The sequence below is a fragment of the Gigantopelta aegis genome, chromosome 1 (assembly GCF_016097555.1).
Source record: "Gigantopelta aegis isolate Gae_Host chromosome 1, Gae_host_genome, whole genome shotgun sequence".
In the NCBI taxonomy this organism is placed as follows: Eukaryota; Metazoa; Mollusca; class Gastropoda; order Neomphalida; family Peltospiridae; genus Gigantopelta; species Gigantopelta aegis.
In genome coordinates this window covers 41,268,785-41,488,233 of record NC_054699.1, presented here as the reverse complement: position 1 = coordinate 41,488,233, position 219,449 = coordinate 41,268,785, and the positions used below count along the sequence as shown (strand labels likewise).

At 38.1% G+C, this 219,449-nt stretch overlaps 4 protein-coding genes and 1 long non-coding RNA gene across 5 annotated transcripts; 4 read left to right on the top strand and 1 right to left on the bottom strand.

Annotated features, from left to right (window-relative positions):
- The first annotated feature begins 15,408 nt into the window (after positions 1-15,408).
- LOC121375098 (glypican-5-like) lies at positions 15,409-142,184 on the top strand. The gene is made up of 7 exons (XM_041502339.1): positions 15,409-15,733; positions 19,594-19,770; positions 71,189-71,889; positions 77,026-77,285; positions 122,147-122,273; positions 128,829-129,009; positions 133,411-142,184. Exons 1-7 carry the CDS (start codon positions 15,526-15,528, stop codon positions 133,542-133,544), a joined length of 1,788 nt encoding a protein of 595 aa, XP_041358273.1. The 5' UTR covers positions 15,409-15,525; the 3' UTR covers positions 133,545-142,184.
- A 10,189-nt stretch (positions 142,185-152,373) lies between these two features.
- On the bottom strand, positions 152,374-186,327 carry LOC121375090 (DNA replication licensing factor mcm7-like). The gene is given in 18 exon segments (XM_041502326.1): positions 152,374-152,906; positions 153,833-153,942; positions 160,747-160,915; positions 161,123-161,206; positions 163,170-163,351; positions 167,453-167,664; positions 168,424-168,507; positions 169,276-169,407; positions 170,411-170,492; positions 171,303-171,380; positions 171,979-172,083; positions 173,257-173,394; positions 174,583-174,762; position 175,646; positions 176,037-176,167; positions 178,111-178,275; positions 181,962-182,041; positions 186,220-186,327. Coding segments are annotated over 18 exon segments (2,172 nt in total). The 5' UTR covers positions 186,251-186,327; the 3' UTR covers positions 152,374-152,698.
- Positions 186,328-192,289: 5,962 nt separating this feature from the next.
- Positions 192,290-192,867, top strand: LOC121368463. The gene is made up of 3 exons (XR_005957522.1): positions 192,290-192,385; positions 192,544-192,636; positions 192,744-192,867. It is a non-coding gene; the product is annotated as an uncharacterized LOC121368463 (long non-coding RNA).
- A 148-nt stretch (positions 192,868-193,015) lies between these two features.
- LOC121380987 lies at positions 193,016-194,359 on the top strand. The gene is made up of 3 exons (XM_041510088.1): positions 193,016-193,157; positions 193,620-193,964; positions 194,076-194,359. Exons 1-3 carry the CDS (start codon positions 193,016-193,018, stop codon positions 194,357-194,359), a joined length of 771 nt encoding a protein of 256 aa, XP_041366022.1.
- Positions 194,360-195,569: 1,210 nt separating this feature from the next.
- On the top strand, positions 195,570-208,213 carry LOC121375080 (DCN1-like protein 1). Its single transcript, XM_041502314.1, has 7 exons — positions 195,570-195,670; positions 195,759-195,972; positions 197,772-197,940; positions 199,225-199,355; positions 202,087-202,169; positions 203,649-203,745; positions 204,643-208,213. Exons 1-7 carry the CDS (start codon positions 195,668-195,670, stop codon positions 204,720-204,722), a joined length of 777 nt encoding a protein of 258 aa, XP_041358248.1. The 5' UTR covers positions 195,570-195,667; the 3' UTR covers positions 204,723-208,213.
- Positions 208,214-219,449: the final 11,236 nt, after the last annotated feature.

Genomic DNA, 219,449 nt, shown 5'->3' with positions numbered 1-219,449 from the left:
TCCTCTCTGATATAAAAGATTCCTTGCTTCTTTGTATGGTGACAGCGGGTTTCCTCTCTTTCCTTTCATCCTGTGTTGTGCAGTGGCTGAGATGTTCATTGAGGCAAACTCAGGCTAGCTATGTAGTTTGAGGCATTCTGTGCAGGCGCAGTATGGTGGGGGGAGGGGGGAGGGTCCTAGACTGTGGCTAGCGACGTTCGTAGGGGGTGAGTTGATAAGCACCCATGATGGCCATGAATCATTGTCAAGTCTTTTGGATCAACCACTCTTCAGCTTGATGATATATTACTTGCCATGGTAGTTTCCCGATTCTTCGGTATGCGTCGTCTTTCATGAATGTTATTACTGCTATATCAAGTGCCATGGTAGTTTGTTTTTTTTCGTTGGTATGCGTCCTATTTCAAGAATATCACGACTGCTATATCAAGTGCCATAGCAGATTTCCTGATTCCTTGCTATGCGTCGTCTTTCGTGAATGTTATTACTGATATATCAAGGGAAGTGGTATGTGGTGTCCTGCCTATGGGTGGGTGGGTGCATATAAAAAGCCCTTTGCTGCAAATGGAACTTTAAAAAGTTTGTTTTGTGGTAAAGCGCTCGCTTAATACACGATCGGTCGGGAACCAATATTCGACAGTGGGCCCATTAGGTTATTTCTCGTTCCAGCCAGAGCACCACGACTGGTATATCAAAGAGCGTGGTATGTGCTATTCTGTCTGTGGCATGGTGGATATAAAAGATCCCTTGCTACTACTAAAAAAAACATGTAGCGGGTTTCCTCTCTTTGACTGTCAAAATTACCATATGTTTGACATCCAATAGCCGATGATTAATAAATCAAACTTTTTTTATAATTAGATCCCTTACTGCATTAAGACAAATATAGCGGGTTTCCTGTGATGATTACGAGTCACGAAGTTTCCTCTCTAAGACTATACATGTATATCAAAATTATCAAATGGTTGACACCCAATAGCCGATGATTAATTAATCAATGTGCTCTAGTGGTGTAGTTAAATAAATAAAAAATCTTCTTGTTTTTTCATATGATAAAATCCACACACATCATTTATTTCGACCATTCGAGAGCCTAAGAGCTATGTCATATCAAATGTAAAGAACTGTGCAAAAATACAAATATCACAGATAGATACTGACTTTTACTCAAAACTCAATTTGTGCTGTATTGGCCATTCTCAAAGAAAATGATACACCCCTGCACCACGGTGAGGTTACAGCACGCGCAGGGGTATCAATAACACAGGCACCAAGAAGCGTCTTCGCTCGTGTCAACACACACGTCACAATAAGTGACGCTAATCCTAATTAATAGGAGATTTACAGTAAGTGACGAATCGGCCGACTGTTAGATTTGTTGTTTCAAGTCTGCTCAATTACTTTAATATGCACTATAGGGTTTGTTTGTTTGTTTGTTTTTGTCTTGTTTTGTTTGTTTATTGTTGGGTTGTTGTTGTTTGGGGTTGTTTTGTGTTTTTTTGTTTTTTTGTATTTTGTTGTTAAGGGTGTGTTTTGTTTTGTTTTTATTTCAAGTAAATCTGGTTACTAAATTATTTTAATAAACATCCTGACTCCATGTCCATGGGACAAGATATTTTTGAAGGAGTGGGTGAGGGAAGTGCGTGCGTAGAATGCACTGCCCTCATTCACGGAAATAGTGACAGCTAGTTTTCACTAGTAGACCACTCCTGTTGGCTCACACACTCTGGCGTAGCCAGGATTTTAGATATGGGGGGGGGGGGCAACCCACTATTAGGGGGCCAACCCACACTATCTATTTATGTATGTATATATGTATGTATGTGTATGTATGTATGTATGTATGTATGTATGTATGTATGATTTTATAAAATTTTAGTACAGAAAAAAGGTTCGATTGGGGGGCCATGCCCCATGCGACACCCCCCCCCTCCCCCCCCCCCACACCCCACCCTCTCGCTACACCACTGTTCATACACACTCACAACAGTAAAAGGTGTACGCCCAAAACAACACTAGCGGGTTGTGTGGTTTGCAATTGACGGTCCCTCAACAGTTTAATAAAATTACTTGAAAACGAACAGACATTGCTCCAATACAAATACAAAGATATATTTTGGGATTGTCGATCATGTCACAGCGTGGTCTACAATAATAATAATAATAAAAGTTAAAGTGCTGTGCCAGACCATACACTAAAATTTCAAATTCAACAATTAAAAGTTTTCTTAATTCATTGCAATAATATTTTACACCGATATGTAAATCAATAATTACGAAAATGCCCCATAAAAGTATTAAAACATCACTCCCGTAGAACACTGACGGAAACGACCGAGTAAAATTCTCGGTAAAAACATTTGCCTGTAAATAGCCATGACGTCATGAAGGGAACGCGCTTCACAGAAACCTACCACGAGACGACTTTCAGCGCAAGCGAAAGTGGGACCGACAGCGACTGCCAAGCTCATTGATCATGCGATTCTTCTTTCGATGATGAATAGTGTAGTAATGACGACTGGACTAATATTTGTGCAACACAAAAAAATAATGCCTTATCAGTTTGAACCTGGAACATCTTCCGATGAACCACCGGCCTGACAGATGACGATGAAAATGGTCGTGGAGACAGCTTACCACTAATTTACAACTTTTATTCTTGTTTTGTTCTTTAGCTTTTGGTGCGAATTATTTTGCTACACTGTATGTTCTAATACTTGTGATGTAGTAGAGAAGACGATAAATAACTCTTGAATTCTACGAGTCGAGTGGACCCGATATCGGTAATTTTTAAGAAATAAACAAAAACGACTTTTAGTCCGTCCCCATCCCTCTATGAAGATGGGTTTTTTTATGAACAATTTCAGTTTAGTTTGACGTAAAAAAAAAAAGTAAGTGTTTTTGGAAATAACAAAACAATACTATTTTTTGTGTGTAGTTGTGAAAACAGTCTGCTCAGAAATAAATAACTTATTTTAATTTTAAGAAATAAACAAAAACGACTTTTAGTCCCGTCCCATCCATGAAGATATTTTTGTGCGAATAATTTCAGTTTAGTTTGACGTAAAAAAAAAAGTAAAAGTGTTTTGGAAATAACAAAACAATACTATTTTTTTGTGTGCAGGTTGTGAAAAACAGTCTGGCTCAGAAATAAATAACTTATAGCACATTCCATAGTATGAAAAAAGGTTTTTCTTTGTGGGAAGGTATAGTAAAATTAATTTAATGTATTTATAGTCTGTTTTACAGGGAACGCCTTTTTTCATACTATGGAATTTACAAGTCATTTATTTCTGAGCCGATTGTTTTCTAAGATGCATACAAAATTAGCTTCTTTTTTTTTTTTTCTTTTTTTTTTACAAAAACCCCTACATTTTTGTAGGATGGGACGGACTAGGCTATAGATACTTACTTGTTTGTACTTTATTATTTTAATATTTTCGAACTGTAAAGAAAAATCTCACAAATGAACGAGATGCAAACGACAACAAATCGGATCTCGATGATTGCACGAACCGTGCATGGAAAAACAAACTGACCGGAGTTGAAAGCATAACGCAATTTGGGACATTGACGATATGCACCCCAAAGTCGTTTCGGTGTGGATGGCATCGGCTGTTGTCATTTGTTTTGTGTCGCAGAAAAATTGTTGGTACGGCATCTTTTTTTTAAAAGCCATAACACATGGTATTCCCATATCTCGCTTAAGCCGACAAGCCAGTTCGGACGAATCGAAACTAAAGTGCCTGCAGTCAACGGTCTCCGGCATTTTCTTCCTGTCCAGTATTTTCACGTTGTTTTAATCAAATTTACACACAGATTATTCACAGCAACATTACTAGGAAATGCGTGAAGACTAAATTTATCGGCTTTTGTATTGCTACAGCCGCCAACAACACGCCGTTTAACCATAATAAACACAAAAGAAGCAATGAATAATGGCGCTGACTATCGAAAGGAGTTCCCTTCGTGACGTCACGGATCAAATCTTACGGAAATTCCCGAAACGAATTCAGCTGGTTCTGTTTTTCAGGGGAATATTTTTAAATGGAAAATATACCGTTATATAATTTTGTTACATTTTTTTTTTTAATTTTCTAATAATATTAACTAATATCTTGATTGATATAGCTCAATACATCATACATCTGGAACAGCACTTTAATGAAAACATTAAAGGAGCAAACCCTAGTTTCAACCCGTAAAAATGGACACCAAGTTTGGTTAAGCTACAAACCTGTAACTTATTTGGATAACATTACAAGAGAGTGAAACAAGTGTATGTGACGTTAAAACGGTGAAATATCGTTAAAAAATGGACACCAAGTTTGGTTAAGTTACAAACCTGTAACATATTTGGATAGCATTACAAGAGAGTGCAACAAATGTCTGTGACGTTAAAACGGTGAAATATCGTTAAAAATAGACTAAAACTCGACTCCATATCTCTTATTTCTCAGACGCACGTGCGTTTTTAAAAATATGAAAAATGCATTTTGTGGTATTACAAACACCAGGATGACCAGAAACGCTTCGGTTGTACGGAATTGATAATCTAAACAATAAAATATAAATAATCTTTGATTTCCATTATCATAAACGGCTCTAATAATGAAAAATATGTTTTAGTGTTTAAAAACTAGGATCTGTCCCTTTAAGTGATACAAAATAAATGATATATCTTGTTAAATTAAAAATGTAAACAACTTCGCCATGAAAAGAAAAAAAACATTGAGGGGAATGATTAATGATTAACATTGATTATGAGGAGCTGTTTGAGATATCACCATACCACGCATTGATATGTAATCCTTGGTAGCAATTTGTTGTTTTTTAATCCACTTGCTAAGGGGAGTTTAACATTTTCATTTACTGGAGGAAAAATCTATACCCGTGAGATATTCCAGAGCTACCGGCCTCGGTGGCATCGTGGTTAGGCCATCGGTCTACAGGCTGGTAGGTCCTGGGTTCGGATCCCAGTCGAGGCATGGGATTTTTAATCCAGATACTGACTCCAAACCCTGAGTGAGTACTCCGCAAGGCTCAATGGGTAGGTGTAAACCACTTGCACCGACCAGTGATCCATAACTGGTTCAACAAAGGCCATGGTTTGTGCTATTCTGCCTGTGAGAAGCGCAAATAAAAGATCCCTTGCTGCTAATCGGAAAGAGTAGCCCATGTAGTGGCGACAGCCGGTTTCCTCTCAAAATCTGTGGTCCTTAACCATATGTCTGACGCCATATAACCGTAAATAAAATGTGTTGAGTGCGTCGTTAAATAAAACATTTCTTTCTTTCTTTTTTTATTCCAGAGCTTCTAGAATTTTTTGTAAAATTCACTAGCCATGAGATTAGTGATTTTAAAAATTTACTAGCCACCAATAAAAAATCTCTAGCCCTACTTTACTTTAAAGTTAAAACAATTTTACTAAATAATATTGACAATCAGATATGTCACCTAAAAAGGGAGATAGAGCTTATAAACACCACCATTAGGGGTTGGGTGGAGTCAGGATATTTACATATACAAAATACACCTAACTGCAACATTTGACACCAAAAAAACACTAGCCGTCGGGCATGGTTATTGAAGTTATTTACTAGCCCAACATTGAATATCACTAGTCACACATGGGAGTGGGGATACCATAATCTAGAAGCCCTGGGTATAGACTATGTATTAATGCATCCCAGATCCAGTAGCTGGTGAAAGTTTAAAGGTGTTTTTTAACGACGCCACTAGAGCACATTGATTTATTAATCATCGGCTTTTGGATGACAAACATTTGATAATTCTGACATATAGTCATCAGAGGAAACCCATGTTTCTATTAGCAACAAGGGGTCTTTTGATGCACTTTCCCACAGACAGGACAGCATATACCACGGCCTTTGGTATACTATTCGTGGAGCGCTTGTTGGGGTGGGAAACACAAAGAATGAGTCCACTATGTGGGTTTGATTGGACGACCAAAGCACTTTAGTCGAGCGCTCTACTGACTGAGCTAAATCCAGTCTAGTGTGCAGTGAAATGTTTGAACTAATTTCAGTAGAATGTTGATGCGAATGCCTTTCTCATTTGGCGATTACTTAACGAGTATTGAGAAATTTAGCAGGTTGAACCAAGCGGTACCCGGAGATGTACGGTAGGCCATTAGGCGTACCTTGACGCTGACTTCCAGTGTATTTCGGTGAGTTATTGCCGTAATGAAAGACACGTTTTCACGTCCCGATTTAAAAAAGACGATTTGTAGAGTATCAAAAGCAATAAACTAATGATAACTTTAATTTGCTTCCCTTTTTAAATTAATGTTTTTGTGCGTTTGGATTGATCAACAATAAAGAAAGCTGAGAGAGAGAGACAGAGAGAGAGAGAGAGAGAGAGAGAGAGAGAGAGAGAGAGAGAGAGAGAGAGAGCGAGAGAGAGAGAGAGAGTGAGGGGACTGAGAAAAGGACAGAGAGCAGACAAGTAGTCAAACGGGGAGAGAGGTGGAGTGAGAGACAAACAGGGAGAGTATTGAGTGAGGAAGAGAGAGAGAGAGAGAGAGAGAGAGAGAGAGGGGGGGGGGGTGACGGGACCGAGAAAAGGAGAGAGAGCAGGCAAGTAGTCAAACGGGGAGAGAGGTGGAGTGAGAGACAAACAGGGAGAGTATTGAGAGAGAGAGAGAGAGAGAGAGAGAGAGAGAGAGAGAGAGAGATGTTGATGATGAAGATAGTGGTAGTGATAATGTGATTTTGTGGAGGAAGATTATAACTACTTTCTTACATGCATTGGACTTACTAATACTATTTGACCTTTGAGAACAGGCGCTCTTCAACTTTAGAGTGGCCATTATCAGGCCCGTACACGGGGGGGGGGGGGGGGGGGGGGGTGCGAGGGGTGCGTACGCACCCCCCATAGTCTGTCGAGGTCCGTCCGTGGATGTGTGAAAAAAAATTAAAATAGTCATTTGACATATTTTGAGGCAAAGAAATAGGATGCAGGAAAATGCATCTCCTGCATTCTAGATTTAAAAAAATTTCGGGGGTGGGGGGCGGTGGGCATGCCCCCCGAACCCCTCTAGCAACTAGATTACGCACTCCCCATATAAATTTCTGCGTATGGGCCTGATTATAGACAGTGTTTCGCTATGCAGAGGCGACTTTTTAACAGGACTGACTGTACACCTAATTACTGGTTTGGTTGGTGGATTCAAAACAAAACAAACCATGCAAATTATATCGCTAAGCTGATCAATACAGAGACATCTAGCGGATGTTTGTTGGGCCAGGCAGGCCTTGTGAACATTAGCAGGGATCAATGGGATATGGGGAAATGCGATAATATTGTATATGATCAATATTTCTGCAGCCAGCAGCCAATAATTCCACCCAATATGGTTTGCAGCTATTGCCGATACGTGATGTATTCGTGTTGTCGCCATTAAACGCCGGCGTTTTGTGAAAAGCGCGAAAATTGCCACTTTAGCGTTTCTTTGCTTAGCTAACATCGTCTGCTTTTTAGTTTCCCGCGCCGTTTGCTTTCTGCAGTCTAAGATATTTGGAATACATTGATGGCTGCTGGCGGACAAAGAACAAATCTCTTTTTTTCTTCTAATGGACAGATTGTAGATGACGAACGAGATGCGGTGTTTCCCTCCCACACAGGAAATACGTCACCCGTGCGAATTGATAGTTTTATAAACACGGATATAACTCCCATTAATCCCTTGTATGAACAAGCGTTTATAGAATTTATTTCTGTATAATGGTGACGCGACTTTAATTATCTACCTCGGTGGTGTCGTGGTTAAACCATCGGACATAAGGCTGGTAGGTACATGGTTCGCAGCCCCGGTACCAGCTCCCACCCAGAGCGAGTTTTAATTACTAGTACTCAATGAAAGACCACTACACCATCTCTCTCACTAACAAACAACCCACTGTCCTGAATAGACAGTCCAGATAGCAGAAGTGTATGCCCAGTACAGCGTGCTTGGATCTTAATTGGATATAAGTACGAAAATAAGATGAAGAAAGAAAGAAAATTATCTCACTGGTATATCAAAAGCCGTGTTCTGCTGGTATGTGTTACCCTGTATGATGTGGGTTCGAATATATCGGATTTTGTCGCTTCAAATCGATATAGGAGTAGTGTAATATAGTCGCCATGTATATTGTGTGTGTATATAGAAGGCCTCCTAAGTTTGTTTCTTTGCTTTTGTTTAACGACACCACTAAAGTACGTTGATTTATTAATCATCGGCTATTGGATGTCAAACATTTGGTAATTCTGACGTAAATAGTCTTAAATAGGAAACCCGCTACATTTTTCCATTAGTAGCAAGGGATATTTTATATGCACCATCCCACAGACAGGATAGCACATACCACGGCCTTTAATATACCAGAAGTGGTGCACTGGCTGGAACGAGAAATATCCCCAATAGGCCCACCGACGGGGATCGATCCAAACAGACCGCGCATCAAGCGAGCGCTTTACCACTGGGCTACGTTCCGCCCCCTGTATATGGAAGGCCTCGAATATAGGAGTAACTTGTGTGGCGTCAGTGGGTTTCTTCTCTAGTGTTTAACCCAATAGGTGTTGATTGCAAATGTATCTAGAGAAGGTGCGATGGATTGTAAAAAAAAAAAAAATGTGTTTGAAAACAAAATAATTTGTAAATGAAAAAAAGTTAGTTTGTTGTGATTAACGATACCACTAGAGCACTAGAACGAGAAATAGCCCAAATGGGTCCACCGCCGAGGATCGATCCCAGACCGACCGCTTTCCCATTGGGGTACGTCCCGCCCCAATTTGTGAATGAAGGTCCACACCACCCAATCACCCAATCCCCATCACATCTAATCCCCACCCTCACAAAGAAAGAAAAAAAGAAAAGCGAAGAGCCACAAAACGCACAAACAACTAGACAGACGAGCAAACAAGAAAGCCTACGTTGGGGACTAAGATTTCTTGTATTATTAATATGCTATACACGTACAGGCAAGGCGGAAAAGGGGAGGCGGGGGGGGGGGGGCTCTAGCACCCCACCCCCACCCCCACCCCACCCCCATAATTCTGAATCAAAACTATTATTGGTTGTAAATCTTAATGCATAAGGGAGCATACCTCCGAACCCCTAAAAACTGCTTTGCGCCCTTGATATCAGTGAGGACCCCCCTCCCCGCCCATGTCTACTTGCTTCCATCGTGCCTGTGTATAGGCGCTGATGTCGGTGGAGTCCCAAGTGTCCCTACACAAACCCACACAAAATTGTTGAGGGGGTTTTATTTTTAAAATATTAGGTTTTTTGTTTTGCCTGCCATTTACGCTTATAATCATGTATACAACAATGTCTTCATTATAACATTTAACCTTAAATAATCGACATGCAATAAATATGTTTACACAAATACGTAAACAAAACAAGTACTGTTACTATAGGTAGATGTTTTAGTTGTTTTTACAGCAAAATTTACACTTTATAATGCAATGCATATAGGGCTAATTAATTTGCTGCAAATGAAATATTTAGTAAAACAGGCGCCTGTGCAGGAAATTGTGTTGAGGAAATACATTGAAAAAAAAACCCAACAACAAAAAAAAACACCTCAAAAACATAATAAAGCACGTGGGAAGGGGACTTTTCTGATCGGAATATTACATATAGTCCGTCCCATCCTCCTGCAAATTTTTTTTGTTTTGTTGTTTTTGTAAATAATTTAAGTTTGGTTTGACGTAAAAAATAAAAGTGTTTTGGAAATATACTATTTTTGTTTGTAATCTAAAAAACAAGCGGCTCGGAAATAAATAACTTGTAGTAAATTCCATAGTATGAAAAAATGCGTTCCACATGTTTCTATTATCTATTACAAATGTGTTACTGTCATACACAATTCATTAAAACTGCAGGTGTCCTTGTATGTTTAAAATGAAATTATGATAATTAATGTGACGCGAGATTGCAGCTTTTAAAAAAAAAAAATCTTTAATTTCCATGCAAGAAAACCAAAACAATCAGGGTGTGTGACAGCTCACTAGATTTATCTCCTATATTTAACACGTGGTCAGTTATAACAAAACGCAATTTCATCAACTTAACCTATATCATTTTTTTATTTTTAAAGCATAGGTAGGGACATTTATGATGCCAGGGGCTGGCATGCATAAATCTCAACTGAAGATTCACACACAACTCACAACTGTGGTCATCAGCCATTCTGGCTGTTACCGGAACGCGCCGGAAATGGATAACGGTTAGGGGACGTAACTCTGCCTAATTTGTTTTCGCTAATTTCTAATAGAGGCTATATATATTATTTGGTCAAGTAAATATAATTTTCCTTGATATATTAATGTAACGAGACTTGTTTATGAACGCCAGCGAACAACATTGTATAAATATTATGGGGCCCCCATTAAACGATCCTAGAGTACCTTAAAGTCGCAGATCATAGTTTCAACCCATTTCAACACATTTGGGAAAAGAAAAGAGTACGTGGTGTTGAAATGGGGGAAATAACCTTTAACCCTCTAAAGCTCAACTCCATAGCCGTTACTTCGCAGAGGTACGTGCCTTTTTACAAATATGTGAAAATGCATTTTGTGGTATTAGAAACACTAGGAAAAAGTTAAAGTTTGTTTGGTTTAACGACACCACTAGAGCACGTTGAATATTTGATCATCGGCTATTGGATGTCAAACATTTGACTTGTAATCACCACAGGAAACCCGCTACATTTTTCTAATGCAGCAAGGGATCTTTTATATGCACTTTCCCACAGACAGGAAAGCACATACCACGGCCTTTGAACAGTTGTGGTGCATTGGTTGGAACGAGAAAAAAACAATCAGTTCAATGGGTCCACCGAGGTGGTTCGACCCTGCGACGCAAGCACGTCAGGCGAGCAATCAACTGACAGCTAAATCCCGCCCTCAGAAACACTAGGAAAGAAAGAAATGTTTTATTTAACGACGCACTCAACACATTTTATTTACGGTTATATGGCGTTAGAAACACTAGGGTGACCAGAAACACTTCGGATGAACGGAAATGGATAATCTAAACAATAACATCTAAGCAAAGTCTATTTCAATTATCAAAAAAGTCTTTAAAGGGATAGACCCTAGTTTTTAAACACTACAGCATATTTTTCACTATTAGAGCCGTTTATGATCACTGAAATCAAACATTACTTATATTTTATTCTTTAGATTTTCCATTTCCGTACAACCGAATTGTGTCTGGTCATCCTGGTGTTTCTAATACAAAAACAATGCATTTGTCATATTTTTATAAACGCACGTGCGTCTGAGAAGTAGCGGTTTATTGATTCGAGTTGTAGTCTATTTTTAAGGATATTTCCTTTTTTAACGTCACAGACTCTTCGTTCACTCCATTGTAACTTTATCCAAATGAGTTAAAGGGACATTCCTGAGTTTGCTGCATTGTAAGATGTTTCCGACTAATAAAATATCTTTACGATTAAACTTACATATTAAATATATTTTCTTGTTTAGAATATTTGTGTCTGTATAATTAATGTGTTTCTGGTCATCTCAATATTTGTAAGAAGCCCAAATTGGATTTTGTGTTCAAATAATTTCGTACGTACGAACAAATTGTTTTTAGGAAATAAAATTAAATTTAACTTAGTACAAATATTAGGACGGTCAGAAACACGTTTAATATACAGCCACTAATATTTTATGCAGAAAAATATATTTGATATGTAATTACAATCGTTAAAACGTCTCTGTTAGTCGATAAAATCTTTGAAATTGCAGCGAACTCAGGAATGTCCCTTTAAGGTTTGTAAATTAACTAAACTTAGTGCCCATTGTTTCCGGGTTAAAACTGGGGTCTGCGCCTTTAATAGTGAAAATACGCTAGTTTTTAAAAACTATAGGGTATGTCACTTTATAATACTACAGCTATGTTATATATAGATATAGTGTTATACATGCATATCAATATTCCACCGTTACGGATTAAATAAATCTCACACCAACAAAGAAAACGGAAATTATAATGGCTTAATAGAAACAGACAATAACATGAACTGCGTTGGAAGCTTGCAGTTAATTAATTTGCATGTGTTTATACTAACGTTAACACACAAATTTCTTTTAATAGCGTTTTTTATTGTGTGTTACAGCACATAGTGTTAATATCAGTTGGGGCTGTTCACCGGTTGGGTGTCACAAGTAAATATTGCCCTTCCATCTCATTCAGTCAAACGGCAGGTAATTATGGGATACCTGAGAGAAAAAAGACCCGTAAGTGTTTGGTACATTAGCGGCGTCCTTTGATCTGCCAGTAGCCGTAAGCGAGGTGTTGATTGGCTCATAAATTAATTAATGCGTCGACCTTTCACCTTTAGTGCGCGCAACCAATCAGGAGTGTCCGTTTTGACAAGTGAAATGTACGACAGATGAAAGCGTGTAAGGAAACTGGTGCTGTTGATTAGTAGAGAGTTGATTTGATGCCTGAATGTATATTGTACAACAAAAAGGTTGTAAAGTTTGTTTTGTTTAACGACACCACTAGAGAACATTAATTTTTTTTTAATCATCGGCTATTGGATGTCAAACATTTGGTAATTTTGGCAAATAGTCTTAAGAGAAAATCCGCTACTTTTTTCCATTAGTAGCAAGGGATATTTCACATACACCATCCCGCAGACAGGATGGCACATACCACGGCCTTTGATATACCAGTCGTGGTGCACTGGCTGGAACGAGAAAAAAACTAATGGGTCCATCGACGGGGATCGATCCTAGACCGACCGCGCATCAAGCGAGCGCTTCACCACTGGGCTACGTCACACATCTGTTGATTAGAGAGTTAATTTGATGTCTGACTGTATATTGTACAAATTCATCAATAAACGTATTACATACAAATTCATCAGTAAACATATCACATACAAATTCATCAATAAACTTATCACATACAAATTCATCAATAAGCTTATCGCATACAAATTCATGAATAAACTTATCACATACAAATTCATCAATAAATTTATCACATACAAATTCATCAATATATATATCACATACAAATTCATCAATAAAGTTATCTCATAGAAATTCATCAATAAATTTATCATACACAAATTCATCAATAAACGTATCACATACAAATTCATCAATAAACTTGTCATATACAAATTAATCAATAAACTTATCACTTACGAGGTAGCCTACTATATATAACCTTTAAGTTACACTACTGACACTAAGCTGACTAGTAGTGTGTCGTCTACTACTACTACTACTACTACTACTACTACTACTACTACTACTACTATTACCACCACTACTGAAACTGTTGCTAAAACAACCACATTATATATAACAGATACAGTGGCGGATCCAGAAAATCCATTTAGGGGGGTGGGCAATGACATGAGGCGGAATGCCAATAGAACTTTGGGGGAGGTTTGGAAGGGATCGTGAAAAAAAAAGAAAATTAATATATATAATAGAATAATAACTGTCGCAAAATTTAGGGGGGAGCGGGCCCCCCTAGATCCACCTCTGAGCTACTACAACTACTACTACTACTGCTAGTACTGCTAGTACTACTGCTAGTACTGCTAGTACTACTACTACAACTACTACTACTACTAGTACTACTACAGCTATTACTACTACTACAGCTATTACTACTACTACTACTACTACTACTACTATTACTACTGCTACTACTACTACTACTACTACTACTACTACTGCTACCACTACTATTATACTACTACTACTACTGCTACAACTACTACTATTACTACTACTACTACTACTACTACTACTAGTACTACTACTACTACTAGTACTACTACAGCTACTACTACTATACTACTACTACTACTACTGCTACTACCGATACTTTTTCAAGACAAGGCAGCACATACCACGATCTTGGATATACCGGTTTTGGGGACTACTAGTACTATCACTATCATTACCACAGAACTTTAGAACCCCTTTAATTTTAGCTACAGTTAGAAAATAATTTTATGTACATGTATTAGGATTGCAGACCAAATTTGTAACAGTTTACAGGGTCGTACCCTCGGGGGGAGGGGGAGGGGGGGGACAGGGGAATCTCACCTTTTTTTTCAGAAAATAGCATACACATCTCAAGGTTTAATTTGTATAGTGTTTCATTTGTTTATAAAAAGTAGTGCCCCCCCCCCCCCCCCCCACACACACACAAGGATTTTATTTATCAAGATACGGTCCTGGTTCGTGGATTTTTAACGACATATATATTGATCAAATTTGCTCACAACTTAGCCTTTGAAGTTTATTTTGCTTAACGACACCTCTAGAAGACATTGATTTATTAATCATCGGCTACTGGATATCTTAAGAGTGGAAAACCTACAACATTTTTCCATTAATGGCATGGAATCATTTATATGCACCACTCCACAGACAGAATAGCACATACCACGGCCTTTGATATGCCAGTAGTGGTGCACTGGCTGGACGAGAAATAGCCCAATGGGCCCACCGACGAGGATCGATCCCAGACTGACCGTGCTTTACTACTGGGATACGTCTCGCCCCACCAGTTCTAAACCCTAATATGATGGTAATTACGTCACCAAAGATTTGTGTGCGTGCGTGTGTGCGTGCGTGTTGTGTTGTGTGGCTGCCTGTCTGTCTGTCGGTCTTTTTCTTTTTCTCTTCACCTTGGGTGGGTGTATTGATAAGAATGTAAGTATAGACTTATCATTACTCCCATAATAATTACTGTTTTTGACGTTACTGTTGGTCTATAATCTTACACAGACCCGGCTATTAACAAAATGGGCACGGCAAGAAATAGGACTTGGAAATATAGTCTCTACGGCATTTTCCACGGCAGTTTTGCTGCTAATGTGTAACAGACGAATTGAATTTGTCAGTATTACAAAAATTAATAATTGATTTAGAAAAGTGACCTAGAAAGTTGAAAGATTCACTGTTAAACAATAGCCGTGGAAAATTGAAAACATCGCGGTAATCTCTACGGCATTGTCGATTGCCGTGGTTAATTGCTTGGGTTGAAACAAATGCAAGCGCATAGATACCCCTTATGCCCACACCCACCGTCTTGACTTTTTGTCAACGCTTGAGTATCTCATGCCAGGATGTCGTGACCGTGTAATACAACAGTTTACTCACAGCCATTTGGTATGCCACGCCGTTAGTACCTTAAAGACGCTAAATACCAGTGATATTAACTCCATTGAGACTTTATTGCCACGCCGCCGCTACGGTAGTAGCACGTTTACGTCAAGCCCCTCGTTACATGATTGCTATTACTCAACCGGCGCACCATAGTCAGCTTGCGCCTACTAAAGAAGACCGTTTCAGCCAATCAAATCTCGAGTTGAAGACCTGCGAGAGTTAGCGGTATTACTCATGCAAATGGCGACTGCTGGTAGAGTCTCGGGGCTGTTGTGCGGGTGTGGATATTGTGTATATTAGTGCTACCCCTCTCCCTCTGTTAGTTTTTCCTATGACGGACCCGTATCGGATTGTACATTAATGAAGTTCCGTCAGTTCGATTTTGTCAACATGGTTCTCGTTCGGAGGAATATACCTTTCGTGTGTGTCGTTGTGTTGTGTATTGTTGTTGTGAGCGCAGACGAACCTAAATCTCATCATCACCTTAAACATTGTAATCGTGTACACGAGGAATATATCAGGAGAAAAATTGGTACAACAAGATTAGTTCCCAATAGACCGGTGCATGGTGAGTGACGCTGATAAATAAATAACCGTATATTACCACTTTATGTTACCACTTTGTGTTACAACTTTGTGTTACTTTTGTTTTTAAAGCAGTAACAATGTATTAACATTGTTTCCACTGTGATCGTAACATCATTAAACATGTTTTACACTTGTTAATTTTGTAAAACCCCACCAACCCCAATTTAGATTTTGAACATTGTTTCAATTATTGTAGTAATCGTGAATTTTGGGGCTAACATTGTAAAAATTATTATACTTTTAACTATAATAGTAACTTGTTTTACTGTGTTATTGTTAAATTTTGTACCTTCAGTTTTTGTCAAATATTGTTTTAATACGTTTTACAGTGTTTTAACTATGGTATTAAAATGTTCTACAGTGTTTTAACTATGGCATTAAAATGTTCTACAGTGTTCATTTTTGTACTTCCTCAATTTAGAATTTTTTTTATTTCAACCATTTACTTAGTAACATGATTTATAAATTATAGTGTACACTTAATACTGTTTATATTTTTGTTAATAGTTTTAAAAATCCAACAAACTAACAATTTGTTTTCTTTCTCCAAATAATTTGTGATACATTTTTGCTATTTAAAATATTATATTATTATGCTTTGGTTTCACACTTTTAATTTTATAGTTTGTTAATTTAGAAATAAGTGAACAGGGTATTTGTCATTTAATGATGCAGCTTTAGTTTTTCCTTTCTTTGTTTTTTATACACTAATAACAGGGCTTCCAGAATTTTATAAAACTCACTAGCCATGGGATCAGTCATTTTAAAAATGTACTAGCCATGATTAAAAATTCACTCGCCCAACTTTACTTTAAAGTTAATACAATTTTACTATATAATAGTAATAATCAGATATGTTGCCTAAAGAGGCAGATAGAGCTTAAAAACACTAACATTGGCGGTAGGGGTGGTAACAGGATATGAATATTTACAAAATAGACTAAACTGCAACATTTGACCCAAAAATTCACTAGCCTGTCGGGCATGGTATTAGTAGTTATTTACTAGCCCAACACTGAATATCACTAGTCATGGGAGTGGGGCTACCATAATCTAGAAGCACTGAGTAATATAACTACATGTATAGTATTTGGTAGTGACACATTTATACACCATTAATTTAATTTTGTATTTCCTCAGTACAGTGTACTTTGTTTTTATTTAAAATTATTTTTAAAAAATGAAAAAAATAGACTTTTAAAAATAGATTTCCACCACCCTATTGGTGTCAGTAAAACATTTGTTTGGAAATGTTTTATTAGTATGATTTAAAGTTAGTTTTACACTTAAATACCTTTTTATTTTATAATTTGTTAAATATAACAATAATTTAAAATATTTCTTACGTACAAAAAGGTAGCTACATTATTGTTATACAGCTTTTGAAAATTGGTACAGAACTTGTATTACATTTAAAAAAAAAAAATAATAATAATAATAATACAATCAGTTGTAGTCACCAGGTTCCTTAAATGAATTCTGTTTGTATTATAGATTTTTTGGGGGGTCAGTCTTTGTATACATATATATGCAGCACCATGCCTCAATAGCCTAGCACCATCTTGCCTCAGTCAGTGCCATGCTGCCCTGAGATTAAACACGCCTTTTTCAGTAATTAATTCTAAAATTGCCTTTATAAAACACCCAAAAAGGTATTGTTAATTAATAAAATATGCCTTTTATATCTTTTGCCATTCATTTATTAAAGCAAGCACATAAATTACATTGTTTATTTTAATTACTTTTTTTGGTATTTTTAATGAAAAACAAGTGTCCCGAATATGGTGAAAATGCCCCAAAAGTGTTTGGTCTGCCATGCCTTGCCTAATTTCTAGGGAAATCACTATATATATATATTCATATCTATCTATGTACATGAAATCACAAACTTTAAACTGAAACAATTTACTGTCTGGTACTGTGTTTGGATGACATCACTAAATACAGAGTTTTACTCCTCAATAAAATGCTGAAATATTGTCATTATAGAAAATTGATTGTGACAAGAACAATAGAAAATGATTTATTGATAATGCAGTCTTTTTTTCTGATTAAGAGAATTGGTTTTCTTTAGTAGAACATAATAGAGTTATATTGGGGATGGGAAAAGAAGATAACCAGGTCTCACACTGGGTCGGTGTGGGATCGATCCCCGTCGGTGGACCCATTGGACTATTTCTCATTCCTGCCAGTGCTCTACAACTGGTGTAACAAAGGCTGTGGTATGTACTATCCTGTCTGTGGGATGGTGCATATAAAAGACCCCTTGCTACTAATCGAAAAGAGTAGCCCATGTAGTGGCGACAGCAGGTTTTCTCTCTTAATATCTGCGTGGTCCTTAACTTAACCATATGTCTGACGCCATATAACCATAAATAAAATGTGTTAAGTGCATTGTTAAATAAAGCATTTTCTTCTTTCCTTTCTTCACACTGCAACAGAGTTTAGTTTAGTCTATTTTCAGATATGTAGACTAAAGGTCCGTATACATGATTTTTAAAGTGGGGGGGGGGGGGGGGTGAAGTCCTATGATGGGACCAACAATGGGAAAAAACAACCAAAAATCTTTTACGTAATGTCAAAATTTTATAGAAAAAATGTGGACCTAAAATAATTTAGGGCGATGTGTACGCATCCCCCTTTCCCCTGTATAGGGGCCTGGAATAAAATGTATTTCCTTAAAAATTATTAAAATGTTGGTAATTTAATGAAAATTTCATTAGACTAAATTATTTTGTATAATTTATAAACATTAGCAATTTGTTAACATGGCATTGTAGATTCCAAGCCCTGATAAAATGTCTATAATATTTTCACAACACACAAAACAAGGCCCTGACACACACAGGCACGGTACCAATTACTCCTTTTAAGCATGGAATTTTTTTTCTGTAACCATGACAACATGAATCTGGTAAAAATTAGCTAATCTCTGGCTTCCTGAGACCACAAGAATATCAGTCTATCAACTATTGTACAATTAAAAAATGCATTCCTTGAAGAATGAGGAACAAATGTTTTCACTCGAATTGGGAAAAGGAAAAGTTACAGCTACATGTAGTTGTTTAGCTAGTAGCATTTTTTTTTACTATTCAGAACTATGATATCGGCTTCCCATCAACTAATCCTCAATAAGCTTTGGATTTAAAGGTTTGAAGTTAGAGGTTTGTGAGTGTTTGTTTGCTGAACATCATTTGGTAAAATTTTTATTTAACAAAAATCAGGGCACGATATTTCACGAGAAACATTGTTAAATTCGCAGGTCGGTTACTCAACTTTAAACTCATATGAATCACCGATTGGTTACATTGTGAACAAATTGCGTCCTAAAACTATAAGTAATATATATCAGTAGTCCATTTGAAAATGAGTTTATATTTTTAAAATACATTTGAACCACCAATGTAGCACAGAACCATAGTTCAACTCATTGTTTACATAAAACTGTGAATATACATGTATATAGTTTGCATAACCAAACAATTGGTTACCTAATTAAAACACACGTGAACCGACTTTCTGTTACCTAAGATTTTGAAATATTGTCTCCTAAAAATTGTTGCAAATTGCCATTACATTATATATTGATGTGCCAAACACATTATTTTTTATCAAAAAACTAAATTACTGAAGAATTCTGTTACTAATTATTTTGAAATAATTAATTTAAAACTTGTTACATAATTAGTAATGTCAACAAAGTTAAGAAATTCTAATGGCATAATTTTAACTGACTATTATTTCATTAGTTCATTGGTTCCCCAGGTATCACAGTATTTGAAACTTTTAATTCATACTTACATCTGTATATGTACCTTTTTTATTTTATTTTTTTCACAGATGCTAATATATCTATATGTTTTGATGGCAAGCAAGATAAGACTCGAAAGTCGTGCTGTACTCGTAAAACGGAGTTAAAGTACAGTGACTCGGCGGAAAAATACCTGAGAGACAGTGTTCGCTCTAGTAATGCCTTTCTGAAAACATTCATCATGGACAGTTTGGCCGAATATCAAGGTGAGTGTGTGTGTGTAGAGAGGTGTGTGTTCATAATTACATATTCTTACACACTCATTGGTGAGAACACCATGTGTTATTTTTGGTTACACATGGTTGTTAACACATGTACGTGTGTTAACAATTTCAAGATATACGACTGGCTGCTCCTAGATAATGACCAGGTCACCAATGCCATACAACCAGTGAAAAACCACAATATGGAAATCGATTAGACTGTCACGTATAGTTAACCTGACATTCATATGTCTGTGACGCGTAAGTTAGCTGAATATGCAACGGTTGATAACTTTTAGTCGAAAAAAAATGTAAAAATTTGCTTAAAACATGGTTTTTGATATGTAAGAAATAGAATAATACATTTGTGTCCATTAGATACCATTTATCTCACGTAACTCGTTATTTGAAAACAACTCGTAAAATAAATGGTATCTACCGGCAACTCATGTATTATTCTCTATCTATACCATGCAGAAATACCTCATGTTGGGCAACAGTTGATAGTGTTGGGAATCAGTTGCAATTTCATCATCAATCATCGCTTATATTATAATCGGTTTGTGCCAGCCGATCAACTTTCAATTACATGATCGGATACAGAATTATAGATGCATGTAAGAAGAGTTTGAATTGTAAGGACCAAGCACATAGTCATATTCAATGGGATCCATATCCTACAAATGGCTAATTTACCTGTAATAACCATTTAACATCCCTGTAATAACCATTTAACATCCCTGTAATAACTATTTAACATCTTATTTCCTTATAAACATTATATGAAAAGAAACATCACTTCCAATATATCTACATCAATTACATCATCTAAACTGGAGGGACAATTACGCATCTGTAGAGAGACATTTTGCTCCAGCAGTTTTTAAAATCATAAATCTGTGATAATTACTCTGTAGCAATACATCTACTGATGTGGCTGTTAATGTCAACATCAATTTACATTTAAAAAACAAAAAAAATGGCTTCAGTTAAAGAATTATTGCATGCATATTGCAGAATCCTATTTTGTTTGATTAGCTGTACAGTGTTTATATCTAGAAGGTTTTCACATCTGCTAAGAATCAGTACTGATCAACATTGTGTGAGCCACTAAAGCAAACTGTATTAACTGGCCAGTTAATACATTTAGGTATTGCACATCAAGAACAATAAACACACCAGGTTTGTGGTAATAGGGAATTTAGTGCTAATGGAGAATTAGTTATGCCCCAGTGGTCTATTACTTTGGCAGGTAAATGGCAAGGCCACTGTTATTAGTGTTAATTAATTAAAGCTGATTAAGTCAAGAGTGGCGTCTATGTCAGTTAGCTTAATGCCTGATAATTTTTAATTAAGTCTATGGGATGGTGCATATAAAAGATCCCTTGCTACTAATGGAAAAATGTTGCAGGTTTTCTCTCTTAGACTATATGTCAGAATTACCAAATGTTTGACATCCATTAGCCAATGATTTTTAAAAAAATCAATGTGCTCTAGTGGCTATCCAGAGACAGAACCCGGGACAGACATGCTTGAAACCTTAGTGGTATATGAGCATGTTAAAATTCACCGCACCACGCTCTAGTGGTTTCATTAAGCAAAACAGACTTTAACTTCTTAATTTAGGTGCATTCTTAGTGCACTGTTTAGCATGCAGGTGATGTAGTCTTGAACATGCAGTGAAACCTTGTAAACCAGACACCCATGGTATCAAGAGAAAAAGGTTCTTGTTTCAAAGGGTATCCTGTTTAATGAATTTATTGTCTTTACTTATATTTAAAAAGAGTCTGTGAAACACATCCTGAATTGAAGGAATTCTGGTTCACTGTAAGCATACAGTGAAGCCCTCTAAACCGGACACCCATGGTACCAAGGGAAAACGTCTGGTTTCAAGGGGTATCCTGTTTACAGAGTTTATGGTCTGTACTGATGTTTAAAAAGAGTTGATTTGAGGGAATTCCGGTTTACCATCGGTCCAGTTTCTAGGGGCTGTAATATGAGAGGAAGAAAGGCAGTGTACTCAACACATTTATGGTTATATGGCATTGGACATAGACTTATGGTTATTATGAGACGTTGTGTCCTTCAGTGGTCCTACACCTGTCCAGTGAGTTGCTAAAACTTGCGCTTAAAGGCACAAACCCTAGTTTTAACCAGTAAAATGGACACTAAGTTTAATTAATTTATAAACATGTAATACATTTGGCTAAAGTTACAAAAGAGTGAAACAAGAGTCTGTTTGAAATGAGAAAATACACTTAAAAATAGACTAGAACTCGACTCCATAACAGTTACTTCTCAGATACACACATGTATGCCTTTTTAAAAATATGATATTAGACTTTGTGATATTAGAAACACCAGGATGACCAGAAACACTTCAGGTGTATGGAAATCGGATAATACAAAATCTAAGTAAAGTATGATTTCAGTTATCAAAAAAAGGCTCTAATACTAATAGTGAAAAAATATGCTTCATGTTTAAAAATTAGGGTCTGTCATTTTAAGGACAATGGCTTAATCACTTCACATTAAAGAGGCAGGTATTGTGTGTATATTCCTATATGGGAAGCTATGTAACTTATTTTCATGCTTATATCCAATTAAGGTTCAAGCACGCTGTCCTGAGCACACACTTCAACTATCTGGACTTCCTTCCAGGACAGTGGGTTAATTGTTAGTGGTTAGCGAGAGAGAAGAGGGTTTAGTGGTCTTACACCTACCCACTGAGTCGTTAAAACTCACTCTGGGTGGGAGCCGGTACCGAGCTGCGAACCCTGTACCTACCAGCCGTATGTCCGATGGCTTAACCACGACACCACCGAGGCCGGTTAAGCTATGTACATGCTACATGTGGGCGTGTCATACATATTATATTGCATTCACAAAGTTCTCATGAGCTGATTAAATCTACCAGTCGGTTGTAACCAAGACACAATAGTACCAACCGCGTGTACACACGAGCTAATTAAGTGAACTCGTCCAGCCCACTGAACTGTGGGTCTGTAAATGTAGGTAATTCTGCTGGATGCACTCGGACAAATATCTGTACACATGAGCGGTCTGAAGAGTGGCATTACTGCTGCCTCATGTGCACCGCTTTGAAGTGTCTCTCTTCACCGTGATTAAACTAACACTTCTGTGCACGCACGGTACATACTGCCAGTATCTAGAGCTGTGGTATACTGCTTGTATATAGAGCTGTGGTATACTGCTTGTATACAGAGCTGTGGTATACTGCTGGTATACAGAGCTGTGGTATACTGCTTGTATACAGAGCTGTGGTATACAGAGCTGTGGTATACTGCTGGTATACAGAGCTGTGGTATACTGCTGGTATACAGAGCTGTGGTGTACTGTTGGTATACAGGTACAGCTAAAGCAAGTAGACTGGGGGGGGGGGGGGGCTGACTAAGATTGAGGGTGCAAAGTAGAGATTCTAGGGGCTTCAAGGGGTATGCTCACTCATAAATTGAAAACTAGATGTCCTGAAATGCAACTTCCTGCATTTTACAAGTAACATTGATCTCTGCCTAAAGATTTACTACCAATAATAATTTTTATTCAAAATTATTTGGAGGGACTACAGACCTGCCTCCCCAAGCCCCCTTACCCGCTGCTCCACCATGCCTGGTATATACTACTGTGAATTTGATATGTAAGTCGTGGTGCACCTGGCTGGAACAAGAAATAGCCCAATGGGTCCACCGACAGGGATCGATCCTATACCGACCGCGCATCAAGCGGGTGGTTTACCACTGGGCTATGTCGCACCCCCCCCCCCCCCCCCCCCCCCCGGGGTAAATACTGCCAATATATAGAAGTGTGGTGCATTGGCTGGAATGAGAAATAGCCCAATGAGCTCACCGATGGGGATCAATGTTACACCGGCCACGCGACAAGCAAGCACTTTACCACTGGGTTTCGTCCCTCCCGCAGGGCTAATATTGCCAATGTGTAGAGGTGTGGTATGTAGGTATACTAAGTACTGTAAATTTGGCCCACCAGGGGTAGAGTTTCGGGGGTCAAAACCTGTCCTTGCTCTAGCAAATGTAATTTTTTCTTAATATATTTTCTGGGGGAGATTGACTATCTAGAAAGTTTGCCATCTGCAAAGATAAAGATTATTTGTAATTAAGGTAGACGTATTTCTCTGTTTGATCAGTTCTACATTTAGTTTGCCAGTGCATATAGCAACAGCTATTCCTAGAATTTTTTTTTTTTTTTTATAACACTTTATTCAGTTGAGTATTTACAGTATTTTCCAGTTTGATCAGTTCTAAATTTAGTTTGTCATTACATGTATACAGTGTTATGTAGCAACAGCTATTTGCATAATTTATTTTTAATTTTGTGTAATGTTTATAACATTTCATTTAACTTAGTAATTAAGGTATTTTGTCAGTTCTAAATTTAGTTTATCAAATTTTGTATATTCCCAGAATTAGTTTTTAATATTTGTATACTTGTTTCACTCAAGTTGGTAATTAAGGTATTTCCCTGTTTGATCAGTTCTAAATTTAGTTTATCATTGCATATAGCAACGGCTATTGCCAGAATTTATTTAAAATTTTTATTCAATGTATATAATACTTCATGGAGTTGAGTAATTAAGGTATTTCCCAGTTTCGTCAGTTCTAAATTTACTTTGTCACTGCATATAGCAACAGCTGTGTCCACGTGAATGTGCGTCAAGTGTAAATCAGTGACACCCATTTTCTGTCAAGTCTTTTAAGTATACTCGCAGACTGGTCTCGTTTCATCAGCTCTAAATCTACAGGTATGACTAAACTGTAACCCGATCGTTTATTGCCAGGTAGCACAACAGTTCATTCACAGGTGTGCATGGCTTGTTTCAGTGGTCGGTCGCTTGGCGTAACCATGCTGTTTGAAGCCACTGACCTGGTAATTCATTCTGTTCTCCACTGGACCTATGAACAAGTTTCATCTTTAATGGGCTGTTTTAGTAAAGCACTTTGGCTTTCCAGGTGCAAATAGCCCTAGGCGAAAAAGGAGCATGCCTTTTTACCTGGGCCTGCCTGCCAGGGGGCACTGTGCTTCATAACGTGTCATCCCCAGCGCACCTTCATTGATAAGCAGTCGGCTTTTGTTGACGGTCGTTGAGGAATTTTAGCTATCTCCGTTTGATTCACAGGTCAGCCCACACACAAGATTGGGCTACTTTGAAAGGAGGACTTTCTTTGTAACACTGGCCCCCCAGTGGCTGAGTCGATGTCATTAAGTTGCATCCAAATGGTTCCTGATCAACCGCAGATTAGATGGACACCAGATAGCACTGAAGTTAATCCCTGTTACCTAACGGCCTAAAACCTAATTAATTTTTAATTGTGAACCCATACTTAAAAATGCTTAGCTCTGCTGTTACATAACATTTCACTATTTAAAAAAAAAATGTTTTAGTAGAAAAACACAAAAATATTAATTAAACACACACACAGACACAAAACTTTCAATTTTGTGTGCATGTGCGCATGCATACACCCATTCAGACCGGCCTCAGTGGCGTCGTGGCAGGCCATCGGTCTACAGGCTGGTAGGTACTGGGTTCGGATCCCAGTCGAGGCATGGGATTTTTAATCCAAATACCGACTCCAAACCCTGAGTGAGTGCTCCGCAAGGCTCAATGGGTAGGTGTAAACCACTTGCACCGACCAGTAATCCATAACTGGTTCAACAAAGGCCATGGTTTGTGCTATCCTGCCTGTGGGAAGCGCAAATAAAAGATCCCTTGCTGCCTGTCGTAAAGAAGAGTAGCCTATGTGGCGACAGCGGGTTTCCTCTAAAAACAGTGTCAGAATGACCATATGTTTGACGTCCAATAGCCGATGATAAGATTAAAAATCAATGTGCTCTAGCAGCGTCGTTAAATAAAACAAACTTTACACCCATTCAGACACACGCACATGCACACACACACGCACACACATACAGAGAAACACAGACGCACCCATGCACACATGCACAGCCGCACGCATGCACATCCACAGACACACATGCACACACACACAGAGATCTGTTTCTACTTTTTCAGTATTTACATTGATTAAACACTTGCATGTAAGAACATCAGGCTTTGTAAATTCGGCCCCAAATATTTTATCATAAAAAAATGTCATCTTTGCATAATACCGGCATCGTGGTTAGGCCATCGGTCTACAGGCTGGTAGGTACTGGGTTCGGATCCCAGTCGAGGCATGGAATTTTTAATCCAGATACCGACTCCAAACCCTGAGTGAGTGCTCTGCAAGGCTCAGTGGGTAGGTGTAAACTACTTGCACCGACCAGTGATCCATAACTGGTTCAACAAAGGCCATGGTTTGTGCTATCCTGCCTGTGGGAAGTGCAAATAAAAGATCCCTTGCTGCTAATCGGAAAGAGTAGCTCATGTAGTGGCGACAGCGGGTTTCCTCTCAAAATCTGTGTGGTCCTTAACCATATGTCTGACGCCATATAACCGTAAATAAAATGTGTTGAGTACGTCGTTAAATAAAACATTTCCTTCTTTCTTTGCATAATATATTTTTGTTTAATGTGTTCACCAATGCATTATTATATGTACATAGAATGTTTTGTCATTATTAGAAATTTCATGTTTTTAGATTTTTGTTTGCCAGTACAATATACATTAAAGGCATACTGTCACAGATTTAAGGACCTTATTTCTCTAAAAATGGATAATAAATCAAAATTACATTAATTTGCAGACCAAATCTAGCTATTGCATCACTTTAACTACACCACGATGGAGTAAAATTCATGTCAACCCTCTCAGCAATGTTAGTTTTTGAATTATGGACCATTGCCATAATTCAATTATTTTTACAAAATATCTTTAATAAGTGGAGTAGGCCCTATGGTGGTTACATAGATGGTTGAATAAAGTACATTTAGGGACAAATCAAATGTATATATTTTCAGGTAATACTTTGCTAGGCCATGTAATAAATCAGTGGTCTGTGACAATATGCCTTTAAAAAACATTTGCTTGTTTCTCATATACTATATGTTTAAAATTACGAGCTTGTGAATTTGTCCGTTGATTCATAGCCGATGTATACATTGTATGTTGTGTTGATTTCTGTTCCCAGTCCCTCCCTAGCCTCTCGTTTCATGGTGCACGGGAAACACGGCTACATCACAAGCCTGACAGCACAACGGCGCGACGTTCAGCAACGTTTACACAACATTCGGGATTGTTCACCACAAACAAACCCTCACACAGGCAGAAACACTACACTTCTTGTTGGATACTTGTCTTGTGTTCGCTTGTTCTTTCTTTCTCAGTCCATTCAGTTGGGAAACCATTCAACTGGGACTGTCCTTATCCCATTACCTGTAGTACTTGGTGGTACATTTGATCGCTTCACCTGTTAAATCAATGAGCTGTTAATTATTGCAGGTAAGGGGGATTTTAGGGAGGGGGGGGGAGAGTTTGGTGTCAAACAGGTTTAATGTCAGTTTCTTTGTGGTTCCCTCCCCCCATCATCACCACCACCACCACCACCACCATCCCCATTCAGTCCGGGACACTGTCAGGGGCGAAGTGGGGACTAGACATACCAGACCTTTGATTAGATAGGAAAGGAAAGAAATATTATAATGTATAATGCCACTTCAAAACACTTCAAATTTCATCTACAAGTATTTAGTTAAAATTATGTACACACCACATGGTTTGTTACACCAGTTATTGAGGACTGATCTGAATGAGAAATAGCCCAATGGACCCACCGACAGGTATCCATTCTAGCTACCATGACTGCGCATCAGGCGGGCGCTTTACTCACTGGGCTTCGTCCTGCCCTCTAGTGAGAGATGAGTGAGTGTGTTAACCGTAAACATCCCCACTAAATCATTAAAAACTCATTCTGAATTGATACGTTGCTGAGATATGAACCCAATATCTACCAGCATTATGAATTAAAAATGTTGATTCAACCAGCCATGTATTATTCCATTACTTGTAGTAAACTGTACTTCAATACACTACATTGTACTTTAAAACACTACATTGTACTTTAATATACTACATTGTACTTCAGTACACCACATTGAACTTTATTACACTACATTGTACTTCATTATATTACATTGTACTTCATTACACTACATGGCCTGCTAAATCAAAGAATTGTTGTTCCAGGTGAAAACACTAAATCTTGTGATGTATATATACACATGTATACAATAACACACACACCAGTAAAGCTCTTGTGTTGGACAGAATGTGTGTTAACGTGCTGCCTGGTGGAACAGCGGTACACATACAAGACAAACGGCAGGAATGCTGTTCAATGGGTCACGCCAAGTGGGTTCTATTTTCAGCGCTAAATGACAGCACCTGGTCTGGAGTTGTTCTCATTTCGTGCTACACACACCTGTCTGTTGTCGATAGCAGTAACACAAAATGGACGATAGCAGTAACACATAATGGACGATAGCAGTAACACATAATGGACGATAGCAGTAACACAAAATGGAAGATAGCAGCAACACATAATGGACGATAGCAGTAACACATAATGGACGATAGCAGTAACACATAATGAACAATAGCAGTGTGATGAGACCCCCCTTTTTTGGGATCCACCTCTGATACAGATAAATAAATCTGCAATGTGTCAAAATAATCATGTTAAACACCAAATAACGTTTAAAATGTGCTGAGGTGTTGCTTAGCAACTATTCCTGTCCTTTCTTACACCCTAGACAATGTGTCGAAACAATCGTCTTGGAGCTGGTTTCCTCTCTAAGACTGTATGTCAAAATTACAAAAAAATTTACATTCACTAGCCGATGATTAATAATGTGCTCTAGTGGTGTTGTTAAACAAAAACAAACTTCCAAGAATAGCCATAGTTTAAAATGTGCTGGGGTGTCGTTAAACAAACATTCCTTTCTTTTCCTTTCACTGCAGGCAGCACTCAAAGGGCTGAGTGCATCCACTAATGTGAGATGACATCACTTGCCAGATGTACTCGTTACTTACAGAGAGAAACCCGTCAACTCGTGTTTCTTGTACAACTCTCATTATACCAGCGGTGTATATTAACACCTACTACTGCTAGAAGTACTTACCAGTGCCACTTATACGTGTCTGGACTTGATTGTCTAAACATTGTGTATTAACGCCACCTACCAGTACTAGAAGTACCACCCTCCTCCAATAATTTTGAATAAATGTTTTATATTATTGGTAGTAAATCTTAGGCAGAGATTAATTTTACTTGTAGAATGCAGGAAATTGCATTTCAGGACATCGACTTTTTAAAATTTAACATACCCTCGAACCCCCTAGAAACTTTGTTTTGCACCCTCGATTTCAATCAGCCCCCCCCCCCCCCCCCCCCCCCAATGTCTACCTGCTTCATTGTCTTTGTCTAAACAAGTGTTTATGCCATTTGTCGTCGTTCTTCTTGACAATGATGGTGATGACAATCTAGCTTAGTTCTATAAGTATTTCTCTATCCCTTCCGCTGTTTGATATTTTGTGGTTTCATTTCATACAACATTTATTAAGGTAGCCTTGTTTGACACCAAGTAACTAATGTATTCATTGTGCTGGGGTGTCGTTAACCTTCAATTTAAAGGGGCAAAATGTAGCTGAGTAGTAGATTTATTACTCATCGGCTATTGGATGTCAAACATTTTGTAATTTTGACGCATAGTATTCAAGCAACACCTGCTACATTTGTTCCCATTAATAGGAACAGATCTTTTATATGCACTTTCCACATACCGGACAGCACATACCACGACCTTTGATATATACCAAACAGCTTTCTAAAATACACTGTATTTGAGCACACCAATGTAACTGAGCCAAGCATGTGAATAGTTCCTCCTCATTTTCATAGGTGTTTTTGTAGCACAGCTGGAAGCAACAGTAAAATAGACTTGTAGGGTTTTTTGTTTTGTTACAGTTCTCTACTCCTGCATTCCTGGATCCAACAGAAAATACTTGTCAGTGTTTGTACACTGCTTCACCAGTTACCCATCCATCCCCACAAACATGGCTGACGTGTCACGGCTTCAGATTAAATAGTGAAAGCTCAGCGGCTGACCCCACGAGTATATCGCCAACCTAATTGCTTTTCCTTCACTCCACATGTGTATGTGTATGTGTATGTGTATGTATGTATGTATGTATGTATGTATGTATGTATGTATGTATGTATGTATGTATGTATGTATGTATATATATATATATATATATATATATATATATATATATATATATATAGACATACACACACACACACACACACACACACACACACACACACACACACACACATATATATATATACACATACACAGGTTTAGATCTTCACCATTTTTTCAGGGTGTTAACAGGACTACCTGGCTTTCATTTCAGATAGTCTCTTGACGTTTCAGGTGGTCTATATTTTGTAATAATTAGAAGTTAAAATAACGTTACGGTTTGTTATTTTGACATAACATTAATGGAATGATTGATGAATTATAATAGATATCAGTCCAAGCACAGATTGGGAATTAAACTAAAATTATTAGTACACCTACTACATTGCTCAGAGCCCTTGGTATTACTAGGGACGTTTCTTCTCCCGAATCAGATGTCTCACTTTTTTTACACACCTAGATCTGTGCCTATATATATATATATATTTGATATAAAATCTTTACAAGCCCCCCATCCCCCCCCCCACCGGCCCTGTAAATTACTTACTGTTACGTTATTACAACACCGTGAATAACAGATAACAGACAAAATAATTTAAAATATTTCTTTACAATAATATTATAGCTTGTATTGCCTTAATAAAACATTTGTTAGCTATTATTGTAAAGAAATATTTGAAAACTATTTGTTTTAACTTGAATGATCTGTTATTCCTTGAGATCCGTTATTGATAAACTGATAGTACTATGGCACTCTACATGAAATGTAGTGTAATTATATGTAGATCTATTATAATTGTTTCAATCAAAACATTCATGTAATGTTAGATAATAAATTGAACGTTACAAATATTGTTAAATGATGTAATCTGAGATGAAAAGTTGATTCAAACATGCAAGCAGTTTTGCGTTAAAATGGGAAAATTGACATCTTTTTAACTCCGTGAAAATTAATATGCATGTACATGTATCGGCAATTTCCATAACGGCATTTCTGTCAGAGCACTTCGCCTAAATTTAACTTTGGTGATGCTTGTACCGTTTTACGAAAATGTGCGACAATTGTCGGTCAGTTCATAATTACTGTTTTGCTGAGAATGGTCAACTTCGCGGTTCTTTCATTCCGATGTGACGTTGGTAAATTAAACTACCATTCTAAGAAAATGTGCGAGGAATCCGGTTATGTTCCAAATTCAAGATGATTTATTTTAGCAGAAGACTGCATTGACTACAAAATGTGTAACTCGCACATTCTCAGTTTAGTCAGGATGCGATAACAGTTTTAAAAAACCCAACCTGTATCGCGTACTATAAATGAATGTGATATGATGGGGGACCAGTCAAGTCAATTGTGATATAATTGTTTTCTGAACAAACTCTGTTTCTGCTGTTTGAAATAGGTCAGCATAGATCCACAAAACACTTCATTTGTGCTAAATAAATTTTAAAATTCCAGTTGGTTTTATGGACTATGTGTTTGCAGCTTCAGTTTGTCCTGTTTATATATATATATATATAATATGTGGTGAAACCTCTCAAAACCGGACCCTCTGTAAACTGGAATTCCTTCAAAACCTGATGTTTTTTTATAGTCCCTTTTCAAATATCTGTGCAGAACCTCTGTAAACTGGATACCTCTTACATTTACTTGGTCCTGTAGGTGTCCAGTTTAGAGAGGTTTGTCTGTGTGTCTGTCTGTCTGTCTGTCTATATATCTGTCTGTCTATATATCTGTCTGTCTATATATCTGTCTATCTGTCTGTCTGTCTGTCTGTCTGTCTGTCTGTCTGTCTATATGTCTGTCTATCTATCTGTATATCTGTCTGTCTGTCTGTCTATCTATATCTGAAGCTCTCATTGGTATAATATCACATCATCATTGCAAGTCTTTTTGCATTATACTGCAAGATTGGACAGTTGCAAAAGTTTAGTGAATAAGTTCCTTGTTATGGCAGGACGTAGTACAGTAATAAAGTACTCACCTGATGCATGGTCAGTCTAGGAATGATCCCTGTTGGTGGGTCCATTGGGCTGTTTCTCATCCCAGCTGATGCATGGTCAGTCTAGGAATGATTCCTGTTGGTGGGTCCATTGGGCTGTTTCTCATCCCAGCTGATGCACCATGATTGGTATCTTAAAATAGCATGTCTTTATGATGGTAATGCTCCATTGTATTATTGTGTACCAGCATGTCTGTATAATGGTTATGGTGTTTTCAAAATGCTCCATTGTATCATTGTGTACCAGCATGTTTGTACGATGGTAATGGTCTTTTCAAAATGCTCCATTGTAATAAGGTGTGTACCAGCATGTCTGTATGATGGTAATGGTGTTTTCAAAATGCTCCATTATATCATTGTGTACCAGCATGTTTGTATAATGGTAATAGCATTTTCAAAATGCTCCATTGTATCATTGTCAACCAGCATGTCTGTATGATGGTAATAGCATTTTCAAAATGCTCCATTGTATCATTGTGTACCAGCATGGCTGTATAATGGTGTTTTCTAAATGCTACATTGTACCATTATGTATCAGCATGTCTGTATGATGGTAATGATCTTTTCAAAATGCTCCATTGTAATACGGTGTGTACCAGCATGTCTGTATGATGGTAATGGTGTTTTCAAAATGCTCCATTATATCATTGTGTACCAGCATGTTTGTACGATGGTAATGGTGTCTTCAAAATGCTACATTGTATAAATTGTGTACCAGCATGTCTGTATGATGGTAATGGTGTTTTAAAAATGCTCCATTTTATCATTGTGTACCAGCATGTTGTCTGTCTGATAACAAGTGTATAGCTGGACAAATCCACTTCAAGTTCCATTAGGATAATAGCAGTTCTTCATCATAAAGGCTTTTTATCATGATGAAAGTGATATTATGGTAATGACTGGTTTTTCTCTCAGACTCGTGAATAAACATGTGCAGGTGTCGAAGTTAAGTTGTAGTACTTGACATCATATAGTGACATGCCTGAAACACTGGGGGTTTTGTTTTTTGTGTGTGTGTGTATGTGTGTTTGTGTGTGTTTTTCATTTAGATGAATAATGTTTGTCAAAGGCTACAGTACTTTCTAAACATTAACATTACATTGTGGATAGATGAAGTAAAACTATTTTATTTCATGGCTTTGTTAACTATTTCAGTTGTGATCATATCATATCCTGTATACTATATAAGTACTGGGGCCGGGGGGGTAGGGGGGGGGTGTCCATTAAACAAACATCTCTTTCTTCTTGTAACTTAATGACACACCCAATAGCCGATATGTATTTTTGTGCTGGGGTGTCGTTAAACAAACATTCATGTTTAACGACACCACTAGGGCACATTGATTTATTAATCATCGGCTATTGGATGTCAAACATTTGTTAATTTTGACATATAGTCTTACTACCATCACTCCATTAGAGAAGAAACACACTACATTTTTCCATTAGTAGCAAGGGATCTTTTATATGCACCTTCCCACAGACAGGACAGTACATACCACAGTCTTTGATATACCAGTCGTGGTGCACTGGCTGGAATGAGAAATAGCTCGACAAGGATCAATCCCAAACTGACCGCACATCAAGTGAGCGCTTTACCACTGAGCTACACCCCACCCCACTTCATATCTTAATACATGCACCAGCTATAAATATCATAACTGCTGTAAAAGAGCAAAGTAGGCCTACTGTTTATGAAATTCTCATTATCTATTTCAATGCTTGATTGTAAATCCAAGCAATAGGATTGTTATTCATTTGTTGAACAAATATTTCTTTCTTCTTAGCTGTTAATTATAGACCTAAGTACTCAATGAGCCCACTGATAATGAATTTTATAAATATGCCCATTGTCTATACATTAAGACTTGTCACCCAAATATTTCCTTCTTCCCTTTGCTTACACCTAATTGTTAGTAATTACTTGCAAACCACTGAACGAACCCGATAACAGTGAATAGTACATTTCCCATGATTACCCTTTCTACTATGTATCGCACCTCATCCTGTTGATTACATAATTTCATAATCTTAGTGTTCTGTCTCTTTTTTTCTGACTAACTAACACCAGTTAGAAATATAACTGTTGATGAGAAAAGATATATTTGGCAACAGAAATGTTTTGGAATCTTTTAATTTCCACCCAGAATTAATTTTAAAGTTTTAAAAAACTGATTTCTGTTCAAACTTTTAACATATATACTTAACTTGATTTATATATATATATATATATATATATTGTATTTTACTTTTCCCCACAGCTCCTTACACTGGTTTTACATAATTATATAAATAATATTTTCATATACTTAACATTTGTGACACCGATAGCCGATGTGTATTTTTATGCTGGGGAGTCGTTAAACATTCATTCATTCATTCATTCATTCATACATTCATTCATTATTTCATTCATTATTTCATTCTTTCAATCATTCACTCGCTCGCTCACTCACTCACCCACTCACTTATTCACTCATTCATTTATTTTTTCACTCACTCACTCACTCACTCACACTCATTCATTCATTTATCATAACCGTTGTAAAACAACAAAAGTACTGGTACTGTTTATGAAATTCTCATTATCTAGTTCAATGCGTGATTGTAAATCTATGTAATAGGGTTGTCATTCTTTTGTTGAACAAATATTTCTTTCTTCCCAGTTGTTAATTACATGGCTACATTTACATACATGTACATGTACGTACTGAATAAGCCAGATAACAGTGAATAGTACATTTCCCATAATTACCCCATGTACTATTTATCACACCTCATCCTGTTGATTACAGAAGCGTAATAATTTTAGTGTCCTTTGTGTCTCGTTTTTCTGACTAACACCGTGTCGTGGGCGATTTCGCTGCTCGGTGTGCTACCAAAGTGATCGATGGGAGCAAGCAGTAACATGTTAGCTGTCCTTTCACGCCACTGTACTCCGTGAATGCGTCACTTCTGTTCGGTGACTTCCTAATCGGAAATATCCCATTGAAACTGTGAGTGGAGTGTGCGTTCTTGATTATACTTGTCATTGTAACAATCTGGATATTTTATAGAGGTTGGGATTGGGCATCGCGGTTCACAGGGGGTCATGAAATAAAGTTTATCTTTCTGTAAATCACTTACTGTAGCTGGCCATCTTACACCAAATGTTTTATACTTTCATGACATGTCCAAAGATCCTTTATTTCCCTCATTTATGAACCTTTCACTGAAGTAGCCGTAAGACAATGAAAGAAAGAAAGAAATGTTTTATTTAACGACGCACTCAACACATTTTATTTACAGTTATATGGCGTCAGACATATGGTTAAGGACCACACAGATTTTGAGAGGAAACCCGCTGTCGCCACTACATGGGCTACTCTTCCGATTGGCAGCAAGGGATCTTTTATTTGCGCTTCCCACAGGCAGGATAGCACAAACCATGGCCTTTGTTGAACCAGTTATGGATCACTGGTCGGTCCAAATTTTCATCCATTGAAATCAGGATGTGTTAAAACTCTCTTATATCCCTGCCTTTGATACTAGTTTGAATCATATGGAATAAGAGTACAAAGTATAAAAAATAATAATAAACTGGAAATAAAGCTAGATTACAGGAAAAAAATGAACTAGAAATTATACACATGCATTTTTTAAACTCATCAATGAGAATTTTTAATAGAATTATTGAGCAGATTACAGCAGATGGTAGTATTTTCATCACCCTTCAATCTTTATTAGCCTAAATGAACCCCTATAGAAGGGTGATTCCATAATGGCTAAAAATTCATATACAGAAGTACCACACCCCAACATCCATACCCACAGCCATTTAACAGCCATATAACAACCACCCCACTTCCATTTAAAAACCATTAATATGGAATTTATTAAAACAAAATAATGATATATCATTCATTTTAGGACTATTTTAATCTACCAAAGTAAGGGCATGATTAATATTACTCGTTCCAGCCAGTGCACCACGACTGGTATATCAAAGGCTGTGGTATGTGTATTGTGCATATAACAGATCCCTTACTGCTAATTGTAAAGAGTAGTCCATGAAGTGGCGACAGCAGGTTTCCTCCCTCAATATCTGTTTGGTCCTAAACCATATGTCCGATGCCATATAACTGCAAATAAAATGTGTTGTGTGTGTCAGTAAGTAAAATATTTCCTGTCCTGTTTCTTGATTAATATTGGGTATACAAATTTACCAACACCTACAACCTAATTACTAAAAACCCTCATGTTTATTCTAAATAGTTTGGAAGCTAATCCTGTATACATGGCTGTCACTGTCAGTGTTTCTAACGTTTTGTACATCTTCTAAATCATGTTCTAAATCATGTTCTACACACTTCAGACAGTTCTTTTATATTGTGTTCCACACACTTCAGACTGTTCTCCTATATTGTGTTCCACACACTTCAGACTGTTCTCCTATATTGTGTTCCACACACTTCAGACTGTTCTTCTGTATTGTGTTCCACACACTTCAGACTGTTCTCCTATATTGTGTTCCACACACTTCAGACTGTTCTTCTATATTGTGTTCCACACACTTCAGAGTGTTCTTCTATATTGTGTTCCACACACTTCAGACTGTTCTTCTGTATTGTGTTCCACACACTTCAGACTGTTCTTCTGTATTGTGTTCCAAACACTTCAGACTGTTCTGCTATATTGTGTTCCACACACTTCAGACTGTTCTCCTATATTGTGTTCCACACACTTCAGACTGTTCTTCTGTATTGTGTTCCACACACTTCAGACTGTTCTTCTGTATTGTGTTCCACACACTTCAGACTGTTCTCCTATATTGTGTTCCACACACTTCAGACTGTTCTTCTGTATTGTGTTCCACACACTTCAGACTGTTCTTCTGTATTGTGTTCCACACACTTCAGACTGTTCTTCTGTATTGTGTTCCACACACTTCAGACTGTTCTTCTGTATTGTGTTCCACACACTTCAGACTGTTCTTCTGTATTGTGTTCCACACACTTCAGAGTGTTCTTCTATATTGTGTTCCACACACTTCAGACTGTTCTTCTGTATTGTGTTCCACACACTTCAGACTGTTCTTCTATATTGTGTTCCACACACTTCAGATTGTTCTTCTATATTGTGTTTCTAATGTTACATCTTCTAATTCATGTTCTACACACTTCAGACTGTTTTTCTATATTGTGTTCTACACACTACAGACTGTTCTATGTTATTTTTTTTAACAGTAATTGTGTTTGCTGTAACACCCACCGTGTATGACTTTACAAGATGAGTATTTGACTTCTCGAGGGCTTTCCAAGTTGATACACACTTGCTGTGTGCCCTCGTCTGACCAGACACGTTAATTTTTTTTGTCATATCTTGAGCTGTGGGCAACAATGAACATTCATTTTGTCCTGTAACAAAAGCCAGCTCTGACAGAGGCTTGATGGTCATCCTACAATAGGCGACAAAGAGACAAGTATACCAGGGAAGGCTGGTCAAACGGACTCCATGTTGGTAGTGTTCCCTGCCAAACATTTTCTCTTTTCACTTCTGGGTGTCCATTGATAGTCATTGTGTGTTGGATCTGTATTGTTGCTAGAAACATGTTTTTATTATGACTTTTTGTCCATTCATTCATTCATTCATTCATTCATTCATTCATTCATTCATTCATTCATTCAATCATTCATTCATTCTTTATTTCATTCTTTCTTTCATTCATTAGTTGATTGATCGATCAATTGGTTTGTTGGTTGGGTGGTTCATTCATTCATTCATTCATTCATTCATCCTTTATTTCATTCTTTCTTTCATTCATTAGTTGATTGATTGATCAATTGGTTTGTTGGTTGGGTGGTTCATTCATTCATTCATTCATTCATTCATCCTTTATTTCATTCATTAGTTGATTGATTGATCAATTGGTTTGTTGGTTGGGTGGTTCATTCATTCATTCAATCATTCATTCATTCATCCTTTATTTCATTCTTTCCTTCATTCATTATTTGATTGATTGATCAATTGGTTTGTTGGTTGGGTGGTTCATTCATTCATTCATTCATCCTTTATTTCATTCTTTCATTCATTAGTTGATTGATTGATCAATTGGTTTGTTGGTTGGGTGGTTCATTCATTCATTCATTCATTCATTGGTTTGTTGATTGATTGATTGATTGATTTTAGTTCATTAGTTTGTTCATCCATCCATTCATCCATTCATCCATCAATCTGTCCATTCATTCATTTCCATTTTAAAATCTGATGAAGATTCCAGCATGCTGTCCTGGTAAATAACAATATCACAAATAGGTTCTAGCAATTAGAATTTATAAAAGTTTTTCTCTGAAATATAAAAATTAAGGGCTGAATTTACGATGCCTGTGTTTGTTAAACGCAGGTGTTTATGCATTGTAAATATACGCAGGTGTTTATGCATTGTAAATATACGCAGGTGTTAATGCATTGTAAATATACGTAGTTATATACACGTCAGTCAAAAACAGGCTGCTTAAATTTGTCTGTACTTGTTTTTGGACAGAAAAATGACTGCACCACACTTTTTTTCATTTCATTTCAACTTTATTTTCGTGCTTATATCCAATTAAGGTTCAAGCACGCTGTCCTGGGCACACACCTCAGCTATCTAGTATGTCTGTCCAGGACAGTGGGTTAGCTGTTAGTTGGTCAGTGGTTAGTGAGAGAGAAGAGGGTGTAGTGGTATTAAGAACTCGCTCTGGGTTGGAGCCGGTACCGGGCTGCGAACCCTGTACCTACCAGCCTGTAGTCCAATGGCTTAAACACTGCGCCACCGAGGTCGGTTTGTTTACCTGGCATGTATATATATATATATATATATATATATCTCTTCTCACAAGTGTGTGTGTACTGAATGAGCAGTTACCGCTTTAACTGTGTTTCACACCTGACATATTCACCTGGTTCGGTTCAGTTTACGAGGACAGCAAAAACTTCTAGTCCTGTTTTTATTATTTATTGTGACTGGTTTTTCACAGCATTTAATGGCTGGTCACTTGTAAACATTTTAATAGCTGTCTGGAGTTGTTCGGCAGCCAATAAGTCATGTTGTATGTGGTCATTTGTGGCACAGTGTCAGATTTAACAGCGAAATCCTTTGATGTACTGGTACAGGTGTCACTTGTCATACATGGAAAGGTGGTTGAAATGATAAATTGTAACTAAATGATAGCATGTCATGAGGATTGATCCTGTTAACAATCGGACATCAAGGGAGCACTCTACTACTGGACAAGTGCAGTGTTTGGAAAGGAAAGGAATGTTTATATAATGACACGCATGTATGATTACATTTCAACATTTTATTGAGAGAGAGACAGTGAAAAACAAAAAGAGAGAATGATGTAGGCAAGAAGGGAGGGAAGGAGGAAGAAGAGAGAAAGAGGAAGGAGAGAGTGAAAAAGAAACAGAAAGAAAATATAGAACAAGAGAGTTAGGAGGGAGGGAGGGGGGGAGAGAGAGAGAGAGAGAGAGACAGAGACACAGATAGACACAGAGAGAGAGACACACACACACACACACACAGAGACAGACAGACATACAGAGAGCGAGACAGAGAGAGAGAGAGAGAGAGAGAGAGAGAGAGAGAAAAAGAGAGAGCAAAGAAAGACTGACAGAGAGAGGCTACTCCTACCAGATAACAGCAAGGGTCCTTTTATATGCACTTTCCCATAGACAAGACAGCACATACTATGGCCTTTGATGTACCTGTCATTGGACACTGGTTGAGATGGGGTAAAATGAGGGCAATGGATTCTATTACCTGTCACATCTGAGGCGAGCACTTAACCACTGGACCAAATCATGATCCCTGAACTGTATAACAGTCTGTACTTCCTTTGTAAGAGCTTTGTCGGTGTTCCAGAGTTAAAGGGAGAGATGCAAAGAGAGATGATAAACAAATGACAGAGAGACTGCAAAAGACAGAAGAGGTGGGGGAGAAAGGAAAGGGGGGACAAAGAAAAAATAGAAGTTAACAGCAAGGGATCTTTATTCTTTAATATGCACTTTCCCGTAGACAGGACAAACTAAGCCTTTGAATTACCAGTCTTGGGCTATTGGTTGAGAGGGCAATGGATCCTCAGGCGAGTGCTCTGCCACTGGGCCATATCTCACTCCCTGCAGTGTTTGTTAACAGTCTGCACTTCCTTTGCAAGGACCGGTCTCGGTGGCGTCGTGGCAGGCCATCGGTCTACAGGCTGGTAGGTACTGGGTTCGGATCCCAGTCGAGGCATGGGATTTTTAATCCAGATACCGACTCCAAACCCTGAGTGAGTGCTCCGCAAGGCTCAATGGGTAGGTGTAAACCACTTGCACCGACCAGTGATCCATAACTGGTTCAACAAAGGCCATGGTTTGTGCTATCCTGCCTGTGGGAAGCGCAAATAAAAGATCCCTTGCTGCCAATCGGAAGAGTAGCCCATGTAGTGGCGACAGCGGGTTTCCTCTCAAAATCTGTGTGGTCCTTAACCATATGTCTGACGCCATATAACCGTAAATAAAATGTGTTGAGTGCGTCGTTAAATAAAACACTTCTTTCTTTCTTTCCTTTGCAAGGGAATTGTAGGTGTACCAGCAATGAAGCCAGGTGGTGCAATCTGATCGGCTGTTGCTTGGCATGATAGGGCCACTTGAAAGCTGCAATGTGTTCCACTCACAAAAAGTGCAAATACTTTTGTCAATATTGATTAATACACGCTGCAGCTGTTGTCTCTGTGACACTGCTGCTGTCACGTCAGCTGCCAGATGTAGGTCTGTGGACCAGGCGAAAGTCTATCTCTGTGGCCTCGCTTGATGTGCCATCAGTCTAGGATCGATCCCCATCAGTGGGCACATCGGGGTATTTCTCATTTCAGCCAGTGCACCATGACTGGTATATCAAAGACCATGGTATGTGCTATCCTTTCTGTGGGATGATGCATATATAGAAGATATTTTGCTACTGATGGAAAAATATAGCATGTTTCCTCTCTAAGACTATATATGTCGAAATTACCAAATGTTTGACATTTAATAATAGTCAGTGATTAATAAATGTTTGTGCTCTAATGGTGTGGTTAAACAATCAAACAAATAAACAGTCTTTGTGGCCGTGTGTTTAAGGCTGGTAGGTATTGGGTTCATGTCCTGGTACTGGTTCCCACTTGGAGTGAGTTTTAACGACTCATTTGGAAGGACCGGCCTCGGTGGCATCGTGGCAGGCCATCGGTCTACAGGCTGGTAGGTACTGGGTTCGGATCCCAGTCGAGGCATGGGATTTTTAATCCAGATACCGACTCCAAACCCTGAGTGAGTGCTCCACAAGGCTCAATGGGTAGGTGTAAACCACTTGCACCGACCACTGATCCATAACTGGTTCAACAAAGGCCATGGTTTGTGCTATCCTGCCTGTGGGAAGCGCAAATAAAAGATCCCTTGCTGCTTGTCGAAAAAAGAGTAGCCTATGTGGCGACAGCGGGTTTCCTCTTCAAAACAGTGTCAAAATGACCATATGTTTGACGTCCAATAGCCGATGATAAGATAAAAAAGCAATGTGCTCTAGTGGCGTTGTTAAATAAAACAAACTTTACTTTTCATTTGGAAGGTATAAGCCTATAATAAGGCCCAGGAAATATTTCAAGGGCAAATGGGTGCATGGACCAACTTCCTGAAAAAGGAACTTGAATGAAAATTGTAAAAAAAAATTGTTTTAAAAAATGGGTACTTTAATGTTTTTAGAGTGGAACTGTCTTTGATCCACCCTAGACTACACTGACTAAGCAATTACTATTAATCCACTGTCCTGTACAGACAGCACAGATAGCTAAATGTGTGACCAGGATAGCATGCTTGAACCTTAATTGGATAACAAGAAAGTAAACTGTATATTAAGCTAGTCTGAGAACAATATCATAATTTTTCGACTTCAAAATCTCATACCTATTTCTGTAAACCATATACAGTTTAATGAAAAAAAAATCAAAATCCATTTTGTATTGACAAGATTATATTTTATTCAGCAGTTAACCAGTGAGAAACAGTTCCAGTGGTTAGCCAATCAGAATTTGTGATGTATAATAAAAAAAAGGTAACTAGGACAGTACCATCATAACTTTATTACATTTTATGCTTATATCCAATTATGGTTCAGGCATGCTGTCCTGGGCACACACACACACACACACCTCAGCTATCTGGGCTGTCTGTCTGTCCAGGACAGTGGGTTAGTTGTTAGGTGGTTAGTGGTTAGTGAGAGAGAAGAGTGTGTAGTGGTTTTACACCTACCCATTGAGCCCTTAAGAACTCGCTCTGGATTGGAGCCGGTACCGGGCTGTGAACCCTGTACCTACCAGCCTGTAGTCCGATGGCTTAACCACTGCTCCACCGAGGCCTGTACTTTATTACAAATGAAGCTCATGAATACTGTATATCTGGACATAAGTGTTTAATTATGTAGGAGGGCAGTCTGAAATCATGTTCTTGGTGATGAAGGGGAGATTTACAGTATATACATGTGTGTATATATATATATATATATATATATGTCAGTGGAAATGATAAGCAAGTTTATGATGATGCACTTATAAGATACTGGAACAAGGTGGAACCATGTCATTTATTGCATTTCAGTTTATATTTACGATTATATCCAATTAAGAGACGACAGTAAGGGATGTTTATTTTGATATCTGACATGGTTATCCAAACACATAGTCCATACCAAACCCAATGTCATAAGATATCATAAGCATCATTGGAAGAACCGGCCTCGGTGGCGTCGTGGTTATGCCATCGGTTTAAAGGATGGTAGGTACTGGGTTCGGATCCCAGTCGAGGCATGGGATTTTTAATCCAGATACTGATTCCAAACCCTGAGTGAGTGCTCCACAAGGCTCAATGGGTAGGTGTAAACCACTTACACCAACCAGTGATCCATAACTGGTTCAACAAAGGCCATGGTTTGTGCTATCCTGCCTGTGGGAAGTGCAAATAAAAGATCCCTTGCTGCTAATTGGAAAGAGTAGCCCATGTAGCGCGACAGCGGGTTTCCTCTCAAAATCTGTGTGGTCCTTAATCATATGTCTGACGCCATATAACCGTAAATAAAATGTGTTGAGTGCGTCGTTAAATAAAAAACATTTCTTTCTTTCTTTCCATATAACCGTAAATAAAATGTGTTGAGTGCATCGTTAAGTAAAACATTTCTTTCTTTTTCATTGGATAATACCAGCGATTGAAGTACTAGTTATATGTTAATTTGCCTATTGAAAGGATCACAGGATCGAACCATCTCGGTGGATCGATTCAACTGATTGTTTTTTTTCTCATTCCAACCATTGCACTGCAGCTGATCAAAGACTGTGGTATATGCTTTCCTCTCCGTTGGAAAAATGCATATAAAAGATCCCTTGCTGCATTAAAAAAATGGAGTGGATTTCCTCTGATGACTGTGTTAGAATTACCAAATGTTTGACATCCAATAGCCGATGATTAATTAATCATGTGCTCTAGTGGTGTCGTTAAACAAAACAAACTTTAACGTTAACTTTTGTTTTTCAGCATGCAATACAAAACAAGTAAACTTTTATCTTCTATATACACTTTTAATTATTCACAGGGTGGTACATTCCACAGTGTTTGATGTATCAGTTGTGAACCACTGGGTGAAGGAGGTTGTCATAAACAGTTTGCATTATTTCATATTTCACTAAACATTTAACCATAAACACACATTTTTCTTGCGTATGCATCTGTGTAAATGGGACAACACCAAACCAAACCGAAACCATATCATAGCACCATTACTTTAAAGATTATTCAACATTGTTTTGGATTCATTCACAAGTCGCCTGGCATGATGTCATACCATCATGGCATCATGTCATACCATCATGGCATCATGTCATACCATCATGGGTTTCCCACATCTGACTCTTCTCCTGTCCGTGAAGGTAACACAATTTCTATTGGCACTTGATTTTTCTGTTGGTACTTGATTTAGGAAGTGCTTTCAGCTGTCCATTGATACCGAATACTTAATGATGGCTGTCTGAATGTCTTGTGTGCGAGGTGATGATCATTAGTGTTTGTATACATGGTTTTAGTGGCTGTAGCTGGAACCTGTATCACCAGACTGGGCAGCTGGTCTTCGTGTTGAACACAACCAGCACAAGACAAGGGTGAAAGACATTCCTGAGTATCGCGCCCCATTCTTCACCTGCTAGCTCTCCAGCAGGTCATTATCTGCGTGGATTTATAACACTTAATATTCAAATGTGGAGGAGAAAGAAGTAAAAAGGAAATGCGAAAATTATCCAGTCATTGATCGGCTTATCGCAGGTCGTACACCCACGGACGGGTGTGGGGTGTGTGGGTATTCAGGCACGTCCATCTGTTGGCTGTTTACAAAGACTGGAGGAGGTCTGTTAGGAAATACACCATCTTCACTAGCCCGAGTACTCTTGACTGTAAGAGAGCTAGACGGACATTTGGACATAAATACGCTCTCATTACAGTCAGAGACCAAGCTATGTATTTTTTTGGCAATTCCCAACAACCAAAAAGTTGGCAAAGGTTTCCGCTCTAATACCACAACAATCCCATGTTTGACATCAAATACCTTTACATCGATCATTTTCGAGTTAACTGATTAAAAATATTCCACATATTAATCATTAATACACATACGGTACTACAGAAAGAAATCCGACAGCACCCATGTTCAGCTACACTTCGTGACACTCCCTCGCAAGAATTACAAAGCTTGGTGACCTATTTCGTGACGTAGATCACGTGATCGCCCACTGGGCGATTCCGACTTGTGCAACAGTTACAGTGATAAAATTACCAAATATTTGACATCCAATAGCTGATGATTAATGAATCAATGTGCTGTAGTGGTGTCGTTACACAAAACAAACTTTTTTTGGTGATTGTCAGGCACTTGTCGTTTTGAGACGGCCCCTAGAAGACTGAATGGCTGAGTGGGCGATCATGTGATGCATCGTCACGATATAGGTCGGCGAACTTAGAATTCTACTGTCTGGAATTTGCCGAAGCGTAGCTGAATATGGGTGCTGTCGGATTTCTTTCTGTAGTGTGTGTATTAGTGATTAATATCTGAATTTCTTTTAATCAATCAACTCGAAAATGATCGATGTAAAGGTATTTGATGTCAAACATAGGATTGTTGTGGTATTAGAGCGGAAATCTTTGCCAACTTTTTGGTTGTCAGGAATTGCCAAAAAAATACATAGCTTGGTCTCTGAGTGTAATGAGAGCGTATTTATGTCCAAATGTCCGTCTAGCTCTCTTACAGTCAGAGTACTCGGGCTATCGTTCTGACTGTAATGAGAGCGTATTTATGTCCAAATGTCCGTCTAGCTCTCTTACAGTCAGAGTACTCGGGCTATCGTTCTGACTGTAATGAGAGCGTATTTATGTCCAAATGTCCGTCTAGCTCTCTTACAGTCAGAGTACTCTGGCTACATCTTCACTTGAGCCTTTGATTGAAGTGTGTTGGGGTCTAGGATCAATCCCCATCAGGGTGACAGTATAGTATAGTTTATTAGCTTGAAGACTTCCGGCTCATAGGCATACATTTCATATACAAGTCAATAACATTTCATAAGTGGTGCATATATGGAGGATGCACAATTAAATACCATCAGGGTCCAAAAGGTGTCGTTTATGTAGAAGTGGTTTAGGATATACAGACATTTGTGGGACCTGATAGAGTATCAGTACTTTCTGAATGAAATGTATGGACTGGTGGAAGGGACTCGGGGAGTGCTAACGGTCCACTGGTTAGGGGGCGCAATAATTGCCTTGCCCCAGGCGCTGGCAACCCACGCTATGCTACTGGTGTTTGACCAAATGTTGCAGATACAGGCTTTATGTGCATATATATTATTTGATTAAACAGTGTGCTGGGGTGTTGTTAAATAAATAGTTGTTTCCTGTTTCCTGCTTTACCCATCCAGTCCTTGTCATAAAGCAAGGTGGATGAAAATTTTGTATGGACTACTCTATGATGTTTTGTTGAAACAAAATTTATTTGTTTTTTATTGTTTATTTTTTTGGTTGTTTGTTTTGTTTTTACCAAAGTAATAAGTGATCATTAACTTTACTTACATCAATTAGGGCACTTTAATGTCAGGAATTCTTTATTCATTTTAATTTATCTGTTTGATCTTGTGTATGATGTTTGTTTGGGTTATTTAAAATATTTTTTCCATGAGTGATGGGGAGCAAGTTATATCTTTTCTTAGCCAGTGAGGCCTGCTAAATGAACTACTCTTGAGGGAAGTGGTGGGGAGCGAGTGATATCTTCTCTTAGCCAGTGATGCCTGCTAAAGGAAATACTCTGAGGGAAGTGGTGGGGAGCGAGTGATATCTTATCTTAGCCAGTGATGCCTGCTAAATGAAATACTCTGAGGGAGCAAGTGATATCTTCTCTTAGCCAGTGAGGCCTGATAACTGAACTACACTGAGGGAAGTGGTGGGGAGCAAGTGATATCTTCTCTTAGCCAGGGAGTGATGGGAAGTGAGAGTGATAGAGCTCTCCCATTCAATGGCAAGAGAGAGAGAGAAGTGAACAATAGACATTCCACTGCTAGTCCAACATGAGCAGGACAATTGTCGGGGTGTTCCGTCCATCAGGCCCCTTGACCCCGACCACCAGGTGATGAAAGCTGACCCGGGTCGGTCGCGTGTGGCCAACAGACGGGTTTGTGTGGGTGGAGGCGGGTGGGTGGACGGATGGTCAGCAGACTGTGGGTAGCCCGTGGACAGATGTGTGTGATCGTGTGAACTGCATGCCATTCACCAACATCTGTCGGAAGTGAGCCGAGGGTTGTTTTTCTTTTAATCGGTGTTTGTGATATTAAAACTAATAATGAGCTGTGGTTGATGGTGAAGTCGGTCCTGAGAGTCTCCGGTGCTGAGAACAAAGCAAGGGCTGAATAAAAAAGAAGACTAATTGTACTGGGTGATGTGATGAGTAGGTTTAGTTGTCCGATTGTCCGTTTGTCTTTGTGGAACTCGACTCACCTGTTCCCTCTATTCTGCTTCATAGCGCTGACAGGTTAATGGCAGAGTTCAAAACTGTAAAAAATTAATTGTTTTGTGCTTTCTTATATTTGTATTTGTCATCATGGTAATTTGAGAAGTTAAGTATTCCAGCTGCCTGGTTAATGAATAAGACTGCTTCTAGAAAGAAAAAAACTGAATTATTTGCTTTTATTTATATTATTCAGAAAGGAAGTATTTCAGTTCTTTGACAAATACATTTTTCTTCTGTCTATTGATTCTTGAATGGATTGAATTGAATTTTTTTTCTTCTACTACTACATGTGACATATAGCTAGCTGTTCATTAAACAAGGTGCTGGAGTGTCTTTAACCAAAATAGTCCTCCGATTTCTTAATACACTAATAACTGTTGATTAATGTGCTGGGGTGTCATTAACCAAAATAGTCCTGTGTTTTCTTAATACTAGTGACTGTCCATTAAACAATGTGCTGGAGTGTCATTAAACAAAATAGTCCTGTGTTTTCTTAATACTAGTGACTGTTCATTAAACAATGTGCTGAGGTGTCATTAAACAAAATAGTCCTGTTTTCTTAATACTAGTGACTGTTCATTAAACAATGTGCTGGGGTGTCACGAAAGCAAAAAATTAATATTCTTTTCTCCTGTAAATCAGCACAGAGTACAAGATCTCTCTGAGTTCTTTCTTCCCCATCTAGACACAGCTGGTCTCTCTTGGCTGGCTAAAACAGTCTTAGCCTACATCTCCTGTGATGTAAGGTGTTAAAAGGGTTTTTTTTTATCTCCAGCAATAATTGATTCCAGTTGGAACCAGGTGTTGTATTGTTGGCAATTGTTGCCTGGCCTGCAGGGTCACATATTGGTACAGGTTGGCTGAGGTCAGACGGCAGCTGTGTCTCGTTGGTCTTTGACAGCAGGGAGCAACTGTCAACAGATGTGTAGTAAAGTCCCAACATGGCCCAGCATTCCAAGCCAGTTGAAAGAAATGGATTGATTGTCATTATTAAAGAACGTGTGTGTGTGTGTGTGTGTGTGTGTGTGTGTGTGTGTGTGTGCACGCGCGAGTGTGTGTTTGTGTGTCATGTTGCATTTGTGAAAAAGTTTGTTTTGTTTAATGAAGGAAATATTTTATTTAACGATGCACTCAACACATTTTATTTACGGTTATATGGCGTCAGATATATGGTTAAGGACCATATAGATATTGAGAGAGGAAACCTGCTGTCACCACTTCATGAGCTGCTTTTTTCGATTAGCAGCAAGGGATCTTTTATATGCACCAACACACAGACAGAGCGGTACATACCATGGCTTTTGATATACCAGTCGTGGTGCACTGGCTGAAACGAGAAATAGCCCAATGGGCCCACCGATGGGGATCGATCCCACACTAACTGCGCATCAAGTGAGCACTGTACCACTGGGCTACCTCCCGCCCTGTTTTTTTTTAACGACACCACTAGAACACATTGATTAATTAATTAATCATCCATCGGCTATTGGATGTCAAACATTTGATAATTCTGACATGTAGTCATCAGAGAAAACCCTGCAACATTTTTTTCATTAGTGTCATGTCATGTCATAGGGTTTAACGTGCACATTCAGAGCAAGCTGTTGTAGCGCACGCCTGTTGTGGGCGCAAGTGCTTGCGGAGCAAGCTCTGTCGTCCAAGACAGAACTTTTTTTTCTTTTTTTTTCATTAGTAGCAGGTTATCTTTTATATGCACTTTCCCACAGACAGAAAAGCACATATCACAGCCATTGGCCAGTTGTGGTGCACTGGCTGGAATGAGAAAAAAAAACCCAGTCAGTTGAATGGATCCACTGAGGTGATTCCATCCTGCGATGCAAAAACTTTAGGCGAGCACTCACGCCACTAAGCTGAATCCATGTAGCCACTGCATGTGTGAAAATCAACACTTTAGAATATATTTTATTCATTTTAAAAGATGAATATATGTTGGGTTTTTTTTTTAATATTGTGCTTTGGTGTGATTCATTTAGCAGCATTTTAGTTGAGAATTGATACAACTAACAATAACATTTTAAAACTATTGAATAAATAACAATAACATTTTAAAACTATTGAATAAATAACAATAACATTTTAAAACTATTGAATAAATAACAATAACATTTTAAAACTATTGAATAAATAACAATAACATTTTAAAACTATTGAATAAATAACAATAAGAAACAATTTTGTGCATGTTCATCAGAGTCACATTTTTAATCAAACAGATGTATATATTTACTCATGCATTATGGGACAAAGTTTAATTTAGTCAATTTTAACATATGTTGAGTATCTTATTGAAAATTATTGAAAGATGGTTAATTTAAAGAATATTTTATTAGCCAATGTCTAACGGTTGAAGTCACTTTGTATAATGTTTAGCAGTTTCAGTTTAAACATATCAGTTTAATGTAGCCTTCACAAGTTCACATTTTGGGGGTTTAAGAAAACTTGTGAAAAAAGACAGTAGAAGGAGCAGTTTTATGTTTGTTATGTAAGACACTTTTAGTCGAATATGTATCCATTCAATACATTTTATTTAATTTAAATATATTTGGTTCGTATTGCCTTCACAACCACTGGGTTTTTTGTGTGTGTAGGTTTGTATGTGTGTAGGTGTGTGTGTGTGTGTGTGTCTGTGTGTGTGTGTGTGCGTGTGTGCGTGTGTGTGTAGGTGTGTGTGCACGTAAGTGTATTAAAACACATGCATGAAAAATATTTTTTTTTAATTAACTGAAAGTATTTTTTAATTTTGGCAAAAAAAAACCTTTTTCTTTTCTGAAACAAATAAATCTTCTGCTTCTGCATTAGTACTTTCTTGGCCCTATACTGCTTACCCCCCCCCCCCCCCCCCCCACACACACACACACCCTCACCCCACCCCCCAAACCCACCCTCCCAACACCTCACATTCCAAAGACTTCTGAATTCAACACTGTCGCCATCTAGTGTCCAGACAACACATGACGGCACAAAAGAACACAACCATTGTACCTAAAGACTGATAATGCCCACATACACATGCCATACACGCCGTATATAAACAGGTCATTACGTACCAGGTACCACACGTGAAAAGCTTATACACAGGTACTTTTCAGACACAATATGACTGTATGAGCCAAGTTAAAGTCGACAATGGTGTTACATTCTGTGAATTGTAATCAGCTACTTGAAAGCCAACAAGAGGAGAAATTATTCCAGTCGTGTGCCAGTAGATCTCTCTGTCTCGTTCTCTTTCTCTCTTTCTCTCTCTGTCTCGCTCTCTCTGTCTCTCTCTCCCTATCTCTCTCTCTCTCTCTCTCTCTCTCTCTCTCTCTCTCTCTCTCTCTCTCTCTCTCTCTCTCTCTCTCTCTCTCTCTCTCTCTCTCTCTCTCTCTCTCTCTCTCTCTCTCTCTATCTCTCTCTCTCTCTCTCTCTCTTTCTCCTCTCTCTCTCTCTCTCTCTCTCTCTCTCTCTCTCTCTCTCTCTCTCTCTCTCTCTCTCTCTCTCTCTCTCTCTCTCTCTCTCTCTCTCTCTCTCTCTCTCTCTCTCTCTCCGTGCTGGATGTTTGTTCATAAAAGAGATTCGTGCACTGTGCGTCTTTCACCAACAGTGGCTGTTTAGCGCCTAGCACAGTAGTGCAGATTATGAAATGCCAGGAATGTTTTCGAGATACATGTGAGGATTTATAGAGAGTTTTGGGCCACTTCCAATTTTTAGCTGGACTCTTTCAAGTCCTCAAAACATACTGTGGTAAAGCGTCTTTATTTCCTTGACCTCGTTCTTCAACTGTGGAACAGATAAACAGGAGTGAGAGCATATTTTAAACAATGGCTATTTCAGTTTGGGTGTCTAACATAATAGTTATTTTAAAGGGACATACCCTAGTTTCAACCCATAAAAATTAACACTTAAGTTCAGTTAATCTACAAAGCTGTAACATATGAAAATTAACACTAAGTTTAGTTAATCTACAAACCTGTAACACATGAAAATTAACACTTAAGTTCAGTTAATCTACAAACCTGTAACATATGAAAATTAACATTTAAGTTCAGTTAATCTACAAACCTGTAACATATGAAAATTAACACTTAAGTTCAGTTAATCTACAAACCTGTAACATATGAAAATTAACACTTAAGTTCAGTTAATCTACAAACCTGTAACATATGAAAATTAACACTAAGTTCAGTTAATCTACAAACCTGTAACATATGAAAATTAACACTTAAGTTCAGTTAATCTACAAACCTGTAACATATGAAAATTAACACTAAGTTTAGTTAATCTACAAACCTGTAACACATGAAAATTAACACTAAGTTTAGTTAATCTAGAAACCTGTAACACATGAAAATTAACACAAGTTCAGTTAATCTACAAACCTGTAACACATTTGGATAAAGTTACAATTGAGTGAAACATGAGTCTGTGACTTTGAAATGGTGAAATACCCTCTAAAAATAGACAAAAACTCGACTCCATAACTGTTACTTCTCAGATGCACGTGCGTTTTTAGAAAATATGAGAAATGTATTTTGTGATATTAAAAACACCAGGATGACCAAAAACACTTCGAATGTGCAGAAATGGATAATCTAAACAATAAAATCTAAGTAAAGTATATTTCAGTTATCAAAAACGGCTCTAAAAGTAAAAAATATGCCTTAGTGCACACAAATAAATAAGATAGCCACCATATTGTTGTCGCCTTTACGGAAAAAAAAAAAGAGAAAGTTTGTTTTGTTTAATGACACCACTAGAGCACATTGATTTATTAATCATTGGCTATTGGATGTCAAACATTTGGAAATTTCTTGATTATAATGCAATGCAACCAATACTTAGTGGAAGAACATTATCCTCGTGTGTGATTGATTCCCCCAGTGGACCTGTCTGATCATTTTGAGAGAATGTGTATATTGTCCATTTTTACAATAAAAAAATATAAAAAAATGGTAAAAAGATGACTTGTGTAATTTTTTCTGACTAACTTAATACCCTAGCACCCTATTGACACCTCACATTATAAGTTGTAGAAGCATCACGAGGGGTATATGGCTTTTTATGTACCCTCTGTGTGTTCTTTTACCCCGAGCCGAAGGCGAGGGGGTAAAAGAGCACACAGAGGGTACATAAAAAGCCATATACCCCGAGAGATGCTTCTACAACGAATTTATCTTGCCGACATGTTAAACCATATAGCCAAATAATCAAAATAACGCCAGACAATAATTGTTAACAGTTTATTAACGGAGCCGTACCACGCGGACGTGAACGAAACCACTTGCCAGTGACGAAAAATAGTTCCATCGATAAACGAGTTTTTAACTTCAAATGTTTGTAATACGAAATTGTCTGAAACAGATATTAATAAAAATAGAATAAAAAAACCACATTTTTTTATCAGAAATGTATGTAGTAAAAAAAAAAAAAAAAACTGTTGCTAATCGCGCATTAATACAATAACACCACGACCGTAATTAGGTGGCCGAGTTCAACATTGCAGCTTTTAAAAGTATTGAAATATTGTATTTTATAGTAAAAATAAAATTAAAATTAATTATGTATACTTGATTGATTATCAATGTTATTTATAATCTAATTATTGCTTTAGCATTAACTGGGGCGGCTGGAAACTGTTGGAAATTACAGACGGGGTATAAGAGAATTTGGCTCCGCCCACAGGGGGATAAGGGATTTGTCCAACGGCAAACAACCAATGAGATCAAAGAATTTTACATGAAGGCGAGATAAAATACAATATTGTAGTTGTTATAACACTGTGGTAATGTTGTAATGAACACTGTTATCTATACTGGCTGGTCTAAAACATAACACAATGTTGTAGTTACATCACAGTGTTAATGTTGTGCAGTGAACACTGTTATACACTGGCTGGTCCTAAGCTCATAATACAATGTTGTAGTTGTTATATCACTGTGTTATGTTGTGTAGTGAACACTGTTATACACTGGCTGGTCCAAAGCTCATAATACAATGTTGTAGTTGTTATATCACTGTGCTATGTTGTGTAGTGAACACTGTTATACACTGGCTGGTCCAAAGCTCATAATACAATGTTGTAGTTGTTATATCACTGTGTTATGTTGTGTAGTGAACACTGTTATACACTGGCTGGTCCAAAGCTCATAATACAATGTTGTAGTTGTTATATCATTGTGCTATGTTGTGTAGTGAACACTGTTATACACTGGCTGGTCCAAAGCTCATAATACAATGTTGTTATATCACTGTGTTATGTTGTGTAGTGAACACTGTTATACACTGGCTGGTCCAAAGCTCATAATACAATGTGTAGTGTTATATCACTGTGTTATGTTGTGTAGTGAACTGTTATACACTGGCTGGTCCAAAGCTCATAATACAATGTTGTAGTTGTTATATCACTGTGTTATGTTGTGTAGTGAACACTGTTATACACGGGCTGGTCCAAAGCTCATAATACAATGTTGTAGTTGTTATATCACTGTGCTATGTTGTGTAGTGAACACTGTTATACACTGGCTGGTCCAAAGCTCATAATACAATGTTGTAGTTGTTATATCACTGTGCTATGTTGTGTAGTGAACACTGTTATACACTGGCTGGTCCAAAGCTCATAATACAATGTTGTAGTTGTTATATCACTGTGTTATGTTGTGTAGTGAACACTGTTATACACTGGCTGGTCCAAAGCTCATAATACAATGTTGTAGTTGTTATATCACTGTGCTATGTTGTGTAGTGAACACTGTTATACACTGGCTGGTCCAAAGCTCATAATACAATGTTGTAGTTGTTATATCACTGTGCTATGTTGTGTAGTGAACACTGTTATACACTGGCTGGTCCAAAGCTCATAATACAATGTTGTAGTTGTTATATCACTGTGTTATGTTGTGTAGTGAACACTGTTATACACTGGCTGGTCCAAAGCTCATAATACAAGGTTGTAGTTGTTATATCACTGTGCTATGTTGTGTAGTGAACACTGTTATACACTGGCTGGTCCAAAGCTCATAATACAATGTTGTAGTTGTTATATCACTGTGTTATGTTGTGTAGTGAACACTGTTATACACTGGCTGGTCCAAAGCTCATAATACAAGGTTGTAGTTGTTATATCACTGTGCTATGTTGTGTAGTGAACACTGTTATACACTGGCTGGTCCAAAGCTCATAATACAAGGTTGTAGTTGTTATATCACTGTGCTATGTTGTGTAGTGAACACTGTTATACACTGGCTGGTCCAAAGCTCATAATACAAGGTTGTAGTTGTTATATCACTGTGCTATGTTGTGTAGTGAACACTGTTATACACTGGCTGGTCCAAAGCTCATAATACAAGGTTGTAGTTGTTATATCACTGTGCTATGTTGTGTAGTGAACACTGTTATACACTGGCTGGTCCAAAGCTCATAATACAAGGTTGTAGTTGTTATATCACTGTGCTATGTTGTGTAGTGAACACTGTTATACACTGGCTGGTCCAAAGCTCATAATACAATGTTGTAGTTGTTATATCACTGTGTTATGTTGTGTAGTGAACACTGTTATACACTGGCTGGTCCAAAGCTCATAATACAAGGTTGTAGTTGTTATATCACTGTGCTATGTTGTGTAGTGAACACTGTTATACACTGGCTGGTCCAAAGCTCATAATACAAGGTTGTAGTTGTTATATCACTGTGCTATGTTGTGTAGTGAACACTGTTATACACTGGCTGGTCCAAAGCTCATAACACAAAGTGAACAAACACGTTATATGCTGATCTGCTGAGGTGCTAAGACATTCGGTGTTAGTTTTTCGCCAAGCAGGATAAAACTGTTGGGAAAGCAGCCGTTTTAAATATTGACACTGGGTTTAATGATATTGGGAGGATTGTTGCAGTGGGCGGGTTACCAGGCTTGCAGTCCCATCTTCGGCACGTATTTATCAATGGCTGTTTTCAGTCGACCAGACAAAAATGTTGGCTATTTATTTTTTTTGTGTGTTGTTGGAATAGCCTATAGCTTGCATTGTTTTTGTTGTCTTGGCTAAAAAGTCCGAGTGTGACAGTTAGAGTGAATCTGGTTCAGTCCCAAGTCCGTTAGTACTGGTGGTGTGTTTATACACTGGTATATGGTGTGATAAAAACAGTATCATACATGTGTAATGTTGAATGTATTGGATATGTTTAGTAATTGCGAAGGTGGATATTTTGCAACAGTGTTGTGCAATACTCATTTAATTTTTGTTCCATTCCAGTCACTTGACCATATCGGGTATATCAAATGCTGTGGTATGTGGTGTCCTGTCTGTGGGAAAGTGCTTTATAAAATCCCTTGCTACTAATGGGGAAATGTAGCAGGTTTCCTCTGAAAACTACGTGTTAGATTTACTAAATGCTTCACGTTCAATAGCTGATGATTAATTAATTTATTAATAAATGTGCTCCAGTGGTGTCGTTAAATAAAACAAACTTTAACGTTAGGCTGTTGACTAATAGACTAGTTTAACATTAAAATAATTTAATTATATATAAAAAAGACAAGCACATACACATACACACACGCACACACACACACACACACACACACACACACACACACACACACTCACACAAATACACATGCATACACACAGACACACACACACATACACACTCTCTCTCACACACACACACATACACAAACACACGTGCATACACCCAGACACACACACATACACACTCTCACACACAAACACACAAGCATACACACACACACACATGCACTCACTCACACACACACATGCACACATACACACTCATACACACACACACACACACACACTCATACACACTCACACTCATACACACTCAAAATTTAAATATAAAATCCTTTTGTGACCAGCATCTTTTAATTTGTTTTCCTGTCCTACCTAACCTGCCATATATTTTTTATTCAGTGGGCTCTAAAGACTGTTTATTACACCAGTCACATAAATCTCGTATGTAACCCCTAGTGTAACATACACTGCACATGAAGGGAATAACAAACCAAATGAGTGAAAGGCTTGAACAAATTGGAGATGACTTTTTCCATTACTCTGTTATTGTTTCTTTCAAGAAAGTCGTTCACATTTGGAGTAGTCTCTTTGTGGGGACTCTGCCACATAAATAGTTCCCAACACAAGCCTTTGTAGCTGGCAAATCACTGACCTAGATCAAGATATTTTTCTTTCTCTTTTTTTTTAAATTGAGGAGAATTCAGTGCAGAAATGCTGAGCAGTGTCTTTGTATGAGTGCACAACAGCAAATCAAAACATGTTGCTGACACTGTTACCCTTTGTAGGTGGGTGAAATTTAAATAAACTGAGTGTTATTGAAAACATCCAGCACGTTGACATAAATTTAATGACAATTCCCTCTGTGTGCATATGTGTGTAAATTAACTGACTTCCAATGGGGGTGGGTGGGTGAGTAGTATTTTTTTAGTTGGGGGGGGGGGGGGGCTAGTGTCCTCTATGGACCGTGTTTTTGACATGTATATATGTCTGTGAGTGTGTGTGTGTGTGTGTGTGTGTGTGTGTGTGTGTGTGTGTGTGTGTGTGTGTGTGTGTGTGTGTGTGTGTGTGTGTGTGCATGCACATACGCACACATGCACTGTAGCCCATGGCATATGAGCAACTATCAAATGTTGGCAAGTGTGATATATTAGATAGTTTAATAAGGTCTGTGTTTTACCATGTTTAATGCAAAGACATCAAAACTTGTATTTGATTATTTTAATATCTACACAACTACTATATCAATCCATTGGTTCATATGACCACCCAGACACCCTTCTACAACATCGCTCATCAGACCATCCATCCATCCATCCATCCATCCTTTCATCCACCCATCCATCCATCCATTCATCCACCCATCCTTCCATCCATCCATCCATCCTTTCATCCACCCATCCATTCATCCACCCATCCTTCCATCCATACATCCATCCACCCATCCATCCATCCTTCCATCCATCCATCCATCCATCCATCTATCCATCCATCCATCCATCCATTCATTCATTGATCCATCCATCCATTCATTCATTCATTCATTGATCCATCCATCCATCCATTCATTCATTGATCCATCCATCCATCCATCCATTCATTCATTGATCCATCCATCCATTCATTCATTCATCCATCCATCCATCCATCCATTCATTCATTGATCCATCCATCCATTCATTCATTCATTCATTCATTGATCCATCCGTCCATCCATCCATCCATCCCATGCCTCTTTCCTTCTTCCCTTCATTCATACATTCATCCATTTATCTGTCCATCTATTCATCAATCATCCTCATTCATCTCTCCATCTATCTTCATCCATCCAATCCATCCATCCATCCATTAGTGTTGTCATCTATCTTCTTATTACTCCCATCAGTCACCTAAAATTGTTGGTAAATTACAATTATCTATTTGCTAACATATGTAATGATTGTCCATAATTTCAAATGAACTGTCTGCAAATTCAAATTGTATATTTGTTAATGTTTAAAAATTGTCTCTTTTTTTTATGTTTTTTAAAAATTGTCTGTTAATGTAAAATTATCTCTTTGTTAATACATGTATTTTTTAATTGTCTATTTGTTAATGTTTCAAACTTGTCTATTAATTTTGTTAATGTTTTAAAACATTTTATTTCTTAATGTTTTAAAATTGTCTACTTCTTTTAAAATCGACTGTTTCCTTTAAAATTGTCTGTTTATTTTAAAATTGTCTACTTCTTTTAAATTTGTCTATTTGTTTTAAAATCGTCTATTTATTAATGTTTTAAAATTGTCTATTTACTTGAAAAATTAATTGTCTGTTTGCTTTAAAATTATCTACTTGTTTTAAAATCGTCTATTTGTTAATGTTTTAAAATTGTCTATTTTTTTAAAATTGCCTATTAGTTAACATTTCAAAACTGTCTGATTAGTAATAATGTGAAATAACCCGATTGTTGATGATTACAAGTTAACCGATTGTTGATAATCGAAGCTCACTTTAGCTAGCATGTATTGTGGGTAACATTAGGCGGTGATTAATTGGATCACTGAGCCTGTCGATATCTCTACATGGAAATGGTCTGTATATTGCTGACAGGAAAATCCAATTGTCCACAGCTTCTTAAATACTACATGTTAACTGCAGTAGAACTCCCGAAGAAAGATGCTGTAAAAGTGCTGAGACTGGGGGCCTTTTGTGGGTTCATACATGTGAATGACATTAATACTTTTCCATTTGTGTAAGGCCCTATTTGGGTTAGTTTTATTCTTGCAGTACGGGCAGATATAACAAAGTGTTATTTATCTGGAAATGTACATGGTATGTGGAGTAAAATAGAACCTATGTGGCAGCAGTGGGTTCCTTCTCTTATTAGAATGTTAAGCACGAAATAACCATATGGGTGGGATTTAACTCAGTCGGTTGAGTGCTCGCTTGAGGTGCTTGCATCGCAGGATTGAACCACTTCAGTGGATCCTTTCAACTGATTGGGTTTTTTTTCTCATTCCAACCAGTGCATCACAGCTGGTCAAAGGCTCAGAAATAAATAACTTATAGTAAATTCCACAGTATGAAAAAAGGCATTCCTCGTGGGACGGACAATAGTAGGGACACTTATGATCTGTATTGTTTTTATTAAGTATCGTCAAATTATTTTTTGGCAGAAAGCCTGGCCAAAATGTTCCAGCCAGTGCACCACGACTGGTATATCAAAAGCTGTGGTATGTACTATCCTATCTGTGGGATGGTGCATATAAAATATCCCTTGCTGCTAATGAAAAACTGTAGTGGGTTTCCTCTCATCGACAGTCAAAAATTACCATATGTTTGACATCCAATAGCCAATGATTAATAAATCATTGTGCTCTAGTGGTGTCGTTAAACAAAACAAACTTTACTAAGCCTGTTGTTTCCTCTTTAAACACATGTTCAGGAAACATTTTTTTCAGGATTATTTGGCGATTCACTACACAAATTTCAGAGATCACTATACAATTGTGTAACATTCAATTTTCAAACTAATACTAGTGATAGCTAATGTTGTGAATCAAAATTTCAAAAATGAAATGTGCCCTGGAGTTTAACCATTGTAAATATATGTAGTTACATGAGTGTAATTTAATACTTGCAGTTTAATACAATTTGAATATCTCAGCCCTTTTCTAGCCGTACCAATTTATTTTTAACAGTAATATAAAAATGGATAGTTCTTGAAGATCTATTCATTTATACATACCTGTATAAGCATTTAAATTGTACGGATTCTGTATTTATTAACTTTTGTTCTTTTTTTTAATAATTGATTTTTTTTATATATATACATCTCTCATCCTAGAAGAGGCCTCAGTGATTTCCTTGTGAATTGATCATGCAAAGATATTTTTTGTTTAAAAACAGGCATAGAAGTTTTTATGGACGAACTAAATAGCACATTTCCAGCCCTGTTCTGAAGAAAATGCATTCATGGGCCGCGCGGAAAGTGATCTCATTGGCCGCTGCACGCACGTGTTACACATTTTTCCCCGTTTTTACGACAGTCCTATTTTTGCTTCTGCTAAAGTCGTTATTGATCTGGCAGTCTTTCAGCAGGGTTTACAGCTTAAATCAAATTTTATAGTCTTTGTCATAGCAATATGAAATTAACTGTCAGCCGTGGATTCAATGCACACACCATTGTGTAGTCTTAGAACTGGCTTCAGTAGAGTAGTGTGTAAAGCTAATCGAACATAAAGACTGGTAGGTACTGGGTTCGTATCCCAGCTTAATTCATATTTTATAGTCTTTGTTATAGCAATATGAAATTAACTTTCAGATGTGGGTTTAGTACACACACCACTGAGTAGTCCTAGAACTGGCTTCAGTAGAGTAGTGTGTATAGCTAATCGAACATAAAGACTGGTAGGTACTGGGTTCGTATCCCAGCTTAATTCAAATTTTATAGTCTTTGTTATAGCAATATGAAATTAACTTTCATCTGTGGGTTTAGTACACACACCACTGAGTAGTCCTAGAACTGGCTTCAGTAGAGTAGCAGGGGAGAAGTGTGATCTGGACCTGAGGTGGGGGTGTTTCGAATATGAACCATCTGGGCCCTTTTTCTATTTTGTTTTTGCACCACCAGAAACTCCATATGTATAAACCTGTATAATTTAGTTCTGATGATTAATAAATCAATGTGCTCTAATGGTGTTGTTAAACAAAACAAACTTTTAAGAGATGACTGGGTGCCATGGCGGAATCAAGGAGGAATTAACCCACAGAGTGTGATTTAATGACTCAGTTGGAAGGTGTCAGGCCACTACAGTCTCTCACTAACCACTAACAATTAACAACTAACCCACTGTCCTGGACAGACAGCCCAGATAGCTGACGTGAGTGTTCCTAGGAAGGCTTGGTGGCGTTGTGGTAAGGCTATCGGTCTACAGGCTGGTAGGTACTGGGTTCGGATACCAGTCGAGGCATGGGATTTTTAATCCAGATACCGACTCCAATCCCTGAGTGAGTGCTCCACAAGGCTCAATGGTCCATAACTGGTTCAACAAAGGCCATGGTTTGTGCTATCCTGCCTGTGGGAAGCACAAATAAAAGATCCCTTGCTGCCTGTCATAAAAGAGTAGCCTATGTGGCAACAGCGGGTTTCCTCTAAAAAACAGTGTCAGAATGACCATATGTTTGACGTCCAATAGCTGATGATAAGATAAAAAATCAATGTGCTCTAGTGGCGTTGTTAAATAAAACAAACTTTACTTTAGTTTTTCCTAGGACAGCTTGCTTGAACCTTAATTGGATATGAGCACACAAATAAGTTGAAATGAAAAATTGAACCCTAATGGGATATAAGCTATAAAAAAAAATGAATCCTGGAGCAGGGGTTCAGTTGAAATAGGGATGTTGGTTTGTGCATTGTATAAACATTGGTAAACAGACAGTAACAGGTTAAAGGATAAAATGGGGGGGGGGGGGGGGGGGGTAGCTAGAGGCATATTGCAGTGGATATGTCCCTTTAAGAAAACCAGTATTGACAGAATTAGACCAGTTGAATATATTTCAGAAGTAAACGTACAGTTTTTTCTTCAGTTACTGTGATAGTTAATTGCTCCAGAACTTGAATTGTGACTTGTTCTCCTTGATTCATTCACATTTAAGGATTATACACCATAATGCTATTTTTCTATGAGCTTTATTTGTGTACATACAGCACCATGAATGAAGAGATGTTGGTCTTTGTCAAGCTAGCACTTCATAAATAACTCGTACATTAATACTTTTTATTCCCCAGTGTCATAACAATTTCCTTTCCTCAAAACACCTTTGGGCACAGACAATATGCGCAGTGTGCCGGGCAGACAGAAACCGATCCCACTTTTCATACAGCCTGCTGCCCTTTCTCGAGCCACTTGTGGCACATTAAATGCAAATGAGCCCCGTGAACAATGGACTCTTGAGGCTATAAATGTGGACTCTTTAAACACGGCTGTCCCTGTGACAGAAGCAGGGTCTTCTGGTCAGTGGAGATACTAAATGACAAGGAATGTCGCTGTATGATTCTTGATCGGTGGAGCGTTATACAGCGTTATACAGCGCAGACGGTCGCTCGGTGTTTGGACCCGGCCAACATTGTGTCTTTAACACCAGAGTCATCTGCGTGCCTGCTCAGAGGCTGGTCGAAAGGAAGCTTGATGTGGTGTATCCCGCACAGCTTATTAATAATTCATACGGCCCTAGCTTGCTTGTCAGGTGGGCAGGTCAGACCGAAATACTTCGAACACATTCTGGAATCTGGCTCAGTGGGTAGAGCACTCGTCTGAGGTCGAAACCTCTTGGTGGACCCATTCTCGGATTGGGATTTTCCTCCCATTCCAACCAGTTCCCCACGACTGCTGTATCAAAGGCCATGGTATGTGTTGTCATGTCTGTGGAAAAGTGCATACAAAAAATCCCTTGCTATTAATGGAACATTGTAGCAGGTTTTCTCTTTCTAAGACTGTGTGTAAAAATTACCAAGTGTTTGATATCCAACAGCCGATGATTAATAAATCAATGTGTCCTAGTGGTGTTGTTAAAAACAAAAGCAAGCTGGCTTAGTGGGTAGAGTATTCACCTGAGGTGCTTTGGTTATATGATTGAAACCTGTTATTGGACCCATTTTATAATTGGTGTTTTTCCCACATCCCAACCAGTTCCCCATGACTGGTGTATCAAAGGCCATGGTATGTGTTGTCATGTCTGTGGAAACGTTCGTATAAAATTTACCGTGTGCTGCTAATGAAAAAAGGTACATCGCAGATTTCCTATATGACTGTATAATGTGTCGTAATTACCAAATGGTTGACATCCAGTAGCCAGTGATTAATAAAACAATGTGCTCTAGTGGTGTCGTTAAACAAATCAAATTTTAACTTCACACATTCACTACATATTCTTCAAACAGAACAAACATGCAACTCCTGTTTATACACTGGAGGTAATTCGACTCCTCCCATCTTTTATCCGACGCCATGTAACCGTAAATAAAATCTGTTGAGTGTGTCGTTAAATAAAACATTTCCTTCCTTTTTTCGTACTATGAAATTTACTACAAGTTATTTATTTCTGAGACGACTGATTTGTAAATTGCATTACAAATATATTATTTGTTTTGTTATTTCCAAAACACTTTTACTTTTCTTGTTATGTCAGACCAAACTGAAATGATTTACAAGAAACATTTTTATAGAATGATGGGATGGACTATAGGCAAAAATGTTTTATGAAATAATAAAAAAGGTTTTATTAGTCGGAAACACATTACAATGGCTGCAGCATTATGACGGTCCAGTCTCTCCCACACTTTCCTCTGACAGACAGGACAGCACATACCAGTCCTGTGGAACACCCAATAAGATAATGGGTCTATGGAGGGGATTTGATCCTTTGACTGAAGCACCTCAACCCTGAGCACTCAGAATCTGTTTAAAACAAATGGCTAAAGGAAAAAGGTTTGCACAACAAGGTGGAAAAGCTATTACGCTGCAGCACATATCGTGAGTTAAACTTTATCTGCCAGGTTAAGAGCTGACTGGGTGCCTCAACCCATCGAGGAGGAATTAACACACAGTCTGGCCCGTTTGTTGAGAAAACACGACTTTATGGCGTAATGTAATCCGATTCCTATTTCCATGTGAATTGTCAATTTATATTTTTTTTTTTACTATGCTGTGTTTTGAAGTGTTTTTATTTTATGTACCATATGCAGTAAACACGTTCTATACCCATGAAACCAGATAACAAACATTTCTGCCACATTTTTTTTGTCTTTCTCAAAAACAGAAAAGATACAAGAACAAAATTCTTGGCTTCATTTCCATCGTAGATCTTGGAATGCAGATTGAATAAACTTGATAGTTAGGTCAGAGCATCAATCCCCATCAGCTGACACACTTTGAACATAACGTAATGTTTTTAACATGCTCCTATACCACTACGGTTTCGAGCATGTCTACCCCAGGTTCGACCTCTGGAGGCCAGGGGCCCAACCCCGGGTCAGAATTACTTAGGTCAATTTTGAGCTTAAGCCAATGGGGGTATGGGGCTTTATATTTTTATTTGAAATGTGCCATTTCTAATAAAATTAATAAATATAACTTAAATATTTATACAATTTTGATCGCCACTTTTGATCGGGCGTTTCTAAATATAAAATACTACCATATAATTTTTTTTATTAGCCCTACGATTTTTTGGAGGTTAGTTTCCAGGAGGTTGGGCCTAGGCCACAGGAAGTTTGTTTAGTGGGGGGACAGATTGTTAAAAGGGGCACCAATCATATCGGGAATTTCAGTATGGCCGAAACGGGGGGGGGGGGAGGCAGTCCCCCGCACACTTTGAGGGTTTTTTATTTAAAATATGAAGTCTCCTTAACAGACAGACAGGTGTTTTGTTTTGGGGATGGGGGTAGGGAAGGGGTTAAGAGAGATCCAATCTTGAGAAGGAAAGAAATAAAGAAATGTTTTATTTAACGACACACTCAACACATTGTATTTACGGTTATATGGCGTCAGACATATGGTTATGGACCACACAGATATTGAGAGAGGAAACCTGCTGTCACCATTTCATGGGCTACTCTTTTTGATTAGCAGCAAGAGATCTTTTATATGCACCATCCCACGGACAGGATAGTACATACCACAGCCTTTGATATACCAGTCGTGGTGCACTGGCTGGAACGTCTTGAGAAGGAGTCATTCAACAAACATCAAACTTAACGGCATTGGTTTTGACAATTTTTTTTGGTAAATTCATATACAGTGAGACCGGCCTCGGTGGCGTCGTGGCAGGCCATCGGTCTACAGGCTGGTAGGTACTGGGTTCGGATCCCAGTCGAGGCATGGGATTTTTAATCCAGATACCGACTCAAAACCCTGAGTGAGTGCTCCGCAAGGCTCAATGGGTAGGTGTAAACCACTTGCACCGACCAGTGATCCATAACTGGTTCAACAAAGGCCATGGTATGTGATATCCTGCCTGTGGGAAGCGCAAATAAAAGATCCCTTGCTGCTAATCGGAAAGAGTAGATCATGTAGTGGCGACAGCGGGTTTCCTCTCAAAATCTCTGTGGTTCTTAACCGTATGTCTGACTCCATATAACCGTAAATAAAATGTGTTGAGTGCATCGTTAAATAAAACATTTCTTTTTTTCATATACAGTGAAACCTCTCAAAACCGGACCCTCTGTAAACCGGAATTCCCTCAAAACCAGACATTTTTCACGGTCCTTTTTTTTTTAAATCAGTAAAGAACTTAACCTCATTAAACCAGATACCTCTTAAAACCAGACATTTTACTTAGTCCCAAGGGTGTCCAGTTTAGAGGGGTTTCACTGTATTAATATTGGTTGCTAAGACCCCTGCAATCCTTCTCCCTCCCTTTCCCCCCTACCCTCCCCCCCCCCCAAATCTGTTCTTACAAGCTATGTAATAAAGTTCTTAGGACAGTCAAGTGGGTGAAGAAGTGTTGCTATATTCGTGTGTATGACCTGTGTGTGTGTGTGGAGTTTTAGTGGCAAACCTATCTGCTTTCTGGCAAGACTTTACACGCTGCAAACTCTACCATCTGTTCCGCTCCATTTGCCGCAGAACTAAATTGTCTAGCTAGCACATGAAAGTAGTTCAAGTGCGTATTACTACACCGTAACATCAGCTGCTGTCTGTCTGGTGAGTAGAGTGAGTTTTGAGCCAGAAGCCAGCTTGCCAAACAGACGGTAGTCAAGTACCAACAAACCTGTCCTTCCATATCTGTCTATTAATGACTACCAACAAACCTGTCCTTCCATACCAGTCTATTAATGACTACCAACAAACCTGTCCTTCCATACCTGTCTGTTAATGACTACCAACAAACCTGTCCTTCCATACCTGCCAGATGTATAGTTAATACCTGCTTGCCTTGTAAATGACTACCAACAAACCTGTCCTTGCATACCAGTCTATTAATGACTACCAACAAACCTGTCCTTCCATACCAGTCTACTAATGACTACCAACAAACCTGTCCTTCCATACCAGTCTACTAATGACTACCAACAAACCTGTCCTTCCATACCAGTCTACTAATGACTACCAACAAACCTGTCCTTCCATACCAATCTACTAATGACTACCAACAAACCTGTCCTTCCATACCAGTCTATTAATGACTACCAACAAACCTGTCCTTCCATACCAGTCTACTAATGACTACCAACAAACCTGTCCTTCCATACCTGCCAGATGTATAGTTAATACCTGCTTGCCTTGTAAATGACTACCAACAAACCTGTCCTTCCATACCAGTCTACTAATGACTACCAACAAACCTGTCCTTCCATACCTGCCAGATGTATAGTTAATACCTGCTTGTCTTGTAATGACTACCAACAAACCTGTTGTTAAACAAAATATATGTTTAACTCTGTGATTGAAGTGTAATTTAATGGTAAGGAAAGATGTAATTACTGAAAATATGTTACACTGCCTAGTAACCATGGTCTCTTTAAAGGCCACATGTATCTCAGCTTGTGTAGGACACGAAGGGTGGATCGAAGATCTAACACCTAAGCACATTTATGATTTTAAACTGTGGTTATTTGGTATGACATATCAGGGCTGTAGTTAGGATTTGTTTTTTTAAGGGGGGGGGGGGGAGCTGTGGGGAGATGAATTCTACACACACCTAAAACTCCTCAAATGGTTAATTCAGCAAAAGCATGGAAATCCCAGTTAAAATGACATGAATTTAATAACCAGTGATTTAATTAAAATGGCCTGCAGTAGTATCAAATGCATATTTGCTTCAGTGGGTTACATTTTCTGGAATTCACATTTATAAATCTCTGAATGGAGTTTTTATTCAGTGAGGTCTGAAGTCTTTCTTCCCTAGTGTTTAATCCAGACTATATAATGCTTTATTTCATCATCAGCTTTTACCTCAGGGAGCTGGGATCTACATGTAATTCTGTATCTGCCAAATGTCAACCGACACTCATGACTTATTGAATATGAGGCAGGGTGAAGACCATTTTTCAGTGTGAGCAGCTCACATATTTACCACAGACAGGCAATTAATTTGCTGTAAGCAGGTTACAACCCCTGCAACTACTGCCCTAATCAGCCGTTCTCGAGAGATTAAAGCGTGGACAATAGTTGGAATTGATTTCCTCGCTCCAGAGTCTAGTAAGTACTAATGAAGTCCTGAGTGGCGTGGGACAGAAGTTATCCCACTGTCAGCGTTTTCCAGCTACGACTCTGCCAGAGGAAGGTGGACACCAGTGTGAATGCTTTGTTAGGAAGCCCTTGGAACACAATCCTGTAGTAGCTCTTGACGTTTGTCCTTTGAAATGGTGGTGATTTTCAATTTTCTCACTTCTGTGATTGTCACCTTTGTCTGCTACATCTAGTCTTAAGATGATACAAGTATCATCGCTGGTGATTGATGGTTCTTCGGTTTGTCAGTCAGTAGGTTAAAAACTTACTGATAAGTAAATGGTTAAGTCTGCTTTGTTGTCTTCTTATAGTATACGGTCCACAGACGTGTTCCTTTTGCCCTTCTCTGATCCATCCATCCATCCATCCATCCATTATTTTTTGTGCTGGGGTGTCATTAAACATCTTTTTTATCTATTCTATTCCATCCATTATTAACCACCCTACCAGGAACTCTTATATTCAGTAATACATCAACCGAACCAGTATCCAGTGCCCATCTTTGTATTTATCCATCCTTCCATTTATCCATCCTTCCATTTATCAGTCCAATCCTTCTGTCTGTCCATTATGTCAATTTATCCATCCATCCACCCATCTGTTAAAAACTAATCTATCTAACAAAACTATCCATCCATCCATCCAGTAGGTCAGGGCTGCAGAAAGTACTCGTCTGCACACCAAATGCAAGTAAAAATTATGATGAATGAGTTAAAAATGCAACTACCAGTCTGTCAGTCTATCTGTCTTTTTGACTTTGTCATCTTATGTTGATCACTTACCAAGTGTTCTTAATAATGTTTTGTCAGTATATCTATATTCTATAATATTATATATCGTTTGAAGTGAAGACACTGTATATTATAATATTGTTAATAATATATTGTTCTATAGATTGGCGGACTAGTAGAAATCCGGGCTAGTTAAATATTTTCCATTTCTACGCCCCTGGTGTGTTAGTTGTTAATGGTTATAAAGAGAAAAGAGGGTGTAGTGGGATTATACCTACCCATTTAGTCATTAAAACTCACTCTGGGGTGGGAGCTGGTACCAGGCTGCGAACCCTGTACCTACCAGCCTTATGTGTGATTGCTTAATCCCGACACCACCAAGGCCGGTAGACATTATCTCTTTGTTACAGAATATATATATATATATATATCAGGTCCATCAGCTGTTATCCGTGGTGTTGACAGTCAGTCGCCTCACCGATTAACCGGTTTGTGGTCTGGTCTGGGCCGGTGTTTGCCCGCTGGTCCCCGGGGTCTGACCAATGTGTTTTAACACACTCATTTAGAAGATGCATCAACATGGAAGTTAGCTCAGGCAAACAGATCTGTCGATCACAGGCCCAGCTCGCAGCATACCTCGACAGAATGGCTTTCAGTGGAGAAACGGCCCACTGATATTATGATATTTATTAAGACTATTACGTATAATTAGCTTTTCTAGGCTCACTTGTCGAGCAAAATTGTGAGCAGTTTTACATCAGCTGACCTGGGTATATAGTTGATGATGACAATGCATGGTTGTGTCATCGATCTGTCGATCTGTCCATCCATCCCTCTATAATCTACCCATCCAATTATCCATTCATCCATCCATCCATCCACCCGAATCCATCCATGCAGTCATGCAGTCAGTTATTAAACTTTTAATCATCTATCCATATATCTAATTCATCCATCCTTCCATCCATGCATCCATGCATCCATCCACTCGCTCAACTAGTCAATTATTAAACTTTTAATCATCTATCCATATATCTAATTCATCCATCCTTCCATCCATGCATCCATGCATCCATCCACTCGCTCAACCAGTCAATTATTAAACTTTTAATCATCTATCCATATATCTAATTCATCCATCCTTCCATCCATGCATCCATGCATCCATCCACTCACTCAACCAGTCAATTATTAAACTTTTAATCATCTATCCATATATCTAATTCATCCATCCTTCCATCCATGCATCCATGCATCCATCCACTCACTCAACCAGTCAATTATTAAACTTTTAATCATCTATCCATATATCTAATTCATCCATCCTTCCATCCATGCATCCATGCATCCATCCACTCACTCAACCAGTCAATTATTAAACTTTTAATCATCTATCCATATATCTAATTCATCCATCCTTCCATCCATGCATCCATCCACTCACTCAACCAGTCAATTATTAAACTTTTAATCATCTATCCATATATCTAATTCATCCATCCTTCCATCCATGCATCCATCCACTCACTCAACCAGTCAATTATTAAACTTTTAATCATCTATCCATATATCTAATTCATCCATCCTTCCATCCATGCATCCATCCACTCACTCAACCAGTCAATTATTAAACTTTTAATCATCTATCCATATATCTAATTCATCCATCCTTCCATCCATGCATCCATCCACTCACTCAACCAGTCAATTATTAAACTTTTAATCATCTATCCATATATCTAATTCATCCATCCTTCCATCCATGCATCCATCCACTCACTCAACCAGTCAATTATTAAACTTTTAATCATCTATCCATATATCTAATTCATCCATCCTTCCATCCATGCATCCATCCACTCACTCAACCAGTCAATTATTAAACTTTTAATCATCTATCCATATATCTAATTCATCCATCCTTCCATCCATGCATCCATCCACTCACTCAACCAGTCAATTATTAAACTTTTAATCATGATTGTCTGTTATTTCTTTTAACTTCATCGGGGTATGAACAAAAAAGAATCATCCGCAAACTCTGTGAATCGACGTGTTTACTTGTCATGTGGATATTACATGGAAGTTTGTAAAACTTACTTCAGTGTTTGGTAATAAATAAGACATTGCATAGTGCTTTGTGTAATATGAATATATTGTATAATAGTTATCAGTATTTAGATGTTACCTATGTTTAATGACCCTGTGTATATATCATAGTATTATACGTCAAGTATGTCACAGACATACATGAGGTATGATTAAAATTGTATTACTACGTAGTCAAACCTAGATAAGACATTCCACTTTGGCAGTCAGTTATGCTGTTATCTCTATAACTACTGTGTTTCGTGTTGCTAGACACAAACATGAGACTGTTGCAGAGTAAATTGCAATTAATTCATTCACTGCAAGAATGTTACATGTACATTAAAATTTATATTGATTAATAGCTATATTTTTAAAACAACACCTGTATTGTTTTTAGAAAGAGAAAAGAATGTTTGTTTAATGATACCAGAATTCATGTTTAAACATCTTTGTTGTGATTTCATTACTGTAAACCGGTGGGGAGGGTGTGAATATGTACATATATGATTTTGCGTTCTTTGTGCCCAACTGTAAGTCACGGCATTTATATGCATGCATTAAAATTGCAGATACACATTATAGATACCAGTGGTTTGTGAGGTGTATACATTGTGAATATGTGCTACATTGTGTATTCACAAACAAATCAAAATCATGTCACAATATTAATGTGATATTTTAGAATAATCACAAAACAGGACTGAACAGTATTAATTACCTGAACAAAATAATTTTTACCTGTGTTGAGTTTAAACTTTGTTTTGTTTAACAACACCACTAGAGCACATTGATTTTTTATTAATCATTGGCTATTGGATGTCAGACACTTAGTAATTTTGACATAAAGTCTTAGAAAGAAAAGTACCAGTGTTGAGATTTAATCAGCTAACATCTTTTTATTTATGTTTGTTACATGGAATACTTCATATTTTGGAGCAGTCACAATACCGGACTAATGCTGAATAAGATTATTTACCAGTACCAGTTAATAATATTAAGATTCAGTTGCACAGGGGCCTTGGAACGGGGGGTGGGGGTGGGGGTGGTGGTCACTGGAGCATACCCCTACACAAACTTTTGTAGCGGGTAGCAAACCTTTCAAACCCGATGTAATGCCTTCAAATTTCAATCTGGTAGCTACATGTAATATCTTTCTTGTTTTACATTTTAAAGAAATAATATCTTGAAAAATCACTGAACCAAACTGAACAAGATTATTTATTTATGTTATTAAGATAACAGTTTTCTTATTGGCATTTAAACAGATAACAATTTTTTTTAATCAACTAAAGAAAAATTATTTTATGTTTTTCAAAAAACAGTTTTATTGAGATTTTTACAGTTAAATTTTTAAAAAAATATTTACGTTTTTTCAGAAAGAATACTTGACATTTTGGAGGAGTCCCAAAACCGGACGTCAGTGGGGGTTTTTTTCAGAAAGAGTTTTCTTATTGAGATTTAAGCAGCTAAAAATTTCTTATTTTATGTTTTTCAGAAACAGTTTTATTGACATTTAAACAGTTAAATTTGTAAAATTTTATTTAAGTTTTTTCAGAAACAGTTTTCTTATTGAGATTTAAGCAGCTATAATGTTTTTATTTACGTTTTTCAGAAAGAATACTTGACATTTTGGAGGAGTCCCAAAACCGGACGTCGGTGTTGCTGACGAAGGTGCACAGCATCCCGTGGGCGGAGCATCATGGGACGGTGAGCGACCTGTACCTCGACCTCGAGCAGTTGGCACGGCGACAGCCGGTCAGCATCCACGACACCGTCAACACCTTCTTCAGTGCGCTCTTCCCGGCCGTCTTTTACTATGCGCTCAGCGACCCCAAGTACGTCCAGAAGTACAACGACAACTACCGCAGCTGCCTGCTCCAGAACCAGGAGGAGATCGAGCCATTCGGGAATGTGCCCCACCACCTGTCTAACCGGCTGCACCAGGCCTTCCAGAGGGCAAGGTCGTTTGTGAACGCGCTGTCGATCGTGGTGGAGGCGATCAACACGACGGACCACATCCTGGTGGAGGAAGACTGCCGCCATGCGGTGACGCGCATGCAGTACTGCTCCCACTGCGAGGGCTACATGGATGCCAAGCCGTGTCACGGGTTCTGCTTCAACGTGATGCGCGGATGCCTGGCCAAGGTGTCCGAGATCACACCAGAGTGGGACGAACTGGTGGACGCGATCGATGTTCTCGCGCGCGCCATGAAGACCAAATTCAACTTGGAGGAGGTTTTACTGTCCATCGAGGCAGGCGTTAATGATGCCATTTTACAAGCAATGGACGACGGGCCCAGGATATACAACAAGGTAAATAGATATATACATAGACATACACATAGACATATATATATATATATATACATACATACATACACACATATATACATATCACAGTTTTTGCCACACCATGATCTAGTCAAAAGACCAGTGAAAGTTTGTTTTGTTTAGTGGTAACAAACATCACTAAAAAACAACTGCCGCAAAACCCTCCATATTAAAAGTTAAAGTTTGATCTATTCATCATCATCTATCCCAAACTGACCGCGCATCAAGCGAGCGCTTTACCAGTGGGCTACATCCAGCCCCTAGCAGACACAAGACAAAATTCTCTCCCCTTTGTTGTAACCAATTTGAAATTGTCCCATAAGGTAACTACCCTTCTGTTCCATGCCAGAGCCTGGGTGTGTGATGGACGTTTCTGAACCTAGATTGGATATAGGCATGTAAATAATATCATTCACTCACAAGGTAAGTTGGGGTGGGATGTAGCCCAGTGGTACAGTGCTCGCTCGATGCGCGGTCGGTCTAGGATCGATCCTCGTCGGTGGGCCCATTGGGCTATTTTTCATTCAAGCCAGTGCACCACGACTGGTGTAACAAAGGCCGTGGTATATACTACCCTATCTGTGGGATGGTGCATATAAAAGATCCCTTGCTGCTAATCAAAAAGAGTAGCCCATCAAGTGGCGACAGCGGGTTTCCTCTCTCAATATCTGTGTGGTCCTTAACCATATGTCTGACACCATATAACTGTAAATAACATATGTTGAGTGCGTCGTTAAATAAAACATTTTTTTCTTTCTTTCACGAGGTAAGTATATTCACTCACAAGGTAAGTATATTCACTCACAAGGTAAGTATTCTGTGATTGATTTTTTCCATCCACCTACACATGCGTGTCGTGATGTGTCTCGGGAATATAATCAAGACCCATTGTGCCGTGGACTCCGTCATCAAGTGGACGTTTTATTGCTTAATGTTTGATTACCGGACTCGAAGGAAGCTGGCTGTAGAGCTCATTAATGTTGTAGAATGGAGCTGCCAGCCCTGATCACCTGTCTGCACGGCTCGGCAGGTGAGACTGTGCAGATGGGATATGATCCCGCAGACACCGAGTGAAAACTATTGATTGAGTACAAAATGAGGACGGTCAGTTACTGAATAATTACTGGTATTCATCAAGTTCATGTAGGAACAGGATCGTACTCTGTCCGTAGAGCGGTCTTCACACCTGGGGTATAATCAAAGGCCGTGGTATGTGCTGTCCATGAGGGTGGGGAAGAACATGTAGTTGGGGGGGGGGGGGGTTCCTATACAAAAGCAGGATGGTCAGTTACTGAATAATTACTGGTATTCATCAAGTTCATGTAGGAACAGGATCGTACTCTGTCCGTAGAGCGGTCTTCACACCTGGGGTATAATCAAAGGCCGTGGTATGTGCTGTCCATGAGGGTGGGGAAGAACATGTAGTTGGGGGGGGGGGGTTCCTATACAAAAGCAGGATGGTCAGTTATTGAATAATTATTGGTATTCATCAAGTTCATGTAGGAACAGGATCATACTGTTAGTAGTGTTTTTCACACCTGAGGTATAATCAAAGGCTGTGGTATGTGCTGTCCATGTGGGTGGGGAAGAGCATGTAGTTGGGGGGGGGGGGGGGGGGGGGTCCTATACAAAACCAGGACGGTCAGTTACTGAATAATTACTGGTATTCATCAAGTTCATGTAGGAACAGGATCATACTGTCAGTAGAGCGTTCTTCACACCTGGGGTATAATCAAAGGCTGTGGTATGTGCTGTCCATGTGGGTGGGGAAGAGCATGTAGTTAGGGGGGGGGGGAGGGGGGGTCCTATACAAAACCAGGACAGTCAGTTACTGAATAATTACTGGTATTCATCAAGTTCATGTAGGAACAGGATCATACTGTCAGTAGAGCGTTCTTCACACCTGGGGTATAATCAAAGGCTGTGGTATGTGCTGTCCATGTGGGTGGGGAAGAGCATGTAGTTGGGGGGGGGGGGGGTCCTATACAAAACCAGGATGGTCAGTTATTGAATAATTACTGGTATTCATCAAGTTCATGTAGGAACAGGATCGTACTCTGTCCGTAGAGCGGTCTTCACACCTGGGGTATAATCAAAGGCCATGGTATGTACTGTCCATGTGGGTGGGAAAGAGCATGTAGTGTGTGTGTGGGGGGAGGGGGGGTTCCTATACAAAACGAGGATGGAATAATTACTGGTATTCATCAAGTTCATGTAGGAACAGGATCGTGCTCTGTCAGTAGAGCGTTCTTCACACCTGAGGTATATCATGTATAAATTTGCATACTCCATGGAGGTAAAAATTACTCTCCATGAACTAATCTGAGGGACTGATAGAGAGCGAGTGTAACAGCTCTATAATAGCAAGGTTTGAGGACCAAAGGATCAAATCCCTTCAGTGGATCTATTCTCTAATTGTTTTTCCCATTCTAACCTGTGCCCCATGACATGGTATATATATATATATATATATATGTGTTTGTGTATGTGTATGTGTATGTGTATGTGTATATATATATATATATCACAGGCATTGGCATGTTCTGTCCTGTCTGTATGAAAGTGCAAATGGAAAAAATAGCAGGTTTTCTTTGACGACTGTTAGAATTATGAAATCATTTCACATCCATTAATAAATAGCAATATATCAATGGTCTCTAGTGGTGTTGTTAAAAAAAAATAACTTCCATCATGTCTCTTGTCACAGGCCTCTGATAATTGAAAATTTGCATAATTCATTTATGGGTTACGCAAAAACAAATTCAAGTGACCCATTTCATTTTCACATCCGTCACAAAAAATGGATTAAATGCTATCTCAAGAGGCCTGTTGTTATGGCTGGTATTGATCGAGATTGTTACTATGCTAGCACATGTAGGGTAGACTGGAAGATATTTAAACATCTTAGCGTACACAACCATAAAGTATTAATAAAGTTTGTCTCGATCAAAAGGTTAAAAAGCTGAACTGTCAAAGAAAGTGTGAAGTGTTAATTATGAATGGTAATGGCAGCTAATTAAATTACACAAACATTCTGTAGTGAAATGTTAAAGTTCGGTTGGACACCAGTAGAGCACACTTCATTAAATATTCATCATCTGCTATTGGATGTCAAACATTTGGTAATTCTGACATATAGTCTTATATGCACTTTTCCATAGACAGTGCAGCACATACCACAGTCTTTGATATACCAGTTGTATGACACCATCATGTTTGTAGATCAATTCAGTGATAAATCATATTTCGTCTTCTATAAATTGGTTTCTTCTGATTGTATGTACATGTATCTGATTAATGGAAAATAATTTTGATGCTTGTTAAAAGAAGAAAAAAAAGAGGGGCGGGACGTAGCCCAGTGGTAGGGTGCTCGCTCGATGCACGGTCGGTCTGGGATCGATCCCCGTCATTGGGATCGATCCCAGTCGGTGGGCCCATTGGGCTATTTCGCATTCCAGCCAATGAACCACAACTGGTATATCAAAGGCTGTGGTATGTACTACCCTGTCTGTGGGATAGTGCATATAAAAGAACCATTAACCATATGTCTGACGCCATATATCCGTAAATAAAAAATTTCTTTTTCTTTTCCATAATATAGACATGCCATGAAAGTAATATGTATTTGCAATGAACAGGAATAAATAGTTCTGAAAGAAAGAAAGAAAGAAAGAAAGAAAGAAAGAAAGATCTTTTTACTGAGTAGTTTGAGAAACATGGAGGGCTTTGTGTAATTGTTTTTTTTAGTGAAGTTTGTTAGCAGGATGTAGCCCAGTGGTAAAGTACTCACTTGATGCGCGATAGGTCTGGGATCGATTTCTGTTGGAGGGCCCATTGGGTTATCTCATCTTCCAGCCAGTACACTACGACTGGTATATCAAAGGCCATGGTATGTGCTATCCTGTCTGTGGGATCGTGCATATAAAATAGCCCATGTTACTAAAGAATTTTTTTTAGAGGGTTTCCTCTCTATATATATATCAAAATTATCAAATGTTTGACATCCAGTAGCTGATGATTAATAAATCAGTGTGCTCTAGTGGTGTTGTTAAACAAAAAAACACTCTTTTTTCTCTAATGGAAAAATTAGGGTTTCCTCTCTAAGACTGTATGTCAGAATGATCAAATGTTTGATATCCAATACATGGTGATTATTAAATCAAACTTTAACTTTTAACATGGAGGGTTTTGTGGTAGTCTTTTTTTAGTGATATTTTCTTGGCACCAAAAAGGCTTTGTGAAGGACCAAAAAGGTTACAGCTGAACTGTCAAAGAGAGTGTGAAGTGTTATGATGCTTGCAGGCTTGTGAATCCCCACATGTACAAATTACAAGGGCTGCTGTTATATACCGCATGTATATTACACCCACAGCCAGAGTACAATTACAACCAACACTGGCTGTCATCAGCTAGCTGCCAGCCTGCCTCAACTCATCTGAGAACTGGGGGAAATATTGAAGGTGCTTAAAGAAGACTGTTGATAGATAAAGTAAATTGTGGCACATCTGGGCTGCAGTAGACCCTTGATGTGTTAAACATGTATAGGTGGTCAGGCTAAACAGGGCATCAGGAATGGAGATATGAGCACTTTATTCCAACACTACTACAGATATATATGCTCATCAATGTTACAGATACATGCACATGTATGTGTGCTCATCTTCCATGGTGAACACCCAGTGCATGTCTCTAGAAGAAGTAATGATAGGTTGTAAGGAAGGAAGGAATTTGATCTATTTAATGACAAACTCAACACATTTTATTTTATTTACGGTTATATGGCATTAAATGTATGGTTAAGGACCACAAATATAATGAGAGAGGAAACCCACTGCCACCAGTGGCCCATGCAATTGATTGGCTACTCTTTCCAGTTAGCTGCAAGGGATCTTTTATATTCACCATGCCCACAGACAATATCTAATAGACAATGATTAATTATGTACTCCAGTGATGTTGTTAAATAAAACAAACATTTTTAACTTTTCATCCGAAGACTGTATGTCAGAATTATTAAATGTTTTACATCTAATTAAACCAATAATTATCCAATAAATATGTTCTACTTGTGTGTTTAATCAAATTAAACTTTTAACTTTCTATGTTCTGTCTTCACAGGTGAGGCTGGACTGCAAGAACATGACCTCGCGCTCAGATTCCGACGGCCCGTACAGAAAGTCTCAGAGTATCATGAGCACTCCGCCTTACAGACAGAAGACGTCTCACACGCTGAGTAACCAGGTGGAAAATGTACTGAAGAACCTCCGTGATGCTAAAGGTGTTTTCAACCGCCTCGCCGACAGGATTTGCGGCCAGTCCGGTCTGTACGAGCAGGACATGCGCAGTTCACACTGCTGGAATGGAACGAGCATTGCTGAGTGAGTACACCATGCCTTCTTCTGTTTCCAGTTACAGGGATCCACCAAGGGTCATACCACTGAATCAGGTGTTGATACCATGGGTCATTAAGTGTTGATACCAAAGGCCATCAAGTGTTGATACCAAGGGTAATTAAGTGTTGATACCAAAGGCCATCAAGTGTTGATACCATGGGTCATTAAGTGTTGATACCAAAGGCCATCAAGTGTTGATACCAAGGGTCATCAAATGTTAATTCTAAGGGTCATCAGTGTTGATACCAAGGGTCATCAGTGTTGATACCAAGGGTCATCAGTGTTGATACCAAGGGTCATTAAGTGTTGATACAAAGGGTCATCAGTGTTGATACCAAGGGTCATCAAGTGTTGATACCAAGGGTCATCAAATGTTGATACCATGGTCATCAAATGTTGATACAAAGGGTCATCAGTGTTGATACCAAGGGTCATCAAGTGTTGATACCATGGTTATCAAATGTTGATACCATGGACATCAAATGTTGATACCATGGGTCATCAAGTGTTGATACCATGGGTCATCAAATGTTGATACCATGGGGCATCAAGTGTTGATACCATCGGTCATCAAGTGTTGCTACCAAGGGTCATAAGTGTTGATACCAAGGGTCATCAAATGTTGATACCATGGGTCAAGTGTTGATACCATGGGTAATCAAGTATTGATACCAAAGGTTTTCAGGTGTTTCCAGGATCATCAGGTGTTGATACAAAGGGAAATATGGTGTTGATACAAAGGAATATCAGGTGTTGATATGAAATGTGTTGGACCCCAAGGGTTAATTAACAGCTGATACTTTTACATGTACACCATATGATTTTACAAAGGTTAGAAATTGTTTCAAATAAATACTTTTCTAATCAATGCAAAATATTTATGAGAGGTTTTTTTGTTTTTTGTTTTTACTAAACTGACGAACAGTAGTTACGTTTTGCACTGGCTTTGAAAGATGCCAGTGAATGGATGGTTAAGGGGTAGCAGTTAATATTTATATTAAGTCTTCTTTCAACTGACATAATTTTTTTCATAGTTGTTAGTCAGTCCTTCCCTCACACCCACCCACTTCTGACATCTACTAGTATGTTTTGGGAAGCCTACACAGGCTGCATGTATACATGCATCTGTTACAACTGAATTGGGTTTTTTTTTATCCCTGAAAGGATTTTATCTGTATGGAGATCTAAAGTAGAAGCAAAGAATCAGCTTATATTAACCTTTGAAGTGTGACCTTTGCCAGCAGAGAACAAAATTAACAGAGTGACAAAAGAGAAACATGTCACGGCTATAGAAAAGTAACAAAGTGAATGACTCCAGACATAAAAAGACATAATTTGTCATCTGATAGCAGCCTTCCTAATGCATTTGCTCCAGCAAGGTCTACTGTTTCTCCCAGACACAGTTTGGTCCAGTTTTGTTGTGTCTGCTTAGTGGGAGGCAAATGTGATCCATGTGATACAAAATGAGGGATTTTACAACAGATGTATTGAGTTCAGCCATTACATATTTTATGAGATTTCGCAATCTGTAAGGAGTTAAGCCATTACATATTTTATGAGATTTCACAATCTGTAAGGAGTTAAGTCGTTACATATTTTATGAGATTTTGCAATCTGTAAGGAGTTAAGCCATTACATATTTTATGAGATTTCGCAATCTGTAAGGAGTTAAGTCATTACATATTTTATGAGATTTTGCAATCTGTAAGGAGTTAAGCCATTACAATTTACATATTTTATGAGATTTTGCAATCTGTAAGGAGTTAAGTCATTACATATTTTATGAGATTTTGCAATCTGTAAGGAGTTAAGTCATTACATATTTTATGTGATTTTGCAGTCTGTAAGGAGTTAAGCCATTACATATTTTATGAGATTTCGCAATCTGTAAGGAGTTAAGCCATTACATATTTTATGAGATTTTGCAATCTGTAAGGAGTTAAAACATTACATATTTTATGAGATTTCGCAATCTCTAAGAAGTTAAGCCATTACAATTTACATATTTTATGAGATTTTGCAATCTGTAAGGAGTTAAGCCATTACATATTTTATGATATTTCGCAATCTGTAAGGAGTTAAAACATTACATATTTTATGAGATTTCGCAATCTGTAAGGAGTTAAGCCATTACAATTTACATATTTTATGAGATTTTGCAATCTGTAAGGATTTAAGTCATTACATATTTTATGAGATTTTGCAGTCTGTAAGGAGTTAAAACATTACATATTTTATGTGATTTTGCAATCTGTAAGGAGTTAAGCCATTACATATTTTATGAGATTTTGCAATCTGTAAGGAGTTAAGCCATTACATATTTTATGTGATTTCGCAATCTGTAAGGAGTTAAGCCATTACATATTTTATGTGATTTCGCAATCTGTAAGGAGTTAAGCCATTACATATTTTATGTGATTTCGCAATCTGTAAGGAGTTAAGCCATTACATATTTTATGAGATCTCGCAATCTGTAAGGAGTTAAGCCATTACATATTTTATGTGATTTCGCAATCTGTAAGGAGTTAAGCCATTACATATTTTATGAGATCTCGCAATCTGTAAGGAGTTAAGCCATTACATATTTTATGAGATTTCGCAATCTGTAAGGAGTTAAGCCATTACATATTTTATGAGATTTCGCAATCTGTAAGGAGTTAAGCCATTACATATTTTATGAGATTTCGCAATCTGTAAGGAGTTAAGCCATTACATACATTACCCCTCCCCTAGATCTGCCTTCCCTGGGATCTACCTCTCCCCATGACCTCCCCCTCCTCATAACCTATCCCTCCCCTGGATCTACCCCTCCCCATGATCTACCTTCCACTAGATCTACCCCTCCCCTAGATCTGCCCTAGATGTATAGATGAGAAGTGAAGAGCCATAAAATGACACATGATACAGGCTTTAAGACAAAACCCACTGCTTCCAACCCCTCCCCTAGACCTACCCCGCCCTTAGACCTCCCCCTCCCCTGGATCTACTCCTCCCCTGGATCTACCCCTCCCCTAGACCTACCCCGCCCTTAGACCTCCCCCTCCCCTGGATCTACTCCTCCCCTGGATCTACCCCTCCCCTAGACCTACCCCGCCCTTAGACCTCCCCCTCCCCTGGATCTACTCCTCCCCTGGATCTACCCCTCCCCTAGACCTACCCCGCCCTTAGACCTCCCCCTCCCCTGGATCTACTCCTCCCCTGGATCTACCCCTCCCCTAGATCAACCCTAGAGGTATACATGTATAGATGAGAAGTGAAGAGCCATAAAATGACACATGATACAGGCTTTAAGACAAAACCCACTGCTTCCATCAGCTGTAATGTGTAAGAACAGAATACTTAACACTCCAGACATTGCTTTGATGATTTATAGGAGATTTCTCTCTTGTCTGTTTTGTCTCATTTCAAATTCACAATCCATTCCCATGCAGCCACAGTCAGACTGCCTATAATGGCCACCCATGTAAATGGGACAGTATGGTCTTTATGAACAAGGTTGACATCAAACATTGCTGTGATGATTAATACAACATTTCTTAGTCTGTTTCATCTCATTTGAAATTAACACCCCTATAATAGCCACCTGTGTAAGTGACACAGCCAGTCAGTTCTCAAAATGAAAGGGGGAATGGTGATGGGTATTGCCAGTTTGGAATAACACTTTGTGAAAGGAAAGCCTGAATAAAATATTAACTGAATCTCTCCCCCCAACCCCCCCCCCCCCCCCCCCCAAAAAAAAAAAAACCCCACTAAAACAAAGTGAGTGACTGGTCGGCCAAACTTTTATGTAATTTGGCACATTTTAGAAGAACAATTAAAAAGAAAATTAGAGAAAGAAGAGAAGATCAGAGTATTTAATAATATAGAAGAAAAAAATGTAATTTTGACATAAAATTCTGAATTTATTAACAAATTTATTAATGGTCTGAACATTTAAATTTCGATCTACCATGTTTGTGTAATTGCCTGGATGCATGTCTACCAACGTAGCACACATCCTGGTACAGTAATCAGGTGGCGATCTAGCCTGTGTCGAGGGTTTTCCTCTCCCCACTCATAGTGATGAAACGGGCCAGCTGCCTGCACCATCGCACAAACCTACTCTTCTGAGGCATTTCCAGCAAGTGTATCTGATTTACTGATTCAACTCCCTTCAACATTTATCATGTATTGGCTTGTTGGAGGGAGTGGGGGGAGGGAAGAGAGAGGGGGAGGGAGTTGGAGGTAGTGGGAGAAAAAGGATGGAGAGAGAGAGAGAGTGAGGGAGGGGGGGGAGAGAGGAAGGAGTCATGAGAGAGAGAGATAGAGAGGGAGAGGGGGCATGTGCGAGAGAGGGGTGTGTAGAGGGAGAGATGGGTGTGGAGAGAGAGAGGGAGGTGGGAGAGAGGAAGGAGTCATGAGAGAGAGAGAGAGGGAGAGAAGGCATGTGCGAGAGAGGGGTGTGTAGAGAGGGAGAGGGGGGGAGAGAGGAAGGAGTCATGAGAGAGAGATAGAGAGGGAGAGGGGGCATGTGCGAGAGAGGGGTGTGTAGAGGGAGAGATGGGTGTGTAGAGAGAGAGAAGGAGAGGGGGGAGAGAGAGGAAGGAGTCATGAGAGATAGAGAGGGAGAGGGGGCATGTGCGAGAGAGGGGTGTGTAGAGGGAAAGATGGGTGTGTAGAGAGAGAGGGGGGTGGGAGAGGAAGGAGTCATGAGAGATAGAGAGGGGGAGGGGGCATGTGCGAGAGATGGGTGTGTAGAGGGACAGATGGGTGTGGAGAGAGGGAGGGGGGGAGAGGAAGGAGTCATGAGAGAGAGAGATAGAGAGGGAGAGGGGGCATGTGCGAGAGAGGGGTGTGTAGAGAGAGAGAGGGAGAGGTGGGGGGGAGAGAGGAAGGAGTCATGAGAGATAGAGAGGGAGAGGGGGCAGGGAGAGAGGGGTGTGTAGAGGGAGAGAGGGGCATGTAGAGGGAGAGAGGAGGGAGAGAGGGGTGTGTAGAGGGAGAGGGGTGTGTAGAGGGAGAGAGGGGTGTGTAGAGGGAGAGATGGAGAGGTAGATTTTGTTGTTGTCTCATTCCCTAGTTAGTTGGACTGTCATTAAATTGAAATTCCCTCAAAACCGGATGTTTTTCAGAGTTCCATTTTAAATACCATTACAGAATAGAAACCCTGTATACCGGATACACCTAAAATAAGACTTTTTACTTGGTCCTGTGTGTGTCTGGTTTACAAGGATTTCACTGTATATAGAATTTACATATTTATTTATCCAGCTGTCCGTCTCACTTGTCTGTTCATTTGTTAGAGGTCAGTGTTGCTATACAGATCCATCCATCCATCCATCCATCCATTACCTATCCATCTATCTATCCATCCTTCTATTCATCCATTCATCCATCCAACCATAATCTATGTATTTATCCATCCATTCATCTATAATCTATCCATCCATCCATTCATCCATCCATTATCTATCCATCTATCTATCCATCCATCTATCCATCTATATCCATCCATCCATCCATCTGATGCCTACTGGCATTTGTTTGAAGGAAATTAAAATTTATCGTATTGTAGTTGAAATAACACAGTAATATATTTGACAGTTCCACACACATTTCCTTGATATGAAAGTGAATAAACTCTGTCATTGTTCCATATTCCTGCTCCATAATACTCTTGATACTTTATTTATAGCTGGTAACTTGGTTAGCACAGGAATGTATCTTCCCCTGGGGCGTTCTCAAGAAATCTTCAGTCAATCAACTAAGTGTCTGAGGCCAATAATGCTGTATTGATGTCACCAAAGGTGATAAATATACTCGACAACTTAAGAAAAGCAAATCTATTTTTTAAACTTTATTCTTATTCAAATTAATTTGGTAAATAGCCTGTTGAAATCAGTCTTACATGTTCACACGATATTGGAATTTTTAACAGACAAAAATAGGTTATAAATATAACAAACAGTATAAGAAATAATAAAGTCTATTTAAGCCTCATCTTTGTTCTATGAAGTTTCCAAATTATGCATCAAAATTGCCTCACAAAATGCAAACAAAATTAATTTTGGGACGTTTGCAAATTCAGTAGCACCAAAACCAACCCTGCTCACTACTGGTCGGGCTGCTTGTGCTCCCTCTATTATCCCCCCCCCCCCCACCCCCCCCCCACCCCCAAACTCTTTACTGTCCAGGGTCCCATTCCATAAAGTGATCTTAGTGCTAAGATCACCTTAAGTGCACTTAAGGTGATCTTAGCACTAAGATCGCTTCGTGGAACGGGGCCCTGGATGGAGGAGCCAGCCTTAATCGACACCTGCACCCATGACAGGCGTGCACTACAACAGCTTGCTCTGAATGTGCAGGTAAAACCCTTTGACCTGACCTGACCTGACCTGACCTGACTTGATCTATAAAGTGATCCTACTGGAATTCCCCTATTAGCTCTTTTGGTGGACTACTGGACTCTAATATCAAGGGTCTTGGGTTCGAATCCCCTCAGTGAAGATTGATGTATCTGTTACATTTGGAGCTGATATAGGGACTGGGTGTGCTCATAACACAAGAATACAATTATAACCAAGTCAAGACTAACAGTTCAACTGTCTGTGGCCCACATATCCAGAATATGGTTTCACTTGGGGGGAGGGTGGGGGGAGTATGTAATAGTGTTGCTATAAAGTATTCCCATTAGGAGTAGCTAGTAGCAATTTTCATATTAGTTCAGTTGGTAGAGTTCTGGACTCTCATACCAAGGGTCCGTAGTTAAAAAAAATCCTCTCGGTGGTAGTTGATTTATCTGTTATATTTTATGTAGTAGTGTTAGGGTATAAAGTGCTCCTACTGACAATGGATAGTGCAAATTTGCCCACTAGCTCAGTTGGCATGGGAATCCCACACCGAGCGTATTTGGGTTCGAAACTCCTCAGTGGAGATCAATTTATCAATTACACATGTCTGTTTTCTACACAATCGTACATGCACAAATCCCTCCTTTTTTTTTCGTCTTTTTTTTTTCCTCTTCATGTCTGCTGGTAAGATTGTTTTGTACTGGCTGCTGTGAACAGAACGAGGGTGTCGGTGCGTGTAACTGTTTGTTGGTGTATATTTGGTTTCACATAAAGAACAATCGGTTCTCCATTGACGACGGGCTGCCAGTACAGTTGGGAGTAATTCCTTGCCGCGGCAGCCGCCGTGGAATGTGTGAAAAGATAGAAATGCATTTTACAAGTTTCCCCTCAACCCGGTGCATGCCCCACTCGGAGGGCAGCCTCCTCGGAAGGGAACTGTTGTGTTTTTCCTGTAAACATTAACCCAGAATCACTTGCGCTGCACTCATTTCTAACAGATGGCATAGTTTGCACACAACACATCAAATCGGTATATTGTGCAGACAACACATCATGCAATCTGTACATTGACAAGTTAAGCAGTCTGTACAGTGACACATTAAGCAGTCTGTACATTGACAATCAAGCAGTCTGTACATTGACAATCAAGCAGTCTGTACATTGACAATCAAGCAGTATGTACATTGACAATCAAGCAGTCTGTACATTGACAATCAAGCAGTCTGTACATTGACAATCAAGCAGTCTGTACATTGACACTCAAGCAGTCTGTACATTGACAATCAAGCAGTCTGTACATTGACAATCAAGCAGTCTGTACATTGACAATCAAGAGTCTGTACATTGACAATCAAGCAGTATGTACATTGACAATCAAGCAGTCTGTACATTGACAATCAAGCAGTCTGTACATTGACAATCAAGCAGTCTGTACACTGACAATCAAGCAGTCTGTACATTGACAATCAAGCAGTATGTACATTGACTTATTAATCATCAGCTATTGGATGTCAGACATTTGGTAATTGTGACAGAGTCATAGAGAGAAAACCTGTTTCATTTTTCCATTAGTAACAAGGGATCTTTTATATGCACTGTCTGAAAGACAGGATAGCACATACCACATCCTTTGATATACCAGTCATGGTGCACTGCCTGGAACGAGAAATAGCCCAATGGGCCCACCGACGGAGCATCAGGTGAGCGTTTCACCACTGGGCTATGTCTCACGCCCCTGATGATACTGACCTAAATACACCGACCTGTCAGAACACTTGACATTGATCACTTGTGGGTAACACTATATCAAATAGCATATCAGATGGGTCAAAGGTCAAAGTGACAGGGACTTGAATAGAGTTGTTAACGCTGACAGTCCAACCTTTAGTGATAAATGTATAGTGGTTGTTTTCATAAGTATTGTTTTATCTGTGAAATAAATCATCAGTGCCAGTTCATTGCACCAATTACTAAAATATGAATAACAATTGGAGTATGCTGACTGGAACATACACAATAGTAAAATAAGATGGTGCTCTGGCTTAGAGGTGGAAAACTAAAAAGGAAGGAAGGAAATGTTTTATTTAATGACACACTTAACACATTTTATTTATGGTTACATGGTGTCAGACATATGGTTAAACACGACACAGATATTAAGAGAGGAAATCCGCTGTCGCCACTTCATGGGCTACTGTTTTCGATTAGCAGCAAGGGATCTTTTATATACACCATCCCACAGACAGGATTGTACATACCACAGCCTTTGTTACACCAGTTGTGGAATGAGAAATAGCCAAATGGGTTCTTGTAAAACTAAAAATGTTTGTGGTCAACCTGTATTGATTTTTTTACTGGATAGTTACCAAGCAACTGTACATGCACTTCCTAAGAATTGCAGTAATGTATGCACTTCCTAAGAATTGCAGTAATGTATGCACTTCCTAAGAATTGCAGTAATGTAGTCCTCTCAATGTTGTCCCGTTTTTTCACTAATTAAATGTAACTATGTTGACTTTAAAAAGCCAATTTGTTCTTTAGAAAAACCAAAGAAGTTTGTTTTGTTTAAGTTTAATGACACCACATTGATTTATTAATCATCGGTTATTGGATGTCAAAACTTTGGTACGTTTGGCATATAGTCTTAGAGAGGAAAGCCGCTATATGTTTCCATTAGTAGCAAGGGATCTTTTATATGCACTATCTCACAGACAGGATAGCACATACCACAGGCTTTGATATACCAGTCGTCGTGCACTAGCTGGAACGAGAACTGTTTTCTTAAATGCAGACGTAACGTTTGAGCATTGTAAGTAGACTGAGTTTGTAAATCTGGCCCTTCATCAGTACATATATATCCTCAGGCAAATGTTACTGGGCCATATGAATAAAATACTTCTTAGGACTAATTTAATGTATGTGGGACAAACCTATGGAGCCTATTTCTTCAGGCAAATTTTAATGGGCCACTCAGTATGTCAGTTACCCACTGTAGGGCCATATGTCTTTAAAAAAAGTTACTGATATATGTTTGTTTAGCAGACAATAAATGATGAGCTGGTATGTGACATACTTTATGACAAATAGTAGGCAGCAGGCAGACCCATCTGTATAGTGTGTGTCACACAGCGGTGCATATCTGAGGGGAGGATTTTACCACAGACCATTTGTCTGACAGGTTATCCCACACAGTGACAGGTCTGAAGGTTACCAGTCTACTCATGTATCATGTTACTAGATTAAACTTTCCACTGAATGACAAAACACCTCTGTAGTATATACCGGGACTGGATGACAAAAGAAACACCGGATAAATATCCTGTGTATAACCTCCTTAGTGTAAATTATTGGTCATGTATCATATTCACTGAAACATCCTGATGATGTTAGTTTCACACTGATGAAATGTCAAATGTTTTAGATAGTATGTTTAATTTCAAGGTGGTTTCAGTAAAAACAATTTTTGAAAGTTTTATAATTATTAAAACAAATAATATTTCTCTTTTAAATATCTTTTATTAATAGACATTTAAAAATCTTAACATTTCTGGATGTTATTCTGTTTATTTAACGTTACATTTTGTATCATGCAATTTTTGTCACTTATCAATGTGCTTTTTGGTCATTAGTGTGTACATACATGTATGCTGTGAATTATTTTTGTTTTGAGAAAAAAACCCACTCCTCAAAACATTTATATTATACTTTTCACGGACTGACAAAACATCACTAAAGCACATCTAAAAACATTTATATCATAAATGTATATATTAAACGTTTGAAAGATTGACAAAACATCACTATAATATATATGCTGCAGCATTTCTTTTTTTTATCTAAAGTTGAAGACAAACCCCACAGCCACTCAAAATATTTATATCATGAAACAAAAACATCATGGCCGAACGAACTTTCAGTGTGCTGATGCGTCAACAAACAAACATTTGTTTTATTATTATTATTGTCACCGCAATGCCTTCTCATACCTTCCCGTTCCATATTTTTATATGTTTTATCATTTCTTTTGCAAACATAACATTGTCAGGTGACTTTGATACAGTGTTACAAAAAGAGGATGCTTGTCGTGTTTTTTTCCCTCCTTCTTTTACGGAGAGTTCCTTTGACCAAAGTGTACAGGAAACCAAACAAGGAGCTTGGCTCCATTTTTCTCTGAGCCTTGACAAAATATCTCCGCTGGTGTGTTAACAGCCAGGTCGTTTGAAAATTTGGCAGTAGCGTGTTCTTCCATTGTTGTCAGTGGTAAAGGACACATTCCTGAAACACTCAGACAGCAGTGTTTGCTGTGAACTCGGGCCACTAATAGATGCACAAGTAGGGAAAAACACTGCTTACTTTAAGTCTGAATGCTGCTAGCATTGATTTCAATGTGGGACCAAAGTCTTGAAATACTTGTAAGTTGTAAGCCTCGAGTTGAAACTTTTTTTTTTTTTTTTTTAATGCACATAGTTCCATGCTTATGAACAGGAATGTCTGTTCAGTGTGGAAAGATTTTAGGTTTTTTTTTAAATGCACATGGTTCCATGCTTATGAACAGGAATGTCTGTTCAGTGTGAAAAGGAAAGGAATGTTTGTTTATTGGCACCTCAGAACATTTGAAGATATATGGCTATTTGGGTGTTATGCATACAAAAGTTTGTTTTGTTTGACGATACCATTAAAGCACATTTATTAATTAATCATCGGCTATTGGATGTCAAACAACCGGCCTCGGTGGCGTAGTGGTTAAGCCATCGGACTACAGGCTGGTAGGTACAGGTTTGCAGCCCGGTACCGGCTCCAACCCAGAGCGAGTTCTTAAGGGCTCAGTGGGTAGGTGTAAGGCCACTACACCCTCTTCTCTCTCACTAACTACTAACCAACTAACAATTAACCTACTGTCCTGGACAGACAGCCCAGATAGCTGAGGTGTGTGCCCAGGACAGCGTGCTTGAACCTTAATTGGATATAAGCACGAAAATAAGTTAAAATGAAATGATGTCAAACATTTGGTAATTCTGACTGTTAGGGTTACCTCACCCTTAGTCCATATCAGTCTATAGCCTCTACCCATTGACCAGTCCAGCTTGGGTGTCCCTAACAGAAGCCAAAGCTCCTGCTGACATAGCTCTCTGGGTCACTGAGACATACAACCCCCTCACCACGTCAAGGAATGGACTATGAAGGGGATTCTTCAGTTTATCATCAGATTGTTCATACATGTAGACTCAAATTTAAATGTTTAAATATTGCATTTGAAATTTTTATCATTATAGGAAAAAAACATTTTAACCGTATGATTTAAAACAGATACATGTATTACATATTTTTTATATATATCATCAAAGTGGTAATTGTATGAAATTTAAATGTGAAAAGTTTGCTTAAACAATATTGTTTATTTTTATTGAAAAAAAAATCATGAGCATATGATTTACACACAAAGAAAAGATATATAATTTTTAATTTATCATCAAATTGGTCAAAGTCTGGAATTTAAATGTTTAGATTTTGCTAATTAAATATTGTTTATTTTTATAAAGAAAGTTATGAACTTATGATTTACCCCCCTCTTCCCCCCCCCCCCCCCCCCCCCCCCTCAAAAAAAAGAAAAATAGAGAGAAGACTTTGCCTATTTACAAAAAATAAAAATTACATATTTTTTTGAATTTATCATTAAATTGGTCATAGTGTGAAATTTAACACTATATAGATTTTGTCGGCTGTGAGATTTTGCCTGGTTAGTTGCACATGAGATATTAGAGGTGAGAGTCGTGTCAACAGGGAAGTTTGCTAGAGATTTCAGTCTTCGTTTACCTGCTGGTTTCTTCTCACCACCTCTCCACTTGACAGTTTGCTGACAGGGCTCTAATGTGTGGGTGCGAACACCGGAACTCATAATATTTTTAGACAAAGCCTCGTTGCTGCATTCTTAGGAACACCATACCAAGTTTTAAAGGTTTTTAATTGTCATGCTGGTGAACTTTACTGCCTGTTTGGGGGACATGTTGAAAACTAAGTATACCAATTTGAAATTGAAGGTTTAATTGTCATGATGGTAATCTTTGATGTCTGTTTGTGGGTCATGTAGGTTTAACTTGATGACCTTTTTTTAAAAGTCTTATTACTGGACATAAGGCTGGTAGATATCGAGTTCACCTCTCGGTACCGGCTCCCACACGGAGCGAGTTTTAACGCCTCAGTGGGTAGGTGTAAGACCACTACACCTCTTCTCTCTTACTGACAACTAACAACTAGTCCACTGTCCTGAACAAACAGTCCAGATGGCTGGGATGTGTGTCCAGGACAGTATGCTTGAGCCTTAATTGGATATAAGAATAAAAATGCCACCACCACCCCAACCCCTGGATCCACTGCCATTATATTCAAACAGTGAATACCGGTGAGTTGATAGTGCACCTCATTTTGGAGTGTCAGTGAAACTTCATTCCGACTTCAATATCAGTGTGGTCCTTAACGATATGTCCGACTCCATATAGCCGTAAATAAAACATTTCCTTCCTTCTTCCTGACTTCATTAATGGTAAACTCCACAACTGGTGTAACAAAGGCTGTGGTATGTACTATCTTGTCTGTGGGATGGTGCATATAAAATATCCCTTGCTGCCAATCCTCTCTCAATATCTGTGTGGTCCTTAACCATATGTCCGACGCCATATAACCGTAAATGAAATGAGTTGAGTGTGTCATTAAATAAAACGTTTCCTTCTTTCATTAGTAGTAAATTAAACCACACAGATGGCCATGTTTGCAATGTCTTTTGTTCTACAAGAGAAAGTGACCATCAGAAGTACCAAGAAATTTATTATTAGCTACTCGGTGGTACAAACTACCAGCTGTAATCTAAACTGCCTGACATTTACGCCAACACAAAACACCTACAGGCAATTCTGTGTTCTATTATTGGACAAGTGTTTATACTATAGCCTTTTTACAAAATAGAGTTAATGGTATTTAATAAAATATTGTACATAGTACATACACGTCATATATCTGGACATATGTAATTTATGTGTTTCAGATGTTGATGTGTTTAATAAAATGTATCACATGCAGCCCCCCACCCCCTGCCAAATTACCAAATGTCCACATTTTTTAAAATCAAATAACATTACATAGGTTTTCACTTTTTTATATGTATTGTTTGTCCCATCACAAAGATTTGCACACACACACACACACACACACACACACACACACACACACACACACACACACATACACACACATACACACACACTCACACTCACTCACTCACTCACACTCGCACGCACACGTACACACACACACACACACACACACACACACACACACAGACACACACACAGAGACACTCACACACACACACACACACACACACACACACACACACCATCCTGCCTACTGCCCTCTTCAAATGCTTGTTTAAAAAGATTTATTGAAAAATTATGATCTTTCACACATATATGTCACTGTTTTAAGGGAGACGTCTGTACATCCATATCCCATCCTGTGACATGTTTTCATCCCATGACATTCCTATCCTATCCCATCTTATCCATTCATGCTAGAAACGTGGAAGAAGGATTGTCAAAAAATAACTATGCAAGAAATTACTCATCTGTTTAAAATAATTTTAAAAAATACTGGAGCGGCAGGACATAGCCTAGTGGTAAAGCACACGCGTAATGTGCATTCAGTCTAGAATCAATCCCCGTCGGTGGACCCATTGGGCTGTTTCTCGTTCCAACCAGTTCACCACGACTCGTATATCAAAGGCCGTGGTATGTGCTATCCTGTCTGTGGGATGGTGCACATAAAAGATCCCTTGCTGCTAATGGAAAAATGTAGTGGATTTCCTCTCTAAGATATCCAATAATAAATCAATCAAATGTGCTCTAGTAGTGTGATTAAACAAAACAAACTTTAACTTTAAAAAAAAACCCAGAGCAATAATTTGCTTAAGTTTCATGAATAAAAGATTTTGTGAACGCAGGTAGTGAATGAATTAAAACAGACAATGGACATCTTGTGTTCATTCATACATTTAATATCAGTGACTGTATACAATGCGACCTAGATAGCTCGGTTCAGAGTCGTAAAAACATCGTTATAAATATGTTTTAGTACAGTAGTTACATTGTATGTACATGAGATTACCAACATAGGATGGAAGAATGTGATAATGATGTCTTTTTTTTAAGTGTATTGTATACCAAAATGTAAATTTTGGGTCACGTAACCATAATTAAGACACAAAATAGCCATAGTTTAAAATGTGCTGAGGTTTCATTGAATAGATATTCCTTTCCTTTCCTAGTCTATTGTTAGTTCCATGATGCATCGCATGGTTCTCGTGATTGCTATTTTGCACCAGTGCGGGGTGAATATAAAATGGCACTCTACGTTTATTGCACAATTTTACGTTTGCATATTTATCATGACTGCAGCAATGTTATTACGAAAGGAAGGAAAAAAAAGAGAAATGATATTGGTGCAGAAGGAAGGAAATGAAGGAAATGTTTTTATTTTACGACGCACTCAACACATTTTATTTACGGTTATGTGGTGTCAGACATATGGTTAAGGACCACACAGATATTGAGAGAGGAAACGCGCTGTTGCCACTTCATGGGCTACTCTTTTCGATTAGCAGCAAGGGATTTTTTATATGCACCATCCCATAGACAGGATAGCACATACCACGACCTTTGATATACTAGTCGTGGTTCACTGACTGGAGCAAGAAATTTGGTGCAGAAAGTCTGTGGTTGATGTTACTTGGCATCTGTCCCAAAATACATAACTCATTTAACCCTTTCAAGGGTAAAACAGATTAGATTGGTTTATGTCTGTTTATGTGGCAACTCTTAAATGTGGTTACTTGTTATTCTTCTTACGTATTAGCAGTGAGAAGGTGTGGGACGTACTTGTAGGCTAGTGGTAAAAACATTTGCCTGATGCGCAGTCGGTCTGAAATCGGTTCCTGTCAGTGGGCCCATTGAGCTATTTCTCCTTCCACCCATTGCTCCACAACAAGTTAATGTTTGTGTCGTTTAATCACACCAATTAATTAATTAATCATGAGCTATTGGATGTCAAACATTTGGTAATTCTGACATATAGTCTTAAGAGAGGAAACCAGCTACTTGTTTCCATTAGTAGCAAGGGATCTTTTATATGCACCATGCAACAGACAGGATAGTACATACCACAGCCTTTGAGCAGTTGTTGTGCATTGGTTGGAATGATAAAAAACCCAATCAGTTGAATGGATCCTCCGAGGTGGTTCGATCCTGCGACATTGGTGTAACAAAGGCTGTGGAGTACTATCCTGTCTGTGGGAAAATGCATATAAAAGATCCCTTGGTGATAATTAATTTAAAAGAGTAGCCCATGGGGAAAATATAGTGTGTTTCCTCTCAAAGACTATATGTCAAAATTAACAAAGTAGCAGATGATTAATAAATCAATGCTCTAGTGGTGTCGTTATAAACAAAACAAAACAAATAAACGTGTTGGTTAATAAGCCCTTTATCGTGAAGGCTGGTATAACTAGACTTCTGTACACAGCACGCGGCCAGCCAGACACCATCCCTATCTATATCTCTAGTGCACCACACTGGAGCACCACACTGGAGGAATTTACAGACGCTGCTTGATTAACGGCCCCAATTGTTCATCACTGTTAGAACGCAAGCTCCCAGTCTTTATGGCAAACGGAAATGGGAATGAGGCAATCAAGCAGAAATGGGAATGAGGCAATCAACCGTGACGTTTAATGGTGCATACAGGGAACAGAATGTTGTCATTTTTTGTCAGTCTTTTCTTGTCATCAACAGATATCTGATGAATGTCTCTGCCTCACACATGCCTCCCCCCAATCTCTGTCCTCACACATGCCTCACCCCCCAATGTCTGTCCTCACACATGCCTCCCCCTATCTCTGCCTCCCCCCAATCTCTGTCCTCACACATGCCTCCCCCTATCTCTGCCTCCCCCCAGTTTCTGTCCTCACACATGCCTCACCCTTTCTCATTTCTCAACAGTTTTAAATTTTGCTTTCTCTTAACTTGATGGAAGTATGTGAGGAATCCATGTCCATCTTACATGTTAGTGTTAGAAAGGAAAGGAAATATTTTTAATGACACCTCAGCACATTTTAAACATATGGTTATTTGGTTTCTGACAAGGTGTTATTTCTACGTTATTTAGCTCAGTTGGTTGAGCACTTGCCCAAGGTCATTGCATTGCAGGATTGAACCACCTCGGTGGACCCATTCAGCTGATTGTTTTTTTTTTCTCTTGTTCCAACCAGTGCACTACAACTGGTCAAATGCCGTGGTATATGCTTTCCTGTCTGGGAAAGTGCATATAAAGATCTCTTGTTACTAATGAAAAAAATATAGTGGGTTTCTTCTCTAAGACTGACTGTATGTCAAAATTACCAAATCCAATAGCCGATGATTAATAATCAATGTGCTCTAGTTGTGTCGTTAAACAAAACAAACTTTTAACATTTACACTGCTGTCATATACATATGTAACATGCTAAATTAGCAGTTTAAAAAAAATACACACAAGAAAGGCCAAACATTTTAAATGTTTTGCTTATGCTATATAACTGACCAGCCTCGGTGGCGTCGTGATTAGGCCATCGGTCTACAGGCTGATAGGTACTGGGTTCGGATCCCAGTCGAGGCATGGGATTTTTAATCCAGATACCGACTCCAAACCCTGCGTGAGTGCTCCACAAGGCTCAATGGGTAGGTGTAAACCAGTTGCACCGACCAGTAATCCATAACTGGTTCAACAAAGGCCATGGTTTGTGCTATCCTGCCTGTGGGAAATGCAAATAAAAGATCCCTTGCTGCTAATCAGAAAGAGTAGCCCATGTAGTGGCGACAGCGGGTTTCCTCTCAAACTCTGTGTGGTCCTTAACCATATGTCTGATGCCATATAACCGTAAATAAAATGTGTTGAGTGCGTCTTTAAATAAAACATTTCTTTCTTTCTTTGCTATATAACTGTGTCACTGAATTACTCTCTGTACATGTGCATGAAATGACCTCCGAATTAATCGCAGAGAGCCATCAGATTGTGTTTGCTTCATATGGCAGTTTTTCCAGTCAAAAAATCTATACCTCGTTGGCCATTTATTTTTTGTCTGCCTTAGACAAACAACATTGTTTTAGCTGTACTAGAATTACACTCATCAATACAGCTGCTGCCCACACAAATATGTCGTCCTTCAGCCCAAATCAATCAACCACAACCTACCTAGACGTATTTCTTTCTGATTAGTTGATAAAATGGGTGTCTCATGCAAACAGGAAGTAGAGGGCGCTGTTGCTAGATCCAGTTTTCATGGCAACATAAGCATCTTTTTGCCTGTTCTGTCATAGATGAAGATTCTTCTGCTTACTGTCTAATAACTTTGTGTGGAGTACTAACAGGAAGTAGAGGGCACCTTTGCCAGATTCAATTGTCATGGCAACAATTACAGGTGTCTTGTTGTCATCATTGTGACAACAACTGTGCCTTGTTGCTCAATCTATCAAAGCTAAATATTCTTCTGATTGGCTAATAAATTTCTGTGGAATGCCAAGAGGAAGTAAAGGGCACTCTTGCCAGATCTATTTATAAAAATGAAAGAAACTAAATTGCTCGACATTCTGCTGTATTGAAGTAACATTTAAACTTTTTTTCTGATTGGTTGAAAAATGTATGTGGTTCGCAAGCAGGAAATAGAGAAGTATTTTAGGGACCAAGGACAAAAAAGCATGTGAGCCAACTCCCTGAAAAAAGCAATTCAATGAAAATTGTAAAATAATTGTTTTGAAAAAAGATGGACTTTAATTTTTTAAGAGGAACATGTTCCCTCTAGTTCTCCCCCTGGATCTGCCCTTGATGATGCTCCACATTCTGCCATTTAAATATTTTTTGTGATTGATACCATTATGTGGAGCACAGTCAGAAAGTGAGGGCGCTCCTGCCATTTTCAATTTGTCATGACAATGTAAGCATCTTTCTCAACATTCTACCATAGTAAAGTAACATTTAAAATTCTGTTATGATTGGTTGGTACATTTGTTTAAAATGCATACAGGAAGTAGAGGGCGCCCTTGCCAGATTCAGTCATCATGACAACCAAGCATCTTGCTGCACACTCTGCCATACTTCTGGGGTATTGGTATCTAATCTTGTGAAGGCTTTCATCTTTTCTTCTCAAAGTTTACAAACAGGTGTGCATGCAAAATGCCATGAATTTTTTCTTTTCATCATAGGCCATTGCTAACACTTAAAGCTTGTCTTAATGTAGTTTGAAAAGTCCATAAAATATAGAACTATTCAGTCGAGTGTCTGAAAACTAAAACAAACTTATTTAACGTCAAAGAAAAGTGAGCAATTTTATTGGATAATAAATGCATTTTTAAGTACTAAGAAAACTGCTGAAGTTTTTTTTTGTTTTTTTTTTTTTATACGACAAACAGTTATTCTCTAAATGCTTGTACAGGGTGTGGAGGGTAACTTGGTTTCATTCCTATAAGGGGCGAAAAAAACAAACAACATTAAATAGTTATTAATTAAGCATAAAATTAGCGAATTGTAGGATCTAGATCATGATGAGAAAACACAATAGGTTCATCGTCCTGTAATTAAAATCCTTTCATTAAATGAGAATCTAGCTGTCCTCTTAACCAGTGTACCATAAAATGGTTGAAATAAAGATTATATTGTATTGTATTGTATTGTATTGTATTGTATTGTATTGTATCGTTCATATAATTCTAACCAATTGTGTAAACCAAAGTTAATTGGTTGGTGCAAACTGATTATAACCGATATTCGATGATAAAATTCCAACACTAATACTGCTTGAGACACTGGATACTGTAGATAAACTTACGAGAGCTACCCAGCCAGCTCCTGTAGTGTAATTGCATAGGAGCAGAGGGCTCCTTGGTGCACCCAACAGTGACCTACGTATCATGCTTTTGACATGCACAGTTGAATTAAAATGACAAGTATTTTGATACATCATTTGCATCAAATGTAAACATTTTTACATACTGTGATATACCAAACTTCATCAGTTTTTGTAAACAAGGTTACAAGTAGTTTTTGTCGAGTAATTGATAATGGAGAGACACAGCCATGTGTATATTAAAATAATCCCAGTTACAGGTTACAAGAAAGTGATTTTGTCTTTACAATTGGTAATGGTAACTAAATAAATCTTAATAAAATAATGGTCAAAATTCAGGTTGCATGATGCAGCTAAAACAATTTATTTAGGTGCAATCATTAAAAAATGGTCTCTTTCCTGTCTGTGGGAAAGTGCATGTAAAAGATCCCTTGCTACTAATGGGAAAATGTAGAGGGATTTCCTCTGATAACTACGTGTCAGAATTACCAAATGTTTGACATCCAGTAGCCAATGATTAATTAATCAATGTGCTCTAGTGGTGTCATTAAACAAAACAAACTTCTTCTTAAATGATGGTGACATTTGCGACTAAACCAATTCGAGCCTTTCATAGTAAAAAATATACTGAAGTGGCATTAGAACAAAATACTCTTTTCTTTTCCAGCCACTTATCAAAAAAAAAAAAAATACTCGGTATAAATGTGTGTAGATGAACTCCGGGTTTGAATTGAAAACACGCTTATACATGTATCTTGTGTCCAGCAGGTTTCTTCTCTCAGTTTTATAACATGTGTTGGTTAAAATATGTTTGAAACATAATAAGAATGTGCTGGGGCATTAAAAAAATAAAATTCTGCTTTGAAATGAAGGTTTAATAAAAAATATAATACACATTGTTTTTAATTATCTTTCCACCCCCCTCCCGCCACTTCCCAACCAGTGCCCAGTGAAAAGTATTTCAAGGGCTGATATGTGGTGTCCTATCTGTGGGAAGGAAGGAAATGCTTTATTTAACGACACACTCAACACATTTTATTTACGGTTATATGGCGTCAGATATATGGTTAAGGACCACACAGATACTGAGACAGGAAACCTGCTGTCGCCACTTCATCAGTTACTCTTTTCGATTAGCAGCAAAGGATCTTTTGTATGCACTATCCCACAGACAGGGTAGTACATACCACAGCCTTTGATATGCTAGTCATGGTGCATTGGCTGGAACGATAAATAGCCCAATGGGCCCACCGACGGAGATCAATCCCAGACCTACTGCGCATAGAGCGAATACTTTACCACTGGGCTGTGTCCCTATCTGTGGGATGGGGAATATACAAGATCCCTTGATAGTAATGAAAAAATACTGCAGGTTTTTTTCCTGAAGACTATATGCCAGTGAATAAAATAAATCAAATTGCCCCAGTGGTGTCATTAAACAGTTTTTTCAAAACATCTTTCAACAAACACCTACTCATTGCTGACTAAATCATATTAGCAGACAAAATAAGATTAATTCTGTTTTTGGTGTATTTTCGGATGATGTGTGGGTTAAATCAGAAAGTAAGCCTAATAGGTTTCTCTCTTTTTCTTCTTCTTTTTTAATACATATACTATCTTTAAACAAATCTTGCTTTGAGTTATGTACACCAGTTTAATGGCTTTCATTTGTAGCCTGTTGTTAGTGATGTCTCATAGGGCCATCCATATATATAGAATACTAAACGAGCTTGCGTGAAATGAGTGAACAGTTTTGGTATCTGACAAGCGAAAGCGAGTCAGATACCAACACTGTTCACGAGTTTCATACAAATGGCATGAGAGGCAAGTTAGTTTAGAATTTTATTTATTACAAACCAACTGCAAAAAACTGCAACACAAAAGTAAGCAGATGTTGAGACTACTACATGTTATTTTTCTACGAATTGGGTCAGCAAGTGATCTACGTCACGCTCACGTCGCGCCAATATTACACTAGTTAGATATTGAGTGATTGTTATGACATGAGCAATATCTTACACTGGTGTATAATAAACTCTTGTTATCATCAGATGTTTTCTGTCCATCTCATATTTAGTCTCCTACCAGACCAACCAGAGCCGTCTTTCATTTTCATCCATCTGTCTGTCCATCTGCACTTATTTTTTTACAAACTGACATCGGTGGCATCGTAGTTAGGCCATTGGTCTACAGGCTGGTAGGTACTGGGTTTGGATCCGAGTCGAGGCATGGGATTTTTAATCCAGATACCGAATCCAAACCCAGAGTGAGTGCTCTGCTAGGCTCAATGGGTAGGTGCACCGACCAGTGATCCATAACTGGTTCAACAAAGGTCATGGTTTGTGCTATCCTGCCTGTGGGAAGCACAAATAAAAGATCCCTTGCTGCTAATCGGAAAGAGTAGCCCATGTAGTGGCGACAGCGGGTTTCCTCTCAAAATCTGTGTGGTCCATAACCATATGTCTGACGCCACATAACTGTAAAATAAAAAGTGTTGAGTGCGTCGTTAAATAAGACATTTCTTTCTTTCTTTTATTTTTTCACAAGGGAGCAGGGTTGAGTGCTTGCTTGAAGTGCTTGTGTTGCAGGATCAAACCACCTTGGTGGATCCATTCAACTGATTGGGTTTTTTCACATTCTGACCAGTGCACCACAACTGGTCAAAGGCTGTGGTATGTGCTTTCCTGTCTGTGGGAAAGTGCATATAAAAGATCCCTTTCTGCATTAGGAATATTGTAGCGGGTTTCCTCTGATAACTACGAGTCAAAATTACCAAATGTTTGACATCCAATAGCAGATGATTAATTAATCAATGTGCTCCAGGGGTGTCATTAAAAAAACATAAACTTCTTTTTTCTTTTTTTATTTGCCCATTTTTGACAGAGTTATGGTCCTTGAACTTAGGAGATAAAACATTTGTTGGCCTGGTTTGTATTGCTTTATATAACAACACCACTAGAGCACCTTGATTTATTAATCATCAGCTATTGAATGTCAAACATTTGGTAATTCTGACATATAGTCTTGGAAAGAAAACCTACTACATTTTTTTCATTAGTTACAAGGGAACTTTTATATGCACTTTCCCACAGACAGGATAGCACATACCACAGTCTTTGATATACCAGTCATGAGGCACTGGCTGAAAAAAGAAATGGTCCAATGTATAGGGGTGGGATGTAGCCCAGTAGTTACAGCGCTTGCTTGATGCACGGTTGGTGTGGGATCGATCCCCGTCAGTGGGCCCATTGGGCTATTTCTCGTTCCAGCCAGTGCACCATGACTGGTATATCAAAGGCCGTGGTATATACTACCCTGTCTGTAGGATGGTGCATATAAAAGATCCCTTGCTACTAATCGAAAAGAGTAGCCCATGAAGTGGCGACAGCAGGTTTCCTCTCTCAATATCTGTGTGGTCCTTTAACCATATGTCCGACGCCATATAACTGTAAATAAAATGTGTTGAGTACATTGTTAAATAAAATATTTCTTTCTTTCTAGTACTGTATATCAGGGAATAATATTTCAGAATTCGGAACCAGAAGTTAATTCACATGATTGTTTATGTCAGTTGTTTGCTTGTAATATTTATGAAGGAAGGAAATGTTTATTTAACGTAATATTTATAAAAGTCTTCTGGAAATTGCAATAATGATTGTTTCATTCGCTCACCCATTGCTTTCACAAATCTCTTTGTACATATCCTGTTTTTTGTGTAAAATTATTTCCTGAGAAAGGCTATAACACTGAAGCACAGTGGTTGGAATGGGATAAAATCCATCACATTAGTGGATTAGTTATGTAGTGTTATCGCCAAGGCAATCTGAAACCAATGCAATTGTTTGGCAGCTTTAGTTGAGTGGTGCACTATTTCTAAACAAACAAAACATATTTCAATACGTTTGCTTAGAAATTGAATGCATCCACATCAGTTATTGGAAATCACGCAACCTTGTGGTTTCCGTTCCGATGTTTTTATGAGAACCTCATTGAAAATGTCCTTCGCAATACCTGACAGAACATCCTAAACTAAATTTTAAAAAAACATTCCCTTTGTAGTTTAAAAGTACCCCTATTGTCTGTGTTGTGAAAACCCTATATTACTGTAACCTAATCTTGTTTTTACAGTCTCTCGAGTTTTGTTTAGGCTTGGTCAGGCCCTGCAACCTGTCGACATGGCAAAGTGGTTACGCCATCAGTCTTAAAGGCTGGTTGTTACTGGGTTCTAATCCCATTACTGGCTTCCTCTCAGAGCAAGGTTTTAATTAATGATTCAGTGAGTAGGTGTGTGACCACAACACTGACTTACTTCCCTCTCAATAACCAACTAACAACTAACCCACTCTCCTGGACAGACAGCCCAGATAGCTGAGGCGTGTGCCCAGGACAGCGTGCTTGAACCTTAATTGGAAATAAGCACGAAAATAAGTTGAAATAAGAATGAAAAATGTGTAAAACATTCATTTCTCTACTCGTTTTTTTGCTTGTGGTTTGCCATATTGCCTGTGGGTGTTTGTTAAATACTGGCCAAATAATGGAAATAGCCTGAAATAAGATTCTAAGATGTTTCAGTAATCGTGATATATTCGCGTTGGCTTCGTGGAAGAAGAAAGAATGTAAAAGAAATGGTGAGTCGTGAAAGAGTAGAGTTGGTCGTCTTTTGATGTGGGTGGGTGTGGACAAAGAAAAACATTACTTTCACTGTTTTCGTTCGTCTCAGATGGTTCCTGTTATGTTATCTACATGTACACATACAATGACAAAAACATATTACACACGCTGTTCAATTCTGCTGCCACATAATGCAGAATGTTTGGCCGATCTGTTGATTTAATTGGTGCAGTTGCTCTCACCTTTCTTGATCCTGTAATCAGATAATTATAAATGTCTTTGAACATGCACTCGCAAAAGAGAAAAGATCACACATTGAGGAGCTATAAGTATAAACAGTTTTATTCAACTTACTGTGCTAGCACAACAACAGTTAAAACATTTCAAAAATGCAGAACAACGTAGAACAATTTTCAAAGATGGATTTCTGGGGGCGAGATAACCTACCACTCCCATTTTGTATGGAGTATTATTAGTGTTGTCCTTGTTGTCCCTCACTGATAACAATACCAGTATTCCAGTACATGTATATAAGTACCCCAGATCTGGCTATTATTTATTAAAAGTCAAAAGTGCAAAGTGGCACATGTTGCTAACACTTTTACTCAGTCGGTCAAGTGCTCGCTTGAGGTGCTTGTGTCGCAGGAGTGAACCACCTCGGTGGATCCATTCAACTGATTGGGTTTTTTTCTTATTCCAACCAGTGCACTACAACTGGTCAAAGGTTGTGGTATGTACTTTCCTGTTTGTGGGAAAGTGCACATAAAAGATCCCTTGCTGCGTTAGGAAAAATGTAGTGGGTTTCCTTTGGTGACTACGAGTCAGAATTACCAAATGTTTGACATCCAATAGCCGATGATTCATTAATCAATGTGCTCCAGTGATGTTGTTAAACAAAAGAAAGATTTTAGTCTCTCTCTGTCTCTGTCTCTCTGTCTCTCTGTCTCTGTCTCTCTGTCTCTGTCTCTCTCTCTCTCTCTCTCTCTCTCTCTCTCTCTCTCTCTCTCTCTCTCTCTCTCTCTCTCTCTGTGTGTGTGTGTGTGTGTGTGTGTGTGTGTGTGTGTGTCTCTCTCTCTCTCTAAAGTGTCACAGTAGACACCATATACATGTAACTATAGTTTAAAATATTCTGAGGTGTCATTAGACAAAAATTCCTTTCCTTTCCATGCATTACGTTTTTAAAACAAATAATGATCTGGTGAGCCCATGATTTTGAGGATTTTCTCCAGCACTGCCAGCCTCAAGTTGATTAATTAAGACAGGTGTTGAACTATACACTTGCCCGTCAACACCCGAATAACTGAAAGTGTTAATTGTACCTTCAATGTGATGGCAGAATTCCATTCGTTACAGACCCATTGCACTTGTCGTTACTCAGCTTGCCATGCATCTCCAGCTATTATTTAAATAGAGAGGAAAATAAGACAAAAACGAATATACTCATGTGCAAAAATAAAGGAAACACAAGTAAAGTGTTGGTTTTGTTTAAAGACACCACTAGAGCACATTAATTTATTTATTTATTTATCAATGGCTATTGAATGTCAATCATTTGGTAATTACATTTGGTAATATAGTCTTAGAAAAGAAACCCACTACATTTTCCCATTAGTAGCAAGGGGTCTTTTATATGCACCATCCCACAGACAGGATAGTACATACCACAGCCTTTGATATACCTGTCGTGGTGTACTGGCTGCAATGAGAAATGGTCCCAGACCGACCGAGGATTGCCACTGGGCTACATCCCAGGCCCTGGAAACACAATAACAGCAAATATTGACTGCAACCAAAACCCTCATCCATAGAATGAGAAAACCCTCATCCATAGAATGAAAAAACCCTCATCCATAGAATGAGAAAACCCCTCATTCATAGAATGAAAAAAAACACTCATCAGATTTCAGATTTCAGATCATTTTTGACATGCCTATGTCCACTAAGGTTCAGGCATGTCCTCCCTCCCCCCCCTCCCCCTCTCTCTCTCTCTCTTCCTCCCCCCCCCCCCCCCCCCCCCCCCCCGGTCCAGTCTCTGGCATGGCCAGTGGTTGGACCAGGCGGGGAGAACCACTCATCCACTGTGAAGGATCTTTTATATGCATCATCCCACAGACAAGATAGCACATACCATGGCATTTTGGTATACCAGTCGTGGTGCACTGGCTGTAATGAGAAATAGCCCAATGGGTCCATGGACAGGAATCGATCCTAAATGCTCTTGTGGTGTTAGCTAAACCAAACCAACCTTAAGCCATCATCCCCCATTCATCCCTCAGTGATGCACCACATAACAAAACTAACTTTAAGCCATCATCCCCCATTCATCCCTCAGTGATGCACCACATAACAAAACCAATTTTAAGCCATCATCCCTCATTCATCCCTCAGTGATGCACGACATAACAAAACTGACTTTAAGCCATCATCCCTCATTCATCCCTCAGTGATGCACCACATAACAAAACCAACTTTAAGCCATCATCCCCCATTCATCCCTCAGTGATGCACCACATAACAAAACCAACTTTAAGCCATCATCCCTCATTCATCCCTCAGTGATGCACCACATAACAAAACCAACTTTAAGCCATCATCCCCCATTCATCCCTCAGTGATGCACCACATAAGTACAATAAAGCTGTCCTGGATGCTGTCAGGAGAAAATGCTGCTGCTTCCCCAAGTTGTATACACTTGTTTGTAAGACATTTTGAATAACACAGACCCATGTTGGTTTATTTAGCAACCTCAGTCTTTGTTTGCAGTGCCAGAAAGTTAAAGGCTACAAAAATAAACACTGTTTTGGCCAGACTTGTGAACAGGAGCTTCTAACAGTTTGGAATTGTTCAGAAATATGGCATACACATTATGAGTGCATGGAACAATTTACTGGTGTATTAAACACTATGTACATGTTCTTTTGAGAAGCCCAGACAGTGCTGCATTGACATATACATATACGCAGACCTTTAAGCCTGGACTCAAAGTCTATACTCTTAAGTCTGGATGTCAAAAGTTTGTTTTGTTTAACGACACCGCTAGAGCACATTGATATATATTAATCATCGGCTATTGGATGTCAAACATTTACTAATTTTGACATATAGTCTCGGAGAGGAAACCCGCTAAATTTTTTCATTAGTAGCAAGGTATCTTTTATATGCACCATCCCACTCCCAAAGGACAATACCAGACATAGTGCACTAGCTGGAATGAGAATTAGCCCAATGGGCCACCGATGGGGATCGATCCTAGGTGGACTGCGCATCAGGCAAGCACTTTACCACTGGGCTATGTCCCGCCCCCCAAAATTGGAAAGCAATTAATCACACCCTTAATTTTCACATTGAGGTCTATTGTCAGCAGGAGAGGTAAATTGGAATTTTGATCAGCCTGCAAGTACAGGTGTGTCTCAGGTGTGTCTCAGGTGTTTTAGTACTTAGTGATCAGTCTGCAGGTCACTGGGTGCTACACGGAGGTGTTCAGTGATTTGTTGGAATGAAGTGTTTCTTGGAATGTAGAGCAACACTTCAAAACAGGCCGAAATGCGGATAACAGCTAGTACTAAATACTCGGTGAAGTTACAAATTGCTAATTTTAAAACCAATTGGTGAATTTTTATTTTAATTTGACGAAATACTTTGTTGTAATGATATATATTTTATTTCAAAAGAAAATCTTAGTTTCTGGTGTTTTTGAAGTTTCATAGATAAATTGTCCAAAATGTTTGGTCATGGATGTATTCTGCGTTTTGTTTAACGATACCACTAGTGCACATTGGTTTATTAACCATCAGCTATCGGGAAAAAAAGAGGAAGTTTTGTTTGTTTTGTTTTGTTCAATGACACCACTAGAGCACATTGATTTATTAATCTTAGGCTATTGAAAAAAAGAAGAAGTTTTGTTTTGTTTAATGACACCACTAGAGCACATTGATTTAGTAATCTTAGGTTAATGAATGTCAAACATTTGGTAATTCTGACACATAATCTTTAGAGGGAAACCTGCTACATGGTTTCTATTAGTAGCAAGGGATCTTTTATTTGTTCTTTTTAACAGAGAGGACTGTACATACTATGGCCTTTGATGGACCAGTCATGGGACATTGGTTGGGATGTGGAAAACTGTCAGAATATACATAATTCTGCCCCGGATTGGGCCCCTCGTTTCCCAGAGACCAAATCCTGGGGTGGACATGCTCGAAACCTTCGTGGTATATGAGCATGCTAAAGAATAACGCACGCACGCATATACATAATCTTCAGAAGGAAACCTGCTACACTTTTTCCATTAGTAGCAAGGGGTCTTTTATATGTTCTGTGTAACAGAGGACTCCGTCAGAATGGTTCAACCCTATGTCCAAAGGATCTCCAGCGAGTGCTATATCGACTTAGCAAGATCCCACTCGACAACTGATTGAGAAGAAATAAAGTTTGTTTTGTTTAATGACACCACTAGAGCACATTGATTTATTAATCATCAGCTATTGGATGTCAATCACTTGGTAATTTTGACATATAGTCTTAGAAGGGAAACCTGCTGCATTTTTTCCCGTTAGTAGCAAGGGATCTTTTATATGCACCATCCCACAGACAGAATATCACATACCACAGAACAGACCAGATATCACATACCACAGACATGATACCACATATCACAGGATAGCACATACCATGGCCTTTGATGTACCAGTCATGGTGCACTAGCTGAAATGAGGGTAGACATAAGATGTGGAGTTAAAGGAAAAGGTATAGCAGGTTAATATATATATATATATATACACACACACACAAAGTGCTGAGGTATCATTCAGAAAACATTTCTTTCTTTTGCAACTGTTGGTAATTAAGTATAAAGTCGTATTGAATACTTATCTATTATTGGCCACTAAGTGGGCTTATTTTCCTTGTCTTTCGACCAGGTTACCATGACAGTCGCGTGAGTGCGTGGTTATGACATTTCCTAAGCGCGTTCAGCTAAATGGCTTGTTTACTGTAATTGGTGCATAATGGCATGATGTTGGTAAAACTGTCGTAATAATGATGCTGTTTGAAAATGAAATGTCGTCTGTAATGACATGTACATGCACGCAATTGCCACACGTAGACACACACAGTGTGGGAATAAATGGACTACTTGTGACCCTGACACCTGTTGGGGCTTTCAGAGGTGACGCTCGTAAAATATAACTTACTAGTTTGCAGGGACGGGATGTAGCCCAGTGGTGAAAGTGTTTGCTTGATGCGCGGTCAGTCTAGGATCGATCCCCGTCATTGGATCCATTGGACTATTTCTCGTTCCAGCCAGTGTTCCACAACGAAACTGGTGTAACAAAGACTGTGGTAGGTACTGTCCTGTCTGTGGGATGGTGCATATAAAAGATCCCTTGCTGCTAATCGAAAAGAGTAACCCATTACGTGGAGAAAGTGGGTTTCCTCTCTCAGTATCTGTGTGGTCCTTAACCATATGTCCGATGCCATATAACCGTAAATAAAATGTGTTGAGTGCAATATTGAGTTAAATAAACCATTTCCTTCCTTCCTTGTTTGGAACAGTTGGAGGTAGTCCTGTAGTAGTGGACTCACAAAAGTTTAATATGTCAGAATCCTCACTGAAGTGATTTGGTCACTATGACCACTGTCTGAAACCTGTTTCAGTGATTTGACCACTATCTGAAACCTGACTATTTTAGTGATTTGATCACTATCTGAAACCTAGCTATTTTAGTGATTTGATCACTATCTGAAACCTAGCTATTTTAGTGATTTGATCACTATCTGAAATCTGTTTCAGTGATTTGACCACTATGTAAAACCTGATTATTTCAATGATTTGACCACTATCTGAAACCTGACTATTTTAGTGATTTGATCACTATCTGAAACCTAGCTATTTTAGTGATTTGATCACTATCTGAAACCTAGCTATTTTAGTGATTTGATCACTATCTGAAATCTGTTTCAGTGATTTGACCACTATGTAAAACCTGATTATTTCAATGATTTGACCACTATCTGAAACCTGACTATTTTAGTGATTTGATCACTATCTGAAACCTAGCTATTTTAGTGATTTGATCACTATCTGAAACCTGTTTCAGTGATTTGACCAGTGTGAAATCTGCCTATTTCAGTGATTTGACCACTATGTAAAACCTGATTATTTCAATGATTTGACCACTATCTGAAACCTGACTATTTTAGTGATTTGATCACTATCTGAAACCTAGCTATTTTAGTGATTTGATCACTATCTGAAACCTGTTTCAGTGATTTGACCAGTGTGAAATCTGCCTATTTCAGTGATTTGACCACTATGTAAAACCTGATTATTTCAATGATTTGACCACTATCTGAAACCTGACTATTTCAGTGATTTGATCACTATCTGAAACCTAGCTATTTTAGTGATTTGATCACTATCTGAAACCTGTTTCAGTGATTTGACCAGTCTGAAATCTGCCTATTTCAGTGATTTGACCACTATGTAAAACCTCATTATTTCAATGATTTGACCACTATCTGAAACCTGACTATTTTAGTGATTTGATCACTATCTGAAACCTAGCTATTTTAGTGATTTGATCACTATCTGAAACCTGTTTCAATGATTTGACCACTATCTGAAACCTGACTATTTTAGTGATTTGATCACTATCTGAAACCTGACTATTTTAGTGATTTGTCTACTGTCTGAAATCTGCCTATTTCAGTGATTTGACCATTATGTAAAACCTGGCTATTTCAATGATTTGACCACTATCTGAAACCTAGCTATTTCAATGATTTGACCACTATCTGAAACCTGGCTATTTCAATGATTTGACCACTATCTGAAACCTAGCTATTTCAATGATTTGACCACTATCTGAAACCTAGCTATTTCAATGATTTGACCACTATGTAAAACCTGGCTATTTCAATGATTTGACCACTATCTGAAACCTGGCTATTTCAATGATTTGACCACTATGTAAAACCTGGCTATTTCAATGATTTGACCACTATCTGAAACCTGGCTATTTCAATGATTTGACCACTATCTGAAACCTAGCTATTTCAATGATTTGACCACTATGTAAAACCTGGCTATTTCAATGATTTGACCACTATCTGAAACCTGGCTATTTCAATGATTTGACCACTATCTGAAACCTGGCTATTTCAATGATTTGACCACTATCTGAAACCTAGCTATTTCAATGATTTGACCACTATGTAAAACCTGGCTATTTCAATGATTTGACCACTATCTGAAACCTGGCTATTTCAATGATTTGACCACTATGTAAAACCTGGCTATTTCAATGATTTGACCACTATCTGAAACCTGGTTATTTGACTGTTGCGTGAGATGAGATGTGGACGGAATCGCCGGCCTGCACTGAAACCAGCAGTGTTCCAAGTGGACGTTTGTTCTTCGCACATGTCAACTAAGCATAATCTCCAAATTTAACCAAACGCTAAACTGAGCTAATAACACAGAGGGGCTCTATCCCTCTTCAAACTGATGCCGCCGCAGCCTTTGTGTGGGAACATCGTGGAATAAAGCCAAGGCCGGGATCCTGCTTGATTGCCCAACCTGTAAGGAAAAAAGAAAGAAGTGTTTTATTTAACGACGCACTCAACACATTTTATTTACGGTTATATGGCGTCAGACATATGGTTAAGGACCACACAGATTTTGAGAGGAAACCCGCTGTCGCCACTACATGGGCTACTCTTCCGATTGGCAGCAAGGGATCTTTTATTTGCGCTTCCCACAGGCAGGATAGCACAAACCATGGCCTTTGTTGAACCAGTTATGGATCACTGGTCGGTGCAAGTGGTTTACACCTACCCATTGAGCCTTGCGGAGCACTCACTCAGGGTTTGGAGTCGGTATCTGGATTAAAAATCCCATGCCTCGACTGGGATACGAACCCAGTACCTATCAGCCTGTAGACCGATGGCCTGCCACGACGCCACCGAGGCCGGTAACCTGTAAGGATGTAACAAAAAAATAATCTTAATAATAGTAGTACTAATAATTACTGCCCTCAGTGGCTCAGTGGTTAGTTAGGCTGTTCATTTTAAGGCTGGTAGGTTCTGAGTTCAAATCCCAGAACAACCCAGAAAGAATTGTTTTATTTTGTGACATATGTATCATACATTATTATCCACGGTTATTTAGCAGTGGATATAAAGGAAATGTTTTATTTAACGACACACTCCAAACATTATATTTATGGTTATATGGCATCAGACATATGGTTAAGAACCACACAGATATATATATAGACAGGAAACCCGCTGTCCCCACTTCATGGGCTACTCTTTTTGATTAGCAGCAAGAGATCTTTTATGTGCACCATCCCACAGACAGGATAGTACATACCACGGCCTTTTTTACACCAGTTGTAGTCCAATGGGTCCACTGACGGGGATCGATCCTAGATCGACCGCGCACCGAGCATCCCAGCCCCTGAAGATTCAAATGTTAAAGATTTGAGAGCTTATTCCCCAACTAGTGTCTGGGTTTTCGCCTTCTGGTTGAACATTCTAATTTACCTCTATTGTGGGTGAGAAATCGTTAAATCCCGGCATTGTGTCCGTCCACTATTTTATGCTGGGGAGGCACAAAGCTCCAACATGAAGATTAATCGTGTCGGTCTGTTCCCCAACATAAAGTTCTTTGAGTGAGGTTTATAAATACTGTATTAGTAATGAAATATTCAGCCGGCCAACTTGAAACGACTCACAAGTGACCATGTATTGTTTCCTACATCAAATATTCATGCATGCGAGTTGTGTGAGGCAGTCAATGAGAATGTGTAGACGTTGAAAAGACGTCGCTGTGTGTGTGTGTGTATGTATTATGTGTGTAAGAAATTAGATTGGAATAGGATAGGAAGTGTAGACGATTAAATTTCTCAATGAATTCCAACACCAGACTCCTGGGAGGTAGTTTATATGTGTTGTTTATTACTGGTTCGAGCTGGAATCAGTTGTACTAAATATGGTTTAACAAGAGGTGGAATTAAACAAAGTTCTTACAAAATAATGGTGATTAAGTACTGTTTGAAGTTTAATGGCACTCATAAAAAAATAAGAAAGTAATTTTTAATTTCCCTTTCCATCTTGAAGAAATCTATATTAGGGAGATGGAAAAATCAAGCTTTTAAAGTTTTAAATCCCATTAACATCAAACAGTAGTCTGAGGAAAAATGCATCACCGTGATGGACTTTTCCCATTCCAACCACTGTTTTATTGGTATATCCCACTGCAATGTTAAAGTTTAAAGTTTATTTTGTTTAACGATACTACTAGTGCACATTGATTTATTAATCATCAGCTATTGTAATTTTAACATATAGTCTAAGAGAGGAAACCCGCTACATTTTTCCATTAGTAGCAAGGGATTTTTTATATGCACCATCCCACAGACAGGATAGCACATACCACGGCCTTTGATATACTAGTCATGGTGCATTGTCTGAAACTACCGGCTTCGGTGGCGTCGTGGCAGGCCATCGGTCTACAGGCTGGTAGTTACTGGGTTCGGATCCCAGTCGAGGCATGGAATTTTTAATCCCGATACCGACTCCAAACCCTGAGTGAGTGCCCCGCAAGGCTCAATGGGTAGGTGTAAACCACTTGCACCGACCAGTGATCCATAACTGGTTCAGCAAAGGCCATGGTTTGTGCTATCCTGCCTGTGGGAAGCGCAAATAAAAGATCCCTTGCTGCCTGTCGTAAAAGAGTATGTGGCGACAGCGGGTTTCCTCTAAAAAAATCTGTGTGGTCCTTAACCATATGTCTGACGCCATATAACCGTAAATAAAATGTGTTGAGTGCGTCGTTAAATAAAACACTTCTTTCTTTCTTTCTTTTTTTTTGTCTGAAACTAAAAATAGCCCAATGGGTCCACTGACAGGCCTCAATCCCAGATATATTGCACATCATGTGAGCACTTTACTACTGGGCTACATCCCACACCTTGGCAGGAAATAGGAAACAGGCCTAAACATGTAGATAACTGCCTTTTGTGATCATAAAAATGTCTTCTTAGATATGCTTTCCTGACTTATCTCTAGTCTGGACTTAAGAATCACATGCACACACACACACACAAAAACACTCTCTCTCTCTCTCTCTCTCTCTCTCTCTCTCTCTCTCTCTCTCTGTCTGTCTGTCTGTCTGTCTGTCTGTCTGTCTGTCTGTCTGTCTGTCTGTCTGTCTCTCTCTCTCTCTCTCTCTCTCTCTCTCTCTCTCTCTCTCTCTCTCTCTCTCTCTCTCTCTCTCTCTCTCTCTCTCTCTCTCTCTCTCTCTCTCTCCCTCCCTCCCTCTCCCCCTCACTCCCTCTCTCTCTCCCTCTCTCCCTCCATCCCTGCCTCCCTCTTGCCTCTTCCTTGCTCCCTCTCTCTTTCTTTCTCTCTATCTATCTATCTCAAGTATTATGTACCACTTGATATAAGAAATGATTATTTTAGCATTTTTGGAACATCAGAAGTTCTAAGCAATGTGTGTTTAAGATAGCAAACTGGAGGTGGTTGTTCGGAAACAGTATATGTTACCTGGTATGGCTGTTGTGCTTTGTTTATAGACTGGAATTAACTGGTCTCAAGGTGTTTGTCTACAGGTTAAAGTGTGTTCATTTATCACCTGATATTGTCCACACTTGGCCACTTACCAGGTGTAAATGTCATCAACTGGTGAAGGCCAGTTCATAATTCATAATCGGTATACACGTGTGCTTTTAGTAGTAATGCACTCGTGTTAATTAGTGTTATGTCATGTATCATTTTTTAATTTGTTAACCAAAAGAATGTTTTAGTTTAATGACACTCCAGTGTATTTCATCCTGCAACCACTATTGCTATTGACAGATTATAATGACTGATTAAAGCAAAGTCATAAACGTATACTAGCAGATTATGATGTCACACACACAGCTACATTACAAGGTTGTTCGTGTGACCTCTAGGTCATCGTACAATGTAGCTGAATTAGCAGAAATTAAAGCCTTTTCCCAGAATTTTTATGGTCTGCAGGATGAAGGTAATAACTAGTTAATGACGTAGGGTATCGGCTTTATCCTGTTCAGGCTGAATGAGAAATTCCACTCGGCAAGCCTTGAATGAGAAATTCCTCTGGCAAGCCTTGAATGAGAAATTCCACCCGGCAAGCCTTGAATGAGAAATTCCTCCGGCAAGCCTTGAATGAGAAATTCCACCCGGCAAGCCTTGAATGAGAAATTCCACCCGGCAAGCCTTGAATGAGAAATTCCACCCGGCAAGCCTTGAATGAGAAATTCCTCCGGCAAGCCTTGAATGAGAAATTCCACCTGGCAAGCCTTGAATGAGAAATTCCACCTGGCAAGCCTTGAATGAGAAATTCCACCCGGCAAGCCTTGAATGAGAAATTCCTCTGGCAAGCCTTGAATGAGAAATTCCACCCGGCAAGCCTTGAATGAGAAATTCCTCCGGCAAGCCTTGAATGAGAAATTCCACCCGGCAAGCTTTGAATGAGAAATTCCACCCGGCAAGCCTTGAATGAGAAATTCCACCTGGCAAGCCTTGAATGAGAAATTCCTCCGGCAAGCCTTTGTGGAATTGTCCATTCTTACTTTCACAGGATATCTTACGTCATTAACTAGTTCTCTAACTCTGTGTTAACTGCGGGTGTGGATAATTTTCGACTTGCTTCCATCAAAGAAGGAGCTGCATGCAGCCCAGTCAATGTAGGATCAATCCCTGTCAGTGGACACATTGGGCTTTTTCTCGTTCCAGCCATCCAGCCAATGCACCACGACTGGTATATCAAAGGCCATGGTATGTGATTTCTTGTCTATAGGATGGTGCATATGAAAGATCCCTTGCTGCTAATCAAAAAGAATAGCCCATGAAGTGTCGACAGTGGGTTTCCTCCCTCAATATCTATGTGGTCCTCAACCATATGTCCAACGCCATATAACCATAAATAAAATGTGTTGAGTGCATCGTTAAATAAACCATTTTCTTCCTTCATTCGTTCCAGCCAGTGCACCATGACTGGTATATCCGAGGCGGTGGTATGTGCTATCCTGTGTGTGGGATGTTGTATATAAAAGATCACTTACTACTAATGGAATAGTGCAGCAGGTGTCCTCACTAAGACTATATGTCAAAATTACCCAGTGTTTGACATCCAATAGCCAATGATTGATAAATCAATATGCTCCAGTTAAACAAAACAAACTGATTAGTTAATTTAGTAAAGCACAAGTAAAACTCACCTGGTGGACACTTTATGGGATTGGTTTATTCCAGTCCCAACCGGTACCCCCAGGACTGGTATACATGTATCAAATGGCATGGTGTGTCCTGTCCTTTATATGGAAAAAATGCATATAAAAATCACTTGCTGCTAATGGAAAAAATTTAGCGGGTTTCCTCTCTAAGATGGGCAGGATGTAGCTCAGTGGTAAAGTGTTCTCTTGATGCATGGTCAGTCTAGGATCAATCCCTGTCGGTGGACCCATTGGACTATTTCTTTCTTCCAGCCAGTTCTTTCACAACTGGTGTAATAAAGGCAGTGGTATATACTGTCCTGTTTGTGGGATGGTACACATAAAAGATCCCTTGCTGCTAATCGAAAAGAGTAGTTCATGAAGTGGCGACAGCGGGTTTCCTCTCTCAATATCTGTGTGGCCCTTAACCACATATCTGATGCCATATAACTGTAAATAAAATGTGTTGAGTGCATCGTTAAATAAAACATTTCTTCCTTTCTTCCTTCCATATAACCGTAAATAAAATGTGTTGAGTGCATCGTTAAATAAAACATTTCCTTCCTTCCTTCCTTCCTTCCTCTCTGTTCAAACAACTAGTAGAAGATGTGCTGTTACCATATTTTAAGTGAACGATAAGAAACACTTCACAGATGAAATTAAGGTTTGCGTAAACGAACCAGCATGATCAGGCACCTCGGATGTCAAGGACTGTAACTTGGTGTTTAAAAATTATGTGTGCAGATCGTGTTTTACTCATTATGTAGACATGTTTTAAAACAACTTATAAGATATATGTTATCTATAAGGGCCACATATGTAGTATTCTCTATAACCGAAGGAAAATGTGCCTGTGCAATCAACATTTGATACATCTGCCTTGAGAATTAATTTGCTGGAAGCGCCATAAGGAAAATAAATAGTGTACAGTGAGATTCTTGTATTTTTTGTAGTCCCCTGCTGGTCTAACCGGAGGGCACTATAGCTTTCATCTCCGACCTGTCTGTCTGTCTGGCTGTCTGTCTGTCTGGCTGTCTGTCTGTCTGGCTGTCTGTCTGGCTGTCTGGCTGTCTGTCTGGCTGTCTGTCTGGCTGGCTGTCTGTCTGGCTGTCTGTCTGTCTGGCTGTCTGTCTGGCTGTCTGTCTGTCTGGCTGTCTGTCTGGCTGTCTGTCTGTCTGTCTGTCTGGCTGTCTGGCTGGCTGGCTGTCTGGCTGGCTGTCTGTCTGGCTGTCTGTCTGTCTGGCTGTCTGTCTGGCTGTCTGGCTGTCTGGCTGTCTGTCTGGCTGTCTGGCTGGCTGGCTGGCTGTCTGTCTGGCTGGCTGGCTGGCTGGCTGGCTGGCTGGCTGTCTGGCTGTCTGTCTGGCTGTCTGTCTGGCTGGCTGGCTGTCTGTCTGGCTGTCTGTCTGGCTGGCTGGCTGGCTGGCTGGCTGGCTGGCCCACATATAGTTTTATAGATGTGGGGTTTTTTGCATTGCCTCAAGATATTGAGCTGAAATTGTGTGTATAGCTTTATCATGTACTGTTACAGATCAGGTTTAACTTTGATGGTGATTCACCTTTTTTGATGGCCCTTGAATTTACGAGATACACAAATTTGTAGGGGACATGCATTGCTTTAGCACTACTCTGAGAAAATGTTTTGAAAAGGAAGATTTGATATACTGTACATACTGTATATACTGTACATACTGTATATACAGTACATACTGTACATACTGTATATACTGTACATACTGTACATGCTGTACATGCTGTACATGCTGTATATACTGTACATACTGTATATACAGTACATACTGTACATACTGTACATACTGTATATACTGTACATACTGTACATGCTGTACCTGAGAAACATTGGTGGGAAAATACACTTGTCTTATAGCTTTGGCACTTCATAGTACTGTTACAGATCTTTTGAAGGTGGTGGACATAGTTTAGTACTCGCTTGATGCACAGTGTCTAGGATGATCCACTATGGTGGTTTAGTAGTAAAGACTGGCCCTTGTCTAGGATTTACGACATACTAGTAGTAAAGTATTTGTGCACAGTCGGTCTAGGATGGTGGTGGACATAGCCTAGTGTAAATACTCGCTTGATAGTCGGTCTAGGATTGATCCACTGGTGGACATAGCCTAGTAGTAAAGTGAGCAAAATCCACTGTTGGACAAAGGAAGTACTCGCTTGATGCACAGTGTCTAGGATTGATCCACTGTGGTGGACATACTGTAGTAAATACTGTGCACAGTCGGTCTAGGATTGATCCACTATGGTGGTGGACATAGCCTAGTAGTAAAGTATACTGATCCACTATGGTGGTGGACATAGCCTAGTAGTAAAGTACTCGCTTGATGCACATACTGTACATACTTGTAGGATTGATCCACTGAAGATGCACAGAGAACTATGGTGGACACATTGGAATGTAGGAAAGTACTCGCTTAGAAGTCTTATCACGGGGCTTGATCTCATGACCTGTGGCACTTCATGTAGATGATGGCTGTTAGCTGACTTCCAATCTTTTGAAGGTGGTGGACATAGCCTAGTAGTAAAGTACTCGCTTGATGCACAGTCGGTCTAGGATTGATCCACTATGGTGGTGGACATAGCCTAGTAGTAAAGTACTCGCTTGATGCACAGTCGGTCATTGATCCACTGTGGTGGACATAGCCAGTCGGTCTAGGATTGATCCACTGTGGTGGTGGACATAGCCTAGTAGTAAAGTACTCGCTTGATGCACAGTCGGTCTAGGATTGATCCACTGTGGTGGACATAGCCTAGTAGTAAAGTACTCGCTTGATGCACAGTCGGTCTAGGATTGATCCACTGTGGTGGTGGACATAGCCTAGTAGTAAAGTACTCGCTTGATGCACAGTCGGTCTAGGATTGATCCACTGTGGTGGACATAGCCTAGTAGTAAAGTACTCGCTTGATGCACAGTCGGTCTAGGATTGATCCACTGTGGTGGTGGACATAGCCTAGTAGTAAAGTACTCGCTTGATGCACAGTCGGTCTAGGATTGATGCACAGTCGGTCTAGGATTGATCCACTGTGGTGGTGGACCTATTCGACTGTTTCTCATTCCTGCCAGTGCACCACGACTACTATATATGAAAGGCTGTGGTAGTTGCTATATGTGGTATGGTCTCTGGTATGGTGCCTATAAAAGACCCCTTGCTATTAATGGAAAAAATGTAGTAGGTTTCCTCTCTGAGACTATAATGTGAAAATACCCAATGATTAATAACTCCATGTGCTCTAGAGGAGTCATTGAATAAACAAAAACTTTAACTTTAATACACTGTACATGAAGATAATCATAGAGAATACATTGGAATAATGGGGAAATACCCCAAAGAGTCTCATCGCAGGGCTTGATCCCGCAATCTGTGGCATCTTATGTTGATGATGAAACCGGCCTCGGTGGCATCGTGGTTAAGCCATCGGTCTACAGGCTGGTAGGTACTGGGTTCGGATTCCAGTCGAGGCATGTGATTTTTAATCCAGATACCGACTCCAAACCCTGAGTGAGTGCTCCGCAAGGCTCAACGGGTAGGTGTAAACCACTTGCACCGACCAGTGATCCATAACTGGTTAAAAAAAGGCCATGGTTTGTGCTGTCCTGCCTGTGGGAAACGCAAATAAAAGATCCCTTGCTGCTAATCAGAAAGAGTAGCCCATGTTGTGGTGACAGCGGGTTTCCTCTCAAAATCTATGTGGTCCTTAACCATATGTCTGATGCCATATAACTGTAAATAAAATGTGTTGAGTGCGTCGTTAAATAAAACCTTTCTTTCTCATGTGGATGATGACTGTCGGTGAAATGAAGCTGACTTCCAGTCTTTTGAAGTGTGTGTTAATTAACTCATCTTAGTGAGATTTTCAAAGCCTCACCCTGGCAGTTGGTTGTGTCGTTCTTCATCCTGCCAGGAGCATCCTCCTGGGAAATTGTCTGCAAATTTATTCCTTCCATCTCCTTTTGCTGTTTAACCCTTCTGACAGCAACCTGCCTTTCATGTTGTTGTACAGGCGCAATCTCGCTGATAGCAATAAATCTCCAGTTATCTGCCCCTATCTGCACCTCTCCAACCACTGAAGGGCTGTAAATCAGAGGCCCTGGTTAGGTGTGAAGTCACGTGCTTTATGGTGATTTGAATGTCAATGAACATGTCTATGATGGTCAGTCCAATGTGTAGTGGTAAAAATCCAGCAAATTGTCTTATTAATGGAAAAGGGAAATAATTTTTGGGGGGGTTTAACCACACCTGAGAATAGTGTTGACAATTGGTTGAAAATTTTCATCAATCTTTTTATTTATTTATTTTAACTTATTTCCAATTAAGGTTCAAGCATGCTGTCCTGGGCACACACCTCAGCTATCTGGGCTGTCTGTCCAGGAAAGTGGGTTAGTTGTTAATGGTTAGTGAGAGAGAAGAGGGTGTAGTGGTCTTACACCTGCCCATTGAGTTGTTAAAACTCTCTCTGGGTGGGAGCCGTTAGCGGTCTGCGAACCCAGTACCTACCTGATGTTAGATAGCTTAACCACAACACCACTGAGGCTGGTCATCGATCATTGGATTTAATCGGTTGGCACCAGCTAATCAACTTTCAATACACAATCAGAATTAGAATTATATGAACAGGAAATTGATTGAATTATAAGGACCAGGCACCGGTGTGTATTGTCATGAATGGATCCTAAAAATGGCTAATTTTACCTTCAACTATTTAATATCTTTTTTTTTTCTTTATGTACACATGACAGCAAACTCCAACTACATTATCTAAACTGGAGGAACAATTACAGTTAACATTTTCCCACACAATCCATTAAAGATATTCATACTCGATCATCACATCGGTAGAGTCAAAACAATCAGTTTTCAATTATAATCGATCATTGGAACACCACTACCTAGCTCATTTTAAACTATGGCTTTCGGTGTTTAGCATGTTGTTAATTCAACATTTGGCTCTTAGTTAGAAAGAGAGGAAACCTGCTGCACCACAGACGTGTGCTACAAAAGCTTGTTCTGAATGGGGGGAGGGGGGGCGGGATGTAGCTCAGTGGTAAAGCGCTCTCTTGATGTGTGATCGGTCTTGGATCGATCCCCATCAGTGGGCCCATTGGGCTATTTCTTGTTCCAGCCAGTGCACCATGACTGGTATATTAAGGGCTGTGGCATGTGCTATCCTGCCTGTGGGATGGTACATATTAAAGATCCCTTGCTACTAACGGGAAAATGTAGCAGGTTTCCTCTTCAAGACTATATATCAGAATTAGCTTATTATGTTTGGTATCCAATAGCTGATGATTATTAAATCAGTGTGCTGTAGTGGTGTCATTAAACAAGACAAACTTCTTCTATACTATATATGCCATGGTGTTTTGTGTGCCAGTCATGGGTCATTAGTTGGGATGGGAAAAACCCAAGTCTGCCGAGTCCTGTATGTACTTATATTGTACCCTTTGGTGGTAGTTATAGCTCTTTATACACATGTAAGTATATCATAAGTTTGTTTTTTGTTTAACGACACCATTAATAATTGGCTATTGGATGTCAAACATTTGGTAATTCTGACACATAGTCGTCAGAGGAAACCCGCTACATTTTTATATGCACTTTCCCACAGACAGAGAAGCACATACCTATGACCATAATGTGTGGTGCACTGGTTGGAACAAGACAAAACCCAGTCAGTTGAATGGATTCACTGAAGTGGTTCAATCCTGCGATGCAAGCACGTCAAATGAGCACTCAACCGACTGAGCTAAATCTAGCCCCATATATTATAAATGCAAAGATTGCTGTTGAAATTAAGACTTCTGTGTTGCCCTTCCACCCCAGAGTTGGTCACTGGCGATGTCAGAGGCTAAGTCCGGGGTGGGCATGCCTGAACCTTCAGGATATGGGTAGGTAAAAGGAGTTCCCTTCCTTCCCTTCAGTTCTGAGGTCGGTGTTAATGGACGCCTTATCTTGAGGCAAAGTTGCACTGTCAGCAACAACCACAGCTATTTCTGTACCTTTTATTTGCTAGGAGTAAGAAAAAAAGAAAGTCTTTTGATGAATTAATTTTCCCAGTATCAAGTGCAGTGGGATTTGGGCTTTAAAACAGAAAATCTGTATCATATCTTTGATTGAGCTGGCTCCTTTGGGACGGAGAAAAATTACACAAACAAATTATAAGGAAATGGAAAGAAAACACTAAAGATATCTGACCACTGAAGGGTATCATTGACCGGATGGTGCGTGACTGTTTTTCTCATTAATTGATCTTTGAAGCGTGTGGGTCCTTATTGCTTTGTCTTCGGACTGATGAATCAGCATGTAATTTGCATATTTGACACTGTTAATGAGGTGTAATGAGTATCCAGGGACAACACTGCACTGATATTTTGTACCGAAGAAATTCTTCTTTCCAGAGATTTCATTCAATCAAGGTGTTAGTGTGACTAACAGAGAAAAAATGTATTTGTTGAGACCTTTGTCCCCATTGTCTCTCCATCAAAGGACAACAGTGCGCTGATTTTGTATTGCGAAAATTCCTCTTTCTAGGGAGTTCATACAATTAGGGTGTTAGTGTGACTAACTGAGAGAGAAAAAAAGTGTGGATTGAGACCTCTCCTGCTACTTCCACATATCACAAGTAATTTGCTGTAATTCATTTGAGCAGAAAAGAACAAAAAAATCTGACATGTTGGGGAAATGGAAAACCCAATTACATTTCCATGTTGCTTGCTGTAGCAAGAATAATTTAAATTGTTTATGCTTGGTTTCCATATGAAACTCAACAACTGTGTTGTGAGTGAATTTGACAGGCGGGAAAATAAGTATAGCTGGCTGAGTTCGCTTTGAGCAATATTTACTCAATCAGAGTAAACAAGCAAATACTTGAACACTTGGACTACACAAAGAGAATCTTATATAAAGATTTCTCTGTGTATCGTTTTTTTTTTTTTTTTTGGTCTTTGTGTGTGAAACAAGACTTAGTTCAGTGGGTAAACTGTTAGCCTGATATGCTATATCGGATGTTCCTAAGATTGAATCACCATCAGTGAAAGCATATTACAAAATCATGCTTTCTGCCAGAGGGTACAAAGGGTAAAATTACGTCTCCTAAAATCGTAGAAATTAATGGATACATTTTTTTTTTAGATATATGTAGATGACAGTAAGAGAACTGGGGCCTAATTCACTAAACTCTCGCAACTTTGCGATGTCACAGTGCAATGCTAAAAGACTTGCAAAGAGGATGTTTTGATGTCTAGCAGAGCCTAAGAGACCTTTGTGAATCAGGCCCCTAGTGCTTATAAAAGTTTTAGTCTAGACTTGAGACTAATAGAGTGAATGAATGAATGAATGAATGAATGAATGAATGAATGAATGAATGAATGAATGAATGAATGTCAAACTGTGGTAATGCAAACAAATAAAGTGATGATAAACATCAATATAACAATTCAAGATTGAAATAAAAACAGTGTAAAGAACTGTGCAAAAATACAAATATCACAGATAGATAGATACTGACTTTTACTCTAAATTTCAATTGTGCTGTATTGGCCATTCTCAAAGAGAATGTTACACCCCTGCACCACGGTGAGGTTACAGCACGCGCAGAGGTGAGACTAATAGAGTCTGAGACACTAATGTCATGACAATGCAATACAATTTGTATGCGTGTGACGTCATTAGAGATCGAGTCTGGACTCTAAAAGTTTTATAAACACAGGCCCAGCTGTTTAAAATTTGTCTTAGTACATGAAATGCAGTCCAATTTTAATGGATTTCAAACCCATAATCACCTAATAGAGGCACTTACAGTCTGTTTTGTTTCTATTACGTACCCTCAAATTACTTTCTGACAGAAAGCCTGAAAATAAATAATTAATAATATTATATTCGAAACTAGCAGAATGGACACTGGCGTCAACATTACAAGACATTAAAATGGTTTCCTTGTATTTTTCAAGCATATGTACTTAGTATAGGCATGAAATATTTAAATGTTGTATTTTTAAATTTTTCAAATACATGTGCATAGTACTGACATCAAAGATTTAAGTGTTGTTTGTTGTATTTTTTAAATACATGCCCTGACATCAAATATTTAAATGTATTTTTCAAATACAGTAAAGTACTCCCATAACGAACTGGAAGGGACCATGATGGTTAGTTCGTTATAGCAGTAGTTTGTTGTACACATTTGCATAAGTTGGTTATTAATGTACAGGGAGATAAAATGGGACTTTACGATCAGTTCGTTCTATGCCGTAGTTCGTTATAAGTGTACTTCACTGTACATGCACTGACATTAAACATTTAAATGTTGTTGTCGTATTTTTCAAATACATACACTGACATCAAACATGTAAGAGGCGGGACGTAGCCCAGTGGTACAGCACTCGCTCAATGCGCGGTCGGTGTGGAATCGATCCCTGTTGGTGGACCCATTGGGCTATTTCTCATTCCAGCTAGTGCCCCTCGACTGGTATATCAAAGGCTGTGGTATGTGCTACCCTGTCTGTGGGATGGTGCATATAAAAGATCCCTTGCTGCTTATCGAAAAGAGTAGCCCATGAAGTGGCGACAGCGGGTTTCCTCTCTCAATATCTGTGTGGTCCTTAACCATATGTCTGATGCCATTTAACCGTAAATAAAATGTGTTGAGTGCGTCGTTAAATAAAACATTTCCTTCCTTCAAGCATTTAAGTGTTGTTGTATTTTTCAGGTACATGTACGTTGTCCCAGCGTCCAACTTCATCAGCCAGGCAAAGGAGAACCGGGAGGTGAAAGTTTCGCTGATTGCCGACTTCAAGCTGCTGCAGACCAAGGAGAAACTCATGCACATGCGCAAGGTAAATCTCCAATAGTCTTATTCAACTTACTGTGCTAGCACAACAACTATGCTATATAAATCTATATATATAAATATATATATATATCAGAGCACCACACATACATATGGGCTACAGATGATTATCTGATTTGTTCTGACTAATTTGTAATGTTTATTTGAACAGCTTAGCAACCTAACAATGAGTTTGTTGTGTATACCACCAAATCAAATCCCATAGATGGCCATAGTAACATGTGTGGCTAAAACTCATACCTGCAGCGTATCAATTGACTAATATACCACGGATATAGATACTACCACCCTTCACCTTTAAAGTAAATCAGAAAAAATTGGGGGTTAAGCTGTTCATTTCAGAGATAAGGGGTAGTGTCTTATGACTAGTTCTGTACAAAATATTAGTACTTTTTTTTTACAGGTACCCCATACATGTTTCAAGCACAAGGCTACTTGACACAGTGGTACTCGCTAAAATAAAATTGCATACATTTTTTTGCCCTGATGAAACTTTTTTTCTTCTTTTTTTTGACAACAAACACACTCACATTTATAATCAATGTCAGGACTTGTGGTTTTAACTGCTCTATCAAACATTTGGTGCTCCTTGAACTTTGACCCAGCTAGAAGTTATTTGCTTTAGTGTACTACCTTTAATAAAAAAAGAAAAGAAAAAAAAAGAAGTTTTATTTAACGACGCACTCAACACATTTTATTTACGGTTATATGGCATCAGAACCTATAATAAAGAAGACAAGACATGCATTTTGGATAACAATAATAATTTATAATGATTTAATTAAGACTTTAAGTTGAAATCAACTTGCAGCATCTGCTAAATGCTTCTCTTCTCCACTCTGTGTATATTTTGTTTTTATTTATTTATTTTTAATCTAAAGAAAGCCCCCAAAAAACATGTTCATAAGATTATAATATACTAGGTAGGCTTATTACAGTGAAACCTCTCAAACACGGACCCTCTGTAAACCAGAATTCCCTCAAAACCGGACTTTTTTCGCGGACCCTTTCTGAATATCTGTATGGAAGAGAACCTCTCTAAACCGGATACCTCTGAAAATCAGAATTTTTTCTTGGTCCATAGTGTGTCCGGTTTAGAGGAGTTTCACTGTATTATTATATTAGAATAAAAATTACACTTCTCTACCTTGTTTGTCTTCTCTACCTCTACCTTGTTTGTCTTCTCTACCTTGTTTGTCTTCTCTACCTTGTTTGTCTTCTCTACCTCTACCTTGTTTGTCTTGTCTTCTCTACCTTGTTTGTCTTCTCTACCTCTACCGTGTTTGTCTTGTCTTCTCTACCTTGCTTGTCTTGTCTTCTCTACCTTGTTTGTCTTGTCTTCTCTACCTTGTTTGTCTTGTCTTCTCTACCTTGTTTGTCTCGTCTTCTCTACCTTGTTTGTCTCGTCTTCTCTACCTTGTTTGTCTCGTCTTCTCTACCTTGTTTGTCTTGTTTCCCAAGTCTACTAATGTCTGATAATTACACTTCTCTACCTTGTTTGTCTCGTCTTCTCTACCTTGTTTGTCTTGTTTCCCAAGTCTACTAATGTCTGATAATTACACTTCTCTACCTTGTTTGTCTCGTCTTCTCTACCTTGTTTGTCTTGTTTCCCAAGTCTACTAATGTCTGATAATTACACTTCTCTACCTTGTTTGTCTCGTCTTCTCTACCTTGTTTGTCTTGTTTCCCAAGTCTACTAATGTCTGATAATTACACTTCTCTACCTTGTTTGTCTTGTCTTCTCTACCTTGTTTGTCTTGTTTCCCAAGTCTACTAATGTCTGATAATTACACTTCTCTACCTTGTGTGTCTTGTCTTCTCTACCTTGTTTGTCTTGTCTTCTCTACCTTGTTTGTACCTTGTCTTCTCTACCTTGTTTGTCTTGTCTTCTCTACCTCTACCTTGTTTGTCTTGTCTTCTCTACCTTGTTTGTCTTGTTTCCCAAGTCTACTAGTGTCTGATAAAAATACACTTCTCTACCTTGTTTGTCTTGTCTTCTCTACCTCTACCTTGTTTGTCTTGTCTTCTCTACCTTGTTTGTCTTGTTTCCCAAGTCTACTAATGTCTGATAAAAATACACTTCTCTACCTTGTTTGTCTTGTCTTCTCTACCTTGTTTGTCTTGTCTTCTCTACCTTGTTTGTCTTGTCTTCTCTACCTCTACCTTGTTTGTCTTGTCTTCTCTACCTTGTTTGTCTTGTCTTCTCTACCTCTACCTTGTTTGTCTTGTCTTCTCTACCTTGTTTGTCTTGTCTTCTCTACCTCTACCTTGTTTGTCTTGTCTTCTCTACCTTGTTTGTCTTGTTTCCCAAGTCTACTAATGTCTGATAATTACACTTCTCTACCTTGTTTGTCTTGTCTTCTCTACCTTGTTTGTCTTGTTTCCCAAGTCTACTAATGTCTGATAAAAATTACACTTCTCTACCTTGTTTATCTTGTCTTCTCTACCTTGTTTGTCTTGTCTTCTCTACCTCTACCTTGTTTGTCTTGTCTTCTCTACCTTGTTTGTCTTGTTTCCCAAGTCTACTAATGTCTGATAAAAATTACACTTCTCTACCTTGTTTGTCTTGTCTTCTCTACCTTGTTTGTCTTGTCTTCTCTACCTTGTTTGTCTTGTCTTCTCTACCTCTACCTTGTTTGTCTTGTCTTCTCTACCTTGTTTGTCTTGTTTCCCAAGTCTACTAATGTCTGATAATTACACTTCTCTACTTTGTTTGTCTTGTCTTCTCTACCTTGTTTGTCTTGTTTCCCAAGTCTACTAATGTCTGATAATTACACTTCTCTACCTTGTTTGTCTTGTTTCCCAAGTCTACTAATGTCTGATAATAACCAATAATGAGTTTTAATATTTTTAATCTAAAAACCCACATGAAAAACAAACAAATATGTTACAATGTATAAAAGCTGCACACTGTTGTTAATAAGATTAGGCACAAAAAAAAGATATGTGTGTTTCAGGTTTCATCTCTGAAAAAAATAGGGTAGGTAGGTAGGAACTTCTTTTTTTTAAAACCGTGTTCTTGACATACTGCATATAACCTGTCTGCAAAAATCGCGGTAGTTGTTGGGGTTTTTTTTTTTTGGTAGTCAAATTTTTTTAGGGTCACAGTATAAAATTAGGGTCGGTCGGGAAACCGGAAACACACAAATTATTTTTTTTACGCCTTATAAGACACCTTTAGCATTACATTGTATTATATTACAATGAAAATGGTACTTCTCTTCCATATTTCATGTAAAACAAAACACAGACAAAAAACACAGAACATGTTGTATAACCCCCACACAGTTGTCAGTAAGATTACAATAAATCTGTATTATTATAGCATTACAATCAAAATGGTATTTCTCATCCATATTTGCCGTTTTTCAAAGTCTACTGAAGTCTGATAATAACTGACAATGAGTTTCAATTATCATCAAGTGTAAATACACTGCAGCACATGTCTTTGATGTGGAGCAGATAAACGCTTGGTTTTAAGTCGGCACACACAATCAAATTGCCTGTCAGTGTGTGTGTGGGAGACTTGGTCTTTTTAATCCATCTACATTAGGGCTGCATGGCCACCTCATGGCTCTAGATGGCTCTAGGCCTGTGGAAGCCGCTGACAGACTGTCTTACAATCTCTCATAGGCTTCTGACCATGGTAATTTTCTACTAAATTGCCTCTTATCTCTCCTCTCTGTGCAATCAAAGGGCAGTTTGCTGCAGTAACTTAATTTAAACATACAAACAATGAATGGAGATTGCATAAGGTGATGGATGGTGTGGGATTATGGCCTGGGTGGGTTTCTGTTGTATGGATGTGGAAAAGGGAATCAGGGGCTGATCGTTTTGGGTGTTCTTTTATGTAGAGTCAGCACAATTAGAAAACAACATAATGAAGGTTGAAATGACGTTGTGTAACAGTACGTAATAGACCTACAGGTGGTGCTGTTAGGCATGTGATCAAACATACATTTAGAGTTAAAACGAATTAACTTTGTGTTAAGGTGTTGATACAAAAACACAGGTTTTGCTGATTTTGGTCACAGGGCTGTTCTTTTTTTTTTAAACAAATATTCTGGATATAGTGTTCATGGGGGGTGGGGGGGGGGGGTAGTGGTGTGTAATTTCAAAACAATTAAAATGTTAAGCATGCACATTTAAAATATTAAGGATGCACATTAAAAACATAAAGAAAGAAAGAAATGGTTTATTTAACAACACACTCAACACATTGTATTTACAGTTATATGGCGCCAGACATGATTAAGGACCACACAGATATTGAGAGAGAAAACTCTCTGTCACCACTTCATAGGCTACTCTTTTCGATTAGCAGCAAGGCATCTTTTATATGCATCATCCCACAGACAGGGTAGTACATACCACAGCCATTGATATACCAGTTGTGGTGCACTGACTGGAACGAGAAATAACTAACATTTTCTCACGCTGTGACACTAGCATGTTGATAACACAGTAAGCGTAATGTGTACAGTGATACCAGAGTAGAAACATGCATCCAACAGGACTGTGAGATATACATGTAACAGACTACGTAATTATATGTAAGTTATCACACACCAGATAAACTGGTCTCACCCTGGTACATAACACTGGTATATAACACCTTGATTTAAAGGTAGCAATCTAAACACAGCTTGAGGTGTATATCAAACACAGAAAGGTACCTGCAGCTATGTATTTGGCTACTAATAGCTGCATGGGGTGTGTATTTGTCCACCGATGCCTGCTGTGTGTGTATATGACAATATAACCAAGACTTACAGGTAATTGTACTGTCTTGTGTCATGTTGGGAAAGCATTAAAACACAGAACCACTTGACCACTCAGCATGATGTTAATGACCACAAACACTGACCACTTGTTACATAGGTGTTGTGTAATGTTGCATCTCAGGACCTGCCCCACATACCTTGTCCTAGCAGTGTTCCTGTGATCAATTATAGTCTACACTCTACCAATGTGATGATCGAAAAAGAAAGAAATGCTTTATTTAACGACACACTCAACACAATTTAATTACGGTTATATGGCATCAGACATATGGTTAAGGACCACACAGATATTGAGAGAGGAAACCCGCTGTCGCCACTTCATGGGCTACTCTTTCCGATTAGCAGCAAGGGATCTTTTATATGCACCATCCCACAGACAGGATAGCACATACCACGGCCTTTGTTATACCAGTCGTGGTGCACTGGCTGTGATGAGAAATAGCCCAATGGGCCCACCGACGGGGATGTGATGATCGATTAAAAAACTCCATAATCGATGATTGTTTGGGGAAAATATTAACATTAATGTCAGAACTAAATTGACCGGCCTCGGTAGTACAGTGGTTTAGCCATCGGACTACAGGCTGGTAGGTACAGGGTTTGCAGCCCGGTACTGGCTCCATCCCAGAGCGAGTTCTTAAGGGCTCAATGGGTAGGTGTAAGGCCACTACACCCTCTTCTCTCTCACTAACCACTAACCAACTAACAACTAACCCACTGTCCTGGACAGACAGCCCAGATAGCTGAGGTGTGTGCCCAGGACAGCGTGCTTGAACCTTAATTGGATATAAGCACGAAAATAATTTGAAATGAAAATGAAATGAACTAAATTGTTAACAACTATGATAAATTACTCTCCTACCTTTAATTACCATTACATTTCCCCCATACTTTTGTCCAGACACAAGTTGTGAAAAAACCATTACAGTGACACAGATTTCACATATGAGACTATAACGATGCCGCCAGTATCGACTTTGCTGAGATCGCATAGGGCAAAATACATGCAGTTTTCTGCCCATCTGCTATTTTGTTTTTTTTATGGAATACTCTTCAAGAGGGGTGAAAGCCTCCAAAGTATGTGACATAATTAATATAAAATCAATGTTCTCTTGTGGTATCTTTAAGCAAAACAAATTAATATGACATCATCATGTTTGCTTTTATATCATAACATGTTATGACGTTGTTAGATTAAGTCACATCCTTTCACCCCTCTTGGAGAGTATTCCATAAAAAGTCAAAATGGCAGCCGGCACAAAATTACATGCTTTTTGCCCTATGCGATCTCAGCGAAGTCGATATAGATGACATAGTTATCATCTAGTATGTGGATTCTGTGTTGTTGTAATGTTTTTTTCAAGATTTCTGTCTGGACAAAATGTGGGTAAAATGTAACAAAAAATACAAGTAGGAGAGTAATTTATCGTAATTGTTAACATTTTGGTTCGGACTTTACTTGTGTTTCAAGTTTATATGATAGAATTCATGTAAATTTGTTTGAGTTGGAGTTTATTAGTCAGCAAATAGTTATTAAATGTAAGATTAACCATTTGTAGGGTCTAGATGCAATACATGCATTTTCATTCTCATTCTTATTATTCAAATTCTTCTTGTGTTCATATAATTCTAACCGATTATAATAGATGAGGAAATTATGACAAATTCCCAACACTATTTTGTCCGAATACACTTCCTTTGTTTTGTTGCTTTTATTTTTGATTTTTTTTTTTATAAATATATACTTTTTTCTTCAGAATTTGAGCACCCTGATCACGGATGACGTGATGTTTGCCGACCGACCGGAGAGACCGCTGTATGGTAGTGGCGACGGTTCCCGCGTGCGGGATGTCATCATTGACGATGAGGATCTTTACGGCGGGGAATCCGGTAGCGGTAGTGGGGACAGTTCATACACCGTGCAGCCCAGTGATCCAGGTACGAGCAGTTGTTTTTATTTCGTGGGAGGTTTTGTGTTTTTTCTTTTATGTGTGGTTTTTGTTTTTGGCAGTTTTTGTCTCCACTGGGCTGGGATTTAGCTCAGTCAGTCGAGTGCACACCAGAGATGCTTGTGTCACAGGATCAAACCACCTTGGTGGATCCATTCAGCTGATTGGGTTTTTTTTTATCGTTCCAACCAGTGCACCACAACTGGACAAAGGCCTTAGTATGTGCTTTCCTGTCTGTGGGAAAGTGCATATAAAAGATCCCTTGCTGCATTAGGACAAATGTAGCGGGTTTCCTCTGATGACTGTGAGTCAGAATTACCAAATGTCTGACATCCAATAGCCAATGATTAATTAATTAATCAGTGTGCTCTACTGGTGTCATTAAACGAAACAAAGTTTATTTGTTGTGGTTGGTGTTCGTTTTTTGTGGTTGTTTTTGTTTCAACTTTATGTGGACCCGTTCTCTGATTGTTTTGTTTTTTGGGTCCCAACCAGTGTACCATGACTGGTATAGCAAAGGCCATGGTATGCACTGTCCTGTCTAGAAAAATTTATATAAAACAACCCTTGCTGCTAATGTGAAAATGTAGTACTCCGTAGAAGACTACGTATCACAATGACCAAATGTTTGACATCCAACAGCCTATGATTAGTTAATCAATGTGCTCTAGTGGTGTCGGTAAACAGAACAAACTTTAACTTTAAACAGACTGCAGTCCTTGCCTGTTACCAAACTCAAGGTGAGGTGAAGACCACCCTCCTGAAATGGATCTAGGCTGACATTCGTTACATTTATTGCCCTTATGAGAATTTTGTGGCCCTCCTTTAGAAAGTCGTGGATCTGCCCCGTAGGCTGACATTCCATACATTCATTGCCCTTTTTAAAATTTTGCCCCCCCCCCCCAACAAAATCGTGGATCTGCCCCCTGTAGGCTGACATTCCTTGCAATTATTGCCCTTTTTTAAATCCCCCTCCCCCAACAAAGTCCTGGATCTGCCCCTGTAAGCTGACATTCCTTACATTTATTACCCTTTTTTAAATTTTGCCCCCCCCCCCCCCAACAAAGTCCTGGATATGCCCCTGTAAGCTGACATTCCTTACATTTATTGCCCTTTTTTTAATTTTGCCCCCCCCCCCCTCCCCCAACAAAGTCTTGGATCTGTCCCTGTAGTCTGACATTCCTTGCAGTTATTACATAATGAGATTTGTTCTGTGCAATCTTTACAAGCAGGCAATCATTGTAAGGAGTGGCAGCAACTGTAATTGAACAGAAAATAAATTGTAGTCCCCTAACCTTAGTATACATGTGCATCTAAAGCCTGCTTGTGGCCTTTTTAAGCAGGTCATCATTATACAGAGGTCCAGTACATGCATCTGTATATGGCCTGCTTGACACAGACTTTATAGACAGGTGGTCGTCATACAAAAAGGTGTCCGTTAAATGTGGTGTGACTGTACATCAATAAGTGCACTGCACGACACTACAAATCTCTTGTAATTTTATTTCCACCCTCAATAATTATTTATCGTCATTGTTAATATTGAGCCGCATATTTCCCAAGTTGGCTAATTGTGACCGTTTGTATGAATTTATATCACATGTCAGATTACATGTTCGAAAATCTATAATGTTGCCAGTAGAGTGTGCCATACATCTGGTCGTAAACCGACGGTTGTTGGTCTCTCTGGTGTTGGCGGGAATTGAAGGGAAACCCTGCCATTCCGAGCGGTTTTGATGCCATTCAGCTCACACTTAATTTATGGGGTCGTAAAATCCACTTCAAGAGTGAGTCACTTCTTATTCACTCTTCTCTCTCACACACTGCTGGGGTTTTCTCCTCTTTTTTTTTTTTACAAAGGGAGAAAATGTTGTCGATGTATTTTACACATCTTGTGTTCAAGCAGTTTACCATATGTTTGACATCCAACAGCCGATGATTAATTAATTAATGTGCTCCAGTGGTGTCGTTAAACAAAACAAAGTTTGGTTATACTTTAGATGTCCAGATGTGTCGAAAAGTATGGCTAATATTTTACACATATAAAAAACAAATTAGGAGAGTGGGGTTGGGTTTTTATCAAAAGGGGCTGAAATCACTGGGTACATGAACCAAAACCCCCATCCACCCCCCCCCCCCCCCCCCCACCCCACCCCCACTGTGCTGTCATATCTCTGGAATGGTGTATATAAAAGATCCCTTGCTACTAATGGAAAATAAAATGTAGCGGGTTTCCTCTCTAAGACTATATGTCAAAATGACCATGTGTTTGACATCCAATAGCCGACGAATAATAAATCGATGTGCTATAATGGTGTCATTATATAAAACAAACTTTAACTTTTAAATAAGTTGTGAGAAATTGATTTAAACACGAAACTTTAACACAAAAACTCTCGCCACCACTATAATATCTCACCCCCTTTTACTTAGTAACTTTAACTCAAAAACTTTTGCCCCGCTGCCACCACTATAATATCTGACTCTTTTACTTGGTAACTTTAATGTGTACGTGTCGATCCTGATTGTTAAAAGACGCACGTGTCCCGTTTGTCATCGAGTGTGTTATTAACGTGTCGGCGAGGACAGAAAGTAATTTCTTTGTCGCTGCTGTTCTTTCACCGAACTGCGTGCTCTTTGTTGCCAGTTTTTTTGTCACCAATGGTGATTTGTGGCTGGGAAGACGGGGCAGTGTAATGGCGCGGGAGATGATAGGTACTAATCAGACTATTGATTCGCACACAAAGAGGCAATGAGAAACACGTTCTGTGTATGAGTCCTTTGAGACTTGCTTCATCAAGTTAGGCTCGGCTCGTAGGCTGGTACATACTCAACTTGGAACACTTAGTTGCTTATACAGGGGCGGGATGTAGCCCAGTGGCAAAACGCTTACCTGATATGTGATCCAAGACTTGCTTCATCAAGTTGGGTCGCGACGTAGTCCAGTGGTAAAGCGCTCGTTTGATGCGCGGTCTGTTTAGGATCGATCCCCGTCGGTGGCCCCATTTGGCTATTTCTCGTTCCAGCCAGTACTACCCTGTCTGTGGGATGGTGCATATAAAAGATTCCTTTCTGCTAATCGAAAAGAGTAGCCCATGAAGTGGTGACAGCGGGTTTCCTCTCTCAATATCTCTGTGGTCCTTAACCATATGTTTGATGCCATATAACCGTAAATAAAATGTGTTGAGTGCGTCGTTAAATAAAACATTTCTTTCTTTCTTTGCTTCAACAAGTCAGTCCAGGATTGACCCCCATCTGAGGGTCATTGGGCTATTTCTCGTTCCAGTCATTGCTCCACAACTGATATGTTAAAGGCCATGCTATGTGCTATTCTTCCTGTGGGATGGTGCATGTAAAAGATCTCTTGTGACAGCATGGCAACAACGGGTTTCTTCTCTTATTATCTTAGTGGTCCTTAACCATATGTTCGACGTCATATAACCCCAATTATAATGTGTTTAGTGTGTCGTTAAATAAAATATTCCTTTATTCCTTATACCTTTTACTAATCGGCTTAGCTGTATCCCATTTGAAAAGCACTCACCTGACATGTCATCCGAGCCTTGCCTTGTCAAGTTGGGCTTGGCCCTGGGATGGTACATACTTGTACATACTCGACTTAAACACTTGATAGCTTATATTAATCAGCTTAGCTGTGACGGAAGGGTGGGACGTAGTGGTAAAATGCTTGCCTGATGTGTGGTAGATGGGCCAATTGGGCAGTTTTTCATTTTTGAGGACAAGCATTTGTCTCATAGCAAAACTTTCATAGACAACTATTTATTACATACCTATTCAATCTTACTTTAGTGATAAAGACGTTTTCAAACCGTGTGATAAATTTATTTTGTATCACACATTTGTGCGATCTGGACCAGAACTTTTAAATTGGGAATTCCCTTTTATTTACAGGTGTAATATATGATTACATATCGTATTTGAAACATTACGCATAGCTGCCGCAGAGTATGATTCTTAACATTGTTTTCACTTCCTATTTATTGCACTTGTTTATTTTGCGAAAGAACATACGACTCAACCGCTACGCGGTCTCATGGTATATATATTCTTGTGCAAAATAAACCTGTGCAAAATAAACCTGTGCAATAAATAGGAAGCGAAAACAACATATGTGAAGTTCTGTATTTCTACTACATTGTATATATTCATATTGAGCCACTAATATCTGTAAAGAATTTTTTTTATATACATTATTTCACTTCTGTAATGATGACAATAATTTAATTGAACCTATCGTCTTTTCAAACAGGTTCAAACCCGAACATCAACCATGATATCACACCCGACATGAATTTTTTTTTTTCTTTTCTGTATTTCACTTCTGTAATGATGACAATAATTTAATTGGATCTATTGTCTTTTCAAACAGGTTCAAACACGAACATCAATCATGATATCACCGCTGACAAGGCGAAGAAGAGCGCTGGTTGTCGAGTGTTCCCGGGACAGGTGGCGCTACTGGTAGTCGTGTTGAGCCTGGCGAGGACTGTGTTGCTCCATTGATGAGCCATGCGCAATGTGTGTTCACAAATTAATCCATCCATTTTGTGTACTCATCTCCACAAATATCATCTGAAATCTGCGATGTCGTGATCGCTAGTTCACGAATTCAATGAAGCAAAATACCTTTCATGTGCTGTAACTCGTTACATTTTCTAAAAACAAAATCTTTTTTTTAAATTTCCCAAAACAAAAAGATAATTTTTCGAAAGCCGAATTAAAAAAAATTAAAAAAAATATGTAAAATTTACATGGTGTATGATTTGACAAATTGCTAAAATATTTGGAAGCTGTTTTCCAAAAGACATTATTATTGGCAGTTTGTCGAAGTGTTGACCCAGTTGTTATCTCAGTTGAAGTGCTTGATGAAACCTGCAAATTGAAATTCAGGAGAGACGCAGCAAAATGTTTGCCTAAATAAAGGATCACATATTAAAAGACTGACTGCAATTTAAGGATAAGCCTAGAAAGATGAGATTAAAAGTCTTGCTGGGATTGTATGTCATAATGTGATATTAACATTCTGGCTGCAAGAATCAGGTTTTAAAAAAGATTTCCTGCAAGGATGAGGATATGTAAAAAAAAGTTGCAAGGATCAGGATATGGTAAAAAATAGTTTAAAAATTGCAAGGATTAGGATATGTTGAAATTGCAAGGATGAAGATTGGTTAAAAAATGCAAGGATCAGGATATGGTAAAAAAAAGAGAGTATATATGCAAGGATTAGGATATGTTGAAATTGCAAGGATGAGGATTGGTTAAAAAATGTAAGGATCAGGATTGGTTAAAAATTGCAAGAATTGGGATATGTTAAAAATTGCAAGGATCAGGATTGGTTAAAAATTGCAAGGATTAGGATTGGTAAAAAAAATAACCTGGCTGAAAGGATTAGGAGTGATAAAAAAGCAAGGATATGACTAGATTATCAAGCAGACTGAATGAAGCAGGATAGGTTTATACATTGGCAGCAAGGATCAAGGTATATTCGGAGATTGACTGCAAGGATAAGTGATTGTCTGCAGTGTTTCATGGCTGTCTGCAAGGATCAGAGATGGACTACAAGGATCGAATGTTATAAGACTGGCAGCAAAGATCCAATGTTAAAAAGACTATTTGCAAGGATTGGGATGAACTAAGGTTTATTGGTGTGAAACGGGATTATTTAAAGACTATTCAAGTGGAATTGTACATCTACTAAATGTGATATTAAACAGCATCTGGTGAAATGTGTGACTACAGTGTGTACAACTGATGAAAAATGGTTCCAAAGAAAGGAATGCAAATGATGACTAAACCAATGTACATGGATATAATGAATAAACGCAGAATTTTGGACTGGCTCAGGCTTCTAAGACTTTTTGGCTGAATCTTTATCGGTGCAGATTCTAACACCATTCAAATTGAATGCAGGTCACAAAGTTTATTTCAGCCTGTTTTCATATTAAATATGTTTTAATGGTATCAGTTGTAAAAATCAAACAGATTTTATTGGTCATTTGCTACATTTTTAGCCAAATAGTATATTTTATAACCAATTGCATTTTATTACATTTTTAGCCATTACTGTATTTTATAATGTATTATATTTTATCAGCCAAATAATACGATATTTAATCAAATACTGAATTTTATAGCCATTTACAGTTTATTAGCCAATTACAACATTTTAAACAAATGCTGTATTTTGTAGCCAATTACAGTTTATTAGCCAATTACAACATTTTAATCAAATGCTGTATTTTGTAGCCAATTACAGTTTATTAGCCAGTTACAACATTTTAATCAAATGCTGTATTTTGTAGCCAATTACAGTTTATTAGCCAATTACAACATTTTAATCAAATGCTGTATTTTGTAGCCAATTACAGTTTATTAGCCAAGTACAACATTTTAATCAAATACTGAATTTTGTTGCCAATTAGTTTATTAGCCAAGTACAACATTTTAATCAAATGCTGAATTTTGTAGCCAATTACAGTTTATTAGCCAATTACAACATTTTAATCAAATGCTGAATTTTGTAGCCAATTACAGTTTATTAGCCAGTTACTACATTTTGTTTACCAATCTGTATTACCAATGTAAATTGAGAAATTAACAAATTAGGTTGCACACAAGATGAGCCCTGATCTAAAATTCCAGACATTTTAACATTGAGTCTAAAATCCAGACACTTTACACTGAGTCTAAAATCCAGACACTTTAACATTGAGTCGAAAATCCAGACATTTTAAGATTGAGTCGAAAATCCAGACATTTAAAAGTCTTAAAAGCATGAGCCTGGCACCAAGAAATAATGTGAGGTCCCATGGTTTGTCTCCATGGATACATTAACAGTGCAACTAACACGAACACTTCAAGATGATGTAATGTCAAAATATATATCACACATACCAGTCCATCTATCTAGCTATACGTATTGGCTTTACTTATGCGGAGAGAAAAGAAACAGGAGGTTTGTAGAATGGATGTACAAATAGATGAATTGAAATTGTACAGTCTTAATGTGTCCATTGCTAAAGTTTAAACAATGCAAACTGTTAAACATAAATATTTTCTTCATACTGTACGCTTATGTATACATAATTGTGTATGGTGATGATATTTTTAATTTCATGTTTTTTCTTTCTTTCTGTTTTTGTTACTGTAAAAAGCTTACTGTTTGTTCTGTTGCTTTTGTTAACACCCCACCCCTGGCTTACCCAGCTTAGATAAAAACGTAGCTAGGAATGTATGTGTTCAACACAGTGTGGGTGATGGGAGGGGGGATTTTTTGTAAAATGCCTGAAAACTAAACACCTCTTGATCCATGAAAATTCTCTGTGTTAGTATGTGAAATATTTTTAATATCGTATAACCCAACACTTAACATTTCAGTAGTGGATCAGTTGGTTATTATATCTTTTTATTTTATGATTTGAAATGTGGAGCAGAAACATTGGTAGGACGTTTCAAGTCTGAATTACACATTTAATCTATTTGGGTTAATTTTTCTACAACAGTCTGGTTATTATTTTGAAGGTGGGATATTAAATGTTTTAGTCTTTCTGTAAACATAATATGATGGACATTAGTGAACATAAGACCACAAAATGTCTTAGTTTTAGAAATGTTTTCATGCCAGTCATATGGTCTGGCAGTCCTGTATCAAGTAGGACATTTTATTCTCGGTGGCAGTCCTCTTATTATGTCAGTTTGTCTTGGTGTCGTCAACAATTTGTCCTAGGGAGTGGCAACCCTCTTATAAAATAGGACAATTTGTCATAGGGAGTGGCAATTCACTTACAAAATAGGACAATTTGTTCTAAAGAATGGCAGTCCTCTTACAAAATAGGACAATTTGTTCTACAGAATGGCAGTCCTCTTACAAAATAGGACAATTTATCATAGAGAGTGGCTGCACCTGAAATGTTTTAATTGATTTGTCTTTAAACATACTTTATTCACCCATCTACGTAGCCACCATATTCCACTTTCTAATTATATTTTATACAAATATTTAAATTATGGCAATGGTCCAGAATTAAAAAAATAAAATTGCCGAGAGGGTTAACATGGATTTCACTCCATCATGGTTTAGTTACGGTGATACAATAGTCAGATTTGTTTTTCAAAAATTAATGTAATTTTCATTTATTATCCACTTTTAGTGAAACAAGGTCCTCACATCCGTGACAGTATGCCTTTAAAATTTACATGTACATGTAAAAACTAATTATGTCGCTTTAAATAGTGATTGAATGTCTCGGGACTGCCAAAATGTCACTTTGAAGACACACTATGGAATAAATATATACTGAACAATGACTAAAGAAATCCAAATATTATCCATATGGTTCAACATAACCGAGTTAATAATAATCATACGAAGCACACATGCAATTACTTAATTTTGAGAAGCGACATCATAACATGACGTTGCTTCTCCAGTCCTAGCTCAAATATGACATCATTTCGTCGCTGTGGCTGAGGCTGAAACATTTTGAGTTGGGTCTTGTTATTCATAAAGAAAACAACAATAATAATATGGATAATAAAGAAATGATTACACTCACATGTCCCATGAAACTCGTGTCAGGTTTTATGTATTAACCTCGCACTCGCTTAATTGGGCAATACAAAATTCCGGACACTCGTTTCGTAAAGCCAGTACGACACACAAGCTGGTATAATAATCTCTATGTGTTAGTCTAGTTTACTTTAATTTTATTTTAAATTATCCAGTTTGAATCCTGTTAGTCTTTGTGTGTCTGTTAAAATTAATGATCAACGTTTTGTGTTCATATTAGGCCCATTTTAAACCGTCTGTCTGTTCACCGAATTAATTGTATAAAGAGAGAAAAATATTTGAAAATATTTGTGTTTCTTTTGTTGTTGTTCAGTGAAACCCCTCTAAACAGGACACTAACCAAGATAATTGTCTGGTTTTAAGAGGGATCCAATTTAGAGAGATTACATTCTATACTGGTTTTTAAAAAGGGATTCTGTAAAATGTCTGGTTTTAAGGGAATTCCAGTTTACAGAGGGTCTGCGCTCGAGAGGTTTTACTGTAGTTGCATAACATCGACATATTCAGTTGTGTTTTATAAAGGCAACCAAAGTTGGTTTTTGTGACGATGTCTCTTTTTTTCTTTTATATATACAATATAGGTTACAATACACACATTTATGTGAAGGGTGTCAGAAGTGTCCTTTATAGGCAGGCGGTTTTAATACAGGGTGCTGTTTTTATCAGGTTCAACTGTACTTTACAATCGTACAGATATTCAGACCTGTCCATTTGTTACAAAAATTCCTTTTATCCATATGTGTCACAATTAAGGTACAAAATATATTTTGCAAAATATATATATATATATATATATATACCATGTTTGTGTGTTACTTTTCAGGTCTTTGTTTTTCTATATATATATATACAGACCTGAAAATTTTGTAAGCTTGTTTTATTTTTAAAGGTGTTTTGGGCAATTAACCTATTTCATATTACACCATTGCTACTTACGTAAAAAATATCATATAACATTACAAACTGGTTTTGCTGTTCATACGGAAATTCATTGTACTGTACAAATTGACTATCCTCTGTGAGTCTAGTGAAATAAGAAGGCACGTTTGCAGGATGTCATGCAAGAGTGGGTTCTGGACTGGTGAGCGAATTTCTAAGGGGGGGGGGGTTCGAGTCATGCTTGCTTAGAGCAGGTGATGTTTTGACCCCCAACCCCTCACCCCTCACGTGCCTGATATGCCTGTGTAGTTGTCAATTTCATGCAGCATGTTTTGTGTTTATTTCCATAAAATATTTTATGACTAATATATTGTGTATTTATAATGTTGTTAACATGCAAACTGGGATGGTCAGAAAACGTATCTTTCTATAGGTCATTAGAATAAAATTTCTATTCGCTCTGCTGTTTTAGTTTTTCAGTATAGAATTTTCACAATATTCGTCACACAGCTGAGTAAAAAACCCCACCTGGTATCCATTTGGCTGTGTTGTAGATTGCGTTCCTCCTAATCAGTAAAAGTAATCTGTATCAGGTTTCTTCTCTCATTCTGTTATGTACATAATAGCAGCAGCTGAGGCCTAAAACAGTGCTTTATCACTAGGCTACATTCGATCCCACTTAAGCTGTATCGTAACCGGATGTGAGAGATTATTTTAGAAATCATTGATTTCAATCTCCGTATCCTAGCAACACACTTACGATGTGACACATAAATATGTTGTCACATGTGTCCGGTTTGGATACGTCAATTAAAGTCCTCATTTTAAATCCTCTTTTGTTTTAAATGCATGTATTCTACGTACCTCTTCATACCTTTGTCACCTGTTCATAAAGACCACCTTTTCTAACAGTTCACATTGTGTACATTAATTGGGTGGTCTTTCCATACAGGTTTTTCATGGAAGATGCTAAAAACATTTAGTAGGTGAACTCTTTTTCTTTTCTTTTTGTAAACTGCATTCACTCATATGAGTCCAGATAAAATATTATACTCTTTTTCGCCTACATGTTAATAGAAAAATAAATAAATAATAATACATGTGTAATACATTTGAAAAAAAGGGGGGTTGGCAATTTTTTCTAAAGATTTTAAGGCCTGATTAAAGAATGTGTTGGGGCATCATTAAACATATTTTGGTATTCTTCTCTCAACTGTAAGTCTGTAAAAAAAGTAAAAACTAATGAGAAATATTTGTTTTAATGGTCTGACACTTATTTGTATATGGTATTGAAGTGTATGTTTTATTTTTTATTTGCACCTTGTTTAACACCTAATAATCTGTGTTTTGGCCGGTGCTGGGATGTTGTTAAAATATGTGTCAGTAAATTTAGGAATTAGGAACCTAAAATTCACCAGCCAATGAACTTGTTCTATACATTCGAGAAAAATCCAACAGCTAATAAACTTGTTTTATACATCTGAGAAAAATCCACCAGCCAATAAACTTTTTATTATATATTTGCACAAAATTCACCAGCCAATGAACTTGTTCTATACATTTGAGAAAAATTCACCAGCCAATGAACTTGTTCTATACATTTGAGAAAAATTCACCAGCCAATGAATTTGCTTTATACATTTGAGGAATTTTCTTTATTACATACACTTGAAACACCAGCCCTATAGTCTGACCTTCCTGGTTGATTGTCTTGCGTGAAATTGCTTTGTGATATTTCTGATAGATTTCATTATTCACTGTTGTCATGGAGATCATCAGTATTACTGTCATTGTCTCTTTAGTGTTTAACACTAATGTTCTTTTTCTTAGTCTGTGTTATGTTTTTCACATTGTTTATTAAGAAAAAATTTAAAAGTCTCCACAACATGCATTTAAACATAGACAATGCACCTATTAAATTTTTTAACCTGTTTCGTTGATTAACTAGAATAAAATATGAGAAAAATGGAACTTTCAATTCCATGTTAATTAAATATGCTTTAAAATAATCGCAACTATTTGGTTCAAGATTTAATTCAATATGTAGGGTGATGAATATGAAATTAATTACTAAAATTAAATCTGTTGGCAGATACGTGCACGTCATTAACATTTCAATCACAATATTCCTTGCACACAACATAAGATCTAAAGTATATATGGATGGTGAAGGTTCAGGGGAAAATATATTCTATTCTAAATAAAACTGACAAACTCAGCTGCCCACGATTCTCCACCCTAGCCCAATGAAATAACCCTAACATAGGCAATGTTGAATACTGCATTCAGATTAAAGAGTTGTTTACTGTTGAAATTCTGTTATTTGAATTATAAAAGTTCATCATATAATTAGTTTACTAATTTCGTTTTTATAAAGAAAAGTTGTAGTCTCTTGGGCCCACATTTCAAACGTGTCCTAGCGCTATATCGTAAAACTGCCTTATAGTATGGCATGCGTCATTATGATGTCATAAGCTACATGTACAGTGTTTTACAATATCGTAGCATTAAGATAGCTTCGAAAATCTCAAGCCAGGCTATTATCCACGTAGACATGATGCAAAAAGAAAGAGTCCAAAATACATTACCGGTATTTATATATATTTATATTATCCACTAAATTGGTGGTGGGAACTGGCAGGGTTAGTTTTTATTCTTGAAACATTCTAAATGGATTCAACCACATTTGTCTGTCTGTCTGTCTGTGTGTGTGTGTGTGTGTGTGTAATTTTTATATCTTTGTATGTAGCACCAATAGAAATTGTTATTGTGTTTTTGACGTCTCATCTTGTTGAATGTAACCGTATTGTAAATAAGTATAAATATATCTGTATATAGCCCCCTTGCTGGTGCTTTTGAAGCAGTTATCTCCCTTATTCTCTTAATTATCTCCCCTTGTTCTCTTAATTATCTCCCTTGTTCTCAAGTGGAAATGTTTTACATCTCTACTGTATTTTTATTGAATCACTTTCCACATTCAACACCATGTATTATTGAGAATAAAACTGAATTTGAATATGATAAAACAAAATAAATAATTACCTTTATTATAGAATACTGAAAAAGAACTCACCATATATTGATCAACCTTTATTTAAATAAAAAAATGTTTTTAAAAATATTTTAATAGTAAGTATGAAGTACAAGGCATCTTAAATGCAAACAAAAATAAATACATAGAAGATAAGAGGTAATTATTATTATTATTATTATTATTATTATTAGCCTATAACCACATAGTTGTATCAACGTTTGCCACCAGTTTTCCCCATGTCTGTATACATTGTTATACATCACACCAACTTTAAAATGTCACAACTTAATTTGCATATTTACATGCAAGATTTAACTACTAAACTTATCAGATACAGATGTGTATCAAGGTAAACGACTAATCTCCAGTGCTGTTTTATATGCTTCATTGTATACATGTTTAAAAATTTGTATTGCAAAAAAAAAAAGAAACGTATAATCATTAAAAAAAAATTAAATGAATGCTGTACATATTTTCTGCTTTTAACTATGAATATAGATGTTTTGTTTACATGTTCGTCTGTAGATGGGTTGTCCACTGTGTACTGTAAATCTAATTTGTACAGTTCCTTGTTTCAATGATATATGCAGTTTTATTTAATCAAATACATGTGTATGAAATCAAACATGTACAACTGATCAGTAAACTTCAAATAGATGAATCTCGTCGTTGTTTTCTTTTTAAAATCTTGTTGCATTTTTCTTCTCTTGAAAGGATTGTCCAGAGTACAAAATATTTCCAACCAGCAGACTTTTTGGCGACCAAACTGACACATTAAATGCATTTTCTTGTCCAGAAAGAAAGAAATGTTTTATTTAACGACGCACTCAACACATTTTATTTACGGTTATATGGCGTCAGACATATGGTTAAGGACCACACAGATTTTGAGAGGAAACCCGCTGTCGCAACTACATGGGCTACTCTTTCCGATTAGTAGCAAGGGATCTTTTATTTGTGCTTCCCACAGGCAGGATAGCACAAACCATGGCCTTTGTTGAACCAGTTATGGATCACTGGTCGATGCGGCGCACTCATTCAGGGTTTGGAGTCTGTATCTGGATTAAAAATCCCATCCCTCGACTGGGATCTGAACCCAGTACCTACCAGTCTATAGACCGATGGCCTAACCATGATGCCGGTCATTTCTTGTCCAGAATGCCAATAACTGACCATATTAAATGACTACAGTTGTCTTTTAATGCATTTAGGAGGAAGGAAGGAAATGTTATTTATTTAACGACACACTCTACACATTTTTATTTAGTTATATGGCGTCAGACATATGGCTAAGGGCAGGCCGATGGCCAATGGGTCACTTCTTTTTTCAATATTCGTCAACATTCATGCCTCACCAGAAGCCTAAACGACCCCCCACCAACCCCACATCAAAATCCTGGCTACGGGCCTGAAGGACCACACAGATATTGAGAGAGGAAACCCGCTGTCGCCACTTCATGGGCTACTCGTTTTCAATTAGCAGCAAGGGATCTTTTATATGCACCACAGACAGGATAGTATATACCACAGCCTTTGTTACACCAGTTGTGGAACACTGGCTGGAATGAGAAATAGCCCAATGGGTCCACCAACGAGGATCGATCCTAGACCGACCGTGCATCAAGCAAATGCATTACCACTGAGCTACATCCCACAACCTTTTTAATGCTTATAGAAGTCATTTTTAATTTTCTTCATACTATAGATTTTGTTTCAAGTATAAAAGTATTGGGAGGTAAAATCCACAACAAACACCTTGCTATACAGACTGATATTCTTAAAGGGACAGACCCTAGTTTTAACCCATAAAAAATGGACACTAAGTTTATTAATTTACAAACCTGTAACTCGTTTGGATAAAAGTTAAAATAGAGTGAAAGAAGAGTGACGTTAAAACAGGAAATATCCTTAAAAATAGACTAACTCAAATCAATAAACACCTACTTCTCAAATGCATGCATTTTTTTAAAATATAAAAAATGCATTTGTTTTGGTATTGGAAACACCAGGATGACCAGAAACACTTCGGATCTATGGAAATGGATAATGTAAAGAACACCAGGATGACCAGAAACACTTCGGATCTATGGAAATGGATAATGTAAAGAATAAAATATAAGTAATGTTTTGATTTCAGTGATCATAAACGGCTCTAATAGTGAAAAATATGCTGTAGTGTTTAAAAACTAGGGTCTATCCCTTTAACATTAAAACCCCTGCGCGTGCTGTAACCTCACCGTGGTGCCGGGGTGCAACATTCTCTTTGAGAATGGCTAATACAGCACAAATGAAATTTAGAGTAAAAGTCAGTATCTATCTGTGATATTTGTATTTGTATTTTTGCACAGTTCTTTACACTGTTTTTATTTATATCTTGAATTTTTCTGTTGATGTTGATCATCACCTTGTTTGTTTCCATTACCATAGTTTGACACCCAATAGCCGATGTATTTTTCGTGCTGGGGTGTCGTTAAACATTCATTCATTCATTTAACATTAAAATATCTCGAACATGTAATTTAAGTCGCCAAAAAGGCTCTGGTTAGTTGGGAAACATCTTGCAATGGAAACGAACCCAGGACTCCCTTTAATTGTCACACTTTCCAGCCCGTGTTCTTCAGACTCGATGAGGTGTAGGTCGGTGGTTAGAGTGTTCGGCCGAGGTGTGACTGGTCACAGGATCAATCACCCTCAGTAGACTGGTTATTTTTCACATCCCAATCAAAAAGTTTGTTTTGTTTAACAGAACATTGATTTATTAATCAGTGGCTATTGGATGTCAAAACATTTAGTAATTTGACATATAATCTCGAAGAGGAAACCTGCTACATTTTTCCATTAGTAGCACCATCCCACAGACAGGATAGCACATACCACAGCCTTTAATATACCAGTCATGGTGCACTGGCTGGAACAAGAAATAGCCCCACTGACTGGAGTCGAATTTAGACAGACCGCGCATCGAGCAAGCACTTTATCACTGGGCTGCGTCCTGCCCCACATCCCAGTCAGTTTCCCTCTTAAGGCTGTGGCATGTACTGACCCGTCTCTTGGAAAGTACATGTAAATTATTGTTTGCTGCACTATTTCAATCTCTCAATCAAGTTGTAACAACCAAATGCCCAGTTTGAAGGATTCCTGTTCTTTCAGTCACCCTATCAACCAGTGTTTAATTGATGGTGTGTGTGTGTGTGTGTGTGTGTGTGTGTGTGTGTGTGTGTGTGTGTGTGTGTGTGTGTGTGTGTGTGTGTGTGTGTGTGTGTGTGTGTAATGGGGTTTCCTCTGTAAGAGGGCAGGATGTGGCCCAGTGGTGAAGCACTCGCCTAATGCATGGACATTCTTCGATCGCTCCCAGTCTCTTGGCCCATTTCTTGTTTCAGCCAGCGCAACACGTCTGGTATATCAAAAGCCATGGTATGTACCATCTGTGGGATGGTGCAGGTAAAAGATCCCTCACTACGAATGGAAAACTGTAGTGAGTTTCCTCCAACACTGTCAGAATTACTCAATATTTGACATCCAATAGCCAATAGCCAATGATTAATAAATCAATGTGCTCTAGTGGTTTAGTTAAACAAAACAAACTTTATCATCCATATTTATCAACCCTGGAAAGCAGTCCATCGAAAAAAATGTTTAATTCCTGCTACATTTTTCTTTTTGTAGAAATACACAAAATAAAATGTACAAATATTATGTATATAAAAAACTTTATTTATAACATCATTGAAATCACTGTACATTTATAAACAGCATTAACAGATTATTTCTCTGGTTTATCAGAATGAAGTATAATCATAAATATTTATAAAACCCAATTTACAAAGCCGTCTCCACATTTCTGTTGCATAAAATCCAAAATGGGGGACGAGGAAAACGGCCTTTGCTACCACTCGCCAATTGCACATTTTATTTTAATTTGGCAAATGAAATAATTCTCAATTTACACGAGGCTTTCTGCAGTGGATCAACTACAGTCAATGAGACATGATTTGTGTACTAAGTTGTCATAGAAAATAATGCTATCTAAAACTATATTACAGAATAGTGATCAGCAATACAAAACATAGTTCAGAGTTAACAAGTTTCTCTACAAATAGTTTTGTTGCCTTATTCAGACCTCAACTTAAAAACAAGTGAGGGGAATGATCAACGGCTTCCCTAACTTAAAGAGTATGGGGATCAATTTAACATGGTAACACATTGAATATTGGTATTTAATCCCCTGGTAACGTAACTGAGTATGGGGATCAATTTAACATGGTAACACATTGAATATTGGTATTTAATCCCCTGGTAACGTAAATGAGTATGGGGATCAATTTAACATGGTACCACATTGAATATTGGTATTTAGTCCCTTGGTAACGTAACTGAGTATGGGGTTCAATTTAACATAGTACCACACTGAATATAGGTATTTAGTCCCTTGGTAACTTAACCGAGTGTGGGGATCAATTTAACATGGTACCACATTGAATATTGGTATTTAGTCCCTTGGTATTTGTTAATTCACATGCCAAGGGGAGCTTAATAATTACTCTCCTGCACCTAGTGACAGGGGAATGATGGGAAACCAGAGTGATAGTTCCCCTTTAACAGTGGGATAGTGATAGTTCCCCTTTAATAGTGGGATAGTGATAGTTCCCCTTTAACAGTGGGATAGTGATAACTCCCTTTAAACCGTGATAGCTCCCCTTTAACAGTGGGATAGTGATAGCTCCCCTTTAACAGTGGGATAGTGATAGTTCCCCTTTAACAGTGGGATAGTGATAGCTCCCCTTTAACAGTGGGATAGTGATAGCTCCCCTTTAACAGTGGGGTAGTGATAGCTCCCCTTTAACAACGGGATAGTGATAGCTCCCCTTAAACGTTGGGATGGTGATAGCTCCCCTTAAACGTTGGGATAGTGATAGCTCCCCTTTAACAGTGGGATAGTGATAGCTCCCCTTTAACAGTGGGATAGTGATAGTTCCCCTTTAACAGTGGGATAGTGATCGCGCCCCTTTAACGGGATAGTGATAGCTCCCCTTTAACAGTGGGATAGTGATAGCTCCCCTTTAACAGTGGGATAGTGATAGTTCCCCTTTAACAGTGGGATAGTGATCGCGCCCCTTTAACGGGATAGTGATAGCTCCCCTTTAACAATGAGATAGTGATAGCTCCCCTTAAACAGTGGGATAGTGATAGCTCCCTTAAATGGTGGGATAGTGATAGTTCCCCTTTAACAGTGGGATAGTGATAGTTCCCCTTTAATAGTGGGATAGTGATAGCTCCCCTTAAACAGTGGGATAGTGATAGCTCCCCTTAAACAGCGGGATAGTGGTAACTCCCTTTAAACCGTGATAGCTCCCCTTTAACAGTGGGATAGTGATAACTCCCCTTTAACAGTGATAATGACCCTTAAACAGTGGGATAGTGATAACTCCCCTTTAACAGTGATAGCTCCCCTTAAACAGTGGGATAGTGATAGCTCCCCTTTAACAGTGGGATAGTGATAGCTCCCCTTTAACAGTGAGTGATAGTTCCCCTTAAACAGTGGGATGGTGATAGCTCCCCTTAAACAGTGGGATAGTGATAACTCCCTTTAAACCGTGATAGCTCCCCTTTAACAGTGGGATAGTGATAGCTCCCCTTTAACAGTGGGATAGTGATAACTCCCTTTAAACCGTGATAGCTCCCCTTTAACAGTGGGATAGTGATAGCTCCCCTTTAACAGTGGGATAGTGATAGTTCCCCTTTAACAGTGGGATAGTGATAGCTCCCCTTTAACAGTGGGATAGTGATAGCTCCCCTTTAACAGTGGGGTAGTGATAGCTCCCCTTTAACAACGGGATAGTGATAGCTCCCCTTAAACGTTGGGATGGTGATAGCTCCCCTTAAACGTTGGGATAGTGATAGCTCCCCTTTAACAGTGGGATAGTGATAGCTCCCCTTTAACAGTGGGATAGTGATAGTTCCCCTTTAACAGTGGGATAGTGATCGCGCCCCTTTAACGGGATAGTGATAGCTCCCCTTTAACAGTGGGATAGTGATAGCTCCCCTTTAACAGTGGGATAGTGATAGTTCCCCTTTAACAGTGGGATAGTGATCGCGCCCCTTTAACGGGATAGTGATAGCTCCCCTTTAACAATGAGATAGTGATAGCTCCCCTTAAACAGTGGGATAGTGATAGCTCCCCTTAAATGGTGGGATAGTGATAGTTCCCCTTTAACAGTGGGATAGTGATAGTTCCCCTTTAATAGTGGGATAGTGATAGCTCCCCTTAAACAGCGGGATAGTGATAGCTCCCCTTAAACAGCGGGATAGTGGTAACTCCCTTTAAACCGTGATAGCTCCCCTTTAACAGTGGGATAGTGATAACTCCCCTTTAACAGTGATAATGACCCTTAAACAGTGGGATAGTGATAACTCCCCTTTAACAGTGATAGCTCCCCTTAAACAGTGGGATAGTGATAGCTCCCCTTTAACAGTGGGATAGTGATAGCTCCCCTTTAACAGTGGGATAGTGATAGCTCCCCTTTAACAGTGAGTGATAGTTCCCCTTAAACAGTGGGATGGTGATAGCTCCCCTTAAACAATGGGATAGTGATAGTTCCCCTTTAACAGCGGGATAGTGATAGTTCCCCTTAAACAGTGGGATAGTGATAGTTCCCCTTAAAGTGGGATGGTGATAGTTCCCCTTAAAGTGAGATGGTGATAGTTCCCCTTAAAGTGGGATGGTGATAGTTCCCCTTAAAGTGGGATGGTGATAGTTCCCCTTAAACAGTGGGATAGTGATAGTTCCCCTTAAAGTGGGATGGTGATAGTTCCCCTTAAAGTGAGATGGTGATAGTTCCCCTTAAAGTGAGATGGTGATAGTTCCCCTTAAAATGGGATGGTGATAGTTCCCCTTAAAGTGAGATGGTGATAGTTCCCCTTAAAGTGAGATGGTGATAGTTCTCCTTAAAGTGGGATGGTGGTAGTTCCCCTTAAACAATGAGATAGTGATAGCTCCCCTTAAACAGTGGGATAGTGATAGCTCCCCTTAAATGGTGGGATAGTGATAGTTCCCCTTTAACAGTGGGATAGTGATCGTTCCCCTTTAATAGTGGGATAGTGATAGCTCCCCTTAAACAGCAGGATAGTGATAGCTCCCCTTAAACAGCAGGATAGTGGTAACTCCCTTTAAACCGTGATAGCTCCCCTTTAACAGTGGGATAGTGATAACTCCCCTTTAACAGTGATAATGACCCTTAAACAGTGGGATAGTGATAACTCCCCTTTAACAGTGATAGCTCCCCTTAAACAGTGGGATAGTGATAGCTCCCCTTTAACAGTGGGATAGTGATAGCTCCCCTTTAACAGTGATAGCTCCCCTTAAACAGTGGGATAGTGATAGCTCCCCTTTAACAGTGATAGCTCCCCTTAAACAGTGGGATAGTGATAGCTCCCCTTTAACAGTGATAGTGACCCTTAAACAGTGGGATAGTGATAGCTCCCCTTTAACAGTGGGATAGTGATAACTCCCCTTTAACAGTGATAATGACCCTTAAACAGTGGGATAGTGATAACTCCCCTTTAACAGTGATAGCTCCCCTTAAACAGTGGGATAGTGATAGCTCCCCTTTAACAGTGGGATAGTGATAGCTCCCCTTTAACAGTGGGATAGTGATCGCGCCCCTTTAACGGGATAGTGATAGCTCCCCTTTAACAGTGGGATAGTGATAGCTCCCCTTTAACAGTGGGATAGTGATAGTTCCCCTTTAACAGTGGGATAGTGATCGCGCCCCTTTAACGGGATAGTGATAGCTCCCCTTTAACAATGAGATAGTGATAGCTCCCCTTAAACAGTGGGATAGTGATAGCTCCCCTTAAATGGTGGGATAGTGATAGTTCCCCCTTAACAGTGGGATAGTGATAGTTCCCCTTTAATAGTGGGATAGTGATAGCTCCCCTTAAACAGCGGGATAGTGATAGCTCCCCTTAAACAGCGGGATAGTGGTAACTCCCTTTAAACCGTGATAGCTCCCCTTTAACAGTGGGATAGTGATAACTCCCCTTTAACAGTGATAATGACCCTTAAACAGTGGGATAGTGATAACTCCCCTTTAACAGTGATAGCTCCCCTTAAACAGTGGGATAGTGATAGCTCCCCTTTAACAGTGGGATAGTGATAGCTCCCCTTTAACAGTGAGTGATAGTTCCCCTTAAACAGTGGGATGGTGATAGCTCCCCTTAAACAATGGGATAGTGATAGTTCCCCTTTAACAGCGGGATAGTGATAGTTCCCCTTAAACAGTGGGATAGTGATAGTTCCCCTTAAACAGTGGGATAGTGATAGTTCCCCTTTAACAGTGAGATGGTGATAGTTCCCCTTAAACAGTGGGATGGTGATAGTTCCCCTTAAAGTGGGATGGTGATAGTTCCCCTTAAAGTGAGATGGTGATAGTTCCCCTTAAAGTGGGATAGTGATAGTTCCCCTTAAAGTGAGATGGTGATAGTTCCCCTTAAAGTGGGATGGTGATAGTTCCCCTTAAAGTGAGATGGTGGTAGTTCCCCTTAAAGTGAGATGGTGATAGTTCCCCTTAAAGTGAGATGGTTATAGTTCCCCTTAAAGTGAGATGGTGATAGTTCCCCTTAAAGTGAGATGGTGATAGTTCCCCTTAAAGTGGGATATCGACAGCTTCCCCTTAAAACAGCGAGGTCGGCTTACCTCATACTCAGAATTCAACAAAGAAAGTCACTAGTCCTCACAGAAGCTTTGGCTTATATTATAGTAATACAGTTGATCATTTCCAGTAGCCCAGAATAAACAGTCATTAGCCGGGACCGAGGGCTAGTGAATATGCTGGACCCTGTCATATCGCCCAAAACTGGTATAAGACTCCATGTATGTTATACAATTCCATATGTTCTAATGACTACTTGCATTACCAAAAAAACTAATTACAATATGCTGGACCCTGTCATATCGTCCAAAACTGGTATAAAACTCAATGTATGTTATACAATTCCATATGTTCTAATGACTACTTGCATTACCAAAAAAACAAATTGCAATATGCTTTCTGAAAATCAGATTTTACTTCCCATGTTGAATGTATTGGACACCTATAGAATTTATATCAAAACCTGTGTTGTAGAAATGCTGCTCAATTTCTAGCTTTTGCTCTTAAATTAAAGGAAAAATTTACTTGCCACGCCAACATTTTTATTTCAACTCCTGCATTCACTGATTAGATAAATTTGAAAAAAAGAAAAAGATAAATATGGAATAAAACGTTCTCTGGTGCCCTCAGCTCAGTAATTCAGTATAAATAGGGAACATTGTGTTTTCAAATCTTGATCAGCAATATTCCTCGATTTGCAACTACTGTTTAATGTTTTTAAAAATTGTGTAGCAATCTCTGAAACTTGTGCAGCAAATCACAATGTGATACTTAACACAATTTTCCCCCGATACATGCAATGGACTCGTTTTAATGTTCACCTGCCAAAACACAATTCTTTATATAATACAAAGATGGCCAAAGCTTTCTAATATAGTCTCAGATTTCGGACTAAAATAATGTTCCCATCTGAGTGTTCCGTTAAGACTTTCTAATAGTCTCAGATTTCACAATAACCTAATGTCTCCGAGTGTTGTTATAATGTTCTAAGAGTCTCAGATGTTAGACTAATATACTGATGGAAAGAAATAAGGGAACACATCAAATTGTAGACAAAATTTAATTCACTACTATCTGTAATGTCTGTATTTCATACCAAGTTGTAATGTGGGATTGAATGTCTGTAATGTTGAATGTACTGACTATATCTTCCCAATCAACTTCTGACAATACAGGGCATACAGTTTGAATTTTTTAGACAACCGACATGCCGTTTGTGTGGTTTCAGTTTTACACGAACGATTTTCTTCAGTAGTTAGATACAAATGCAAATTTTAATGGATCACAGCAATTAAACGAGAATGCAATATGAACAAAATTCGTAGCTTTTCTCCATTCAAATGTCCTATCATAAATACAACAACAAAAAAAGTTTTTAAAAAATGTATGCTAGAACCAACTTGAAAGCTGCCCGTTTTTTTACAGGAGAGTACTTATTGGTGCCAAACAATAATCTGAATAAAATGATAATAAACCGGGATTTCCCGGAAGCATTGAGCTTTAATAACGCTTCCGGGTCTGATCGGAAAGTACCAAAATTATGCGAATCCCATATCGGCCAAACTAACCAACAATTGGCAATGTAGGCCCGTTATTTTATTATTTTCTTCCAAAAACAGTGAAAACAAAATAGCCAACACGTCTTTTTCAAATTTTCTGACGAACGATTACAGCTTTTGCACGAACTATCGGTTGTTTATGTTGATATTGGTTTTGCATAACTGACAGACGAACGACAAAATCGTTCGTGTCAAATTTTATGCCCTGCAATATGAATTGATTTTTGATGCAGTCATTATTTCTTGTTACTATCTGTGTGATGCTTTATTTCTGTCCATCAGTATATAATGTTCTCAGCGCTAGTTTTCTGCTAGAACTTTTTAAAACAGTCTCAAATATCCAGCTGACATAGCGTTCTCATCTGCGAGTGTTATGTTAGTTGAAAGTGAGGTGCATCTTGGCGTTGGTTCACCTGGCAACATGTAATTCTTTACACATAATACAACAGTGTTTTCCCTAGCTTGTTTTAGCATGGCGCGGCACCATGCCTCACTAGTCTAGCACCATCTTGCCTTAATCAGTGCCATGCTGCACTAAGATTGAAAACACCTTTTTCAAAAATTAATTCTAAAAATGCCTTGATAAAACACTAAAAAAAATTATTATTAATTAATAAAAATATCTCTGTTATATATTTTTCCATTCATTTATTAAAGCAAGAACATTAATTACATTTAATGCAAAAACAGTGTCCTGAAAATGGTGAAAATGCCCCCAGTGTTGTTTCTAACATGCCTTGCCAAATTTCTAGGGAAAACACTACATAAAGAGAGCTAAAACTTTCTAACAGTCTCAGATGTCCGACTAACATAATGTCCCCGTCTGCAAGTGTCTAGATGAACATGAGGCTAACATAATGTTCCCGTCTACGAGTGTCTAGATGAACATGAGACTAACATAATGTTCCCGTCTGCAAGTGTCTAGATGAAGGTGAGGCTAACATAATGTTCCCGACTGCGAGTGTCTAGATGAATGTGAGGCGCGTCCTGGCGTTGTTCACCTGCCACACGTTCAGTTCCTCGTACTCCTCGATGCACGCATCCACTTGGTCCGGCTTGAAACCCTTCGACGTGCACTGCTCCATGATGTCATTAACCTTGACAGACTTAACTCCCTTGTCGGGGGCCATCTCACGCACTATCGCGAAAATCTGATCTGTGAAGTTTTGTGTCCTGTAAAAAAAAAAAAAAAAAATTACATTAATAAAAATAAAATAATAATAATAAATTAAAAAAAAAAAAGTACAGCTAAATATTGTTAATTGTGAGATAGGCATCAAAGAATATCTGTATATTTGGTTTTAACCTTCTGACTACTGACATCACGTCAGTCGACATACTGTACACTGTATACAGTGCATTCCCCAATTCATATTTCCTGCCGTTTTGCACACGATACTCACCGAAAACGTTTTTTCTTAACAGGAAACAGTTTAGTTTATAGCATGTTAGCTTTTGTTTGTTTTCAAAGGAAAATAGCTTGGAATTTTGAGTTCAGTAAGTATTTTCACTTGACAACAATGGTGGCATGTCGCGGTCATTTTCAGGCATCGATAGCTGATTGTGATAGCTAATTTGATAATAAATTAGATCGTTTTACCAACAACGAAAATCACCATATATTGCAATGTGAATTGTATTTTTTTTTTTTTTTAAACATTCTGGTCAGAAAACCACTGTTATCAGGAATAATGGACATAAATACTGGACAGCTAGCCACAAATGCCCGTAAGTAACCGTGACTTTTTAAATTTTTTGCCTAATTTTAATCACCATTAACTGATCATAAAAATTACAAAAACCCACGAAAATAATACTTACAGATTCATATATGAACTTTATTTCATGTATTTATAAAACATTTAAGTGAATATATGTCAGTAAAAAGTATAAACTGGTACCCACTCAATATGTTTTTTTCTCAAAAATTAATCCAGTAGTCTAAAGGTTAACTTGATAAATTCAACAGCACTAGTAGTAGTAAGTCAGCAAGGGATCTTTTATATGCATCCCATCCCACTTACTATGTTGTCAGACTGAAAAGTAAACTGCACAGTCAGAAGGGCTGACAGGTGTTACAGGTAAAAATCGTAACAAACCGTTTGTGCACGTCGTGGTGCGGGTTTAGGGAATCTTTGGACATCTCTGTGAGTCGCATCGCTTCGTTTACATCTTCCTTCTCCACCACATCCGCCAGACGCAGCCGCGCCTACAAAGCAAGGACACGGTCAAGATTGTGGACACAAGTTTTAAATGTAACTGGGAATATGGAGTTGAAGTTAACTTTAAAGTTAAAATATAAAACATGGAAATTTTTAACTGATCTCTATTCTGAACCGCAGAAATGGTTGCATGTCTAGTCCATTTGTGGCAAAAGGGAACTGATGAATTGGATTTAAAACCATACCAACTCGCAAAACATTTTTTAAAATAAAAATTCAATAAAAAAAAGTTTCTTTACAAAATGCACAGGCAGTGATAGAAATAAGGAGAATTTTTGACTAGTCCACCGGATAAATGGTTTGTTTGATTGTTTCAAGTACAAGGACAATGTTTTTTATTGCTCAAAATGAAACCATTTTGAACATGCTTATCCACTGGACAACCACCAAGGTATAGTTTGTTTGTCGGAGCAGATTTTCACTTGTCAGGACAAACGGACAAGTGCTTATTTCGAACACTGATAGGTTCAATCAACATTCTTGGTAAAGGAATGAAGGCAACTAAAAGCACCCGCAATTCTGCCTTTTGTCTGTGTACTGCATTATCATTTTCCGGTGATACTGCATAGCTTTGCTGTTCCAGTATTTTGTCTCCACCCCATGTTGACTGGTTGGATTGAATTCAATAGTGCCATACCCAACTATTTCTTTCTGGCAGAAACACTGACTTATAACTACAAGTCTGTCCCATCATTCTATCAAAACAAATTTTTTGTAAATAATTTCAGTTTGGTTTGAAAAGTAAAGTTTGTTTTATTTAACGACGTCACTAGAGCACATTGATTTTTTATCTTATCATCGGCTATTGGACGTCAAACATATGGTCATTCTGACACTGTTTATTAGAGGAAACCCGCTGTCGCCACATAGGCTACTCTTTTACGACAGGCAGCAAGGATCACTGGTCAGTGCAAGTGGTTTACACCTACCCATTGAGCCTTGCGGAGCACTCACTCAGGGTTTGGAGTCGGTATCTGGATTAAAAATCCCATGCCTCGACTGGGATCCGAACCCAGTACCTACCAGCCTGTAAACCGATGGCCTAACCATGACGCTGGTCATTTCTTGTCCAGAATGCCAATAACTGACCATATTAAATGACTACAGTTGTCTTTTAATGCCTTTAGAAGGAAGGAGGGAAATGTTATTTATTTAACGACACACTATACATTTTTATTTAGTTATATGGCATCAGACATATGGCTACGGGCAGGCCGATAGCCAATGGGTCACTTCTTTTTTCAATATTCGTCAACATTCATGCCTCGCCACCAAGGCCGGTATGTTAGTAATAATCACATTGATGAGGAAACACTAATTCGGTTCAAAGCAAATGTAGGACAATTTCCGGAAAGAGTCATAAATATAGCCGAGAGAATACGGAGAATATATATAAATATTTTTTTTTTTTGGTTTCAATCCAGTTATTTACTACTTGAAAAATAATTTTAACAGATGGAGAAACCTAGTTAAATTATTTTTAAAAATATGAGCTTATGTTGTATCGATATTACGAAACGAATGTCAAAATTCATGTAGTGCCCAAGTGAGAGCGAAGGTAATACATGAATCCTGACACGAGATTTGCAATCAGTACGACTCACACGTCAGTGTGATCATTTCTTTACAGAGTTGAAAATTAACGGTCGCCCGTGGCAACCTTTATTGGCGAAGGGCGACTACGAATATTACAAAGATAGCCCGTCTGACGACCATCAAATTAAGCTTGAATTCTTTCTTTTTTTTAAATTAAAAAACCATTCACAAAACAATAAATCGATCATTTTTATAAAATGAACATGGAGCGCCATTTGTTGAACACTAGATCTTCGGAACATGTTGTAAGTGACATTGTCATTTTGTAAAATAGTTACGAAGGCGTTCCAGACAATTCGCACCCCGAGACGTTTTGGCCCCATAACACTAGTCGGCACTAGTCTTTTTACGGCCCATAGCGCATTTTTGTTGTTTGATTAAATGAGATTATTCAGTCATTGTGTGTTGTATTTTTTATCCTAAATATCAGATTATTTTCATATTGTTGATTTTAAAGCCTAGTCGTATAATCATTATGCATTTTGTTGTTTATGCTTCTTTATTACATGTTAAATTTATGCACTGATTTTTATTTTATTTTTTATTTGGGGGGGGGGGGGGGGGGGGCGCGAGCCTAGACTATATTATCTATCAGAAAGTATGTACATAAATATATTCACATACACAAACTTTATTTTTATATTTACTGCATTAGACCCATAGGTGACGTAATGATTTGGGACCGAAATGTCATGTTACTGTTAAAAAAAATTCCGGGATTTTATCCATTTCCGATTATGTCCCTTGGTAGGTGTTTATATTAATTTTCGGATGTATGCACAGATTTATTTCTGCTTAAATTTATTTGCTGTAAACTCGAAACTATTAAAACTCCATGAATCATCTACCAACCATGCTTAAGCAAAAGCAGTAATGAAAGCCAAGGAAAAGCCACTAAAACGATTGGTTATAAAACTATTTTTGATCTGAACAAAGATATTTTGGCAAGATTAAGCAAACTTTTCAAAACTTGCTATTCACTTGCTCTACATAATCGCCTTTTCACGGACTATAAGTGGATGTACAGACTGGACGTAGCAAGAGTTCATGGACTATGAGTGGATGTGCAGACTGGACGCAGCAGGAGTTCACAGACTATGAGTGGATGTGCAGACTGGACGCAGCAGGAGTTCACAGACTATGAGTGGATGTACAGACTGGACGCAGCAGGAGTTCACAGACTATGAGTGGATGTGCAGACTTGATGCAGCAGGAGTTCACAGACTATGAGTGGATGTACAGACTTGATGCAGGAGTTCACGGACTAAGTGGATGTGCAGACTGGACGCAGCAGGAGTTCACGGACTATGAGTGGATGTACAGACTTGATGCAGGAGTTCACGGACTAAGTGGATGTGCAGACTTGATGCAGCAGGAGTTCACAGACTATGAGTGGATGTACAGACTTGACGCAGGAGTTCACGGACTAAGTGGATGTGCAGACTGGACGCAGCAGGAGTTCACGGACTATGAGTGGATGTACAGACATGACCCAGCAGGAGTTCACAGACTATGAGTGGATGTACAGACTGGATGCAGCAGGAGTTCACAGGCTATGAGTGGATGTACAGACGTGACCCAGCAGGAGTTCATGGACTGAGTGGATGTGCAGACTTGACGCAGCAGGAGTTCACAGACTATGAGTGGATGTACAGACTGGATGCAGCAGGAGTTCACAGACTATGAGTGGATGTACAGACTTGACGCAGGAGTTCACGGACTAAGTGGATGTGCAGACTGGACGCAGCAGGAGTTCACGGACTATGAGTGGATGTACAGACGTGACCCAGCAGGAGTTCATGGACTATGAGTGGATGTACAGACTGGATGCAGCAAGAGTTCACAGACTATGAGTGGATGTACAGACTGGACGCAGCAGGAGTTCACGGACTATGAGTGGATGTACAGACGTGACCCAGCAGGAGTTCGCAGACTATGAGTGGATGTACAGACTGGATGCAGCAAGAGTTCACGGACTATGAGTGGATGTACAGACTGGACGCAGCAGGAGTTCACGGACTATGAGTGGATGTACAGACTTGATGCAGCAGGAGTTCACAGACTATGAGTGGATGTACAGACTGGATGCAGCAGGAGTTCACAGACTATGAGTGGATGTACAGACTTGACGCAGCAGGAGTTCACAGACTATGAGTGGATGTACAGACTTGACGCAGAAGGAGTTCACGTACTATGAGTGGATGTACAGACTTGACGCAGGAGTTCACGGACTAAGTGGATGTGCAGACTGGACGCAGCAGGAGTTCACGGACTATGAGTGGATGTACAGACGTGACCCAGCAGGAGTTCATGGACTATGAGTGGATGTACAGACTGGATGCAGCAAGAGTTCACGGACTATGAGTGGATGTACAGACTGGACGCAGCAGGAGTTCACGGACTATGAGTGGATGTACAGACGTGACCCAGCAGGAGTTCGCAACTATGAGTGGATGTACAGACGTGACCCAGCAGGAGTTCACGGACTATGAGTGGATGTACAGACGTGACCCAGCATGAGTTCACGGACTATGAGTGGATGTACAGACGTGACCCAGCAGGAGTTCACGGACTATGAGTGGATGTACAGACTGGATGCAGCATGAGTTCACGGACTATGAGTGGATGTACAGACTGGACGCAGCAGGAGTTCACAGACTATGAGTGGATGTACAGACTGGACGTAGCAACAGTTCACGGACTATGAGTGGATGTACAGACTGGATGCAGCAGGAGTTCACGGACTATGAGTGGATGTACAGACTGGACGCAGCAGGAGTTCACGGACTATGAGTGGATATACAGACTGGACGCAGCAGGAGTTCACGGACTATGAGTGGATGTACAGACTTGACGCAGCAGGAGTTCACGGACTATGAGTGGATGTGCAGACTGGACACAGCAGGAGTTCACGGACTATGGAGTTCACGGACTATGAGTGGATGTGCAGACTGGACACAGCAGGAGTTCACGGACTATGAGTGGATGTGCAGACTGGACACAGGAGTTCACGGACTATGAGTGGATGTACAGACTGGACACAGCAGGAGTTCACGGACTATGAGTGGATGTACAGACTTGATGCAGAAGGAGTTCACGGACTATGAGTGGATGTACAGACTTGATGCAGAAGGAGTTCACAGACTATGAGTGGATGTACAGACTGGACGCAGAAGGAGTTCACAGACTATGAGTGGATGTACAGACTGGACGCAGCAAGAGTTCATGGACTATGAGTGGATGTACAGACGTGACCCAGCAGGAGTTCATGGACTATGAGTGGATGTACAGACTGGACGCAGCAGGAGTTTGCAGACTATGAGTGGATGTACAGACTTGACGCAGCAGGAGTTCACGGACTATGAGTGGATGTGCAGACTGGACACAGCAGGAGTTCACGGACTATGGAGTTCACGGACTATGAGTGGATGTACAGACTTGACGCAGCAGGAGTTCACGGACTATGAGTGGATGTGCAGACTGGACACAGCAGGAGTTTACGGACTATGAGTGGATGTACAGACTGGACACAGCAGGAGTTCACGGACTATGAGTGGATGTACAGACTTGATGCAGAAGGAGTTCACGGACTATGAGTGGATGTACAGACTTGATGCAGAAGGAGTTCACAGACTATGAGTGGATGTACAGACTGGACGCAGAAGGAGTTCACAGACTATGAGTGGATGTACAGACTGGACGCAGCAGGAGTTCATGGACTATGAGTGGATGTACAGACTGGACGCAGCAGGAGTTCAAGGACTATGAGTGGATGTACAGACTAGATGCAGCAGGAGTTCACAGACTATGAGTGGATGTACAGACTGGACGCAGCAAGAGTTCACAGACTATGAGTGGATGTACAGACTGGACGCAGCAGGAGTTCACGGACTATGAGTGGATGTACAGACTTGACGCAGCAGGAGTTCACGGACTATGAGTGGATGTACAGACTGGACGCAGCAGGAGTTCATGGACTATGAGTGTATGTGCAGACTGGACGTGCAGACTGGACGCAGCAGGAGTTCACGGACTATGAGTGGATGTACAGACTTGATGCAGAAGGAGTTCACAGACTGAGTGGATGTGCAGACTGGACGCAGCAGGAGTTCATGGACTATGAGTGGATGTACAGACTGGACGCAGCAGGAGTTCACAGACTATGAGTGGATGTACAGACTGGACGCAGCAGGAGTTCATGGACTATGAGTGGATGTGCAGACTGGACGCAGCAGGAGTTCACGGACTATGAGTGGATGTACAGACTGGACGCAACAAGAGGGACAGACATTCGTAAGACTTACACTAATAATACATCAGCCAAAATGTTTACACAAGTCATAGCACAGGTTGAATGAAACAAGTTGGCATCTGATATTAATAATGTTAAATACATAAGTGCTTCGTCTGATGGTTTAACAGATTCATCCAGCGTTTTATTTGTAAAATTTGACGCCCATGGCTTTGAAATTGGGAATTTTAGCGTCGTTTTACCAAAAATTGGAAATTTTCAGTTTCATTTCAAGAACATCTTATTAAACCAGGCTAGAATTAAAAAAGTAATGTGTTGTATATATATATATACATGTACTTGTGTTTATTCAAATAAGTATATCTATTGTGCATTACAAAACATTAATGGGGAGGGTAGGTTTGTCAAGTGAATGAGATTTACATTCAGATTGGAATTTTTTTATTCCAAAATTGGGAATAAAAAACGACATAGCCTCTGTAGAATGGTGGGGAATGGTGCCCATTATCAGTCTAGAAACATAGGTGATAAACAAACCCGAAATTGTTCTTCATTCGTTTTGATAAAAATGGTCATGTGTTCGTAAAATATGTTTCGAGCAAGACCTGATGCAGCATCTATATTTTGTGGAATGCAGAATGCATTTGAGCAATATCTAGAACTGCAGGGTTCAAATATAAGAATTTGTCTCACACAGCAATTTTTAAAAGAATTGCCATGGGTGAAACAGTCCACCGCTGGCAATTTTGAGCCTGGCTATGGTAATTTCTTTTTTAATGTGACATTTGCAGAAAAAACTATGACTAAAAGGATATTTTGCTGTATGTAGACATATTTCAAATGGGTATTAAATGGATATGCAACATATTAAATAGATAAATAATGTATTAAATGGGTATATAACATACTAAATGAGCAAGTAATGTATTAAATGAGTATGTACCAATGCAGTGGCCAGTCGGAGGATGGCAAGCAGCGTCCTTGCGCTGGTGAAGGTCATGTCCTTGTTGTTCCGCGCTTCCTTCCTCATCTCCACATACGCACCTGTGATGTATTCCGCCAACACCTCGGGGATCACCGGGCACTTCTTCTTACACAGAGCAATGTAACGCCTGTAACAAATACTAGACATCTTAATCAGCCATTGACAGACAGACAGAGACAGAGACAGAGACAGAGACAGAGACAGAGACAGACAGACAGACAGAGAGAGAGAGAGAGAGAGAGAGAGAGAGAGAGAGACAGAGACAGAGAGTTTTGCTATCAGTAAAGTTCCAATTAACAAGTTGTTCAATGTGACTTTATGAAATATGCCGTACCTCATAACTTTCATCTCGAGGGGGGTGAACTGCAGGGGTGGGTGTATGTTGTGCTGATGAACGTAAGTAATATGCTGAGCCAACCTGCAAAAACAAAACGTGGATCAGTTCATTAAAAAATGGTAATTTACATTTCAAAGCTATTTACATTAGCATCCAAGGCGCCTATGTCTATTGTTTTAACTACAGAGCTTCTAGGTTATGGTAGCCCCACTCCCATGGCTAGTGATATTCTATGTTGGCCTAGTAAATAACTACCATTGCCATGCTTGACAGGGCTTCTAGATTATGGTAGCCCACTCTGATGGCTAGTGATATTCAATGTTGGGCTAGTAAATAACTACTATTGCCATGCCCGACGGCTACTAAATGTTGCAAAAGTCTATTTTGTGAATATGAATATCCTGACCCCACCCCAACCCTCAATGTTAATGTTTTAATCTCTATCTCCCTCTTTAGGTAACATACCTGATTGTAAAATTATAATAACTGTAAAGTAGGGCTAGTGAATTCTTAATCATGGCTAATAAATTTAAAAAATCACAGATTCCATGGCTAGTAGATATTTGGATATTGGATGTACGAAAACTGAATTTTTTGCAAAATGTTGCATGTTGCATGTAAAGTACTGGAAAACCCCCAACACATTTTACCCAGCCTAATAACTAGGATGAGCTTGTGATTTCAATTAAGTTTGTGAAGATTTCCCCAGAGGACCACTGTAACAAGTTTCACAATTCAATAAAAACCGTAGAAAACAGACTTCAAATGATGGATGCACCCCAGACAAATTGGTGTCACAAGGGTGCAGAAAGCACTCACCGCTTGCCAGATTCTTACGGTTGAGTTAAAAAATGCAACTACTAGTCCTACAAGACGATCTTTCTTTTTTTTGACGGACTAACAGATGCCGGAAACAGAGACGGTTAAAGGTCAATATAAACTTTTTATTTTTTATTGATTTGACAATTAAGGTATTGGACTTGATTTTGTTTGCAATACGATTTTTATCACTAAACCAAGGATACTTAATATATCATTTGAAGAGAAGACAAGTGTATATATTATTATATTGATAAACAGTAATATTTTTCTATACGCTGGCAGACTAGTAGAAATTCTGGCGGGCTAGTAAATTTTAGTTGGTTCTGGTCCGTCAGGCTAGTGAAATATTTTTTTAATTCTGCACCTTTGTATGAGAAACCCTCCGCTTATGAATGTCACAACAGATGTAAACTGTTGATGTCGGTCATTTGTCATAGCGGATGCAAAAAAGTAGTTTGTTTATTTAACGACACTGTTTTTAGAGGAAACCCGCTGTCGCCACATAGACTACTCTTTTTACGACAGGCAGCAAGGGATCTTTTATTTGCGCTTCCCACAGGCAGGATAGCACAAACCATGGCCTTTGTTGAACCAGTTATGGATCACTGGTCGGTGCAAGTGGTTTACACCTACCCATTGAGCCTTGCGGAGCACTCACTCAGGGTTTGGAGTCGGCATCTGGATTAAAAATCCCATGCCTCGACTGGGATCCGAACCCAGTACCTACCAGCCTGTAGACCGATGGCCTGCCACGACGCCACCGAGGCCGGTATAGCGGATGCAGGGCTAACATAAATAGGTAGCTAAAATAAAACACCGCCCCCACCAAACCCACATAATTTAACCTTTAAACTACTGGATTAATTTTTGAAGAAAAAACCCCCACATTAAGTGGGTACAAGTTTATAATTTTTATTGACATTCACTTAAATGTTTTATAAATATATAAAATAAAGTTTGAATCGGTAAGTATTATTTTTGTGGGTTTTTCTAAGTTTTATTATCTTTTATGTCGGTCATTTGTCATAGCGGATGCAGGGCTAACTCTGCCACTCGTCAATTGCGAATTTTAAACTCAACTGGTGAATTTTATTTTAATTTTGGCGAAATAATTTCATATAATGATTGGCATTTTTTTGGAAAATAATAGTGGGTTAAATAGATAAATTTTCTGCACATTCAGAGCTAGTCCCGGGATGTAAATATTGATGTTGGTCATTACCGGAGGTCGTTGTCCCGGTCAGCTTTGTCCTGGAGTAGCCAGAGCAGGTCGAACCTGGACAGGAGGGCGGCTGGGAGTTGGATGTTCTGTTCGATCGACTTCTTCGGGTTGTAGCGTCCGTACGCAGGGTTCGCCGCGGCCAGGATCGACACCCGCGCGTTCAAACTGGTCATAATTCCTGCCTACAAAATATAATCATTTTAAAACATGCAGAAATAAATGTCTTGCCTACAATTAACCAATTTGGTGAACAAAGAAATAAATGGTCATGTAACATTCAGGATTAATCTAGTTCTTACAAAATAAAATCAAATAAAACACCGCCCCCACCAAACCCACATAATTTAACCTTTAGACTACTGGATTAATTTTTGAAAAAAACCCCAAGTTGAGTGGGTTCCAGTTTATAATTTTTATTGACATTCACTTAAATGTTTTATAAATACATAAAATAAAGTTCACACTTGAATTAGCAAGTTATTTTTAATTTTTATATTTTAAATCGACTGATGTTGATTAAAATTAGGCCAAAAAAAATTCGCGTTTACGTACGGGTATTTGTGGCCAGCTGTCCAGTATTTATGCCCATTATTCACAATAACAGTGGTTTCCTGACCAGAATTGGTTTTTTTAAAAATGAACTACAATTCATATTCCAATATTTGGTGATTTTCGTTGTTGGTAAAACGATCAAATTTATTATCACATTAGCTATCACAATCAGCTATCGATCCCTGAAAATGACCGCGATGTGCCGCCATAGTTGTCAAGTGAAAATACTTGCTGAAAACAACTTTTTCAACTCAAAATAATAATATAATCCATTGTACTCGCAAGTTCGCTAACTGCAAATTTAAAACCAATTGGCAAAGTTTATTTAAATTTGGCGAAGAAATTTCTTGTAGTAATTGTTATTTTATTAGAAAATATCTGGGTTTTTGCAATCTTTAAAGTTTAACTAGATGATTTGGCGAACATTTCTGATCACCCGAGCTAGCCCTGCCATTTCCTGTTAATAAATTGCTTCCTGTGAGTGCCGTGTGCAAAAAGAGCGGGAAATATGAATTGGGGAATGCACTGTATACAGTGTAGAGTATGTCGACTGGCGAGGTATCTCGCCGCCAGTAGTCAGAAGGTTAATAAACTTTATAACATGCACCGAGATGCACATTATAGCAGCAACTACAAACCTAGTTTCACGGATCTGGGAATTATAGTTTGTAAGAAATGGACCAGAGCGTAAATATTTTACTGAGCTAAATGCAAAAGTTGACCCTATCGCTACTGGAATCGTAAAACCTGCCCCATGTGATCAAATTCTGAAACGCCTCTTACAGGAATCAGTTCTGACGGAAACCGAGCCCTGGTATGAGAAGGATAACTCTTTCCCATTTGGCTATACTGTAAAACGGGTAATATTCGCGTGGGTGTAATTTTTGCGTTTTTCGCAATTTTAATTTGACCACGAAAATTAACGCGAATATTAATACTATAATCATCTTTAACAAAAAATAACACAAACAAAAATAAGGTTAAAACATTTAATTTACTCACAAATTTGTTTCAAAAATTAAAATCAACACTGGTAAGTATCCAATCAATAGCTGCAAGAATAAAAAATAAAAAAGTCCAAATCAGTTCTACTACTACTACTTCCGGTAGCAGCTATATACACGTGTTTCTTACTCCGTACTATTTTCTAGAAGACCAGCTTGACGAAAGCCACTCACAAGCATGTCCCTCTTTAAAGCAACCCGTTCCTGAACATGAATTAACCATCTGGCATGAATGGGTTTCATGTTGCTCGTTCGCAAATCAACAGATTTTTGAAAAGTCAACCTCGCCTTCGGTGTCTTCAATTTCAGAAATCTGGTTAGTCACTTCATTTGCGTACCAGTTTTGAAAACATTGTTTCAGTTCATCTTTGTAATCCTTATTCACTGACAGATCAAGTGGTTGTAGTCTGTCTGTATAACATGCTGGTACAAAGACACATTTGATGTTGTTCAAATGTAGTTTGTTCAACATCATTTTGTCCTGGTGCGCTCTAAAAACGTCAAAAATTGCCAAACCTTTTTGGTCACTTGGCAAGCCTAGCTGTTTCCGCTTGTTCTCCATAAATGGAACGACGATAGTATCCACATATCGGATCATCGACTCCCCGTTACTCCAATGATTTTCCGTGTGATGAATATCCCATTCGTCAGGAAACTCGACTGTAGGGTGACAGCGTTGCGTTTTCCCACCATATAGTATCTGTGGGGGGAGAAACTCGCCCGTCATTGACACAGCCAGTAAAGACGTGATTTGACGTTTGTCGTCGATGCCGGTGATTGTCACTTGTTTACTGCCCTTCTCTTCCATGGTCCACTCTCCACCTGGAACCAAATTTACACCCGTCTGGTCCCAGTTGATGATCATCTCATTGGGAACGTTGTGCTCCTTTCGGCAGTCATTCACTCTGGTTAAAAACGTGGACTTTATGCTATCAAAGTCATCTGGAAGTTTCTTCGAATCTTTGGTTCCCTTTCTTTTGACAAATCCCATTCTATCAAGAATTGATTTGGCCAGGGTTACTTTCACATTAACATGGCCTCCATACTTCTGCAGTCGGTTTCTGTCGAACTTTATCACAATGCCTTCAATGCCACCCATAACAGTTCTTGAATTTACAATTCCACCTGATAAACGAACTTTACGTATCCAGTCCTGTGGACCACGTTTTCCTTTGGATAGTGTCGATATCGGCGTGCCATAATCAGCCTGTTTCATCTTCCGTAGGTAAGCCGATTTGATTGACCAGACTGTGCTTTCATTAATATTTTTTGCCAGTGTCCCCGACAGTTTTTTGGCAGCTTTTGTTGGTCCAATATCTATGGCTAGTTTAGCAATTTTTGCTCTCTGTTCTGCATCATACATTTCATAGTCACCACGTTTTCTTTTTCGATTTGTTACAGAGTTTAACTTATCAACTGCATCATTTGCGGCCTGTGTACACTGAACATCTTCAATTGTTGAACACATTAAGGGGTCGGGTAAACCAACAGTTTCAGGCTTAGTAGCATTTTTTTTTAACCAATGTAAAATTGAACCTGCCATATTAACGTTACAGAACTTTTGTGAAGACTGAAACTAAAATATTTTTTAACAAACATTTTCTAAGTCAATTCTGTATATTAATTCGTAAGTAAACGTTTAGAAATTAGTACATCCTGCTAGTTTTATCTGACCAATTGAAATGACCGACTCATTCCGATGTCTTGACGTAAGCCTAACCGTTGGTACTTTTGAGAATGTGTGTACACAAACAAAATAGATGAGACGTTTTCAACAACAGAAATTTATTAATTAGAACACTTACGGGAGAGTTGATTAATCCACATTCGAGATTACAGTCATTCATTGTGCATGAGCCAAGCGGCCATCTCGAGATAAAACGCATGTGATTGTACCACTTGGTTATCGATCAATACTATTAGGCTAAGTCAGTCACAGTTCTTTTATCTTTGTGGATTAAAAAGTATTCAGTATTGCATTTGTTCTTTTGCATTCTTTATTTCCTTCTTTTTTACTGACTTGAGAAAAAACACAAAAAAACACACAACTACGCGAAAATTACAAACCGCGAAATGGCTATAAATGACTGGTCGCGAAAATTTACTCCCGCGAATATTGCCCGTTTTACAGTATTATATACTCTTTAAAAAAGTAATGGAACCTGAAATATTGATGTTAATATCAACTATTAGATTGAACATACGTTTTGACCACAGACATCCTAGTAAAGAACGTTCAGGTCTGTTTATCTGTTTATCAACACACCGAAACACATTCCATAGTTTGCACATGCATCACACAGTTGCCCCGTACACGTGCATGGGGTGTCATTCTCGACTGACAATTTCCAGGAAGGTGATTAATCACTGTGGAACATTATTTCTGTCAATCTTTTTCATTCTGTTAATCATACAGTTGTTGTTTTGTTTTGTTTTTAGTAATTTTTATAATATGAATTTGCGATTTACTGATAAAAAAACTTCAACTTTCAAATTTCATTTCTGACCCCAATTGTTCTTCAAGATCTTTGGTGGTCATAAATCCTACTGTAATACTGTACTACCGGTTGTAATGTTTGCCCAATTAATTCACTATTATCGTATAACCATTCCCCACAGCTAATATACCTTACAATTTTGGCAATTGTAAATGCTTATTAGAGTTCCCCTACTTTTTTTGAAGAGTATATACATATAAAAATATCTATGACTGGCATAATTATCCACCTTTGCAATGGAGATTGTCTGCTGCTCCATAACCTCATGAATGGCCGAGCGGTCGCCGTCCATCATCTTGTCGAACTCGTCGATGCAGCACACCCCTTGATCTGCCAGGACGAGCGCCCCGCCCTCCAGTGTCATCTCCCCAGTGACTGGATCCTTCATGACGGCCGCAGTCAAACCCACACCCGACGAACCACGACCGGTCGTATACTGACCTGAATATAAAACAGAGTGAAGATTTACTTCAGTTGAGACTATAGTCATAAAATAAAATATACATGTCGGTGTTCGAAATAAGCACTTGTCCGTTTGTCCTGACAAGTGAAAATCTGCACAGACAAGCAAAATGTACCTCAATGTTTGTCCAGTGGACAAGTAAAAGTTAATTTTGAGCAATCAAAAATACGGTCCTTGTACTTGAATAAGACAAAACATTTATTTGGACATGTGAAAATATTGCTGGACAAGTAGATTTCTTGATGTACTTGCCCGATAGACTAATGAAAAATTCTGCTTATTTCTATCGCTGCATATAAGTAGACCACTGAACATTGGTTGAGCCCACAGTAACAAGCAGTCTGAGATTGCTGCTAAATCCATACATCCCCAGCTGGGCACAACTAATTTCAAAGATCAAGGATCATAATTATCTCAAACATTTGACAAACTCAAAGAGTTATGGCCCTTGAATAATCCTCATGAAAGCCAAACTTGGGTCTGTAACCGGTCTCGGTGGTGTTGTGGTCAAGCCATCGGCTCCCATCCAGAGCTCTACCTCGCTCTTTAGGTGACATATCTGATTATTACTATTTAGTAAAATTGTATTAATTTAGTAAAGTAGGCCTAGTGAATTTTTAATGCAGTGGATTTGATAAAAATTCTAACTCTGATATTAAGTCACCAAAGAGTTTAAAATGTGCGGAGGTTTCGTTAAACAAACATTCCTTTTCTTTCACGACTTTCAGACCACTCACATCTGGGTGCCAGCCTGTCGATGTAAGAAAGTAACTGTGACTTTGCCACTCCAGGATCGCCCATCAGACAGATGTTTATGTTGCCTGAAATAAAACAAGAATGTCAAAACGTTGCTGGTTTTAATAGTTACTATTAAAGTAATCCTACAATCAAATAGATTCCAAGATACAGGGGCAGGACGTAGCCAAATGGTAAACTTTCACCTGGTATGAGGGTCCTCCCCCAGAAAGAAAATGGGTTAAGTTTAGTGTTAGGGTTAACAAAATCATACAGTAATTGTAAGAGTAATTAATTTCGTCAAAAGATTAATTTAAAAAAACAAACACTGCCAAAATATTTGAGTATTGCGCCATACCTGTTTCACCCTCTGGCAGAAACCCTGGGACTCTAGTTGTAACACTAACAAATCCAAAATCTGGATACTGGTATATATTGCATTTTATAAACCTAACTTCTTGTCTAGATATATAAAATAATTGCCAAGCTGATTCAATATTTAGTTAAAGAACGTGGCAATAAAAATAATGGGTGCGTATAAATTTCACGATTTGTGGTTGGATGTGAACAACATGAAAGTTTTCTCTGGGGTTTACAGCATATTATTACCCATATGGTTAAAAATATCTTGATACATATCAAAGTGATACGTCCTACTAGAATGTCATCGATTGGCGTACTACAACCTTACAAAGAACGTCAACAAAACGAGATGAGTGATATAAATTAAGATCGATTACAGGTAATAAATAGGACATTAAACTCGATACCATTTTGTAACATGTTTATATCCCTTGTGAAATAATTTTCATTGTCACTCGCTAAAGTTCGTTTAATATCTTTTAATTCTGTACCTCTGATCTTCATTCCTTTTGGCGACTGGTCGACGCCCCCGACCAGTAACAGCAGTAGAGCTTTCTTCACGTCCTCGTGCCCGTAGATCTCGGGGGCAATGCTGCTGGCAAGCTTGTCGTAAAAATCATCCTCTAATAATAAAATAATAATAATACAAAATTAACACCAATTCATTAACTTGTGTTTTGAAATGTAAACAATATTCCTTCAACCAAATAACTAAATATACAGAACTTCACATACATTGTTTTTTAATTTAACATTATAACACTTTGTTAAATCTATGATCAAAACTCCTTTCATGGATTTACTAACGTTAAGAATCTTGTGTAACGTTTCAAATACGATCATATATGACTTCAGTAAACAAAAGGTGCTATCTGTAGTAAAAATAAAAAGGGAATTCCCCATTTAAAAATTCCCGTCCAGATCACACGTGTGTGATACAAAATACCTTTATCACATGGTTTGAAAATATCTTTATCACTATAGTAAGACTGAATAGGTATATAATAAAAGTTTTGGTGTCATAACAACACAACACGATGCAGAATTAGGTCTGTAAGCACGGCAGAGCTCGTAAACAGTGAATACAAATCAAATTTTTAGATATAGGCAGGTAAAATAGAAATTCACCTACTAAAACCATATTTATGTTCAATTATCTCATCTGCTTTTTAACTTGTGATTCTGTTTTATTTTAGAAAGAAAGAAATGTTTTATTTAACGATGCACTCAACACATTTTATTTACGGTTATAAAAGATCCCTTGCTGCTAATCGATAGAGAGTAGCCCATGAAGTGGCGACAGCGGGTTTCCTTTCTTAATATCTGTGTGGTCCTTAACCATATGTCTCACGTCATATAACCGTCAATAAAATGTGTTGAATGGGTCATTAATTAAAAAACATTCCTCGTTTTCTTTCTGTTGTATTTTAATTCCAAAATGCTCTGTAATACATCTCGGAGGTCCTTATTTTCCACACACCGTCCCAAACTCTCCCTTCATCCCAAGCTGTCTTATTTCCAGCAGGCCATATTTCTTTCTTAGCAGCACACATTTTACTTATTTTTTATCTGTGCATGGGTTAATAAAATGAAGGAATTTAAAAACAAAGACAGAGCTGCACATACCAGCCACAACTTTGAGTTCTTCCGCTGTGAGTTCCCCGGCATCCAACTCGTCATCTTCCATCTTGTTCATCTTGACAATACGCTGAAATATAAATGCAAGTATTTAAATATATTTGAATCTTACCCGAAGACAAAGGCTTACTTTGGTGATCAGTTGAAACCAGACAAAAACATAAAATTACTATTTCGAGTCTATACTCAAAAGCTAGAAACATTTAGATAACCAAATACAGGTATAATCGGGGCTAGCTCTAGCACTCATTCATTAATCATAAATTTTAAAAACAGGCAAACTTTATTTTAATTTGGCAAAGTAATTTTACGTAATAAATATTTTGTTACAAAACTAAAATCCTGCAGAAATGTTTATGGCACACTGTGATGCACATCCATCCCTAGATACAACTATAAACCATGTTTCACCGACATAGGACAAAACGTAATTCCCATATAGGGGGAGGGACTAACTCGGTGGTAAAAACACTCATTTGCATGCGTGGTCGGTCTAAGATCAATCACCATCGGTAGACCCATTGGGCTATTTCTCATTCCAGCCAGTGCACCGGTATGTGTTTTCCTGTCTGTGGGACGATGCATTAGGAAAAATGTAGCAGGCTTCCACCAATGACCGACATGTGTGTCAGCATGACTAAATGTTTGACATCCAATAGCCGATGATTAATCAATGAATGTGCTGCAGTGGTGTTGTTAAACAAAACAAACTTTACTTTTAATTCCCACATCTTACCACTTTACTTCATAAAGGCGAGACAATAGCTGGTTTTCGGCAATGTTTGAAGTTTAATACATAATTTGACGGAAATATCCGCACACCCAGAGCATGTCGTGTATAAAGCCTGTAAAACGAGGTGACAAACGTCTTTTCACTTACGTGCACATCCAGATAAGTGTCGGCGAGTAGGCCTTGAGAAATCTGCTTGAATCCTGCCTGCATCATGGGTAAAAAGATCTGACAACCATTAAGTATTTCAAACGTCAATTTAAGTGCATTTCTTATCATACAGGATTATTTCTTAACAACTCGGAGCATCAACGAACAGAAGTGTCAGCAGCTACATGTTAACATATTATATCTTTTATGGTTTCCAAATTAGATTTTTATGGCGAGGGTAAAAAGGATGAACAGAGGAAAAGCAATTTGAATGATTTTTAAATCTGCAGGCTTAAATAAATATGCAGGTATACAGAATGCAAAGTCAATTTTAATAGTGATCTTATTTAGCTAATTTCTTTGACAACTCTCCCAAGTGGTTGGACTAACCCTACAGCTAAACGATGATGGGAAATGGCAGGTGTGTGGCACGGATAGCTACACGAGACAAGTATTGGGATGTGGAGATGGACAGCGAATGAAGTTAAAAGATAGGACCTGACAGACGGGAAGAAATGAGATGGAAGGAGAGAAAGAAAAGGGGGAAGTGGGATAAAAAAAAAAATAATAATAAAATACTTAATAAAAAAAAAAAAAATTAAATCTGGAGACAAGTTTTCCCTGAATCGAATTGTTTGTTGTTAGAATCTACACCTAGTAGTATTACAAAGGATACTCCTGTGGCACTGATGTGATCTCCCGGCTGTGTCAGCCTCGTGGTTTCCCCGCGACAGTACAGAGTCATACTACGCGGAATGTTGCCCACCGGTACCTGGTCACTCTGAAACATAAAAAACAACACACTTAGAAATTTTGAAATATTAAACAATAAATTTAATCCAGTTTTAATTTAGTAACAATTTAAATATGTTGAAATATATCTCTATTAGTTTGTAAAACTTCTCTAGGGAATTCTTCAATCAAATTTCGGAATGTTCCAATAAAAAGTCTCGGAGAAAGATTTGAAGAGAAAAATGCACAGACAACAGATGCTGGATAAAACGGTATCAGAAATGTCATGGCAGCACAATAAACACACTAGTTACTCAACACTAACCCATTCTCTACTGGTTTCCCCATTATAAAAAGTGTTTGTTCTGTTTAACAATACCACTAGAGCACATTGATTTATTAATCATCGACTATTGAATGTCAGCCATAGAGAGGAAACCTGTTACATTTTTCCATTAAAAAAAGAAAGAAAGAAGTGTTTTATTTAATGACGCACTCAACACATTTTATTTACGGTTATATGGCGTCAGACATATGGTTAAGGACCACACAGATTTTGAGAGGAAACCCGCTGTCGCCACTACATGGGCTACTCTTCCGATTAGTAGCAAGGGATCTTTTATATGCACCATCCCACAGACAGAATAGCACATATCACAGCCTTTGATATACCAGTCGTGGTGCACTGGTTGTGACCAGAAATAGCCCAATGAGCCTACCAACGGGGATCGATCCCAGAATGACCACTTTACCACTGGGCTACATCCCGACCCCTCCCATGACAGGAATATCAAATATTGTGGTATGAGCTTCTTTGCCTTTGAGACGGTACCTATAAAAGATCACTTGCTGCTACTGGTAAAATGGAGCAGTTTCCCCCTAACACTATATGAAAATAAAAATAATAAAGCAAAGAGCTCTAGTGGTGTATAAACAAAACAGTCTTGTGATACCGCGTGGGAATGAAATCCTCCCCCCACCCTTTCAAGTCCATCTAGGTCGATTGATGCTGGAACCCATCGTGCCTCTACCATTAATTTTATTAAATGCCAATGAAACTTTCTTCAACCATTGAATTTGGATTGAAAAAAAATAAAGTGATTCTGTTAAAACGTAAATATCATAATTTTACACTTCTGACCCCAATACTGGTTTTCAGACTGTACTGCGAGACTACTGAATACTAACATGTTCCTGTATTGTGAGACAACTGAATACTAACATGTTCCTGTATCTTGACCTCCTGGAACTTGACGAACTTGGAGCCTCGTGTCTGTAAGTAGAGCCGACCGCCCGACCGGTTTATCGTGCATTCCTGACTTGGACACATGATCAGAGGCATGAAGGATGGGGAGGAAATCTGAAACAGAAGATAAACACGTAAACCACGAGCTGTTGAAATCTCAGTCAATCTTAGCGATGTTGTTGACGAACAGAAGATAAATACGTTAACCACGAAATGTTGAAATGCCAGTAAATCTCAATGTTTCACAATATACAGAGTTTTTACAAATGAAAAAAAGATACATTTCCTGGCAAGAAAATAAATAAATTCCCCAGGACAAGAAATGTTCAATGAAACAATATTTTATAACAAATCGCTGTCTGAATTTAGACAGGTTATGGACAACAAAAGAAAAGATGCGAAAAAAAGAAGAAATTTTTTTGGCCTAAATATCCAGGACATTCCAGGCCTGGATTTTAAGATGTTCAAGATACACTAAACATAAACAAATTAAGATTTTATTTTTAATATATATAAATCATCTTTCCACGAAATGTTGACTTATTTTAACAATATAAATAATATACGATAATAAAGCACATCCATACCAAACACCCCAAAATATTGGTACATAAATGGATCAAGAATCAAGATCATCATACTGTAATTGCAACGTTAATTACAAATTGCTTTTAACATTTTTAATGGGGGTTGGGCGAGTGAGAGAATATTTAATCACTTCAAAACTGCTTTTGCAAATCCCCAATAATTGTATGATTTATGATAGATCTATCATGATTATAATTATTTTGATGCTAGCAAAGTTTCTAATAATAATTATGGATGTACTTTAAAAAGTAAAAAAGTGAATTTGAATGATGGTTAATAGAATCTGTATTATTATGTGATGTTGGAAAAAAAGAAAGAAAATGCACAATACCAAACAAAAATCATCCGCAAACTGTGAATCGGCGAAGCCTTTCTCACATAAGTTTGTCGTTTATTTTTTTCTTGTTCCCACCCAAATGAACATAAAAGAAATAACAAACAATACTTATAATTATATTTGAATGATACTTGCTAATAATAACATTAAAAGTTCATATTTTATTTTGAATTAATTTTTATTGTGAAACTATAAAGCTCAGTAAGACAAAGTATCAATAGTGATGCCATCAGGTATGACGTTCCCGGACATTATTTTTACATTCACCGCGAAAAGAACAAACTCACTTTGCAAGGGTGGGATCAATGGGATGACGTTAAATTGTAATAAACGTAACGAAATTTTTATTATTTTGAAACAACACAACAGATTATTACCGGTTGGTAGGTTTCATTTCCACAGACATCACATGTATACGTAGCAACCACCAGCATTGGTTTCACCTCTGTCGCCCTGGTAACAATGCCTTTCACACAGACCAAATGGCCAATGCTCTCTGCTTTCACTTCGCGTATTGAAACATGCTTTTGTTGACTCAGAGATTTGAAGTAGATTCACTGAAGTAGATTTCACTGTAAAATATGTCATCTTGGTCAATATATGCACCGAGAATAAAATAATACATACACTGTAAATAATAAAATAATACAATTTAGAGAAATCGAAGTATGATATTAGCAACACAACTCTTTAGCGAGGTCAGCATACAAGAGCTGGCAACAGACGACATACATAAGTGTACAAGACGGGGGGGCTGCCCCTCCTAATGCTGGAGAAAAACCTCAAATTCGGGCTAAATTGATACAAGATATTGGACAAAATGTGCTAACCTGAGACCTTTTCACCATGTATTTTCATCATTCTACCATCAAAATTAGTTGAAATCCATGTAAAAATGCATAAAGATTCGTTTCCATCCCTATATAGCTGTTTGGTAGTGATGCTAACATGAATAAATGTAGTTATCCAGATACAAGCTTCTTTTCATTCGGGCAAAAGCCCTACAATATGCCCACGACAACCCAGAATATGTGCTATATTTTCACACAGTCAGACTGGCAGCTTCAGCCTGTTCAAGCCGTATTTTAATTTTTGTAAAGTTTGTTTTATTTAACGTAGAATGATTTTTTTAACTTAACAGGAAAGATATAGAGGAAACCCCGCTGTCAATCTACTCTTTTTACGACAAGAAGATCTTTTATTTGCGTCCCACAGGCAGGATAGCACAAACCATGGCTTTTGTTGAACCAGTTATGGATCACTGGTCGGTGCAAGTGGCTTATAGACCCATTGAGCCTTGCGGAAACTCAGGGTTTGGATATCTAACAATATGACTGGGATGAACCCAGTACCTAATAGACATGCATACTGTTAATAAACTACTGAAAACTAGTAACAGACCCAGACGTCAAAATACACCGAACATGGCGACTTTGCCACACTCAACAGACCCAGCTTTGCTGTGTTCTGGGCTTTAATTTGTAGGATCAGTTAAAAGAATACTTTTGATATATTTTAACATTAAGTAACTTAAAGACATCTTAAATTCAGCAGCAGATTGCAGTAATGTGCAGCACTGTTGAGTTCAGTTAAGCACCGACAAAACAATCGCATCAAACATTTTCGCAGTTTGTTCTACGTCTCTTTAAATTTAGCTCATAAAATTTTAGAGTTTTGTATAATATTATTAAATTCTCTTAAATGCTCTCTATCATTTCTTAATTTAAAGTATTTAATTTAATTTTAATAATTTAGATCAATCAGTAACAATTATTTAATAAATTGTGGTATGATACAGAACAGATCTGACATGATCGTTGAAGTAACTCACAAGCGTCTCATCAAATCTGAGGGGTATTTGTTCCGGGAGTCGCGGGTAGCCTCGGCACCCTCCGGGTGGTTCCGCTGTTCCATCAGGAGGCGGTGTTCAATATAAACATCGAGAGAGTCCTTGTTCACTGTCTGAAATACACAAACGTTTTTATCAGACCACAACAACAATTTGCAGGCCTCTGAGAATCAGAGCTACATCTGGCACTCGCCAAATTCGCCAACTGTTGAATTTTATTTTGATTTGGCAAAATAATTTTATGGAATAATTGTTATTTTGATACAAATTAACTGGGTTTTTGCAATTCTTGTAACCCATTTCCTTTCTACATAACCCACTATCACCTATGTTGTAAATTTAATGTGTGAACAAAAAATAGGTTATGTAAAATTAACTGGGTTTTTAACTGGGTTTTTGCAATTCTTGTAACCCAATTCCTTTCTACATAACCCACTATCACCTATGTTGTAAATTTAATGTGTGAAAAAAAAATAGGTTAAGTAAAATTATATTTGCCCTATTTCAGAGGCTTGATGTGGCGCATTTAGTTTAACAATCTGTAACATTTTGGCAATTAATGGCTATATACCATGTATGACACTGTAATTTTTAGATATATCATAGTACGAACACGTTTGTTCAAAGTGTGTCAAAGTGCATGATATATAGTCAGGGCTAGTTGTGGTTTAGCAGATAAATTCGTCAAATTATCTATAAAACTTTTTTTTTAAACCCAAAAACCTAGTTATTTTCTAAAAAAATATCAATAATTACATGAAATTATTTCGCCAAATTAAAAAAACCATTTGCCAATTATTTCTACAATTCGCAATTGGTGATTGCCACAGCTAGCCGATAAGTGTCCAGTTTGAAAACAATTCAAATCCAGATCCAGATAGTAGAGGGCAAGTACAGTCGGTTTCACTTTAACTACATATAAAATAAATTCTGGCAGAAAGCCTGGGAGCCAAATGACACGTTGACCTTGGGAGGTAACGAAAAATAGATCTGAATAGCAAAAATTAACTGTTATTAGCCGGAATGAAGTGTGAACTTGTGCATGCACTAGAAGATTGAAAGAAATTCAACTTGACGTATCGTGAACCATTTTAAAATGTAAAAGCTTTCCAACTGATCTTTCAAATTTTCTTATCTCCTAAGTTCAAGGCCATAACTAATAAAAAAATTGTTAATCGCCATGGAAGTCAACCTTGATCTGCAATGGTAGAGTACTTAACCTTCTGACTACTGCAGGCAAGATATCTCGCCCGACGTCACGTCAGTCGATATACTGTACACTGTATACAGTGCATTCCCCAATTCATATTTCCCGCCGTTTTGCACACGACACTCACCGGAAACGGAAATATAATTAAAAAAAAACGATTTTTTTTCAAAATTGTGGTTTTTGTTTTGATTTTTTCAATTGAAAATACCTTGAAATTTGGAGTTCAAAAAGTGGTTTTCGGCAAGTATTTTCGCTTGACAACAATGGCGGCACGTCGCGGTAATTTTCAGGGATCGATAGCTGATTGTAACAGCTAATTTGATAATAAATTTGATCGTTTTACCAACAACGAAAATTACCAAATATTGCAATATGAATCGTAGTTCGGGTTTAAAAAAAAATTCTGGTCAAAAAAACACTTATCGGGAATAATGGACATAAATACTGGACAGCTGGCCACAAATGCCCGTAAGTAAACGCAACTTTTTCGATTTTTTTGCCTAATTTTAATCACCATTAGCCGATCTAAAATACTAAAAATTACAAAAAAAGACATGAAAATAATACTTACCGATTCATATATGAACTTTATTTCATGTATTTATGAAACATTTAAGTGAATATATGTGAGTAAAAATTATAAACGTGTACCCACTCAACAAGGTTTTTGTTAAAAATTAATCCAGTAGTCTAAAGGTTAAGAAGGCTAAATATACAATTTTTTTAGCTCAATATCTTGATGCACTGTGCAAAAAAAAAACCCGGAAAACTACAAGTGTGACAGACAGATAAAGATGAAACAATAGCCCAGTAGATGAGTAACTAAGCCTAAGAAGATCATCTCACCTCGTTGACTTTGTATTCAGGCAACAAGTCCTGAACGGAATCTGCAAACAGCTTGGTGTATCTGCGTGTATTTTCAACAATGGCTTCCTCCAGCTCGGGGTCGTATTCCGACACATGGTCGAGGTCGATGGTCAAGCCCACTTGTTCCCGGTGCGCCAGTTTCATCTGTGTAAGTACAAATGAAAAATTTCCATTCCGAAACACTCTGAACAAGCATTCTAAGAGTATTTTTAAAGGAATGCTTAAGCAAGGCTTTTGGACTGGTATATTCAACGATATATAATGCACATTATTGCTTAATATCAACAAGTATATTATTTTATCATATAATATCTTACATTTTCAGTGCAATCAAAGTATGTGATATTTTTCAGATCACATACTTTAAGAATTTGATAACTTTGCAAATTAGATGTAAATTAGTCGAGGTCTCGGCACTAATTTAAGCATACGTACTTGGGTGACACTCCATGATTGACGTATGCATTCATAGTCATCAAATAAAAACATTTCAATGACAATTTGACACTGAAAGCTGTCCAGCGTTCAGAAAAACAACAACGTTAGGCATAACTTTATTTTGATGTAAGGACATCCAAAATGACGTCATTCGAGTTTGACGTCATTTCCATTCAAAAATATACCACGCCACATATTCTTACGTCATTTGAATATCTAGTAATGGCGGATTGGAATTAAAGTTGCGTATACAGTTTACAAAAACATGTTGTATTAAGCTTGAGCTTATATGATAAAGAGATTATTACCTTCGTGTATTTCGGTATCGTCAATATCATATATTAGGAATAAAAATAATGTATTATGCTCGCACAATACAATTTTTATTCCTAATATATGATATTGACGATACCGAAATACACGAAGGTAATAACCTCTATTTATTATATACATAGCAATAAAATATATAGATCTACGGAAACCATTTGAGTGATATCCGGTGAAAAGTCATATTTCCACTGTATTTTAGCGACCATATTTACGTATATCGTATTTACTTAGATATCGTATTTTCTTTTTTGTAAAAGTGCATGATTAAATTATCTCCCTTTGTCTCGGTTTTTTCTTATTTAAATTTGATGATTAACAATGCATCTGATCATATTTGAAAAAAAAAAAAGTAATTTAAACAACTGCATGGCTGTTAACAAAAGTAAAATGTTGTGACTGAAATTTCAAGGTACAGGTCATTGCCCTGGTTGGGGGTTTAGATGGCGGATGTCAGTGCCATGATTATATCACCATTCAAAATGGTAGTGTTTTACATGACAATTGTAGTCCACTTTAAACATGTATTTCTCCCAACCCAAACCCTGTTTTTTTTGTTTTTTTTATTGGACAAAAACATTAATTTGATGGGTCCTGCAGTGAACCTATATTAATAAAAATAGTCCTATTAGGCTGACATTTGCTGGGGTGTTCTTTCACAAGCTACGAACATTCTTTTTTAAAGTTTGCATTATTACTTGATATTATTTATTTAGGCTTGACCGCCAGCTAATGGACGGCAAATCAAATATTCAAATACATTTACATCGGGTCGCAGTAGTCTTATTGCAAATTCATTATGGTAGTTAAAAATTGGGGTAAAAGCCAATGTCTGATACTGCATTACGCTAACGTTGAATAGTCCTCTGTTGATCTTTGTGTCCATTTAACAATACGTAACGCAACATCTTGCAGTTTTAATACCCCTCTCGCTTGTGTAACGTTTTGTGACCATGTCATATTTTACTTTGGGGTCTTTAGTAATACATATATGTTAAAATAAAACGGCAATGACTGGTTGCATACTTTATTAATCAACATTACATTGCACAATAACCCCCCTCCCCCAATTACGTTTTGTCACACATCCCATAATTCCTACTCTCCTTAGTGCACGTCGAGTAGTTCTCGATTGACCCCATTATTCAATCGTAAATAATAAATAATAAAGAAGTAACATTTTTAAAAAGTTAATTTTTCACCGGATCAATTTTATTAAGTCTCAATATCTATAATACGCAATCTAATAATCTCCCAGCAGAACTATTACATTGTAACGTATTCAAACTCGCACATGCTGTTTGTCACATGGTGTGACATCGGGTACGGCCATTACTTCAAATGGAGTGAGTAGCACATTTAAATTAGGGGGGTTTTTTCACTTAATTTACTACTGTAGTAACGTTGTTTTTTGGGGTGTTTTTTTTTTTTTGGGGGGGGGGGGGGGTAATTACAAAAATCGTACCAAACATGATTTTAATTTTTTTTTAAATAATAATAAAATATCTGAAAACAAAAGTACGAAACATATGTACACACCTTTTTACAAAATAAGATCGTCAGCAAATGGTAGTGCAGGATAATACTTTTACTTTATACGTCTGTAAATAGCGGATTGGACGTGTTGCGATAGATCCCAAATATGTGTTAACGCAAATGGATGGATTAAAACAAAAAGTTATATTCTTCTACCAAAAATATATTATATCAGACAATGTAGGCATTATTACTAAAAACTACGATACAACAGACTGTATCAAAACAGGATACACCTAATTTGCATATCCAGGTCAGAGTTGTTCGTCATGTGTTCATAATCGATCGGAAAACCAAAACGAAACTTTTTTGATGTCATTTTAAAAAACAAAATACAATTAGCTAAATTTGTAAACATTTTTATGAGTTCAAATGTCCACGATAAGAGCAACTTTGGAAATCTTTATTGGGAAACTGTTGGGTTGAAGGGTCTAATTGGAGAAAAGTTTGATATTGGATTGGGAATTTACGTTAGGGGAATGGGGCTGGTGAACGGCCCCAAAATATATAGTAGTTTATACCCTGGGATGGGTCCCTAAAGGGGGACAGTGGGGCAAAGAAAACGTCCGAAGCGATCGGGTTGACATTACGGAAACCGAAAACGGTCGAAGTGATTCTCATTTAAAAAAAAAAAAAAAAAAAAATTACTGAAAAAATAATTTCCACAATTTCTCCGACGACGGAAATCCGTCTCACGACAGACAGTTAACAGCCATGCAACTGTATCTATAAAAAAAAGGGATACAAAGTGCAATTACGATAAAATATCTAAAACTAATTGAATACGAAGCTAAATAATGATGACACAATGTAGTGTCACTGAGTGTAAGTGTAAGAATTTAACAGTGTTTGATTGGATATGTTTTTGTGGGAGTTTTTGGAGGATCGCTTTGTCTGGTATGTTTGCACAGCAGTATTATTATTATATAAATGTTAATAAAGATAATTTTTATTTAAATTTCTTTTAAAAAGTCTATGGTGAAGTAAATTTTCTGGAAAAGTTCCACAGGAAGAAATATGTCATGGCGTTACATGTTTTCAATAGGATAAGTGAAAAATATTACCAAAAAGCGAAAGATATTGTCAAAAATTAGAAAAGATGTATATAATAAATAAACTATTTCATGGTGTTTTGTCCAAATATGATTTTTATGTCAACAAGTGTTGTGTGAAAACCATATTTTCACTCATTGCTTCGCAATATGGTTTTCACACATCACTCGTTGACATAAAAATTGTATTCTAAAAAAAACCATGAAATAGCCTCAATATAATTAATTAATAAAACGGTTAAATGTGACGGCTATTATATATAACGGGCATAGCCATTTTTTTCCATTCCAGAGAATACGCCCTTTGGTGAGCTGGTGGTTACGTAATATTATGACTTAACATGTAACGTCAGGAATCAGTCTTAGAACTAGAGAAACGAATCTACCTGGTTTTTGCGGGATGATTAAAATACGCATGCATAGCAATGTTCTGTAATAATATACATCCCAGTAAGGCAGCAATAAAAAAATACACACCAGCTGACTTCCATAAACAAAATTCTTTTCTTTGCCATCGCCATCGATGTAGAACTCCTTTAAAAACGTTGTTACTTTCTCTAAAAACAAAACAAAAAAGAATTAATAATCAGTATAATTTTATAATCGTTAGGAAATATACACACAAGTGTATGTACTGTAATTAACATGTATTAAAAACAATCATTTTGAGAGTACTGCTAAAGCAATACAGGTCTACAAACAGGTAAAAAAAACATGTCTATTAGTTATCGTCCGACTTGATCTCAGGACTTCTAGAATGTTTATCAAATCCACTAGCCATGGGATCAGTGATTTAAAAAAGGTGCTAGCCACGATTAAAAATTCACTAGCCCTACTTTACTGTAAGTTAATATAATTTTACTAAATAATAGTAATAATCAAATATGTCACCTAAAAATGGAGATAGAGTTTAATAACACTAACTTTGGGGGTTGGGGGTCAGTGCAGGATATTCATATTTACAAAATAGACTTAACTGCAACATTTGACCCAAAACATTACACTAGCCATCGGGCATGGCAATAGTAGTTATTTACTAGCCCAACATTGAATATCACTAGCCATGGGAGTGGGATACTATAATCTAGAAGCCCTGTAAAGTCTACATGATAATAAAACTTGTAAAGTTACTTGAGTGACTGGGCAATCAGGTTATTTTTTAGTGCCCGAGTGGTAATTCTTCTTCTTGGCTTTGTGGAAAGTTGTCAACTTTTCTTCTTTTTTTTCACTGGGTAATGCTTGAGTGACTGGGCAATCAGTAGGAATGGGGGGGGAGGGGGGAGGGGGGCCCAGCCCCCCCCCAAATAATTTTGGCTGTTTTTTTCATAACCTTTACCTCTCGACTGAATGTAAAAGTTGTAGTGAGACCAACGGACCAAGATTAATGACGAGTTACAGTAACGGGCAAATAACCTTTAAAATGCCCCCCCCCAATAATTTGCGCCTTCGAAGGCCCTTGTCAATTGTCCCCCCCCCCCCCCCCAATAATGTCAACCATGCTATGGGCCCGTTTCGGCCACAATGCATGTTCGGCCCCACAACCATAGTCACTTTGGCCCCGGTCAAATCTTGGTTTGCGTTTGATTAAATGAAACGATTTAATCAATGTGTATTTTGTTGTTTACTTTAGATATTGTTAATTTATGTCCAATGCTTTTTGCTATTAATTAAGTGTAAAAAGACTGTACAGATGTACGCAAAAAAATCATATTAGCAGGCAATTTTACTACATTAGAAATTAAAAAGAAATCTTTCTTTGGTATGTCTTAAACGTATATATCCTAAACATTATTTTATTTTTCATAACATTATATTTATCTTATTACTGACATTAAACATAACTTAACCCACATTTAATTTGGCCATTATTGGATAATGAATATAGAGGCCATTTAGCATGTTAACGGGTAATCATTTGTTTTTAAAAGGTAACAGTTGTTAGAATAAAAATCGTAATAGGCCCCATTGTCAAATGGGATCAAAGCATTTTAAAGAGTTGTTCTTCATAAATACATACATTTAACAATTAAAGACAATATTTTAAATATTATATATGGGGCCGAAACGGTTTGGGGTCAAAATGACTAGTGATTAATATGTGAAAAAGTTTTTAAAAAATTATCAGGGACTCAAAAATGATTGATGTAAGGGTACTGTAAATCATGAAGTTAATGCGAGCAAGTAATTAATGCAAAAAAACACATCGACGCAATAATAACTTGACGCATTTTGTTTAGTCTCATTCCCAATACAAAAAATGTATTTAACGACAAACATAGCATTGCTGTTGTATTGGAGTGGGAAATTTTACTACCCTTTGGGTGGCAAGGATTGCACAATATATAGATTGGTCTCCGATGGTTAGAGGGACTTTCCAGACAGTTTGTCCTCTGGACGTTTCGTCCACCCATCTCGGACAATTCGTCCACCCATCTCGGACAATTCGTCCACTCGATTACAACATTTAGACCAATAAATCTAAAATGTTATTTCTTAGCCATTAAAATGGTCAATTGTTTTCGTTTTGCGGTACACTACTAGTATATGAAACAAACCAAATTTTAATGGCACTATCAACTTGTTATTGTCCGTCTGTGTCCATTATAGTACTTTATTGATATGTTGTTATTCAAATTGCTCTTCAATTACACCTATAATTCTGACAAACTATTAAAAAAACAAAGCTAGTATGTCAAAAATACCATAACGTGACGTGCAAGGATTGACTTGACTTAATGTGCCCTGTGCACTACCTGCCACTATTTAGTTAATTTTGCTTGTTCCAGTTTTACATGTTTCTTTTTTGGGGGTACCAGATGTTTCGCCCCCACGTGCATAACCAGTTCACCACCATAAAGATACCATGTCAATGTGAATGTGTGGTCTGGACCCATCTGTGTGTGTCGAGCTTCCTCTAGTGCAACCATACCTTATTTTAAAACAATTTCCCATGTGCATTCATAGACGCGCAGTTCGGCAATTGTCAAACTTTGATGCAAGTATGATTTACATTTTCAAATCACGCAGAATTTTACTTTCGTAATCCGGAATAAACAGAATTATTATGAATGTCATCAATGTTTAATTGTCAGTCAGGTGTGCCATGTCGCAGGTTCTTCATACCTGAATGGTAAACAGCCTTTTTCGGGTGTAGTCAAAGAGCACCTGTCGTATTGAAACCGAAACCCATGGTCGGTCCCACGATAAGGAGATGGTACACATCCTAGCTGGTAATTTAAATCTACTAATATACTGCTGGCACAAGTTATTTCTGCGGACAAATACAACAAACTACAATGTCAGCAGTCACCAAAAACGTTCTGTGATTTTAACCCAACAGAAGGACGACTACAGCCTGCTATTTACACCACGGATAGGCGATGACAACTCATAACAATGCTTAGGAATGATGAACGACTGGACCAGCCAATCATGTTAAGAAAAGAAACATACACAATATTATTGAATATACTAACTGTTTAAAAGTATCAAATAATTGGGAGTTGGGGGCGAATCAACTTGGGGCGAGCAGGTCAAACTAGGGGCGAACTGTCTTGGGGTTGAAATGTCACGGATTCCTTTTTTTTCAGAGGATGGGGGGAGCATGGTAAACTATTTTTTTTAAATCCATAATCATATGCATGATATGGATTACCAAAGAATGCCAGACAACTCGGCCTGGAGGACAACTCGGCCCACGTCGAGACAACTCGGCCCACGTCGAGACAACTCGGCACAGGGACAATCTTGTCTATTGTTGGACAAGTGTTGTTTTTTAAATTAAAGTATTCTCACCGAAATAAAAGAATGTGTTTTTGTTAGTATTGCATTAGTCCCCCCTTAACCTAAACGTCCCGAAACGAAGTGTCATGTCAGATTGATAAATTGCTGATCCATTTATCTTTGAAGATAGTTTCCGCTGTTCGAATAATTTGTTTTTGTTCTACTTTCGGTGACCTAAACATTGGAGATGATCGTTATTATAACTATTTATGTATATGTGTTCTGTTGGTTTTTTGCGTACATATGTGTGTATGGGAATACGGACATTTGGCCCCCAGTCCAAAAATGGATAGGTGGACATTTGCCCCCCAGTCGAAATGGTGGCTAGGACATTTGCCCCCCAGTAGAAATGCTGGCTAGGACATTTGCCCCCCAGTCGAAATGATGGTTGGACATTTGCCCCCCAGTATAAAAATTGGTTTAATTAAAAACTTAAATTACTAACCCTAACCCATGTGCTTTCTAATGTGCTTTTTCAACATGTGCTCAAAATGAAAATAAAGTTGTTCACAATATTTAGTAGATATCAACTAGGGGGGCAAATGTCCTAGCCAACATTTCTACTGGGGGGCAAATGTCCTAGCCAACATTTCGACGTGGGCCGAGTTGTCTGGGCCGAGTTGTGTGGTCCCCATACCAAATCATACGGCACACCCGCCAAAACTTGTTTTGATATTGTCCACAACAGGCTGGACTTTTGGAAGATTTTATTTTTAACCTAATTCTACTGTATTTCGAAAAAACACTATATTCTTGGAATAATAATGTACTGAAAGCGTGCCGTCCTAATTTTTTTAAACAAAAATTTAACAACAAAGAATCAGAAGCACGCGACACAGAAACGGGATTAGAAAGGAAAAATCACCAAAAATCATTAATCTTTTAAGGGAAATTCTACATTTTCTGGTAATCTGCAATTAATTAATTAGTATTCTTAACAAAACAAACAAACCCTTTTCAGCAATATAATCTCGAGGAGGCATTGTTGTGATGAATTTTATTTATAACAAATTCTCAATCTTTGCAAAACGGCGGGAAATGTCGACCACGTGACAGGAAATGTCTTGTTACAGTCGGCAATCCGTCCTTATGGTGCAAACTACTAGAGCAGATAGCCATTGGTTCGCGTCCAGACATCAGGGCAAAAAAAGGGGGTGAGGCATAGGGACAATGGCCCCTATCAATTTTTTTCCTCACCGTGTTATATATTTTCCTGTGATCCAAAATATGACACATAGACAATGCACTTCCTGCCTAGATCATGATCAGACAAGACGTGTGTCCATGTTCTCTCGACTTACCCCCCCACCTGGGGGGACTGATGGTCTCGTATGGAGCTTTGCTAGAGTACCGGATCACGTGCATCGGGTCACGGGCAACCGTGACCTTGGTGTACGGAGACCCGGTACCACCGAAGAAAGGAAGGTGGAGGAAGAGGAGACGTGCGCCAGGGAAGGCTCAGGGGGAGACAAAACCGGCGGCTAAACCGCCGGCAGCGCCACCTTCTGCTTCGCCACCCATCGCCGCTCCCCGTATGAGGATAGGAATAGAAGAGGCACCAGCCCCGGACATCCCGTCTTCTGCGTTGGAACCAAATAGACCAACTCCACAGGCCAGGACTTCAGCGCCTCCGGTTGTGCCGCCGATTATACAGGCGGCACCCGTTGAGGCGCAGGCCCGAAAAGTGGCTATAGTAAAACGGAAGGCAACCACTCCCCCGAGTGGCCAACCAGACAAGCCAAGCCAACCGTTCCAACCGCCGAAACCTGACGAGCCACCAATCCAACAGTGGAACCTACAGGCGGGCAAATTACATCAGCGGTACGCCAAACTTGTCCGGATGAACATCGAGGACGAGTCTAAACTTTATATAATACCCAGACAAAAAACTTGGGTCAAGCTTCCAAGGAGCCCGGAAGGAGAATTCGCCATCAGCAAAACCCTTCTGAAAGATAAAGAGGAGGTGTGTATACTGACCATACACCAAGCCGGAATATACCATCAGGGACTGCTGCTAAAAGAAATGGACAACCCGACGATACACCGCATCGTGAAGACGATATCGGGGGCCAACTACCGTCCATTGGTCAGACAATTAGCACTCAGCCCATACCGGCCCTTCTTTACAGACATTGACTCCTCCAACTTCATCGGATCGCCCTAGACGCCAACCTTTGCTAGGACAGGTAACAACCTCCTTTTTGGGCTAGTTAGACTTTAAACATTTTGGAAGCAGTTCAAAATTCTTATGTTTATATTTTTTTTATAAGCAGTCTAACGCATTTTACTTTGGCGCCCGTTCAATTGCTCAAAATCACCTTAAAACTTTTCGGCCGAGCAGTCTTAACTATTTTGGGTTTAAAACGTAGAGTCCGGACATGTCTAGGTATGCAGTTAATCTTCATAGACTTAGGTAAAAAACAGGCTTCACCGAGGAATCGAAATTCAGCCAATCAGAGCACGGCTCCCACTCGGTGTACTTCAAGCTTTATGAAGTGTCTGCTATTTGGTCCGCGCTGGCGTCGACCGTACTAAATGGCTTTTTTCCAAATTCTGCCCACTTCAAACTTACCCCCCCCCTCCTGCTCCGGAGTTAGTCACTGGCGATGTCAGAGGCTAAATCCGTGGTGGGCGTGCCTGAACCATGTTGGATAGGGGCACGTAAAAATAGTTTCCCATCCCATCCCATAGACAATGTGATTATAATGGGTACCAGACGTTTCGCTCCCAAGCCAGTTCGCCACCAGGTCTGTTTGCCCCCATTCATTTCGCCCCCCAAATAGATGTCAGTTAGGCTATAGTTATTTTGTACCATGGTCATTTCGTACCATCCATTTCGTATCATACTGCCTGGCAATTTCGTACCATAGTCATTTTGTACGAAAGTCATTTCGTACCATTGTAAAAAGGGATGCGACGATTTACCCAATACTACCCAATACAGAATACTTACCCAATACTACCCAATACTTACCCAATACTACCCAATACCACTACTAACTATTATATCATCACGCAAGGACCCCTAAACCTGGATATTAGTTACACGTGTTTAATGATCATATTGATATTAACAACAACAATCATATTCATATTTGAATAATTCACATATTGCTTATCGAATGTTTGCTTAAAACGCACTCCCACTTTGCGTCTTGGGAACATAACGAGGGGTGTGAATTTTGAGCACAATCACAAGTAATTTCTATTTTTTCGTCAAACTTGTAATTTTTTTAGAATATCTTTAAAAAATATTTTTAGACTTGCCCACTCAAAAACTGCATCTAATAAACTGGTAATGTAAATATATAATATCTAATGACTAAAGGTCTTGTACCTGATTTGGCAGACGCTTCAAAAATGTATGTTTTCTGATCACAGTAATGTGATAAAAATTGTCCATATCATCAAGATTAGAATTATATATTTTTTTTAGTGGTTAGTAGTGGTATTGGGTAAGTATTGGGTAGTATTGGGTAGTATTGGGTAAGTATTGGGTAGTATTGGGTAACTCGTCGCACCGGGTGCCACGACTATTTATTAGGCTAAATAACATTTGTGAAGACTTCTGTAACTGTGGAAAAAAACCCGAATAAAGGAAACGATCGATGTTTTCTATAAAATTTATTACTTTTCAAAATTCCGATCTTTTTTCTTGTGTTAACAGTAAAAATAAAGAAGAAAAAGAGGGGAGAAAAACAATACACCAGAGCAAGAACGTTTCTAAATGCAATAAATAAATTTATACATTTCTTGATATATATATATATAGTTATTAGTTATTTGGTACTGTAGGTACGAAGTGACCATATGGTACGAATTAACCACGCGTGGTACGAACTGACTAGCAACTAATTAATGAACTGGTTGGGACGGGGAAAACAATGAGAGAATGGGTCCACTGACGAGGTTCGATCCTACGAAGTCAGCTGCACATCATACGAATGCTCTACTGACTGAGGTAGTCCCCGTACCATTTTTTTTATTCCTATCTACAGGAATAAAAAGTATATACTATATTTTAAAAACAAAATGGTAAAAGTTATTGGAAATAATTAAATTAAATTAATTCCATTGATATCCGGAACATGAAGTTTACGTTTAAAAATAAAGCTATCAATAAATGTTAATACATGATTAAGAATTTCATTGTGACCATTATAATATTTGGATAATAAATATAAATTTTAAATTGCTATTTTGAGTAGAAAATTAAGCTGAAAAAGACAAATAGGTGTGTCCAGGACGTCGTTCTAGAACCGTGCCCGTATATAAGGGTATCAGGTCGTTTCGCCCTTAATCCCGATCGCCCCGTGTCGTTTCGCCCCCATACCGGGTCGTTTCGCCCTCTATACAGGGTCGTTTCGCCCTCATGTTTGTGAATGATGAATAAATTTGTTTACGTGACTCTAGTTGCAAATCAGATATAGATTATCAATTTTTATTACCCATATGGGCTCAAATATAAAAAAAATTACCATTGGATACATGTTTTATTTATTGTGTACGAAGTCAAAACAAGGGTCCAAAAAGTGACTGTCATCAACCTTAGTAATAACGTAGGCCTTTAGGGAGAAATGACCTGTCACCATGAAATGATCGTTCTCACAATTTCCATTCATGAGTCAGATTACACATACGTTATACGATCTATACAGATTTACAATAAAAAAATGGGCTCACTTGTTTCGTAAACATGAAATGGTATATTTTCATAAGCAGCGGCTTTAGTAATATATAAAAATAATTATTTTCAAATGCAAATACAGTCGTATTATTTTGTACTGTAAACATTTGGCTGTAAAAAGAACGCCGTTATGCTATGACGTCACTTACATTACGTCATGTAATGTGCGTAAGATTATATGACGTAATGGCTGATGGCTTTGTTGTAGACTGCAGAGGAATTTTTACATTAAAAATCAGTTAAAATTGACAATGGGTAATAAAGAGAATAACCAACTCGCTACGAGGAGTTACGAATTATCTGTCCCTCGTGAATAAATGTTGTAAAACCCTCGCCAAAGGCTCGGGTTTACAACATTCATTCACTCGGGACAGATAATTCATAATTCCTCGTAGCTCGTTAGTTATTCTCTAAGTAACCCTTTATCAACCATAAACATCATTTATATGTATGTTATTATGTGCAATATAACCCCTCCCCTCACACCATCCAAGTTCCTACGGGCCTGATGTATTTTATATTAATAAGTACAAAGACTAGCCTACACAATGATATTGTCGATATATTAATTATAAAGTGCTTTGGTGTGTGTGTGGGGGGGGGGGGGGGGGGACCGCTTTTTTGCAAATTTGCAAAATTGGCCTCTGTAATATCCATTGACGTGTCATGTTTACATCTATGCTGATGAAATATTAAAAGGTCCATTTGCTTCAGTTTAAATTTTAAAAATGCTTGTTGTATGCTATATATGGCATTGTTGTTGTCCTTGTTATTAAAATAATACGTATTTTGTTATTAAAATGTTTTAAAATAATGCGTGTTTTGTGCAGATACAGATGTAATCATTGAGCGAGTCTATTGTTTGTTTATTTAGCAGCTAGGAGAAACTGAGAGTACAAGGGAATCTTGTAGGGTATTATCTGCTTAATTAGCAGTTAAAAGAATCTGAAGGGATATTTACTCCTGGTACAATATAGCCTTGCAGGGGATTGTCTGCTTAATTATCAGGTCATCCTTAGCATGAGTAGCCTATGTGATTACTTGAATTTGGGCCTCTTTGGGCCTTTTCTTGATCTCGAATAGAATCGGTATTAAACAAATATATCTTTGTAGTATAATGAGTAATTACTGTAAAAACAAGAAACTTATAAATACTGTGGATCTTGGGCAAATATATCACTCTGAATCCCTAGGGCTAAAAGATAGGCTAATAAAATGTATAATTTGTTTTAATTTATGATTATTTTAATAATAAACATTTGAACAGCCCGATCAAAAATGACACCAACTAATAAATAAGATAAATGATATAGCCTGACTACAAAATTTATGGTGTTTTTAAACAATAAAGAAATATAGGTAATATATCATTTTGATATATATAAGTAAAGTTAAATGCAGTTGTCCCTGTTAATGGAAGTTTATATTTAAGGTCTTACCAATTATTATATGTCCCCATCATACAAACACACCCCCCTCCCCCCTTCCGCCATGGAACCGTGGGCTGACGATGTCAGAACGCGGATCCATGGTGGACGTGACTGAACCGTTTTGGATAGGGACACGCGAAAATAGTTCCCATCCCATCACTCTGAATTCTGCGAACGACTCTACATGATATGGAAGCTCAATGTCTATCCTGTTCGAGCCTTGTTCGACCAAGACAAGAAGCGATACAATGCGATGCTTGTGACAGGTGGCAACACCGAATATGTGGAACCGGTAAGTAACTTTATGTTGTATCTATAGTAACTACATATTGAATGTTTAATGTATTAAGATCTTTTCCATTACATATGAAGATATATTTAATAATCAAAGTTTTTAGTTTAAAAAATCCATGTCTCCATGCTAGAAAAATTGAATTTCAAGAAAACGACTATATCCATGTGGTTAACTATTTGTTGTAAATTTACTGGCTGCCAAGGATAACTGATAATTTGTTCTTTTTAAAAAGCAATAAAATATGTTTCAATCAACATTTACGTTTTCAATTTTTCTTTTATGTTACGTAGTTTGTCAGTAACAGAAACGTCTTTATTTAGAATTTATTTTATTAGGTATCAACAGAAACGTCTACCGGCAATTGGTACAGGGCCTCGTTGAGTTGGATTTCGTGTGTCAGGTGTGCACCGCCTCTCCCGTGACCGAAAGTACTCTTTGAACCCCACAGAGCCTGCCGACAATGTGGAAGAAATGTAATTATACATTTTTACAATTCATTTGCTAATTTTAATTTTGCTATTTATTTTTATTTTTCGATTATTAAGTTCCCATATTTTTGCTCCTTGGGTATCGTTCATTAATGTACTAATGTAATTAACTGTATTTTCAGGTCTACGGCAGACAATGAACGCCAACGCCAGAACGCCACCGAGCCGGCCGAACATGTCACCGAAATTTCAGTTGGGAATTTTAATATTGAAGAAATGTAATTATTTAATTTACAAATTCATTTGCTAATTTTTATTTTTATTTTTCTATTTATTTTTATTTTTCGATTATTAAGTTCCCATATTTTTGCTCCTTGGGTATCGTTCATTATTATTAATGTACTTAATGTACTAATGTAATTAACTGTATTTTCAGGTCTACGGCAGACAATGAGAATCAGGATGCGCTGCTAGCATCGTTCGATGTTCCGCACAGGAATACAGAAGATCATTCAGAACCTGTTGAAATGTAAATTATAAATATTATTTCAATAGTTTTATTACGTGACTGCCATGTAACGATAATATATAAACTGCTAAGTATTTTATTCAATATCTAATGTGTTTTCCTTACAGATCCATAAACATCGCACCAGATCTGCCCGAAGATGTCCTCTCTGAAGAACCGATTACCTTCAAAGTTTTGAATGAGGGTAGTAAGCGGGGTGGTCGTCTGCTAGTGTCAAGCGATGGATTTTCCTATGGTGTTAAGGTATATATATTTTTTTCAATAATAAATTTATTTTACAATGTACATGTGATATATATTGTATACTATGTCATATTCTAAATCAATCAGTAAATGAACAATTGTATGTTTTGCAGGCAGTAAATAAAACATCGACGAGATGGACGTGCAGCGTGCGTTCGAAGAAATTGAGATGCCACGCCACAGTCTCCCAGTGCGGAGACACGTTTACCCCAGGGATAAATACGCATTCACACCCTGCAGACATCAAGTTGCCTTACAGAGCCCTGATATCATCAGTGGTATGTATATTAATTGTTTGACAAATAAGTTAAGATAATTAATGTAATAAAATCCCATCCATAGGTATACATAGGTATATATTTAAGTGGAAGCTTTTTGTACAAACAAAGATATATTATATCTAAAAGATGCATTACAGCGTTATGTTGTGGAAGTAGTAGTGTTGGATTTTGAGAAAGGTAAATGTCCAATTTTATGTATGTATGTATTAATGTATGAATATCTATGTATGTATGTATGTATGTATGTATTGATGTATGAATATCTATGTAATGTATGTATGTATTGATGTATGATGTATGAATATATATCTATATAATGTACATATGTACATGTATGTATGAATATCTATGTATTTATGTAATTATATATGTATGTATGTGTGTGTGTGTGTGTGTGTGTGTGTGTGTGTGTGTATGTATGTAAGCTGATTAATTCATACTTTTTTTTTATAATTTCAGGTGCCTGGCAGGCAATTCGAGATGTGTTCCCTGATGTTGAAGTCAAGGGATGCGTGTTTCATTGGTCCCAGGCCATTTGGCGAAAGGTTCAAGACCTAGGGCTGGTTACAACATACAAAAAGAGGCAGGCTATGCACACCTACATCCGACAACTGATGGCTCTGCCTTTTTTACCAGCTGCCCAAATCGTGGAGACTTTTGAGGAGCTGAAAGGACGGGCAAACACAGCACAACTGACAGAATTGACAACCTACATGGAGAGGCAGTGGGTGAGGAACTCGGTGTTTGATGTGCCATCCTGGTGTGTTTTCAGACACACCATCCGGACAAACAATGATGTAGAAGGTGAATATATTAATAGACATTCAAACGAAAAATATTTTTTTTTTAGTTACATGTTATTTATACAATTTGTTTTTAATTGTTGTGATGATTTTTTACTTCATTTATTTGTAGGATGGCACAACAGACTGAACAAAAAAGCTGTTCATGCTGGCCTAGGCTTGTATCAACTGGTGATGTTGCTCGTAAAGGAGGCAAGAGTTGTGGAACTGAACGTGAGTGCAGAAGACCTGGAGAGAGACAGAAGTAGCCGATTTTCCCGCGTTGAACTGGGACTACAGAAGGCCTGGGAGAAATATATGAATAAAGAAATGTCGACGTCCACATTCCTGAAGAAGTGTGCCGGTCTTTACGGACCACCAGATAGAGAACAGAACAGAAGAGAAGACAGTGAATAAATATGTGAAGGATTTATTCAGATACATGATGCACTGGATTAAAAAAAGAAAATAAGTTTCAGTAGTACTAGTACTAGTAACACATTGTGGCGGTGAAACAAATATTTTAATATATAACACAAATGCTTAGAAATGTAAAATGTATGTATATATCAAATAAACAGATGTTTTTAATTCTATATTTAAAATCTTGTTTTTAATGCAACAATACTTTTATATTGTCCTTATTAATTCATTTAAATGTGAGAGAGAGAGAGAGAGAGAGAGAGAGAGAGAGAGAGAGAGAGAGAGAGAGAGAGAGAGAGAGAGATATATATATATATATATATATATATATATATATATATATATATATACTGTACAAACATTTTTATGAACAATAAAAAAAAATTAAGAACACATTTGTTTCTTGTTTTATATTTTACACATTATATACATGTAATTAAAAATGGTTCACTGTGGCACTTTCAGAAGTGAAACTGAACTATTCATAACAAAAACCCATTGTTTACAGACGACTGTTTGCAGTATACGGTAGTCTTGAACTGACCGTAACATATCGATGTCTGTTCTCGTTACAGCCAGTTTAGGGCAAAATACATGCAATTATAGTTAATATAAAATCAATGATCGTGGTATCTTTAAACAATCAAATAATATTAATAATAATAAAATAATATGACGTCATCACATTTGCATTTATGTTATTACATTCAACGGTTGTTAGATTAAGTCATCCTTTCACCCCTCTTGTAGAATATTCCATAACCATAAAAAGTCAAAATGGAAGCCGGCACAAAATCAGCGAAGTCGATACAGGTGACATGGTTATCATCTAGTATGTGGAATCTTTCTTTCCATGCCATTGTTTTTTTCAAGATTTCTGGACAAAATGTGGGTAAAATCTAACGAAAAATAATTTTATTGTAGTTGTTTCGGACCACCCCAATACATAGGGGCGAAACGACTCATATGGAGGACGAAACGACTCATTCTAAGGGCGAAACGACTCGGGGCGAACGGGAATAAGGGCGAAACGACTCGGGGGCGAATAGGAATAAGGGCGAAACGACCCGGATTCTATATAAGCACTGATATTAAGTTAGCATAAAAAATAAACTTGGCATCCCTAACTTTTAATTTAATTATTTTGAATTCACTGTTGACATTCATAGCTTAATTTTTATTTCATTTTGTGTTCGTTTTGACTAGCTCCCTTTGTGATGCTTTTGAGACATTATGCGGAAATATAACAAGAACAAAAGTTAAAAGCGCATGTCTTAGCGGAAGTTACCGAAGAACCAAAACATGGTAGGTTGACTACGCTGTTTTTACTGTCAAATCGAAACTATTATTGATATTTGGTGTACATTTGGTTTTGTGTCTTGTATTTTTTCAGCACAGACTAAAAACTTCACAAAAGGATAAAGTCAGGCACTTCATTGCCTTCACACAGACGGGCGAAAAGACGGCAATTCAATGTTTGGGAATCCATGATTGGAAACTTGATGTCGCAATTGACAACTACTTCCAGAATCCGGAAAGATACAACAATGAACCAAGACATGCTGTTGACAAAAGAAGACTGGAATCTCTTTGGCATAGATATAAAGGTGGGAATTTGGGCAGCAAAAGATTAATTTATTCATTATTTCCAATTAATATGTCCATGCTATTATAATTTTAAATTTATTCTAAAACTATCTTGAAGTGTCAGATTTTATCTTCCTCATTACATAAGCGCAATTGGAAAGAGCTCTGCCAGCCTAATATACCTGGTGAAATGGAGCTAATTTTTTTGCCAAAAGTTGTCTAAAGTCGCCAATTTATCAACAGTAGTGAGAAGTCAAATCCAACAGTTTATTTAATATTGAACAATGAACTTTGACTACTGGATTAATTTTTGACAAAAATTACATTGAGGGGGTACAAATTTATAACTTTTACTCACATATTTTCACTTAATTTTTTTTATAAATACATAAAATAAATTTTATATTTGAATCGGTTTGTATTATTTTCGGGGGGTTTTCACATTTTTATGATAGTTTAGATCAGTTATTTGTGATTCAAATTAGACCAAAAAAAGAGTCACGTTTATTTTGGGCATTGTGGCTAGATGTCCAGTATTTATGTCCAGTATTCACACTGTGTTTTTCTGAACAGATTTGGTTTTGGAAACTTAATACGATTCATATTCCAATATTTCGTCATTTTTGTTATTGGTAAAATTATCAGTTTTTTTATATTATTATCAAATTAGCTGTCACAATCGGCTATTGATTCCTGTAAATGACTGCGGCGTGATGGTTTGTGTTTGTTTAACTGTAACAATTTTTTTTAAAGTGACTGTGATGTGATGGTTTGTGTGTGTTGAAAGTGACTGATGTGATGGTGTGTGTCTATTGAAAGTGACCATGATGTGATGGTTTGTGTCTGTTGAAAGTGACTGTGATGGTTTGTGTTTGTTGAAGGTGACTGTGATGTGATTGTGTGCATGTGTTTTGAAAGTAACGGTGATGTGATGGTTTGTGTCTGTTGAAGGTGACTGTGATGTGATGGTTGAAGGTGACTGATATGATTGTTTGCGTGTGTGTTGAAAGTGACAGTGATGTGATGGTTTGTGTGTGTTGAAAGTAACTGATGTGGTGGTTTATGTTTGTTGAAAGTGACTCTGATGGTTTGTGTTTGTTGAAGGTGACTGTGATATGATTATTTGTGTGTGTTTTGAAAGTAACCATGATGTGATGGTTTGTTTGTGTTGAAAATGACTGTGATGTGATGGTTTGTGTCTGTTGAAAGTGACTGTGATGTGATGGTTTGTGTGTTGAAAGTGACTGTGATGTGTTGGTGAAGGTAACTGTGATATGATTGATTGTGTGTCTGTTGAAGGTGACTGTGATGTGATGGTTTGTGGTGTGTTGAAGGTGATGTGATGGTTTGTGTCTGTTGAAGGTAAATGTGATGTGATGGTTTGTGGTGTGTTGAAGGTGATGTGATGGTTTGTGTATGTTGAAGGTGACTGTGATGTGATGGTTTGTGTGTGTTGAAGGTGACCGGGGGGCGATGGTTTGTGTGACTGTGATGTGATGGTTTGTGTGTGTTGAAGGTGACCGTGAGGTGATGGTTTGTGTGTGTTGAAGGTGACCGTGAGGCGATGGTTTGTGCGTGTTGAAGGTGACCGTGATGTGATGGTTTGTGCGTGTTGAAGGTGACCGTGATGTGATGGTTTGTGTGTGTTGAAGGTGACCGTGATGTGATGGTTTGTGGTGTGTTGAAGGTGACTGTGATGTGATGGTTTGTGTGTGTTGAAGGTGACTGATGTGATGGTTTGTGTGTGTGTTGAAGGTGACCGTGATGTGATGGTTTGTGCATGTTGAAAGTGACTGTGATGTGATGTTTTGTGTTTCAGACCCGCACGAGGAAAACAAGATGACAGTGGACGGGGTGATGAAATTCCTCGAGGACCTGTCTCTCAACCCCGAGTCGAGGACTGTCTTGATCCTGGCCTGGAAGTTCAAGGCCGCGACGCAGTGCGAATTCACTAAAGAAGAGTTCGTGTCAGGGATGATAGAGCTAGGGTATATCACGTCTCAAACTGCGTCAAATTGTATAATATTGGATCATTGAATTATAGCTACTTGTATTGAATCAGGACATTCGCCAAAATTGCTTTGTAAATTTTAATACCCATTATCAAATTTTATTTTAATTTGGCGAAATAGTTGCTTTTAATAATTAATATTTTGTTAGAAAGCAACTGGGTTTCTGAAATTTTTGAGGTTTAAAAAAAAAAAATTGTTTTCTGCTCGCACTTTAACACAATACCCAACACTTTTGCAGATTTCTTTTTAAACTGATTGAATACGAAGCAAAATAATGATGACACGATATCTTGTCATTGGGTGTAAGTTTTTAAACTTGCTGTTCGATTTGTTTTGTATTTGTTGGGTTTTAGGGTGGATCATTTTGTCAGGTATGTTTGCACAGCAGTATTAAGTAATTATTAATTAAATAAAGATACCTTTTATTCGTATTTCTTTTAAAAATACTGTGGTCAAGTAAATTTTCAACAAAGGTTCAACTGGAAGACATATCATGGCGTTACTTGTTTTGGATAGGATAAGCAAAAGTCATTAAAAAAAACCCCTAAATATATTGCCAAAAACTAGGAAAAACCATGTCATGGTTTTTTTTTAAAAACAATTTTTATGTCAACATGTGATGTTTGAAAACCATATTTTTAGACATCTCAAGTTGACATAAAAATCGAATTAAAAAACCCCTCATGAAATAGACTTTATCTACAGTTATGAAGCATGAATAAAAATAAAATTAATGTGTTCTTTCATATCTATACCTACATTTATTACATACCTGTTCCATCTTACTATATTGAGATAAAGACCTTTTGAAACCGTGTGATAAATTTATTTTGTATCAGAACTTTTAAATGGGGAATTCCCTTTTTCTTTTTAAAGCAGTTAGCACCTTTGATTTACTGACGTTATATGATTTACAAATTACGTCACATCGTATTTGAAACATTACACAAGGCTCACGCAGGGTACGATTCTTAACATTAAGTAAATCCATGAAAAGAGTTTTGATCATAGATTTAACAAAGTGTTATGACGTTAAATTAAAAAACATTTTTGTAAAACATGAAAATGGTACATGTATGTAATAAATACAGAACTTCACAGACATTGTTTTCGCTTCCTATTTATTGCACTTGTTTATTTTGCGAAAGAACATACCACTCGACCGCTACGCAGTCTTGTGGTATATATTTTTGTATATATATATAGGAAGCAAAAACAACTTATGTGAAGTTCTGTATTGTGTTTAATTTGTCTTTTCAGATGTGATACTATTGACAAACTCAGGAATCGATGCACAGCCATGGAGGCAGAGATTAAGGATGCACACAAATTTAAAGACTTTTACCAGTTTACTTTCAATTATGCCAAAAACCCAGGTCAAAAGGGCTTAGGTAAGACGTCTCATTTAAAGACAGATTTTATAAATAGAAATAAATGCAAGTAGTTTTTTGTTTTGTTAATAATTCCCATTCTGAATATATACTGGGTAATTTAATGAAAATAAATTTTGACCTACTTCATGGCACAACAAACCAATACATGAATATTATAATATATATATGTGTGTGTGTGTGTGTGTATGTATGTATGTATACACACACACACACACACACACACACATATATATATTAGGGAAGATCACTACACAAGTTTTCAACATTAAACAGTAGTTGCTGCTAAATTTTCAACTGACGAGAAATATCGCTAATAAAGATTTTGAATACAAAATGTTCCCTGTATATTTAATTTGTCTTGAAAAGTAATTACTGTAAGTCCTTGGATACATTTTTTATTTTTTTTTATAAGGCCAGTATTTTTTAATTTCTAGGTTTACAAACAAGAACTTTTGTGCATAAAGGTAGGAGGAAGGAACCCCCCCCCCCCCCCCGAAAAACCTGTTTGGGGTTTATCAGTAGGGTGAATTTTTTTTTCTTCTCACTTTTACCTTACGAAATGCGCCACAATAGACTAGAATAGTAACTTTTTTTTCTTTAGAGCTATTTGTGGAAGTCGGACAAAAAAATAAAAGTGAAAAATACGACTTTTTTATTTTTATTATTCGAGAAAAATTTACGTCGGCGGGTTCGTAAACCGAATAATAAAAAAAATACTGGCCTAACCCTGATGCTCTGAGACCCGGGCTGTATTCAAGACAGACTTCTATTTTCATGCAAATGTTTTTTAGATACCAATATTTTTTTAAGTTGATTATGTCTTTCACATTCTTCTTTGGTATTGAAGAATAAGATTATTATATGAATTAACACCCCCCAAAGATTTTGACATCATGCAACGGAACTTGATCATTAACCTGACAAAACTAGAATGGCACAAACAGGCAGGTCTCTATTCAAGGAGGGGCAGGATATAGCTCAGTTGGTTGAGTGTTCGCTTGAGGTGCTTGCGTCGCAGAATCGAACCACCTCGATGGATCCATTCAACTAGTTGGTTTTTTTCTAGTTCCAGCCAGTGCACCACAACTGATCAAAGGCCGTGGTATGTGCTTTCTTGTCTGTGGGAAAGTGCATATAAAACATCCTTTGCTGCATTTAGGAAAACTGTAGTGGGTTTTCTCTGGTGACCGTGTGTCAGAATTACCGTATGTTTGACTTCCAATAGCTGATGATTAATTAATCAATGTGCTCTAGTGGTGTTGTTAAACAAAAAAAGTTTTAACTATTCAAGGATTAACAGTACTTCAAGTAACCACATGGTCATCACATCTCGCTATTTTTGTTTATTATATACATAGCCATAAAATGTAAACATTTACAGGAACCATAAAAGCGATATTCGGCGAAAAGTCATATTTTTATTACATTTTACAATCTAGTTACAGCGCTAATTTTCACAATCCCATCAGACATGGAACCCTGATGAAATATAAACCACTGTGGGGGGGGGGGGGGGGTGTGCATTTTTATAAACAATTCTTTATTGGAATGGTCCAGAAATAAGCAAGCAATTTAGATAGGACATTTTGATTACATCGTTTTAAATACACACGATAATTCACAAATAAAACCTGGTTTGTTTTTAGACTTCGATATGGCTCTAGCGTACTGGAACATTGTGTTTTAAATACACGGTATAATTCACCAGTAAAACCTGGTTTGTTTTTAGACTTAGATATGGCTCTAGCGTACTGGAACATTGTGTTTTAAATACACAGTGTAATTCACGAATAAAACCTGGTTTGTTTTTAGACCTAGATATGACTCTAGCGTACTGGAACATTGTGTTTAAAATACACACGATAATTCACCAATAAAACCTGGTTTGTTTTTAGACTTAGATATGGCTCTAGCGTACTGGAACATTGTGTTTTAAATACACGGAATAATTCACCAATAAAACCTGGTTTGTTTTTAGACCTAGATATGGCTCTAGCGTACTGGAACATTGTGTTTTAAATACACGGTGTAATTCACGAATAAAACCTGATTTGTTTTTAGACCTAGATATGGCTCTAGCGTACTGGAACATTGTGTTTTAAATACACACGATAATTCACGAATAAAACCAGGTTTGTTTTTAGACTTAGATAAGGCTCTAGCGTACTGGAACATTGTGTTTTAAATACAAGGTGTAATTGACCAATAAAACCTGGTTTGTTTTTAGACTTAGATAAGGCTCTAGCATACTGGAACATTGTGTTTTAAATACAAGGTGTAATTGACCAATAAAACCTGGTTTGTTTTTAGACTTAGATATGGTTTTAGCATACTGGAACATTGTGTTTTAAATACACAGAATAATTCACCAATAAAACCTGGGTTTTTTTTAGACACATAGACATGGCTCTGGCGTACTGGAACACTGTGTTTTAAATACACTGTGTAATTCACCAATAAAACCTGGTTTGTTTTTAGACCTAGATATGGCCTAGCGTACTGGAACATTGTGTTTTAAATACACAGAATAATTCACCAATAAAACCTGGGTTTTTTTTTAGACACATAGACATGGCTCTGGCGTACTGGAACACTGTGTTTTAAATACACTGTGTAATTCACCAATAAAACCTGGTTTGTTTTTAGACCTAGATATGGCCTAGCGTACTGGAACATTGTGTTTTAAATACACATGATAATTCACCAATAAAACCTGGTTTGTTTTTAGACCTAGATATGGCTCTAGCGTACTGGAACATTGTGTTGGCGGGCCGATTCAAGTTTCTTGATCTGTGGATTTCATTTTTACAAGTAAGTGTAATGTGCCACTAAGTGCAATGCTATACAACTAAGTCTTGTATAAGTGAGTATTCGAATTCTAAGCATTGTATTACTAAATGTAATGTTATACAAATAAGTAGTGTTGAATATAACCGAGTATAGTGTGAAATAACTAAATGTAGTGTTATAAATTAAGTAGTGTTGAATATAACCGAGTATAGTGTGAAATAACTAAATGAATGTTATACAAATTAGTGTTTTACAAGTGAGTGTAGTGTTGTTACAATGAGTGTAGTGTTATACAAATGAGTGTAATTTTTTACAAGCGAGTGTAGTGTTGTAAAAATTAGTGTAGTGTTTTACAAGTGAGTAGTGTTGTTAAAATGAGTGTAGTGTTATGAAAATGAGTTTAGTGTTTTACAAGTGAGTGTAGTGATGTTAAAATGAGAGTAGTTTGTAAAAATGAGTGGTGTTTTACAAGTGAATGTAGTGTCGTTAAAATGAGTTTAGTGTTATAAAAATGAGTGTAGTGTTTTACAAGCGAGTGTAGTGTTGCAGAACCAAGTTTAATCCATACCTATTGTTCTAATTAGTGTAGATTGTTCTTCAAGAATCCACACCAGTAAAACAATTCAATTTGAACTTTTTAAGCGTTCAGGTCAGGGATTCAAACCCACTACTGATAGGACTTGTATGTTGTAAATAAATGTTTAAAGGTTTAGCCCACGAGACCAAATACCTGCGTCATCAAATAAACATGTAATTTAAACCTTATAAACCTGATACTATTGATAGTAATACATTCTGGCTAAAGATTGTCGGAAAGTATATCGGTAATCAGAGATTACATGTTTAGCACATGCATCACACTTAACGCCAGCCAACTATTGTTGAGGATTTTCTGACCGAGTTGTTCAGGTCATTTCCGAAAGGATCCTACAGTTATTAGATATGTAAATATTTGTTGCCATTTTAACCAATATTTCTATTTCCAGCTTGTGCAACACGGCAGGTATATCAAAGGCTGTGGTATGTGCTATCCTTTCTGTGGAATGGTGCATATGGAAAAAAAAACCTTGCTACTAATGGAAAAATGTAGTGGGTTTCCTCTCTAAGACGATGTCACAATTACCACATGTTTGACAACCAATGGCCGATGATTAATAAATCAATGTGCTCTAGTGGTGTCATTAATGAAAACAGACGAACGTTTTCCCATAGCCGATGATTAGTAAATCAATGTGCTCTAGTGGTGTCGTTAATGAAAACAGACTTGAACGTTTTCCCATAGCCGATGATTAATAAATCAATGTGCTCTAGTGGTGTCGTTAAACGAAACAAACTTACAGAGATGGGCAGGATGCACTACAGCAGATAGTTCAGATTAAGTATTAAGTATTTCTCAAAGGGTGAAACAGTTTCTCTCCATGTATTAAACTCAATATATAACACTGCTAGTTTTAACACAACATTGCTTATAATGTGTGCTTTTTTTCTGCTTTTTTTCAGGAGCATCATAAACGCTCTATACCAAAAGATACGTGGAATTTGCTTTTAGACTTTTGTAATGTGATTGACGATGATATGACAAATTATGATGAAGAAGGTGAGGTTGTCTCCCTTTCCTTTTTTCCCCCTGTCCTTGTCTTGTCATGGGACAGGATCTAGCTCAGTCGGTAGAGCACACGCCTGAGGTGCTTGATTTGTGTGGACCACTTTTCTTATTGGTTTTTTTTTGCCCCTGTCCCAATCTGTTCTTCAAAGGCTGTGGTATGTGCTGTCCTGTCTGGAAAAGTGCATGTAGTGAGTTTTCTCCAAAGACTGTGTTAAGTGTAACATCAAATAGCCCATTATTAATAAATCATTGTGCTTATGAGAGAGGGTATTGTACATACAATTTGTTCAAAGCGTGGCCATAACTACTGATTATGCTGTTAGTCCCTTACTGGGCCATGGTTTGTGCTATCCTGCCTGTGGGAAGCGCAAATAAAAGATCCCTTGCTGCTAATCGGAAAGAGTAGCCTATGTAGTGGCACCAGCGGGTTTCCTCTTAAAATCTGTGTGGTCCTTTACCATATGTCTGAAGCCATATAACTGTAAATAAAATGTGTTGAGTGTGTCGTTAAATAAAACAGTTCTTTCTTTCTGTTCTTTACTCTCAGATTTCTTGATCACAGAGTTATGGCCCTCGTAGGAGACCTGTATTGGGCTTCGTAGGAGACCTGTATTGGGCTTCGTTGGAGACCTGTATTGGGCTTCGTAGGAGACCTGTATTGGGCTTCGTTGGAGACCTGTATTGGGCTTTGTAGGAGACCTGTATTGCTTCAGCAGTACTCTTAGCAAAATAATTTCATGAAATAAATGATATTTTGTTAGAAAATATCTGGGTTTCTGCTATTTTTGAAGTTTATTAGATAATTTGGCAATTTTGTTCTTTTTAACCCAGAGCTATCCCAGCTCTCAGAAATGCTTGCCCTAATTTCACTTTCACTTTTGTTTTCAGGAGCTTGGCCTGTCCTGATTGATGATTTTGTTGAATACGCCAAACCTCTTGTTCATGGACCGCGGAGTACGACAGTATAACACAGAGTGATGTTATATCTTGTTATTGTTATTGATGAAACTATGAACATTATGAAACACTGAAGAAGAAAACAGAAACACAAAGACGAAGCTAGTTGTTTTTTTATATAACACATGTACAGATGTCTCTCAGGTTGAACGTTGAGTTGAGATTGATCCACATCCTGTCTATAGGGGCGTCCTCATTATGTGCTTAGTCACACCGACTTGTCGCATGCGATCGAATCATACTGTGAGAACACCTAAATTGGAATGACTTTCATCTTATACGACAAGTCGTGTCGTGTCTGATTAGAATACGTCCTATTTCTCACGACAAATCGTAAGCTCTCGGCCAATCAAAGCACATTACAGTTCAACCGTTCAGTTTTGCCACCTCCGTGTTTTTTTTGGTTTGCTTATAAACGTGTCAAAATGTCTGGATTTCATGAGTCCATAAAACCCACTATTGTCCAGATGTGGTCAATAATTGTTTTGTTACATAATACGATCAGTAAATTGTCTACATTCATGTTTTGTCTATTTCAGTGAAAATTTGTGTGCACTTACACCAGCCTCAGTGGTGTGGCTAAGCCATAGGACATAACGCTGGGAGGTACCGGGTTTGCAGCCCGGTACCGGATCGCACCCAGAGCAAGTTTTAACGACTCAGTGGGTAGGTGTAAGGCCACTACACCCTCTTCTCTCACTAACCACTAACAATTAAAAAGTAACCCACTGTCCTAGACAGACAGCCCAGATAGCTGAGCTGTATGCCCAGGACAGCATGCACGGAAATAAGTCGAAATGAAATGTGCACTTACATTTTCTGCAAAATATTTTTAAACTGACGAACTTTGTTCTTATGACGTGACGTCTTCACACACACATGATTTGAGTCCCTACGACAAATCGCATGCGACAAGTCGGTTCAACAAATCGCGTAATGAGAACTCCGCTTTGTTTAACAGCATCGAGACAGTCATAGTGGATGATATAATCAGACCTGTTGGTTTTTGATACTCGCTCTTCTAGCCTTGAAATTTTGTTCCTTTACTTAGCAAGGGAAGATTGTGGTTTGTTTTTAAAACACACGTGTATGTAAAGTATATTTTTTTAACTTAATTTGCTGGTGTTCATTCAGTGAGGTGTATAACTAACCATTAAATATAGATGGTTGTGGCCGCATTAGTAGACAACAAACATTGCCACATGTCTACCAATGATTGCACTGAATTTGGCACCACTCGTGACACTATGTAGTCTTTGTGTGTCAAATTCAGGTTAAATCTATGTAGGCATTGGTTAAAAAAGCATACTTATAATTAAATTTCAAATTGTTAATCTGTCATTTGTAATTTAATTATGACTGATTTGTTTTGTTTTTTTCTTTTTATTAAATATAAAACGATTGTGCACATCCCCCCTCCCCCCCCCCAATCAGCATTGTTACTGCATGATCTATGAAGAAAGTTTTAATAGTTACGATTATAGAAAATTAAGAACATTTTCGACTGATTTTGACTGATTATTGAATCATGCTTGCAAAATCAGTTTAAATGTCTTTTCTATGAACAATGCTTTCTGCATATTATCATACTATGTTACAGACTGACTCAAATATATTTTCCCCTTCATTTATGTCTGTTGTAAGTAATTAATTGTTGAGAAAATTTCAAATCTGTAAAAAGAAATCTGTATCTGTTTGGATACAGACTCATAAACTTTGAAATAATTTGAGAAATATTTCGGTAAAATACTTTCTGTTCTTTGCTTGAAATACTACACTATGCACATCTGTGTGTGCATTTAGATGTCTCATTGTTTACAGAAGGTGGCAGTCCTCCTACAGGCAGAGGGGGAACCATATACATGTATCTTGGTTAAAAACAGCTGTCCTCTGTAAACAAACTGACAGTGAGTCTATCATAACTTCTTTTGAAATCAGTTTTGTGTCGAGATATGGTATTGAATATGCTAATGGAACATGTGAAGTTGTTATAATTTCTAATACACTTAGTTTTTAAGAATGTTTTGGTTTGTTACTGGCAAGTAGATGAGTAGATTAACACAAATTACTGTTAGTTTTCTCGGGGAAAAACAAACGTTGTTTTGAAGGTGATATACCTTTCGGATTGTAACAGTAATACTGCAAGCCTTGGTTTGTTACTGGCGAGTAGATTAACACAAATTACTGTTAGTTTTCACGGGGAAAAACAAACGTTGTTTTGAAGGTGATATACCTTTCGGATTGTAACAGTAATACTGCAAGCCTTGGTTTGTTACTGGCAAGTAGATGAGTAGATTAACACAAATTACTGTTAGTTTTCTCGGGGAAAAACAAACGTTGTTTTGAAGGTGATATACCTTTCGGATTGTAACAGTAATACTGCAGGCCTTGGATTGGGTCTAAATGGTGGAGATTTTACATTACGGCAACGAAACAATCATCTCTTACTACAAGACAACAGCACCCATTCAAAATACTCAGTGAAGGGCTGTATGTTTTCGTAATACAACTTTCCTGAGTCACATTCGAGTATGATGACCAGTTAGTAACATGCAAAATAAGACTCAGCTTGTTTGGTTATGAGCTGTTGTATTTTCAGGGCACTGGAACATATGACTAGGGCACTGGAACATATGGCTAGGGCACTGGAACATATGACTAGGGCACTGGAACATATGACTAGGGTACTGGAACATATGACTAGGGCATTGCAACATCTTACCACCATTAACTTGCAGCCCTGATACAATTTTTGACCTGCAGCAAAGATGGTAACAATGGCTCAGATCTTGAACTTCATCACAGTCCAATCACCATTCTGAAATCATACAGAAATTGATTGTTAAAATGAACAAGTGTTTGTAAATTGAACTTAAATCATACAGAAATTGATTGTTAAAACGAACAAATGCTTGGAAATTGAACTTAAACCATACAGAAATTGATTGTTAAAACAAACAAATGCTTGGAAATTGAACTTAAATCATACAGAAATTGTTTGTTTAAAAAAAACAAATATTTGGAAATTAAAGTTACATTATGCAGAAATTGATTAATAAAACAAATATGGAGTTTTTTTTAAATGAAATTAAATCATATAATAATATATCAAGGATGAGAAATTTAGCTTCATTAAAAGTGTGACAATTGTACAATCATGTAGTTGGTACAGCAGTTTAAGAGCTGAGTGTTGCGCAACACACTAACATATTCAGAGATAGAAATCTTCTTTTTTCCTTTTTTTTTAAATAGAATGTTTGGTATTTAGGAGCACCCTAAATCTGTTCCTATCCTTATTCTTTGATATAAAGCTTACAGTCACCCTTTATGTATCTAGACAGAAATGTTTTCTGGATTTTTTTTTTTTAATCCATTGTAATTTCCATTCTTGCTTATTGAGCTTTAACGTACACCAACAGCCAAGTGAATGAACACAGCAAGAGCAGCAGCTTGTTTTACTGGAAAGCTTGACAAAACAGAAATATTAAAAAATATATATATATCTATGCCTAATCAGACTTTTACGTTCATCATGGATTTGAAAACTTGAGCTTCAAAATCTGGAGCCACTTAATCAAACATTGGTTAAAGGGACATTTCCTAGTTTTTAAACATATATATTTAACTATTATAGTCATTTTTGATAACTGAAATCATACTTTACTTGGATTTTATTGTTTAGATTATCAATTTCCGTACATTCGAAGTGTTTTTGGTCATCCTGGTGTTTTCAATATCACAAAATGCATTTCTCATATTTTAAAAAATGCACGTGCGTCTGATAAGTAACAGTTATGGAGTCGAGTTTTAGTCAAGTTTTAGAGGGTATTTTACAGACTCATGTTTCTCTCAATTGTAACTTTATCCAAATTTGTTACAGGTTTGTAGATTAACTAAAGTTAGTGTTAATTTTCACGGGTTGAAACTAGGGTCTGTCCCTTTAACTAAACTTAGTGTTAATTTTCACGGGTTGAAACTAGGGTCTGTCCCTTTAACTAAACTTAGTGTTAATTTTCACGGGTTGAAACTAGGGTCTGTCCCTTTAACTAAACTTAGTGTTAATTTTCACGGGTTGAAACTAGGGTCTGTGCCTTGAGAGAGTTTTTTAAAACCAAGAACTGAGTCATTACAAATAATAATTGAAGACACAGTGTTGAAACTTGATTTACAACAACCAACGGTATTCATACATAATCTAATCTAAACTTTATTTCGTATTTGTGCAAAAATAATTTAAAGAAAAATAGACTGACCCAAGGTTAATTTAACAATGTTTTGAACAATTGGGGCCCATATGGACTGCCAATTGACTGTAGGTGAAAGTTTTGAGTTTTTATCAACTATCTGGTGAAAGCTTGAGTTTCAAAATCAGGTTGCTCTGTCAGTTAACAGTCAGGTGAAAGTTTCAAAATCAGGTTGATCTGTCAGTTAACAATCAGGTGAAAGTTTGCATTTCAAAATCCAATGGTACTGTCGACTGACTGTCAGGTGAAAGTCCGTCACAACCCAAACTCTTGTCAAATTCTGTGAATCTTCCGACTTCCTTGTGAACGACAACAATGTGATTTGATGTGATTGTGAATCAGCTAGGGATTGCGAGGTGAACTCTGACATTATTCTGCACATCTAGGATATATTCTAAAAATAGCATTAGTTGTGAACCCCGTGTTAATAGTTCTATTTTTATTATTCATTGCTTAAAGCAAATTAAATATTCAAATCCTGGATTGGTAGTCTCTCTGTTGTGATCTTTCATACAAGGGAAGGGAACTCTTTTAACTGTCCATATCCAAAAGGTTCAGGCACGCCTATCCCGGCTTTGACCTCTGACCTCGCCAGTGTCTTTCATACAGGTAACATATAACTCATCAAGGGAGATAATCTTAGTTACAGGGCCAGCCACCCAAGTTCAGCCAGGTAATGTTCGATAACGTTTGCAAACTATTTGATTGGTTCTCAACGTGGCCATTTTGTTTACCGAGAAGTGCATAAACCAGTCTAGCGGACATTTTTCTGTTCTGTCTGGCTGAAGTTGGCCCTGTTCCAACAGGTTTATAAAGCCCACTATCTGAATTCACATCCTAACAATAATTAATGGGAGATAACTTTGGTTGCAGAATGTAACAGAAATCACAAATTTTAGTTTTACTCTTTTTGTATAGGTATAATGCCTGTCATTAAATGTAACTGAACTCGCAAATTCTAATTTTACTCTTTTGTATAAATCTAATGTCTGTCATTAGAATGCAACGCAACTCACAAATTCTAAGTTTATTCTTTCTGTAGACCTAATACTTACTATTAGTATGCACCAGAATATGTATCGTAACAGAACTCACCTATTACTAATGTTTATCGTTTGTATTGCAGACCAAAGGTACTGCAAAATCAATAATCTCTACTAACATTTTCTTAGATTACGTCATCTACATGTAGCTATATATATATGTATATGTAATAAGTTTATTAATTACAAATGTTAACAGCTTGCACAGACATGGTGATGCAGATTTTTTCCAATTGTATAAAACTAATATTTAAGAAAACTTTAGAACTTATAATTTCCAAAAAAAAATAAAAAATCTTTTTTTTTTTTTTAATTTTTGGAATGCATCGACATTATTGGCAATATTGTTGTGACTTCTTGGTATTTAGACTATTTCAGACTTGTAAAGTCAACACTTCAAAAATACTGCCTGTAATCATAGCATAATTAGTTGCATGTCGAAGTTTGTAGTTATTCCACACGGATTGATAAGGGTTAAATTGGCTATTGGCAGCCTTGTGTGGCTATGGTGTTATTGAAGTACTTGTTAATTTATTTTGTCTTAATTATGCAATTATCACTGTATCAGTGTATCATGTAGTGCTTATAATAGTGAATTTCAGTAATGCGAATACGTAAAACTAAAAAACGGCTTCTGTGCACTGTAAACTGGGAAAATAACGCATGTGTGTAAATGTTTTCATCGTTCACCCTCTACCACAAGTCACAAAGTTTAATTGCAAGTATTCTTTTCCAGGTTTAAAGTGTGCTTTAGGCAATGCCAGTGATTCGTGGATTTTTACACATTGCAAACACTTGCTGAGATTTTCAGAATCAAACATTTTTTAACGTAAATTGTGCTTTGTTGGTTATTTGTTTTGTTTTGTTTTGTTTTTTTCTTGATCACTAGAAATGACATTTTTGCTCTGGGCCATTTCCAATACGAAATACAAGTAGTTGAAACTCAAGGCTTTAAATGCATCAGTCACCATAGAATTGTCCATGTGTTGACCCCCACTGAATTGTTCTTTAATGTGCTGTGCTAGCACGTCTGGGTATTCATTGTTGACATGCTGCCACAGTGTTGTGATGTGCTACCACAATGCTGCCACAGTGTTTTGATGTGCTACCACAATGCTGCTGCAGTACTATGATGTGCTACCACAATGCTGCCAGTGCTGTGATGTGCTACCACAGTGCTGTGATGTGCTACCACAGTGTTGTGATGTGCTACCACAGTGTTGTGATGTGCTGCTGCAGTGCTTTGGTGTGCTACCACAATGCTACCGCAGTGCTATGATGTGCTACCACAATGCTACCAGTTTTGTGATGTGCTACCACAATACTGCCACAGTGCTATGATGTGCTACTACAATGCTGCCACAGTGCTGTGATGTGCTGCCATAGTGCTGTGATGTGCTACCATAGTGCTGTGATGTGCTACCATAGTGCTGTGATGTGCTACCACAGTGCTGTGATGTGCTACCACAATGCTGCCACAGTGCTTTGATGTGCTACCACAATGCTGCCACAGTGCTGTGATGTGCTACCACAGTGCTGTGATGTGCTGCCACAGTGCTGTGATATGCTACCATAGTGCTGTGATGTGCTACCACAATGCTGCCAGTGCTGTGATATGCTACCACAGTGCTGTGATGTGCTACCACAATGCTGCCACAGTGCTGTGATATGCTACCACAGTGCTGTGATGTGCTACCACAATGCTGCCACAGTGCTATGATGTGCTACTACAATGCTGCCACAGTGCTGTGATGTGCTACCACAATGCTGCCACAGTGCTTTGATGTGCTACCACAATGCTGCCACAGTGCTGTGATGTGCTACCACAATGCTGCCACAGTGCTCTGATATGCTACCATGTTTAATAAAATAGGCTCCTGACACTGTGTAGTAGTGTGTAGTGATGTGCTGTTAATGTACTGTTGGTGTACTGACACTGTGTAGTAGTGTGTAGTGATGTGCTGTTATTGTGCTATCAGAGTACTGTTGATGTACTGACACTGTAGTAGTGTGTAGTGATGTGCTGTTAATGTGCTATCAGAGTACTGTTGATGTACTGACACTGTAGTAGTGTGTAGTGATGTACTGTTGATGTACTGACACTGTTGTGAGGTGCTGTCACAGCACTGATGATGTACTGGCACTGTGTTGTGATGTGCTGTCACAGCACTGTTGATGTACTGGCACTGTGTTGTGATGTGCTGTCACATCACTTTTGATGTACTGGCACTGTGTTGTGATGTGCTGTTGAGGTACTGGCACTGCTGTAATGTGCTGTCACAGCACTTTTGATGTACTGATGCAGTGCTGTGATGGGCTGTCACAGCACTGTTGATGTGCTATCCCAGCATTGTTGATTTACTGATACTGCTGTGATGTGCTGTCACAGTGTTATCAATGTGCTGTCACAGTGCTATCAATGTGCTGTCAATGTACTGTCATAGTGTTATCAATGTTCCTGTCACAGTGCTATCAATGTACTGTCACAGTGCTATCAATGTACAGCCACAGTGCTGTTGATGTCCTGTCACAGTGCTTTCAATGTGCCTATCAGTGCTATCAATGTACTGCCACAGTGCTGTTGATGTACTGCCACAGTGCTGTTGATGTACTGTCACAGTGCTATCAATGTGCTGTCACAGTGCTGTTGATGTGATGACACAGCATTGCTGTAGTGTGATGACACAGCATTGCTGTAGTGTGATGGCTTGCCAATAGCAGGGTTATTACCTGTTATTAGATTTTGAAGAAATGATTTTTGTGTTTATCCATGGTATGAAAGTCTTGTGTTTTCATTGCTTTGTAGTTGTTTTTAACCATAACATATTATTCTGTATCCGGCTGAAATTTGTACACCATATTTTACTTTATTTTGCTTTTTGTCTCTTTATTGTTTTGGCTTCGGCTTATGATCTGTTTTTACTTGACTAGTACCCAGTGTGCGTCACGTGACATGTTTATCGACTGTGTGTGCTACGTTTGCACCATCATTGCACAGTAATTTCAATATTATATTTACTACTTTGGAAGTCAGTTTGCATCAAAGGCAAATAAAGAAATTCGTCAAGCCACTTAAACAACACATATCCAAAATAGTTTTGATATATATTTGTCATTTTGTAACCAGAATCAGGGCCATACTTGGCTGAAATTAATGGGTGGTAAACAGAATTAGGATAAAACCTGGCTGAAATTAATGGGTTGTAAACAGAATTAGGATAAAACCTGGCTAAAATTAGTAGGTGGTAAAAAGAATTGGGATAATACCTGGCTGAAATTAATGGGTGGTAAAAAATAATTGGGATAGTACCTGGCTGAAATTAATGGGTGTTAAAAATAATTGGGATAATACCTGGCTGAAATTAATGGGTGTTAAAAATAATTGGGATAATACCTGGCTGAAATTGATGGGTGGTAAAAAGAATTGGGATAATACCTGGCTGAAATTGATGGGTGGTAAAAAGAATTGGGATAATACCTGGCTGAAATTGATGGGTGGTAAAAATAATTGGGATAATACCTGGCAGAAATTAGTGGGTGGTAAAAATAATTGGGATAATGCTCGGCTGAAATTAATTGGTGGTAAAAATAATTGGGATAAGACCTGGAGGAAAATGGTTGGGGGGGGGGGGGGGGGGGGGGCAGTAAAAACAAGAACTCGAGTTGGGGGTATAAATTGAGTTAGGAGAAGGGGTCCTCCATAAAAGTTATATATTCCCTTTTTTGTTGCAGTATAGCTACAAAAAGGATTTTCTAATAGGCACTTCAATCTTAGTTTTCACCACTAGAGTAGTATGGATTTTATTTTTTTATTTGGAGGAGGGGAACATATATATATATATATATAAGCTGGAGAAAAGAGATGATTTGGGGGCTGTCATGCCCACACTCCTATCTATGCCAATGCATTTTATAACTGCCACTGTATTCCTCAGTTAGTTATGGCCAGGATAATGCATTTTTTTATTGCTTCATTTGTAGGTTGTGAGATGCATGTAAAACAATCAGTCTAGAATTATTTTGATGGGAAAAAAAGAAGGATACACACAGAATTTAATTTACTACTAGTGTAGTAATGCAGGGAACAGTTTGTTCAGTATCGCGTCGTGATTCGCTACGCAAAATTCCAGAGATCGCTACATTATTTTAAAACATTCAACCGTAATTGCTAATCAATTTTCAATTGACTATAAATATTGCTTATGACGATTTTAAAACAATGTTCCCCGTAAATTGTCTGTGTTTTCATACAAAGTTGTAGTGTGGAATTCACTGCTAGTGACACGACCAACTGTGAATTGCGGCTTTTCGTTGCAGTCACTGTTTGTTACTATTTGTGTGATCCTTTTCTTTCTTTCCTGGACGGGACATAGCTTAGTGGTAAAGCGCTCGCTTGATGTGTGGTCAGTCAAGGATCGATCCCCGTCAGTGGGCCCATTGGGCTATTTCTTGTTCCAGCCAGTGCACCACGACTGGCATTATATCAAAGGCTGTGGTATGTGCTATCCTGTCTGTGGGATGGTGCAGATAAAAGATCCCTTGTTACTTACGGGGGAAAAATGTAGCGGGTTTCCTCTTTATGACTGTATGTTAAAATTACCAAATGTTTGACATCCAATAGCCGATGATTATTAAATCAATGTGCTCCAGTGGTGTCGTTAAATAAAACTTCTTCTTTAAGACAGGCGGTTGCTTAATACAGGTGGCTGTTTAATACAGGTGGCTGTCTGAGCAGGTTCGAATGTATTTGAGACATAATATGCAATTTCACGTAATGTACAGCGTAGTTTTACAGATGGTTTCTTAATACAGGTGGTTGTTTAATACATGTGGCTGTCTGAGCAGGTCCGACTGTATTTGAGACATAATATGCAATTTGACGTAATGTACAGCGTAGTTTTACAGATGCACATGTACCTTAAAAAGCAATAAGTCAAGAAATCACTGTATGCTTTACCCGGGATAAACAAAACAAGTGTTTACTAACTCCCGTATAAACTTGAGGTGATGCCATACGATATGAATGCCTGGTGCGAGAAAAAGTAAAGTTAACATTTGTTTTGTTTAACAACACCACTAGAGTACATCAAGTTATTTATCATCAACTAAAGGACGGGACGTAGCCCAGTGGTACAGTGTTTGCTTGATGCGCGGTCTGTTTGGGATCAATCCCTGTAGGTGGACCCATTGGGTTATTTCTCGCTCCAGCCAGTGCACCACGATTGGTATATCAAAGGCCGTGGTATGTGTTATCCTGTCTGTGGGATGGTGCATATAAAAGATCCCTTGCTGTTAATCAAAAAGAGTAGCCCATGAAGTGGCGACAGCAGGTTTCCACTCAATATCTGTGTGGTCCTTAACGATATGTCCGACGTCGTATAACTGTAAATAAAATGTGTTGAGTGTGTCGTTAAATAAAACATTTCTTTACTTTATCATCATCTATTGTATATCAAACATTAGTAGCAAGAGATATTTTGTATTCACCATCCCACAGAGAGGATAGCACATACCACGGCCTTTGATATACCAGTTGTGATGCACTGGCTGGAACGAGAAAAAGCATAATGGGCCGACCGATGGTGATCGAGTCCGATCAATCCTAGAGTGACCGTGCATCACGTGAGCATTTTACCACTGGGCTATGTCTCGCTTCATCATACGAGAATAACCAATTGCATAACAAAACGATGAAATCATAATGTTGTCTGTCATAACAGGCTATTCGCACACGATGCACTCTATCGTGTAGCGTCGCCTTTAAAGGTACCGATTCTCATCATAGACGGTGTATAATATATTCGCTATTACACCTTTTGTATCATTAAATGACACATTACTAACAAAATTTGAGTAAATCCAATGTTTTTCTGAACATCCTGGCCTTTGTAGTTCAACGTGAATAATAAATGTGAAAGTGAAAAGGTACAGATCTTGGAAACGGTGGCTGTCAGTGTGGTCGGTGCCAGATTTATAAGGAGGCAAAGGGGGCAGTTGCCCCGGGCCCCCCTGCCAGAGGGGACTAAGGACTTCCTTTATAACAAAAAAAAATGTAATAATTATAATATTAATTCATTTTTTTATTTGTAATGTAATTTAATTTCTATGTTGAGGGGCCCCCGAACCTGAAGTGCCCCAGGCCCCCCTAGGTCTAAATCCGGCCCTGAGTGTGGTACCGTAAACCTTGGATCAATTCTCTTCAGCACATGCATCCAGATTTTGTAATCGAGTTTTAGTAGTCTAGTTTTGGTTCTGTTCACTGAACTACGTGTACTTTGAATATAACACATCAGTGATCATGGATTAATTACGAGAGATAGCAGAACCCAACAACTGATAATGTTACAGCTGTGTGTTTATTTTTAATGTAGAAAACACGGCCACGTTTTAATACTGGTTACTTGTGACACTGTTCACAATTTGAGAGCGATTTTGTTTCAATTTTTAAAAATTTATATTTTTTTTGTTTAAATGAATTATTATTAGGGTAAAGTGGAAACCTTAGTGTAAAATTTTATATTTTCAGAAATGTTGATTTTTATTATCTATATGCTGTAAAATTACGTAATTTAAGTTAGATGATGAATATTGCAAAAAAAATTCTGGAATTTTCATAAATGTTGATTTCTTTTTTAATTAATTATTAATATGGTAAGGTGGATAACTTAGGCCTACTATAGTATTAAGTATTTTTAGCCAGATGAATAGTGTAAAACAATTAGTTTCAGGTGATTTTTAGAAATGTTGATTTTTTTTCTTCTCATGAATTATAATTATTTAATATGGTAAGGTGGTTAACTTACTGTAAAATCAAGTATTTTTAGCAAGACGATGAATAGTGTAAAAAGTCTGCTATAATTTGGCTCTCGACATGGAAGCCATTATTTGGGTTATCCATTTGTTGTCTTAATTTTTCAGGTTTTCCTGAAAGTAAAATCTGATGGAAATATAATGCTTTATACAAAAAAAATCAGTTGTCTTTTGTTGATATTTAGTTGTTTTTAATTTATTTTGTTTCTTCCACCAGGGATAAAAAAAAACATGTGGACTTTTAGCTGTTGTGACATAATGTAGCTCAGTGGCAGAGCGCGCCCCTGACGTGCGATTGGTCACACGATCGAACACGGTCAATGGATTCAAGTGTTTTTGCCTGTCCCAATCAGGGCCCCATGATTTGTTCATCTACAGGGCCGTCAAAGTCCCCCTCCCAACCCCATATACTATCAAATACAAGCATACGTAACCCATAATATCCATGAAGACACTAGGAACAAAATAAAACCCATTAGAACACAATCTCTAATTGTATTATCACTGTGTAGATTCTGATCTTTTTTCTTCTTTTTTTTAAATCCCAAACAGTGCCCCAAGACTGGTATATCAAAGTGCTTATAAACAAAAATATCCCCCGAATGTTTTGGGGGGGGGGGGGGGGGGCGGTCGATAGAAAGTATGGCGGCAACGGGTTTTCTCATCTTTGTGGGTTCTAACCATAATGTCCGACGTCAATATAACCATAATAAATTGTGTTGAGTGGTGCTCATCAAATAAATAATTTGTTCTAACAGTCGTCAGAACTACTGTGCAAAATATTGAACCGCTATGCGTGCAGGGGGCGGGTGGTTTAGACTGGTGAGCGAAGTTTATTGGGAGGGGGAGGGTCGAGTATGTGTTGAAAAGAAAACACAAAATGTGCCTGAGCGGGGGGGGGGGGGGGGGGGGAGAAGGTCGACCCCTGAATCCCCTCGTCAGCACTCGCGCTTCAATCCAGACGTTTCCCTTCCAAACACCACACAATCACAGCAAGAAAAACGCTTGCAACGAAACGGTGATAACCGTTCCAGTGATGTGTTCAGTGACGGCGGTCAACGCTAAAATTCACGATTTACTTATTCAGATCTAAGTAATTTATTTTAAATAATAATTTTGGGGTTATAAAACTCCAAAGAGTAACTGACCACCGTCTGAAAATGGGTCATTTTGCTATCAGGATGCCAAGAAATCGCGTCTAAAGCTACCCAAGTAATTAAAAACAAAACATTCTTGAGTTATATTATGCAAAATAATCTTTAAAATAGTTACGAAATTATTGTTTAAAACTGGCTAATTCAGATACCAAAAAACCCACATATTTAAAGCCATCCAATTTAATAACATTTACTGGGGAGTATACTCTCGGACCCCCCTAGACGTCTTGGACCCTGATTTCTACCGCCTCATTTTGCGATTCAGTAAAATTAGTTTTATTTAACGACGCCACCAGAGCACATTGATTTTTTTTATCTTATCGGCTATTGGACGTCAAACATATGGTCATTCTGACACTGTTTTTAGAGGAAACCCGCTGGCGCCACATAAACTACTCTTTTACAACAGGCAGCAAGGGATCTTTTATTTGCGCTTCCCACAGGCAGGATAGCACAAACCATGGCCTTTGTTGCACCAGATGTGGATCGATGTAAAGGTATTTGACGTCAAACATAGGATTGTTGTGGTATTAGAGTGGAATTCTTTGCCAACCTTTTGGTTGTCGGGAATTGCAAAATAAAATAAAATACATAGCTTGGTCTCTGACTGTAATGAGAGCGTGTTTATGTCCAAATGTCTGTCTAGCTCTCTTACAGTCAGAGTACTCGGGCTAGTTGATTTATAAATCAGTGGCTGATAAATAATTAGGCCTTATTTAGATCCAAAAAACATTAATAATCAAAAGCCGAGAAACAAGATTGAAATTAGTCCGGAGGTAGAAAGTGTGGTTATTTCTAAAGCTGTACCCTAACCGGACGCGTGCGACGCGAGCGGTTTTTTTTTTTTTTTTTTTAGAAACCATAGGAATGTCCCTTTAAGAATAGTATTCGCCTTGCACTATTGTCCGAACCAAATTGTTAACAAATACCAAAAATTACTCTCCTACCTTTAATTGCCGTTAGATTTCCTCCAAAGTTTGTCCAGACACAAATCGCGAAAAAACCCACTACAAATATACAGATTCCACACATGAGACTGCAACGATGTCGCCGATATCGTCTTTGTTGAGAATGCATAGGAAAAAATACATGCAGTTTTCTGCCGTCTGCCATGTTGTTTCTTTATGGAATACTCTTCAAGAGGGGTGAAAGCCTCCAAAGTATGTGACACTAATATGAAATCAATGATCCTCTAGTGGTATCATTAAAAAAAAAAATAAAAAAAAATAAAAATAAAAATAATAATAAAAATATGACGTCATCACATTTTTTTTATATCATAACATGTTACGACGTTGTTAGATTAAGTCCTGTCCTTTTTACCCCTCTTGAAGAATATTCCATAAAAAGTTAAAATGGCAGCTGGCACAAAATTACATGTTTTTTGCCATATGCGCCCTCAGAGAAGTCAATATAGGTGACATAGTTATCATCTGGTATGTGGAATCTGTGTCATTGTAATGGTTTTTTCAAGATTTCTGTTT

Excerpts from the sequence above, each read along its gene's own strand:
- LOC121375098 (XM_041502339.1), top strand. The coding sequence starts at position 15,526 with ATGAAGTTCCGTCAGTTCGATTTTGTCAACATGGTTCTCGTTCGGAGG. Across the intron at positions 15,734-19,593 it reads TCCCAATAGACCGGTGCATG|ATGCTAATATATCTATATGT; the intron begins GTGAGTGACGCT and ends TTTTTTTCACAG. Across the intron at positions 19,771-71,188 it reads CAGTTTGGCCGAATATCAAG|AAAGAATACTTGACATTTTG; the intron begins GTGAGTGTGTGT and ends TACGTTTTTCAG.
- LOC121380987 (XM_041510088.1), top strand. The coding sequence starts at position 193,016 with ATGGACGTGCAGCGTGCGTTCGAAGAAATTGAGATGCCACGCCACAGT. Across the intron at positions 193,158-193,619 it reads GAGCCCTGATATCATCAGTG|GTGCCTGGCAGGCAATTCGA; the intron begins GTATGTATATTA and ends TTATAATTTCAG. Across the intron at positions 193,965-194,075 it reads GACAAACAATGATGTAGAAG|GATGGCACAACAGACTGAAC; the intron begins GTGAATATATTA and ends ATTTATTTGTAG.
- LOC121375080 (XM_041502314.1), top strand. Across the intron at positions 202,170-203,648 it reads TGTGGATTTCATTTTTACAA|GAGCATCATAAACGCTCTAT; the intron begins GTAAGTGTAATG and ends GCTTTTTTTCAG. Across the intron at positions 203,746-204,642 it reads GACAAATTATGATGAAGAAG|GAGCTTGGCCTGTCCTGATT; the intron begins GTGAGGTTGTCT and ends TTTTGTTTTCAG.